This window comes from Scyliorhinus canicula, chromosome 14 (genome assembly GCF_902713615.1).
Source record: "Scyliorhinus canicula chromosome 14, sScyCan1.1, whole genome shotgun sequence".
Classification (NCBI taxonomy): Eukaryota; Metazoa; Chordata; class Chondrichthyes; order Carcharhiniformes; family Scyliorhinidae; genus Scyliorhinus; species Scyliorhinus canicula.
Genome location: NC_052159.1, coordinates 81,863,805 through 82,152,162, shown reverse-complemented (window position 1 = coordinate 82,152,162; position 288,358 = coordinate 81,863,805). Strand labels below are relative to the sequence as shown.

The 288,358-nt window shown below is 47.7% G+C and overlaps 3 protein-coding genes and 1 pseudogene across 8 annotated transcripts; 1 reads left to right on the top strand and 3 right to left on the bottom strand.

Moving 5' to 3' along the window:
* Window positions 1-74,386: 74,386 nt before the first annotated feature.
* On the bottom strand, window positions 74,387-74,589 carry LOC119977916 (annotated as a pseudogene).
* Window positions 74,590-77,218: 2,629 nt separating this feature from the next.
* On the top strand, window positions 77,219-121,297 carry ccdc90b (coiled-coil domain containing 90B). 4 transcript variants are annotated; one of them, XM_038818532.1, is made up of 9 exons: window positions 77,282-77,729; window positions 78,921-79,040; window positions 87,017-87,120; window positions 94,143-94,244; window positions 113,886-113,927; window positions 114,044-114,115; window positions 115,181-115,234; window positions 115,519-115,633; window positions 120,549-121,297. In XM_038818532.1, the coding sequence occupies exons 1-9, from the start codon at window positions 77,624-77,626 to the stop codon at window positions 120,605-120,607; spliced, it is 774 nt and encodes a 257-aa protein (XP_038674460.1). In that variant the 5' UTR covers window positions 77,282-77,623; the 3' UTR covers window positions 120,608-121,297. The 4 variants fall into 4 exon arrangements, with proteins under 4 accessions (XP_038674461.1, XP_038674462.1, XP_038674460.1 ...); XM_038818533.1 differs by lacking the exon at window positions 115,181-115,234 and having other exon boundaries at window positions 77,219-77,729; XM_038818534.1 differs by lacking the exon at window positions 94,143-94,244 and having other exon boundaries at window positions 77,252-77,729.
* Window positions 121,298-126,779: 5,482 nt separating this feature from the next.
* On the bottom strand, window positions 126,780-192,830 carry LOC119977829 (ankyrin repeat domain-containing protein 42-like). Of its 2 annotated transcripts, XM_038819064.1 has the most exons (12): window positions 192,714-192,830; window positions 166,387-166,550; window positions 164,722-164,829; window positions 156,419-156,538; window positions 155,973-156,108; window positions 152,438-152,638; window positions 148,505-148,630; window positions 143,146-143,251; window positions 137,493-137,662; window positions 136,656-136,782; window positions 132,358-132,499; window positions 126,780-128,605 (listed from the first exon to the last, which is right to left on the bottom strand). In XM_038819064.1, the coding sequence occupies exons 1-12, from the start codon at window positions 192,754-192,756 to the stop codon at window positions 128,480-128,482; spliced, it is 1,569 nt and encodes a 522-aa protein (XP_038674992.1). In that variant the 5' UTR covers window positions 192,757-192,830; the 3' UTR covers window positions 126,780-128,479. The 2 variants fall into 2 exon arrangements, with proteins under 2 accessions (XP_038674992.1, XP_038674993.1); XM_038819065.1 differs by lacking the exon at window positions 156,419-156,538.
* Window positions 192,831-232,086: 39,256 nt separating this feature from the next.
* pcf11 (PCF11 cleavage and polyadenylation factor subunit) lies at window positions 232,087-282,675 on the bottom strand. 2 transcript variants are annotated; one of them, XM_038818417.1, is made up of 16 exons: window positions 282,290-282,675; window positions 276,172-276,297; window positions 273,456-273,644; window positions 273,033-273,230; window positions 265,046-266,232; window positions 263,450-263,633; window positions 253,618-254,488; window positions 249,164-250,866; window positions 248,535-248,637; window positions 246,268-246,384; window positions 246,031-246,151; window positions 241,014-241,197; window positions 239,725-239,880; window positions 234,340-234,432; window positions 233,288-233,323; window positions 232,087-233,076 (listed from the first exon to the last, which is right to left on the bottom strand). In XM_038818417.1, the coding sequence occupies exons 1-16, from the start codon at window positions 282,455-282,457 to the stop codon at window positions 232,867-232,869; spliced, it is 5,646 nt and encodes a 1,881-aa protein (XP_038674345.1). In that variant the 5' UTR covers window positions 282,458-282,675; the 3' UTR covers window positions 232,087-232,866. The 2 variants fall into 2 exon arrangements, with proteins under 2 accessions (XP_038674345.1, XP_038674346.1); XM_038818418.1 differs by having other exon boundaries at window positions 254,302-254,488.
* Between the last annotated feature and the right edge of the window lie 5,683 nt (window positions 282,676-288,358).

Below are 288,358 nucleotides of genomic sequence, written 5' to 3'. Positions count from 1 at the left end.
TTCCAGCCTCCCTCGCCTCCTGTACCCCCGGTTCCACCCCAACCCCGAAGATCGCAAGTCCCCATCCTGGCTTGACCCTGGACCCCACCACTCTCGACACCGTCCCTGCCACCCCCTTCCAGAACTCCTCCAGTGCCGGACATGCCCAAAACATATGTGCATGATTCGCAGGGCTTCCCGAACATCTAATACACCTGTCTTCACCCCCGAAAAACCGACTCATCCTTGTCCCCGTCATGTGGGCTCTATGCAGTACCTTAAATTGAATGAGACTTAGTCTCGCACATGACGACGACGAGTTGACCCTCTCCAGGGCGTCTGCCCATGTCCCGTCCTCTATCTGTTCCCCCAGCTCTAACTCCCACTTATCTTTCAGCTCCTCTACTGGTACCTCCTCCACCTCCTGCATAATCTTATAGATGTCCGAGATCTTCCCCTCCCCGACCCAGACCCCTGATAGCACCCTATCACTCACCCCCCTGTCGGGGAGCGCGGGGAACCCCGCTACCTGTCGTCTGGCAAATGCCTTCACTTGGAGGTACCTGAACGTGTTCCCCGGGGGGAGCCCAAATTTCTCCTCCAGCTCTCCCAGGCTCGCAAACCTCCCCTCTATAAACAGGTCCCTCAGTTGTCTAATACCCGCCCTCTGCCAGCTCTGGAATCCCCCTCCTGTGTTTCCCGGCGCAAATCTGTGGTTCCCTCTTAGTGGTGCTCCTATCAGACCTCCCACTTCCCCCCTGTGTCGCCTCCACTGCCCCCAGATCTTGAGGGTGGCCGCCACCACCGGGCTCGTGGTATACCTCGTGGGAGGGAGCGGCCATGGTGCCGTTACCAGTGCCCCTAAGCTTATGTTGCCGCAGGACGCCCTCTCCATGCGCTTCCAGGCTGCCCCCTCCCCTTCCATCATCCACTTTCGTACCATCGATGTATTTGCCGCCCAGTAATATCCTGAAAGGTTGGGTAACGCCAGCCCTCCACTATCCCTACTCCGCTCCAAAAAGACCCTTCTAACTCTCGGGGTGCCATGTGCCCACACATACCCCATGATACTACTCGTTACCTTCTTGAAAAAGGCCCTGGGGAGGAAGATGGGCAGACACTGGAACAAAAACAAGAACCTCGGGAGGACCGTCATTTTAACTGACTGCACCCTCCCTGCCAGCGACAGCGGCACCATGTCCCACCTCTTAAACTCCTCCTCCATCTGTTCCACCAGTCTGGAAAAGTTCAACTTGTGGAGGGTCCCCCAGTTCTTTGCCACCTGCACCCCCAAATACCTAAAACTTTTAACTGCTCTTTTGAAGGGGAGCCTCCCAATTCCCTCCCCTTGGTCTCCCGGGTGTATTACAAAGACCTCACTTTTCCCCAGATTTAATTTATATCCCGAAAAGTCCCCGAACTCCGCTAGTATCCCCATTACCTCCGGCATTCCTCCCTCCGGGTCTACCACATACAACAACAAATCATCCGCATAGAGCGAGACCCGATGTTCCTCCCCTCCCCTTGTCAGTCCTCTCCACCCCCCTGAGCCCCTCAGTGCCATCGCCAACGGCTCAATCGCTAATGCAAAGAGTAAGGGAGATAGGGGACATCCCTGCCTAGTACCTCGATGGAGCCCAAAATATTCTGACCTCCTCCCGTTTGTTACCACACTTGCCGTCGGAGCTGAATAGAGCAGTTTTACCCACTTGATAAATCCCTCCCCAAACCCAAACCTTTCCAACGTCTCCCACAAGTATTCCCACTCCACCCTGTCAAATGCCTTCTCCGCGTCCAGCGCTACCACTATCTCCGCCTCCCCTTCCACTGCTGGCATCATAATCACATTTAACAATCTCCGGACATTTGTGTTAAGTTGGCGTCCCTTCACGAACCCCGTCTGGTCTTCATGGACTACCCCTGGCACACAGTCCTCTATCCTGGTTGCCAGGACCTTTGCTAACAGCTTGGCGTCAACATTCAGGAGGGAGATGGGCCTGTAGGACCCGCACTGGACCGGGTCCTTGTCCCGCTTCAAAATCAAGGAGATCAGGGCCTGCGACATTGTTGGGGGCAGTACCCCCCCCTCGCGCGCCTCATTGAAGGCTCGCACCAGCACTGGACCCACCAAGTCCACAAATTTCCTGTAAAACTCCACCGGGAACCCATCCGGCCCCGGCGCCTTCCCCGCCTGCATCTGGCCTATCCCTTTAATTAGCTCCTGCAGCTCTATCGGCGCCCCCAACCCTTCCACCAGCTCCTCCTGTACCTTTGGGAACCCCAATTTGTCGAGAAAGTTCTTCATTCCCCCTCTCCTCTTCGGCGGTTCAGACCTATACAATTCCCTATAGAAGTCCCTAAAGACCCTATTCACCTCTTGCCCCTTCTGCACTACGTCCCCACCCCTCTCTCTCACTCCCCCAATCTCTCTGGCTGCATCTCGCTTACGAAGCTGGTGTGCCAGCATCCTGCTCGCCTTTTCCCCGTACTCATACGCCACACCCTGCGCCCTTCTCCACTGCATTTCCGCCTTCCTAGTGGTCAGTAGGTCGAACCTGGCCTTCAAGCTACGCCGCTCCCTTAATAGCCCCTCCTCTGGCGCCGCCGCATATTTCCTATCTACTTCTAGGAGCTCCCCCACCAGCCTCTCCCTTTCCTGCCTCTCCTTCCTCTCTCTGTGTGCCCTTATGGAGATCAGCTCTCCTCTAATCACTGCTTTCAAGGCCTCCCAGACCGTCCCCACCTGCACCTCACCTGTGTCATTCGTACCCAGATAGTTCTCAATGCCCGTTCTCACCCTTCTGCACACCTCTTTGTCCGCCAACAGCCCTACATCCAGGCGCCACAACGGGCGTTGGTCCCGCGCCTCCCCCATGTCCACGTCCACCCAATGTGGTGCATGGTCCGATATCGCAATGGCCGAGTACTCCGTGTCCTGCACTCTCGGTATCAGCCCCCTGTTCAATACGAAAAAATCGATCCTAGAGTACACTCTGTGGACGTGGGAGAAAAAAGAATACTCCCTCGCCCTAGGCCTACCAAATCTCCATGGGTCTACCCCTCCCATCTGCTCCATGAACCCCCTTAACACCTCTGCCGCTGCCGGCCTCCTATTCGTCCTGGAACTCGATCTATCCAGCCCAGGGTCTAACACCGTATTAAAGTCCCCTCCCATGATCAGGCCCCCTGCCTCCAGTCCCGGGATGAGGCCCAGCAGGCGCCTCATAAAACCCGCGTCGTCCCAGTTCGGGGCATACACATTTACCAGTACCACATTCTCTCCCTGCAGCCTACCCCTCACCATCACGTACCTGCCCTCCTTGTCTGCCACCACCTCTGCCGCCACAAACGACACCCTCTTTCCCACCAAAATCGCCACCCCCCCGGTTCTTGATATCCAAGCCTGAGTGGAACACCTGTCCCACCCACCCCCTTCTCAGGCGGACCTGATCTGCTACCCTCAAATGAGTCTCCTGCAGCATTGCTACATCAGCCTTCAGTCCCTTCAGGTGTGAGAAGACCCTTGATCTTTTGACCGGCCCATTCAGCCCCCTTACGTTCCACGTGATCAATCGGGTCGCAGAGCGACCCGTCCCTACTCCCTGTCGATTAGCCATGTCTTGTCCCTTGCTCGCCCCGGGTCATCCCTTCTTTTCTGACCCGCTTCCCATAGCGATGGCCCCCCCCCCCCCCCCCCCCGGCTCTCCCCTTCTCGTCCCTGGTCTTTCCAGCAGCAACCCGGTGTCCCCCCCCAGCCCCCCCCCCCCCCCTTTCCCCCCCCCCCCCCCCCCCTGGCTAGGACCCCTCCTAGCCGCGATGTACCCCACATTGTACTCCCGAGAGTCAGCTGGTCTCCGCTGACCCGGCTGCTCCTGCCACCTTCCGACTCCTCCCGGTTCACCCCATCTGCGCCCGTGAAAGATCCCCTTAAAACCCCCGAGAAAGACCCGCATAATCAACCCGCTCCCCCCCGTCCCGTCTCCCCAACTTAACAATATAAATACAAATACCCAATGGCAACTAAATACATAAATACTTAACTACATACTTAAATAACAAAATAATTAACTAACTATCAACTAACAGTGTGCCCACCCATCACCCTCCATCAAACAGTATAAATAACCGCAGATAACCATAGCCCGAAAAGAAAAAAAGAACAAAAAATCCCCCCAAGCACCCAAAGAAAAAGGGTAAGAGGGGTAAATAACTAAGGGAAATTGGAAACGGGAAAAAACACCCCATAAGAAGCCAACGACCCACAATAGAGATTTCAACAGTACAAATATACAGAAACAACCAACAACTCGAAACCTTCAAAATATTCAGAAAAGTCAACCGTTCGAGAAAAAACACCCCAAACACTCCACGAAACTGTTACCCAGTTCCGACCTGGCCTGAAAAAGAAAAAGGCCACTTGCTCAATCAAGAGTCCCCCGGCGGCTACGACCGCCGGTGCTCCCAGGTTTTAGTTCGTGTCCAACTTTTCCTCTTGTACAAAGGTCCAGGCCTCCTCTGGGGACTCGAAATAATGATGTTGGTCCTTGTAGGTGACCCACAAGCGCGCCGGTTGCAGCATTCCAAATTTGATCTTTTTCGCGTGTAGCACCGCCTTTGTCCGGTTGTACCGGGCCCGCCGCTTTGCCACCTCCGCACTCCAGTCCTGGTACACCCTTACCGTCGAGTTCTGCCACTTGCTGCTTTTCTCCCTTTTAGCCCACCTCAGGACTTTCTCTCGATCACTTAGCCGCTGGAACCGCACCAGCACCGCCCTCGGGGGCTCGTTTGCCCTAGGCCTCCTGGCCATGACCCGGTATGCCTCTTCCAATTCCAGGGGCGCCGGACCGGCCCCTTCCCCCATCAGGGAGCTCAACATCTCCGCCACATATCCCGGGAGATCCGACCCCTCCAGGCCTTCTTCCAGGCCCAGGATCCTCAAATTTTTCCTCCTCATCCGAGTGTCCAGCTCCTCGAAGCGGCTCTGCCACTTCATGTGGAGTGCCTCGTGCACCTCCACCTTTGCCCCGATGACTGTGGCCTCCTCCTCCCTCGCGGTCATCTCCTGCTGCAGATCTTTAATCGACGCCTCTTGGATCGCCTGGGCTCCCACCAACCTGGTGGCCGTCGCGTTCATGGACTCTAAGAGTTCCACTTTCATCTCCGTGAAAAAACGGAGGAGAACGGCCTGCTGCTCCTCCGCCCATTTCTTCCACTCCTCCGATACACCGCTGGCCGCCATTTTGATTTTCTTCCCCCGCTTTTTTTGGGGAGCTGCTGCCGTTTTTCTTGCCGCTCCACTCCGGGTACCGACCATAAAATCGGTCTAGTTCTCCTCAGGGGACCTTCCCCCACCGGGATTCGTTTTTTCAGCGCCGTTGGGGCCCTCCAATTGGCCCAAAAACACCTTTGTTGCAGGAGCTTCCAAATGTGCGGCTTAGCTAGTCATAGCCGCAACCGGAAGTCGCGTTTTTTTTTTCTTTTTAAAAGAAATTTCCAATTAAGGGGCAATTTAGCATTGGTAAAGTACAACTCAACACATCTTTGGGTTGTGGGGGTAAGACCCACACAGACATGGGGAGAATGTGCAAACCCTATATGGACAGTGATCTGGGGGGACCGGGATCAAACCCAGGTCCTGGGCGCCGGTCGTAATTGCTTCAACGGTATCTTTTTCACTAATATGCTGGGCTCCTCCATCTTTGATAAAATGATATAAACCTCAGGACCCTCACATGCTTGATAATGTGTGGTGATCACTTGGTTTGCACAGACTCAGTGATGAGCCATCAATTGCACGAGAGACGAGTTGCTATACAAAAGTTAGGCTTTAATAAGCTAGAACTTAGCCCTGCGGTTGACTACAATAAAATGGACGACCGCTGGGCGTTCCGACTATTTATACCTCGGTATGGAGGCGTGGTTAACTCAGCCTCTCGACCAATCGGAGAGCTGTCACATGACTGGTCTCAACCAATCGGTCGAGAGGCACATGACCGACCAGGGCCAATGGTAAGCCGGTGTTCTGCTCCAATGTCAGACAGCTATGCAAATCATATCACCACACTCAGATGTTTGTTCTTCACATTATTATCTCTTATCCAAGATCAAAATCTGTCTGTAATCCTTCTGCGATCAATTTATGAAACAGATTTTCTTTATCTTTATTTAAAACAAATTTAAGAGTACCCAATTCTTTTATTTCCAATTAAGGGCAATTTTAGTGTGGACAACCTACCTAACCTGCACATCTTTGGATTGTGGGGGTGATACCCCCGCAGACACGGGAAGGAAATGCAAACTCCACACAGACAGTGACCTGGGGCTGGGATCAAACACGGGTCCTCAGAGCCGTGGGCAGCAGTGCTAACCACTGCACCACCGTGCCACCCTAGCTTTTCTTTATCTACCTTTTCTATATGATAAACTTGTTTACTTCTATCAAACCCCCCCTCAGTCTCCTTTGCTCCAAGAAGAACAACCCCAGTTTCCCCAACCTAACCTTACAACTAAAATCCCTTATTGCTCAAATATGAAGGGAATGCAACGTAGGTTTACCAAAGTGATACCTGGACTGCTGGAGTTAGATTATGAGGAGAGATCACTCAAATTAGACCTGTTTTCATTAGAATTTAGAAAGTTAAGAGGTGATCTGATTGAAGTATTCATGGTATTAACAGGGAAAGACAGGGGAGAGGTTTGTTACTCCACAAACAGCAGTTGAAGCTAGAACAGCTGTTAATTTTCAATCTGAGATAGACAGATTTTTGTTAAGCAAAGATATGAAAGGATAAGTAAAGAATCTGGATTGGCACAGGCTTGGTGGACCGAAAGGCCTGTTACTGTGCTGTAATGTTCTTTATCATTTGACCTACACCGGGCAGCACGAGTGAGTTGACACCAACGCTCAACGTTCCCCACCCCTCCCAAGGGAGCATCCACCCTCCTCCAAACAACCAGATGACCCCCATCCCTCTGTCCCCCCTCGCCCTCAACCCCCCCCCCCCCCCACCAACCCTGCCTTCACCTCCTTCTCCCACACAGGTGTGGATAATGATGCTCTCTCTGTGTCTCCTCGGGCAAAACTCTCCCACAATTGGCGGGAGAGGGCCCAGACTGGCAGTGGAGTGCCAGAAATCAGGATCCTCGGGCAGGATTCTCTGATCCTGAGGCTAAGTGTTGACGCCGTCGTAAACGCTATCACGCTTTACGACGGTGTCAACAGGCCCCCAGGAGCAGCGATTCTGAGCCCTTCAGTAGGCAGCATGGCACTGGAGCGACCAACTCCAGCTGCCGATACCACCGCCAAATGGGCGCTGCGGGTCTGCATATGCGTGCTGCGACTGCCGCAAATGCGCACATGTGCAGTGCGACCGGCGCGATTGGGTGCATGCGTGGTGGCTTCCATCTCCGCGCCCGCCCTGACGCAGCATTGCGTAGGGCTACAGGGGCCAGTGCAGAGCAAAAGAGGCCCCAGCCCGGGAGGCCGGCTCGCCAATCGGTAGGCCCCGATTGGGGGCCAGGCCACAGTGGAGGCCCCCGCCCCCGGGGTCAGAAACCCCTCCCCACAACAGGCGCTCCCAGATGGATGCAGGCCGAGGTCCCGGCAGGTAAGACCACACGTGGACAGCGCCGGCTGGACTCGGATTTTTTTCGTGGCCACTCGGCCCATCCCGGGCGGCGAATCGCCGGGTGGGGGGGGCTGCGTAGAGCGGAGAATCGGCGAACCGGCATTGGGCCGACGTTGCGCGATTCGAGCCTGGCCCGGCGATTCTCTGGCCCACTATGGGCTGAGAAAATCCAGCCCCTCACCTCCTACGAAGAACGGGCCCTGGAGATGACTGGTGTGGCTGAGGACAGGGCGATCACTAACACGGAGGCTGGTGGACGCCGCAGAGGTGAGTAACCACCGGGATCTACATGGCAGACCTGTCAAATGTGAGTACTGGTTACCTTACTGACTGACCCATCCCGCCCACTGACCACATGTCCATTCTCCCGCAGCTCCTCCAGCTGGCGGTGCCAGCCCATCCCTGGGCTGCACCCTCTCCTAACTCTGAGAACACCTCGGAGGGGAGCTCCGAGGACGCAACTGTTATTGTCGCGGCCCAGCTGTCATCCCCACCTTCCACCAGCGCAGATACACACTCCTCGGTGGGACATGTTAGTGGAAAGGCTTCGGGGCACAATCTGGTGAGCACCACATTGCTGATAATGCACATCTGGTTGAGGCAGGAACCCCCAAGCAAGACAGCAGTCGGATGCGATGATGGTAAAGTGGTGAGCAAAGCTGCCTTCAATTCCCGGCCATCGCAGTAACAACTTAATCGGGAGGCAGCAGTCGGAAGGCTGTTGGATCCCCGGACCCAGCTGGGTCCCAGCCTGATGCTGAGTATCTGGAAATGGGTTAGCCGGAGCTGATGGACAGGGAGCGGCCAGGACTTTCAGAGGGAGATGTCAGTATCGCTCCAGCAGATCCATAGCCACTTGGAGGCTACAGGTGCAGGAGTTAGCGCCAGCACTGAGTTCCAACACTGTAGGGTAGCGACGGCGGTGAAAAGACTGGTGCACAACATCCGCTCGACGAGTAAAGGTGTCCAAGGTGCAGTAAGTGATGACCATGGGTGAGGGCTCGGCAGAATGAATGCCTTGCTGGGGGATATGACCCAGTACAAGGTTGACCATGATGAGGCTCTGCAGGACGTGTCCCAGTCGCAGGTGGGCATTGCTGAGGCGCTGCAGAGCATGGCCCAATCACTGAGGAGCATCACCGAGAGCAGCGGCATAATGGTGCAGACCATGGGGAACCACCAGTGCTGGCAGGGCCTGATGATGCAGGGGAAGCCGGGGCTCAAACCAACTGCCCCGTCATCCCAAGGTGAACCTCAGGGCCTTATGGGCACCAAGTGGGAGGAGGGGGTGCTGGGCGGAAACATGGACCCGTCGCAAGGAGTGGCGATGGTGGGAACCAGCTCCTCCAAGTTCCACCCCCTGATGAGGCCGCACCCCGAGGTCAGCACATTGCACAGGGCGGCACGGCTGTGCATGTGCTGCTGACCAGTGATCAGGGCCTTCCAGTCCCAGAGGTCGCCTGCCAGGGGCACCGCCACCTCAAATGTGAATCCTGGGGAAACATCTAGACATAGTGGTAGAGCTAGGAGGGCCAGGCACATTGAAGGTCACTGAGGGCACTGGGGGTAGGGGTGAGGGGGTAGGTAGGGAGTGGGGAGGGATGGTTGGAGGTGCGGCACCACCGGGAGTGGACTATTGTACAGTGCTTTCAACTACTTTTTGCACAAGTATTATGATACCTCTGTCACTTTCTTCCACAATGCGGGCTGACCCCCGGACCCTTTGCCCATCTCTCCAGGCAACACCCCCTCTCCGTGGCATTAACCCACCTTCCGGCCGTGGACATGCCCCCGGAGCTGTGTCCCATTGCCTGGGTGTTCTGATATTGCGTGTGTGGTGTTGCCTCCCGCACTGTTCAAGCACAGTGTTCAGGCATCAAGGAGTGATTGGGATGCTAGGCAATGACTCCCACATGCTACATGGCCGGCCCACCCATGGGAATCCACTTGGCATGTGTGAAGTGATCACTTAACCATTATTGCCAATTGCCCATCAACAATAGGCCTCAGCAGTCGGTGAGGGGGTATGGTTGATCGTTGGGGCAGACGGGCAGGAACGGGTGAACACGATCCAGGGTTGGCATGGTGGTTCCGCCTGCAGTTGCACCCCCACCCCTATGGTGGTCCATCCCTGCAGAGGGTCCCCCACCTCCAGCCGAGAGCCCCCCCCGCCGAGTACTGGGGTGGCAAACCCAGTACCCCCGGGCTCTTTGCCTTTGAGCAAAGATGGCTGCTCACCTCCTTGGCTCCCCACAGAAGCCCTTCAGCCAGGTTCACCTTTTTCAAAAGGAGTACTGAATGATGGGAGGCTGTTGGATATGGGTGGCTCTCGTTAATTGTACGGAAATGGGGCTTAAGTGGTGATAACTGGTGTCTCACCACGCTACGGCGAGATCCCGATTTCACCTACAGGAGCGGGCTGGTTGCAACGCAAACTGCTTGTCTCCCGGCGCGGATCTGTTTTTTGGCCTATCCCTCTATTGACCAGCCTCTTACGCTTGAGCAAGAGCGCAATGAGGCCGGAGAATCACGCCCATAATGTAAAGTATTAAATGGGCACAATAGAGGTATAGAGTTTTACAGCATGGAAACAGGCCATTCGGCCCAACTTGGCCACGCTGCCCAGTTTTACCACTAAGCTAGTCCGAATTGTCCGCATTTGGCCCATATCCCCCTATACCCATATAACTGTCTAAATGCTTCTTAAAAAGACAAAATTGTACCCGCCTCTACTGCTGGCTCTGGCAGCTCGTTCCAGACACTCACCACCCTCTGTGTGCTTTTATATCTCTCCCTTTAAAACTTATGCCCCTACTTGGAAAGCTTTCTGCTAGATCTTGCCCTGAATGTTTGATGTACATTAATAATCTGTAAATTAATGCTCAATGCACCCAAATGAAGTCAGAAGTCTTACAACATCAGGCTAAAGTCCAACAGGCTTGTCCAGAACCACCAGCTCCTGGAGCATTGCTCCCTCCTCAGGGGAATGCACCTGAGGAAGGTGTAGTGCTCCGAAAGCCAGCGACTCAAAACAAACCTGCTGGGCCTCAACCTGGTGTTGTAAGACCTCTGAGTGTGCTCACCCCAGTCCAACGCCGGCATCTCCACATCCCAAATAAAGTCGCAGATGGTGATAAACTCAAATGCAATAACACATGATGATCAGGAAGATGTGGACAGATTAAATTTAATGCAAAGTGTTACATTTGGGAAGGATGGAAAGAGACGTGGGTGCGATCTTCCCAAAAGGAACAAGGCCCCTCGCGAGCACGTTTAGCCGCATGTTTCCCGGCACTCGCAATGCCGAGAAAAGCATGGCTATTTAATAAGTCAATGGTGAAGGATGAAACAACACAATTATTTTCCTTGATAGCAGGTTTATTCACAGAATGAGCCTTTCACATCTCTGCCTAACTGCTCTCCCTGTGTCCCAATTGATTTTCTTTATATGTGATCCCAGCCCTTAATAAACAAAACGCACTATTTGTGTGTCATTAACAAAATAACCAAACAGATTTCTCTTTGCTTTAAAGATAAATCTTGAGAACATGCTTGAACAAACCAGACATATACAAAGCAAAGAAAGAAAATAGATTTTCCTGTCAATCTTATAACTCATCATAACACTCATTACCCCTCTTCGCGGCCATCCAATCATTTATTGGAAAACGTATTTCCTTGTAAAACATTTGCTAATTGGTTTCTTGCATCGACCCGTTTTAATTTAGAAATCTCTTTACTTTCCAACATTTCCTTTATATCAGCAAAGTCAATCCTCAAACTATCCTCAGTGACACGCTTTGTTGAATGAACATTATTCTTAAGAGAACGGCTATCCACATAATATTCTATGGGCAAACCTTTCTCAGAATGCACCTTGTGCAGGATACCCTTCGGAATGTTAGATAAGTAAAATTTTATGGGTGTGAGTCCCCCAAAAAATGACCTTTTGGGCAGGTTTGGCAGGTTGTTTCCCATTGGCTTTTTGAGTGAGGTCCAGACATGTATTCACCCACACTTTGTCACTTTTTGGGGGCTTGGGGAGTTGGATTGGATTGGATTCTGTTTATTGTCACGTGTACCAAAGTACAGTGAAAAGTATTTTTCTGCGAGCAGCTCATTAAGTGCACAAGAAGAAAAGGAAATAAAAGAAAATACATAATAGGGCAACACAAGATACACAATGTAACTAGATAACACCGGTGAAGCATACAGGGGTGTAGTGATAATCAGGTCAGTCAATAAGAGGATCATTTAGGAGCCTGGTAACAACGGGAAACAAGCTGTCATTGAGTCTGTTCATGCGTGTTCTCAGACTTCTGTATCTCCTGCCCAATGGAAGAAGTTGGAAGAGTGAGTAAGCCGGGTGGGAGGGATCTTTGATTATGCTGCCCGCTTTCCCCAGGCAGCGGGAGGTGTAGATGGAGTCAATGGATGGGAGGCAGGTTTGTGTGATGGACTGGGCTGTGTTTATGACTCTGTGAGGTTTCTTGCGGTCTTGGGCCGAGTAGTTGCCATACCAGGCTGTGATGCAGCCAGATAGGATGCTTTCTATAGTGCATTTGTAAAAGTTGGTAAGAGTTAATGTGGACATGCTGAATTTCCTTCGTTTCCTGAGGAAGTATAGCTGCTGTTGTGCTTTCTTGGTGGTAGTGTTGATGTGGGTGGACCAGGATAGATTTTTGGAGATGTGTACCCCTAGCAATTTGAAACTGCTAACCATCTCCACCTTGGCCCCGTTGATGCTGACAGGGGTGTGTACAGTAATTTGCTTCCTGAAGTCAATGACCAGCTCTTTAGTTTTGCTGGCATTGAGGGATAGATTGTTGTTGCTGCACCACTCCACTAGGTTCTCTATCTCCCTCCTGTATTCTGACTCATCGTTATTTGAGATTCAGCCCACTATGGTAGTACCGTCAGCAAACTTGTAGATGGAGTTTGAACCAAATTTTGCCACGCAGTCATGTGTGTAGAGGGAGTACAGTAGGGGGCTAAGCATGCAGCCTTGCGGGGCCCGGTTTTGAGGACTATTGTGGAGGAGGTTTTGTTGTTTATTCCTACTGATTGTGGTCTGTGGGTTAGAAAGTGGAGGATCCAGATGCAGAGGGAGGAGCCATGTCCTAGGTTTTGGAGCTTTGAAGGAGTTTCTCACTGGTCAAGCCCACACTTGGAGGGCTGAATTTTCCGTTCCTGAGACTAAGTGTTGACGGCGTCATGAAAACGGTGGAGTTTCACGACACCGTGATTGGGTCCCCAGCTGCAGCAAATTAATCACTCCCAAGGGGCTAGCACAGGCACATCGGGAATCTCAACAAGATGTTAATGGACCGACGGCCGATTCGCCGGTTCCGTGATTGACCCCTGCCGCAGCTGCACATAACTCATGCTCCCTCCTCCTCACACTCACAAGCGTCGCAGCCAAGATGGCCACAAGGAGACCAGTGCCGCGATTCCAGGACGGAAAACTAGAGAACCTCCTGGACGCCGTGGAGGAGAGGAGGCTGATGTTGTCTGGTCTGCAGGCACCATAGTTTGCCATGCTTGGGCAGAGGTGGCAGCCGCCGCCAGCGTCTTCCGGGTGGTGATCCGGATTGGAGACCAGTGCAGGAAGAAACTGCACGACCACCTCAGCGCAGCCAGGGTGAGTACCCAGCACTGTAACCCTGCACCAAGCACCCTACCGCGCACACACATGTGACCCACCCCACCTCCAGGGAGGGCAGTCAAATCCCCACCCTGACCCACATGGCTGCACCCACCCATGCCAGGCACAATAGCCGGGTGCCCTGGCCACTGATGCCATCAGAGACCCAACCCCTGGGCTGCATGTGTCAGACCGTCTTACACTGTTGCTGTTTGTGTTTGCAAACCACACCCCCCCGCCCCCACCCCCCGCCCCCCGCCCCGGAGAAGGCTGTGCACAACCCCCCTGTCAGGTTGCGGGTCCTCACGACAAATGTGTGGCCACACCCCAACCCCACTCACCCACACACCCCCACACCCCAGCCATCACCACCTCATGCCTCACCCCTATCTGGCTGTCTAACCATGCATGCCGTCTTGTGTCTTACTGGACCAGCTGGGGTTGGTCCCGGCCCATCAAATGCCAGAGCCGGTGCACCCCAGAAATCTAGCATCCCTCTGCCCGAGATGACCCAGGGACCACAACCCAGGGACCAACACCCAGGGACCACAACCCAGGGACCACAACCCAGGGACCAACACCCAGGGACCACAACCCAGGGACCAATACACAGGGACCACCACCCAGGGACCACAACCCAGGGACCACAACCCAGGGAGCACCACCCAGGGACCACAACCCAGGGACCACAACCCAGGGACCACCACCCAGGGACCACAACCCAGGGACCACAACCCAGGGACCCCGACCCAGGGACCACAACCCAGGGACCACAACCCAGGGACCACCCCCCAGGGACCCCGACCCAGGGACCCCGACCCAGGGACCTCCACCCAGGGACCACCACCCAGGGACCACCACCCAGGGACCCCGACCCAGGGGACCCCGACCCAGGGACCACAACCCAGGGACCACCACCCAGGGACCACCACCCAGGGACCACAACCCAGGGACCACCAACCAGGGACCACAACTCAGGGGACCACCACCCAGGGACCACCACCCAGGGGCCACAACCCAGGGACCACCACCCAGGGACCACAACCCAGGGACCACTAACCAGGGACCACAACTCAGGGGACCACCACCCAGGAGACCCCGACTCTGGGACCACAACTCAGGGGACCACCACCCAGGGACCACCACCCAGGGACCACAACCCAGGGACCCCAACCCAGGGACCACAACCCAGGGACCACAACCCAGGGACACCACCCAGGGACCCCGACCCAGGGACCACAACTCAGGGGACCACCCCCCAGGGACCACAACCCAGGGACCCCGACCCAGGAGACCCCGACCCAGGGACCACAACCCAGGGACCACAGCCCAGGGACCCCGACCCAGGAGACCCCGACCCAGGGACCACAACCCAGGGACCCCGACCCAGGGACCACAACCCAGGAGACCCCGACCCAAGGACCAGAACCCAGGAGACCCCGACCCAGGGACCACAACCCAGGGACCACAACCCAGGGACCCCTACCCAGGGACCACAACCCAGGGACCCCGACCCAGGGACCACCACCCAGGGACCACAAGCCAGGAGACCCCAACCCAGGGACCACAACCCAGGGACCACAACCCAGGGACCACAACCCAGCGACCCCGACCCAGGGACCACCACCCAGGGACCACAACCCAGGAGACCCCAACCCAGGGACCACAACCCAGGGACCACAGCCCAGGGACCACCACCCAGGAGACCACAACCCAGGGACCCCGACCCAGGGACCACAACCCAGGGACCACAACCCAGGGACCACCACCCAGGAGACCACAACCCAGGGGCCACAACCCAGGGACCACAACCCAGGGACCACCACCCAGGGACCACAACCCAGGGACCACCACCCAGGGACCACCACCCAGGGACCACGACCCAGGGACCCCGACCCAGGGACCACAACCCAGGGACCCCGAACCAGGGACCACCACCCAGGGACCACCACCCAGGAGACCACAACCCAGGGACCACAACCCAGGGACCACAACCCAGGGACCACAACCCAGGGACCACAACCCGGGAGACCCCGGAGTTTGGGTCGGATGAGGACATTGACTTTCCGTCACTGCTGTCTCCAACACCTTCCACCATCTCAGAGACTATCACCTCGGTTGGGCAATTTAGTGAAGAGGCTTCTGGGTCACTAACTGGTGAGCACCACACAGCCGTACCGGTATAGCAGGTGGAGGTAGGAGCAGCCGAGGGGCCCGACAATCGGAGGGCAGCCAGGACCCAGCAACCAGTTGCCGCCCAGATGGGTCCCGGGCTTCTGGAAGATCCATTCCCACCCATAGTGCAGGTGCAGGCAGAGACCCAGGGACTAGAGGAGGAGATGACCGGCGGCTTCCAGCACCTGCAGACGCAGGTGGAGGAGTCCATCTGCCTGCAGGAGAAGGGAGTGGTGCTGGTCATGCGTGCCACCCAGGCCGAAACCGCACAGGTAGCGTCCGCGTGGAGGCAATGGGGGGCAATTGTGTCGGACATGGGTCAGAGTGTGCAAGGCCAGGGGCATTCCGTGCAGGCGGGGGCCATGGCCCAGGACAGGGCTGCCCACACACAGGCAACCATGTGCCAGAGCCATCTGCAGATTGCAGCGGCGCTCCTCAGTATGGCGGAGTCACAGCAGGCCATTGCTGAGAGCATCGGGGGCATTGCCCAGCTGCTCGCTCAGACCTAGAGGGACGTGGCCCACTCCCTGTGCTCCATGGCCGCTAATTTGTCGGTACCAGAGCATGCATCCAGGACTGGCGGCACCAGATGTCGGGGAAGGCCTCATGGGCTGTCTCCCTTTGCGTGCCCTTCCCATGGAGAAGCCATTGGGCATCCCGAGGGAGGAAGGTGATGGGGTCCGTGCCAGTGACTCCTGCAGGGGAGGTCCTGGAGCACCGTAGCACCTCGGACTCCCCCCCCCTCCTGTCCCTGGTGCATCTGGTGGGCAGCAGGCAGAATAGGGCAGTACCACGCCATTCGGGACACCCGAGCATCCAGGCCGGGCTGCCCCGGAAGAGATGTGCCAACGGGGACCCTCAGTGAGGGCAGGAGTCACAGCAGTCTGCCTCTACTCCTGCTCTACCATCTGGGTGTAGTGATAGAGCCCGTAAGGCCAGGAAGTTAGACACCAGTTAAGTTGTCAAGTGTGCAGGGCACAGTTTAGTTATAGGGTCTAGGGCACAGACTGTATATTATTGTTCAGAATAAACACCTGTTAACACCGTTGGAATCTGCCTCCGCGCTCTGTCTGATGGGTGTGGGGGTGGGGCGGTCAGTGATGGCCACTAGGGGTGAGCGGTAGTGGACGAATGAGACCCAGTGGGTGGACTGTGTAGCCCCACCCACCCCGAATGTCCCCATTGTTTTGTTATGCTCTTGACGTAGCATAAGCTGCTTCCTTGATGTGCACTCTGACAAAGGAAGGTTCAGACTTGGAGATAGCTTTAACACGTTTATTTAAACTGTTAACAATTCTCCTACTTGGATTCGACTCTCCCGTTAATCCTGCTATAGCTACTCAGACAATATAACCAGCCTGCTACAATCCACGTGGTGGGTGTGATGTGTTTCAATCAACCCTGTGTACTCACTAAGTGTCTCCACTGGAAAGAGGAACATCATGTGTGCTGTGTCCTTTTATATGGGTTGGTGTAGTGCCCCCCTGTGGTAGTGTCACCTCTGTGTGTGTCTTGAATGTCCATTGTTCATGTCCTGTCTTCCTGACCTAGTGGTTGACTGTCTGTGTGTCATGTCTCTGGTGCTCCCTCTAGTGTCTATCTAGTCTACGTGTATTTACATTAACCCCTTGTGTATTTACAGTGATGCATATCACCACATCCCCCTTTTTTCATGTTACATATTTTCTGTATAGTGATAAAGAAAATTGAACAAAAATAGGTAGATAAGTGATGCTATGTACAAGTTATGATGACAATGATGACTATACAATAGTATATAAGACCAAATAATAGTTGCGATGACTTTGAGGATAAAACAATATTTTCCATTGTTGTTGTTTTTGTCACGCTCGTTGTCAATGTGTTGCCGTTGGTACGCTGCTTGTTATTGACTTTGATATGGTTATCATAGGTTGTGTTGGTTGGTTTTGGTGTCGCGTTTGCTGCGCTCAAGGACCACACTCTGTGGATAATACAAATCCTTCACACAGTTACCCGTGTCAGCGTGCTTTGTGGCATCTGCTGTTTCCTCGAGCGTGCCGTCACAGAGTTTGCGACACTCCCCATCTGGAGTCATGTCCAGCTTACTTGAATCAGCTTTGGCTTCTGGATGCTCCCCGTCTGGAGTCTGGTCTGTTTCACCTGAGTCAGTTTTGGCTTGTCGATGCTCCCTGTCTGGAGCCCTTTCTAGTTCACCTGAATCAGCTTTGGTTTCTTGCTGCTCCCCGTCCGGAGTCATTTCAAGTTCACTTGAGTCAGATGAGGTTTCTTGATGCTCCCTGTCCGGAGTCATTTCAGGTTCACTTGCATCTTCTGAGGTTTCTTGATGCTCCCCGTCCGGAGTCAAAACATTCAGGAATACATTTGCTTGTGGAGAGGTTCGAGCGAATGAGGTTTGAAGTAACGTGGTGTCACCAGTGGTCTCACTGTGCTTGTTAAGTGCCTCTGTACACACTAGCTGAGGTCTGTCACGTTGCACATCTTGTATGGGAAGTGGGATGCTGTCATCACTTGTCGCACATACAGTGGGTAGAGCCTCAGTGTGTTCTTGTTGTCTACTTGAGCTGGGTAGCCTGTCATAGTCTTCTTGCTGTTCACCTGAGCATGGTAGATTGTCATAGTCTTCTTGCTGTGCACTTGAGCATGGCAGACTGTCATAGTCTTTCTGTTGTTCACTTGAGCGTGGCAGACTTGCATTGTCTGCTGCTGGTTGCTCAGAGGAGGTTGCTAGACCCTCATGGTCTAGTTCATGCAAGGACTGTGCTCTGGAATCTTGCGTTGCTTCTATCATGGAGGCTGTCCACGAGCTCTCTGTGGAGGCTTGTGTCACTCGAGTCACTTCTTGTTCATGCAACGACTGCGGTGTGGAATCTTGCGTTTCTTCTATCATGGAGGCTGTCCACGAGCTCGCTGTGGAGGCTTGTGACACTGGAGTCACTTTCTGTGTGGAGACGTGCAGTTGTCTCGCTGTGGAGTCTTTCATCGCTTTCTGTGTGGAGGCTGAGACCCTTAGTGGTGTGTGGACCACTCTCTGTGTGGCAGCAGGCCGCTCTCTGTGGGCTTGTACCGCTTTCTGTCTCTTGGTGTCAGGCCGCAGAATAATCCTGCACTCACGAGTCGGGATGTCATATATGCTGGGCTGAGGATTCCCCAATCCGAAGAACTCGTCGTCGGGGTCTTCAATATACAACACGTCTAGTTGCGGTTCGGATTTGGTACTGGGGTAGCCACCTCCCAAGATAAAATCTTCGTCTGAGTCGTTGTCTTCCAAGACCATATCATCTTCTAGGGCGGTGCTTACTGTATGTTGCAAGGTCCTGCAGAGGTTGCTTTCAGCTACTGGTCGAATTGCAGGCATTGTGCTGTCGTTCCAGGTGAAATAATTGGGTTTTACGGCTTTAAAACTTTTTTCCGTGTTTTGGGACATTTCCCCTTTAAGTGGGTGTGGTCAGGGGCCTCTGATGTAACAAAGCTCGTGACGTAGAGCGTAGGAAGCGATTGCGCATGCGCAGATCGCTGTTCCTTTATTTGGGGCCTTTTTCGCAATTGCGCATGCGCAGCTTCTCGCGCATGAGCAAACGGGCCTTCCCGGTCTGTGTGGTGATATGCATCACTGTAAATTCCATTCTGTGCGCTCTTCACACAAATGCGCATGTGCGGCTCCTTTTCCAAGATGGCCACCAATCAAAACTGCCGTTTTCTGCAATGGAAAGCCTACCTTCGCCTCGTGGTTAGTGCTGACGCCTCTTTTACCTTTTCTTCTTGTATCTTCCTCACAGAATTCTGGGAATTTGTCCAGGGCTGCCTGGAAGTCGCTCATGTTTTTCACCTTTGAGTATTTGAAGATCTGGAAGATTTCAGCTGCTCTTGGACCCGCAATGATAAGTAGAAGCTTTATTTTCTCTGCATCCGCCATGCCATCTCGGTCGGACGCTCCCAAGTATATCTCAAATCGCTGCCTGAACGCATGCCAGTTTGCACTGACATTGCCTTGGTACCTGAGCTGCTGTGGAACCGGAATCTCGAACATCATCTTGCTTGGGTGCTGCTGCTGGTAGTCACTGTTTGCTGAGTTGTAACTATATGGATTTAACAGTCACTCACTGGTACCATGTTTTGTTATGCTCTTGACGTAGCATAAGCTGCTTCCTTGATGTGCACTCTGACAAAGGAAGGTTCAGACTTGGAGATAGCTTTAACACATTTATTAAACTGTTAACGATTCTCCTACTTGGATTCGACTCTCCTGTAAATCCTGCTTTAGCTACTCAGACAATCTAACCAGTCTGCTACAACCCACTTGGTGGGTGTGATGTGTTTCAATCAACCCTGTGTACTCACTGAGTGTCTCCACTGGAAAGAGGAAGATCATGTGTGCTGTGTCCTTTTATATGGGTTGGTGTAATGCCCTCCTGTGGTAGTGTCACCTCTGTGTGTATCCTGAATGCCCATTGGTCGTGTCCTATCTTACTGACCTATTGGTTGACTGTCTGTGTGTCATGTCTCTGGTGCTTCCTCTAGTGTCTATCTAGTCTACGTGTATTTACATTAACCCCTTGTGTATTTACAGTGATGCATATCACCACACCCATCACCCCATCCCCAGCATTTCGACAGGACCGTGTGATGGACTGGGCAGCTCACGTGAAGGGGTCGGCCAGGTGGAAGGTGTTACTGTTGGCATGAGTCAGACATTGTCTAACGATGTGGAGCTCAGAGCTCATCACAGAGCGGGCTGTCATCATCCTCCATTTCATGGACCAGACCGCTGTCACTGGAAACCCTGTGCCCCCAGCTCGTAGTATGGCAGGCATATATAAAACGGAGGGGGTGTGCTTGTGAGTGGTTTGGTGGTGTGGGAGGTGAGGGTGTTGTGTGGAAGGCGAGGGTGTTCGGTGGTGTGGGAATTGAGGGTGTTGTGTGGGAGGTGAGGGTGTTCGGTGGTGTGGGAATTGAGGGTGTTGTGTGGGAGGTGAGGGTGTTCGGTGGTGTGGGAGGTGAGGGTGGTCGGTGGTGTGGGAATTGAGGGTGTTGTGTGGGAGGTGAGGGTGTTAGGTGGTGTGGGAGGTGAGGGTGTTGTGTGGGAGGTGAGGGTGTTAGGTAGTGTGGGAGGTGAGGGTGTTGTGTGGAAGGTGAGGGTGTTCGGTGGTGTGGGAATTGAGGGTGTTGTGTGGGAGGTGAGGGTGTTCGGTGGTGTGGGAATTGAGGGTGTTGTGTGGGAGGTGAGGGTGTTAGGTGGTGTGGGAGGTGAGGGTGGTCGGTGGTGTGGGAATTGAGGGTGTTGTGTGGGAGGTGAGGGTGGTCGGTGGTGTGGGAATTGAGGGTGTTGTGTGGGAGGTGAGGGTGTTAGGTGGTGTGGGAGGTGAGGGTGTTGTGTGGGAGGTGAGGGTGTTAGGTGGTGTGGGAGGTGAGGGTGTTCGGTGGCGTGGGAGATGAGGGTGTTCGGTGGTGTGGGAGGTGAGGGTGGTGGGTGGTGAAGGGGTGTTGTACTATGGTGTCCGTGCACCTGCCCAGCAATCCCCCCCCCCCCCCCCCCCCCCAAGTTAGTAAAACGTGCCTCGACTAAAGTGTCCCGTGCTCGCTGGCTCTGCCGATGGCGTTGTGCGGCCTCCCGTGCCTCGCCAGCCCCCATGTCCTGCTCATTGACCCCTACCCCTCATCCTCCTCGTCTGACGAGGCATGCCCTCGTTCCTCATCCTCTTCCAGCACATCACCCTGCTGGGCTATATTGTGGAGAACGCAGCAAACCACAACGATGCTTCCGACCCTCGTACTGGAGGGCCCCTCCAGAGCAGTCCAGACACCTGAAGCGCATCTTCAGCATCCCGAAGCACCTCTCGACCACACCCCTGGTCACACAATGGGCATCATTTTAGCGGTTCTCTGCGTCGGTCTGTGGCCTCCGCATAGGCGTCATCAGCCACGACCGCAACAGGTAACCCCTGTCGCACAGCAGCCAGCCACTCAGCCGGGGGGGCGGGGGGGGGGGGGGGGGGGGGGGGGGGGGGGAGGAAGGGGGGTGTTCTCCTTCGAACATGTCAGGGATCACAGATTGTGCCAACACAAACGAGTCATGCACACTGCCCGGGAATCGGCCGCAGACGTGCAGTATCTTCATCTGGTGGTCACAGACCACCTGAATGTTCATAGAGTAGGACCCTTTCCTGTTCGTGAAAAGCGGCCTGTTATCCACCGGTGGCTGCAGGGTGACATGCACCCCATCGATTACCCCCTGGACCCAGGGATCCCGGCGATGGTGGCGAACCCCGCTGCCCGGGCGGTTGCAGTATACACGTGGCCTCATCCAGCGCCTCCCTGGCACCACCACCTCCTCCTCCTCCTCCTCGTTCTATCGGGCGGCCGGTGCTCCAGCCTGAGCAGCTGCCACCTACCCCTCTGCAGCCTCCACCTCCTCTCTGAGCCACAGGGTTACATGCAGGCAGCGACCGGCGACACGGCGCCCACCATTGCTGGTTGATGACTAAACATGATTATCTGCAGGCGGTGAGGGGAAAGCATGTTACCATGGCACATACCCCCGTGCCCAACCAGGTACCATGGGCTACACGGTGGCCCCGGTTGTCACCACGCGCCCCAGCCACGCCTGTCCTCCACCCCCGCACCTCGGTCCCGTCGGTGCCACCGGTCCTGGCGCCCGTCCCTGCTGCCAGGGCCACCGTTTGATGGCACTGCCCTCACTGGGGGCTGCCATAAATATGGCCCTGGGTGGGCCCCCGTTGGGTGTAGCTGGTTGAGTGGGGTGACCGGGGAAGGGGGATATGGCCGTTTCCTCGGTGTCCACCAAGGGGCCGGGTAGGTGGCCAACAAGATGGGCGTCGTAATGCAGCCCATTGCGTGGGCACCACCCCTGTTGTGTCGGGGGCTCCCCGGCTACTCAGCCCCCCCCCCTTCCACTCCCCTGGCCCGGGCAGCACCCCCCCCCCCCCACCCCCCCCGCCAGAAGAACAGCCGGTATCCGATACGGGAGCCCGCAGTCACCCCACGCCAACGCAGCCAGCATGCCGGCTTCATGATTTTTAAAAGGTGGTTAGAAACAGACCGTCGGAAAATAGGCCCAACAGGTGCTGAATCACTGAGGTCCCGGAGAATCGGTCGTCAGGGCAGATAACGAGATGCATACTGTAGTTTCGGGCCACGCGGCAGGCGCCGCGATTACGGCGTGTTGGGGGGTCCGGAGAATTCTCATTTGACATGAAACCGGCGTCAATCACGATTTCGGCTTCAGAGCCGATTCTCCGGCCAATCGCGTTTCGTGATTTCGGAGTGATGTCACGGAGAATCCAGCCCGGAATTTCTTTCTGCGGTGGGGAACTAAACTCGCCAGCTGGACCAGCTCCTCAGAAATCGGTGTGCCATTTTGAATGGGTGCCCCGAACTCTAAGTGAGCTTGAGGATCCTCCACACCCTACCACCCATGGGCAGTGCGAACCCCCACAGCCATGGGCATCACTCCACTCCAACCCCAAATGACAGCAACACCCTGCTATGGAGTCGCAGACGACGCCCCAAGCTTTAGGTCCCCCCCTTTCAGGACCACCCCCTTCAACACCGTTTCATGGGCATGCCCCTCCCTCAGGCTCGAACCTTGGGAGTGCCATCTTGGCATTTGGGCTTTTCCCCGGCAATGGCAGTGGCAACTTAGCATCCTGGCAGTGCCACATTGGTGCCTAGGTGCTATGATGCCAGGGGGAGTGGCAGAGCATTGATCTGTCCTGTCCCCGACTACATGGTGGCTCCAATGGCCTCCGAGACTCCCAGAGTGGCTTTCATGTCTGGCCTCTGCCTGTTACTAATCAGCAGCCAGGTGAAGTCAAACCCAGCGTGGCTGGTGGCTCCTGGGAGCTGGGAGACTGCAGCCTCAAACTGGCCGTGCACATTCTTGGATTATGCCTAGCAAGGGCGTGATCCAGATCGCACCGTGCACCATTGGTTGGGTGACTCGCACACAATTTTGCACTTGGCATGAAGTCCATTTCGAGCCTCTCCCACGATGTTCCTGGCGTAACGGGAGCGCTGTTAGGCGCACCCTGGTGGGAAAATAGCACCCGATTCTACTAGTGCCATGTTTCTGTAGCTAGCACACTTCTCACCATTTTTAAACATTTTCTTTGCTTCTCAGCCATGGAACAAGTCTTTCCATGTTCCCCTATGATAAACCCAGCCATACAGACTATCCATCTCAAAAATTGATTTGGGAAACGCACCAGAACGGAGTAATTTCATATTTTTCTGAGTCACTCAAGGATGGAAACTTGAATGTGTATTTCTCTGAATTTAATATTTTAAAAATGTTATTTGCCTTTGAACCTCCTCAACTATATATTTCACCATTGTCCTCAATTCCAAGTGTCATAACTGGCATCGGGTTTTGTCTGAGTGTACAGTCAGTTTAACTGCTGAATCAAACTTCTAAACTGGTTTGTTTCTTCCTTGGATGCAATATTCTCTTTCTGTGAAGAACTGGCCTGGTTAATCAGGATAAAATTAACACTTTCTCGATTGTTGATTCAAAGTTACTCCCAAACTAGCCTGATTGATGTCTACCCTTCTATATTTAAAGGTCACCAAAGCCTGATTTCCAATCTTAAATTCCCCTTTTGTCATATCAGTAACAAATTGTTTAAATTACACACAATTGCTCCATAGAAAATCATCATTAAAATGCCTTAAGTTTCTCTTTGTGATACTGTGCCAGACCACTTTCTGCTGCATACAACCTACTTTCAGCAAGCAGACCGACCATGAAATACCATACCTGCGACATGTCATTTAATCCACAAACACATTTGTTTAATTTCCAAAGCTTCCCTTATACATCACCCACTTCTCTTTGAAAATTCTCATTCTGCCAAAGTGTACCTTTTATTCAATTTACATTTCGAAGAATATGTGGCGACAAGAAATAAGATAATGTTTACTCCAGTTGGGGAGTCCCTCTAATATCTTGATCCTGTTTTTTCAAAGCTCTAGGCCATGAGTCTCATTTTAACCTTAAATGTCCCATCAGGAAATACATTTTCCATACATATCCACCACTGTGATAATTCCAGCTCTTCCCTATTTGGCACTTCAAAAGTATACACAAAATTCTTTTCAATAATCCAACTCTTTTTGTTTCACAGAGTTGTCTTAGAGTTATCTTCTAATTTCTTTGGAACACCAACATTTTTCAATCATAAAGGCCTCTACCTCGAGTGGTATTCTAATTTGTAGAATACCAAATGATACTTGACTGTGAGACCAGACATTGATCAGAATGTTGAAAAGTTGTGCTTTAAGGAAAACATCACTTGATTGACAGTTCTTTTTCTCTGATCTATTCTGTCAATTTCACAATGTTTATTTACACAAGATAAAACGTTTCAAGTGATTGCAGTTTCTTTTTTTTAAAATCATTTTTATTCAAGTTTTTCAACAACAAATTTTCTCCCCACAGTTAAAATAGACAAGGTGTGGTTCTACACTGAAACAAGAAAAGAACTCCCCCCCCCCCCAACAGAATAATAAATAATAACAAACAACAATACAAGAAAGAAGAAAATAACAAGCCCACCGTCGCAAAAACAAACCCCCTTAACCAGCCCCGAACACATCCCTCCCCCCCCCCGTACCTTCCCCACCACTCCCCCACCCCCCAGGTTGCTGCTGAGACTGACCACCCTCTACCCCTTTGCCAGGAAGTCGAGAAAGGGCTGCCACCGCCGAAAGAACCCCTGTACCGACCCTCTCAGGGCAAGCTTCATCCTCTCCAACTTGATGAACCCAGCCATGTCGTTGATCTAGGCCTCCGAACCCGGGGGCCGCGTATCCCTCCACTGTAACAGAATCCTGCGCCGGGCTACTAGAGACGCAAAGGCCAGAATGCCGGCCTCTCTCGCCTCCTGCACTCCCGGCACCGAAGCTACCCCAAAAATCGCGAGCCCCCAGCCCGGCCTGACCCTAGACCCGACCACTTCAGACAAAGTCCCCGCCACCCCTTCCAAAGCCCCTCCAAGGCCGAACAAGCCCAGAACATATGGGTGTGGTTTGCCGGGCCTCCCGAACACCTCCCGCATCTGTCTTCCCCTCCAAAGAACCGGCTCATCCTGGCCCCTGTCACGTGCGCCCTATGCAGCACCTTTAGCTGAATTAAGCTGAGCCGTGCGCAAGAAGAGGAGGAATTCACCCTCTCCAGGTGTCTGACCACGTTCCATTCTCAATCTCTTCCCCTAGCTCTTCCTCCCACTTCGCTTTGAGCTCCTCTACTGAGGTCTCCTCCTCCTCCTGCATCAACTGATAAATAGCCGAGATCTTCCCCTCACCGACCCACGTACCCGAAAGCTCCCTATCCTGCACCCCACTTGGCCGCAGACGCGGAACCTCCGCCACCTGCCGCTTAACAAATGCCCTGATCTGCATATACCTGAAAGCGTTCCCGGGGGGAGGTTCCACTTCCCCTCCAGCTCCTCCAGAGTCGCGAACTTCCCATCCAGGAAGAGGTCCCCAATCTGTCTGATGCCTGCCCTGTGCCAACTCCCAAATCCACCATCCATTCTCCCCAGTGCAAAACGGTGATTGCCCCATATTGGGGCCCAGACTGAGGCCTTCACTTCACCCCTATGCCGCCTCCACTGCCCACAGATTTTGAGGGACGCAACCACCACCGGACTCGTAGAGTACTTTGTCGGGGGGAGTGGAAGTGGGGCCATTACCAAAACCTCCAGTCTCGTACCCACACAGGACGCCACCTCCAATCTCTTCAATGCATCACCCTCCCCCTCCATCACCCACCTGCGAATCATTGCCACATTCGCCGCCCAGTAATACCCACACATGTTGGGCGACGCTGAACCTCCTACCTCCCTTCTTCGCTCCAAGAATACCCTCCTTACTCTCGGGGCCTTCCGCGCCCACACGAACCCGAGAATAGACTTATTCACCCTTTTGAAAAAAGCCTTTGGGATCAATATGGGGAGGCACTGTAAAAGAAACAAAAACCTCGGGAGCACCGTCATCTTAATCGACTGGACCCTGCCCGCCAACGAGAGCGGCAGCGTGTCCCACCTCCTGAACTCTTCCTCCATCTGCTCCACCAGCCTCGAAAAGTTAAGCCTGTGCATGGCCCCCCAGGTCCTAGCTATCTGGACCCCAAGATATCTAAAGCTCCTCTCAGCCCTCTTCAATGGGAGCTCACCTATCTCCCTCTCCTGATCCCCCAGGTGCAGGACAAACAGTTCACTTTGCCCCACAGTGAGCTTGTAACTCGAAAAGTCCCCAAATTCCTCAAGTATCTTCAACACCTCTGGCATCCCCTCAGCCGGATCCGCGACGTACAACAGTAGATCATCTGCGTACAATGACAGCCGGTGTTCCTCCTCCCCCCTGCACAATCCCCCTCCAACTCTTCGAATACCTCAGCGCCATGGCTAGGGGCTCAATCGCTAACACGAAGAGCAGGGGAGACAAGGGGCACCCCTGCCTCGTCCCCCTGGAAAGCCAAAAGTCCTCCGATCTCCTCCCGTTCATCACCACACTCGCCACCGGGGAGCTGTACAGCAACCTCACCCAGCTGATGAACCCCTCACCAAACCCAAACCTCCTCAACACTTCCCACAGGTAACTCCACTCCACCCTATCAAAAGCTTTCTCCGCATCCATTGATGCCACTATTTCTGCCTCCCCAGCCGCCGGCGTCATCATCATAACATTAAGGAGCCGCCGTACATTGGCATTCAGTTGCCTCCCCTTTACAAACCCCGTTTGATCCTCATGGATAACCGTCGGGACTACATCTTCCACCCTTCTGGACAGTACCTTTGCCAACAACTTTACATCCACATTAAGGAGAGAAATCGGCCTGTAAGACCCACACTGAAGGGGGTCTTTGTCCCGCTTCAGGATCAAATAAATAATTGCCCTGGACATCGTCGGGGGCAGAGCCCCCCCTCGCCCCATTCAGGGTCCTCACAAGCAGCAGACCCAAAAACTTCTTGTAAAATTCCACCGGGAACCCGTCAGGTCCCGGCGCTTTCCCTGTCTGCATACTTCCCAGCGCCTCCATCAGTTCCTCCAGCTCGATTGGGGCCCCCAGACTCTCCACCCGCTCGTCCCCTACTCTTGGGAACTCGCGCTCTCCAGAAAGCGGTGTGATTGCAGTTTCTGCTATTGGTGCTTTAAGGGGTCTGGATGATTGACACTTCTTTGGGATGTAGTGAAAAGAGTTTATTAAAGGAGTGGAACATTACAAACGTTTTTTTTAAAACTTTTTTAACATCCTATTGCAGTTAAAGAGCACATAGGTTCTATACAGACTGTATAGTGAGTGAATGGGCATGAAAATACCATAGCTTAGCTTGGGACGTATGAGGGGGCCATGGGAGGGTGGATGAAGGAAGATGGGTTGGCATAGGGAGTATGCTGGGGTCATGAGATGGCATGGATGGGGCATGAGAAGTGTGTGGAGGTTGAATGGGTGTGAGGGATGAGAGCTGTTATTACAACTGGGATGAATTCTCAGAGTACCAAAGTGGGCCTTTTAAACAGCCTGCCTCAGCAGCCTTTGTGGTTGACTCTGAACTCTTTCCAGGGCTGAAGACCCATACTCAACCTCCCTTGGAATGAAAACCCTGTCTTTGCCGGCACTTTCCCCTGAGATGGGCATGCCAAGTAGGAAATTTCCCAACTCCTGCTCCTCACATTGAGGGTGAAAATCCAGCCCCATATCTCTGTTTGGATGTTAGGGAAACGCTGGGCGGAATTCTCCGTTGCCCGACGCCAATATGGTAATCGGTGATCGGGCGGAGAATCGACTCCGACGCACAAATTAGGACCAATGCCAGTTTGACACCGGTCAGCCATGTTCTGCCCCCTCAGAAATGGCATCAGCACGTCGCGCGCTGTTGTAACGGCATTGGCGCGTCATCGGCTGACCGTCCCATGATGCTCCGCCCCCAATGGGCCGAGTTCCCGATGGCGAGGGGCATGTGTGGTCTCAGCGGTCGGGAACCCGGCATGCCTGTGCCCAGCACTGCCACACTCAGCCGGGAGGGCTTCCGCGGGGGATGGGGGACTGGTGGGGGTGGCCAGCGTGTGGCCTGTGGCGTCACGGATGATGGGTCGGGTCTGCGCACGACCGACGTCTTGTGTACGGTGCGACCTGTAGGTCGCTGTAGGTCGTCAGCCGTGCACATGTGCGGCCAGGGACCCAGCCATTCTCCGGCCTTTTTCGGAGCAGGAGCCGGGAGTTCCACCCGGTGCCACTGCTCGCCCCACACCGGTCCCGGATTCGGTGACGGACCGGCACCAATTCTTTCATCATATACTTCCTACAAATTCTCCAATCGAGCCAGCACTTAGGCTCTGAAATGCAGAATATAGCTCGCTGTCTTTTCATTCACCAAGATAAATCCCTGTGGGGCATGGATATCTGAAGGTTGTACATTGAATATACTCACCTGGTTTCCATCCATTCCCCCAACAGTTCTCCTCTCAGAGGGAATCCATTGTTTCACCATGTATAGAAGGTTTCAATGTGCCTTTTAATGCTCAGAAACTACAGCTTTAATGTAGTTTAAGTGACCGCCAGCCTAAACATCGAGGGCAATTTTAATTGTTCCTGCCAGACAGAAAACAGGGGCCATTGAGTCGGGTTCACATTTCCCACTTGACATTCCTTTCCATTGACTTTAATGAGTTGGAATAAAGAATGTGAGAGAAGAAGAGGTGAAATTGGATATGTGTCAGTCTGTCAATATAAGCTGGGCACATGGAATAATTCCCATGCCAGAACAGATGGATGCCTGAAACACATTCACTAATTGGCTTCAGACCGCATTTAATTGAGGTCAATGAGCTAAGGCTGCGACACATCCCCAGGCAGCTCACCAATAACATGGATTTAAATGTTGAACCGTTTCACCAGCAGCAGCCCTCAGGTAGGCTCTGGGTGGGGAGTTGATCAGGAGGGGGTGGGGTTGCCCTAGGCAGGACTAACACATCCTCATCATGTGCCAGGCTTAGCCTGATACAGTTCAAGGTAGTCCACGGGGCACACATGACTGTGGCCCGGATGAGTACGTTTTTCGGGATAGAGGACAGGTGTGCGAGGTACGCGGGAAGCCCAGCAAACCATGTCCACATGTTCTGGGCATGCCCGAAGCTTAGAGGGTTTTGGCAAGGTTTTGCTATGGCAATGTCCACGGTACTCAAAACACGGGTAGTGCCGAGTCCGGAGGTGGCGATCTTTGGAGTGTCGGAAGAGCCGGGAGTTCAGGGGGCGAAAGAGGTCGGCGTCTTGGCCTTTGCCTCCCTGGTAGCCCGGAGATGGATCTTGTTAATGTGGAGGGACTCAAAGCCCCTGTGTATAGAGACCTGGGTTAGTGACATGGCTGGGTTTCTCAGTCTTGAGAAAATAAAGTTCGCCTTAAAAGGTTCACCCAGAGGTGGCAGCCGTTCGGCGACTTTCTCGGGGAAAATTAAACCGTCAGCAGAAGCAGAATTCCAAAGGGGTGGGGGGGGGGGGGGGGGCGAATTGTTGTTTCATGATTGGGGTGTGTGAAGATTGGGATGGGAGGGGTAAATGTTTATTGTACCATGTTCATGGCATTGTTACTGTATTGTTATTGTTATTATTATAAAAACTTGCAAATGCCCTAATAAAAATTATTTTTTTTAAAAAGGAGGGTGTGGGGTAGGGAAATAATCCGGATAGTGGAGCTGATTAGGGAAACATAGCAACAGGAGTAGCTCAATCAACACCTCCAGCCTGATCTGTATCTTAACTCCATTGATCCACCTTCCTTCCATATCCCTTGTCTAACAAACAGCTATCAATCTCAGATCGGAACTGGGCGAAGAGTTTCATATTTCCACTGCCATTTCTATGAAGAAATGCATCCTGATCTCACCCCTGAATCGTCTAGCTCGAATTTTAAACTCTTGGCCCTTGTTCAGGGAATCAGAGGAAATACTTTCCCTCTATCTACCCTTAATAATTCTTCTAATCATCTTAAAAGCATCAATTGGATAGCCCCTTAGTCTTCAATATTCAAGGAAATAGAAGCTTAGTTTATGTAACCTATCTTCATAATTTAACCCTTTTATCCCCAATATCATACCTATGAATCTGTGTTATATCCCCTTCATCGATTCATCACAGAATTTACAGTGCAGAAGGAGGCCATTCGGCTCATCGGCTCATCGGGTTTGCACCAGCTCTTGGAAAGAGCACCCTACCCAAGCCCACACCTCCACCCTATCCCCGTAACCCAGCAACCCCACCTAACCTAAGGGCAATTTAGAATGGCCAATTCACCTAACCTGCACATCTTTGGACTGTGGGAGAAAACCGGAGCACCCGGAGGAAACCCACGCAGACATGGGGAGAATGTGCAGACTCCGCACAGACAGTGACCCAAGCCAGGAATCGAACTTGGGACCCTGACGCTGTGAAGCCATAATGCTAACCACTATGCCACCGTGCTGCACTTTAACAGCTAATTGCGATAAAAAGCCAGCCCCTGACCCTGGCACACTTTGATTATCCCAAATCTTCTGCACAGAAACAATCATCATCAGATTGCTGCTCTGCTCGAACATTCCCGCAACACAAAGCTGCTCCACATTTCTTGCCGGGTCTTCTGATCCTGGCTTCTCCAGAAATGCGAAGTGCAGCATCCATCCTGGAAGTTCATTGCAGTGCTGTAGCATCTTCGGGGCAGGGGGAGACAGGACATACCACCTTTTTACTGCACTAGCCACTGTAACTGAATTAGTGAATGGATGAATGTTGGTGAATGGGTGATTGGATGGGTAGGGTGAAATGATGGGTAAGTGGCTGAGATTAGTGGGCAACTGCATACTGTTGGTGTGGCAGGTGAGTCAGATAGTAGTCGGGTAGGGTAGCAGGTTAATGAGGTGGTAGATGGGTAGCGTGGCAAGTGGGTGAGGTGGGTAGATAGGTGAGGTGGGTGGATGGGTTAGGTGGATAGGTGGGCAAGGTGCGTAGATTGTTCGGGTCAGGGGGTGATCATGACATGGGCGAGCCAGGTTTAGTTGGGAGATAGATGGGTGATGGAGAGTAGTCAGGTAGTGTTGCGGTAGTCGGTGGTCTGACGAATAGTCAGGTCAGATCAGGGGATAGTCAGGGGGTAATCTGGGGTAGTCGGGGTGTCAGTGTGAATGATTGGGGGGCCAATTGCGTCGTTACCCAGGAGTTAGACTAGGTTTTAATCATTTCCTGGGTAACTATCCAGGTACGTACCACAGAACTGTTCAAAGTTTCCCGTACCAGCCTCCCCGAACAGGTGCCAGAATGTGGCGACTAGGGGCTTTTCACAGTAATTTCATTTGAAGCCTACTTGTGACAATAAGCGATTTTCATTTTTTCATTCAAGTTTCTGACTAACTCAGAGTCAAAGACACTCATGGAAGGTCCCAGGGAGCAGGGGAATTGGCCATCAGAGGTTCAAACATTGCAGGCTATTCTCATGGAGCTCAGTGTGTCAAGACTTTCACAGGTCTACATCTTGGGTTCGACATCTGGTCTCTGATGATGCAGAAACTGAAAGATCTGTGCCAATGTGTCCATACTATCCATGAAGAACGCTGGGGATGTATTGAACTGAGGTGAGCTTGAATTATAGCAAGACTAATTTAATAAGCACACACACACTGTCTAAATATCAGTAATCCTGGCACAGTTACACCCAGACTGCACAGCCCTCTCCTATTTAAATCGTTGCAGATGTTAGGTCGATTTGCATACTACAATATGGTTTGCTGTTTTTCCCACCTTAAAACTGTCACAACTGTCAATTTCTGCAGTGCAATATTTTCTGCATCACCAGCCTAGAGAAGTAGCAGCATATGACAACTGCTTGAATCCACCACAGCTGTCACAGAGAGCAGCGAGTTCAGTCTGCTATGGTGTGTGGACGAGGTGGGGGTGGGGAATGGGGGCTGCAGGGAAGAGCTCCTGTCATCAGGGGGAGAGATGGTAAATATCCGCTGTTGGCAGGTCCACTTACTTCAATTCAAACCGTGTTACATTCTTACAGCTGGGAATAGCACTGGAATGGCGAAAGTTTACAGTCATTGCCTGGAGCACACAGACTTTATTTCCATCACATGAACTTATCAGTTACTAGCTCACACAACAATTATTAAAGGAGATTTTGGTATCTGATCTGCAACTTACAAAATAAGCCAAATCAACTGACACTTACATACCCTGTGACATTTAACTGCCCAATTAGATTAATTACATTGCTGGAATTACACCCTATTTCCCCTATACGATACCATTAGATGGAGTTTTAGCAGGATTAGTCTGTAAGTCTGATTAGTCTATCATGCTCAGGAAAGAATGCCCAATGCGTACTGCCACCGAGCTGGGAAAAAGGGACAGATGAAGGTGGTGAAGAGAACCACAGACATAGTTTAGACCAGGGTTTTTCAAGGTGCGGGTCGTGACCCGCAGGTGTGGATCGGGTGGGTCACGGAGCGTTCAGTGGCAGTGTTTCCACGATGGCCCTGATCGCAGAAGAGGTACCCAATGGCCGCTACCAGCATTTTTACTGAGAATAGAAGCAGATGCCGCCTTTTAAATGAAAGGAAATGAAGGTTGCATGCAGTCTTCCAGCCAGAAGCGGCAGCAGTGAGCAGGTACACTTGATATCATGCACGCATGTCCGTGCTTTTTCTGCCAAATCACAAAGGAGAGCTTCTTCCATCTTCCAGCTGCTGGCAAGCAAGGTAAGAGGACTGTGAAGGTGAATCATTTTTTTACAAGAAAGACAGAAATAGGCAGTGTACCTTCTGGCCAAGATCTCAGATCTGAATCTGCTGGAGAGGGCTGCTACAGGAGAGTCCTGGGCGGGACAGAGAAGTTCTAGTGTTAGCTCTGTACAGAGTTCCAGGCTTCTGATTAACAGCCTACAAAGGAGAAACTTAATTCGGAAACAAAGTAGTGTAAAGATGATTTCTTGAGGTATGGATTTGTCAATTGTGCCAATGCAGATAAGGATGCAAAGCCCATTGTGTTATATGCAGGGAAGTACTGGCAAATGGGAGAAGTTTCAGATTTTGAAAGAGAAGTGGTGAATGAAAAATTGCATATGAGGCTGGCACCCCAGAGTAAATTATTAACTTATAGCTGACTCCAAATGAAAAGACTACACTGTTATACCTGACTTAAAAGCACAGAAAGTCCATAATACTATCAGGATTCTGGAGTAGCATATCCATGCTGAATAAAATAAGCATTTTGTTGTTATTGCTCTTCACAATGATCTATATATGCGAGGTTGGATTTTCCATTCTCACAAAGATGAAGACTGTACAAAGGAACTGGCTGAACTCTGCACCTGATACACGCATTGCCCTCTCCTCCTGTGAATCTGATCGGAGTGAGATCATTGGGACCAAGCAGGCTCCCCTCTCACATCAAAGGTAAGCAAACATGGTGAGTGTCGCGAAAGTCATCCGACAAGTGTCGCGAAGGATGGCAGGTTGGCAAAAGTAGGTCCCGGTATAAAAAGTTTGAAAAACACTGGTTTAGACAGTTATTGGAACCAGCTTCAAAATCAAAATACACAATCAGCTGAAACATTGTACACCCAGTAAACAGATTATTGATTCAGTAGAGTGAGCAGAGAAATATAGTTCTGCTGTTCAGTCGGGAAGAACAGAAAATAAAAGTGGATTTAAACGGTTTGGCAACAATCACCCCAGCTCTGACTGAAAAACAAAAAATGCAAATTCTCAGCAGGTCACACACAGCATCTGTGAAGAGAAACAGATTTAATATTTCAGGCTGAGATGCCCTTTCATCATAACTGAAGAAAGATAGAAATGTGTTTTTTTTTTAAGTCAGTGGAATGGTAAGGGGGGAATGAAGTACAAAAGAAAAGCTCTGTGATAGGGTGGAGAGTAGGGGAGATTAAATAATAAAACAATTCACAATGTTGCACCCAAAGAGAGTTGTAATTGTTATTGTACAGAAACAAGAGTTGTGTTCAAATGAGGCGTTCTAATGGGGTGGTGGTGGTGTACTGGTCACTGGACTAGTAATCCAGAGACCCCGAGTAATGGTCTGGTGACCCAGGCTCAAATCCCCCACGGCAGGTGGTGAAATTTAAACTCAGTAAAATATCTGGAATTGAAACCACTGTCGATTGTTGTAAAAACCCATCTCGTTCACTAATTTCCATTAGGGAAGGAAATCTGCCATTCTTACCTAGTTTAGCCTATATGTGACTCCATGTGACTCCTACAGACCCACAGAAATGTGGTTGACTCATAAATGCCTTCTAAAATGGCAGAGAAAGCCACTCAGTTAGATTCAACCATTACAAATCACGAAAAAGAATGAAACTGGACACACCACCTGGCATCGACCCAGGCACCGGAAACGACAACGGCAAACCCAGCCCTGTCGACCCTGCAAAATTTTCCTTATTAACATCTGGGGGGGTTTGTGCTCAAGTCGATGGAGATGTCTCACATACTAGTCAAGCAACAGCCTGGCATAGCCATGCTCACAGAACCATACCTTACAGACAATGTCCTAGACAACACTATCACCGTTCCTGGTTGCAGATTGCAGATATGTTCTGACCCACCGGCAGGACAAATCCAGCAGAGATGGTGGCACAGTGGTATATAATCAGGAGGGAGTTGCCCTGAGAGTCCTCAACATCGACTCTGGACCCCATGAAGTCTCATGGCTTCAGGTTAAACATAGGTAACAAATTCTCCTGCTGATTAATAGATACCATCCACCAACAGCTGATGAATCAGTACTCCTCCATGTTAAACACCACTTGGAGGAAGCACTGAGGATGGCTCGTGGTGACACTCTGGGTGGGGGACTTCCACGTCCATCACCAAGTGTGGCTCGGTCGTATCACCACAAACTGAGCTGGCCGGGTCCTAAAGGACACAGTTGCTAGACTGGGACTGCAGCAGGTGTGGAGGGAACCATCAAGAGGGAAAAACATACTTGACCTCATCCTCACCAATCTGCCTGCTGCAGATACATCTGTCCATGTCAGTATCCATGATGTGGAGATGCCGGCGTTGGACTGGGGTGAGCACAGTAAGAAGTCTTACAACACCAGGTCAAAGTCCTACAGGTTTGATTCAAACACGAGCTTTCGGAGCGCAGCTCCTTCCTCAGGTGAATGGCGAGGTATTCGGTGAATGTCAGTATCGGTAGATGTGGCCACCGCACAATCCTTGTAAAGACAAAGTCCCATCCTCACATTGAGGATACCCTCCAAGGTGTTATATGGCACTACCACCGTGCTAAATGGGATAGACTTCAAACAGATCTAGCAACTCAAGACAGGGCACCCAAGAGGTGCTGTGGCCCATCAACAGCAGCAGAATTTTACTCAACTACAATCTGCGACCTCATGGAACGTCATATGCCACATTCTACCATTACCACCAAGCCAGGGGATCAATCCTGGTTTAATGAAGAGTGCAGGAGAGCATGTCAGGAGCAAAACCAGGCATACCGAAAAATGAGGTGTGAACCTGGTGAAGCTACAACATAGGACTACTTGTGTGGCAAACTGCATAAGCAGCAAGTAATAGACAGAGCTAAGCAATTCCATAATGTAAACATCAGATCTACGTTGATGTTTGTCAAAACATCTAAGCAGTTTTTTCAAACTTTTTGTGCGGGGGCCCATTTTTACCAACCGGCCAACCTTCGGGACCCAACCTGGACGATCTTGGCGACCCACGCCGGCCGACCTTCGCGATTCACACCGTCCGACCTTCGCGACCCACGCCGGCCGACCTTCGCGATTCACGCCGTCCGACCTTCGCGACCCACGCCGGCCGACCTTCGCGACCCACGCCGTCCGACCTTCGCGACCCAAGCCGGCCGACCTTCGTGACCCACCATTTTCTCTTACCTTGTTTACCACTGACAAAATGGAGGAATCACAATCGCGCCCAAAGCACGTGATGGAAATGTTCGGAGGGTGTGACCTGCTCTCTGCCTCCCTTCCGGCAGGAAGATTACATAGAATATCTTATATATCTTAAATATCTTATGCATCTCTGATTTCACAAATTCGCGGGCAACAGCCGCAGCAGCCGGCTTTTCTTTACAAGTTCAGGTCGGGGGATTTATTTGATAACATTTTACGGGGAAAAAAGTGCAGAAACTGAAAATGTTTTCATCCTCTAGAAATTGGAGTTTCACCGCATTTCACCAAACATTACAATTAAAAATATAAAACAAAAGACACTCAAAAATCAATTAATTGATAAAATTGGTCTGCAGGTACTGGGCGAGATTCTCCGCAAATGCGGAGAATCGTAAAGGCTGCCGTGGGACAGGCCGTGACCCACGGCAGCCTTCACGGCCACTTCCGGGGCCAATTCTCCCCCCCCCCCCGGGCGGGGCTAGGAGCGCGGCCCCGTGCGTCACGGCGACGCGGCCTTGATGACCGTCGTCAAGGCCGCACGTCAAGCGCCATGGTGATGCGGCCGATGATGTCAGCAGCGCATGCGCAGGTTGGACAACGCCAACCCGCGCATGCGCAGTTGGCGTCTTTCTCCTCAGCCGCCCGGCAAGACGTGGCGGCTTGATCTTGCCGGGCGGCGGAGGGGAAAGAGTGCGTCTGTTTTGGACGCTGGCCCGACGATTGGTGGAACGACGGAAGTTCCCCGACCCTCCCGACACCTGCCTGCGGCCCACCCACGGGTCACGGCCCCGACTTTGACAATGCCTGCTCTAAAGTCCTGCCACATCCATCCGTGAATGGTGGTGGACAATTAAACAACTCACTGGAGGAGGAGGCCTCACAAATATCCCATCCTCAATGATAGAGGAGCCCAACACACCTGTGCAAAGGACAAGGCTGAAGCATTCGCAACACTCTTCAGCCAGAAGTGCTGAGTGGATAATTCATCTTTGTCTCCTCTGGAGGTCCCCAGCATCACAGATATCAGTCTTCAGCCAATATGGTTCACTTCACATTGTTGCTCGTTTTGGTGAGTATGCTTTACACTCAATTGGCTCTGTTTTATTCACTTGCTCTAGAGTCACCAGGTATCTTTATGATACCACCACGAGGTTCAAGTTCAAGTGCTGATCAATAACTCAGTACACCAGTTAGTAAGGTTCAAATCAAAACACATTTATTATATACACAGTCAATCGCTACTCATGCATAAATACTACAAAACTAAGCTACATCTACCGCTACAGGCCAATACTTATCTTTGGAAAAGAACCCACTGGGTCAGTGAAGAATGGCCTCTTATTCAATCCTGGGCTGCAGGCTTCCAACTGGTATAGTCTAAGAGTCAGGAGCGCCTATCTCGTAGCGTGCGTTGACTGGACACTTACTTGTTGGTGCAGCTGCAAGGCAGTTCAGGGTCAAGTGTTGTTTCGGTATGCTGCGTGACCCTGCCGAGAAGTCTATCGAGAGAAACTGCCAAGAGACCGAATTGAACTTGGGACCTGTCTTTTATAGGCCCCAGGGGCTTCGCGCCCTTTTGGGCGGACCCCATACCTGACTCCAATCGATTGGATCACGTACCAATCGATCGGTTTGAATTCCCCAATACTGGGACTGTTCCCTGATCGCTGGGCGGTCCTTGGGTGATCGTTAGCCTCTTTTGTCTTGGACTCCTGCTGGCACCGAGAAGTCTGGTTTTACCTCGATTGAAAAAATGAAATGAAGTGAGATAAAAATCGCTTATTGTCACAAGTAGGCTTCAAATGAAGTTACTGTGAAAAGCCCCTAGTCGCCACATTCCGGCGCCTGTTCGGGGAGGCTGGTACGGGAATTGAACCGTGCTGCTGGCCTGTCTTGGTCTGCTTTAAAAGCCAGCGATTTAGCCCTGTGCTAAACAGATTATCCTAACTGTTGCTATGTGCCTGGGAATCGCTCATTAATATTCAGATTGCTGCCGGTTTCAATGCTGTCTGCTTTCTGCGAGTCTAATATACAGGAAAACTTTGCAAACTGCTTGCTTCTCTGAGCCTGTCCATTTTTCCCTACGTCCTTTGCAAATCTCCATTTTAAACTCGGGAAGTGGCCAACCCAGGTGGCTACAACATGATATCAAGAAATGGCTCAAGGCACTGGATATGCAAAGGCTATGAATCCTGACAATATTCCGCCAATAGTACTGAAGACTTATGCTCCAAAAATTGCCACACCCCTGGCCAAGCTGTTCCAGTACAGCTACAACACTGCCATCTACTCGGCAATGTGGAAAATTGTCCAAGTGTGTCCAGTAGACAAGAAACAGGACAAATCCAAACCAGCCAATTACTGCCCTATCAGTGTGCTCTCCATCATCAGCAAAGTGATGAAGGAGTCATTAAAAGTGCACTTACTCAGCAATAACCTGCTCACAGACGCTGAGTTTGGGTTCCGCCAGGATCACTCAGCTCCTGATCTCATATTACAGTCTTAGTTCAAACATGGACATAAGAGCCAAACTCCAGAGGTGAGATGAGAGTGACCACCCTGGACATCAAGGCTGCATCAAGTATGGCATCAAGGTGAGAGAGTGGGTGAGAGAGTGGGTGAGAGGGTGGGTGAGTGAGTGGTTGAGAGATGGGTGAAAGAGGAGTGTGAGGGTGGGTGAGAGAATGGGCAAATGAGGAATGAGAGAGTGGGTGAGTGAGTGGGTAAATGAGGGGTGAGAGAATGGGTGAGAGAGTGGGTGTGTGAGTGAGTGATTGATCGGATGTGTCAGAGAATGAGTGATTGAACAAGTGAGTGGATGATTGAGTGAGCGAGTGAGTGAGTGAGTGAATGGTTGAGTGAGTCAGTAAGACTCTATTCATTGGAATTTAGAGAAATGAGAGGTGATCTCATTGAAACATATAGAATTCTTAAGGGGCTTGACAGGATAAATGCTGAGATGGTGTTTCCCCTCATGGGTGAGTCCAGGAACCGAGGGTTTAGTCTCAGGATAAAGGGGTGCCAATTTAAGACTGAGATGAGGAGGAATTTCTTCTCTCAGGTGGTTGTGAGTCTTTGGGACTCCTTGCCACAGAGAGCTGGTGGAGACAGAGTTCTCATGTATATTTAAGATTGAGTTAGATAGATTCTTGATCAGTTAGGGAATCAAGAGTTACGAAAAAGGGCAGGTAAGTGATGTGAGGAAGGTTGGATCAGCCATGATCCCATTGAATGGCGGAGCAGGGTTGAGGAGCCGAACAGTCTATTCCTTTTCCTATTTCTGTGAGTGAGTGAGTGAGTGAGTGAGTCAATCACATACCCATAACCTTCGTACTCAGAGCCAATAACGCTACCAACCAAAAACCACTCAGCCTATGTTAATGTATATCCCTGGGGAAATTACTGGAGAATGGCACTTTATAGATGTATCTGCACATTTTTTATTATTCATATTGGAAATCTCGTGAGAGCCAGCCTGAACTAATCTTGCTGCATCAAGAGAGGTTCTGATCTTCACCTATACATGTGACTTTCTGTGTAACTTCTGCATTGCTTCACAAGGGAAGGGTAACATCCACCAGTGTCACTGATTGCTCAGGTGGAATAGCAGCATCATGGAAATCCTGCATTTATCTAGTGACTTTTATGACCTCAAGACATCCCAAATACATTGCAGTGAATGTAGAACTTTTGAAGTACAATTACTGTTGGGATGAAATTTGGCATGGGACTGGATTACACGGAAATGAGCACCAGCCACCCAGTGTAGCACATCTTTTGGACATTTTCTTCAATGTGAGATGCAACTTACTGCAAATCAGTCATGCACTTAATGTGGCTGGAATCGCAGCCTACACCTGCACCAGTGAGTCTCTGCACTGCCTTGCAAGATCAGGATAAAACATAATTGATAATGCTTTATTCCAGAATTCAATTTCATTGCTTTAAGGTTGACTGTGCAGTTGTCATTCCATATTAATGAATATCAGTGCACTAATTTGTATGCTGTTTAAGTAGAATGTTCAAGTGGAAAAAGAAGAAAAAGATTGAACATACAAGCCTACTGTGATTTCACTGATCTGGTCTTTTCTGTCCCACTGCCAGAGTCTCCAGTGACCACTCATTTCCTGCCACATGCAAATAACGATTGATAGGTGCGGTCTGGACCACTAGTGGAACTCCCCCTTTCTACCCATGTTATAGCTGTTTCCAGGGGCTATCATGGATAATGTGGTGGTCGTGCCCATGAGTTCTCCGTTGGTTGGAGTCATATCTGGCACAAAGGAAAATGATTTGTGGTGGTTAGAGGTCAATCATCTCAGCTCCAGGACATCACTGCAGGAGTTCCTCAGGGGAGTGTCCTGGGTCCAATCATCCTCAGCTGCTTCATCAATGACCTCCCTTCGATCACAAGGTCAGAGTTGGGATGTTTACGGATGACTGCACAATGTTCAGCACCATTCGCGACTCTTTGGACAATGAAGCAGTCAGTGTCCAAATGCAGCACGACCTGGACAATATCCAGGCTTGAGCTGACAAGTGGCAAGTTGCATTTGCACCACCACCTGGAGACTCCCCTCCAAGTCACTCACCACTCTGACTTGGAAGTGTGTCACCGTTCCTTCTGTCACTGGGACAAAATCCTGGAACTCCCTCCCTAGCAGCATAGTGAGTGTATCTACATGTCAAGGACTGCAGCGGTTCAAAAAGGCAACTCATCACCACCTTCTGAAGGGCAGCTAGGGATGGGCAATAAATACTGGCATAACCAGCGAAGCCACATCCCATAAATGATTTTTTTTTAAAGTAGCAATAACTAGCCTGGCATATCATCATGGGGGGACACTGTTATGTTACCTTGCTTTGGAGTATTCAGTCTCTGCAGAGGCAGCCAATAATCCACTCTCCAGACTGCTCTGACCTCTAACTGTCTGGCCACCTCTTTGGCAACACCACTTTCAATCCCAATCCCAGAATTTTGCTCCCAAGCAATGACCAGCTACTTCTTTGCAGTAGACATCTTTCAGGCTTATCACGTGACACCTGTTCAGTTTACAGCTGTTGTAATGCTGGAGGTGGAAGTCGAGCTCTGGTGATGGGAAGAGGATATCAGCTTGTGTAACGTTTAGTCTGGGCTTCACAGATTACCCATAAAGAGGGTAAAAGTCATTGGTGATTTTAAACAGTTTACTAAGAAGCATGAGCTAAATGCATCAGCTAAATAGGCAGCAAATACATGTGACCTGTAACAAGAGAATAGTTTACCGTCCTTAGATTGAATGAATTGATGGAGGAAGCAGAGGAATGCTATTCTCCATTGTTAGTGGCGACAAATCTGCTCACAACAGTTTATTGCTCCTGACAAAAGAAGTTGATCTTGTAGGGAGCTGTGACAGCCTCTTCTGCTTTGGTCTTAAGCAGGCCAAATTATTCAGCTGGAGTCCAGATGGATCCTCCTCAAATTATTTTCCGTCTTAAGTGGTTTTAGCCCCTTGAAAGTCCTCACTTAAAGGAGCCTGATGATTGTCTCATGTCAATCACTGACTGTCCATTAGAAAGGGACAGATGTTCAAGTTGAACCCTCACATTCCCATTGAAAATCTATGAAGTAACCTAAAGGCTTATCGCTTACAAAGACATCCTATTTAACCTTTACTCAGACTGTTGATTTACATTTAGATCATGAGATCTAACCTTATCAGGCTTAGAAATGTCTTGGGGCTGTGCTAAAGTCATGTCCTTGGGAGAGATAACAGACTTATGCTGTCCTGTGTCTGTTAGCCACCCACCTGCTGTAGGATTTTTCTAAATAAGAGGGAGAGCCAGTCCTACAATATTCAGTTCAGTTTTAAGATTTTATAGTGTTATTAGACAGCCCCTCTTACACAATATTCACATTTTGATCATCTCTCATTGTTAAGTTGCAAGCGACCAGACACACAACCATCTTGCCGCCATTATCAGTGTACTCAGTAGCAACTGATTCTTAAAGCAGTCGCCATGGCAACTAGCTTTACTGTACATTCAGATTTCAGAGAACATCAAATATGCAGAAGAACTTTGACATTCAAATATTACTCTCTATGATGGTCTGAAATGTGTGAAATGATGACAGCCGTTTAGGTTAATGGTTGGATATAGCCCGCATGGGTAAGAAGTTGATTTTTAAAATGTGGAATGCATTTAGACATTTAAAAATAGAAAGCCAGTTTTAATTGACGTATATCCCAATTTCTTACACTTTATTCATTTTGATTTGAATGATATGATTTATTATCTAATTTAGTTATGTGAAAAATGTTTTTTTTTAAAAGGCCAACCAACTCCATTCAAATTGTACACAACACGTCGTGAGAATGGGCTAGATCTTTCGATGACATCAGTAGCAAATGCATCGGGTGGGATTTAGGAGCTGCGTTCGCCACAGGTGCAAATGCCATCATTGCTGCTAAATCTCACGAGAGACCAAAAACTCGCTGTGGACCCCCAGTGCTTTACTAAACTGGCAACAAGGATAAACCTGGAGCTTTTGACGTGCAGCCTATCCAGCTGAGCCACCTCCCGGGTTGATTTTTTTTTTGATTACGGGGAAGAATTGGGTTGTTCAAAATGCCTCTGTTTGGGCATTTGGATGCTTTGATCCCGGTATGGAAATCTGGAATCAATATGCAGAGCGGATGTAGTACTTTTTCAGAGCCAATAATATCACGGAAAACGAGTGCCAGACTGTAATTCTGCTGACAGCCTGTGGAGGGCGCACATTTGATGTGATCCAGGACCTCATGCGTCCGGCAGAACCCAATGCACTATCATTTGACCAGCTCGTCATATCGGTGGGAGAGCATTTTTTTTATTTAGAAAATATTTTCTTGAGGCATTTATAATTTTAACATTTTACCACTTTAAACAACAGAGCGATCCAACACATGCAAAAAACCCACAATAACACAGCCAACTCACAACAGCCCAAAACCCTAACTACACATACATTAGATTCCATGCCCTTAATCGTCACTACCATGCGTCCCCTGCCCCCCCTCCCCCCCCCCGCCCCCGCCCATCCGTTCCCCCCCTCTGTTGACAGTCAATTTCTTGAAGAAATCGATGAACGGCTGCCACCTCCTGTAACAAATCCCTTAAGGAGAACCCCTGGAACGAATCCCTTAAGGCGAACTTAATCTTCTCTAGCCAAAGAAACCCTGCCATGTCACTGACCCACACCCCCGACTTTGGAGGCTCCAAGTCCCTCCATCCCAGCAAAATCCATCTCGGGGCCACCAGGGAGGCAAAACGTCGGCCTCTCTCTCCACCATGAGCTCCCGGATCTTCCGATATTCCAAATATTGCCACTTCTGGACTCAGAGTCACTCTCCCTTCCAGGACCTCTGAGATAACGTGGGAGAGCATTTCAACACGACCCTTGATGTACTGTCAATTACCACGAGACGAGAATGGTGGAACAAACGAGGTTTTATTGAACAAGATGTTGTGCCTCCTGTAGCTGGAACCAGAATGGCTGCAGCACAGGAGAGCACACACTTTTATACGCCGCCTACTGGGCGGATCCAGCAAGCAGGGATTTACCCATGTACCTCTACTATATGGGCAGTGCCGTAATACACATAAGATACCACTAGTGGTGTTCACCACATTCACTCCCTGTTAAAAAATAGTTCAGCGGCGGTGGTGGAAACATTACAAATTAAGTCTGTCGTGGGCCTTGACCCTCCTCCGCGATCGCTTCAGTCCTGGTGGTGATATGGGCGCCGACATGGTCGCCTGCGACTCCGGGAGTGTGTTGTCCTCGTCTTTGTCACCCCTGAGTGGATCCAGTGGGAGGACGGATCCTGCTGGGGCGGGGGCTACGGTGAGGTTCGCTCAAGGGAGGGTGAGTGGTGCAGGGGTGAATGAGGCAACCGGGGGGTGTGGGGGGTGGAGGGAGGCGGTGTCAGGTCGGGGGTCGTGGGTGAGGACCCAGTGGGTGCCAGGTCCCGGAGGGGGACTGCGTCTTGGCGCCTGTCGGGGTGTACCACGTAGGCATACTGCGGGTTTGCATGTAGGAGGTGAACCTTTTCAAACAAGGGGTCCAATTTATGGCTCCGCACATGCTTCCAGAGGAAGACGGGTCCAGGAACTGTCAGCCATGTTGGGAGCGAGACCCCGGAGGCGGACTTCCTGGGGAAGGCAAACACTCGTTCGTGAGGGGTCTCATTAGTCGCATTGCAGAGGAGTGATCGGATGGAGTGGAGCGCGTCAGGGAGGACCTCCTGCCAGCGGGAGACCGGGGGATTTTTAGACCGCAGGGCTAGCAGAGCGGCCTTCCAGACCGTCCCGTTCTCCCTCTCCACCTGCCCATTTCCCCGTGGCTTGTAGCTGGTCGTCCTGCTCAAGGCGATGCCCTTGCTGAGCAGGAACTGACTCAGCTCATCGCTCATGAAAGAGGATCCCCAATCGCTGTGAATATAGGTGGGGAAACCGAACAGAGTGAAGATGTTGTGCAGTCATATCGAGGCATGGGATGGCGAAAGGAACCAGGAGTACTCGTGAACCACATTCAGGAAGTACGTGTTGTGGTCGGTGGAGGGGAGGGGCCCTTTGAAGTCCACGCTGAGGCGTTCAAAGGGGCGGGAGGTCTTCACCAGGTGCGCTCTATCTGGCCGGTAGAAGTGCGGCATGCACTCTGCGCGGACTTGGCAGTCTCTGTTGACGATCCTCAGGATGCGGGCCTTGACAAAATGGAAGAACTGGCTGACCCCCGGGTGGCAGAGGTCGTAGTGGAGAGCCCGGAGTCGGTCCACTTGTGCGCTGACACATGTACCGCGGGACAGGGCATCAGAGGGCTCGTTGAGTTTCCCCGGGCGATACAAGAGCTCATAATGACAGGTGGAGAGCTCGATCCTCCACCTCAAGATCTTGTCATTTTTGATCTTGCCTCGCTGTGTATTATTAAACATAAAGGCAACCGACCGTTGATCAGTGAAGAGAGTGAATCTCCGGCCGGCCAGGTAATGCCTCCAATGTCGCACAGCTTCCACAATGGCTTGGGCCTCCTTTTCGACAGAGGAGTGCCAAATTATGAGGCATGGAGGGTGCGGGAGAAGAAAGCCACGGGTCTGCCCGCCTGGTTAAGCGTGGCGGCTAGAGCTACATCCGATGCATCGCTCTCCACCTGCAAGGGGAGAGACTCGTCGACCATGTGCATCGTGGCCTTGGCCATGTCCATCTTGATGCGGTTGAAGGCCTGGCAGGCCTCAGCCATCAGGGGAAAAACTGTGGACTTAATGAGTGGGCGGGCCTTGTCCGCATAATTAGAGACCCACTGGGCGTAATAGGAGAAAAACCCCAGGCATCGTTTCAGGGCCTTGGGGCAATGGGGGAGAGAGAGTTCCAGGAGGGGGTGCATGCGATCGGGGTCGGGCCCTAGGACTCAATTTTCCACTACGTCGCCAAGGATGGCTAAACGGTTGGTGCGGAGCACGCATTTCTCCTCATTGTATGTGAGGTTAAGGAGTTTGGCGGTATGGAGGAATTTTTGGAGGTTTGCGTCATGGTCCTGCTGATCGTGGCCGCAGATGGTGACGTTATCTAGGTATGGGAAGATGGCCCAAAGTCCGCACCAGTCAACAATTCGATCCATCTCTCGCTGAAAAACCGATACCCCATTAGTGACGCTGATGGGAACCCTAAGGAATTGATAGAGGCGCCTATCTGCTTTGAACGCATTGTATTGCCGGTCCTCCGTGTGGATGGGGAGCTGGTGGTAGGCGGACTTCAAGTCTACTGTGGAAAAGATTCGATGCTGCGCAATCTGATTGACCATGTCAGATATGCGAGGGAGAGGGTACGCGTTGAGCTGCGTGTACCAACTGATGGTCTGACTGTAGTCAATGACCATCCTGTGCTTCTCCCCAGACTTCACTACCACTACTTGAGCTCTCCAGGGGCTGTTGCTGGCCTCAATGACCCCCTCCCGCAGAAGCCGTTGGACCTCCGACCTGATGAAGGTCCTGTCCTGGGCACTGTACCGTCTGCTCCTAGTGGCGACGGGTTTGCAGTCCAGGGTGAGGTTCGCAAACAGGGAAGGTGGATCGACCTTAAGGCAGCAGACGGTGAGGGGGGGGTAGGGGTCCGCCGAATGTTAAAGTCAGGCTTTGGAGATGGCACTGAAAATCTAGGCCGAGTAACAGGGCAGCGCAGAGGTGAGGGAGGATGTAGAGCCGGAAGTTGCTGAACTCTACGCCCTGGACGGTGAGGGTCGCAATACAGTACCCCCGGATTTCAACAGAATGGGACCCAGAGGCCAGGGAGATTTTCTGGATAACCGCAAGGGAGCAGCGCCTTACCGTAGTGGGGTGGATGAAGTTCTCTGTGCTCCCGGAGTCAAAGCGGCAGGTCGTCTCGTGCCCATTGATCTTCACCGTCGTCGTAGCGGTCGCGAGGTTGCAGGGCTGAGACTGATCCAGGCTGATGGAGGCGAGCTGCGGGAGATGCTGGGAGGTCCCTGACTGATCAGCGGTGGCGGAGGTAGTGGCAGGCGATGAACGGTCAGACGAGCAGAGGTCCTGAGGCGCGGTCCAAAATGGCGGCGAAGATGGCGGCGTCCATGGGGCGCACATGGCGGGCGGCATCAAAGATGGCGGCACCCACAGGCCGCATGTGGCTTGCGGAGGGGAAGATGGCAGCGCCCCTGGGTCGCACGTGGAGGGTGTAGAAGTGCCGGGCCTGGAAACAGCGGCGACCGACCGGGCCTGGCAGACAGAAACAAAGTGCCCTTTCTTCCCACACCCATTGCAGGTGGCGCTCCGCACCGGGCAGCGCTGCCTGGGGTGTTTGGTATGTCCGTAAAAATAACACTTGGGCCCCCCAGAGTTGGCTGGCTGCCACGCGGCACGGGCTTACGGTAAGCTGGAGTCGGCAGCTGGTGTGGCCCATGATGCCCACGATGGTGCCGCGCGTTCGGGGGCGTAGGACTGAACGTTATGGGAAGCCACTTCTAACAAATTAGCAAGCTGCCTAGTCCCCACAAGATCGAACGTACCCCCTTCCAATAGCCTCTGACGGACGTACACAGACTTCATGCCCGTGACGTACGCATCTCTAATTAAAAGTTCGGTGTGGTGGACTGCCGAAACTGCCTGGCAGTCACAGTTCCTACCTAGGATTTGCAGGGCACGCCTGAAACCGTCCAGAGACTCCCCGGGGAGTTGTTGTCTCATGGCCCGGAGGTGCCTGGCGTATACTTGATTAACTGGTCGAACATAATGTCCCTTCAGGAGCTCCATTGCTTCGGAGTAGGTTGGCACATCCCGGTTGAGGGGAAAAATGTCAGGGCCCACCCGTGAATAGAGGACTTGGAGCTTCTGCGAGTCCGAGGGTTCTTCAGTGGCTGCTCTGAGGTAGCCTTTGAAGCAGGCTAGCCAGTGGTCGAAGGTGGACGTGGCGTTGGTTGCTTGAGGGCTCAGCTGCAGGCAATCAGGTTTGATGAGGAGATCCATCGTTTAAAAATCTTGTTCAATAAATTGATGTACCGTCAATTACCATGAGGCGAGAATGGTGGAACAATCGAAGTTTTATTGAACAAGTTTTTGTGCCTCCTGTAGCTGGAACCAGAATGGCTGCAGCACAGGAGAGCACACACTTTTATACGCCACCTGCTGGGCAGAGCCAGCAGGCAGGGATTTACTATTGTACCTCTAATATACAGGCAGTGCTGTAATCACCCTCCCTTCCAGGACCTCTGACATGACGTGGGAGAGCATTTCAACACAACCCTATCATTGTTCAGTGATACAGGTTCAATACGGTGGCGAGTCCGTGGCGGAGTTCATTTCAAGACTTTGGAAAATCATTGAATATTGTGAGTATAGCGCTGTATTAGCAGATATGCTCCGCGACCATCTGGTCTGTGAATTAAACGACAATGCGACTCAGAAGAAACCTCTGGCCGAAGGCTCCCTCACGTTTCAGCAGGCGCTGCAAATCACCCGTTCCCAAGAGAGCATTTCAAGGGGCATTAAGGATTTACAGGGTATAGAAGTAAATATTTTCAGACGATGCCACCCACATTATTCCTCTATGGCTCAGAAAGAGCGCCTCGGCCATTCTGGCCTTTGTCCAGGGGCCAGGCATCACGCCGCACATTGTCCCCGGACTCCGCTGATGCCGACTCCACTCCGATCCGCCCCGATCTGTATTCCGGTGCAGGTCAATGGATAATTACTCCAGATGGAGTTGGACACAGGAGCGGCTGTTTCAGTAGTCGCGCAATGCACCTTTGACCTGATGAAGCAGGGAGCGAGCATCTTGTTGTTGACAGACACGTCACTCAACTAGCCATATATACGGATGACTGTTTAAATATAGTGGGGGGTCCACGCTCGCTCTAATGGTCTACAGCAGTCAGTTTCTCAACCTTGCCTTCAGGTTTTGCAGGGCAATGGCACTAGCTTGTTGGGCCGTGATTGGCTGCGCCACTTGAAAATCAATTGCCAATATATCTTGCAAGTGGGGACAGCAGGCTTATTCTCGGTGCTGAGCAAGTTTCCCGATGTTTTCCAGCCATTAAGTGAGCCATGACTACTATCCTGGTGGATTCGGAGGCCCAACCCCGATATTTGTTGACCCGCCTGGTCGCTTGTGCCATCCTCAGGAATATCGAGACCAAGTTTCAATGGTTGGAAAGTTTGGGGATCATCTGACTGGTGTGCTTGCCATCTGGGTTGCAAAGGTTGTCCCGGTGTTGAAAGTGGACCATACGGACTTCCGGTTGCGGCTATGACCAGCTAAGTCGCACATTTGGCAGCTCCTGCGACAAAGGTGTTTAAGGGCCGATTGGAGGGCCCCGACGGTACTGTAAAGACAAATCCCGGTGGGGGAAGGCTCCCTGAGGAGAGTGAGACCAACCTTATGGTCGGTACTCGGAGAGGGGCGACAAAAAAAGCGGCAGCAGCTCCCCAAAAAAAGCGGGGGAAGAGGACCAAAATGGCGGCCGGTGGCGCACTAGAAGATTGGAGAAAATGGGCGGAGGAGCAGCAGGCCGCTCTCCTCCGGTGTTTTACGGAGCTGAAAGTGGAACTCTTAGAGTCCATGAACGCGACGACCACAAGGCTGATGGGGGCCCAGGCGACCCAAGAGGCGTCGATAAGAGAGCTGCAGCAGGAGATGGCGGTGAGGGAGGAGGAAGCCACGGTCCTCGTGGGAAAGGTGGAGGTGCATGAGGCACTCCACCTGAAATGGCAGAGCCGCTTTGAGGAGCTGGACACGCGAATGAGGCGGAAGAACTTGAGGATCCTGGGCCTAGCAGAAGGCCTGGAGGGGCCTGATCTCCCGAAATATGTAGCGGAGATGTTGAGCTCCCTGATGGGAGAGGGGGCCGGTCCATCGCCCCTGGAGCTGGAAGAAGCATATCGGGTCATGGCTAGGCGGCCTAGGGCAAACGAGCCCCCGAGGGCGGTGCTGGTGCGGTTCCAGCGTTTCTGCGATCGGGAGAAAGTGCTGAGGTGGGCCAAGAGGGAGAAAAGCAGCAAATGGGAGAATTCGACGGTGCGGATATATCAGGACTGGAGTGCGGAGGTGGCAAAGCGGCGGGCCCGGTTTAACCGAACGAAGGCGGTGCTGCACGCAAAAAGGATCAAGTTTGGAATGCTGCAGCCAGCGCGCTTGTGGGTCACCTACAAGGACCAGCACCATTACTTTGAGACCCCAGAGGAGGCATGGACTTTTGTTCGGGAGGAAAAGCTGGACCTGAACTAGAACTTGGGAACGCCGGCGGTCGAGGCCGCCCGAGTACCCTTGACTGATCAAGTGGCCCATGTCTTTCTTAGGCCAGGTCGGAACTTGGTTAAAGTTGATGGATCGTTTGGTTTCTTTGAAACTTGTGTTATGGGGGGTTTCTTTGTTCCTTTTTGTGTGTCTCTTCCCGTTGCCAACTTCCCTAAATTATTGTTGTTGTAGGGGGGGCTTTTTTTACTGTTTTTTGATCTGTTCTTTAAGGGTTATGGTTACTGTTGGTTAAGTACATTATTATTGGGTAGTTATTTAGATATTTAGTTATGCAGGCATAGTTATGTATTTATGTATTTATTTGCGATTTGTTATTTATATTGTTATATTGTTAAGTTGGGGAGGCGGGACGGGGGGGGAGCAAGTGGGTTATGCGTGTTTTCTTTTTCTCTTTTTTCTTCCTCTCGTTTTAAGGGGGCTTTGTTATCGGTGTGGATGGGGACGGGGGGGGAATTGAAGATGGCGGGGTAGGGTGTGGCCGGGCGAAAGCGCGGGCTCTCCCCTGTTTCCCGCGCGCGGGACGGAGGAAGGGGGAGGAGAGAAGAGTGGGGTGTGGCCAGCAATGGCGGCTTTTCCCGCGCTGAAGCGGAGTCAGAGAGGGATGGCAAGGGGGGGGGGGAGGCCCCTCCCCCCCCCACATCGGGAGGAGTCGGAGTGTGGCAGGGGCAGCCGGGTCAGCGAAAACCAGCTGACTCTCGGGAGTACGATGGTGGATACACTGCGGCTAGGAGGGGTCCTAGCCGGGGGGGGGGGGGGGGGGGGGGGGGGGGGGGGGGGGGGGGGGGGGGGGAAGGGGGGGTGGGGGGGGGATACCGGGTTGCTGCTGGAAAGGCTGAGGACGGGAAGGGAAGAACGGGAGGAGAGGGGGGGGGGGGCCGTCGCCATGGGGAACGGGTCAGAAGGGGAGGGTCGACCCGGGGCGAACAGGGGACAGAACATGGCTAATAGACGGGGGAAAGGGACGGGTCGCTCCGCGACCCGGTTGATTACTTGGAATGTGAGGGGGCTGAACGGACCGGTCAAGAGATCAAGGGTTTTTTCACACCTAAAGGGACTGCAGGCGGATGTGGCAATGTTGCAGGAGACTCACTTGAGAGTAGTAGACCAGGTGCGTCTGAGAAGGGGGTGGGTGGGACAGGTGTTCCACTCAGGCTTGGACGCAAAGAACCGGGGGGTGGCGATTTTGGTGGGAAAGAGGGTGTCGTTCGTGGCGGCGCAGGTGGTAGCAGATAAGGAGGGTAGGTACGTGATGGTGAAGGGTAGGCTGCAGGGAGAGAATGTGGTGCTGGTAAATGTATATGCCCCGAGTTGGGATGACGCGGGTTTTATGAGGCGCCTATTGGGCCTCATTCCGGGTCTGGAGGCAGGAGGCCTGATCATGGGGGGGGACTTCAACACAGTGCTCGACCCTGGGCTGGACAGATCGAGTTCCAGGACGAATAGGAGGCCGGCAGCGGCGGAGGTACTAAGGGGGTTCATGGAGCAGATGGGGGGGGTAGACCCTTGGAGATTTGGCAGGCCAAGGGCGAGGGAGTATTCTTTTTTCTCCCACGTCCACAGGGTGTACTCCAGAATAGACTTTTTTGTACTGAGCAGGGGGCTGATTTCGAGAGTGCAGGACACGGAGTACTCGGCCATTGCGATTTCGGACCATGCACCACACTGGGTAGAGGTAGAACTGGGGGAAGCACGGGACCAGCGCCCGCTGTGGCGCCTGGATGTGGGGCTGCTGGCGGACGATGAGGTGTGCGGAAGGGTCCGGAAGGGCATTGAGAGATATCTGGGCACGAACGACACGGGCGAGGTGAAGGTGGGGGTAGTCTGGGAGGCCCTGAAAGCAGTGATCAGAGGAGAGCTGATCTCCATAAGGGCACACAGAGAAAGGAAGGAGAGGCAGGAGAGGGAGAGACTGGTGGGGGAACTTATAGAAGTGGACAGGAGATATGCGGAGACATCAGAGGAGGGGCTGTTGAGGGAGCGGCGCAGTTTACAGGCCCAGTTTGACCTACTGACCACTAGGAAGGCGGAGACGCAATGGAGAAGGGCACAGGGTGCGGTCTATGAGTACGGGGAAAAGGCGAGCAGGATGCTAGCACACCAGCTGCGCAAGCGAGATGCAGCCAGAGAGATTGGGGGAGTGAGAGAGAAGGGAGGGAACGTAGTGCAGAAGGGGCAAGAGGTGAATGGGGTCTTCAGGGATTTCTACAGGGAATTGTACCGGTCTGAGCCGCCCAGGAGGAGGGGGGGAATGGAGAACTTCCTCGATAGATTGAGGTTCCCAAAGGTCCAGGAGGAACGGGTGGAGGGGCTGGGGGCGCCGATAGAGCTGCAGGAACTAGTTAAAGGGATAGGCCAGATGCAGGCGGGGAAGGCGCCGGGGCCGGATGGGTTCCCGGTGGAATTTTATAAGAAGTATGTGGACTTGGTGGGTCCAGTGCTGGTGCGAGCCTTCAATGAGGCGCGAGAGGGGGGGGCTCTGCCCCCGACAATGTCACAGGCCCTGATCTCCTTGATCCTGAAGCGGGACAAAGACCCTGTACAGTGCGGGTCCTATAGGCCTATCTCCCTCTTGAATGTAGATGCCAAACTGTTGGCAAAGGTCCTGGCAACCAGAATAGAGGACTGTGTGCCAGGGGTAATCCATGAGGACCAGACGGGTTTCGTAAAGGGACGACAACTTAATACAAATGTCCGGAGGCTGTTGAATGTAATTATGATGCCAGCAGTGGAGGGGGAGGCTGAGATAGTGGTAGCACTGGATGCGGAGAAGGCATTCGATAGGGTGGAGTGGGAATACCTGTGGGAGACGCTGGAACGGTTTGGGTTTGGGGAGGGATTTATCAAGTGGGTGAAGCTGCTGTATTCGGCCCCGATGGCGAGTGTGGTTACAAACGGGAGGAGGTCGGAGTATTTTGGGCTCCATCGAGGTACCAGGCAGGGATGCCCCCTATCCCCCTTACTATTTGCATTAGCGATCGAACCGTTGGCGATGGCACTGAGGGGTTCAGGGGGTTGGAGGGGACTGACAAGGGGAGGGGAGGAGCATCGGGTATCACTCTATGCGGATGATTTGTTGTTGTATGTGGCGGATCCGGAAGGGGGAATGCCGGAGGTAATGGAAATACTAGCGGAGTTTGGGGACTTTTCGGGATATAAATTAAATGTGGGTAAAAGTGAGGTCTTTGTGATACACCCGGGAGATCAGGGGGAGGGAATTGGGCGGCTCCCCTTTAAGAGAGCAGTAAAGAGCTTCAGGTACTTGGGGGTGCAGGTGGCAAGGAACTGGGGGACCCTCCACAAGCTGAACTTTTCAAGGCTGGTGGAGCAGATGGAGGAGGAGTTCAAGAGGTGGGACATGGTACCGCTGTCGCTAGCAGGGAGGGTGCAGTCAGTCAAAATGACGGTCCTCCCGAGGTTCTTGTTTCTGTTCCAGTGCTTGCCCATCTTCCTCCCCAGGGCCTTCTTCAAGAAGGTAACTAGCAGTATTATGGGCTATGTGTGGGCGCATGGCACCCCTAGAGTGAGAAGGATTTTCTTGGAACGGAGTAGGGACAGTGGAGGATTAGCGCTACCCAATCTTTCCGGATACTACTGGGCGGCGAACGCATCGATGGTGCGCAAGTGGGTGATGGAGGGGGAGGGGGCAGCTTGGAAACGTATGGAGAGGGCGTCCTGCGGCAATACAAGCCTGGGGGCGCTAGTAACGGCACCATGGCCGCTCCCCCCCACAAGGTATACCACGAGTCCGGTAGTGGCGGCCACCCTTAAAATCTGGGGGCAGTGGAGGCGACACAGGGGGGAAGTGGGGGGTCTGATGGCGGCGCCACTGAGAGGGAACCACAGATTTGTCCCGGGGAACACTGGCGGGGGATTCCAGAGCTGGCACAGGGCGGGCATCAGGCAACTGAGGGACATGTTCATAGAGGGGAGGTTTGCGAGCCTGGGAGAGCTGGAGGAGAAATTTGAGCTCCCCCCGGGGAACACGTTTAGATACCTGCAGGTGAAGGCATTTGCCAGACGACAGGTGGAAGGATTCCCCTTGCTTCCCGATGGAGGGGCGAGTGATAGGGTGCTGTCAGGGGCCTGGGTCGGAGAAGGGAAGGTCTCGGACATCTACAAAATAATGCAGGAGGTGGAGGAGGTACCGATAGAGGAGCTGAAAGACAAGTGGGAAGCGGAGCTGGGTGAGCAGATAGAAGATGGGACATGGGCGGACGCCCTAGAGAGGGTCAATTCATCGTCGTCGTGCGCAAGGTTGGGCCTCATCCAATTTAAGGTGCTGCACAGAGCCCATATGACGGGGACTAGGATGAGTCGGTTCTTCGGGGGGGAGGACAGGTGTGTTAGGTGTTCGGGAAGCCCTGCGAACCATGTACATATGTTCTGGATGTGTCCGGCACTGGAAGAGTTCTGGGAGGGGGTGGCGGGGACGGTATCGAGAGTGGTGGGAACCAGGGTCAAACCAGGGTGGGGGCTAGCGATTTTTGGGGTTGGGGTGGAGCCAGGAGTACAGGAGGCAAGGGAGGCCGGAATATTGGCCTTTGCGTCCTTGGTAGCTCGGAGAAGGATCTTGATTCAGTGGAAGGACACAAGGCCACCAAGCGTTAACACCTGGTTAAACGACATGGCAAGCTTCATCCAATTGGAAAGAATCAAATTCGCCCTGAGAGGGTCGGTACAGGGGTTCTTCCGGCGGTGGCAGCCCTTCCTTGACTTTCTGGATCAGAGATAGGAACCGGAGGCCGGAACAGCAGCAACCCGGGGAGAAAGGGGGGGGGGAAGGGAGGGGGGGGGGATAGCAACGAAGGGAGCACGTCAGCGGGGGGTCGCGGGCAATGACTGCCCGAGGCCATCGGCAGAAAGGGAAAAACGGTTTGGTTGCTAGACTGATAGCGCAGGGGGGGGGGGGGGAGGGAGGGTGGGGGGGGGTGCGCGCGGGGGAGGGCGGGGGGGAGGTTTTTCCAGGGGGGACTTGTGGTGTTATAATTTAAAATGTAATAGGGGTAAATGTTTGTATCGAAAAATTTCAATAAAAATTATTTTAAAAAAAAGAAAGTGGACCATACGGTTGCCGATTACAAGTTAACAGTGAACACGGCTTCCCGGTTAGACCATTACCCACTGCCCAGGATAGAGGATAAGTTATAGACAATAAAGATGGCCCCCACACCATGTGATACCACAAAGCTCCATTCCTTTTTGGGGCTGATTAACTACTAGGGGTGTTTCATTCTGAACTTGGCTACTTACTTGCCCCCCTCCATTTTCTTTTGAAGAAGCGCCGGCCCAGGGTTGAGGTGAGGCCCAGGCGATGGACTTTAAGATGATAAAGCTACAATTATCCTCTTCGGTGGTGCTGACTCATTTTGACTTGACGAAGCCTTGCGGAATACGGACTGTTCCATAGGATAGGTGGCAGCCGTGACCGTCCAATCGCATTTGCCTCCCAGATGCTGATGGCAGCCCAACAGAACTACGCTCAAATTGAAAAAGAAGGCCTGGCAGTCGGTTTTGGCATCAAACGTTTCCACCAGTTTACGGTCGCCATTTTGTCATTATAGCTGACCATAAGCCACTGCTCAGCCTCTTTCACAAAGACAAAGCAGTCCCGCCGATAGCGTCCATGCGGATCCAGTGCTGAGCTTTACTGTTAGCCGCATATGAGCACTCTTTCAAGCACCGCCCCAAGGACACAAATTGCGAATGCGGATGCATTGAGTCATCTACCCCTGTCATTATGGCAGCAGACCCGCCCATGGTGGGCAAAGTGATCACGGTCATTAAATTCATGGATCCTTTGCCTGTGACTGCCTCCTGTGTCCGTGATTGGGAACATGCCGACCCTGTGCCGGCTAAGGTGCGCCATCAGGTGTTTTACAACAAGCAAAGGCAACAGCTACCAGAGGAGTTGAACGCATTCTCCTCCAAGTTGTCGGAACTGACCGTAGAGAATGGTATCCTCCAGTGGGGCACAAGGGTCGCCATCTCTAAATAAGAGCAGGCATTGGTTTAGAAGGACCTTTATGCGGGGCATTCTGGAGTATCCAAGATGAAGATGCTGGCCAGAAGCTACATTAGGTAGCCACGTTTGGACGCAGATATCGAGGCAGTGGCCCTACACTTCCCGCTTGTCAGGAGGACCAAACACTCCCCACGGCAGTGCCCCTACATTCCTGAGAGTGGCCAGGTGCTCTTAGACTCATATCCATGCGGATTTCGACAGTCCTTTTTAGGGGTCGATGTTTCTGATCCTGGTGCACTCCCACTCAAAGAGTTGGAAATCCAAAGGATAGCGTCCATCATGTCCCGGCCGACCATCGAATGTCTGTGTACTTTGCCCAACTCGATGTCGACCTCTTCGATTCGCACCTGATGATGACTGGCTGGCTCTCTGACGTTGTCGTCCATCAATCGGGCCCTGTGTCTTACCAGGTTCATCTTCAGGGACAGGTTAGGCGGCGGCACTTGGACCATATTTGCTCACGGCGGTTTGTCCTACGAGGGGTACCTGAAAGAGGTCTGCCCCAGATCCGCCGATGCTGCTGCTGATACGGTTTCCTGCGGTTCCTCCATTTTCTCACAATGCCGACATGCCAGAGGTCATGTCCCAGGACTCCGACATGGAGATGCAGATGTCAGGAGTCTCACATGCTGATGTTGTGCCTCACCTTGGCCCTGTACCTCTGCTCCAGCTGCCCGTACCAGCCTCCCCAGACAGGCGCCGGAATGTGGCGACTAGGGGCTTTTCACAGTAACTTCATTGAAGCCTACTCGTGACAATAAGCGATTCTCATTTCTGTTCCAGCTGCCTCATCTGGGCCCTGCACCTCTGTTCCAGCTGCCTTAATGGGCCCTGTACCTCTGTTCCAGCTGCCTTAATGGACCCTGTACCTCTGTTCCAGCTGCCTCATCTGGGCCCTGTACCTCTGCTCCAGCTGCCTCATCTGGGCCCTGCACCTCTGCTCCAGCTGCCTCATCTGGGCCCTGCACCTCTGTTCCAGCTGCCTTAATGGGCCCTGTACCTCTGTTCCAGCTGCCTCATCTGGGCCCTGTACCTCTGTTCCAGCTGCCTCATCTGGGCCCTGTACCTCTGCTCCAGCTGCCTCATCTGGGCCCTGTACCTCTGCTCCAGCTGCCTCATCTGGGCCCTGTATCTCTGCTCCAGCTGCCTCATCTGGGCCCTGTATCTCTGCTCCAGCTGCCTCATCTGGGCCCTGCACCTCTGCTCCAGCTGCCTCATCTGGGCCCTGTACCTCTGCTCCAGCTGCCTTAATGGACACTGCACCTCTGTTCCAGCTGCCTCACCTGGACCCTGCACCTCTGTTCCAGCTGCCTCACCTGGGCCCTGTACCTCTGCTCCAGCTGCCTCACCTGGGCCCTGCACCTTTGTTCCAGCTGCCTTAATGGGCCCTGTACCTCTGTTCCAGCTGGCTGATTGTCCACCCAGACGTTTCTGCTGTAAACATCTTTCACTGGCGAGATACATGCCAACTGATCCTGCTCAGCCACTCAACGGCGACCTGCTGGAGCCAAAATGCCTTCATCATCCAGTTGCTGTGAGTGCTGCACAGGTTCCTTACTCTTCTTCTTCTCCCTCAATTTTTGCAACTTTTTCGTCTTCCCCCCATCATTGTTCTTTGAGACGGTCTTTGGGCTTTGGGGGGGGGGGGGGGGGAGGAATTTAACAACCATCATGACACATACGGTGTGGGGATGATTGTTATCCCCGTGCTCCTCGAGGAGTATGAGATGATCCTGCTGAGGTTGGGGTAACTTACCCGTACTTGTAAAAAAGGTTTTCCAGTGTGGAACCGACCGACAGAGAGAGAGGACCCGGTGAGGTTTAACTGGGGCTCATGCATGTACTTATTGTTTAAATAAATGCCTCTTACTTTTACTCACTGTGGACTCCCCTGCCTTACTAAAACCAACCTCCCCTCCCCCATCCCCGCACCTCCCCCCCCCCCCCCCCCCCCCCCCCCCCCCCAAACTCTGCGCGGCATTCCTCGAGGTCCTTCCTTCCAGTTTCTGCAGGGTAGGGATACTGGAGCCAACAGTTCCCATGGTGGCTATCGGCAGCTGTGGGGTTGGAAAGCGGTTTCAGTGGGATCATGAGGAGGCGAGGCCAGTGCTCTGGGTGAAGCACAAAGGCAGAAAGGGGCATTCTGGCTCAGAACCGTTCAGATTAGGGGGTGAGCTCTCAACATGTTTAAATTGTTCGTAACCTCAAAATAACATTTTTTAACCTAAAGTATTTATTGCCAGTGGGAAAAAAAGTCATTGAGCTGGAACCTTGATGCAGTCCATGCGCTGTTTGCCATGCAATAAATGCTTTCCAATGACTGCTCAGGTATTACTCTCCTCTGACCACTTTGGAAATAAGTGAATCAATTCGAAGGGAGGTCATGCAGGTGATGTTGAAGTGAGTTCATGAGAAGTACCCATGATGACTCCATATTCAATCAATTTATTGCTGGTAGAATGACTGGAACTTTGACAGCATAAACGTGAGGTGAACGAGATAATAACAATGTTTCTCTCTCTTGTAGATAATATGACAACAGAAGAGAATTAAAGTAGAAAGAAACTACTTTCATATTCTGGCTTCTTAATAAACTAAAGAAAAACTAAATGCCCACAGCAGCTGGTATCTTTGATGGCCTTTGAAGATTTCAGCCAGTTATTAATGCAAAGCACAAATTAAAGTATAAAGGAAAGAAGGCAGCAGACAGAAGGTATATTTGAGAGCTGAGAGAAATCTCTGAAAGAAATGTTTTGACAGCTCTGACCTTCGATGCAATCTAAAGTATAGTCACACAAGTTTGACTGTGCAGTTGTTCCAGCTTAAAGCTCAGCTTAATATTTGATCCAGCACAGCTAAAAACCAGGAAGAAAATGTAATATAAATGGGGAATCCGTCTTATTTTATCTTTGTTTGCAGCAGCTCAACTTTACCGGAGTAGAATGGATTACTCGGTTAAGTAGTCACTTAGATTTCAAAATAAGCCAGTTTATCTCTATAAAATCAGCTTCACTACACTTACCCTGGTAAAAAACCGTCCTATCATAACATCATAACTATCATATTATTACTTTCTGGTTTATTTCTGTCAAGTAAATTATCTTTGGAATATGTTTTCAATTTACAATAAAATAAACAACCAAAGTTTCTTGAAATGAGATCTCTTATTTACCACAGCACATACGTGAACTGAACATTTTTCATCAAATGAGTTTCCACCCATCTACAGAACAAAATAGTCTTCTTAATGAATGACAAATTAACCCAGAACACACCCTGATCGCTGAAATTGTCTGAAAAATCAGCTTGGTTTTCCCTCCTGTGCTGATTCAATGAGCGGATTTAATGCCCTCTCCTCAGGCGAGTTTAGTGGTGACGGCTTTTAATCGGGCAGAGTAGCAACAGGTGGGGATCCTGCCACCTTACCATCTCTGACCCAATTAAGTCCAGTGTTGGATGGCTTGTAGACAGTCTCCCTGCCCCACTGCCATTTGAGGCCCTTAGGTAGGCAGTTAATGCTCAGCTGTTAATGCTGAGTTTTGGCAAAGAATCCTCCAGACTTGAAACGTTAGCTCCCCTTAATCTCAATACATGTAGTTAAACCTGCTGAGATTGTTCAGTATTTTCTGTTTTGGTTTCAGATTCCAGCATCCGCAGTAATTTGCTTTTATCTTAAGTTAATGCTCATAAATGGGCTTCATTTGGCGGCTGCTGATACTAGCCGGGTGATGGGCGAGTGACTTGACACGCAGGAATTCTGAAAAGCAGTCCCTGTCTGAGTTATTTGTGAACTTCCAGGGGTGACCCTTGTTCAAAGGCACTCAGTGCATGATTGAGGGGCCCAGCATCAGAAGGGGTGGATGATATGATGATATGCTAATAACCCCCCCCCCCCCCACCACCTCCCTGTCCTTCATGCTCAGCACTCTCTCCACCTCCCGTGCCATATGAGGAGAGATTGAATAAACTGGGATTGTTCTCTCTCGAGACACGCAGGCTGAGGGGCGACCCGATAGAAGTTTATAAAATTATCAGGGGTATAGATAGGATGAACAGTTGAAGGATTTTTCCCAAGGAAGAATTAAAAATTACAAGGGGGCACAAGTTCAAGGTGAGGGGGGATAGGTTCAGTGGAGATGGGGAGCTGCGTGGTGAAACGCAAAGGCAAATTGCTGTTGTTGAATGAGGTTTTGGGTTGCTGGACAACTGGGAAAGATTGGGGGAGGGGGGGTGGTTGGGTTTGGGAGGTAGTAGTAACCAAAAGAGAGATAACGGCGATCAGGCTATAATGGTGATGATCAGTGGGGTTAATTTGTTGGTGAATGAGGGTTGAGGTGAAGGAATTGGTGTTTGACAGCAGGCTGCCTTCTTCGATTATGGGATCAGGAACTTCACTCGCCTCCACATTAAGGTAGGTATATTTTCAAAACGTACCTTGTTGGTTCCTAATGGTGGCATTATGGCACAGTGGTTAGCACTACTGCCTCACAGCGCCACAATACATGTTCAATTCCGGTCTTGGGTGACTGCCTGTGTGGAATTTGCACTTTCTCCCTTTGTCTGCGTGGGTTTCCTCCGGGTGCTCAGTTCCCTTCGACAGTCCAAAGATGTGCAGGTTAGGTTAGAATAAATTGCCCCTTCATGTCCAGGGATGTGTACGTTCGATGGGGTTGCGGTGTTACAGGGCTAGGGCAAGGGAGTCGGGTAGGGGTGCTCTTTCAGAGGGTCTGTGCAGACTCGATGGGCCGAATAGCCTCCTTCTGCACTGTAAGGATTCTATGGTTACAGCCTGAATCAGTTTTTGCAGTGGATGTTTCCGAAAAGCCTTATTTGCATATATAAAGGGCCTAACATATGCTTCAAGCATGCGTTTTGCACGTGTACTTTTTGGCCTTTATCAATATGGCAGACACTAAACTCTCAGTCTTAGGGAGCTTACTTTCCTGCTCGCTAACGTGGAGGTTTTGGGCATTTTAGTACCCACACACTGGATGCTGCACAGTCAGAATTCTAGCCCATTACTCACAATGCTAATGGATTTCCTCCTTCTATGGTTTTGGACCAGTCAATGCCTTCATGTTCATTCTCCTTCCCCAACATATGCATTCAAGGGAGTCTTGCTGAGACGCCATGCTACTGGGTGAACATATGAAATAGGAGGAGTAGGCCATTTGGCACCTCATGTTTGCTCCGCTATTCAATAAGGTCATGGCTGATCTGATTGTGGCTTTAACTTCTCTTTCCTGCTGTCCTCTTAAACCCTAAACCCTTGACTCCCTTGAATATATCCAATGACCCAGCCTCCATTGTTAGTTGGGAAAAATAATTCCAAACTCCAATGACCCTCTCTGTCTTAAATGCGTCTTAAACTGTGCCTCCTAGTTCGAGATTCTTCCACAAGAGGAAACATCCTCTCGGCATCAAACCCCCTTAAAGGCTTAAACACCAATCTCTGTCGGCCTGTAGGTCTCCTCAGGAGGTCCCCAGCATCACAGATGCCAGTCTTCGATTCACCCCAGGTGATATCAAGAAATGGCTGAAGGCACTGGATACAGCAAAGGCAATGGGCCCTGACAATACAGCTACAACACTGGCATCTGCTCGGCAATGTGCAAAATTGCCCAGGTGTGTCACAAAGCAGCAGAAATCCAATCCAGCCAATTACTGCCCTATCAGTCTACTCTCAATCATCAGTAAAGTGAGGGAAGGGGTCCTCAACAACGTTAACAAGCAGCACTTGGCAATAATCTGCTCACTGACACTAAGTTTGGGTTCCGCCAAGGTCACTCAGCTCCTGTCCTCAGGACAGCTTTGGTTCAAAAATGGACAAAAGAGCTGAACTCCAGGTGTGAGGTGAGAGTGAGGTGAGTGCCCTTGCTATCAAGTCAACATTTGATCAAGTATGGCATCAAGGAGCCTGAGGAAAGCTGGAGTCAATGAGAATCGGGGGGGGGGGGGGGGGGGGGCGAAACTCTGCACTGGGTGGAGTCATACCTGGCACAAAGCAAGATGGTTGTGGTGGTTGGAGGTCAGTTATCCCAGTCCTGAGACATCACTGCAGGAGTTCCTCAGGGCAGCGTCCTAGGCCCAACATCTTCAGCTGCTTCATCAACAGGATTGCATGCTTTTTTATTTAATAAATGTGTTTACTTAAAACTTAAATCGTCTCCTTTAATATTCTGTGTCAAAGATTCATGAACCTGACTCCTGTTCCTTTATAATGGGGAATATTTACTGAGGAGTTTCATCCAGACCTTTATAATATCTGGAATAATTACAATCAAGCTTAAACTCATTTTATAGCCCTTTAAGGAATTAGGTAATAATCTTGTCTAGTTTCACTCCTTTAGCTGAAAGTTCAAATCGACTCAGAGAACCCATTAACCTGCCTTTGAGTCTGGCTCCCTCTAGCAGAAATTGAGGGGAACTGCTATTAGATCTCAAAAATCTTGAGGTAATAGTTTAAGATTGTATTGCACCACACATCATTCACCCATCAGCATGTTCTAACAATCAAAACTCAGGCCTAATGTTCAGGTATCCCACCTCACCTTCACACACCTTTCCAATGCTGCCAATGTTACCCCCATCCCTCGCTGCCTTCACAATCCTCCAGCCTCAAACTCCCTCACGGACACTCTTCGTTCTCTCTTGCAGTGACAAGCTGGCCCATAACAAAAAAGGGCAGACCAGAACTGGAGGAGGACAGGCAAACCTGAATCACTTGTGGAGGAGATGGTTCTCCACATCATGAGAACGGCTGTAACTGAGTCCATTGCATCAAAAGAACTTTCAGGATGACAATATGTTACAGCCTTATTCCCCTGTCAAATCCCACCTAACCCTTGTGATGATATGAGGTTTGCCAATGAGTCTGCAAAATGCCTCAAACCATTTGTGATGCAACCACCAGAAGAAGCACAAAACATCTGAAGAACATATGGAACCAACACAACGAGAGGATGGTATGACAACACATAGAATCATAGAATCATAGCATTTACAGTGCAGGAGGCCATTCGGCCCATCGAGTCTGCACCCACCCTTGGAAAGAGCACCCTACATGAACAACATCAAATGCAAACAAGAAATATTAAAGAACATGAAGAAACAATGCCAGTTCAGCGCACACCGAGAAGATCCACAAGAATAAGGTGCAAGCCAGAAAGATTGAACTTGTAACAGACTGTAAAGTAAAACAAAAGATATCTGAAAATGTATATAGTTATGCATATCACAATGAAATGTAAAAAGTAATTTAATGCTTGTAAATAATTTTCTTTTACAAAGAAGGGGGATGTGATGATATGCATAAGGTCAGTTTGGACATAATATTATGCATGATCTCCGACAACTCGGTGGTATTGTAAAGCCATCACATGACCCTGTGATCGGGGAGTTGGGAGTTGGTTGTGCTGGGAGATAGATGTATTTGCAGTAGTTCAGTTGTTCTACAATAAATTATCTTAAACTACATGTTCTGCAGGTCATCATTTAATTTGGCCAGTCTACAGAACATGACAACATGAGAACATGACAACCCTCATCCTGTTATCTGGCATGATTTACAAGCTGCAGTCTTGGACCATTGATTTCCACTCCAACATCTTCCATCACCCTGACCCTCACCTTCTGCATTGTTACTTTCAGATATCCATGAACAGCTGTTTGATCCTTAGCTGCATCTTCTGGAAGGGTGAGAGATGCTACAGATCTCTAAGGAAGAAACACCATCACTTACTCTGTCAATCACAGTCGCCAGCCCAGATACAGGTACGTCATGTGCCTTAGAGGCTATATAGGAAGAGAGTCGGAACCTGCACATGGTGAGCACGGATGAATAGGCTGCAACAAGGCGGGGGGCAAAGAATAGCCAACTACCTGGAGGATGAGGTCACAGATACGTTCTGCTGCAGAGGATGCAGATGAGAATTTTGACGGGGCAGCATCCACAACACCTGAGTTCTGCTGTGGAAATTCAAGACTGTGGTCCGGAAATCCATGCTTTGTGGCATGCCGGCTGAGATTTTTACCATCACGGTGCTCAAAGTGACATTCGGGCTCTTGTAGCAGTCCAGCAATCTGTCTCCAACTGCTTCATGTCTATAACTTCTGCAGTGTCCTTGCTGTTGTCTGGCAACCAGTGAGCCCAGAAGGGGCTGCCCATGCTAACGTGGAACAGACCATAACCAGGGCTTCAAGGACCAGAGTTTCTCAAGGTTATCCTGCAAGGCTATCTGCTGTCCCCTGCAGTAAGCCAACAGCCTTCCATCAGGTATTCTGGGGCAGCAATGGGGAGTAGCATTAGAACACAAAATACACCAATGAGACCATTTGTGAGGGAATTAACAAGGATAAATAGTTCTGCTTTAAAAGTAATATTGGATGTGTTGTCCGATAAAGTTATTACGGAAAACATTTTGCAGTTTTTATTTTAGAACTTCAAGGTCACTGCAGGAGTTCCTCAGGAGAGTGTCCTGGGCCATCTTTAGCTACTTCATCAGTGGGGTGGCACAGTGGTTAGCACTGCTGCCTCACAGCACCAGAGACCCGGGTTTGATTCCAACCTTGGGTGATTGTCTGTATGGAGTTTGCACATTCTTCCTGTGTCTGCGTGGGCTTCCTCCGGGTGCTCTGGTTTCCTCCCACTGTCCAAAGATGTGCAGGTTAGGTGGATTGGCCATGTAAAATTGCCCTTAAGTGGGGTTACGGGGATATGATTGGGGGTTGGGCTTGGATGGGGTGCTCCTTCGGAGGGTTGCTGCAGACTCCATGGGTCAAATGGCCTCCTTCTGCCCTGTTCAGATTCTATGATATTCTATGACCTTCCCTCCATCATAAGATGAGAAGTGGGGATGACTGCAGAATGTTTTGTATCATTTGTGACTCCTCAGACACTGAAGCAATCCATGTCCAAATGCAGTAAGGCCTGGACAATATCCAGTCTTGGACTGACAAGTGACAAATAATATTTGCCCTACACAAGTGCCAGGCAATGGCCATTCCAACAAGAGAGATTCTGACCATCACCCCCTTACACCCAATGGCATTACCATCATTGAATCCCCTACTATCAGCATCCTGGTGATTACCATTGACAAGAAACTGCACTAGGCTAGCCATATAAATAATGTGGCTCCAAGGGTAAGTCAGAGGCCTCCCAACGCATGTCCACCATTTCCAATACTCTCCATTTGCCTACATGAGTGCAGCTGAAGAAGCTAAACATCATCCAGGACAAAGCAGCCCGCTTGTTTGCTATCCTTCTTGCACAAATGGCAGCAGTGTGTACTATCTACAAGAGGCAGAGCAGAATTCACCAAGACACCTGAAGCAGAACTTGCAAACCTATGATCTCTACCATTCAGAATGGCAAGGGAAGCAGATATATGGGAAGCCCACCACCTGGGGCACAGCTAGCATGGTGGCACCGCCCAAGGCCTCCAACCATCCTTCCTCCCTCCAATTCCCCTTCCCCCCCAACAAACCGAACCATCTCTCCCTCGTGAGTAACAAAAAACACACTCACCATTGCTCCCCTGAACAAAACCTGCCCGCAAAATCCAACCACCAAACACTTTAAAGGGCACACAAAATTCCTCCAAGGTTCAGTGTCCTCACACACCTCCCAGTTCATTGAACCTCATAAATTCCATCACCCCCTCTGGTATTTCAAAATAAAACTCTCACTTTTGGAAAGTCACCCACAGACGGGCAAACTTCATCCTCTTTTTGAAGAGGGCAGCCGTAATCTGATTCAACCCGGCCCTCCTCTTCGCCAGCTCCGCACCCAAGTCCTGGTACACTCATTCCCTTCCCAGGTATATTTCCTGGTCTGCCTAACCCATCAAAGGATCTTCTCCATGTCCAGAAAGTGCAACCGCACCACCATCACTGTCGGCGGCTGACTGTCTGCAGCCTCCTCCTCAGCGCCCTGTGCACCGGTCCACCTCCAGGGGCCGATCAAAGGCCCCTCCTCCATCAAATTCTCCAGCATCTATGCCACATACACCGCAGCCTCCGCACCATCAATGCCATCAGTCATCCCGACAATCCTTAGGTTTTTGTCTTCTGGAGCGATTCTCCAAATCTTCCAACTTCTCCCTCAGCTTTTTCTGGCTCTCCCACATCATTCCCATCTCAGCCACCAACGTGGCCAACTGCTTTGCATACTTTCCCACCGCCTCCTCCACTTTCTGGATCGCTAGGCCCTGGGACTCCAGTCTCTGCTCCACTCCTCGATCCCAGATTTCAGTTTGGCCAGCTCTTCCAAGGTCTCTTTCCTCTACTGCCGAAACGCATCATTCAGGAGCTCCACCAACTGCTCCGTCAATCAGTGGTCGGGCAGCATAGCCCCCTTGCCGTCTGCCATCTTTCCCTGTGGAACACTGTAGCCATCTCAGATGGTCACCTGCAAAGGACCATGGGAATTATGGCCAAGCCAGGACTCAGACAGACTCAGATCTTGTGTGTGTATTTGCAAACCAGATAGCTGGACACGATCAAACCCCCCCCCCCCCCCCTCGTTTGCATTCTAATGGCCCATTTCCCCAGAACAAAAGAACTGTACTCAGGTAACCGATACAGATACAGACTAATTGGCGCCACTCCCTTTGCTAAGAAAGCCCAAACAGCCAAGGTCAATGACCACTAAGGACACACCCAGCCATCAAGGCACCCACCCCTTTATTGGCCAAAATCGAAGGCAGTGATCGAAGCCTGTCGAATTATTGGGTCCAAGTTAAGGACTGCTCCAAAGAGCACAAAATCCCATAGAGATAAGAAAAGACACAGCCATGTGCTCGGTCTCTCTTGGATCCGGCCTATGCCAACCCAAGTGCAGCATAACGACCAGGCAGACAAGTTCAAGACCAACGATCGCTACCAGATGGATGAGCCCAGCAGGAACAGAGCCACTTCTTCCCCCCAGCCATGCAAGATCCGGACAAAGGCCTTGTCCATCTGCACATAGCCAGCTGCCCTGAAGTTAAGTATAGGTTATTGTAGTTGTTAGGTGTAGTTTAACTTGGAGTGTTTTGTGTTGCATGTCGAAGTAATCCTTGTGTGTAAATAAACCATCTTTGGACTCGAACTTACTAACTGGTTGTGTGGTCCTTTGATCGATATCCTGTAAAGCCTTGTGGTGATATCATTTGATACCTGGCGACTCTAAAGAGCATCATTATAATTGGCAACATTATTGGTGACGTTTGTGGGATAGTATTCCATTAAAAAGAGCAACAACACCATGAAAACTGTCCTGCTCCAACAGCACTTCCTTTCCCATGGCGTTCCTCGTCCGCTGATCCATGTACCAGCCACACCAGAGGAGTATTACCTTCCCCAGGCACTCCTATATCTTTTACCCTCAAATACTTTGCCCTTCGGATGGGGAAAAGAGCAAAACATTCTGCCTTGAGCGTGAGTCAGCAAATGTGCGACCACTCACTCCATAGCTGCCACCGGAAGTCTACAACCAGCTCTTTTAAAATAATCCTGCAAATGTTTCCTTTTCATGTGTATATCCACCAAAAGTTGCAAGTCAATCTGCTTCCATCATCCTTTCAGGCAATCCATTGCAGATTATAATAACTTGCTGGGAACATGACTTGCAAGAATACAGCAACTTTTCTATCCTCAGGGTATCACAGCAGGCAGTCCATTCCACACCCTAACCACTCTCTGAGTAAAGAACCTACCTCGGACATCCCTCCTGTATCTCCCACCCTGAACCTTATAGTTATGCCCCCTTGTAACAGCTACATCCACCCGAGGACATAGTCTCTGAACGTCCACTCTATCTATCCCCCTCATCATCTTATAAACCTCTATTAAGTCGCCTCTCATCCTCCTCCGCTCCAAAGAGAAAAGCCCTAGCTCCCTCAACCTTTCCTCATAAGACCTATCCTGAAAACCAGGCAGCATCCTGGTAAATCTCCTTTGCATCCTTTCCAATGCTTCCACATCCTTCCTATAGTGAGGTGACCAGAACTGCACACTGTGATAGTGGAGTCAGACACTTTAGGAACTTTCAAGCAGTTATTGGATAGGCACATGGAGCACACCAGAATGACAGGGAGTGGGATAGCTTGATCTTGGTTTCGGACAATGCTCGGCACAACATCAAGGGCCGAAGGGCCTGTTCTGTGCTGTACTGTTCTATGTTCTAAATCCCAAGGCACTTTACAGCCCTTATAGTGATTTTAGAGTGTAGTGACTGTTGTGATGGAGGAAATGTGCAGCCAGTTTTCACACAGCAAGCTCCCACAGACAGCAAGTGAAAATGACCGACTAGCCTGTTTCATTGCTGTTGATTGAACATTGATCAGAACATCAGGCACAGCTCCACTTCTCATCTTCAGAATAGACCATGGGGTCTTTTACTCCCATCTGAGAGGGCCGGCTAAGCCTTGGTTTGACACCTGATCCAAATGGTAACGGCCGGAATTCTCTGGTCGTCGTGATTCAGTTTTCCCACTGGAAGGGCATCTCTGCCAGTGGGTTTCTCCTCGGCATGGGATGATTACAATGGGAAATTCCGTTGATAAGCTGCGGGAAGATAGAATCCCGCCACCAGCGAAGGACACGCCACCGAGAAACACCTTGCTGAGGGATCCGCGAATCTCCAACAGTGCAGCACTTCCTCAGTACTGCACTGGAGAGTGTTTTGTTCTCAGGTTTCTGACGTGAGATGACCGTCTGGCTCTAAGGTTACCAACTGAACCATGGTTGAGAGTCTGACTCCTTTGATAATCAGAAATCTCTGTTCTCTGGTTATCGATCACCCTGCCAGTGGAAGCAGTTTCCTCTTACATACTCACTTAAAGCCCCTTAAAATTTTGAACACCTCTGTTCAATATTCTCTTAACCTTTTCTGCTCCAAGGAGAACAACCCTTGCCTCTCTTGTTGCCTCACTGTAGCCCCTCATTCTGGGTGCAAAGAGAATGCACATTCTGTAATTGTCACACTTAACTTCTATAACAGTTGCTCATCCCACTTTATTGATTGACTATGGTCAGCACTGATAATACATTATGTGCAACCATGATATCTTCCTACCTTCAGGCATATTGGAAAGATTTGCAGGTTGATAATGAACCTTCTTGGCCACATTATGAACACACCTTTTGCAGGTATCAAGTCCTGAAGTGGGACTCGGACCTGAGCGTCTGGCCCAGAGGTAGGTTCACTATCCACTGTGCCACAAAATCTCCCTGTAACATGATGTAAGACTCCTGTCACAAAAAAGCATATCTCCAGACTCACTGTGAGTAATGCTGTACACGATTCATTAGGATTAATGACTTACAAAATAAAAGCAGATCTGTGCAATCAGCAACACCATTCCTCACCCAATGAAAAATATCTGAATACACACCACAATTTATTTTTTAAAGCATTATAAAGCCACAGGTTAAATATTGATCTAAAATCATCCCTTGCAAACACAGACACATATATAAATACAAAGCCATATTCCAGTGTTCTTGAGCAACAGTCATCCCCAGTAATCACTGGCAAATAACCTCCTCACACGTTGTTAAATACTGTTAAATCCCAAACACATACTTCTTGCTGATATTAACAAAATCCATTTGGAGTAAGATTTGTAATGAAGTGTTTTCACACAGTTGGCTGGCTGAGACAGCCGAACAGCTGTTTCAAAACTCATATTATTCGTGTAACTTTTTCACAATATCATGTGATTTTTTTAAGAAAAGAATAATATTTAAATTTCCTGCATAGTCAATGCATTCTGGTACCAATTAAGAACATTACACTGGAAGGTTTCCAAATATTTACCCCTGCTTCAAATATGTATCCAATTTTCCTTTAAAGGTTGCATGATTTCCCTCTGTGGAAATGATTTCTGTGCTTCAACAGCCATCTGTCACGCGACATTTCTCCGAACCGCCCTTGTCTCTCACTTGTGAATAATTATAAAAAGATGACTCCTTGTTATTGATGGCCAAACCTGTGAAAATAGTTTTCTCTCTTCATACCGTCAAATTCTTCAGAATTTTAAGATACACTAATAAATCTTTCCTAGCTTTTACTGTTTGAGTAGAAATAGTTCCAGGATTACAAGTCACTCTCTGTAAATACAGTTTCTGAACCCAGGCATGAACTTCTGAATTAAAACCGCTTGCTCTCAATGGATTTAATTTCCTCTTTATAATAGGGCACTCATAACTGCATAATTGATACACACTGATCGAGGAAGAAATCCTGCTGCAATCCTTAATTCCGCACATACGCGATCTTTATTCCAGTCCATCACCTAATATCATTGTCCCATTTTTTCAAAAACCTAACCGCACTATTTGCAGAGCTCCAACTCTATCTCAATTTGACAACCCTGGTTGTCCTTGTAGTCTAATGCAGCTATTCCTAGCTCTCCTGAAAATGGTCTAATAATAAATATGAATTTCCAAATCCCATCCAAATATAAACTACTTTGCCATTATAAATACTACATGATATTCATTCATGGTCACTAATGGGGCGGCACGGTGGCACAGTGCTTAGCACTGCTGCCTCACGGCGCTGAGTCCCAGGTTCGATCCCGGCCCTGGGTCACTGTCCGTGTGGAGTTTGCACATTCTCCCCGTGTCTGCACCCCCACAACCCAAAGATGGGTGAATTGACCATGCTAAATTGCCCCTTAATTGGGAAAAAAAGAATTGGGTACTGTAAATGTTTTTTAAAGTTCATAGTCGTTGATGATTCAAATATTCTCATTTTATTTTCAACATAGTTTGAATTCACACCCATATCATCAAATCCTTACACCAAATTTGTAATTTTAAAATATTCTTACATGGGATGTGGGCATCGCTGACCAGGCAATTCTATTAACTCAGCGGTTCCTCGACCTGGAGGTCCATTCCTCTTCTGCTGCCCCCGAGATTGTTCATCCACTTTCTTCCATCTATGTTATTCAGATGATATGTTAAACCAAGAACCCAATTGAAAGTGTAATCCATGTAGTCAGGTAGCTGATGACCTCCAGTATTACTTTTTTTATATAAATTCAGAGTACCCAATTATTTGTTTCTCCAATTAAGGGGCAATTTTAGCGTGACCAATCTACCTAACCTGCACATCTCTGGGTTGTGGGGGTGAAACCCACGCAAACATGGGGAGAATGTGCAAACTCCACACGGACAGTGGCCCAGGGCCGGGATTTGAACCCGGGTCCTCAGCGCCGCAGTCCCAGTGCTAACCACTGTGCCACATGCCGTCCAGACCTCCAGTATTATTACAGAAATATTGATATTTTCTTTTCATAAACAAGGCCATGTTAAATTGCCCTTAATTGGAAAAAAAGATTTGCGTACTCTAAATTTCTAAACAAAAATTCACCACCCTCTGCAAGAAGTAGTGCCTCCTCATCTCAGTTTTAAATCTACCAAAGAGTATAAGCCCAATCTCTCCTCATATGTCAACCACTTCATCCCCGGAATCAATCTGGTGAACCTCAGCAAGAGGTTATCCACGTACAAAGAAACTTGGTGCTCCACACCTCCACCCCTGCTCAATACTGCTCCACCCTCTCGAGACACTGAGCGACATTGCCAAGATCTCAATCGTGAGGGCAAAGAGCAGCAAGGAGAGCGGACACACTTGCTTTGCCCCCCTCCCCCCGGTGCAAACCAAAGTACTCCGAGCTGACCCTGTTAGTCTGAACAATTGCCTTATGCAACAGCAAAACCCAGTCCATTAATCCCTCCCCAAACCCAAACTGCCCCACTCCACCCAACCAAAAGCTTTCTCCGCGTCCATCACCATAACAACTTCCATTTCTTGGCCCTCCGAGTGCATTATAATGACATTTAGTAAGCCCCGGACATTCGTCGACAGTGCCCACCCCTCCATAAATCCCATCTGGTCCTCATATATCACTCTCAGTACACAATCCTCTATCAATGTTGCCAGTACCTTCGTCATCAGCTTCGCATCTACATTCAGCAGTGAATTCGCGCGTACGACCCATCTGCTCCGGATCCTTTTCTTTCTTTAAAATGAGCAATATCAAAGCCTGAGACAATGTGGGGGGGGACCTCTCGCCTCACCATTGACTCATTATACATCTCGACTAACAGGGGCCCCAGCTCCACTGCAAACCTCTTCTGGGAACCCATTCAGATTAGCGGCCTTCCCTGTCTGCATCGACCCAAAGTAACCCATTACCTCCCGCAGCCTGATCGGGGCCCCCAGCCCCTGAACCTTCACCTCTGCCATCCTTGAGGACTCCAGCCCAACCATCTCATACATTCATCCTCCACCAGAGGCTCCAAGCTATACAATTTCCTGTAAAATGCCTCAAACAGCCCATTCACTTGCTACGGCCACCCTGCCATCTTTCATGCTCTCAATATCCATTGCCACCACGTGTCTCCTCAATGATGCGTCCTGCTGGCTTTCTCTCCATATTCATATATTGAATCAATGAAAGAATGGAGGGTCCCGGGATGGGAGCCACTGCTGTTGGTCGGTCTAACACCCTTTCCCACTGCCTTAGAGATATGGAACGCGATGGCAGGTATGTGGGCCGCAGAAGTTGCCCTAGTGTTGCTGGTGCTACGCGATGCAGCCAGACGCTGGAGAAGGTGGAAGCAGCAGCATCTGCAAATGCTCGCGGCAGCGGCCCACGTGCCGGACCCCGCCCCACACTCTGAGGACCCAGCCGCCAATCAGGCCAGAGAGGGACCTGACGGGGGTACCGCGATGGCCCAGGGAGCGCTGGTCATTCGAACAGATGATGGACAGCACTTGCCGTTGGAGACTCTACCTCAACAAGGAGGTGATGCAACATTTGTGACATGTCCTCGCGGACCTGGCACCAAGAGGAGGAGAACACCTTCTCCCAGTGACCGTCAGGGTCACCGCAGTCCGAGCTTTTATGCCATGGGATCATTCCAGTGCTCGAGCGAGGACCTGTGTGGTTTCTCGCAGGCCACAGCCCAAAGGTGCATCCGGCAGATCACGTATGCCCTGTATGCCTGGGTGGAGGATTACATCATTTTTGACATGGGCCAGGCCCAACAGGATGCCCAGGCAGCAGGTTTTTCTGTCATCGCCGGGATGCCCCAGGTCCAGGGAGACATAGATGCCGCGCATGTTGCCCTCCGCTCAGCGGGCCATCTGGGGGTGCCCTATGTTAACCGAAAGGGGTTCCACTCCCTCAATATACGGCTCGTGTGCGACCACCAGTTGCAGATAATGCACGTGTGTGCCTGCTCATGACAGCTACACCCTGGGGCTGTCGGTCATCCCTACTCTCTTCGAGGAACACCCCAGGATGGACATCTGGCTCTTAGGGGATAAGGGATATTCGCTGAGGACTTGGCTAATGATGCCAGTATGGAAGTTGGAGACCCGGTACAACAAGGCCCATACAGCCACCCAGACTGTGATTGAGCGGTGCATCGGACTCCTCAAGATGCGGTTCCGATGCCTCAACCGCTCAGGAGGTGTCCTCTAGTACATCGCCCTGAGGATCGCCCACTTTGCTGTGGTCTGCTGTGTCCTCCACCACCTCGCACAACAGCGACGAGGAACATGTGGCTACGTCGGAGGAGGAGGAGGAAGAGGGGGACGGGGACGAGGATGATGAGGAGGTACCGGACCAGCAGGGACCACCAGAAATCTGGCAGGACAGGTCGGAGAACGGAGAACCAGAGAGACAAGCAGAAGACCTTATGGCAACATCCCCACCTCCCACTCTAAGCACTGGCACATAATAGACGATATCATCGCCTGAGCAAGGGTCTGCAAAGACATCCGCATCACCCATGCCACGACCGGAGCCCATGACTGCTGGACTGACCATCAACCAACGAGCCAGAGGCACAGAATGCCCCCAGTGCCTGATCCGCGTTAAAATCCATGAGGCATAGCCTCAAAATAAGGGGAAGTAGATTTAGAACTGAGTTTAGGAGGAACTTCTTCACCCAAAGGGTTGTGAATCTATGGAATTCCTTGCCCAGTGAAGCAGTTGAGGCTCCTTCATTACATGTTTTTAAGGTAAAGATAGATAGTTTTTTGAAGAATAAAGGGATTAAGGGTTATGGTGTTCGGGCCGGAAAGTGGAGCTGAGTCCACAAAAGATCAGCCATGATCTCATTGAATGGCGGAGCAGGCTCGAGGGGCCAGATGGCCTACTCCTGCTCCTAGTTCTTATGTTCTTATATACTCTTTTTTTCTTACTTTTTCTGAGTTACAAAGCCAGGGCTCAGAGTGTGGACAGGGGCTAACCCCTAATCCAGCTCCTTGCCTGCTCCAAAAACCAATTCAAATTCAAATTGAATCCAATTCATGGTCCCCCCACAAGAGAAACAGACCAGATCTGAGCCCAAAAGGCAGAGCAGATACTACACTTGATCTTAGCCAAAAGGCCAAGAAGCGATATAATCCATCATGCTCAACACCTGCGAGCAGACGCTCGTGCTCCTGACCAGGAAACACCAAGCCTAGTTTAACTAGATTGATCAGGAGATCCAGGATCTCCTTGACCTCAAACGCAAGGCGTTTCTGAACTGACAGCTCCACCAAAAGGCGAGTGAGAGGAAACAAGCCAACAGGCAACTGAAGGTCGAGATGCAACAAAGAATTTGTGACCTTAAGAGCAGATGGTGGGTGGAAAAAGAACGGGAGACTCAGCAACTCGACGACAACCACGATGTGCCCAGCTTGTTCAGCACAATCAAAATCTTCTATGGTCCAACTGTCCAACTACCTAGAGACCAACCCCATTGAGAGCCAGAAACAGAGAAGTACTCATAAAAGTCAGAGGGAAATAGTGAATGCCCCCTGGAGAGAGAACTTCAAAGACCTCCTGAACCAAGTCACAGCGTTCAACACAAATACCCTCAACGTCATCCCGCAACATGCTACCCACCAACATCTCACCATGAGGTTGAAAAGACTATCCGACAGCTGAAGAACAACAAGGCCTCTGGTGCAGATGGAATCCCTGCAGAAGTATTAAAATGCAGCAGAGAGACACGAGTGACAACAGAAAACAGAACTAATCCAGCCAATTCCGACCCCAGCAACAAATTGACATTGCTATCAAGTGGCACTTATTCACAAATAACCTGCCCACCGATGCTCAATTGAGGTTCTGACAGGGCTATTGGGCTCCAGAACTCATTACAACTTTGGTCTAACCATGGGCTGAAGAGTTGAATTCCAGAGGTGATGTGTTCTTCATATCAAAGCAACATTTGACCAAGTGTAGCATCAAGGATCCCCAACGAAATTGAAGTCAATGGGAATCAGGGAGAAAATGCTCCACTGGCTGGGGCTATTCCAAGCACATAAGAAAATCTTTGTGGTTTTTGGGCACCAATCATCTGAGCCCAAGGGTATAACTGTTGGAGTTTCTCATGACGGTGTTTAAAGTATAAGCATCTTGAGATCATGTATAGACGAGATCATAGAATCTCTACAGTGCAGAAGGAGGCCATTTGGCCCATCGGGTCTTCACCAACCCTCCGAAAGAGCACCCTACCTAGGCCCACTCCCTGCCCTAGCTAAATACCCCCATAACCCCACCTAATCTGCCTATCTTTGGACACTAAGGAACAATTTACCATTGCCAATCTGTCTACCTGCACATCTTTGGACTGTGGGAAGAAACCGGAGCGCCTGAAGAAAACCCAGGCAGACATGGGGAGAATGTACAGATTCCAAACAGTCACCCAAGGCCGGGATTGAACCCAGGTCCCTGGTGCTGTGAGGCAGCAGTGTCAACCACCGTGCCACCATGCCACCCTTCAACTGTTTCATCAATGATCTTTCCTCCAACATAAGATGAGAATTGGAGATGTTGACTGATGATTTCATAGTGTTTAGTCCCATTGAAGACTCCTCAGTTACTGAAGCAGCATACAGCAAACCCTGAACAACATTCAGGCTTGGGTGGATAATGAGAGGCAGCATTCACTCCACACAAATATCAGGTTATGGCCATTTCCAATTAGTGAGAATCTAACCATCTCCCTTTGACTTTCAATGGCAATGCCATTGTGGGTACACGAGCAAGGCAGTGGTTAGATATTCAAGAGTGAGTAATCTGCCTCCTCACACCCAAAATCTGACCACCACCCAACAGATTCAATTCAGGAATGTGATGGAATACTCTCTGCTTGCTCTCCACAGATGAGTGCAGCATCAACAACACTTAAGGAGCTTGACACAGCAGAACAAACAGTCTGCTAGATTAGCCCATCCACTACCTCAACTATTCACTTCCTCCTACCCTGGTGCACCGTGGCTGCAGTGTATATAATCTACAAGGTGCACCTGAAGCCACTTCCCAAGCCTCATTGAACAGCACCTTCCAAATACACCTCTACTGTCTCAAGGATCAAGGGAAATGGGTGGATGGGGACACACCACCTGTAGGTTTCCTTCCAAGTCACGGTCCATCCTGACTTGGAAATATATTGTCATCAGTGTCACTGAATCAACATCCTGGAACTCCCTTCCTGACTGTAATGTGGGCATATAATGGACAGAATGGTAGCACAGTGGTTAGCACAGTTGCTTCACAGCGCCAGGGACCCGGGTTCAATTCCCGGCTTGGGCCACTGTCTGTGCGGAGTCTGCTCGTTCTCCGCGTGTCTGCGCGGGTTTCTTCCGGGTGCTCTGGTTTCCTCCCAAAAGTCCCGAATAGCATGCTTGTTAAGTGAATTGGGCATTTTGACGTCTCCCTCAGTGTACCCAAACAGGCGCTGGAACGTGGCGACTGGGGGTTGCGAGGCCTTGAGCACTCCTCAGGATATGATAAGATGCTAAGTTCTTGGGCCGTTTGTGAGAGCAGCAACAAACCCGGGGGCGGGGCAAGATCATCCTGCTTCTGATGTCTAGGGACATGTCTATTTATTACAAAATCACATCTCGTGATGAGTGAGGTTAGAATCGGGCCGAGTTGACAGGGGCGTATCGATCTGTCACACACCATTAAGGTTGTGATTTTCCTCCTGTCTGTTTTCCAGCCTCGTATTTTCCACACTTTAAAACGTGTGGGTGGGGGTCAAACCGCAGGTTGCTGAGAGGAGACCTGGATAACTCTGGCACTGTTGTTTTAGCTCAGAGAGCAACTGGTAAAACAACATCCCAGCAAAGGTCAAAAAAGGGAGTGGACTAAAGTGCAATTCGAAAATATACTGCAATTGTTATCTTCTGCCAGGCAGTTGTGTAATTATCACTCCAGCCCACAGGGTGATGCTATCCTGAACTCGGAGGATTTCAGGAAGAGATCGCGAGCTTGTCGTTTCAAGAGTGGAAATGACATCAATGGCAAACGGGGCGGAGTGCTGTTTTGTTAAATAAGCTTCAATCATTTATTTAGATTCCCGTTTACTGGCTCTTTCTATTACTGCTGAGTAGAAATAACCAGCAAAGAGTAAGTAATAAGAGAGGGAAAGTCAGGTCATGAAACGGATACAATGTTGTACGACTTTGTTACAAACTTGCAACTTCCGACTTAGCGCCCTGCAGCATCCTTTAGCCCAGAGCTCTGGAGGGTTGTCAAAACGTGGTGAGTGTGACTTTAAAATAAAGAAAAATGCAGAAGGTTGGTCTGAGATTCAAAACGCTGCCAAATCTATTTCCGTAAATGCGCTGAATGGAATTTTAAAAGTTTGTCCTATACCCCCACGCAGTGTCTGTGAATGGGGGTAACAGGTTAGTTGTCCAGGTAACCTTCGGACATATTCTCCTTCCAGTCCTATTAGGTGTTACCATTTCTGTTTTGCCCTGTCCAAAACAGAGTAGAGAACAGGGAGTGAGATCATAGCTGAAAGTCGTGATACTTATTTTGACAATAATAAAAGTTAGTTTGAGGATAATAGCAGAAAGACGAAAGAGAGTACTTGTTCAAATTATTTCCCATTATCAATTGCAAAATTATAGCCATAAATACATTCATTGTACTGGAGATGAACCTCTCCCACCAATATGATGACCAATGATGAGGAGGACCTTACTGTCCTCAACCCTAACCCAGAGCACAGAGTCACAAAAACTGTCATGGTCACCTCCCTATTGCCAGGTCCTAATGACGGACAATGCACTCGAGCTGTGTAATTTATACATCTAAATGTCCAGTGTCATAATCTATAATTGCACATATAGATTTATAGAATACAAAAATCGAAATAATGGATGTGACTGTTTTACTCACAAAGACCCGCATAACCACAGTTGTAGTTGTGGGGCTTACTTTACACGCCAGAGTGTCTACATTCAAAGGTTTCTGCTGTCTAGCCTCGGGAAGTACATGACCAGCCGAACTTGCAGAATACACTGTCATTAGCAGGTGCTGCCAGCGTCATTCAGCTATAGGCAAATTTCCGACTTCTTCAAAGTTTTGAACCCATGGGACAATCATTGGAATAACTTCCTGTTCCTTGAAATGGACAACAGATGGAAGAAGTCAACATTGTGCTATCCATTTTTAATAACATATTCAGTGTTTTCTTAAAAAGGCAGTGATTTGTTTTGTGGCTATATTTGATTATCGGTGTGCAATGGAAGTGTTTCAAACAAATCATACTTGCTGTGGGATCTTGTTTACCTTCAATAATGAATATTGCCATATCATACAAAGAAGGAAGTCATATAAGGCTTTTACTTAAAAATAATGTGGCATTTACATGTATTGGATATTTCTGGAGACTGTCTTGTTGAACACTGGATGAAGTTGATCTATTTTGATTTTTTTTTGTAGGTTTTTTAACTGCTAACCCCATGCACAGTTATGATATTAGAAATATTGAACTATTGACTCAGGACCCGAGGAAGATGTGTTTTGATACTCATGCTCTAGTTCTGGAGCTCCAGAATAATGGTGAGAAAGCAACATTTTCTTTGAGTTGAATTGTATCCAGTATGTTGCTGAAGAAGGTTAATGCATAAAAATATACTGCTTCATTTTGTGCAGATGGGACTGACATTCTATCCCTGTTGATGTCTTTTTAAAATGACAAGAAGTTAAATGATCACAAAATCATATTTTAACTTTAATTGTGGTGTTTTTAATTTTTTACTTTCTGGGCAGGAAGTGGGAGAATTCCACCAATTTATTTCTTTGTAATGAGCCTATCATGTGTTCAACAATCTCCTCCTCCTATACATCTTTATTTCCATTTCACACTTGAGGTCAAGTGCTGAATGAGTTTTTGCCATCTCCTTGATCTTCCAGAACAAGAGTAGTGTTTCCATATTTAATTTGTCCATTTCTTTCTTCTATGTCCCTCTTAACCTTTCTAATCCTTAAGTGCCTTTCTGTATTCTGCTTTTTCTTTTGCATCATTCGTCCTAGCTTTGTCAGATTTTTAAAATAATAATTTTAATTATTAACCATGCAAGGAGACCCCTTCGTTCCTATACGTCCTTTAATTCCTGTGGCAATAAATCCAGGTTGTACTCTAATCATCTGCTTGAAAGTTACCCAAGTTGTCCAATGCCTGATGCACTATAAAATCCCTACAGTGCAGAAAGAGGCCACTCGGCCCATCACATCTCCACTGACCCTCCAAAAGAGCACCCTACCTGGGCCCTATCCTCCCTAAGCTGCACTTCTTTGGGCACACAAAGGGGCAAATCTAGCATGGCTAATCCATCTAATCTGTACATCCTTGGACTGTGGGAGGAAACCAAAGCACCTGGAAGAAACCTACGCAGACAAAGGGAGAACATGGAAACTCCACACAGTCACCAAAGACTGGAATTGAACCTGGGTCCCTGGCGCTGTGAGGCAGCACTGTGCCACCATGCCACCCCATTTTCCTTTTCGTCCAGTTTATCCACTAGTTCCCTTGGAATCGCATTGAAATTTGTTGGGTTTTTTTCCACCCCTTCCCAGACAGCAATGATTTATATTTATTCCCACTCTACATTTATTTTTCAATTGAACCTATGCTCACTGTTTCCCTATCCCTGACTCTTTATTCCACCTCACTTCAGGCTAGATCCATTACTCCTCTTCCTTATTACATTACTAGTCCCAAAACAGAAAACCAATCCTAAACACATTTTGAACACTCATCTCTCACTTTGTTACTTGCGATGCATTTACCACACACTTTGAATATATAAAGCCACCCATCTGGATGGCTGATCATCTGCATTTTTCTCGAATTTGTTTACTTCCCTCTCTCTCTCTTTCCTTTCCAGTGGTTTGTGATAAACTCCTAAAGGTGTAAAGTCCCTCCTTAGTCCTTAACAAGCCAAGTAGATTCATCATTTTTCACTATCTCACATATATCATTTTATTGCTGAAATTGCTGATTAAATCTGGACGCCACCTGTTTCCTACTCTATTTTCCTGCTTTTCTTTCGTACCAGCTGTCTAGCTCATCTATCATGCCCTATTCTAAGCTATGTGCCTGTTGCTGCTGTGATATCACTTCATCTCCATAGCAATTTGCGTTTTGACTTTGGCTGTATTCAGAATGCTTTGTTCGTCAATGTACATAATACATAGCCTGCCTCTGTCGATTTAGCAACTTTGTAAGAAATTCTGCAGATATGTCATTCTCATGATAATTTAACAGAACTAGATGTTAAATCATACATTGTTTACAAAATTAAGCTTAAGCACATAAAGGCAGCTCAAAAAGAATATAAGAAATAAGGGCAGGAGTAGACCGTACAGCCTGTCGAGCGCGTTTTTCCTATTCATTAAGATAGTGGCTGATCTTCAGCTTCAACTCCACTTTCTCACCTGCTCCACGTATCCCTTGATTCCTGGAAAGACCAAAGATCTGTCTATCTCAAGGCGGCACAGTGGTTAGCACTGCTGTCTTACAGAGCCAGGGACCTGGGTTTGATTCTGGCCTTGGGTGACTGTTTATGTGGATCTTGCACATTCTCCCCATGTCTGCGTGGGTTTCCTCCGGGTGCTCCGGTTTCCTCCCACAGTCCAAAATTTGCAGGTTAGATGGATTGGACATGATAAAATTGCCCACAGCACCGAGGGATATGCAGGTTAGGTGGGGTTCCCAGGATAGAGTGGGGGAGTAGGTAGGGTGCTCTTTCAAAGGGTCGGCGCAGACTTGATGGGCCGAATGGCCTCCTTCTGCACTATAGAGATTCTGTGGTTAAGCATATTCAACATTGGAGTATCCGCAACTTTCTGGGGTAGTGCTTTGACTTCAAGATTCGCAGTCCTTTGTGTCAAGAAATTTCTCCTCAACTCAATTCAACATGATCGGCCCCTTATTCTTGACGATGACAACAATCTCTTCCCTCAATGTCAGCGAAACTAAAGAGCTGGTCATCGACTTCAGGAAGTTAAGTGTCATGCACACCGCTGTCTACATCAATGGTGCCAAGGTGGAGATGGTTGACCGCTTCAAAATCCAAGGTGTGCACATCATCAACAATCTATCCTGGTCCACCCAAGTCAACACTACGACCAAGAAAGTGCAACAGTGCCTATGCTTCCTCAGGACACTTAGGAAATTTGGCATGTCCACATCGCCGCTCACTAATTTGTGCAGATGCACCAACTTATCTGGATACATCACAGCCTGGTATAGCAACTGCATGTCCCACAACCGTAAGAAACTCCAGAAACGGGCAGCATGGTGGTGCAGTGGTTAGCACTGCTGCCTCACAGCGTCGAGTCCTAGGTTCGATCCTGGCTTTGGGTCACTGTCCGTGTGGAGTTTGCACGTTCTCCCCGTGTTTGCGTGGGTTTCGCCCCCACAACCCAAAAGATGTGCAGTGTTGGGATTGGCCGCGCTAAATTGCCCCTTAATTGGAAAAAATGAATTGGGTACTCTAAATGTATTTTAAAAAAGAAACTGGAGAGTTGTGAACACAGCCCTTTCCATCACACGAACCAGCCTCCCACCCATTGACTCTGTCTACATCTCCCGCTGCCTTGGGAAAGCGGGCAGCGTTATTCTCTCTTTCAACCTCTTCTATCAGGCAGAAGATACAAAACACACACTAACAGATTCAAAAACAGCTTCTTCCCTGCTGTTACCAGACTCCTGAATGGCCCTTGTATGGATTGAACTGATCTCTCTATGCATCTTCTCTACTGTTGTAGCACTCTACTCTGCATGTTTTTTAAAATAATAATCTTTATTATCACAAGTAGGCTACATTAACACTGCAATGAGGTTACTGTGAAAAGCCCTTAGTCGCCACATTCCGGCACCTGTTCGGGTACACAGAGGGAGAATTCAGAATGTCCAAATTACCTAACAGCATGTATTTGGGGACTTGTGGGAGGAAACCAGAGCACCCGGAGGAAACCCACGCAGACATGGAGAGAACGTACAGACTCCACACAGACAGTGACCCAAGCCGGGAATCGAACTTTGGACCCTGGCGCTGTGAAGCAACTGTGCTACCATGCATGCTTCACCCAATGTCCACGTCTATGTAGTTAAATTGTGTATTTATCATATGTCCTATGCTTTTCAAGTATGGAACGATCTGCCTGGATTGTACATTGAACAATACTTTTCACTGTACCTTGGTACATGGGACAACAAATCTAAATCTAATTGAATCTAATCACTGCTCCCGTCTTCTAGATTCCACAACCAAGGGAAACACCTCGATATCTATCTGATGAGGCCCCTTCAGAACTTGTATCCCTCTCTCCAGAGAGTATAGGTCCAATTTATTCAGCCTCTCATCATTGGATAACTCTCGTCCTAGGGACCAATCTAGTGAAGTTTTGCTGTACAGCCTCCAAAGTATGGAGACCAAACTGTTTATTGTGTTCAAAAAAGTTTTACAACTAAGCCAGTTAAATTTTGCGTCGACCGTCTGTGAATAATTATTGCACGTTATTTTTCATCTTATAAGATTGCTGTAAAGAGCAGAGCTGCGACTGCACTATAACGTTTCAAGTCAAATCAGCCACTTCGCCTCCACTCTGAAATGTGTGACCATCCGATTCGATTTGCACATTGAGAAAATGTGATGTTCCACTAATGACATTTGCTGGTCAAATGTCACGTGTATTTATTAACAACCCGTGACTGTTCTCTTGAGAATGCATGTTGTATTTTTAAGACAATTCCCATTCAGTGGAAATCTTTTGCCAGCACTGCCTCAAGTATTTACATATTGCAGAACCAAGAGAAGCCCAGTACTGGTCCTGCATTTATATATCATAGAGCATCTGCAGTGTGGCTTGCGAACGCTGCTTGATTCTTGTTGGCAGTTACATTATCCCACAGAACTGGGAGGAAGTTGCCTGCAGTCTCCTAACAGTCAGAAATGTTTCGGGAAGGAGTCAATCATGTTGTATGGCCTAAACTGAGCTGATCATAAGTTGCTGTAAATCACTCTGATTAGCAACTTTAAAATGTTTTGAATTGGGGTACATTAATTGTTCTGTATGATGGGAATGCCCAAGACATTTTTCAACATGTAAAAAGATTGTAAAACGAATACTCGTTTATGAGCAAGGAGGGGATAGAACATTTCCGTTTTGGTTGTACACCCCTTCTGCCGTGTCACTAAGCATCTTCAGAAGTAATTCAACACTTATTAAAAATCTCTTTCACATTGAGTACTAATTTCCACAGTAACCACACAGTTCATATAAAAATAATTGGTTAATTTATAAAATGATCTACCACCTTTGGAAGCTGGCCCAAGATGGCAATAGAAGTAGATGGATGGCAGGCTAAAAGATGGATGGCAGGCGGGAAGGCCTGACTTATAGAATTTACAGTGCAGAAGAAGGCCATTCGGCCCATCGAGTCTGCACCGGCTCTTGGAAAGAACACCCTACCCAAGGCCAACACCTCCACCCTATCCCCATAACCCAGTAACCCCACCCAACACTAAGGGCAATTTTGGACACTAAGGGCAATTTATCATGGCCAATCCACCTAACCTGCACATCTTTGGACTGTGGGAGGAAACCGGAGCACCCGGAGGAAACCCACGCACACACTGGGAGGATGTGCAGACTCCTCACAGACAGTGACCCAAGCCGGAATCGAACCTGGGACCCTGGAGCTGTGAAGCAATTGTGCTATCCACAATTTACTAGTTGTAATCATGGCCTTCTGGAATTGTGTCTACAGAAGCAGTGTTATGGTATGGGGAGCACACGGCTCACCCTACAGGTGTGGTACAACAGAAATGGAAAAGTAATTTTAAAAGCAAAACAATGTTTATTCTATGAACTCAAGTTAACCTTTTTAAAACAAACAGTGAATATCTTAGCAACCATTAATTCAAATACACCCCCCCCCCCAAAGAATACAACATTAAGTAATCTGTATGCTGTTCTTTTAACATCCAAAAGACTTAACAAACCTTCAAACAGGAGCACATCAGGGTTAACATTCAATACTGAAAACATTTATAATTCTGAATTCACCAAATGATTAAGATAGTCTTTGGATGGCAGACTTCAGATGCAGCTCACTGAAAAAAAACAGACACATCCAAGCTTTTTCTCAAACTAAAACTAAAAACCAGTAGAGCTCAGCTCCACCCACACTCTGACATCACTCTAGTAACATGAGCAGCTCCATTTCTTAGAGGCATATTTCTTGAACACCCATTTCTTAAAGGTACTCTCATATGACAACATTTAGAACAGATGGTCAGCCATCTGTTCTTGCAGATAGCCTCAAGAATGCTTGGCTGTGCTCCAAGAATAGATATACAATATAGACAATGTTGAAATAGCCTGCAGGAAAATAACTTTGTTTGATTGACATCTTTATTACCATGTAATAATCTGATCTTTCTTTCAGGGTTTTTTTTCAATGTCTGTGTGTTTATTTACATGTGATTAAAGAGATGTGAAGTGGCTAATGAATGTTTGACATTGATACCATGAATGACTGATTAATTGACTGCTTTATGAGAATGTATGGGAGCATTTCATTCCCCTTTCTTTCCAAAATAATTCCAAAGAGAATGTTAAATGGCTTTTCTTTTTGCTTCCTGATTCAAGTCTAGGGTTCCCCTGTGGTTCACAATTCTTCTAAGGTGCCATGAACCATGTCCACTAACAGGCTCAACTCTATCAAAATTGCAGGGGTGTTTGAAATGCCCACCTCTGCAGTTGAGCTGGCAAGGGCAGAATTGCTGCATATGAGCACCCAAACCATACCTTTATCCTACACTAGCAAAAATACAAGAATTGAGAATGGAGGTGGGAACCCAATAATTGGATCATGCCACTATTTTATAGGCCTCCCACCTCAGCCTGGCCCCACATAAATCAAGGCCTTAAATGTTTATCCAATCTGTGAATATTTGTGATATCTGTTACTTATGTTCTCGCACTAATTCCCATTGACCAGTTACCTCTTTGCTTGCTGTCATACATTGGCTGCCAGTTCCCAAACACTCAACGTTAACATTCTAATCCTTGTGTTCATGTTATCATTCACCCCTATCTCTATATGGCCCTTTGAGAACTTTGCATTCATTTTGGCCATCAAGCACATCTTTCACCCCATTATTAGCAGCTGTGCCTTCATCTGTTCATGTGTTGAGCTCTGGAGTTTCCTCCCTAAACCTCTCTGCTTCTTGAGATCTTTTTATTCTGTTACACCTTTGACTAAGCTTATGGTAACCTGCCCTAAGGTCTCTTCCTTTGCTTTAATGTGAGTTTTTGTCCGAACTTAAGCTCCTGTGAACATCTTTGGATATTTTACTAAATGTGAATTGTGTGCTTTGAACCCAGTATCTACATTAACAAATTGTAATTCAAAACAATAAAGCTAAAGATATGGGCTTAGCGGGATGGAAAATTTGGCAAACCAGCAAAAGGTCCATCAACTTTGGCCATGGTCTTTACCAACATCCACCAGGACACGCCTCCATCCAAGTATGACTCATCAATCCTGTTTCACACCCAACCCATGTGATTTGCTGGTCTGTCCTCCCCAAGGGGCTGGTTTAGCTCACTCAGCTAAATCGCTGGCTTTTAAAGAAGATGAAGCAGGCCAGCAGCACGGTTCGATTCCCGTACCAGCCTCCCCGGACAGGCCCCGGAATGTGGCGATTAGGGGCTTTTCACAGTAACTTCATTGAAGCCTACTCGTGACAATAAGCGATTTTCATTTTAATTTCAAGTATCTTGAGAGGCTCTTGTCTGTGGGTTCTTTGAGTCTAAGAACCTGCTGAAGCTGAAATACAATTGGGAGTCTCGTGCTCTATCTGGATCATTATGCTGCTCCCAAGTTTAAAAGAAATGTTGTGGTAAATGTATTTGATCTCCTGTTTGTAGTGTCTGGCCAAGACAGTTGACAGTCGAGCAACTCTCATGGTTTATCTCTGGCATTCTATAACACGCTGTGACTAGCCCAGGACGTATGGCCACCTATCTTTCTCTTTCACAGCTCCTTGTTAAGGAATGATTAGCTTCCACTCTACAGCTATGTGCTACAAATAGGCCCTTGGTGTAATGTCTTATTAGTCCTGTCAGGTGGATGCTACGTGAAACTAAGGCACTAATTGATCAATAACTTCCTGGTGTCCTGATCAATTTTTATTCCTTAACCCACACCAATGAACCAATTATCTAATCATTATCACATTGCTGTTTGTGGAACCTTCCTGTGCACAAGTTGGCTGCTGCATTTCCTACACAACAACAGTGACTGTACATCAAAAGTTCTACATTGGCAGTAAAGCACTTTAGGACATCCTGAGATTTTGTAAGAAGCCGTATAAATGCAAGTCTGTTTTTTACCTGGTGACTACGTTCAGACCAGGAGCTTATGGTGAGAAGAATCTTAGGCAGCAAGAGAGAAATTAGGTGCATTAGAGAAGTCGTTTTAATAGTCTCTTTCTTTATTTTTAAATTTTTATGATCAGGTTTTCCGAAAGAGCAAGCAGAGGCTATAGTTACAATAATATCAAATTTAACCTGCACTAATATGGAGTCCACATACAGGGATATGGTCACTAAAGCACAGCAGGTAGGTACAGTTTTTGAGTGTGTACCAGGAACTGGCCTCTCAATGTTTTCTGATAATATTCAAAGGAATTCTGAACAATAATATCGGAACTGTTATAGTTAAATTTGCTTCTGAATATTTGAAGAAAGGAAAAGGAGTTATCTAAATTTGTTGAAAAAAATTTGATGAAAATGCACATTTTAACATAGTCGCAGTAAAACATTCCTGGAGCAAGAGTCGTGGAAATCGGCGGTTTAGATAACTAAACCACGTTGAGCTGCTCCTTTTTAGAAACTCCAATTCCGAGGCAGTAACTCTCTGTCTAATCTAATCTTTCCCTTTTTCCTGCTTTGTTTTTCCTTCGTACATTATCTTCAAAAGTATTTTTTGCATTTTTTTTTAAAATAATTTTTATTGGAATTTTTTACAGAAAATATAACAACAAGTATAGCCAAAAGCAGTAATATGCAATTAACAGCCCCATAACACCCACAATTCCCCCCATACCGTAACATCACATGTATCACATCCCCCCCCCCCCAAACAAGAGAACTTAACCATAAATTAAAATTAGATAAATCAAATTTAAATAAAATAAGCCAACATAATCAACGTCCCCACCCCCCCCCGGGTTGCTGCTGCTACTGTCCCAGTACCCTATCGTTGAGCCAGAAAGTCGAGGAAAGGTTGCCACCGTTTAAAGAACCCTTGCACCAATCCTCTCAGGGCGAATTTAACCTTCTCAAGCGTAATGAAACCCGCCATGTCATTGATCCAGGTCTCCACGCTTGGGGGCCTCGCGTCCTTCCACTGTAGCAAAATCCTTCGCCGGGCTACTAGGGATGCAAAGGCCAGCACACCGGCCTCTTTCGCCTCCTGCACTCCCGGCTCTACCCCAACCCCAAAGATCGCGAGTCCCCATCCTGGCTTGACCCTGGATCCCACCACCCTTGACACCGTCCTCGCCACCCCCCTTCCAGAACTCCTCCAATGCCGGGCATGCCCAGAACATATGGGCATGGTTCGCTGGACTCCCCGAGCACCTGACACACCTATCTTCACCCCCAAAGAACCTACTCATCCTCGTCCCAGTCATGTGGGCCCTATGCAGCACCTTGAATTGGATGAGGCTAAGCCGCGCACACGAGGAGGAAGAATTTACCCTCTCCAGGGCATCAGCCCATGTCCCGTCTTCGATCTGTTCCCCCAGTTCCCCCTCCCACTTCGTTTTCAGCTCCTCTACTGACACCTCTTCCACCTCCTGCATAAGCTTGTAGATATCGGATATCTTCCCCTCCCCGACCCAGACCCCCGAGAGCACCCTGTCACTCACCCCCTTCGCGGGGAGCGCAGGGAATCCCTCCACCTGCCGTCTAGCAAATGCCTTTACCTGCAGATATCTAAACATGTTTCCCGGCGGGAGCCCAAATTTCTCCTCCAACTCCCCCAGGCTCGCAAACCTTCCGTCGATAAACAGGTCCCTCAGCTGTCTAATGCCCGCTCTATACCATCCCCGAAATCCCCCATCCATGTTCCCCGGGATGAACCTATGGTTCCCCCTTAACGGAGCCTCCATAGAGCCCCCCACTTCTCCCCTATGTCGCCTCCACTGCCCCCAAATCTTGAGGGTAGCCGCCACCACCGGACTCGTGGTATACCTCGTGGGAGGGAGCGGCCACGGCGCCGTTACCAGGGCCCCCAGGCTTGTATCCCCACAGGACGCTCTCTCCATCCGTTTCCATGCTGCCCCCTCCCCCTCCATCACCCACTTACGCACCATCGACACGTTGGCCGCCCAGTAGTACCCCGAGAGGTTGGGCAACGCCAGCCCCCCCCCATCCCTACTCCGCTCCAAGAAGACCCTCTTCACCCTCGGGGTGCCATGCGCCCAAACAAATCCCATGATGCTGCTGGTCACCCTTTTAAAAAAGGCCCTAGGGATAAAGATGGGCAAGCACTGGAAGAGGAACAAGAACCTCGGGAGAACCGTCATTTTGACGGATTGCACTCTGCCCGCCAGCGATAGCGGCACCATGTCCCACCTTTTAAATTCCTCCTCCATCTGTTCCACTAGTCTGGTGAAGTTAAGCTTATGAAGAGCCCCCCAACTCCTGGCCACCTGCACCCCCAGGTACCTGAAACTCTTCACTGCCCTCCTGAAGGGGAGCCTCCCAATTCCCTCCTCCTGATCTCCCGGGTGCACTACAAATACCTCGCTCTTTCCTAAGTTCAGCTTATAGCCCGAGAAGCCCCCAAATTCCGCTAACAGTTCCATCACCCCCGGCATTCCCCCCTCTGGGTCCGCCACATATAACAGCAGGTCGTCCGCATACAGCGATACCCGGTGCTCCTCCCCCCCCCGCACCAGACCCCTCCACTTCCCTGACTCCCTCAACGCCATGGCCAGCGGTTCAATCGCCAGTGCAAAGAGCAGGGGGGACAGGGGACACCCCTGCCTGGTCCCACGATAAAGCCTAAAATACTCCGATCTCCTTCCATTTGTGACTACACTCGCCATCGGCGCCGCGTAAAGCAGCCTCACCCATTTGATGAATCCCTCCCCAAATCCAAACCTCTCCAGCACCTCCCATAGGTACCCCCACTCAACTCTATCAAACGCTTTCTCCGCATCCAGCGCCACCACTATCTCCGCCTCCCCCTCCACTGCCGGCATCATGATAACATTGAGCAGTCTCCGCACATTCGTGTTGAGCTGCCGCCCCTTGACAAACCCTGTCTGATCTTCATGAATTACCTCTGGCACACAATCCTCTATCCTGGTAGCCAGGATCTTCGCCAGCAACTTAGCGTCTACGTTAAGGAGTGAGATAGGCCTATATGATCCGCACTGCAAGGGGTCCTTATCCCGTTTTAGGATCAAAGAGATCAGTGCCCGCGACATCGTCGGGGGCAAAGCCCCCCCCTCCCACGCCTCATTGAAAGTTCGCACCAGCAGGGGACCCACCAGGTCCGCATATTTTTTGTAAAATTTTGCCGGGAACCCGTCCGGCCCCGGGGCCTTACCTGACTGCATTTGCCCGATCCCCCTGACTAGCTCCTCCAACTCTATCAGCGCCCCCAGCCCCTCAACCAGCCTCTCTTGAACCCTTGGGAAACATAGCCTGTTCATGAAGCTCTCCATCCCCTCTCTCCCCCTCGGAGGTTCCGACCGGTACAATCCCTCGTAAAAGTCCCTAAAGACCCCGTTTACTTCTGTCCCCTTCTGCACTACATTTCCACCCCCATCCTTCACTCCCCCAATTTCCCTAGCCACGTCTCGCCTACGGAGCTGATGCGCCAACATCCTGCTCGCCTTCTCTCCATACTCATATACCGCGCCCTGCGCCCTCCTCCACTGTGTCTCCGCCTTTCTGGTGGTCAACAAGTCAAAATTGGCCTGCAACCTGCGCCGTTCTCCCAGCAACCCTTCCTCCGGTGCCTCCGCATATCTCCTGTCCACCTCCAGAAGCTCTCCCACCAGTCTCTCCCTCTCCTTCCTCTCCCTCCTTTCCCTGTGGGCCCGGATGGAGATCAGCTCCCCCCGGATCACTGCTTTCAGAGCCTCCCAGACCATCCCCACCTGGACCTCCCCCGTATCATTGGTATCCAGATACCCCTCAATACTTCTCCGAACCCTCTTACACACCTCCTCCTCCGCCAGCATCCCTGCATACCCCTCAATGCTTCTCCGAACCCTCTTACACACCTCCTCCTCCGCCAGCATCCCTGCATCCAGGCGCCAGAGCGGGCGCTGGTCCCGTGCCTCCCCCATCTCCAGATCAATCCAGTGCGGGGCATGGTCCGAAATCGCTATGGCCGAATACTCGGCATCCTGCACCCTCGGGATCAACCCCCTGCTCAGGACAAAAAAGTCTATCCGGGAATAAACCCTATGGACGTGAGAGAAAAAGGAATACTCCCGCGCTCTCGGTCTCCCAAACCTCCAGGGATCCACCCCTCCCATCTGGTCCATGTATCCCCTCAGCACTTTGGCCGCCGCCGGTATCCTACCCGTCCTTGAACTGGACCGGTCCAGTGTGGGATCCAGCACTGTGTTAAAATCTCCCCCCATGATCAGGCCCCCTGCCTCCAGGTCCGGGATGCGGCCCAACAAGCGCCTCATGAAGCCAGCATCATCCCAATTCGGGGCATATACGTTCACCAGCACCACCTTCTCTCCCTGCAGCCTACCCCTCACCATGATATATCTGCCCTCCTTGTCCGACACCACCTCAGCCGCCTCAAACGCCACCCTCTTCCCCACTAGAATCGCCACCCCCCGGTTCTTTGCGTCCAATCCTGAATGATAAACCTGCCCCACCCACCCCTTCCTCAGACGGACCTGGTCCGCCACATTCAGGTGGGTCTCCTGGAGCATAGCCACATCCGCCTTCAACCCCCTTAGATGGGAGACCACCCTGGTTCTCTTAACCGGCCCGTTCAGCCCCCTCACGTTCCAGGTAATCAGCCGGATCAGAGGGCAACCCGCCCCCCTCCCCTGCCGACTAGCCATAGCTTGGCAGATGTTCGCCCCAGGCCAGCACACCCCGCTCGACCCGTTCCCCATGGCGATAGCGCCTCTCCTCTTCCCCCCCGGCCCTCATCGGCTCCTTCCTAGTCGTTCCAGCAGCAACTCGGTATCCCCCCCCACCCCCCTCCCCCCCCCCCCCCCAGGCTAGGACCCCTCCTAGCCGCGACGCACCCTCCATGGTACTTCCGTGAGTCAGCTGACTTCTGCTGACCCCGGCAGCTCCCGCCAAAACCTATCCCCTCCCGGCTTGGGGTCATCCCCCTCTTGCCACACCTCCTTGGCATTACTGCAGCGCGGGAAAAAAGACCCGTAGAGGCCCTGCCCCCATCGCAAGCTCCACCCCCCTGCCCCGCGGCGCGGGAGACCAGAGGAAAGCCCGCGCTTTCACACTGCCACACCCCACCCTTCTGACGCAGTTCCCCAAAATCCAGTTTCCCCTCAATCCCCAGCCCCGTACAGAAGAGAACATATAGAACACAAACCCCCAACATTCCCCACCTACCCCACAACCATACCCAACAGACAAACCTACCCGTAAACAGAGCAAAAAGAAAACCAGCCTACATAACACACATGTCGAAGTTGAAAAAGTTGAAACAGTTGGAACAAAACAGCTACAGCGGAAACAACGCCGGCCAAAGTGTGTTCCCAGGCCCTAGTTCAAGTCCAGCTTCTCCGCCTGTACAAAGGCCCACGCCTCCTCCGGGAACTCAAAGTAATGGTGCCGGTCCTTGTATGTCACCCACAGGCGCACAGGCTGCAACATTCCAAACCTGACCTGCTTAGCATGAAGCACCGCCTTCGTCCGGTTGAACCCAGCCCGCCGCTTAGCCACTTCCGCACTCCAGTCCTGGTACATCCTCACTACCGAATTCTCCCATTTACTGCTCTTCTCTTTCTTGGCCCAGCGCAGCACACACTCCCGGTCACTGAATCGGTGGAACCGCACCAGCACCGCCCTCGGGGGCTCATCTGCCTTGGGCCTCCTGGCCATCACTCTGTGTGCTCCCTCGAGCTCCAGGGGCAAATGGAAGGACCCTGCTCCCATCAACGAGCTCAACAACGTGGTCACATACGCCGGGAGATCCGACCCCTCCAGCCCCTCCGCCAGGCCCAGGATCCTCAGATTCTTTCGCCTCGTGCGAACGTCCAGCTCCTCCAAGCGGTCCTGCCACTTTTTATGAAGTGCCTCGTGCAACTCCACTTTCCCAACGAGGACCACGGCCTCCTCCTCTCTTTCAACGGCCTGCCACTGCAACTCCCGAATAGACTCCTCCTGTGACGCCTGGGTCCCAAGCAGCTTGGTCGTAGTTGCATTCATGGAGTCCAGCAGCTCAGCCTTCAGCTCCGCAAAACAACGTAGGAGCGAGGCTTGTTGCTCCTGCGCCCACTTCCACCAGTCCTCGGGTGTTGCTCCGGCCGCCATTTTGTTTTTCTTCCCCCGTTTTTTTGGGGGAGTTACTGCAGCCTTTTTCTTCTTCCCACTCCAGGTGAGCACCATATAGTGTGGGGCAAGTTCTTCCAGGCACCTTCCCCCACCGGGATGCGTAGAAACAGCTCCGTTTGGGGCCCTCGAAACGGCCCAAAAGTCCCTAAATAGCGGGAGCTGCCGAATGTGCGGCTTAGCTCCGCATAGCCGCAACCGGACGTATTTTTTGCATTTTAAGGTATAAAATTATCAGCAAGCAAACTCCACTTCTGACTTTATAACAAAAGAACGCGATTGATAAAACAGTTGAAGATGTTTGGCCCAAGGACAATGTCCTGAGGAAGATCTGCAGCAGTGCACTAGTACAACAATTGGCCACAAGCACTATTTTATTATATGTCAGGTGTGACTGAGCCACCACAAGATTACCCTATTGATCCCCATTAAGCTCTGTTTTGCTCGGAGTCATTGGTGCCATACTCAATTGAATGTTGCCATGGTATTGAAGGCTGCTTTAGATGCACCATTCCTCGGGTATTCCTTTCTGGCATCCATGTCTGGATCAAGGCTGTGGCTCGGTCTTGCGTGGTTTCCATGGCTATACTGATGTTCGGGAGAAGGTCACATCTTTCCACCTCCTCACCCACCAACAGGCCGATTTGAGAGTGAGAGTTGCCTGTAAATAAAAGCGAGTGGCAGAGGTGAGAAGGTGTGGGGGGGCAGGGCAATTTTCTTCAAGCCATCCAGAATGTAGAAACACTCTCTATTTCCCTTCTCTCCCAAAATGCAGTGTAAAGCTAATCGAAATAATCAAGGGAAAGGATATGTTGAATGAAGAGATTTTCTGTGATTCATTTTGACTCCACATTATATAATTTGCCAGTAAGTTTTTTTTTAAAACATGTGTTCCATTTTACAAAGTTAGAAAATCAATGTATTTTGAATACTGAGAGGGAAACTGACTTTTAACATTGACAGAGCTGACTAACATGTACAGGACAAAGCAGGGAACAATAACTGGGAGCCCTCGTGCAGCAGAATTTAAAAATTGTGTTTATGTCTTCGGACAACTGTTTCTTTCAGGAAATAATGATGCAGCAAATCATGGCCCACCTAGACTCGATAAGAAAGGACATGGTTATTCTGGAGAAAAGTGAATTTTCAAATCTGAGGATGGAAAATGAGGTATGACTCCAAACGACACTGCAATAACAGAAGTACCTAATGAAATTAGACGCTTAGGGGGCTAAATTGGGTAGCTTCTGAAACATGGACACAGTAATTGCAATGTGTGTTTAACCCACACCCATTCAGTGTAGTAAAGACAGCATGCTGACTCCTTACTGCTTGGTAGTTAGAAAGATTTCTGCGTGCAGTCTGCGCTAACTATGCTCTTCATTAACTGCACTCACCTGTAGGGGACCCACAAACCATAACATCCTCACATTACTTGAAGCTAGTTGCGGGGGGGGGGGGGGGGGGGGGGGAATGAACCACGACGAGTAGGTCATGCAGGAACTTACTCTGACTTGGGGAAACAGTGAAGAATTGTAGGTTCCAGGTTTTCTACCACTGCACTGGAGGCCTTGAATGGAGGAAGTGGAAAGCAGGAGATGATGTTCAATGTGGAAAAATATGAAGTGAAATGAGTAGGCTTCAATGAAGTTACTGTGAAAAGTCCCTAGTCGCCACATTCCGGCACCTGTCCGGGGAGGCTGGTACGGGAATCGAACCGTGCTGCTGGCCTGCTTGGTCTGCTTTAAAAGCCAGCGATTTAGCCCAGTGTGCTAAACCAGCCCCTTGTAGGAAGGAGACTGAGAAGAACACCGTTAAAAAGGCATATGGAAGATTTTCCTTTGTTAGTTGAGGAATTGAATATAAGAGCAAGGAAATTATGCAACAGCTGTTTATAAAACACCAGTTACACCACAACTAGAGCACTGCAACTAGAGTGCACATCGCTGCATTACAGGAAGAATGTGATTATACCAGAGAGGGTACAGGGGAGATTTATGACTCTGTTGTCTGGAATGGCGAATTTCTACTTGGAGCATAAATTGGAATTGTTTTAATTTAAAACATGAAAGTAACGGCGAGATTTAATTAGAATATATAAAATTATGAGGGATCTAGGTAGAGTGCGGACAGGAAAGAGTCACTTCCCTCAGCAGAGAGTTCAATAGCCAGGGGGCATAGATTTAAAGTAATTGGCAGAATGCTTAGGGGAGATGAAAAATTGTTTCACACAGAGGGTGGTGGGGGTCTTGAACTCACTGCCTGTAAGGATGATGGAGGCTGCATCCTTCATTGCGTTTATGAATTACTCGGATATGCACTTGAAGTGTCCTAAACTACAGAGCTACTAACCAAGAGCTTGATGGTAGGATACTGTTTTTTGTGACCCCCCCCCCCCCAATGGACCAAATGACCTCCTTCAAAATAAAAGTCTGTTTCTCATGTTCCTGTTCTTCCTCCTGATAGAATCATAAAGTTTTAGAGCATGGAAGGGAACTTTCAGCACATGCTGTCCCATCAAGCACCTAACTATTCTAATCCCATTTTGTCTTGGATCCCACATGCTCTTACATCTTCATCAGCCTCCCACCTGTTACCTTGTCAAAAGCCTTACTGAAGTCCATGTAGACTACATCAAACACACTACCCTCATCTACACACCTCATTACCACCTCAAAAAGTTCAATCAAATTTGTAAGACCTGATCTCCCTTTGACAAAACTATGATGACTATCCTTGTTTAATCCTCACCAAGTGGAGATTATTTCTGGCCCTCAGAATTTTTTTCCAGTAGTTTCCCTCAGTCCGAAGACTGCACTGGCGGTTTCAAGACGATGTTGGATTTCGTCATCCATGTCTGCTCACACCGAGAGGAAGTTGCTGCTGAGGTATGGGAAATGATCCACCTTGTCCAAGGGTTCACCGTAGATCTTGATGGTTGGGGGGCAGTCTTGTGTGGCAGGATTGAGCTGGTAGAGAACCTTTGTTTTCCGGATGTTTAGTCTGAGACCCACTCTCTCGTATGTCTCGATGAACGTGTGACGACGGTTTGTAGCTCGGCCTCTGAACATGCGCATACAAAGGCATCATCTGTGTACTGCAGCTCGATGACAGGTTGGGCTGGTCTTGGAGGTGTTGGAGGTTGAACAGTTTCCTGCTTGTTTGGTAGATTAGCTCCACTCCAGCGGGGAGCATTAGGGTGACTGGGTGGAATGTTGCTGTGAGGAAGATGGGAAGAGTGTTGGTGCGATGACGCAGCCCTGTTTGCACAAGTATCGTGTCTGATGGTTCTGTTGGTGAGGATCACACCTTGTATGTCATCATGGAGCAGGCGTAGAATGGTCATAAATTTCTGCTGGCAGCTGAATTTATGTATTTTAAATAAATTTAGAGTACTCAATTCTTTTTTCCAATTAAGGGGCAATTTAGTGTGGCCAATACACCTACCCTGCACACCTTTTTGGATTGAGGGGGTCACACCCACAGACACAGGGAGAATGTGCAAACTCCACATGGACAGTGACCCAGGGCGGGATCAAACCCGGGTCCTCAGCGCCGTGATGCAGCAGTGCTAACCACAGGCAACCGAATTTGAGGAGGATGTTACACAATCCCTCACGGTTGACAAAGTCAAAGGCCTTTGCGTATTGAAGAAGGCCATGTACAGGGGTTGATGTTGCTCCCTGCACTTTTCCTGGATTTGCCACGCACTTAAGATGATACCCATTGAGCATCTTGATGGGTGGAAGCCTCACTGAGAATTGGGAAGGAGCTCTTCAGCCACTGGGAGGAGGCAGTTGAGGAGTATTCTCAAGAATACCTTTCCCTTGGCGGAGACTAGGGAAATCCCTCTGTACTTTCCGCAATTGAACCTATCTCTTTTCCCAAAGATGGTCACAATTAACGAGTCTCCTAGATTATTCGGCACACTCTTTTCCAGACAAGGGTGATGAGGTTGTAGGCTCTTGTCAAGAGTATCTCTCCGCCGCATTTTAATACATCTGTGGAACTTCCATCTGCGCCAGAGGCCTTGTTCTTTTTCAGCTGTCAGATGGCCTTTTCGCCATCGTGTCAAATTTGGGTTGTGCTGAGATGGTTGCAGGTAAAGTGTTGCAGAATTGTGTCGAGGGCACTTTCGTCAAAGGCTGTGTCTTGGTTGAGGAGGTCTTCGAAGTGCTCTCTCCAGCGGGCATTGACTCTCTCTCTGTCTTTGAGTTTTTGGCTTTCAATGGGGTGGGCCGCTGGGCTGTCGGAACGTAGATGGTTTTGATTGCGCTGAAGAAGCCTTGCACACCGTGGTTGTCACAAGTTGCTGAATCGCCTATCCTCTTTCCAACTAAATGTATCCATCAAGCAATGCCAGTAAAACAGATTATCTGATCATTTATCTCATCATGCTACATTCCTGTCAATATGGAAAAGCTGCTTTTGTTGGGCTCAACATTCCGCAAGTGACTAGAACTCTAGTTTATTGTGAAATGTTTAGAATTGTGTGGCTGATGGATTGAAATCGGAGACCTCCAGTGGAAGAAGTAGAATACTGCGTGTCTTTTATCAAATATAATTTTCACCTGTTGCAGTTCTCACTGATCAACATTGATGCAACGTTTACAAGTTAATGTACAGTTATTGAAACAAAGAAAATAGGAGCAGGAGAAATCATTCAGCCCTTCAAGCCTGCTCCGCCATCCGAGGGGCAGCAGGGTGGCACAGTGGTTAGCATGCTGCCTCACAGGTCCAGGGACCTGGGTTCAATTCCGTCCTCTGGTGACTATCTGTGTGGAGTTTGCATTTCCTCCCCGTGTGTGCGTGGGCTTCCTCCGAGTGCTCCTGTTTCCTCCCACAGTCTAATGATGTGTAGGTTAGGTGGATTGGCCATGCTAAATTGCCCCTTATTATCCAAAAGGTTAGGTGGGGTTACGGGGATAGGGTGGAGACATGGGCTTAAGTAGGGTGCTCTTTCCAAGGGCCGGTGATGTGGCCTCCTTCACTGTAAATTCTAAGAGCACAATTCTCCCAAAGAATTTCTAAGTTAATTTGTGGAGCATTTTTCAGGGATTTTCCCGCTTCCCACCGCTATTCAATGACACTTTGTCACTTATTTTGGCCCTGGGAAGTTTATCACTGGTTTAGCCCACACTTAGAATTGTTTTAGCACTGGGGAGCTGAACTCCGAGATCGGGCCACCATTTTGAAAGTGTGCCCCGATTTCTAAGTGGGCTTGTGGGCCCACCCCCACACATGGGCAGTGTCATCCCCCACTCACATGGACACACCCCACGCCCCCCAAGTGAGGATGCCATGCTATGGGGTTCCAGGGGGATCCCTCCTCTTCAGACGCCCCCTGAGAGCACCCCCTCCCTTCTAGGGCCCCCACCAAACTGCCAGAGGCCCCTAAATCCTGCCGAGCACTCCCCCACCCTCCACACACACACTGCCCTCCACCCTCATTCCATGGGCATGGCCCCCTACCCCTTGGTAGTGGCACTCTGGCATCCTTGCACTGGCACCCAGGCAGTGTTCCTGCTGGCTTTGCAGTGACATCTGGGCACCTTGACAGTGCCACGGTGGCAGTGCCGAGGTGCCCATGTTCTAGGATGCTGCCCTGCATTTATCCTGACCACCCAGTAGTCTTAAATGGCTCGGGAGAGCCTTGGGTGTCGTTCCGCCTGGTCTACGGTTGTGTGGACCAGCACTGATCAGTGCCTGGCTGCAGCCTCCCGGTGGAGCCCGCAGAATCGAGGGAGGCTGGTGGATTCCACACGGGTAGGTTGTAAGTAGGTTTACGACCTACTTCTGCGAGCGTCACTTGGTCCTGCCCATTTGGGGCGGGGTTCTGACTCTGGCGTCTCGTGGGACTCCAGAGAAACCCGGGAGGCACGGAGCCTGTCAGGAGGCTCGCTGCAAGCCTCTCCCAGCATCCACTGGCCGCGTTGCACTCAAGTGAGAGCATAATGAAGCCAGAGGATCGCGCCCAATGATTCTATGATCATGGCTGATCATCCAAATCAGTAACCTGTTCCCTCTTTCTGCCCATATCCTTGGATCTCTTTAGGCCAAAAGTTATATTTAACTCCTTCTTGAAAACATACTATCTTCTGGAAAACTTTCTAAGTGCTGCGAGTTTCCAAGCCAGCAACTCTATTCAACGTTAATTGGTCCACTTCACAAGGCCTCGCGGGCTTCCCGCCCCAAATACCAGCTCGCCAGCTGATTCGCCGGTACTGCGCTCCCCCCCCCCCCCCCCCCACTAACAGGTTCGAGCAGCACTTAGGCTGCACCTGCTCAGCCAACCCCAGCCAGCTCGCAACAATGGTGCCGAGGAGACCAGCCCCAAGATTTGTGTGTGCTGACCTGGGCAGGTTCCTAGACACGGTGGAGGCCATGAGGGATGTCCTGTTTCCCCCGAGGGCCCCCGGAGGGTGAGCCACAAGACAGCCAGTGCTGCCTGGGATGAGGTGGTGGCAGCTGTCAGCTCGGGCAGTGACCAGGAGGACTGGCCTTCAGCATCGGAAGAAGATCAACACCGGACAGCCGGAGTGTAGGCACCAACGTATCCCCCCACCCTCCCCCACAACTGTGAGCCACGTGTGTGGCCAACGATATCCTCTCTGTATCCTTGCAGGAAAAGCTCTCCGATAATCAGAGAGAGGGCCCAGACTGGTGGTGGGGAGCCGGAACTCACCTCCTACGAGGAGCAGGCCCTGGAGGTATCCGGTGTCACCAAAGACAAGATGGTGACACATGGGGAGGTCAGCGGACATTGCAGAGGTTCCACCTGGAGGACATGTCAAACATGAGTTGTTAATGATTACTGACTGACCCATTCTTCCCACTGACCGGTCCTCCAGCCGACAGTGCCGGCCCATCCCTGGACGGCACCCTCTCCTGACTCCGAAGATAACACCTTGGAGGGGAACTCCAATGATGCCGCTGTGGTCACAGCACAGCTGTCATCCCCACCCTCCACCAGCGCAGATACACGCACCTCAGTGGGACATGCTTGTGGACAGGTTTCTGGGGCACAATCTGGTGAGCACCACGCTGCTGCTGATGTACATCTGCTGGAGGAAGGAACCTCCAGGCAAGACAGCAGTCGATCGTCTGCTGGATCTCAGGACCCACCTGGACCCCAGCCTGATGTTGCGCCCCTGGCACAGAGTTTCCTGGAGCTGATGGAGGTGTTAGTGAGCAGCTGGGACATTCAGAGGGAGATGTCAGTGTCACTCCAGCAGATCCATGGCCAATTGGAGGAGTCCCACAGGCAATGGGCGCAGGTGATGGCGCCGGCAATGAGTGGCACTGAGGCAAACGCTGCCAGCATGGCGACAGCAGGGGAGAGCCTGGTGCATGACGTCAGCACCATGAGTGAAGGTGTCCAAGGTGTTGCTCAGTTGGTGACTGCCATGGCGGAAGGTCTGGACAGAATGTCTGCCATACTGGGGGATATCACCCAGTACCAGGCCGACCTTGATGGGATTCTGTGGGACATGTCCCGCCATCCTCTGGGAATGGATGAGTTTCTGAGCTTGTCCCAGTCGCAGGTGGGCATGGCTGAGGCACTGCAGAGTTTAGCCCAATCTCTGGAGGATGTGTCCCAGTCTCGGGGGCATCGCCGAGGGCGTTGACATGATGGTGCAGACTATCGGGATCTACCAGGGCTGGCAGAGTCAGATGATGCAGGGACAGCCAGGGCCCCAACCAGCTGCCCTTCCATCCCAAGATGAACCAAAGTGCCCTATGGGCACCGGCCTGGAGGAGGTGGGGCTGGGTGCCAACCCTGGCCAGTCCCATGGGGCGGCAACAGTGGCCACCAGCTCTCCTGAGTTCCACCTCTCTGATGAGGCTGTGTCTTGGGTTCAGCACACCAGACAGGGCGGCGCGGCTGTGTATGTGCTGCCGACAAGTGGGCCGGGATCTCCGGCCCCAGAGGACTCCCGCTAGGGGCATCAAAGGCCATGGGACGAGGTAAGTTGGTGGCTGCCCCCACCTCAGATGTGCATCCTGGGGAAACGCCAAGATGCAGTGGTAGATCTAGAAGGGCCAAGCACATTGAAGATCACCTGAGGGCACCAGGTTAGGTTGGGTGGCACTATCGAGAATTGGGTTTTGTTCAAAACATTAAACAACTTTTTGCACAAACATTATGATGCCTCTGTCACTTCCGCAAAGCAGGATGACCCCCGGTCCCTTTGCCTGTGTCTCCAGGCGACCCCCCTCCCCATGGCATCAACGCACCTTCCGGCCTTGTTCGTGTCCCAGGACCTGTGCCCCATCCCCTGGGTGTTCGGATGTTGGCTGCTGCATGCGTGGTGCTGACCCCCACAAAGTGTCCAGGCATCAAGGTTTGATTGGAGTGCTAGGCAATGACTGCCATGTGCTACATGGCCCGCAGAGCTACAGAACCCACTTGGCAAGTGTCAAGTGCTCATTTAACCACAATTGCCAGTTCCCTATTAGTGATTGCCTTCAGCCATGCAGCCAGAGGCCTCAGCAGATGGTGTGGGTTGTGGGTGATTGGTGGGGCAGATGGACCTGGGATCCAAGGGTTGGCAAGGTGATAACGCAGGCATTTTTCCCTCCCATGGGGTCCCACCCCAGCTGAGAATCCCCCACCCCCTGCTGGGTAGTGGGTTGGCAAGGCCAGCACCCCCGTGCTCTTTGCCTGTGATTAAAGCTGTCTACTTCCCTCCTCGGCTCGCCACAGAAGCCCTTCCGTCAGGTTCACGTTTTTAAGAGTAGTACCGATCGGTGCCACCCTGAGCACTTGCTGAGGCGGCTAGTGAATGACAGGAGGCCGTTGGTTAACGGGTGGCTCACGTTAATTGCATGGAAATCGGCCATAAGTGATGGTACGCCACACTATGGCGAAATTCCGAATTCGCCTATGGGAGCATCGCAAACTGTTTGCCGCCTGACGCGGTTCCCGTTTTTGGCCTCCCGATATTCACCGGCCACGTTAAACTTGAGCGCGAGCATAACGCGGTAAGATCGCACCCACAATGTGGCCTCAACTGCTCCCTGTGGTAGCAAATTTCATAAGCTCTGGGTGAAGAAATTTCTCCTCCCCTCAATCCTAAAAGGTTTACCCCGTATCCTTAGACTATGACAGCTGGTTGTAGACATCCTCATCATTGGGAACATTCTTCCTGCTTCTACCCTGTCTAGTCCTGTTAGAATTTTAAAGTTTCTATGAGATCCCCCCCTCATTCATCTAAACTCCAGCAAATATAATCCTAACCAACTAAATCTCTCCTCGTCCGTCAATTTTGCCATCCCAGGAATCAGACTTGTAAACCTTCTCTGCACTCCCTCTACCAAGAGCATTCTACCTCCAACAGGGAGACCAAAACGGCGCACAATATCCCAGGTGAGGCTTCACCAAGGCCCTGTATAATTGCAACAAGACATTTTGCTCCTGTACTCAAATCCTGTTACTATGAAGGCCAACATACCATTTGCCTCCTTTACTGCCTGCTGTACCTGTATGGTTGTCTTCAGCAACTGGTGTACGAAGACACCAATTACACATTCCCCTAACTTAATTTATAGCCATTCCCCTCTCTTAATTTATAGCCAATCAGATAATAGAATTTACAGTGCAGAAAGAGGCCATTCGGCCCATCGAGTCTGCACCGGCTCTTGGAAAGAGCACCCTATCCAAGGCCAACACCTCCACCCTATCCTCATAACCCAGTAATCCCACCCAACACTAAGGGCAATTTTGGACACTAAGGACAATTTATCATGGCCAATCCACCTAACCTGCACATCTTTGGACTGCCTTCCTATTTTTTTTGCTACCAAAGTGGTAACCTCACATTTATCCACATTATACTGTATCTGCCATGCATTTGCCCACTCACTTAACTTGTCCTTAACACACTGAAGAATCTCTGCATTCTCCTCACAACTCATACTCCCACCCAGCTTTGTCATCTGCAAATTTGGAGTTACTACATTTAGTTCCCTCATCTAAACCATTAATATATGTTGTGAATAGTTGGGTTCCTGGCACCGATCCCTGCAGTATGCCACTCGATACTACCTGCCATTTTGAAAAATACCCGGTTATTCCTACACTTTGTTTCCTGTCTGTTAATCAGTTTTCTATCTCTGTCCACTACCCCCGATCCCATGCAATTTAATTTTACACATTTATCTCTTATTTGGGACTTTGTTGAAAGCCTTCTGAAAGCCAAAATAAACCACATCCACTGACTCCCCCTCAACAACTCTCCTAGTTACATCCTCAAAGAATTCCAGTAGATTTGTTAAGTATGATTTCCCTTTTGTAAATCTATGCTGACTGTCCGAATCTACCACCATTTCCCAAGTGTTCTGCTATGGACTCTAGCATCTTCCCCATCACCAACATCAGGCTGACTGGTCTATAATCCCCTGTTTTCTCTTTACCTCCCGTTTTAAATAGTGGGGTTACAATAGCTACCCTCCAATCTGGAGGAACTGTTCCAGAGACTATAGGGAGGGAGGCAAAAAGTGGATAACTATAGGCGAATTAGCCCAACGTCGATTGTTGGAATCAATTATTAAGGAAATAATGCAGCACATGTGGAAAATCATAATCTAATCCAGCAGGGGCATCTTGACAAATGCATGAATAGGATGGGAATAGAGGGATACGGACCCCGGAAGTGTAGAAGATTTTAGTTTAGACGGGCAGCATGGTCGGCGCAGGCTTAGAGGGCCGAAGGGCCTGTTCCTGTGCTGCACTTTTCTTTGTTCGTTGTTCTTTGAGTCAGCATGGCTTCATGCAGGGAAAATCGCAGAGCGGGTCATCATCATTCTCCATGGCCTGCAATAGACACGCTTCCATCGGCGACCATATGAGCCCAGCCCGTTGTGCCACAGGTGGATCTGCAATGGCGGGATGGTGTGCATGCGGGTGGGTGGGTGGGGGGGGGTGAGGGTGTCGGTGGTGGGTGGGTGGGGAGGATGAGGGTGTTGGTGGTGGGTGGGTGGGGAGGATGAGGGTGTGGTGGTGGGTGGGTGGGGGGGTGAGGGTGTCGGTGGTGGGTGGGTGGGGGGTTGAGGGTGTCGGGGTGGGTGGGGGGTTGAGGGTGTCGGGGTGGGTGGGGGGTTGAGGGTGTCGGTGGTGGGTGGGTGGGGGGGTGAGGGTGTCGGTGGTGGGTGGGTGGGGGGTTGAGGGTGTCGGTGGTGGGTGGGTGGGAAGTTGAGGGTGTCGGTGGTGGGTGGGTGGGGGTTGAGGGTGTCGGTGGTGGGTGGGTGGGGGGTTGAGGGTGTCGGGGGTGGGTGGGGGGTTGAGGGTGTCGGGGGTGGGTGGGTGGGGGGTTGAGGGTGTCGGTGGTGGGTGGGTGGGGGGTTGAGGGTGTCGGTGGTGGGTGGGTGGGGGGTTGAGGGTGTCGGTGGTGGGTGGGGGGGGGGTTGGGGGTGCCGGTGGTGGGTGGGTGGGGGGTTGAGTGTGTCGGTGGTGGGTGGGTGGGGGGTTGAGGGTGTCCGGGTGGTGGGTGGGTGGGGGGTTGAGGGTGTCGGTGGTGGGTGGGTGGGGGGTTGAGGGTGTCGGTGGTGGGTGGGGGTGGGGGGTTTGAGGGGTGTCGGGGGTGGGTGGTGGGGGGTGAGGGTGTCGGGGGGGTGGGTTGGGGGGGGGTTGAGGGTGTCGGGGGGTGGGTGGGGGGTGGGGTGTTGAGGTGTCGGGGGGTGAGTGGGTGGGGGGTTGAGAGGGTGGTCCGGGGGCGTGGGGGTTGCGGTGTCGGGGGTGGGTGGGGGGTTGAGGGGTGTGGGGTGGGTGGGTGGGGGGGTGAGGGTGTCGGTGGTGGGGGGTGGGGGTATGAGGATGTGTCCGGTGGTGGGTGGGGGGTTGAGGGTGGCGGTGGTGGGGGGAGGGCTTGAGGGTGTCGGTGGTGGGTGGGTGGGGGGTTGAGGGTGTCGGTGGTGGGTGGGTGGGGGGTTGAGGGTGTCGGGGGTGGGTGGATGGGGGGTTGAGGGTGTCGTGGGGGGTTGAGGGTGCCGGTGGTGGGTGGGTGGGGGGTTGAGGGTGCCGGTGGTGGGTGGGTGGGGGGGTGAGTGTGTCGGTGGTGGGTGGGTGGGGGGTTGAGTGTGTCGGTGGTGGGTGGGTGGGGGGTTGAGTGTGTCGGTGGTGGGTGGGTGGGGGGTTGAGGGTGTCGGTGGTGGGTGGGTGGGGGGTTGAGGGTGTCGGTGGTGGGTGGGTGGGGGGTTGAGGGTGTCGGTGGTGGGTGGGTGGGGGGTTGAGGGTGTCGGTGGTGGGTGGGTGGGGGGTTGAGGGTGTCGGGGGTGGGGGGTTGAGGGTGTCGGGGGTGGGTGGGGGGTTGAGGGTGTCGGTGGTGGGTGGGTGGGGGGTTGAGGGTGTCGGGGGTGGGTGGGGGGTTGAGGGTGTCGGGGGTGGGTGGATGGGGGGTTGAGGGTGTCGTGGGGGGTTGAGGGTGTCGGGGGTGGGTGGGTTGGGGGTTGAGGGTGTTGGTGGGGGGTGAGGGTGGTGGGGGGTTGAGGGTGTTGGTGGGGGGTGAGGGTGGTGGGGGGTTGAGGGTGTTGGTGGGTGGAGGTGAGGGTGGCCGGCTGGTGCCGTGGTGTGCGGTCTGTGCCCATACTCAGCGATTACCATGCCCCCCCCTAGTTTGTGAACCAGGCGGCTATCAGCCTGTCCCGTGCCCGCTGGCCCATCCGGTAATGATGGGCAGCCTCCTGTTGCTCGTTCTGGGTGAGTGTGCTTAACACTCGATTTGGGTGTTGAGGGTGTCGGTGGTGGGTGGGTGGGGGGTTGAGGGTGTCGGTGGTGGGTGGGTGGGGGGTTGAGGGTGCCGGTGGTGGGTGGGTGGGTGGGGGGTTGAGGGTGCCGGTGGTGGGTGGGTGGGGGGTTGAGGGTGCCGGTGGTGGGTGGGTGGGGGGTTGAGTGTGTCGGGGGTGGGTGGGTGGGGGGTTGAGGGTGTCGGGGGTGGGTGGGTGGGGGGTTGAGGGTGTCGGGGGTGGGTGGGTGGGGGGTTGAGGGTGTCGGGGGTGGGGGGTTGAGGGTGTCGGGGGTGGGTGGGGGGTTGAGGGTGTCGGTGGTGGGTGGGTGGGGGGTTGAGGGTGTCGGTGGTGGGTGGGTGGGGGGTTGAGGGTGTCGGTGGTGGGTGGGTGGGGGGTTGAGGGTGTCGGTGGTGGGTGGGGGGGGGGTTTGAGGGTGTCGGTGGTGGGTGGGTGGGGGGTTGAGGGTGTCGGTGGTGGGTGGGTGGGGGGTTGAGGGTGTCGGTGGTTGGTGGGTGGGGGGTTGAGGGTGTCGGTGGTGGGTGGGTGGGGGGTTGAGGGTGTCGGGGGTGGGTGGGGGGTTGAGGGTGTCGGTGGTGGGTGGGTGGGGGGTTGAGGGTGTCGGGGGTGGGTGGATGGGGGGTTGAGGGTGTCGTGGGGGGTTGAGGTTGCCGGTGGTGGGTGGGTGGGGGGTTGAGGGTGCCGGTGGTGGGTGCGTGGGGGGTTGAGTGTGTCGGTGGGGGGTTGAGGGTGTCGGTGGTGGGTGGGTGGGGGGGTTGAGGGTGTCGGGGGTGGGTGGGTGGGGGGTTGAGGGTGTCGGGGGTGGGTGGGTGGGGGGTTGAGAGTGTCGGGGGTGGGGGGTTGAGGGTGTCGGGGGTGGGTGGGGGTTGAGGGTGTCGGGGGTGGGTGGGGGGTTGAGGGTGTCGGGGGTGGGGGGTTGAGGGTGTCGGGTGTGGGTGGGGGTTGAGGGTGTCGGTGGTGGGTGGGTGGGGGGTTGAGGGTGTCGGTGGTGGGTGGGTGGGGGGTTGAGGGTGTCGGGGGTGGGTGGGTGGGGGGTTGAGGGTGTCGGTGGTGGGTGGGTGGGGGGTTGAGGGTGTCGGTGGTGGGTGGGTGGGGGGTTGAGGGTGTCGGTGGTGGGTGGGTGGGGGGTTGAGGGTGTCGGGGGTGGGTGGATGGGGGGTTGAGGGTGTCGTGGGGGGTTGAGGGTGTCGGGGGTGGGTGGGTTGGGGGTTGAGGGTGAGGGTGGTGGGGGGTTGAGGGTGTTGGTGGGGGGTGAGGGTGGTGGGGGGTTGAGGGTGTTGGTGGGTGGAGGTGAGGGTGGCCGGCTGGTGCCGTGGTGTGCGGTCTGTGCCCATACTCAGCGATTACCATGCCCCCCCCCTAGTTTGTGAACCAGGCGGCTATCAGCCTGTCCCGTGCCCGCTGGCCCATCCGGTAATGATGGGCAGCCTCCTGTTGCTCGTTCTGGGTGAGTGTGCTTAACACTCGATTTGGGACTGTTTCGTTACTTAGCTCTGGAGTCGCCAGGTATCATTAAGATACCGCCACAAGTTTCAAGGTCAAGTTCAAAGAAATAAAACCATACACCAATTAGTAAGTTCAAACAAATGAGTTTATTATAATCTACTCATGCACACGCTAAGATGACTAAACTATTCCTACCACTAAATAAACCAATACTTATCTTAAAGGGAACTGCCGGATCAGGGGACAAGGCCTCTTGCTCTGCACTGGTCCGCAGACTTCAGGTTGGTACGGGTTAAAAAGGGGTCAGGAGTGTCTATCTCTGGTAGCGATCGTTGTGAGACACTTACTTGCTGGCGGCTGCTGTCCCAAACCTCTCCTCTCTCTCGGTCAAGGTCTTCTTTGGTAAAAGGCTGGTCGAGAGGGCTGGTCCAGAGAGGAGGGCTGGTCAAGAAGAACAAACTGAGTTTGGGACCTGTCTTTTATAGGTCCTAGTGCTTCGTGCCCTTTTGGGTGGAACCCTCTACCTGCTGGGAATCGATTGGGATTTGTTTGAATCCCCCCAATACTGAGGCTGTTCCTCGGCTACTGGGCGGGCCTTCAGGTGCTTTGTTTTCGAACCCCGCTGGTGCCGGGGTGTCTGGTTTCCCATACACTGTTGCAATCACTTCCCTATTTGTGTCCATTGTCCCTGGGATCGTTCCATTACTATGTTAACTATCCCGGAGATTGCCTCATTAGTGTGCAGAATGTTCGTTTCGGTGCTGTCTGCTCTCTTCGCAGACAGAATACATATTGGCTTGGTGCAGCCTGCTGGTGCTGCAAACATTGTCCATTTTAACCTGCAAGCTTTGCGTTCCTCCATTTTGTATTGAGGGAATGGCCAACTTCGGTGGCTACACTCCCGCCCATGTCCAGACCATCTGTCCTGACCATTGCCCCCATCCTCCTCACCTGGGGAGGACTGCGCCTCATCTTGCTGCTCCTCCCCTTCCCCCTACTCTGCCTGCGGCACATCGCTCCTCTGCTGGGCTATGTTGTGCAGGACGCAGCAGACCACAATGATGGGGCCGACCCTATCTGGTGGGTACTGGAGGGCCCCTCCAGAGCGGTCCAGGCACCTGGAACGCATTTTTAGCAGGCCAAAGCACCTCTCTATCACACCCCTGGTCGCTGCATGGGCATCGTTGTAGCTGTTCTCCGCGTCACTCTGTGACCTCCGTATAGGGTATTGGGTAACCCCTGTCACCCAGCAACCAGCCCCTCAGCCGGGGTTCGCATACCTCGAACATGCTGGGGATGTAAGACTGCGCCAATATGTATGAGTCATGTACACTTCCCGGGTATCGGGCACAGACGTGCAGGATCATCATACGGTGGTCGCAGACCACCTGAATGTTCATGGAATAGGTCCTCCTCCTATTGGTGAACACGGCCCTGTTATCTGCAGGTGGCCGCACTGCGATGTGCATCCCATCGATCCCTGGACCATGGGAAATCCGGACACGGCAGCGAAGCCCGCTGCCCGGGCATCCTGGCTGGCCTGATCCATAGGGATCTGGATGTAGATGTCCGCAATGGCATATAGGGCGCCTGTCACTGCTCGGATGCGCCGGTGCACCGATGCCTGTGAGATGCTGGACAGGTCCCCACTCGGCGCATGGAATTACCCCGTGGCATAAATGTTCAGGGCCACCGTAACCTTGACGGACACGGGGAGAGGGTGTCCTTCCCCAGTGCCAGGTGTGCCATCAGGTGGCAGATGTGTGCCACGGTTTCCCGGCTCATCCGGAGTCTCCTCCTGCATGCCCGGTCAGGAGGTCCTGGTACGACGAGCGGGGCCGATACACACGGGGCCTCCTCAGCCGTCTCCGCCGCTGTGGTGCCAGATCCTCCTCCTCCTGTCGGGCGGGCGGCCCTCCAGCCTTGGCAGCTGCCACCTGCCCCTCTGCGGCACGCTCCTCTTCGGCAGCCTGCGCCACCTCTCTGGCACACTCCTCCTCCTCCTCTTCCCCAGGGCAACATGTAGAAGTGCGGCTGCCGCCATGGCGACCAACATCGCTGGCTGATCAGCAAACATAACGGCCTGCAGGGGTGCGAACAATGAATGCCATCATTGCCCGTAATCATGTCCCCCCCACCCCACCCGCAGCCAGGTGCCATGGGCTGCATGGGCGCGACTGTTGGAGGCTGGCACTTGGCCAGGCGGATGACCTCCCTCGTCCTCTCCCCTCACCCCGGCACTCGCTCCCCGGCAATTGTCCCCTCCTCCCTCCCCGCACTCACACTCCCGCCCCCTCCCTGGTACTCGCCCCCCCCCCCTTCCCCGGCACTCGAACTCGCGCGCCCACCCCCCGGCACTCGCCCTCTCACCCTGGCACTCGCGCCCCTCCCTCACCCCGGCACTCGCGCACCCCTCACTCCGGCACTCGCACCCCCTCCTCACCCCGGCACTCTCCTCACCCCGGCACTCGCACCCTCACTCCGGCACTCCACTGCGCCACCGCCCCCCCCCCCCCCCCCACACACACACAGACTGCGGCCACGCCGTCACCTCCTGCTGCCACCCCACGCCGTGACCTATCTGCGTGCTGTCCGGTGTGAACCATCAGCACTGGTTGATGCCGTTATATAAGGTGGTTCAATTTACGCCAGCGTGACCCATGGTCACATCTGCGGGACTTCAGTTCATCCGGCCGGGAGAATTCGGACAGCCCCGGGGTCCATGGCGTCGGCCAGACCCCCGCCATTCTCCAAGTCGGGCGACGCGATTCACGCTTCAGCGACTTTTGTGGGATCGGAGAATTCGTAGGACGGTGGGGGCGGGATTCACGCCGGCCCCCGGCGATTCTCCGACCCGGCGGGGGGTCCTTGCATTGGTTCCCATCCCCTGCCATTTTCGTTTAAATCCTCCCCAACCACTCTAGCAAACACTCACCCGAGGACATCATTTTGGTACTTCCCTGGTGTAACCCAACCAGATTGTTCTGGTACCACCGCCCCAGGACCAGTCCCAGGAATCTGAAACCCTCCCCTTCACAACATCTCTTCAGCCATGTGTTCATTCGCGATGTCTTGCTATTTCTATCCTGACTTGCACGTGGCACTGGTAGTAATCCTGAGACCTTTATTTTCTAATTCCCTATATTCTGTTCTATATTCTGTTCTAGGACCTCATCCCTTTTTTTTAAAAACCTTTGTCGTCTGTACCAACTGATTTCCTTTCTTTAATACATCCCTAGGCATCACTGGCAAGGCCCATTTATTCCCATTCTGAATTGCCCTTGAGAAAGTCGTGGTAGGTTGCTACTTTTAAACTTCTGCAAACTGCGTCGTGTAGGTGCATACTCAGTGTTCATAGGTCCATGGTCCAAAGTATGGCGATCTATTTTCAAGTCAAGATGGTATGTGACTTGGAGAGGAACTTGCTGCTGAGGGTATTTTCATTTGCTTGCTGTCGTAGGTCTTCTAGGTCAGTGTTCTTCAAACTTCTTTTTCCAGCGACCCACATTTACAGAATGGCCGATGTATCGCGACCCACGCCACATTTACAAAAGATTCTCTGTAATTTCTGTTAAAAACATCACACTCACTGTTGGCACTTCTGATTTATTGAATGCAAACTTTGTAAATTGAGCTGCTGTTGCACCTTAAAAGGACAGCTCCACCCTGACACCTTGCTAAAGGGTGTAACTCAAGATTATTTAATTATTTTATATCTTCACACCCATTCTTAACATGTGGAAAATTGCGTGCAAACGCTGGAAAGATTAACAGGCTCAATATGGCACAGTTTTAAACACATCATGATCACACATTCAAAACCTAACACGACCTCCAATAGGAAATTAAACTCAAAACTTGCACTTCAGAAACAGGAGCCCTAACGGCTGAACTAAAAACACGGTCAGACCGATTGTCACTGGATGCCTGTTGGCACTGTTTCCCAGGTAATTATGTAACAGACTGAAAACATGCTTTTAAAAAATCACAATGCTGACCAATGTGCAAAACGTGCAGACACATTTCATTCCATATATCTGCAACATATCACCAGCTCATGTATACATGAGTGTAGTTTAGACACCAGCTAATGCCATCCTTGCCGAACCACTGAAGCCCCGATAAAGGTAGATGCAAAGGTCGTTGCGGTAGAGGAGCAGATTCAGCTTATGGAGTCCATGTAGCCACACCGCAGAGACAGATGCTTGGGGATGAGTACCTGGGAAGAGGGGGTGGATAGCGACAAGGAAGGCGATTTGGAAAAAAAGAAGTGTCCTTGAAAGACCGGCGTGGAGAGACAATTCGGAAGTGGAAAGAGTGGACGTAGGGGCTTGTAAGGGTGAAGGAGGCTGTTTGTCCAGGTTAACTGAGAGAATGGTAATGAATGGTTTGTTAGTGACACACTGAACTCAAGAAATAATACAGATCCTGACTGTATTTGATTTGGAGTCTGCACATCCTCCCCGTGACTGCGTGGGTTTCCTCCGGGTACTCCGGTTTCCTCCCACAGTCCAAAGATGTGCAGGTTGGGTGGATTGGCCATGAAAAATTGTCCAAAATTCTATGATTAACCTAGGTCAAAAGTTCGGCGCAACATCGTGGGCCGAAGGGCCTGTTCTGTGCTGTATTTCTCTATCTATCTATCTGACGCTGAACACAGTAGCAGAAAATGCCACCTAAAGAAAATGTTACTGGTCTCTGACTGCAAACTGCCCAATTACACTCTGCCCAGAGAGGCAAGGAAGTCCATGGCACTGACTTCTGCATCAGCCTCATGTGGTTATGCACTGTACTGCAGTGAGAATTTACCTGGAGAGAAAATGGTAAACATGGTCAGATGATCTTTGGGGATTATTTTGGTAACCTTTTGGCGACCCCATTCTACACCATCCCACGACCCATCCGCAGGTCACGATCCCCAATTTGATAATCACTGTTCTAGGTGGTAGAAGTTGCGGGTTTGGATGGTGCTGTCAAAGAACCCTCAGCACGTTGCTGAATTGCATCTTCTAAATGGAACACATTGCTTCCCCTGTACGGCAATGGTGGAGGGAGTAAATGTTTAAGGTGGGGGATGGGGTGGCAATCAATTCACCTGCTTTGTCATGGATTGTGTTGAGCTTCGAGTGTTGGAGCTGCACTCAACCAGGCAAGTGGAGAGTGTTCCATTGCACTCCTGACTTGTGCCGTGTAGATGGAGAAGCTTTGGGGAGTCAGAAAGTGAGTTACTGGTTGCAGCTACCTAACCTCTGACATGCTCTTGTATCTACAATATGTATGTGGCTGGTCCAATTAATTTCATAATCCATGCTGATCCTCAGGATGTTGCTGAGGATGTCTCTGAATATCAGGGATAGGAGATAAGACTCTCTCGTTGGAGATGGTCATTGTCTGGCTCCTCCTGTATGATGCAAATGTCACTTGCCGCCTATTAGCCCAAACATTGTCCAGGTCCTGCTGCATGTGGGCATGGATTTTCCTTCAGTATCTGAGGATTTGTGAATGGAACCACAATTATCAACGAGCATTCCAAAGGTCATTAATGAAGCAGTTGAAAATGGTTGGCCCGAGGGCATGGACCCGAGGAACATCTGCAGTAATGTTCTGGGCATGACCTGACTGGCTTCCAAAAATTATTTTACTTTGTGCTATATATAACTCCTGCCAGTGAAGAGTTTACCCAATGTTCCCAGATCTCTAGTTATTTAAAGCAGGATAGATTGAAATATGAGATTTGATTTGGGCTAATTCAATGCTAAGTGTAAGTTTGACTCAGCAGCATTTTTGGCTCCAAGTCAGAAGTTGGTTATTTCAAACCCTTTGTGCTACAATCTAGGGCAGGGGTGGGCAAACTACGGCCCGCGGGCCGCATGCGGCCCGCCAAAGGTATTTCTGCGGCCCACCAAGTCATTAAAAAAAAAAAAAAAAAAAAAATTTTTTTTTAATTTGTTTTTTTTTTTTTTTTTAATTTTTTTTTAAAGGTTAATGGGTGGGGGGGCTGTTGGGTTACTTACTGGTATAGGGTGGATACGTTGACTTGAGTAGGGTGATCATTGCTTGACACAACGTCGAGGGCCGAAGGGCCTGTTCTGTGCTGTACTGTTCTATGTTCTATATGAGGCGCCAGAATCATAACCGGGTGAAGCAATTATTTTACTTAATATACTATGCGGCCCTTTGTGAATTGTGAATTTCTGAATGCAGCCCTTGCACGGAAAAGTTTGCCCACCCCTGATCTAGGGTAACACTTCAGTGTAGTTCTGGGGAAGTGCTAGATTGGCAAAACCACTATTCAGATGAGACGTTAAACTTTTGTCTATTCAAGTGAAAGTTTAATGTTCTGTGGCATCAACAGGGCATTTTGCACAGCCACCTTCCTAACCTGGTCTCAAGGTGTATGAATGATTAAATGTTGCAATGAGATATTAAATCAACAGCATCCTTATGTTCCCAGCAACAAAAAGGATTGAATGTTGACTTACCTGTCATTGTTGTCGATGCTTCCAATTGCACACCGGGTGGGCTGCCACCAATTTCTATGGTTTTTTAAAAATAAAATCAGTGTTTTGATTATCCTTTTAGCATTTGAATATTTTACCTCCGTTCTTTGTTCTTTTTTAGAAAATAAAAATTGAACTGGAGCATCTAAAACAACAGCTTTTGGTAAGTTGCCGTGTAGACTGATTTATCACAGGCTCATCCTGTTAAGTACCTTCCCAAATTCATTTGAGCTGATGGGGCATCATTGTATTCTTGGTTTTGTATTCTTGGTTTTGTAGGATGAAGTTAAGAAGATCAGAAGTGATACAAAACTGGACATGAACTTGGAAAAGAGCAGAATTATGGACATGGTAATTTATTATGATACTTCTGCAAGCTTGTTGCTAGTTTATGTATTGCCAGCTTTGCTAAAAATTCCGTTAAATTGAATTAGTTAATTTTTCGCAGTGTTGCGCATGGGAGAAGTGCAATATTAAGCAGAGTTAGAGATAGGGGGACAATGTACCAAGATGAGAGTAAGAAGTCAGATGGATAGAGGGGAAAGGAAGTAGGGTAACTAACCGGGTTAAATAACTCCAAGCAAGGGGAACAAATTGGCTGTGGGTGAGAAGCATATCAGCAGGAGACAATTGTATAATAAGTTAGTGGGAGGGAGGCATGGGAAACAATCTCGTGTTGGGTGAGGGTCAACTTTCCAGAATGTCTGCAGTTATCGTGGGTTCAAAATATTTTTGAAATTTCCTTTAATGGAACTTGATCAGCAGAAAAAATGGGAAATGGCTTCTTCTGGACAATGGCAGATATAAAAGGTCTGGGTGTTGAATTCAAATGTACTGGGTGTTGAATTCAAATGTACTATTATGTGAAGGACACTAACTTCACAAGAATCTCTGCAAAAAACTATGGGCAATTAAGACATTATGTGGAGGCAAGTTCTCAGAGCTAAGTAATTACCGAGATGATGAAGAGCTTTTCGATCAAGAAACAGGAATTTTAAAGTAATCTTATTTTGTTACTCACAATCAATGTGATTGAAAAATATTTCTATTTCTGTTCAGACATCAGATAAACTGTAAATATTGCTGTATAATCACCTAATGACTGTATACAGACTTAAAGTACCACTAAACAATGTAAATAATTGCCTCAAATAATGATTGTGTGATGGTTAATGTCAAAACCACCTATCCCAGTCACCTGGCTGTGTACAAATACTATTGGGATGGAAAATCCTTCCAGATGTAGTTACAAAGTGATCTTTATGCATTTTTAAATGGAATAAACCTATCGGTTTAAATGTTTTATGAAATGTCCTCAAATATGTAATAGAATTTTTTTATGTTATCGGCTTAACAAATCATTTTATTGAGCAAGTGTTAATACTTCACATCTATAATCATTTAATTTTTCATTAGTTTAGAGAAAGAGAGAAACAGTTAATGACGTCTAGGAATGAATTTACTGAATTGGTAAGTTTTTAAGATGACTGATTAATATGAATGCAAATTTTTTGTTTCTGAAAAAGAAATCTGGATTATAATTCAATCCTACAATGATGATGCTCCAATCTTTTGTTGCGAAGGCTCTCACACTACCAGAAATATGATAATGACTAGCTAACCTGTTTTAGTGATGTTTATTGCCTGCTATGATCTCCTCTGCTCATGAGAGCACAGCAATGTGACCTCTTGCAAACGCAATATTGCCACTCTTGGCAGATTTACTTATTGTGATTGATGTGGATCCTTTTCAGAACTCGGGAACAGACCGTGCCATTACAGAAACAAACAAAAAAATTGACACAGATGTAGCTTCACTTAAGACCATGTTGGAATCTCTTAAACTGGAAACAATGAGGTATCTTGCAGGTAAGATTGTGGAAGGGGGGGGGGCGGAGTTGAATTTATGAAATAGAATTACTACCGTTTTGTTTATCTTGTGTTGAAAGAAAGAGAAAGAGGGGAGTGGAGAATAATTGCTAATAGTGTTTCCGTTATAGATCACGGATAATACACTGCTGGGGTTTGCATCATTGAATTGCAATGGACCAGAAAGAACAACATATTTTTCAATAAAGAGAATACCCTTTTACTAGTTATTGAGAGTTTGTCTTGCATCGTTTTGCATGTGGCAGCCTCAAAATATATAACAAACTTACAGTGGCTAGTCTTCCTCTATATACTATTATAAATTTCTCACTGGCTGACACATTCAGATTATTTTAGTTTGATATGTGAGGGAGGAAGAGGGATATACAATTTTTTCCCTGTTTGAAAAACTGAATATAGTGTACTGTAGGGTTAAGAATCCACAAGCTGCATCTCTTGTTGATACCTCAGATAAAATCAATAACCAGATTTTATAGAACTGAAATGGAATAAACCATTGTCAGCATATTGTATTACATCTGTATATAATAATCGGTGTGCGTCCTGGTTGAAGAATTTCATTGGCAAACAATTGTTCTTTCCCAATATTAATATTTCCCTTTGTGCATTGCCAATAGTGATCGTGTGACCCTTAATGCTTCCAGCAATCTGACTGCTTGATTGATCTGTTTGATAGGATCAATGAGGATAGAGAGTTCATGTGGGATAGACATTCATTTTGCACTGGTCTGTGGTAACGACCGTGCACTGATTTTGAGTGTTCCCATGGACTAATCAGAGCACTGTGACTGCAAATATTGTCTGTCATTAGTCCCTGGTAACTGTAAAAGTACATTACATCCTGAAGAAACTTCAGGGCCGTTTTCTGCTGCTAAAATTCCATTTAAACGTCTCAGTCAAATAAGTAGAATATACATCAATTAAAAGGGAAGGGTTTGTGGAAATTAAGACAAAGGTAGATTTAATGTTTCAGCATAAACCTTTCCCAAGAGTCTAATTGACTTATTTTTGGCAGACTTCTGGTAGGAACTTTCATCTGGAAGAAGCCTAGATATTATGTTTTGACCCCAGCAGCAGGGCAAGAAATGTATGTGGTAATACTGATATAACAAAGAACTACTTTTTGTAAATTTGTTTCTCATCTGTGACATTGGGCAGAATCTGCCCCTCGGTGCACAGGCGGTGACTGGAAAACTAGCGTGCAGCTCTCCATTTATCTGTGTTTTCTCTCCAGATTTTAGTGCACTCTGTGTAAATAAAAAATATCTGGGGCCGTAATTTTCACCATCACTGTGGTGAGGTGGGCATGATAAATCCGGCAATGCCAGCACCACAAAGATGGAGGTGCCATCTTTAAAGGGCATCCCGATCTGCGATATAAATAAAGCCCCCTCCACAAGCATTCGGGTGACCCCCAGCACATAAGGGGAATCCCCTCCAATGGGGCTCCCCAAAAAGCCCAACCCTGACACTGCCAGAGGACAGTGTATTCTCATCATTTCCCGACTCACGCAAGATTTTAGGGTCTCATCGCCATTTACATTGACAGCTAACTTCGACTCCGAATCCCTGCCATTAAATCACTTGCTCAGAGCACAAAGTCAAGCAATAGAAAAGACCTATTGAGGTTTATCCCTTGGGTTGATAGTGGCAATTAGTTACTTTATTAAATATTACTAATATCCTTTGCCTGCATTGTGATTATTCTAAATTTTTATCATTTTTGTCAAAAAACTGATTAATTCTGGATGGATATTTAGAAATCTGTGGTGGTGTATATATTTCAATAATAAAAATTTGCTTTTATAGATCTATTGCACTTCAACTTTTTAAATACACCACTTTTATTGGAAATTTGAGTTAATTTCAAAATACCAATATTAGGTATGGCTCTTTTGTATCTACCCCAAGTTTCTCAATTTTTTCTCCAGTCTCCTGACCGGCCTTCCATCCTTTAGTTAATCTCATCCAAAACTTTTCCCATATCCTAACTCGCATCATGATCCTTTCTCTGAGTACCCCCATTCTCACTGGCCTATATTGGTATAAGATCTAGCAATGCTTCAATTTTAAAATTCTCCGCCTTCTTGTCTTTTCAAATTCTTTCACTATCTCTGTAACCTCCTTTAGCTTGACAACATTCTAAGATCTCTGTGATTTTTATTGATAAATTGTACTCAATAATTCTTTTTCCAATTAAGGGGCAATTTAGCGGGGCCAATCCACCTTCCCTGTACATCTTTGGGTTGTGGGAGTGAGACCCACACAGACACAGGTAGAATGTGCAAACTCCACATGGACAGTGACCCGAGACCGGGATCAAACCCGGGTCCTTGGCACCATGAGGCAGCAGAGCCAGCCACTGCGCCACCCTCCATCCCCAATTTTAATCACAGAATTATCATGTAATTTACAGTGCAGAAAGAGGCCATTCGGCCTATCGAGTCTGCACCGGCTCTTGGAAAGAGCACCCTACCCAAGGTCAACACCTCCACCCTACCCCCATAACCCAGTAACCCCACACAACACTAAGGGCAATTTTGGACACTAAGGGCAATTTATCATGGCCAATCCACCGAACCTGCACATCTTTGGACTGTGGGAGGAAACCGGAGCACCCGGAGGAAACCCACGCACACACGGGGAGGATGTGCAGATTCCGCACAGATAGTGACCCAAGCCGGAACCGAACCTGGGACCCTGGAGCTGTGAAGCAATTGTGCTAACCACTATGTTACCGTGCTGTCCCTAATCGTGACACTATTGGTGGGCATGCACTGAGCTGTCAGAACCCTAAGCTTTGGAACTCCTTTCCAAACCTCTCCATCTTTCTATCTATCTCTCTCTCCTAAGTGTTATTTCTTTAACCAAGCTTTTGATCACTTCCTATCATTCGTTTCTTATTATCTCCCTATGTGACTCGGTGCCAAATTTTGTTTCATGATGGTGCTGTGAGGAGCCTGGAGATGTTTATCTCAAAAGCTGCGATTATAAATAAATTGGAGAATCTGAGCCAATAGGAATAAATCGGCCATTGGATCCAATCTATTGCTGGGGCCAGACAAATAATTAATGGTGTTGATGGCAGCAAGGGACGAAAGGGGAAACAAGACTATTGTACCTGAATCAGCAGACTGAGTGGACACAGCATGGCCACAAGGTGAAAGCCAAAGGGTGCAGACAGAAGCTTCTCACAATAACACAGGGGCTGTTTAGCACAGGGCTAAATCGCTGGCTTTGAAAGCAGACCAAGGCAGGCCAGCAGCACGGTTCAATTCCCGTACCAGCCTCCCCGAACAGGCGCCGGAATGTGGCGACTAGGGGCTTTTCACAGTAACTTCATTTGAAGCCTACTTGTGACAATAAGCGATTTTTCATTTCATTTCATTTCAAAACCACAAATGTCTGGGCCAATGAGACCTATCAGGATTGAGATCAAAGTTTTAAAATGTGAATTTGAAACTTGAACTACAAGCAAACTGCCTGCAGTAACACTGGACCCAATGTGGAAGCATTGACAAACAGGAAAGGAATTAAGCCAATCCAGCACAACACCTCTCATCTTTTTGCTAATCTCAGACTAAGAGTGGCGAATGGGGAATAGAAAATACTGAGATTGACTTTAAGGTGATATTCCAAGGACTGGTTCAGCCAAGATCTGAAACTATGGCGCGATTCTCTGGCCATGTTGTGCTCGAACGAGAGCACAACACGGCCGGAGAATCCCAGGAGAGCCCTCTCGCGGGTTTCTCGGCAGCCTCTGCTGATTCAGCCATGTCCCGAGAGGTGTCAAATTCGGAACTCCACCCAAAAGGGGTGGGACCACACTATGCTCGCAGAAGTAGGTCCTACTCACCCGGGATATATCGATCACCCTTGATTCTCCGGCCTCGCGAGGGAGACTGCAGCCAGGCATTGATCAATACTGGTCCACAAGAACGGGGATAGTGCAGGGTTTCCCCCACTGGACTTTGCACCTTGGCACTGCCACCCTGGCACTGCTAAGATCCTGGGTGGCACCACCAAGCTGACTGGAGCACTAACTGGGTGCCAGTGCGAGGTGCCCAGGTGCCAGGATGGCACTGCCAAGTGTCAGGGCCCAATGGGTGGGCCATGCCCATGAAAGGATTTGAAGGGTGGAGTTGCGAAGCCCATGTGTGTTGGGGGTGATATTGCCCATGGGTGGTTGGGGGGGGGGGGGGGGAATCGATGGCGTTTCACACCAGACTTTCCATAAAAAACATTTACAACAATTCTCCTACCTGCAGGGGGCTGGCAGGGCCCCAGATTGTTTCTTGCAGCTTAAACAGGCCTCCGCACCTCAGGTTGCGGGTCGGCGCATGTGCACGGCGGCAGCCTGCAGCAGCCCACCAAACGTGATGGTGGACTCAAGCCGGCGGACCTGGACCAACAAAGAATGTCCCAACGATCTGCCCCGGCGCCGCTCGATCTATCCCGCCCAATCGCTTCCCCAGCCGCCCATCACCCCCCTCCCCCCAGGTATTTGATTCCCCCACGCCCCAACAGGGCGCCACAGATGTGTCCCGACCGGCTAGACGTGGTTATAACCACGCCTTCGGGAATTTGGTCAGCCGGGACCGGAGCATGGCTGGGAGGGCCTCTGGGCAATGGCCCCCCAGCCGAGCCCCCTTAATGTACAGGCGAGCAATAAGCCAGGGACTGGAGAATTGTGGGAGCAGCGCCGATACCGATTCTGTCATAAAAGCGGATTCTCCGCCCCTGCGCCAAACACTATTTTGTCGCTGGGCTGGGGAGAATCCAGCCCCTGGTCTGGTCAGCTGTGTGCGTTCTGAAATGATATAGTTTGGAGTTCAGTTTTATAGAAAAGTATAAACATATATCTAATTTTGTTTTTTGCTTTATTGTTCTACAGCATCCGTCTTTACCTGCCTAGCAATAGCATTAGGATTTTATCGGTTGTGGCAAAAATAGAAAATGAAAGATGACCTTCAGCAACAAGCAATGAGAACCTCTGGAATTTAATGATCTTTATTTAGATAAAATGTTAGGATTTTCCTGGGAAGAACAGTTTGTTGATCTGCTACAGAACTGTTCTGCTGTGTTTTGGGGAAATATAGTTCTGTTGCATTAATGTTAATGATTTTTATAAATTATTCTAAAAGCTGGCTAGTGAGATGGGAGATCATCCTGCTCCTTATTGGCTGTAAGGTTCTCATGTGAAGTGAACTTTGTTGATTTTAACTTAATAGCTGGTGAGTGGGGTCACACCACAAAACTTGTAATTTAGCAGCCTCTGAGCGCTTTGAATGTGTTATGAGATTTCATATTGGTTGCTGTGTTGAAGCTGGGGGACTTTTGTGCACTTTATGAGCAGAGCTGGATGTTGATACTTGGTTGCTCAACAACAGCATCTTCACTTGAACAAATGTTTTTACTTGCTTTCTTACCTTTTGGTTTAAATCAACGTTGCAGTTTGGACTGACAGGCCAGTGTGTGGCAATGGTTTCCAGCTAATTATGGAAAGTTAAAATGTATCTATGCAACCAAATAGATCCATCTTGCTACAAAGTACTGTTTCATTCAATGTATTATTGTTACTTTTAAAAGCAACTAAACCATGTATTGTTTGGAGAATTGGAATAAAATCAGTATCTAAAAGTCTTCAAATAACAGCAAGTGAAATCTATTTGAATAATTGTCATATAACCATCATGATAATGATGTCACCAAAGATGAATATTCCATTTTTTAAAAAAGTAAAGTAAGCTTATTTAATACCAATACTATATGTTCATAAAAATTCAGGCAGTAACTTCAGTGTCTATACCCATCCATACGGGTAGTGTTGTAGGAGCTTGCACAAACCATTCTCGAGCAATGAAAATATGAAAGTAATCACCCCAACCCTGCCACATCCTCTCTTGATTTCCTCTAAGTGTGGTCTCGGAGGTATATAACAGAGCTTAGATTGGTTCAACCTCTGACCTCCTGCCCCATATGAACTCTCTGCATCCTCACTGGACCCCTGTAGCTCCATAGCTGCCTCCTCTTCAAGCACATTTTGATGTAAGAAAAACAGAATACAGTGTGACAGCTCTAATCTATTTCTTAAGAGATGCACAAAATCACATTTAAATAGCTGAGTGCATAAACAACCCATTTACAACACCCAATACAGATATCACCAGGGATTTTGACTCTAGTTTGGTGACAATCGACAAAGTTGCTTTCTTTCTACATGTACATTGTGAGGGGTGAACAAGGAAAATGCCTGCTTGCTGAGAGTTGAGTTGATTTGTGGCTTGCTGCAGATACAATGCCATCGTAAAGATTATCTAAATAGGAGTTAGTTCATTTGCCATATCCCTGTGGCTGTTAACTCTGGAACTGATTACTTGTCAATGCATTTTATTCACCACATGTATTTTCTCCTTTAGTAATGCAATTCATTGTGTTGCAGAACCATGTAGAGATTTAAATCAGTAATGAAGAATCAACATCAGAATATATTTAGCTCCAGTTCACATGTGACATTAATTAATAATCTTTATTGTCACAAATAGGCTTACATTAACACTGCAATGAAGTTACTGTGAAAAGCCCCTAGTTGCCACATTCCAGCACCTGCACGGGTACACAGAGGGAGAATTCAGAATGTCCAAATGACCTAACACCAGCTCCTGTGGGAGGAAACCGGAGCACCCGGAGGAAACCCACGCAGACACGGGGAGAACGTGCAGACTCCGCACAGTGACCCAATCCGTAATCGAACCTGGGACCCTGGCGCTATGAAGCAATAATGCTAGACACTGTGCTACCATGCTGCCCCTGCTACCATACCGCCAAAGGCAACATGAGCAGTATATTTACTGCACTGTCTTTTTAATTTAATTTTTTTTAATGTTTGAGATTTTTGGAGTATACAGAACAAGGATAAGCATGGACATACATTAGGGGATAAAGAAAAATATTACACACAACGGTCTGTTCTATTATTTACATCAGTCGCCTTGCATTTACAGTAACGGTAGCAGTTTCCTGTTTTTTTTGGTCTCCAGCAGGTTTTTGATTCTGTCTGGGTCCCCTGTTTCCCCCCTCCCCCCGCCTGTCTAGTGTGTCTTTTTCCCTTGTCTGTTCTTGTACCTTGCTCCAGTTACATACGTGTGATGCTGTGTCTCGTCTTTTTTGTTGGGCATGGTTGGGTTCTATGTTCCCCTGCCACCTACCCAGTCCCCCTTCCCAACCTCCACCCCCTTTCCTTGCTGTGTTGTGGCTACCCTCTCCTGTCCTTTGGCTTATTGGCTGTTGGCTACGAACAGGTCTTGGAACAACCGAGTGAATGGCTCCCACATTTTGTGGAAGCCCTCCTCCGACCCTCAGATGGTGAATTTAATTTTCTCCATTTGAAGAAATTCCGGCCTGACAGCCAATTGTATTATTCACCAAAATATATATTTAGTCCATCTAGACAGGTTATCCAGGTTATAAAATTTAGTCTTAAAAACTGACTTTAGGACTTAAAAACTGACTCTGGATAATACCGTGCACCCGATTCAATTATTCCCCACCTTCTCAGTGCACATCAGCAGTAAAGCTCCTGGGCGGGTTTCTCTGTCCCACAGTGCGGCACGCCGTCGGGATTCTCCGTTTCGCCGGCTGGTCAATGGGGTTTTCCATTGTGGGGCAGCCCCATGCTGTCGGGAAACCCCCGGGCTGACGGCAAAACGGAGAATCCCGACAGCGGAGAATTCAGCTCCATATTTGGTCTTTATTCCGCACATGCAATGTGACAGGAGATACGAATACAGAATATGCCCGGGATTTTCCACTCGAGTCATGCTAGTTTACTGCGCTGGCAAAACCAAATCCAAAAATATTGTTTTAAATTAATTCCAGCATTTGGCCAGTCATTTGCATCTACACCTACCCTCCATACAGAACCACCCACTGCCATAAAATACACTGACAATCCATGTCGGACGAATGCGGTGAGGACGCCTGAAAGTAGGTCGCACAAAAGGTGGCTCCTGCTAAGGCCTGGTATTTTGATCCTTTTTGCCCTCTTTTTTCGGGAGATTTTGAGATATGATACACAACGAGCCCAGTGGTAGCGGCCACACCGAGAACGTAGACCCAGCTGAGACAACACTTCAGGCTAACTAAAATGGCCCCCATCTGCAGCAATCACAGATACCACCTTGGAGGCGGGATGGGGGCACACTGACGGTCGGGGACTTTTACATAGGGCACAGACTGGCGACACTGGATGAACTGACGAGGAAGTGGAAACTAGCAAAAGGACAGGAAATGGAGACATATCCAAATATAACACTTCCTCCGCAAAGAGACAGTAGGGTACCCCAGGGCCCCAGAAACCACACTACTAGAGGACCCGATAGGCACAAGCAACAAAAAGAGGGGGGCTATGTGGGAAAATATATGGACAGTTGCTGGACAGAGCTCGAACACCACTGGACGAGACCAGACACAAATGGGAGGGCGAACTGGGAACACGTGGGCGGGGGGGGGGGGGGGGGGGCTGGGGAGCAAAGCACTGAGCAGGGCTAACTCCACCTCCTCCAGCGCAAGGCTCGGCCTAATGCAGCTCAAAGGTGGTGCACAGAGCGCACCTGACCAGAACCCGAATGAGCAGATTCATCCCAGAGGTGGAGGATAAATGTGAGCGGTGCCAGAGGGGCCCGGCCAACCACACCAACATATTTTGGGCATGTCCCAAACTAGCTGGGTTCTGGACAGCCTTCGCCAAGGCAATGTACAAGGTTGTGGGGGTGAGGGTGAAGCCATATCCAATAATGGCAATCTTCAGGGTATCGGAGCAGCCAGAACTACACATGGGGAAGGGGGCCAATGCCCTTGCTTTCGCTTCCCTAATCGCACACCGGAGAATCCTGCTCGGCTGGCGATCGGCAGCACCACCCAAAGCTGTAGACCGGCTCGCTGACCTCGCGAATTTCTCCACCTGGGAAGATTAAGTACGCCACCAGAGGGTTGGAGGAAGGCTTCCTGGATACTTGGGACAGTTTGTCGGCCCGTTCCAAAACCTGTTTGAGGCCAGCAACGAGGAGTAAGTTGAGAATAAAAAACCAAGATAGATGAGGAACCAAACGACTGCGCAACCCGGGGGCATGGAGACGGAAGCAAGGTGGGGAAACCACAAAAGAAGAGAAAAGGAGGGAGCTATCCCTGAAAATAAAAGCAAAACACAGCTGAAGCCAAAAGGGGAAGGGGGGGGGGACGATAAACCAATCCAGAGGGCAGCAAGATGTGTATAAGGTCATTTAAATGAAAGACAAAATAAACCTTTCTGTACAATAAAGTAAATTAACGCGGGTAAGAAAAATGTGATGTGTATATATATACAATTATTCATAAATGGGAAATGCCATTAAAAAGATTTTTTTAAAAAGAAAATCCATGTCAACTGTCTATATAATATTTATCCATTTGATTTACAATAGTTGTGACACCTTTAGTGGAGCATTAATATTGACATGGACTCACTAGCATGTTTCTCTACGTGATGCTGTGATGGTGATGCTTTCACTGGAAAGTCTTAATGAAATGTTCATGATGCCTGTCTGGCCACCAGGTGTCTCTGCATTAATGTATTTGTATTTGGAGCTATCAGCCAGCCAGCCTTTCTTGTGATTATAAGTAAATATTTAAGTGATTTATTTAAGTCTTCTATCTCTGTGCATTTTGCCTTTCTTCCCAATGACCCAGCCTATCCAACACTGCTCATTTCAACCAAAATGTATAGCTACTCGCTCTTCAACTGAAGGATAGAATAGTTATTGCACAGAATGTCCTTGCTCATATCCACGCCATTGTTTTTGATTCTCTGATATTGTCCCTTGCACAGGAGGCCTCCGGGACTACCAATAAATAGCTGCTGAATGGATTGCGACCTGCAAACCACTGTCAACTTGATAATCGAATCTCCAGCCACAAGTCAAAGTCCTTTACGGTGCAATCTTCCGGCCATGCTGTGCCAGAAAAGCATCTCACTGCGGGGCCGGTGAAAGCCGGGAGGGCCGGCTCCCCAATGCCTCGTGAGATTCAACACAATCTCGCGAGACATTACAAGGGGAATCCCACCCACTATGAGTGGTATCGGCTTTTGGCAAGTCTGCATATTAGAGCGAGGCAGTTCAGACTCCCAAGGCACCTGAGGCTTTGAGATGTAATCCCTTTGCCTCGGGGACCTCAGGTGAGCGCTGTTTGGTACTGGTCCCCACAAACAGGGACAAGACGGAACGGCATTCGTGGGGGTATCTAGCTGCTTGCCCTTTGTGCAGGGTGGTGCCATGGTACTGGTGTTGCCACCTGGATACCCTAGTAATGCCAGCCTGCTACCCTGGCAGTGCCACCTGGGTGTCAGCCTGGCATTGCCATGGTACCCAGGTGGCACTGCCAGCTGGCAGGGGCACTGCCAGTGTGCCATGTTGGAACCTTCAATGGTGTCAACTATTTTGGCAAAGGTAAGTTCAAAATGAAACACAGAAATTAAAATGTATTTGAACATTTCAAATTCGCTTTTGTCCATCGTATCACTAACTGTTCTGTGACCACCCCAGGTAATGTTCATTTTGAGCCCAGTTCAGTGGCAACTTTCACAGCTGCTCTCAATCTCCTCCTAGCTCTCAGCTAGCTGCTTGTGCGCAAGCTCCAGTTTCTGATGTAGTTGGCAAGTCAGGCACTCTGCTGCCTCCAACTGCTGTATAAGGCACCTGTGCTCAAAGAGTTTTTATTTTTATTTACATGTTGCATCAACGGAAAGAATAATTTCCCCTTTTGCTTTTCCTCTCCATACACTCCCCCTCATAACCTCCTTACACCCCTCTCATCATCCTTTCCTTCTCCTCCTGTTCCCCTTCCAGTCCTCCTCCTTTGCACGGGCCTTCCAATCATAGTCAGAAAAATAGAACAGACTGCGAATCAACCAGAGGTCTTGACTCAATCAGAAATCTATAGCTTAACCATGGCATGTTATGTGTCAGTGATACACTTATAATAGCACTGTTGAACCATTAGAAACAACATAACATGGTACAAGAAGATATGATCATTTAATTTAAAAATAAATACATATTCAAGTGTTTTTCTTGTTAAGTGCAAGTATTAATATTTCTACAAATGCAAGTACCAAATTATAACTATGCTATAATTCTGCATCTAAGTTAAGCACAATTAATGCAGCACAGTTAAAATTAGGTTGCAGTAAAGGCCATTCCTGATTCACACAATAAATGACAGTGAACTGAAGTACAAGTACTTCAAATATACTTTTAAGTTCTTAAGTATGAAGGACTGGATTTTCACGGAGGAGGCAGGAAGGTCGAGTCAGGAAACTTCCCAACGTGGCAAACCCATCTGCTTTAACAGGGCCCCTGCATTTTGTTCTTGCTCCACAAATATGGGTGCAGGATGGAGTCATGCCTGTCTCCTTTCACTGGTCAACAGCCTAGTTTTACTGATGAATGCCAGGGCCACAAATTCTTATCCGTCATCACCCCCATTCACGCTCTCATACCCCCTCCTTATATCTGCATTGCCACTCACCCGGTATCCACTATGGGCAGAACTTGAGAATCATGTTTTTGAAATGCTTACTTAAATACATTTCTAACAATCTAATCAAGCTGTCATTTAACTACACTTCATACTGAAGAAAATAACTCTCATTCTAGAAAGTCAATCAATAAAATGCAAGTCCCCTCAAGTAGTCAATCTATTTCATCTAGTTCACTAACCACAGAGACATATAATATTTTATTAATCTCTTAAAATCAAAATGTGAACACAGTCCCTGCTGAGATAAGTGATTCTGGAGCTTTGATACACAGCCAAGCATTCATAATGGGCTCAGCTATAAAAAAAAAACTATTGTAGTTCACAAACAATGAAATCTATTAAAATTTCAAAATGAGATGTCTATATTAAGCCAAGTCAAATGGCCTGCCAATCACCGTATTCCAGCAGAAGTTGTCTTTTTTCACTAAGTGAAAGCTGTAGACTATTTCTTTTCAATTTTGAAATGTTGAGGATTTAAATCCTTCAGATTCATGACACTGAGTTCCCAAGCAGAAGTTTCTTTTGTTTTGAATGCATGATAACACTCTTTCAAAATGGGAAAAGTACTCCAATGCATCTCAACACATAAACAATGTAATTGCCAACTTACCTTTGCAGGACAGAGCCCTATAATCAATCATTGCAGTACCTTATGATACAGCATCTAACTGTTGAAATGGAAAGGACAGATTTTTGTTTTGCATTTCATAGCTTGTCAATGAACAAATTCCAGGAGCAGGTGACGATGTTTCATTATTGCCCATTTAGAACTGGGGTTCCTCCAATGTTCATGGCTCCTCGGAGGTGCCATTAACCACATATAGCTACAGAAGAGGCCCAATTTGACAAAGGTTGTAGGAGGTTTTAAGCTGCCACGACTCACAATGGAACTGGCAAGACTGTGAATAATGCATGTGGAAGGACTACTCACACCCTTAAACTCCACCAGCAAAAAATGCCAGAAACAGGAATGGGGGCGGGAATCCCGGAATCAGATCTCACCCACCATTTTCTAATGGCTCCCTAGTCAATTTAAAATTGGAACAGTCACTAAAATAAATACGTTAAACAATTTCATAATAAAACAAAATGATCAGGAAAATAACTTAGGAATTGACAATAGAAGTACTTGCAAAATTCACACCTGTGTTGTAAAATAGTACAGTGACTGTCAGCTGTTTGTTTAATAAGAGATTGTGCAGGTAAGACTATAATTTGAACAAGCTCACGACAAAGGATTCTGAGATGTCAGAGAGGTCTGAGGTTGGCATTGTTCCTGTCAGGAACACGCCGCACAAACACCCCCCCAGAAATGGCCGTCTGTTTCTTCTTTCCTTTTTTCCTCTCTTTAACTGGCTCTTCAAAATTATCTTCCTGCGAAGGCAAAATTTTAAATTTTTTAAATGAATCCAACCCAAAAATAAATGAAGTGATTACAAAAGAAACAAGGCGATTCAATTCTGGCACACATGGTCTGCCTTGCAAGAATGATGCTTTGCACTTGTACAAGTGCCAATGCCATTGCATGATCAGTGCCATACAATGGAAAATCTGGGAAATTACAGGTTAACACCATGAAAACTGCACCATTGTCTTGAAGATCCAATTGATTTGCAAAAACCCTGCCACACCTAACCAGTCTCGCATCTGACACAATATGGTTGTCTTTTAATACACTCTAAAGTGGCGTAGCAAGATCTTCAAGCAAGGCAATCCCTACAGAACTCAGGAAATCCCAATCCAGCCAATTAATTCAGCCTTATTAAAATTTCGGGACAAAAAACTGTCCCATCGATTACTCGGACAAAACACTGAGAATAAAAGCAAAACACCGCGGATGCTGGAAATCTGAAACAAAAATCGAAACTGCTAGAAATACTCAGCAGGTCTGGCAGCATCTGTGGAAAGAGAAATAAAGTTAATGTTTCCAGTCTGTATGACTTCTTCAGAGCTTAACAGAATGAGAAATGCAATGGATTTTATATTGTATTAGAAAGGTGGAACAACTTTGCAGAGTAGAAGGCCAATGATTGGTGGGAACTAGGCAAGATCGCAACAAAGATGTGTTTGTCACGAGACAGAGGAAGCATTACTGGCAGTGTGAAGGGTTATAGAAAATGCTAGTAGTGGCATAAAGGTAAGAGGCAAGACCTTCCGACTCCTCACCCCAGTGGGATCCCAGTGGGATCTTCTAGTCCCACTGACAGCGCTGACCACTGCAGGTTTGATAGCCAACGGCAGGCTGTCTCCCACCACCAAGAAACACACCATGGAGAGGCTGGAGAATCCCACCCAGAATGTGTTAATGGGAAAACAAGGGTCGGTGCTCAGTGAAAGCAAAACTAAAGAACTAGTGACAGATGGTCCTGTAGGGGAGAGGGGGGTCGTGTTTGCATTGGGAAAAGCTTTGGATATGTAAAAACAGTCAAGATATTATAGTTGAGGAGGAGAATAAAATATTGGATCTTCTAAAAACAGTGAAAGAATAAATGTTGAAAAGGTTAATAACCAGGCCTGGATTAAATATATCCCCAGGTTCTTAAGAGGAGGAAAATAGCAGAAGCTCTGACCATCATTTTCCAATTTCCTCAGCTCTGACCATCATTTTCCAATTTCCTCAGCTCTGACCATCATTTTCCAATTTCCTCAGCTCTGACCATCATTTTCCAATTTCCTCAGCTCTGACCATCATTTTCCAATTTCCTCAGCTCTGACCATCATTTTCCAATTTCCTCAGCTCTGACCATCATTTTCCAATTTCCTCAGCTCTGACCATCATTTTCCAATTTCCTCAGCTCTGACCATCATTTTCCAATTTCCTCAGCTCTGACCATCATTTTCCAATTTTCTCAGGCTATAGGTAGCCCAGAAGACTGAAGGTCAGCAAAAGATTCACCATTATTTAAAAAACAGAGAAGGGGATAGACCAAGTAATTACAGGCCAGTCCACCTAATAGCATAAGAAATTCTGAGGTACAGTATAAGTCGTCACTTAGAAAGGATGGATTAATCAAGGACATTTAGCATGGATTTGTCAAAGATTTGACAATGAGGGTAGCATGTTGATGTTGTTTAAATGGATTTTAGCAAGGCTTTCACAACAAGGTTCCATGTGGCAGGCTGGTCAGAAAAGTCAAAGCCCATGAAAATTCAAAGAAAAATGGCAAGTTGGACTCAAAATTGGCTGAGAACGAAAAGGTTGGATTGGATTGGATTTGTTTATTGTCACGTGTACCGAGGTACAGTGAAAAGTATTTTTCTGCAAGCAGCTCAACAGATCATTCAGTACATGGGAAGAAAAGGGAATTAAACAGAATTCAAGAAAATATAAGAAAATACATGAGAATACATAATAGGGCAACACCATATATACAATGTAACTACATAAGCATTGGCATCGGATGAAGCATACAGGGTGTAGTGTCAATGAGGTCAGTCCATAAGAGGGTCATTTAGGAGTCTGGTGACAGTGGGGAAGAAGCTGTTTTTGAGTCTGTTCGTGCGTGTTCTCAGACTTCTGAATCTCCTGCCTGATGGAAGAAGTTGGAAAAGTGAGTAAGCAGGGTGGGAGGGATCCTTGATTATGCTGCCTGCTTTCCCCCGGCAGCGGGAGGTGTAGATGGAATCAATGGATGGGAGGCAGGTTCGTGTGATGGATTGGGCGGTATTCACGACTCTCTGAAGGTCCTTGCGGTCCTGGGCCGAGCAGTTGCCATACCAGGCTGTGATGCAGCCCGATAGGATGCTCTCTATAGTGCATCTGTAAAAGTTGGTAAGGGTTAATGTGGACATGCCGAATTTCCTTAGTTTCCTGAGGAAGTATAGGCGCTGTTGTGCTTTCTTGGTGATCGCGTCGACGTGAGTGGACCAGGATAGATTTTTGGTGATGTGCACCCCTAGGAATTTGAAACTGCTCACCATCTCTACCTCGGCTCCGTTGATGCTGACAGGGGTGTGTACAGTACTTTGCTTCCTGAAGTCGATGACCAGCTCTTTAGTTTTGCTGGCATTGAGGGAGAGATTGTTGTCGTTACACCATTCCGCTAGGTTCTCTATCTCCCTCCTGTATTCGGACTCGTCGTTATTCGAGATCCGGCCCACTATGGTCGTATCGTCAGCAAACTTGTAGATGGAGTTGGAACCAAGTTTTGCCATGCAGTCGTGTGTGTACAGGGAGTAGAGTAGGGGGCTAAGTACTCAGCCTTGCGGGGCACCGGTATTGAGGACTATTGTGGAGGAGGTGTTGGTGTTCATTCTTACTGACTGTGGTCTGTTGGTCAGAAAGTCAAGGATCCAGTTGCAGAGTGGAGAGTCAAGTCCTAGGTTTTGGAGCTTTGATATGAGCTTGGCTGGGATTATGGTGTTGAAGGCGGAGCTGTAGTCAATGGGTTAGGGTTCAATGTTGGTTTTTGTGACTGGAAGGCTGTTTTCAGTGAGGATCGGCAAGTCTCAGTACTGTTTGTGGCATCGACCAATTATTTAGACATAAATGTAGGGATATCATTAAGAAATTTGAAAGTCTTACAAATACTGGATTCATGGTTGATAGAGAGGAAGAAAGCTGCAAACTGCAGGAAGATATCAATAAACTGGTTAAGTGGGAAGAAAAGTGAAAAACAGAATTCAATCCAGAGAAACATGAGGGTTATGCATTGGAAAAGAGCAGATAAGCCACACAAGTATACACAATACACTGTACAATGCTAAAAATGAAGTTGAAGTACAGTAACTTACAAGGCTAATGGCTGCAAAGTGGGATTAGATATTTCTCTACCAGCACAGATGTCATGGGCCAAATGGATTCCTTCTGCATCGTACATTTCTGATACAATGATTACCAGCATTCACCAATAATGCCATTAAATGACATCTGCTCATCAATAACCTATACTCCAACATGTTAGTTTAGGGTCTGTCAGAATCACTCAGCTTCAGACCTCATAACCAACTTGCCTTAAGCCTGGATGCAGGAACTGAATGCAAGAGGCGAGATGAGAGAAATTGTCCTTTCAAAAGATTAATTAGGTTGCTGAAAAAATAGTTTCTAGTACGTGCATATACATTGTTAAAATTCTCCTAAAATACAAATAATCTTTAAACCAGCTGAAATAGTAGAATGCACTCACCGCACAACCATCAGATGTCTTCAGTTTTTCCAGACACTGATTTAGGTGGCCTATCTCTGCTCTACAGTCATCCAGCTGACACTCCAGCTTCTCCCGGCGTAAGCGCTCATACTCCAGTTGAGCCTGCAGCTCCTTCAGCATTCTGTGCAAAGGAAAATGGTATTCCACATCATCCCCTTCTTCACATGAGAAATATTTCCTAAATGCTGCTTCTCACCCAAGAAGACAATTTTCTGTGTGGGTTTTGGCAACATGTGCCAGCAAGCTCACATAACTATTGAGCATATAGCAGGCCAGTCTTCACCCAGCTTCCTCCTCCTCAAAGGCAATTAGGGATGAGCAATAAATGCCCCTGCCAGCAAAACTTACAACCTATGTAAGAACAAAATGTGTCTGGACTTGTACAATAGCCAGGGATGGAAACCTTGGATGATTTTCTTTTTCTTAGCCAAATGATGCTACTGTAAATTGCAGCACCCAAACTGCTACCTTGGCTGAGATCTAAGTCAGGCCGAACAGTTTCCTTACAGGGAAGGAAGCAAGCAGGTTCATACAGAAGCAAGGGGGAGTATTCATGAATCTTTTATACCAGAGACACACTATGGCAGGTGTCTGTCAGTCAATCTGCTCACCTTGTAAAAACTAATGAACCTTAGTTAAAAACAAGTTTGGATTATTGTTGGGCAACAAATGCCGAGAAGGTGCGGGTTTGGGGTCGGGAGCTGGAGGCAATGTGGGTGAGGATGGAGGTAGGTTCATGTTGAGGGTTGTGGCTGCAGGTGCAGGCAACAGCTCCGTTTCATTTTGCCCCAGGGAAATATTGGGTAGTCCGGTGCTGATGGCCATGCTGAAGATATGGAGGCAATTCCAGCAGCATTTTAAGTTAAGGATGGGATGAGGCTGATGCTAGGGTTTCGGGGTTGGGAGGAGCAGATATTCTTGAAAGGGCGGTTTGCGAGCTTAGAGGAGTTGACTGAGAAGTTTGGGATTCCTCGAGGGCAGGCCTTTAGGTACATGCAGGTGTGGGATTTTGCAAGGAAGGGGGGTGGATGTCAGTTTGTCCACCCTGTGCCTCAGTCTGGCTGGGGGACCTGAGGGAGTTCCTTTATCTTGAGAAGGTGAAGTTCACCTGGGGGGGTGGCTGTTATTGAGGGGTTCCAGAAGAGATAGGGTCTGTTAATGCTCTGAAGAGTTTGTTGCCATCAGCAGCTAAGTGGGGCAGGGTTATTCTTCGAGTCATAGGTGGATTGGTGGATATCCGGTGCTCCAGATATTTTCTAGAACTTTCTTCTTTTATATAAATGTTTTTTATTGGGTTTTTGAACGAAGTATATTTACCGTTATGTACACAGGATAAGAAACATATATAGAAGAGAAGGGCACACCCCAACATACCAAAGAAAAGAAAATAGTGAATAATAAAAAAAATACAATAAAAAATAAAATAGAATAATTGGTAGGGTATTGTGCACCAGCTTTAGGTGTTGTAATCATAGAATCCTTACAATGCAGAAGGAGACCATTCAGCCCATCAAATCTGCACTGGCCCTCGGAAAGAGCACCCTACTTAAGCCCATGCCTCCACCCTATTTCCATAACCCAGTATCCCTACCTAACCTTTTGGACATTAAGGGACAATTTAGCATGGCCAAACCACCTAACCTGCACATCTTTGGACTGTGGGAGGAAACTAGAGCAAACTCCACACAGTCACCCGAGGCCAGAATCGAACCCTGGAGCTGAGGCAGCAGTGCTAACCACTGTGCCATCGTGATGGCTTGTGGAAAGTCTCTGATAGCAACGTACCTGGTGGTGGTTTACACACTGGCAAGTGACATTCAGCAGGTTTAGTGGGAGGTAAAGCTCTTTCAACATTTATGCAATAGAAATATTTGTCCTCTAACTGATAAATACAGCTGAGTTGGAGAACTAAGTATGCGACAGACAGCACAACTGAGGTCATATTCTACCACAGCTGCTCACATTATTCCCTTGTACAATCTAACTCAGTCAGCTTGAGTTAGTACAATGAAGAAAGGCAGCATTTCCTCATATAACTCTAATTCAGTTTAAATTAAAGTTCATCTTCTAAATTACAGTCAGCCATTTTGGTACCAGGAAAGGGACCATTTGTTTTCTCAAATTTCCTTGCCAAACAACTTACTATATTAACAGGAGGTTGAATCAATTTTTACTCAGCATATATTTTCTTTTTTTAAAACATTTTATTGAGGCATTTATGGTTTTATAATATGATGTACTATCAATTACAACGAGACGAGAGTCGAGAGTAATCGAGGCTTTATCACACAGAGATGTGGAGCCTCCCGCAGCTGCTGCCAAAATGGCTGCAGCTTGGAGAGCCCACACATTTATACTCTGCCTACTGGGCGGAGCCAGCAGGCAGGGATCTACCCCCGTACATGAAATACAGGGGCCTTACTACCACATAATAACAAAAGACACAAGTACAGATATAAACATAGTTCAACACATAGCACACCCCTTCATCTCCCGTAGTCTTCGCCTAAGCTAGGCCGACATAGTCTAACGCCCTACCCCTACCCCTCCCCCCTTGCTGCCTAACCAACCCCCCCACCTCCCTACATTGGATCTGCTGATGGTTCAAATTTCTCCGAAGAAGTCGATAAACGGCTGCCACTCTGGACGAACCCGAAAGATGAACCTCAGGTCGAACTTGATTTTCTCAAACCTGAGAAACCCAGACATGTCACTAACCCATACCCCTGCTTTTGAGCGCTTCGAATCCCTCCACACTGGTAAGATCCGTCATGGGCTACCAAGAAGGCAATGGCCAAAACATCTCCCTCTTGTATTTCTTCAATCCCGATCGGGGCTCCCAGCCCATCCACCAACCCTGCCTCCATGTTTGGAGACTTCAACCTTTCCAAGAACTGCCTCGTCCCCTCCACCCCAGCTGGGGGCTCCGATTCATACAACTTACTGTAAAACTCCTTAAACACTCCATTCACTCCTGCTGGGTCCAGTACCATGTTTCTTCCTCTGTCCTTCACTCTTCCTATCTCCCTGACCACCTCCCTTTTCCTTAACTGGTGTGCTAGCATCCTACTGGCCTCTCACCATACTCATATAATCGCCCCTCTTGCCTTCCTCAACTTCCCCATCGCCTTCCCTGTAGATAACAGCCCAAACTCCATCTTCAGCTTGTGCCGCTCCTTCAACAACCCTGCCGCGGGGCTTCAGAATACCTTCTATCCAGCTGGAGTATCTCCCTAACCAACCTATCTGTCTCTGCCTGTTCCACCTTCTCCCTATGAGCCCGGACCAAAATTAGCTCCCTGCTAACCACCGCTTTCAGCGCTTCACACACCGTTGCTGCCAAAACTTCTTCCATATCATTTATCTCTAAATAATTCTGAATGGCCTCCCCCACCCGTCTGCACACCCCCTCATCTGCTAACAGTCCTACATCCAGTCTCCATTGTGGGCGCTGACCCCCCCACCTTGCTCACTCGTAAGTCCACCCAGTGTGGAGCATGGTCTGGCACAACGATCGCCGAATACTCAGCATCCACCACCCCCGCCAGAAAAGCCTTGTTCAAAACAAAAAAAAAATCAATCCGGGAGTACAATTTGTGAGCCTGGGAGAAAAAAAGAAAACTCGTTCGTTCTTGGCCATCCAAACCTCCATGGGTCTACACACCCCCCCCCCCCCCCCCCCCCCCCCCCCCATCTGTTCCATAAACCTCCCCATCTGTTCCATAAACCTTTTTAGCTCCTTTGCCGTGGCTGGCACCTTCCCTGTCCTTGATCTCAACCGATCTAACCTCGGTTCAATGACCGTACTGAAGTCCCCTCCCATGATTAACCCATGTGAGTCCAGGTCCGGGATCTTCCCCAACACCCGCCTCATAAACTCCGCATCGTCCCAGTTTGGTGCGTAAATATTTACTAAGACCACCAGCATCCCCTCCAATTTCCCACTTACATAACATACCTACCACCCGAATCCGTCATTATGCTCCCTACCTCAAATGAAACCCGCTTATTAATCAAAATCATAACTCCCCTTGTTTTAGAATCTAACCCCGAATGAAATACCTGCCCTATCCAACTCTTCCTCAGCCTAGTCTGATCCACCACCCCCAGGTGTGTCTCTTGTAACATTGCCACGTCGGCCTTCAGCCTCTTCAGATGAGCCCTCTTGACCAGCCCATTCAGCCCTCTCACGTTCCATATGATCAGCCTGGTCGGAAGGCACCTCCTGAACATTCTGAATATTTTCATAGTAATAAAAAGTTGCACTCGATAAATACCTTTCTGCTTCTTTCCCTTCCTTCCGCCGGAAATGGTCTTCCTCCAGCGTACCTCCAAGTTGTCTGTAGTTGCTTTTTGCAATTTCTAATAACCGTTCAAATCTTTCAATCTTTTCATAGGCCCTCACTGCAGAGAATAAGAGAGAAATATTGAATTACAGAATATTTCCCCATATGGAAGTAGGGCAATGCTAGAATTAGATTTTAAGGTAAACACATATAAGTTATTCAAGAAAGACAAAGAAGTATATATTTGATGTACAGTACATGGGAATATTACTGCAGAAAAAAAATTAATTTATGCCAGTGTGAAGTGTACGGTGCTCGGTTTAATCCATATTTGGGATTTTGTTTCAAAACAAAAGGAAGGTGCATCACACAGATTATAGGGAGCAAATCTGTGAGGAAGGACAAATACATGGCTGCTGGTCAATTCAACACTAAGCACTCCAGATACACCTCATCATCCTGATGTCTACTCTGTGGAGATTTGAAAGTTATGGTGGGGACTTGGAAAGGCAAGAACATCAGGGCCCATTACAGGATTTGAAACCAGAGGGAGGGTGAGAGAAGGCAGAAGAGGGAAACACAACTCATGCAAAAAAGTAGAAGTAATAAAGGAGTTGTGTCTTTGTCACCAAGTGATTACTTATGCATTTTGCATTTTTCTCCCTGGACAGCATTTAAATGTCATGACAGCCATGTTCAATCCCTGCAGCCCACTTTAGAATAAAGTGAAATAAATTGGCATATCCTGAATGGGAGGAGCTCAACCTGTTAGTACTCTGCAGGATTACATATCATTTAATGTAGAGTACACAATGAATATCAACTTACTCCTTGCGTCCCTCTTCTGACCAACACTCAGGTTCATGTTGTCCTGATTATCTGTGCTTCCTTCTGTACCATGTTGGTCAAAGAAGCTGGGATTGTCTCTATTCAGCTCTTCATCAGAATCGTCATCTATACTTCCTCCCAGCAGATTAACAGCTGCCAACTGGGAAAATCTGTATTGTAGTAATCCAAGGGTCAGTTTGTTTTGGATCTGGTCTATACAAACTTATGACCTGTTTCTGATTTGAATCTCATCACGCAAAACCCAACCCCAGGTTATGCTGGGTGTCTAACAGAATATTCATATTTCAGAGCTATGAAGTGAAATCTCCAACTCTGTTTGTTCAAGATTTTACTCTGTAGTATTATGTCAACTCCAGCAATAGACATTTTGTACAAGTGATGACTTTTATTGAACTAGTTTTTCATTAACTTTCAGGAACATAACAGCCTGTCTAAGATGATGAACAGAAACAGTCAATAGAACTCAAGTTTAATACAAGAAGTCTGAGAAAAAAAAATATTTGTACACTATTCATTCCCTGTCATTTCTTTCAAGGTTATGCTTACAATGTAACTGCAACCAATGAAGTATTTTAGGAGTATACCACACTTCCTTTGAAACTTGAACTATAGTAAAATATTCAATGCATACTCAGTTTCTGGAATTCTATGGAGTTATTGCAAGAGCTTTGATTTTTCATTGATCTGCACAAATTACCCAACCATTGTAATTGTAAAAGATCACCATCTCCTATTTCTCAGTTTTTGAAAAAGGTATCTGACGTTTGCTAAAAACATTCTTTTTCCAGCTCACTCTGAAATGCTAATTATTGAAATGATTAAAATAACCTAAAATGAAATATTTGGTAGAGACTAAGGAAAGTCTCAAGATTCTCATATTCCTGGACATGGTACAAGATACTCACAGTATCACATGGTACTCAGTGAGCTTTGCGCACGAGCAGTGGGAGAGGCCACATCTGGAGTGCGGCCATAGGCAGAGTGAGCTTTAAACTTGGGAATTTGAAGCAGAGTGGGGTCTCAATGCAGAATGGGAAGAGGTGCTCTTTGCTTTTTCTCCTTATTTTGTAACTTTTAAATCTTCAGAGAGGAATCTTGCCCTGCTGCAGCTGAGGCAACAAGGGAGACAGCCGATTGGTAAGTAGTGGGCAAGGTCGGTAAGTCTTTACAACTTTCAATTATAGTTTGAAAATAAAAGTTTTGTGGTTTATAATCTGTAAGAGCTATAACTGGTAGTATCAAGGACAAGCAAGGAAGGGCCATAGAGAATTGGATTCCATCTAATATAAAACATCTTCCAAAGCTTTAATTTAAAAAGGTAATTCATGGCAGGAGAACTCAAAGCCTTGGTTTCTTCCTCTTGCTGAATGTGGGAGGCCAGGAACATTTCCAGTGTCCGGAACCAGTATGTGTGCAGGAAGCATCTCTGGATACACCTCGGAGCTCGAATGGCGGCTGGGGACACTGTGGAGCATCTGTGAGGTGGATAGTTTTGTGGATAGCACATATAGAGAGGTGGTCACAAGCTCAGACGCCACAGGCAGGAAGGGAATGTGTGACCAGCAAGACAGAGCAAGAGATCTAGGCAGGCAGTGTAGGAATTGCCTGTGGCCATTCCCCTGCAAAACAGATATACCATTTTGGATACTGTTGAGCAGAATGACCTCTCAGGGCAAAGTAACAACAGCCAAATATGTTGCACCATGGTTGGTTCTGCTGCAGAGGGGAGGAGTAAAAAGTGTGGGAATGCAATAGTTAAAGGGGATTCGATTGTAAGGGAAATAGATAAGCATTTCAATGGTGGCAAATGAGACTCCAGGATGGCATGTTGCATCCTGGTTCTAGGGTCAAGGATGTCTCGCAGTGGTTACAGGACATTCTGGAAGGGGTGAACAACCAGTGTTTGTGGTGCACATTGGTACTAACGTCATAGGTAAAAAAGGGATGAGGTCCTGAAATCAGAATATAGGGAGTTAGGAAGAAAGTTGAGAAGTCGGACCTCAAAGACAGTGACCTCACGATTACTACCAGTGCCATATGCTAGTCAGAGTAGAAGTAGTAGGATGTATTGGATGAATATGTGGTTGAAGAGATGGTGTGAGGGCGAGGGTTTCAGATTCCTGGGGCAATGGGACCAGTACAAACTGGATGGGTTAAACCTGGGCAGGACGAGGACTGATGTCCTTAGGGGATACTTCGGACTCGGGGCGTTGGCTCTTTTCTCTCCCTGCAGATGCTGCCAGACTTCCTAAGGTTTTCCAGCATTTTCCCTTTTGTTTCAGATTCCAGCATCCGCAGTAATTTGCTTTTCTCTATTATTGAGGAGTAAATGGTTAACTATATACAGACAAAGAGGTCTCTGAAACAGCTTTTTAATTGGAGCTCCCAAGGTCACACTGCCTGACCCCTGCTCCAGGAATTATTCTCCATAAGTCGGGGTTCACACACACAAGATAGGCCCCGAGCCGGTAACGAGGACCGCATGGGATCACACCTGAAAGAGGCAGCGCTATTAGATTCCTCCCCCTTACGTCCCTCAGTAACATATAAACAACATGAGTCATTTACAGTGAACTGTGTAGAAGAAAATCTGGAGACATTAAAAAGGGACAATTCGGAACAGTTATTCACAGGGGTAATCTGAGGCATGGTGGATCACTTTGGGCCCCATCCGGCTCTTCCACCAATGGGATAGTGTTGTTGTCAGAGCAGGATGTTGCCTCGAGGATTCGACAAAATTTCGGGGACTCCCCTCTCTCCAGCTCCATCGGCATGCTTGCCTTCATTGGCCGGGACATTAAGTATAAGAATAGGCAAGTCATGTTTCAGGTGTATAGAACCTTAGTTAGATCACACTTGGAGTATCCTGTTCAATTCTGGTCGCCACACTACCAGAAGCACGTGGAGGCTTTCGAGAGGGTGCAGAAGAGATTTACCAGGATGTTGTCTGGAATGGAGGGCATTAGCTATGAGGAGAGGTTGAATAAACTCGGTTTGTTCTCACTGGAACGACGGAGGTTGAGGGGCGACCTGATAGAGGTCTACAAAATTATGAGGGGCTTAGACAGAGTGGATAGTCAGAGGCTTTTTCCCAGGGTAGAAGGGTCAATGAAGAATGGGCATAGGTTTAAGGTGCTCGGGGCAAGGTTTCGAGGAGATGTACGAGGCAAGTTTTTTTACACAGAGGGTAGTGGGTGCCTGGAACTCACTGCCGGAGGAGGTGGTGGAAGCAGGGACGACAGTGACATTTAAGGGACACCTTGACAAATACATGAATAGGATGGGAATAGGGCGATACGGCCCCAGGAAGTGTAGAAGATTTTAGTTTAGGCGGGCAGCATGGTTGGCACTGGCTTGGAGGGCCGAAGGGCCTGTTCCTGTGCTGTACTTTTCTTTGTTCTTGTTTGTTCTTTGAGAGCAGTTGGGAGGGTTTAAACTAATATGGTAAGGGGAATGGGAAGCTTTGTAAGGCTTTAGAGCAGGGGGAATCAAGAACAAGAACAGAAAGGAGAGTAAGAAAAGTGATAGGCAGAGAAATCAAGGGCCTGTGTCTGATAATAACACTGAATGTAACCCTGCTATTCAAAGAGGGAGGTAGAGAGAAAACAGGGAACAATCGACCAGTGAGCCTAACATAGGTAGTAGGGAAGTTGCTGGAATTAATTATCAAGGATTTCATAGCACAGCATTTGGAAAACAGTGGTGTGATCAGACAAAGTCAGCATGATTTACGAAAGGAAAATTATGCTTGACAAACTTACTAGAATTCTTTGAAGATGTAATAATAATAATAATAAAATAGCTTATTGTCAATGAAGTTACTGTGAAAAGCCCCGAGTCACCACATTCCGGTGCCTGTTCAGTGAGGCTGGTACAGGAATTGAACACGCGCTGCTGGCCTTGTTCTGCATTACAAACCAGCTGTTTAGCCCACTGTGCTAAACCAGCCCCTTAACTAGTAGAGTTGACTAGGGAGAACCGGTCGATGTGGTTTATTTAGACTTTCAGAAGGCAGATTAATATGTAAAATTAAAGTGCATGGGATTAGGGGTAGTGTCTGGAGATGGATATAAAACTGGTTAGCAGACAGGAAGCAAAACGTTGGAATGACTGGATTGTATTTTGATTGGCAGGCAGTGACTAGTGGAGTACCACAGGGATCTGTGCTAGGATCCCAACTGTTCACATTATATAATAATGATTTGGATGAGTGAACTAAATATATTATCTCCAAATTTGCAGATGATACAAAGTTGGGTGGGAGGGTGAGCTGTGAGGAGGATGCAGAAATGCTTCGGTGGGATGTGGACTGGCTGAGTGAGTGCGCACATGCTTGGCAGATGCAGTATAATGTGGATAAATGTGAGGTTATCTGTTTCGGTTGCAAAGCTAAGAAGGCAGATTATTATTTGAATGAATGTAAATTGAGAGGTGGATACTCACTGAGACCTTGGTGTTCTCATGCATCAGCCGCTGAAAGTAAACGTGCAGATACAGCAGGTAGTAAAGAAGGCAAATGGTATGTTGGCCTTCATAACGAGAGGATTTGAGTATAGGAATACAGATGTTTTACTTCAATCACATAGGGCACTGGTGAGGCCACACCTGGAGTATTGTGTGTGGTTTTGGTGTCCTTATCGGAGGAAGGATTTTCTTGCTATGGAGGGAGTGCAGCGATAGTTTACCAGGCTAATTCTTGGAATGACGGGACTGTCATATGAAGAGAGACTAAATTTGTTAGGATTATATTCATTGGAGTTTAGAAGAGTGAAAGGGGATCTCGTAGAAACTTACAAAATTCGAACAGGATTAGACAGAATAGATTCGGAAAGAATGTTCCCGATGGTGGGGGAGTCCAGAACGAGGGGTCATAGTTTGAGGATAAGGGATAAACCTTTTAAGATTGAGGTGAGGAGAAATTTCTTCACCCAGAGAGTGGGGAATCTGTGGAATTCGCTACCACAGAAAGTAGTTGAGGCCAAAACTTTGTATAATTTCAAGAAGGAATTGGATTAAGCTCTTGGGGCTAAAGGGATCAAGGGATATTTGGGGGGGGGGGGGGGGGGGGGGGGGGATCAGGGTATTGAACTTGATGATCAACCATGATCATAACGAATGGCGGAGCTGGCTCGAATGGCCGACTCCTACTTCTATTTTCTATGTTTCTATATGGTCTCTCAGGTTGAAAGCTTGGCTCATCATTGTAGACATAGAACATAGAACAGTACAGCACAGAACAGGCCCTTCGGCCCTCGATGTTGTGCCGAGCAATGATCACCCTACTTAAACCCACGTAACCCGTATACCCGTAACCCAACAACCCCCCCCCCCCTTAACCTTACACTACGGGCAATTTAGCATGGCCAATCCACCTAACCCGCACATCTTTGGACTGTGGGAGGAAACCGGAGCACCCGGAGGAAACCCACGCACACATGGGGAGGACGTGCAGACTCCACACAGACAGTGACCCAGCCGGGAATCGAACCTGGGACCACTGGAGCTGTGAAGCATTGATGCTAACCACCATGCTACCGTGAGGCCCTATGCTACCGTGAGGCCCTGAATAGACGAAGTTAGAAGATCATTCAATTCTAATTGCTTTACAGCCTCAACAGCTAATGTTGATTACCTCTTAGCCACGTCTTTTGGTGTCTCTCCAGCATCATTTCTGATGTGATGGTCTGCTCCCATTTCTATGAGCCATTGCAGGCAGCCAATGTGCCCTTGTCCAGCAGCTGAGAATTATACATACGAACATAAGACACACATAATCCAAACTTTTTTTTTATTTTTCCAATTAAGGGGCAATTTAGCTTGGCCAATCCACCTACCCTGCACATTTTTGGGTTGTGGGGGTGAGACCCACGCAGACAGGGGGAGAATGTGCAAACTCCATACAGAAAGTTACCCAGGGCCAGAATCGAACCGGGACCTCGGCGCCATGAGGCAGCAGTGCTAACCACTGCGGCAGCCTTATATAATCCAATTTTGCCATTAAGAAAAGCTAACATACCATTTATGTCCACAGTACCAAGATTTACCACTTGCCCTATATTACAGCAACTATTTTGTATTTTATTAGTAGCGTTCAAACCAATTGTATTGCAAGTCAAGGCTGACAACCTGTGGAAGTGGACTCTTTAAAGCAAATGTCTGGTGGAACAAGAGCTAAAATGCGAGAAGTACTTTACTGCTTGATTGTTGCCAAGCAACTGTTTTAACACTGCTACTTTCTTCAAGCAGTTGAGAAGCCTGACAATATATACAAAAAATTAACTGCCGATTTAGAGGAGCGCATTAACCCTAACATTCACCTGATGGAGTGTGTAAAACCTATCTTCATAAAGCTCAGATAAACAGAATTTTTCTCTGGGTACCACAGAGAAAGTTTGTGCCACTATTGCCCGAGTTGTCCGCCCACCGCCCACCAAACCCTCTCTCTTCATAAATGATGTGGCCACTTGTTAGTCTCCACCCTCCTAGGATTACTCTTGAGCCATAAGCAAATTGATGCAGAGTCAATAAAATTGAAATGTTTAATGCATGGCTGAAAGATTGCTGTGAGATAAATGAGTTTCAAGTAGTGGGGCACTGGCAGCAGTACTGGAGAAAGAAGGAGTTGTTTCCTTGGGATGGACTACACTTGAATTGTGCAGAGATCAAAGTCTTGCTAAATCAAATAAATAACAACCGGTGTGCGACAGGGAGGGATAGTGTGGACATTCAAGAGTGCACCAGCAAATAAGGTCAGAGTATCAAAAAATGGTAAAAGACAGAATTAAAGGCTCTTTATCTGAATGCACACAGCATGTGTAACAAGATAGATTAATTGATGACACAAATAGAAATAGATGGGTATGATAATCATTGCAGTAATTTGGTTATGAGATGACCAAGACTGGGAACCAGATATTCCAGGGTAATTGACATTTTAAAAGAATAGGAAGTAGGGGAAAGGAGGTGGGGTAGTTCTGTTAATTAACTATGAGATCAGTACAGTAGTGAGAAATGATCTTGGGTCAGAAAATCAAGATGTAGAATCAATTTGGGTGGAGATACGAAATAGTGGGAAATAAGACACTGGTGGGAGTAGGCCTCTCACAGTGGCTACACGTATGACAAAGTGTAAATAAATAAATAATGGGGGACTTGTGAGAAAGATACTGCAAAAATTGTGGGTGATATTAACCTTCATATAGATTGACCAAATCAAAATTTGCCAAAGTACCTTGAGTGATGAGTTTATAGAGTGTACATAGAACTGTTTCTTAGAATAATAAATTGTGGAACCAATCAGGAAACAGGCTATTTTAGAAATGGTAATAAGATAGGATTAATTAATTATCTAATGATAAATGAGCCTCTAGGTAAGAGTGATCATAATAATAATAATCTTTATTAGCGTCATAAGTAGGCGTACATTAACACTGCAATGAAGTTACTGTGAAAATCACCTAGTCGCCACACTACGGCACCTGTTCGAGTACACTGAGGGAGAATTCAGAATGTCCAATTCACCTAACAACTGTGCGGAGTCTGCACGTTCTCTCTGTGTCTGTGCGGGTTTCCTCCGGGTGCTCCGGTTTCCTCCACAAGTCCTGAAAGACGTGCTGCTAGATCATTTGGACATTCTGAATTCTCCCTTTGTATACCCGAACATGCGCCGGAATGTGGCGACTAGGGGCTCATCACGGTAACTTCATTGCAGTGTTGATGTAAGCCTACTTGTGACAGTAAATATTATTATTATTAAAGCATGTCTGTCGTGAATCATGGGAGGAAACTGGAGAAACACACAGACACGGGGAGAACGTGCAGACTCCGCACAGACAGTGACCAAAGCCGGGATTTGAACCTGGGACCCTGGAGCTGTGAAGCAACAGTGCTAACCACTGTGCTACCGTGCATAGAATTAGACATTCAGTTTTAAGGTGAGGAATCTGGATCTGAAACTGGTGTCTTACATTTAAACAAAGGTATGAAGGCAGAGTTGTCTAAAGTAGACTGGCAAAACTAGGTTAAAAGGTAAATCAGTAGAGAAGCTGTGGCTGATAATTAAGGACATATTTCATAACTCACAACAAAGCTATGTTCTATTGAGAAAGACTTTACAATAAGGATGCACCATCTATGGCTAACTAAAGAAGTTAAGGATGTTATCAAATTGAAAGAAAACATGCACAATACAATGCTGTGAATATTAGTGGTAGGCCCGAAGATTTGAAAAGTTTAGAAACCAGCAAAGGAAGACTAAAAAAAAAGAGGGAGAAATTAGAATGTGAAAGTAAGCAAGCAAGCAATATAAAACACACGAGCTTTCGCAGGCATATATGGGGGAAAATGGCTAAATTAAATGTTGGTCCCTTGGAGGATGAGACTGGGGAATTCATAAGAACAATAAGGAAATAGTAGAGTATTGAAACGTGTATTCTGTATCTGCCTTCATAGTAGACACAGTCCAGGTCTCATTGCAGTACACTCATTGCTATTATTTGTAGAGGGCTGAGCTATCATAGCTGATTCAATGTTGGATCTCCTCGTCAATGATGTTGTTTTGAGAGCAGTGGCTGCCAATCTATGAGAAGTGCTCAACATATTCCAGTCTCCTCTACATATATGGAAGATGGAAGACCAGATATGAGTCAATATATGAGTTTAATTTGGGGAACATTCATAGACAGGCCGAGTTTCTTGAATGCTGAATTGAAGAGATTGAGAATGGCTTGCAAATCTGGTGCAGAATGGACAATGACACTGTCTTTCGCAAGCTGTAGATCATGTATGCTATGGTGGATGGTGGTCTGTTTATTTTTTGCATGGAGGTAATTAAGGTTAAAGGGTTTTCTATCCAGATGGTACTTAATATTCACACCAGAAGGCAGTTGACCTTGATGAGATGAGATAGATTATAAATTGTATGGTGGCCATCACACAGCCTTGCTTGACCCCGGTCCAGATTTTGAATATATCTGTTTCAGCTCTCACACTTAAGACAGTGGCAGTCATATCATCATGAAGCAATTACAGGATTGTGATGATGTTGATTAGACATTCAAATCTTTGGTGCACAATCCACAGAGCCTCACTACTTACTGAATCAAATACTTTGGTCAGATCAACTAATGTAATGTTGAGTTCTTGGTGTTGAAGGATGGTCCCAGTCATCATGGCTGGACATGTCATCAAAATCTAATCTGATCACCAGGTTTTCTATATCTACCTTGTAAAATTCCTGTATAAATTGTTCAATTAGGTTAGCCCCTCAACTTTCTAAACACAAAGGGATACAGACCATATTTATGCAACCTGTACTAATAGTTTAACCCATTAAGACCTGGTATCATTCTTGTGAATCTGCACTGTACCCCACCCCCAAGGTTTGGTGTCCAAAACTAAATACAATGTTCAGAGGAGGACTGAACAAAACCTGGACAACTGACAAATTCTTCACGTTTTAATTCCAATTCCTTTGAGATACAGGCCTATGTTCAATTTGCCTTGTTGATTACTTTGTTTATGTTTATCCTAGTGTTTAGTGATTTGTGTATACAGACAATCCCTTTGTTTCTCCACAATTCCTAGTCTCTCAATGTGAAGAAAAAAATAACTGTTGTTTATTCTGACTCCGTTTTGTTGCTACCTATTCTAACATTAGCCCAGAAAAGAACATGTCAGCTTGTCCACTTGTGATCAATTGCTATCCAACACATAATGGATAAAAAAAACCTTGGGGTGAATTCTTCACCGGCGGGATTCTCCTTTGTGCCGGCAGCACACCCCCACCCGCGGATTCCCCGGTGGCGTGGGGTGACCACAATAGGAAATCCCATTGGCTGGCAATGGGAATGGAGAAACCTGCTGCCGGCGATAGTGCACCACCAACAAACAGGGCTGAGGAAACAGAGGGTTCACTCCATTGTATTTTTGCATTTTTAATTTTATAATCTTTGTACAGGGTTATATTTTCAGTGTGAGAGCATAAGATCCCCTATGCTTTGTGCTACTTAAATCATTAACCTTATTCCCATACATGGGATGAATCATTTTATTTTATTCATTCAGAGGAAGTTTTGCCATCACTGGGCATTTAAGAGTCAACCAGACTGCTGTGGATCTGGAGTCACGTATGGGCCACACAAGGCAAGGATGGCAGATTTCCTTCCCTAAAGGGCATTCGTGAACCAGATGGGTTTTTACAACAATCGACGATGTTTCATGATCATCGTTAAACTTTTAATTCCAGATTTATCTTGAATGCAGATTTCACCATCTGCCCTGGTGGGATTCAAACCCAGGTCCCCAAAGCATTAAGATAAAAGCAAATTACTGCTGATGCTGGAATCTGAAACAAAAACAGAAAATGCTGGAAAATCTTAGCAAGTCTGACAGCACCTGTGGAGCTGCTGTGCATTACCTGGGTCTCTGGATTACTAGAACAGTGACAATACCACAATGCTACAACATAGATGGACCCATTTTTCATTTTACCCATCAGGCCTGTATTACTTAAGGCTACGCAACTGGATGCCTTTCAGATTAAAATTCTGCATATACCAGTGGAGGATCCTCTACTTCTGTTTCACAGTTGCTAATCTTCCTGTAGTTCAAAACATCAGTATTGAGCATTCCTAGGACAAAATATAGTGCCCCTATCCCGATAGCCAGTCTGAAGCAAATCCCCAACGAAGTACTATGTTGTAAATCAGTGGGAATTTTTCCACTTCAAACCCCATCTCGGCCTCTCAGATTATTTTAATGTACAAGCATATTGCTTGGCAGAGGCCTTCATCATGTGACATTTGTGCAGTATAATCACATTGTCACAGGGCTAAAAAAAAAAGTCACATGGTTCATTCTGCCTCACTTGGACACTTAGGATGTCGATTAACTGTACCAATAACATTTTTTAAATAAAAGTTGCCAAAATAAAACACCAATATGCTAATGGCTTTTATCACAACTAATATTGCAGAGAAGATGGGGGATACCTTTATGCATGGGGGTGGATCCCTTATCATCTCGTTCATTTATGTTAATTACTCCAGATTCCACTAACTGTCGCAGAGCCTCGTGATCACCTTTAAAAGCACTCACATGAGCTGGAAATGCGAGATCTAAAAATAAGCAGGAAGCAGCAGAATAGCATCATTACTCATGGGCATTTTAAACTTATCAAACTAATAATAGCAGGTACTCAATTACCAACGATTCTTTGGATAATTACCCTCCACCCATTTATGTACCTCCACACATTTCTCTCTCACACCCCATCAAAACATGTTTCCAGGCAATCATGCTGCTCTTGAAGCAAGTGTTTGGACGTTTTACAGGTGAGACCATCTTGAGTCATTTTCTGATTTTCTCAATTTATGGAGAACTAACTTTTCTATCCTTCTTCCCTTTTTATTTATTTCTTAACGCAACTGTGGCAATTGAGTTCTCCTGGGCTATTTTTTCTCTTAGATTCCAGTCACCTTGGTGACATTTGTGCAGTATAATCACATTGTCACGGCTAAAAAAAAGTCACCTTGTTCATTCTGCCTCACTTGGACACTTAGGATGTCGATTAACTGTACCAATACATTAGAAACCCATCTCAATTTCTTGCAAAGACTTTTTAACAATGTGATTTTACAAAGTGTTCTGCAATGAAAAAGCTATATTATTCATTAATCTTCTGCACAATATTATATACAAACTGTTATAAATATCCAGTTCATGGTTCATGTTGAATTTTAGAGGAAGTGTTCTAAACTGGGAAGATTAAAGTTGTCGAGGGTAAGGTAATTAAAATACTCGGGGGGGGGGCAATTCTCCGAGCCCCGTGCCGGGCTAGACAATCGGAGCAACCACACCACGACGCCCCGATGCGGCGCGCAATTCTTCGAGGTGCAGAGAATCGGCGCCATTTGCACCAAAACCTTTGGTGTGGTGCCGGCCATGGGCCGCTGGAATCGGCAGGGCCGCCAATTCTCCAGCCCGGTAGCATTGTGGATAACACAATTGCTTCACAGCTCCAGGGTCCCCGGTTCGATTCCGGCTTGGGTCACTATCTGTGCAGAGTCTGCACATCCTCCCCGTGTGTGCGTGGGTTTCCTCCAGGTGCCCGGTTTCCTCTCACAGTCCAAAGATGTGCAGGTTAGGTGGATTGGCCATGATAAATTGCCCTTAGTGTCCAAAATTGCCCTTAGTGTTGGGTGGGGTTCCTGGGTTATGGGGATAGGGTGTTGACCTTGGGTAGGTGCTCTTTCCAAGAGCCGATGCAGACTCGATGGGCCGAATGGCCTCCTTCTGCACTGTACATTCTATGATCTATGACACTACAGAGTCCCGCCGGCGCCGTTCATCCCTGCTCGCTGCCAGCGGGAACTCTGCAGAACGCTCGGGGGGCGACCTGTGGAGTGGGGGGGGGGGGGGGGAGGCCTCCGATGGTATCTGGCCTGCGATCGGGGCCCACCAATCAGCGGGCCGGCCTCTCGGTCGGCGGGCCTCCTTTCCTCCGCCAGCAATATTATAGCCCTGCGCCATTGTTGTGCGGGGCGCCTGAGGGGAGGACGGCCACTGCGCATGCACTAGTTGCCTCCTGCCCAACTGCGCATGTGCGGGACCCAAGGCGCCGCATCTTTTACGCACCGCCGGGTCTCGGACGCCGTGCCAAGGCCCCGCCTCCGCACATCGCACCACGCCCCTGCCAGCCCCACGGAGGCCCCAGAATGGGGGTCTGGGAACGGGCACCGACGCCAGAGTAAAACACTCCAGTTTTTACTCCGGCGTCGGCACTTAGACTCCCGTGGGAGAATCCCGCCCTGGGCTTTAGAGATTGGCAAAACACCTCACGAAATGGAAGTTCAGAAGGTTACCCATGTCTAACAGAGTCAGAATAGAAGAGATGGAGTTATAAAATAGCAAGGGGACTTTCTTTTAGTTGGTGAACTGGAGATGTGATGCTATGCTGTTTGGAAATAACTGCAATCCAGCGAGATGTTTTGAATTTGAGCTGAACTATTTGAAAAGAATTCAGTGAACCCTGAAAGGCTACATCACCTTGGAGACGGTGGAGCTTAAGAAGGTTCTCTGGTTTCAATTTATCTGTGAATTTGTGAGGAGAGAGGGTCGATTTCACTTTGAACTTTGTGTGGTTTGCAGCTCAGAAAAGAGTTGGAAGGCATTTGGTGCAGTTAGGGCACATGAGAAGTCCTGGGGATCTGAGAAGGTGGCAGAAAGTCACTCAATCTCTGCTGGAGAGGGTTAGGACTCTAGATCTCTGGGAGCCAAAGATATAGTTTGATGCAGCTAGGAGACTGGCGTCTGGAGAAATCCAGGGCAGTGTGAGCTTATTCAAGCTGGCAGTCTGTGTAAGAATTGGGTGCCAGTAATTAGGGGTGGGAGTGCAGCTTTATGAATCCGATGGAATGCAGTCTCAGCAGAGAAGATTGAACAACTGGGAGGTGAGCAGCCATTTACAGTAGTCTGAAACGGACTGGCTTTTGAGGAATTCGGAGATTAGATCTTTGAAAGTGAGAAGTTGAAGTTCCCTGTGTGGGAGAAAGAGTTTTAATGAGATTTTGCAACATTAGTGGCTGATGTCTTGGTGGGTTGCTGAGAAATATGTGGCATCTGTCTTGGTTACATCTGCTGTTTAATGCGGCGTGACTTATTTGACTGCAGTTTGCCTGTTAATTCATATTATTATGATCCCAAAGCAGACCCCAACAGTGGCTAGGAAACTGGACCGAAACCCCAATATTTTAGTTTATTTTGTAAGACTGTGGAGAAAGAATGGTATCGCTCCAGAAGTGATTGCATGAAGAAATAGGAATTTGGTTTTTAAAGACAAAGCTTTATCATGAATACAATATTAAACTCTTCAACTTCACACCCGAAAAGAACAGCTTACAATTAGCCCTTAAATAATCCTACTCAATACCCCATTAAACAGCAAGAAAAGAAACATACAACTCTAAATCCATTTTAAAATCTGCATGGCGCAGGGTAATACTTGCTTCACAGGACATATTTGGGTTCCGGTAAGAATACGTGCAGACTCTGACTAGATGTCTTCAAAAAGCTGTTTCAACTGGTTTGTTTCAGCTTCTTTCTTGTCCTCACACAAGGCTGCTCTGCTTTAAATATTATTACTCCTTTTTAACTATCCTACAAGGTCAAAACAAGGGTTGCCAGATCAGACTTCACCTCCTCTCTAAAGCATTCTCAAAATCCCCCTGAATCCCTTAGCTCCACCCAGCAAAGACATCATTTGCCCCAAGGTGGAAAACAAATGAACTCTCCAGGCTGAAAGCACATTACTCCATAACTCCACAGGGACTTTCCCTAGTTAAATCACAGTGCATTAGCCCAGACTGAAAACACATTCCTCTGATCAATTTCACCTTCTAGCTACTAAAATATCCGAAGCAAAATCCTTTTTTAAAATATGGTAAATGCAGTCAAGCACACTCTAACCCCGGGCTTTTAACCCTTAAATTGCCAAAGGTTTATAATCCAATATTCCTAAAATCCTCCATTCTTCACACTATTGACCTTACCTTATGCTAATTCTGAACGTTAAGAAGGTAATATCAATATTGTGAATTATTGCGATTTTCTGACTTTGTCTAGTAAAGTTTATTTTCTTTGTTTAAAACCATGGAATCTTGTGGCGTATTTCTCCAAGGGGGCAACTGGGATTCCAAACTTAACTACTTTAAACAAAAAATCATTGATCCCTAATCGATTGTAAGAAATTTAAATAACAAACTTAAGAAATATCATTATTGTAAACTGAAATAAAGAGATTAATGTTCTGCAAATGCCACAGTGTTTCAGTATTCAATGTTAACAAACCACTTCCTTAAAAAGCACCATATTTTGCAGCATCTGCTGACTGAACTAAATGTGGCAGCGTCACTTTGTCTGCTTACTTTCTTGATCGACTGGATGATCCCGTTCATATTCCACAGCTGCAATGTACTGCTCTATGTTGTCCTTATAAAATCTCTTTGCAAGATCCTCTGGAGTTTCGCCTTGATCATTCCTGGCGCCCAGAATATGGGTCATACTTGCTCCTTTGCAAACAAGAAACTTAAAGCAATGCAAGTGACCCTCCATTGCTGCAAGATGAGCTAGCATGAAAAATAACAAGACACGTTAAAGATACATGCCATTTTGCCTTTAAAATGACTCAATTTGTCAATAGCACCCAGTGCAGTTCACTCAACAGCATTTTGATGGTATACAAAACAATTTAAGTTGCTGTTGCTTCATATCCAATAATTTTACTGGAAAGTGCATGTTTATGGATGTCACTGAAGAACTGAATAGTTTAGGATTTGAGTGTCCTCTAAGGTTGAATGACACTTAGGCAGAGTTTCCCCATATCCCACTCCACACTGTGCATGTTTGGCCCTGACAGATTCCCTGCCTTGGAGTCAGCCTGACTGAGGCCAGGCTTCCAGTCAGGCAGTGTCCACTGCAGAGGAGACTTGAGGTCAATTGGATTTCTGGCCCAACCAGTAGGGGCAGAATCCAAACCCTGGGTCATTGTTCAATGGGGCATGGGGAAAAACATAGTGGTCTTCAAGCAGTGTTGCAGAAGTGCCTACTGTCTCACTGAGCATTTGTCCCCTAACTTCAGCTGCCGGATTTCTGAATTCAAAACATTCAACAAAAATACATTACATTGAAGAACAAAATCATGGGGCTGAGGACCCGGGTTCGATCCTGGCCCCGAGTCACTGTCTGTGTGGAGTTTTCACATTCTCCCCATGTCTGTGTGGGTTTCACCCTCACAACCCAAAGATGTGCAGGGTTGGTGGATTGGTCACACTAAATTGCCCCTTAATTAGGACAAAACAAATATTGGGCACTCTAAATTTATTCAGTTTAAAAAAAAAAGAAAAACAAAATCTCAGCAAGAAAGATGCACCGGTGGCTCGCTCAAGGAGTTAAGGGTTGTATTAGATTAAAAGAAGAGTTATGATGTTGAAAGAAAAGCAGTAAGTCTGAGAATTAGGAATGTTTTAGAAACCAGCAGAGGGCCACCAAAAAGGTGATTAAAAAGGAAAAAATAGAAAGAGAGTAAACTAGCCAGAAATATAGAAGCTCTTACAATCTGTTTTCATATGTAAATAAAAGGAAAAGAGTAGCTAGAGTAAACGGTAGTCCCTCAGAAGCAAAGACAGGATAATTTATCCTCGGGAATGAGGAAATGGCAGAGGCATTGAACAAATATTTTGTGGCGGACTTCACTGTAGAAGACATACGTTTCATTCCAGAAATAGACAGTAGCCTAGGGGCTAAAAAGTGATGGCATTAAGGAAATTAATATTAGCAGAGAAAAAGTATTAGACAAACGTAAGGGACTAAAATCTTTAAAATCCCCAGGAGCTGATGCCTAAACCCTCGGGTTCTAAAAGAGATAGCTGTGGAGACAGTGGATGTGCTCATTATAATTTTCCAAAATTCCTTAGATTCGGAAATAGTCCCATCAGAACAAGCTGCCGTTTCCAAGAAGTCATGTGACTCCAACTGAATAACCAGCAAGGCACCGGAGAAGATGTTTACTTGAGCCTTAATTTCTGGAGGCAAATAAAACTACTGCTTTCAGATGCAGAGGCCCGAGTGATTTTCTGACCAAAAGGATTTTCAGTTTTGAACTGAGTTTGGGAATAAACCAAGAAGGTGAAAGTTGCCCAACACGAACCATCCCTGCCTTGTCTGAAATTCAATGTGGCTATCAGTATAACACTGTACTTGGAAACCTGAGATGAGAAAGGGATCCCAAGGACATTTATTTAACCCTGTTCAGCTCCTTTGGAAAGAACTTCCTGACAACTACTGTGACCAGTGATCTGGTACACCAGATCAACAGCGTCAAACCCCTTTGAATGTTATCCTTGTCATAACATTTTCCCATTGGCCAAAAGGTGTTCTTTCCCTGAAGAGTCTCTGAAGAGACACCGGGCGGGATTTTCCAGACCACCGCGGTATATTTACCGGTGGCAAAGGGGGCACGCAATCAGCCAGTGGCGGGATCATCCAGTTAAGGTTCTGCCCGGGTGGGTGGCGGAAAGAGGAAAAGTGGGAAAGGGAAAAGGGGGAAAGGGAAAAGAGGGAGATGTGAAAGTCCTTTGTGGGGGGGGGGGGGGGGGGGGGGGCGAAGTGAAAAGGAGGGCACTGCTGGGGTGGAGGAGATGAGAGAGCGCTGGGAAGGGGGTTATGAGAGAGTGCCGGGGAGGGGGGGTTATGGGACAGCGTTGGGAGCAGGGTAATGGGAGAGCGCCGGATGGGGTAATGAGAGAGCACCGTGGAGAGGGAATTGGGAGAGCACCATGGGCAGGGTAATGGGAGAGCGCTGGCGGAGGGAGACTAGAGTGTGCGGTCTAGTGAGTGCCAGGTGGGGTATATATACACATATATATGAGAGTCAGAGAGGGGAGTGTGTTTGTGTCTGGCACCTCCCAGTCTCAGGATTCACATTCACCCTCATCTTCACTCAAAACCCTCTCACACTCTCTCGCACCCCAATTAGCACAGTGGGCTAAACAGTTGGCTTGTAATGTAGAACAAGGCAGCAGAGCATTAGTTAGGAGTATAGTGGAGTATAGTGTTCAATCATGGTTGCCACACTACCAGAAGGATGTGGAGGCTTTAGAGAGGGTGCAGAAGAGATTTGCCAGGATGTTGCCTGGTATGGAGGGCATTAGCTATGAGGAGCTGTTGCATAAACTCGGTTTGTTCTCACTGGAACAACAGAGGTTGAGGGGCAACCTGATAGAGGTCTACAAAATTATGAGGGGCATAGACAGAGTGGATAGTCAGAGGCTTTGCCCCAGGGTAGAGGGGTCAATTACTAGGGGACATAGGTTTAAGGTGCGAGGGGCAAGGTTTAGAGGAGATGTATGAGGCAAGTTTTTTTACACAGAGGGTAGTGAGTGCCTGGAACTCGCTGCCGTGGGAGGTGGTGGAAACAGGGATGATAGTGACATTTAAGGGGCATCTTGACAAATACATGAATAGGATGGGAATAGAGGGATACGGTCCCAGGAAGTGTAGAAGATTTTAGTTTAGATGGGTAGCATAGTCAGCACAGGCTTGGAGGTCCGAAGGGCCTGTTCTTGTGCTGTACTTTTCTTTGTTCTTTGTTCAATTCCCGTACCAGCCTCCCCGAACAGGCACCGGAATGTGGCGACTAGGGGCTTTCCACAGTAACTTTATTGAAGCCTACTTGTCACAATAAGCGATTATTATTAATTGTCAACTTTATTTATTACTCATTTTTAAAACTTTTTTTTGCTCAGCAAGTTGTTTCTTTTCATAAATCAGCTTTTTATTTAAAAAAACGTGCTCAATGTTGTGCCAAACCCTTCCTTTCTGAAATTTGGTCATCGGCCCTTTGAATGAAAAACTAATTGAAACGTGGTGCCCGCACACGGACAAGCCTACTTTACAGTATACCTGGTAAATTGCCATCCTGATCCACTTCATTCACATCTGCTCCCCATCTGACCAGAAGCTGCAAGCAGCCCAGCCGACCATGAAAGGCAGCGTAATGGACACTCCTCCAACCATTTTTATCTGTTGGGTTTGTATCCTGGAGCAAAACAAATAGAAAAGAAAGGTGGTGTTCAACATTCTATTTCAGCAAACATTGGACGTGTGTTGTGCATCTGTACATCCATATAGAGCCCAAATACCTGAAAAAATTAAATTAGATCATCATTTCCACATTGCTCAGCATTTAAAATTATGGAATCAATTGAATTTACAAAATAAGACTTTTCTGACCAATGATAATAGTGAAAGTTATTTTCAATCTATGAACGACCATCCTCCCTTTCCTAGAGACCATGTCATTTACTGTGAAGAAAATGAACCCTATTAGTTAATTAACATTCCCCTACCACACCACTGCGAAGAATAGTCTGAAGTGTGTACGAGTGTCCATGGGTAGCAGCCAGGTGCGATGGGGTGCAGCCTCTATCATCCTTTGCTGTTAAATTGGCACCATTTGTTATCAGGGCCTGAGGAGCAACACATGAAGACATTATAGTGTGCTTCTCTTTGTGAAATAGAGACATGGAAAATTTATTGACACAGAGGGGGCCATTCAACTCACCGTGCCTCGTGCTGGCCAAGAAACAGCTCCCCAGCCTAAACTCACTTTTTACTTTTTGATCCATAACTCTGTATTATGTTTCAGCACTTCAATTGCAAAACCATGGATGGATGTTTTTGGCTCTTTCCGCACAATAGGCTTGGCAGCCCAGTCAACTATCCAGTGCCTTTCTGTGGGACTGGAAGATACTTTTGGCTAGGCTGCCAAGCCTCCCACAGCAGGCCCTGCCACAACAGGGCCAGAAGGGTTTTTAAATGCATTGATATTTTCTGCCTCTATCATCGTTTGACGCAATGGTTTCCGGACTTCGAACACTCTCTTGGCGAAAACATTTCCTACTTCCTGCAAACCCATCTACTAAGTCAAATCTCTGTCTCTTTGTTAACGGAAATATGTCCTTACTTTCCACTATTCTTGAATCATAGAATTTAAAGTGCAGAAGGAGGCCATTCGGCAGATCGAGTCTATACCGGCCGTTGAAATAGCACACTACCAAAGCCCACACCTCCACACTATCCCTGTAACTCGCAACCCCACCTAACGTTTGGCCACAACAGGGCAATTTAGCATGACCAATCCACCTAACCTGCATATCCTTGGACTGTGGGAGGAAACCGGAGCACCCGGAGGAAACCCACGCACACACGGGGAGAACGTGCAGACTCCATACAGACAGTGACCCAAGCCAGGAATCGAAACTGGGACCCTGGAGCTGTGAAGCAACAGTGCTAACCATTGTACTACAGTGCCGCTATCCAAGCCCTTCATCAAAATCCCCTTTCAGCCTTTTCTGTTCCAAAGAAAACAAACCTATCCAATCTTTCTTCAAACCTGATATTCTCCATTCCTCGCAGCATCCTTCTAAATCTTATCTCATCAAAAAAAAAGTTAGGTGGGGTTTCTGGGTTACGGCGATAGGGTGGAGGTGTAGGCTGCTCTTTCCAAGGGCAGTGCAGACTCGATGTGCCAAATGGCCTCCTTCTGCACTGTAAATTCTATGATTTGCACAGTCTCCTGTTTCTCACATTTCCGCAATGTAGTGACTCAAATTGTATTCTGCTGTGGCCTAATTAATGTTTTCTACAGTTCTAGCAAAACTCTCCAACTCTTATAATCTATGTCTTGGCTGATACAAACCTTGCATGCTTTCTTAACTCCCTTTTTTAAATAGGTTTAGAGTCCCCAATTAATTTTTTCCAATTAAGGGGCAATTTAGCGTGGCCAATCCACCTACTCTGTACATCTTTTGGGTTGTGGGGGTGAAACCTACACAAACACGGGGAGAATGTGCAAACTCAACACAGACAGTGACCCAGGACCGGGAACGAACCGGGGCCTCGGCGCAGTGAGGCAACCGTGCTAACCACTGCACCACCGTGCTGCCCCGATTTAACTCCCTTATCTGCATGTTCTACCACTCATAGGGATCTGATGCACAATCAATGGACACGAAACGTAGGTGTAGTCCGAAACAAAAGGCTTTAATCAGCAAGAAGTGTGCCCAGCAGCAGGAGTACAGAAATGACCTGGCTGCTGGGGAACACGGGTTCTTATACCCCATCTCGTAGGTGGAGCTACGTTGGTCTGGCTGGCAGATGACCAATGAGAATACAGAGGACACGATACTTGGGCCAATGGGCAGCGAGCCCTCTGCACCAATGGCAGCTCACACTCCCAGGTACCGTAATACCCGTAGTCATACTACCACATCCACCCCTTGTTGAGAAAGGAACCGGGGGGGTCGCGCGTGTGGGGAATGAGGACGTGGGGGGGGGGGGGGGGGGGGGGGGGGGTCCCGTTCAAGTGGGTAAGAGAATGGTAGTATGACTAGTGATGTTGTATCAAGGCTCTCCAACGATGGCTGCCCACTGGCCCGAAACTATGTACAGGTTTGTGTCAGAACACGGTAACTATATACAGATTTGAAGGAGAAACAAAAACGAGAGAACAAGCAACAAGGTCCATTAATAGTTCATATAGACATGATCAGCCGATCGGGGGCTTTGGACGTCCTCTACGACCTGCGGAGCATCGCTGGAGACGTTGGAGTTGCGGGCGTCCATGCATCCGGGAGCGACAATCCGGTCCTTGTGGCTGCGTCCGTACCCCGAGGCAGAGCTGGCGAGGGCTGGGCCGGGGAAGGGGCGTCCAGTCCTCTAGGCGGCGCGGGTAAGGGTGTTGGCGGGCCGGGGGGGGGGGGGGGGGGGGGGGGGGGGCCTGCCGGAAGCAGTTGCGGCTGGAGGGGGGTTGGGGGGGCTGGCACCGGGGGCGATGGCGGGGATCCCGCAGGGAGACCGTGTCCTGTCAGCCGTCGGGATACTCCACATACACGTACTGCAGGTTCACGTGGAGCAGCTGGACCCTCTCGACCAACGGGTCCGACTTGTGCACCCGCACGTGTTTCCGGAGCAGGATGGTCCCGGGGGTAGCCAGCCAGGTCGGGACCGGGGTCCCTGGGGAAGACTTCCTGGGTAAAACAAGAAGGCGTTCGTGAGGCGTTTGGTTAGTGGATGTTCAAAGTAGTGACCGGATTGAGTGGAGGGCGTCTGGGAGGACCTCTTGCCAGTGGGAGACTGGGAGATTTGTGGACCGTAGAGCCAGCAGGACAGTCTTCCAGACCGTACCGTTCTCCCTCTCGACCTGTCCGTTACCCCGGGGGTTGTAACTGGTCGTCCTGCTGGAGGCGATGCCCATGCTGAGCAGGAATTGACGGAGTTCGTCACTCATAAAGGAGGACCCCCTATCGCTATGAATGTAAGCGGGGAATCCGAAAAGGGAGAAAATGCTGTGGAGGGCTTTAATGATGGTGGGTGGGGTCATGTCGGGGCAGGGGATGGCGAACTGGAAGCGAGAGTACTCGTCAATCACGTTGAGGAAGTACCTGTTGTGGTTGGTAGAGAGGAGGGGACCTTTGAAGTCCATGCTGAGGCGTTCAAAGGGGTGGGAAGCCTTTATCAGATGCGCTTTATTTGGGCGGTAGAAGTGTGGCTTGCATTCCGCGCAGATGTGGCATTCCCTAGTGACTGTCCTGACCTCCTCGATGGAGTAGGCAGGTTGCGGGTCTTTACAAAGTGAAAGAAGCGGGTAACCCCCGGGTGGCAGAGGTCCGCGTGGAGGGATCGGAGGCGGTCCACTTGTGCGTTGGCACAGGTGCCGCGGGACAGGGCGTCGGGAGGCTCGTTCAGCTTCCCAGGACGATACAAGATGTCGTAGTTGTAGGTGGACAATTCGATCCTCCACCGCAAGATCTTGTCGTTCTTTATCTTGCGCCTCTGTGCGTTGTCAAACATGAAGGCCACTGACCGTTCGTCTGTAAGGAGGGTGAACCTCCTGCCAGCCAGATAGTGCCTCTAGTGTCGCACAGCTTCTACTATGGCCTGTGCTTCCTTCTCGACCGAGGAGTGGCGGATTTCGGAAGCATGGAGGGTACGGGAGAAGAAGGCCACGGGTCTGCCCGTTTGGTTGAGGGTGGCCGCCAGAGCAACATCGGACACGTCGCTCTCGACCTGGGAGGGGAGGGACTCGTCGATAGCTCGCATCGTGGCCTTTGCGATATCCGCTTTGATGCGGCTGAAGGCCTGGCGTGCTTCCATTGACAGAGGGAACGTGGTTGATTGGATGAGGGGACGGGCTTTGTCGGCGTAATTGGGGACCCACTGGGTGTAATATGAGAAAAAACCCAGACAACGCTCGAGGGGCTTTGGGGCAGTGGAAGCTCCATCAGGGGGCGCATGCGTTCCGGGTCGGGGCCTATCACTCCGTTACGCATTACGTAGCCGAGGATGGCTAGACGGTCGGTGCTAAACACGCATTTTTCCTTGTTGTAGGTCAGGTTCAGGAGCTTTGCTGTTTGGAGGAATTTACAGAGATTGGTGTCGTGGTCCTGCTGGTCGTGGCCGCAGATGGTGACATTATCGAGATACGGGAAGGTTGCCCGTAAACCGTGTTGGTCAACCATTCGATCCATCTCCCTTTGGAAGACTGAGACCCCGTTTGTGACACCGAAGGGAACCCTTAAAAAGTGGTAGAGCCGCCCGTCCGCTTCGAACGCAGAGTACTTGCGATCGCTTGTGCAGATGGGGAGCTGGTCATAGACGGACCTGAGGTCCACCGTGGAGAAGACCTTGTACTGCGCGATCCTGTTGACCAGGTCGGATATACGTGGGAGAGGATACGCGTCCAGCTGCGTAAACCTGTTGATGGTCTGACTGTAGTCTATGACCATCCTATTCTTCTCTCCAGTCTTTACCACCAGAACCTGTGCTCGCCAGGGGCTGTTGCTAGCCTCGATGACCCCTTCCTTCAGAAGCCGTTGGACTTCGGATCTGATGAACGTCCGGTCCTGGGCACTGTACCGTCTGCTCCTGGTGGCGACAGGCTTGCAATCCGGGGTGAGGTTTGCAAACAAGGACGGGGGATTGACCTCGAGGGTCGCAAGGCTGCAGACAGTGAGGGGGGGCATGGGGCCGCCAAATTTAAATATTAGGCTCTGGAGGTTACACTGGAAGTCTAACCCCAGGAGTGCGGCTGCGCAGAGGTGAGGGAGGACGTATAGCCTATAATTTTTAAACTCCCTCCCCTGGACCATGAGGTCCACTATGCAACACCCCGTGATCTGTACTGAATGAGAGACGGAGGCCAGGGCGATTTTCTGCTTAACCGGGTAGAGAGAGAGAGCGAAGCGTCTTACCGCGGTGGGGTGGACAAAATTCTCTGTGCTCCCTGAGTCCAGCAGATATTTCGTCTCGTGGCCGTTGAGCAAAATATTTGTTGTTGCCGTACAGAGGGTGCGGGGTCGAGACTGGTCCAGAGTGACTGAAGCGAGTCGTGGCAGATAGTCGGAGTCTTCATCAGGCAGGGAGTAGTCACCCACGGGGTCCTCGGTGCCGATCCAAGATGGCGGCACACGTCGGCCGTACATGGTGGGGGGTGGACAAAATGGCGGTGCCCGTTCCCCGCACGTGGAGTCGGGGGTCCAAAACGGCGGCACCCGGGGGTCGCGCATGGCATCGGGGGCGTAAAATGGTGGCGCCCGGAGATCGCATGTGGCGTTGGGGGATGGGGGTAGCGAGATCCGCGGACCACACGGGGCCCCTGAAGAGAGCAAAGGGAGAGTCCCGCGGTCGCTGCCTGGGACCGCAGTGACCGCCTTTGCCTGGCAGACGGCCACAAAGTGGCCTTTCTTTCCCGCAGCCCTTGCAGGTTGCGGAATGGGCTGGGCAACGTTGTCGGGGGTGCTTAGCCTGGCCGCAAAAATAGCAGCGGGGCCCCGCGGGTTTTTCGGGGCACCCTGCGGCGCAGGCCTGGGGGGAGGCTGAGTCCGTGGGGGAGAGAGACGCTTGATTCCATGCTGCCCAGGGGGCCGCCGCGCGGTCGGGGGCGTACGAGCGTGCGTTTCGGTTTATGGCATCTAGAGAGGTAGTGAGGGCCTGTGCCTCCATGAGGCATAAGGTTTCCCTTTCTAACAGTCTCTGGCGGATCTGCGAGGACTGCATGCCTGCAACTAAGGCGTCTCGGATTAGGAGTTCAGTGTGTTCAGCAGCAGATACCTGTGGGCAGCCGCAGTTCCTCCCCAGCACAAGGAGGGCACGGTAAAATTCGTCCAGTGACTCACCGGGGATCTGCTGCCTTGTGGCTAATAAGTGCCGAGCGTAGACTTGATTAACCGGCCGTATGAAGTGTCCTTTGAGTAGTTCCATAGCCACGTCGTAGTCTGTCGTGTCCTCGATGAGCGTGTATATGGCGGTGCCGACGCACGAGTGGAGGATGTGCAGTTTCTGCTCCCTCGTTGGGACGTTTTCCGCCGTACTAAGGTAGCTGTTGAAACAAGCCAGCCAGTGCTTAAATACGGCTGCTGCATTCGCTGCGTGGGGGCTGAGTCGAAGACACTCCGGCTTGATGCGAATCTCCATCCTTTAAATCTTGCTGATTAAATTGATGCACAATGAATGGACACGAAACGTAGGTGTAGTCCGAAACAAAAGGCTTTAATCAGCAAGAAGTGTGCCCAGCAGCAGGAGTACAGAAATGACCTGGCTGCTGGGGAACACGGGTTCTTATACCCCGCCTCATAGGCAGAGCTACCTTCCTTTCAACCAATGAGAATACAGCGGACATGATACTTGGGCCAATGGGCAGCGAGCCCTCAGCACCAATGGCAGCTCACACTCCCAGGTACCATAATAACCCTAGTCATACTACCACAGGATCTGTGAACATGAAGCCCTGGGTCCCTCTGTTTCTCTATAATTCTCAGGCATCTTATTATTTCCTGTGTATCCCTTTGCCTTGTTTGCCCTCCCCAAATGCATTTCCTTACATTGGCTGCTCTTATGATAGAAACTGAAAACACTCAAGACTTCAAAATTTTGCGGACAATTTTAAGGGAGATTGCTTTGCATGAGACATATCAATGCTGGAAGTGAGACGAGCTCAAAGCAGCGAACAAACTGTACAAGTTAATTACGTGACATACACCCACTACACAGCCACAATAATAAACCTTATCTCTTAACCTCAAAAGATGAGTTCTGCACTGCACCAGTGTGTGGATTTTCACACTTATTATCATTAAAGATTCTAAGGTGAATTGACAATTCAGTGCCTACCAGCAGACAGCAGTACCAGATTTGAGCCAGTCCAAATTGAGATGACCTATTCTCACATCCCGAGATTAAAAAGGGAGATAAAATGAAAAAGTAGTGAGTGGATCTGGCAGAATACACCAAATTCTCAATGAATCAAATCCCAAGGGAGCCACCTTCAAATTTGGGTTAAGCAGTTTAATTTTAGCTAGAGACCTAAGATATCACATGAACGTCTCTTTATAACCCAGTATGCCTACAAATGCTTCTAACATATACTCTCTATCTTTCAGATTTAAATGCCAAAAATAAAAGTTTAAAAAGTTTTAAAATCTTTATTCCATTTGTTTATAGTTTATATTGTGTTGTTTTGAATCAGTCCTGCCATCTGTCACTATATGTGACACCATTTTGTTCTTTTTTTAAATAAATTTAGAGTACCCAGTTAATTTTTTTCCAATTAAGGCACAATCCACCTAGCCTGCACATCTTTTGGGTTGTGGGGGCGAAACCCACGCAAACATGGGGAGAATGTGCAAACTCCACACGGACAGTGACCCAGGACCTGGGACCTCGGCGCCATGAGGCAGCAGTGCTAACCACTGTGCAACCGTGCCGCCCTGGTGACTCCGTTTCGTCACCATGGTGACTCCCTTTTCCTGCAGAATTAGGCCGGAGATGGGTCCATTCTCAGCTGGGCCCGACGTGAACGACGTAAGCAGAGCTTTTTTTAATGTCAGGATAAGCAGCCGTTCTCAGCTTCTTCCTTACTGTTGAGGGTGCCCGTTTGCTGAGCTTTTCCAAGACTTCTCCTTTGGCTTTCAGAATGGTGGACAAACTTGAAGGCAAAAATCTCCCACCACTCTCCTGCGACGTCCGCTTTCTGCTTCATGCCAGTTTCCCACTTGCTCTATCAACTTCACCTTCTCTCCAATCAACAGCGCTTTTAACTTCCTCACAGGTTTGGCCATTCTCACGTGCTTTGTAAGATGCTTCACAGAGAAAATTTCAGCGTGCTTACCTCCAGCCACTCCGCTCTGATTGGCTGGTGCAGTCACTTCCTCTGCTTCTGGCATTATTCCTCTTTCCGATGGCGAACAAAAGTTCAGCTAACCCATATCGATCGCTGTGGAATTCCGATTAATCGTGGGCTTCAGGTTCAATAGCTTTTGCTATTCTGCCAGCAGGAATGGTTGATAACTTCGGCACAAGTGGAATTTCGTATCACCCGAGTTTGGCTCATTGAGATTTCACTGTATTGACTAAAGTTTCACTCCAATTGGTTGATCTCAATGATGATTCTTACACGCAAGAAACAAAATTAAATGTTGGGAGGAGAGGTTATTATCATCTTCCCTATTCAGTCATCCTTCTCCCCTCGCTGAAATTATAACTTAATAGAAAAACACATGCACAATATTCTCGAGACTACTTGATTTACTTCACACCTTTGCACTGATTTAAATATTTATTTTGGTACATAAAAACAATAAAGTTAATTTACCTGCATACAGGCATCATGACCCCTGATGGCTGCAATATGTGATGCTGTCCAGCCCCTGGAGGTAACATCAGTCAGATCAGCACCATGCCATAGCAACCAGTGCAGGCACTGTAACAAAGAAACTGGACTGTCAATATGTTGCGCTTTTAAATTAAATATGATTAAGATTGCTACATTTTCAATTTATGTTGAGGCTGCTTTTCAAATATCTGGATGATTAAAATTAGTATATATTTTTTAAAATTTAAAGTACCCAATTCTTTTTTCCAATTAAGGGGCAATTTTAGCATGACCAATTTTTGGGTTGTGGGGTGAGACCCACGCAGGCACAGGAAGAATGTGCAAACTCCACATGGACAGTGACCTGGGGCCGGGATCGAACCTGGGTCCTCAGCATTGAGGCAGAAGTGCTAACCACTGCACCACTGTGTTGCTCTAAATTAGTATAATTTAACAATTAACAGTGGGCAAAATGGAGATTGAAAATTTTGCAAAACCTTCAAAATCCTGAACATATTTCAAAGATAGCACTTTTTTTCCCCTCAAAGTAAACAGACAAGAAGTCTGATTCCTGCCCCTCTCTCCCTCACCTTCTTCAGTGTCTCTGTGTATATGTGTTAGTAAATGCAAAGTTAGCAATTACCTTCACATTTTAACACCATTAGTCAGAAACCTGGAAACAACAGAAGACACTCAGGAGATTGGGAATGAGTAAGATATAGCAAGATTATTGGTTCAAGTTTAACCGCATGCTTAAGCTCGCAAAAGTAAAAATAAACATTTCCTATAATGGTCTCTATTTAAACTCCCACTCCAATTATTTCTGCCTCCCTCATGCCTTTATGTCTCCATTCTTTAAAATTCTCACAGATTTCCTCTTACAGTCTCTGCATTGCACTTTGTTTCTCTTTGGCTCCAATAGAGACACACAGTAGCATTGTGGTTAGTGCAATTGCTTCACAGCTCCAGGGTCACAGGTTCAATTCCCGACTGGGTCACTGTCTGTGCGGAGTCTGCACATCCTCCCCGTGTGTGCATGGGTTTCCTCCGGGTGCTCCGGTTTCCTCCCACAGTCCAAAGATGTGCAGGTTAGGTGGATTGGCCATGCTAAATTGCCCTCAGTGTGCAAAAAGGTTAACTGGGGGCTGCTGGGTTGCGGGGATAGGGTAGGTACGTGGGCTTGAGCAGGTTGCTCTTTGTAGGGGCTGGTGCAGACTCGATGGGCCGAATGGCTTCCTTCTGCACTGTCAATTCTATGACATAATTACAGGAAGCAGGGGAAGAGAATAGCATTCCTGTTGGTGACTGGAAAACCTAGATATATAGCATCAGGGATCAGAGGAGATGGGCGTTGGTAGGGCCTGAAGAGAGGGAGATCAATTGCCGAAGGGGAAAAGAAGGAAAGAGATTGGCTGGCAAGAGAAAGCAAGAGACCACTGGAATGGTGATCACGGGCTGTTGGCCAATCAGGGCTTGTCCTGGCTGATTAGCAGTGCTGGACATTTGCCTTCTGGATCCAGCAGCTCCTGTTTTCCTCTGTCTGTAAGGTTACAGAAACTCTGGAAAACCCAGCTATTACACTAATCCACTGACAAAATCTGCGCAATGGCACCTCATTTAAATCATCAATGGTTATTTACTTTGCAGATGGAAATAGCCCTTCACCTCTAAACTATCGGAATGCACTGCCCATTGCAATGGAGTGAATTTATGAATGGGATCAACTTCATTAATGCTGGCTCCATTTTTCACCATCATCTCAAGTTCTTCCACATCACTGGCTTTAACTGCATCATGAACAGTTGTAAAAGATTTCTTCTTCCTTGCAGCTGTCAAACAAAACAATTTCAAAAAAAGTGAATGCACTGGCAATAATATAATAGCATTTTAATCCCATTGGATTTCCCAGCATTCATGTTTTCCCCAATTAATGCTAGTCAGAGGTTCTCAAGCTGGAGCCTCTGAAGACTCTCCAGGAGGGTCTGCAAAATAATCTGAAAGTTCCTACTGAGCAGAGGTAGCCTTACGAATGGGTGACAAGGGTGACAGCCCAAGGTGCTGTGGTTGGAGGGCACTGTGCTCAAGAGTAAGGGAATGAGCAGTGTCTATAGTAGGCTTGGATTTGGATTTTGTTTATTGTCACGTGTACCAAGGTACGCTGAAAAGTATTTTTCTGTGAGCAGCTCAACAGATCATTAAGTACATAAAAAGAAAAGGAAATAAAAGAAAATATATAATAGGGCAACACAAGGTACACAATGTGCAGAACACCGGCATGGGGTGAAGCATACAGGGGTGTAGTGTTAATGAGGTCAGTCCATAAGAGGGTCGTTTAGGAGTCTGGTAATAGCGGGGAAGAAGCTGTTTTTGAGCCTGTTTGTGCGTGTTCTCAGACTTTTGCATCTCCTGCCCATTGGAAGAGTGAGTAAGCAGGGTGGGAGGGGTCTTTGATTATGCTGTCGCTTTCCCCAGGCAGCGGGAGGTGTAGATGGAGTCAATGGATGGGAGGCAGGTTTGAGTGATGGACTGGGCTTTGTTCACGACTCTCTGAAGTTTCTTGCGTCTTGGGCCGAGCAGTTGCCATACCAGGCTGCGATGCAGCCAGATAGGATGCTTTCTATGGTGCATCTGTAAAAGTTAGTAAGAGTTAATGTGGACATGCCGAACTTCCTTAGTTTCCTGAGGAAGTATAGGCGCTGTTGTGCTTTCTTGGTGGTAGCATTGACGTGGGTGGACCAGGACAGATTTTTGGATTGTGTACCCCTAGAAATTTGAAACTGCTAACCATCTCCACCTCGGCCCCGTTGATGCTGACAGGGGTGTGTACAGTACTTGAAGTCCTGAAGTCAATGACCAGCTCTTTAGTTTTGCTGGCATTGAGGGAGAGATTGTTGTCGTTGCACCACTTCACTAGGTTCTCTATCTCCCTCCTGTATTCTGACCCGTCGTTATTCGAGATCCGGCCCACTATGGTCATATGGTCAGCAAACTTGTAGATGGAGTTGGAACCAAATTTTGCCATGCAGTCGTGTGTGTACAGGGAGTTTAGTAGGGGGCTAAGTGCGCAGCCTTGCAAGGCCTTGGTATTGAGTACTATTGTGGAGGAGGTGTTGTCATTTATTCTTACTGATTGTGGTCTGTGGGTTAGAAAGTCGAGGATCCAGTTGCAGAGTGAGGAGCCAAGTCCTAGGATTTGGAGCTTTGATATGAGCTTGGCTGGGATCATTGTGTCAAAGGCGGAGCTGTAGTCAATAAATAAGAGTCTGATGTAGGAGTCCTTGTTGTCGAGATGCTCCAGGGATGAGTGTAGGGCCAGGCTTCTGCTGTGGACCAGTTGCAGCGGTATGCGAATTGCAGTGGATCAAGGCGTTCTGGGAGGATGGAGGTGAAGCGTTCATGACCAACCTCTCGAAGCACTTCATTATGACTCAAGTCAGGGCCACCGGACGGTAGTCATTGAGGCACGTTGCCTGGTTCTTCTTTGGCACCGGTATGATGGTGATCTTCTTAAAGCAGGTGAGGACCTCGAAGCGGAGTAGGGACAGGTTAAAGATGCCAACGAACACATCTGCCAGCTGGTCCACGCAGACTCTGAGTGCACGACCAGGGATCCCGTCCGGACTCGCCTCCTTCCAAGGGTTCACTTTCAGGAAAGCCGATCTGACTTTGGAAGCTTTGATAGTGGGTATGGGTGTGTTATGGGCTGCTGGGGCACTCAACAGCGGATCGTTGGTTTCCTGCACGAACCGAGCACAGAATGCATTGTTGCCAGAAGTGAGATGGCAGTGGAGTGTGACAGCCACATATTCAGCAGAGAGTGGAGAGGAGCATTGAACAAGTAGGAAACTTGATATAACGGCAAACTTAAAATAAAATAATTAACTGTTTACTTTATTATAATCCCAGATTAGACCCCAACAGTGGTAGGATATTGGAGCAAAACCCCAATATTTTAGTTTATTTTAAGACTATGCAGAAAGAATGATTCACTCCAGGAATGATTCCATGAAAAAACTAGGGCTTTGGTATTTCTCAACCAAAGCTTTATTATGAACGCAATATTAAACTTTTAACTTAACACCCGAAAAGAACAGCTTACAATTACCCTTAATACAACAATACAATTTCTCATTAAACAGTAAGAAAATAAACACACAGCTCTTAATCCAGCTTAAAATTAGCAGGGCATAGAGTAATGCTTGTTTTATAAAACCGATTTGGCTCCGATTGGGACTCCTTCAGACTCTGGCTGAATGTCTTCAATTAGCTGCTTCAACTAGGTTGTTTCAGCCTCTTTGTCGTCAGGCAAGATTTCTCGGATTTAAAATAATACGTTTTTTAAAAACTATCCTATTGGAAAGAATTGTGGACTCAGAGTCATGCAGTTCAGAACTCAGCCCCTCTCTCTCTCAAAGCTTCTCTCAACTCACTGTCTCTCTGCTTTTCTGACCTCCACTCAGAAATGACCTCATCTCCTCGAGCTGAAAACACATTGGATGGGATTCTCCACCACGTTGCACCAGTTTTCTGGTGTGGCGTGCACCCGCTGGCAGCGGGATTCTCCTTCCCACCAGCCGGTCAATGGGATTTCCCATTGTGGTCAGCCCCACACCGTCGGAAAATACCCAGGTGTGGGTATGCAGCCAGCACAATGGAGAATCCCACCAGTGGAGAATCCAGTCCATTATCTCTGAAGGCTGCAAAAGCTCAAACTCCCCAGGAACTTCCCCAGGCAATCCACAAAGCATTTGCCCAGACTGATGAACACATTCCTTGCCAATTTCACCGCGCTGTTTCTTGGAAGCAAAACAAAATTATTTTTAAACAAACACATTCTAACCCCAGGCTTTTAACCCTAAAATTGCCCGTTGCATTTATAATCCAATTTTCCTAACATCTTCCAATCGTCACAACTTGAAGAAATTATCAAAACACGCTTTACATGCACTTCCGGTGATGGGGATGTGCTGAGAAGTCACACATCAGGTGGCTCTCCTCCACGAACCTGAAAAATAGGCTCCTTTTGCCTGAAAAGCACCCAATACATTCCCACACCACTACCACAACATGATGAGGAGAGAAAAATGCCAAACAGCAGCCGCTCCAGAGGACAGTGGAAACCAAGAGTGAAAAAGCCTGGACAAGCCAACACACGAGGCGGCAAATCTCTGACTTCTCCAGAGCAAGAGGGATAGCCCCACCGCACATGAATCTCCCCACACCAGGGGAGGGGTGGAGGATGTTCCTCTCAAGAGAACTGAGAGAGCATCGGGAAGGGACGAAGTCGGACACTCAAGCTGTGGTGAAGGTTGCGGATGCCAAAACTCTGGTGACCATGCAGGTGACGCTGGATAAAGGCGGAAAGCGACTGGAAGCCCAGTAGAAACTATCATGGAGCTGGAAAAAGCTGCAACAGACCAGGGCAACTGGCTCATCACCCCGGAAAAGGTGGTTGCAAAGCTGGTTGCAAATCAGGGGAATTTGAAAGGGAATACAATCCAGGACCAGGAGAACCGAGCTGTCAAAACGTACGAATCATGGGCCTATCGGAGGGTATCGAAGGTAGGAACCCCACAGACTATGTGGCCCAAATGCTGGGCAACCTGGTGGGAAGGGATAACTGCCCCAATCCACCAGAAATAGACAGAGCGCACCAGTCGCTTCGCCCAAAGCCCAGAGCCGGGGAAAAGCCAAGGGAAAGACACACCGGTACCAGGACCGGTGAACGAATCCTACACTGGGCCAGACAAACCAAAAACTGTAACTGGGAAGGCCACCGGATTCGGATTTATCAGCACATTGGAGCCAACCTGGCCAAGCGCAGGGCCAAATTTAATAGAGCGAAGGCCGTACAAAAGTGGCGCAAGGTTTGAGATGCTGTACCCAGCCAAGCTCTAGGTTATATTCCAAGGCAGGGAGCACTTCTTCATGGTCCCTTCGGGGGGGGGCAGGGAGACATGGAACTCAACCATGCCGAAAAAAAGGAGCATGAGAAGCAGTATCACACCAACCTAACAGGAGCAGGACACAAGTACAGATGAGGAAGGCAAAACAAATGGCCAAAGGTGGGGGGTGGGGGGAGAAAACTGCCGGAACCAAAAAAACAATGGGGAATGAAAAATGTGTAAATATTTTTCTTTATCCTGTGTCTTCTACTGTTTGTCCACACTCTTCCTTGTTTTGTATACCACAAAAACCTCAATAAAAACATTTTTTAAAATACACGCTTTACAGGCAGCCTTTTTGCATTATGATTATATAATGCATAATTTAGATGGGATTTCACATTTACTCAGTGCTATTTAACAAGCAGATCTTTCTTTGAAGTTGGAGTGAATGGAACTGGTTAAAAGGCCACCTTAAATATTGGTTTTGGTCATAGAATTTCCAACTGAATATCGAGAAGACCAAAATCGTGTTTAGTCCCTGCCGCAAACTCCACCTTCTAGCCACTGATTTCATCCCTCTAGCTGGGAATTATCTGAAGCTAAACTGGATTGCTCGCAGCCTTGATATCTTATCAAAATCTGTGATCAGCTTCTGACTACAGATTCACATCATAACCATGACCACCATTTCTCGATCTCTGTAAAAATTGCCTAACTCTGCCCATGTTTCAGCTCATCTGACACCGAAACCCCAATCTGTGCCTTTGCTACCTCTAAGCATGACTATTGCAGCTTTCTCCCAGGCAGCCTCCCATCTGCCCTACATCGAAAACTACTGTCCCATTCCTAACTCACAGAAGACTCTGCTGGGAGTCATTTACAGGCTCTCTGGCAATTGTGATGTAGCTGATGATTCATTAACACAGAGATCCAGGAAAAATTGCACAGAAACAACATGGTTACAATAGAGATTTAAATTTTCTCATAAACTGGGGAAAGCAGAATGGTTCAAATAGTAACAGTAATGACTTTCTAGAACACATTTGAGACCGCTTCCTGAGACAACGTATTTTTAAAACAACAAGACATAAGGTCAACTGAGTGAGGAGTAATGAACCCGAGTTAATTAACAATCTGAGAGTCAGGGAATTGTGAGTGTAATATGACTGAATTTGATACAGTGTAAGAAATGGATTTGCAGGATCACAAACCAGGGCCTTAAAAATAATTAATATGGTTAACTGACCACAGTAACCGGTTGCTGCTATCCAAACAAACAATGGGAAGTAGCCAAAGAAGATTTGGTTCCAATAACTAGTACATACTATTGAAGGCAAAAACTTCACTTGTACAGTTAAGCAGCTGAGGCACCCTCAATTACGACGTGATCGGTAATCAAAAGGCTTTAATCTACAGAGAACTGAACAGTATCCGAGAGAAGTGTGCTCACCACATGGAGCCTTATCCTATATACCGTTTCCTGGGGGCGTAGCCAGAGGCGGAGTCCCCCAGGGTTCCAAGCATCTTAAAGGGGCAAGGTATTAAAGGTCAGGTACCGTTTACAGCGGTTATTAACACCGTTCATCACATTCACCCCCTGTTTAAAAAAAAACACATAGTCCGTCGGGGGTGAAGTGGAGTTATAAGTTCAGTCTTTGTGGCGGTCTGATCGTCCGTGCTGACTTTCGCTGCTCCGCTGGTGGCGCCGTGGATGCGGTCGGTTCCGATGGTGGTATATCCGGGACGCACGGCTGACTGAGCCTTTGCCCGCCTTGGAGGGGGGGGTATCAGGTGTGATTAGGGTGATCGGTGCCGTCGCCGACTGGGGGGCAGGGGGCGCTGTCGGAGTCGGCGGTGTGGAAAACGTCGGGGTCGGTGGGAGAGTCGGTGGGGTCGATGGGAGAGCCAGCGGGTGCCAGGTCTCGCAGGGAGACGGTATCCTGCCTGCCGTCGGGGTGCTCGACGTAGGCGTATTGAGGGTTTGCGTGCAGCAGGTGGACCCTCTCGACTATTGGATCCGTTTTATGGCTCCTCACATGTTTCCGGAGTAGGACTGGACCCGGAGTCGTCAGCCAGAGTGGAAGCGGGACCCCAGAGGTGGACTTCCTGGGGAAGACAAACAAACGATTGTGAGGGGTCTCATTCGTGGCCGTACAGAGGAGCGACCTAATGGAGTGCAGGGCATCGGGTAGGACCTCCTGCCAGCGGGCGATTGGGAGACTCCTTGACCGTAGGGCTAGAAGGACAGCCTTCCAAACTGTTGCGTTCTCCCTCTCCACTTGCCCATTTCCCCGCGGGTTATAGCTCGTCGTTCTGCTCGAGGCGATGACCTTGCTGAGCAGGTACCGACGCAGCTCATCGCTCATGAACGATGTACCCCAGTCGCTGTGGATATAAGCGGGGAAACCAAACAGTGTAAAGGTGCTGCGCAGTGCCTTGGTCATGGAGGCCGAGGTCATATCGGGGCAGGGGACAGCCAAAGCTAAGCGGGAGAACTCATCGATGACGTTGAGGAAATAGATGTTGCGGTTGGTGGACAGGAGGGGCCCTTTGAAGTCCACACTTAGTCGCTCAAAGGGCCCAGAGACCTTTATCAGGCGGGCCTTGTCTGGTCGATAGAATTGCGGTTTGCATTCCGCACAGATCTGGCATGCCTTAGTCATGGCCTTGACCTCCCCTGTGGAGTAGGGTAGGTTGCGGGACTTGATGAAGTTGGCAAGCCGGGTGACCACCGGGTGGCAGAGGTCATCATGGATGGATCTCAGGCAGTCCAATTGCGCGGTGGCGCACGTGCCGCAGGACAGGGCATCTGGGGACTCGTTGAGCTTCCCCGGGCGATATTTAATATCATACGTATAGGTGGAGAGCCTCACCTCAGAATTTTGTCATTCTTTATTTTGCCCCGTTGTGCGTTATCGAACATAAAGGAGACCGACCGTTGGTCGGTGATGAGGGTGAACCTCCTACCAGCTAGGTAGTGCCTCCAGTGCCGCACGGCCTCCACTATGGCTTGTGCCTCCTTCTCGACTGCAGAGTGTCGAATTTCCGAGGCGTTGAGGGTTCGGGAGAAGAACGCTACTGGCCTGCCTGCCTGGTTGAGGGTAGCAGCCAGGGCGATGTCTGATGCGTCGCTTTCTACTTGGAAGGGGATGGATTCGTCCATCGCGTGCTTGGCGGCCTTGATGATGTCGGCCTTGATACGGCTGAAAGCCGACTGGGCCTCAGCCGTCAGGGAAAAAAACGTGGTCTTAATGAGTGGTCGGGCTTTGTCCGCATATCTGGGGACCCACTGGGCGTAATAGGAGAAAAGCCCCAAGCACCGTTTGAGTGCCTTGAGCCTACGGGGAAGGGGAAGTTCCTTAAGGGGACGCATGCGGTCGGGGTCTGGGCCCAGGACCCCATTGTCCACGATGTAGCCGAGGATGGCTAGCCGGGTTGTCTGAAACACGCATTTCTCTTTGTTGTACGTGAGGTTGAGGGCCCGGGCAGTCTGGAGGAACCTCCTCAGGTTTGTGTCATGGTCCTGCTGAACATGCCCGCAGATGGTGACATTGTCCAAGTACGGGAAGGTGGCCCGTAAGCCGTACTGGTCCACCATATGATCCATTGCCCTCTGGAAAATGGAGACTCCTTTTGTGACACCAAAAGGGACCCTGAGGAAGTGAAACAGCCGACCGGTTGCTTCGAAAGCCATGTAGGGGCGATCCTGTGGGCGGATAGGGAGTTGATGATAGGCCGATTTAAGATCGACTGTGGGGAATACCCGATACTGGGCGATTTGGGTCACCATTTCTGCTATGCGGGGAAGTGGATACGCTTCGAGTTGCGGAAAGCGGTTTATGGTCTGGCTATAATCCACGACCATTCGCTGCTTTTCCCCAGAGCGGACTACCAATACTTGAGCCCTCCAAGGGCTGTTGCTGACCTCTATGACCCCCTCTTTTAGTATCCGCTGAACCTCTGACTTGATGAAAGTCATGTCTTGGGTACTGTACCGGCGACTCCTGGTGGCGACGGGCTTACAGTCGGGAGTGAGGTTCGCGAAGAGTGAGGGTGGCGCAACTTTGAGTGTCGCCAGGCTGCAGACCGTGAGTGGGGGCAGTGGTCCGCCGAACTTCAGTGTCAGGCTCCGGTGGCTTCACTGAAAGTCCAGACCGAGCAGCAGGGGGGCGCAGAGGTGAGGGAGGATGAAGAGTTTAAATCGGATGTATTCAGCGCCTTGAATTGCGAGGTCAGCAACACAATACCCCGTGATTTGTACCGAGTGGGACCCCGAAGCGAGGGCGATAGTTTGGGAGTCGGGGTGGGTGCGCAGGGAGCAGCACCTTACCGTGTCTGGATGGATAAAGGTCTCCGTGCTCCCGGAGTCGAATAGGCAGGGAGTGTCGTGGCCGTTGACTTGAACCCGCATCATCGAGTTCCGCAGGTGCTTTGGCCGCGATTGATGGAGTGTGATCGCTCCTAGTTGCGGGCCGTCAGAGTCTAACTCACAAAATGGCCGCCCGGAGTCACACGATGGCCGCCGCCGCCGGTCGAACGTGTCGGGTTTCGAAGATGGCCGCCGCCAAGATGGCCGCTCCCATGACTCGCACGAGGTCGATGACGCGTCGGAAGTGGGCGTGCCCGGCCGCAGCGCGGCCGCGTTGCGGGGTCTGTGAGACCGGGAGCTTGATTTCTGGGCCTGGTAAGGATTTCGTTTGTGGCCTTTGGGCCCAGCCAGGCAGACTTTAGTGAAGTGCCCTTTCTTCCCGCAGTCGTTGCAGATCGCGGAGTGGGCCGGGCAACGCTGACGTGGGTGCTGGCCTTGCCCACAGAAATAGCATGGGGAACTGCCGGAGTGAGCGGATCGCTGCGCGGCACAGGCCTGTAGCGTAGCTGAGTCTGGAGGGGATCGAGAGGGGTTCGCAAGGCCCGTGGAGTACGTACGGAGGTTATGGTGGGCCGTTTCGAGAGAAGAGGCGAGCGTTACCGTGCCCTGGAGATCCTTTGCCCCGTCTTCTAGGAGCCGCAGCCGGATGTACGGACCTGATACCGGACACAAGGGCGTCGCGAATATGCAAGTTCCTGTGGTCTTCTACCGTCACTGCTTTGTGGTTGCAGTTCCTCGCGAGCACGGTGAGTCTTTCCACGAACTCGTCCAGCGTTTCCCCGGAACGCTGGCTGCAGGTTGAGAGCAAATGTCTGGCGTGTACCTCGTTAGTAGGTCTTGTGAAGCGTTTCTTCAATATTTCGATCGCCGCCTCATATGTCGTAGCGTTCTCGATCACGGCGGAGAGTCGGTGGCCCACCCGGCCATGTAGTAAACGCAGCTTCCGAGTGCTGTCGACATCATTCGTTGAGGAGTCCAGATAGTCCTCGAAACACCGGAGCCAATATTTAAATATTTCCGGGGCTTCCGGCGATCTGGCGTCCAGGTTGAGTTTCTCCGGTTTTAGAGCGCTGTCCATCTTGATCTGTCTGTATATTAAATTGAGGCACCCTCAATTACGACGTGAGAGCGAGGTCGGTAATCAAAAGGCTTTAATCTACAGAGAACTAAACAGCATCCGAGAGAAGTGTGCTCACCACATGGATCCGATATACCGTTTCCTGGGGGCGTAGCCAGAGGCGGAGTCCCCCAGGGTTCCAAGCATCTTAAAGAGGCAAGGTATTAAAGGTCAGGTACCGTTTACAGCAGTTATTAATACCGTTCATCACAGCAATCATGGTAGGTGACAGTGTCATTCTGAATGCAAAGGTTTACACAATGCAGGGAAAAGTGGAAATCCAACCATCGGAATGAGTTAATAAAATGAAACAAAGGAATACAAAGGAAGTAATGAGAGGTGATCAAAGGAATATGAAAAACACATGCAAAGCTAACAGCAAAAGGTTTATGAATTTACTAAGAGAAACTGAGTGATAAGGGTGAAGTAGAGCTTATTAAAGATGGATGGTGGTAAGGCTATACTAGATGATAAAGTAGTAGCAGACTTGTTACTTGAATATATTGGATGGGGTTTTCTGGTTGTTCACATTGGAAGGATCTTACAGTCCGGCTGACGGTGTACCCCCGCCACAGGTTTCGTGGCAGCGAGGGGCGTGTTCAACGGGAAACCCCATTGATAACCGCAGGACCAAAAGATCTGACCACCAGCCACTGGTGAGCCGCCCTCCGCCGCTGCAGAATACATTGTAGAAAACCCCGCCCATAACAAAGTAGCATCTTCCCTAGTCACGACAGCACTAACAGCCCTGTCAACAAAACACTCAAAAAGTACACTGGTGGTAGCCATGTTCCGGACATGGTACCAATTGAGAGGGCGGCATGTGGCACAGTGGTTAGCATTGCTGCCTAGGGCGCTGAGGTCCCGGGTTCGATGCCGGCTCTGGGTCACTGTCCATGTGGAGTTTGCACATTCTTCCTGTATCTGCGTCAGTTTCACCCCCATAACCCAAAAGATGTGCAGGGTAGGTGGATTGGCCAGGCTAAGTTATCCCTCAATTGGAAAAAATAATTGGGTATGCAAATTTCTTTTTAAAACATAGTACCAATTGAGACAACACTTCGGCCTTACCGAAATTTCCACCATGGCCCTCATCTGCAACAACCACAGGTTCACACCAGCTACAATGGACGCCACCTTTAAAAAGGTGGAGACAGGATGGTGGGACGTTGACAGTTAGCGACAAATGACGGATTAACGACTCTGGAAGAATTTACAGAGATATTTCACCCAACCAAAGGAAATGAGTTGAGACATATACAACTTAAAAACTTCCTCCGTAGATAAATGACGACATACCCACGGATGCTGAGACACTCACTGGTAGAGGATCTGTTGGACGTGGGCGACATAGGGAATGAGAACTGCAGGGACTTGTATGGACGACTGCTGAAGGAGGCACGTTCCCCCTTGGACAAGATGAAAGAAAATGGGAGGAAGAACTAGGGATAGAAGTGGGGTGGGGACTCTGGATCTAAGCACTGAACAGGGCAAACTCCACCTCCACATGCGTAGGGCTAAGCCAAACGATTATGTAGGGTTACTGTGTTACGAGGATAGGATGGAGGGATGGGCTTAAGAAGGGTGCTCTTGGACAGCACGGTGGCACAGTGGTTAGCATTACTGCCTACGGCGCTGAGGACCTGGGTTCGAATCCTGGCTCTGGGTCACTGTCGGTGTGGAGTTTGCACATTCTCCCAGTGTCTGCGTGGGTTTCACCCCCACAACCCAAAGATGTGCAGGGTAGGTGGATTGGCCATGCTAAATTGCCCCTTAATGGAAAAAAATAATTGGGTACTCTAAATTTATTTTTAAAAATGAAAGAAGGGTGCTCTTTCCAAGGGCCGGTGCAGACTCAATGGGCCGAATGGCTTCCTTCTGCACTGTAAATTCTATGATTCTATGAACCCGAATGAATAGGTTCTTCCTGGAGATGGAGGACAAATATGAACAATGCCAGGAGGCCCAGTCAACCACACCCACATGATTAGGGCCTGCCTCTTTGAGGCAATGCCCAGGGTTGTGGGGGTGAGGATGGAGCTATGCCCAAAGGTGGCCATCTTCAGGATCTCAGACCAGCGAGAACTCTTCACAGGGAGTGGGGCCGCATCGCCAAGGCAGACTTTGAAAAAATATTCGAACAAATGTCCTTAACAGAAGATAAGTGCTTTGTAAATGCAAGTATTGTCTTTGTCTGTCTGTGAGAGTGGAACAAGAGTTGCATTTTCATGTACAATGTGGTTTAATGGGAACTCGTGTTATGGTTGAGAAACTGCAAGTAATCTGTTCATGTTAGCTGAAGTAAAAGTTAATAAAAGTTTGTTTATAAAATAACCAAGCCCTACTTCTTATATTATTACTCCCGGAACAAATTGATCTTTCTGCACAGACTTAAAGCTTAAAAGTGTCTGGTTCAGCATCTCTTCTGTTATTTTCATTTTTCCAATTAAGGGGCATCTTAGTGTGCCCAATCCACGTGCCCTGCCCATCTTTGGGTTGTGGGGTGAGACCCATGCAGACATGGGGAGAATGTACAAACTCCACACAGATAGTGACGTGGGGCCGGGATCGAAGGCAGCAGCTGTCTGGTTCAGTATCTTAGCCATTGTTGGGGGTTGACCAGACATCTGTAACACTACATATATAATTTTATGAAAGGTTTATATCAGCTGCTATTTTTTTCATAAACTATCTTTGCAGTAACTTGTGCCCTGATGAAAGGTCATCAATCCAAAACATTGACTCTGTTTGATTCTCTACCCACAGCTGCTGCTAGGCGCCAGTGGCACAGCAGTTAGTACTGTTGCTTAACAGCGTCAGGGACATAAGTTCAATTTCCGTCTTGGGTGACTGTCTGTGTGGAGTTTGCACGTTCTCCCTGCTCTGCGTGGGTTTCCTCCGGATGCCGGTTTCCTCCCACAGTCCAGAGAAGTGCAGGTTAATTGGACTGGCCATGATAAATTGTCATTTAGTGTCCAAAGGGTTAGGTGGGGTTACTGGCTTATGGGGATACGGTGGGGGTGTATGCATAGGTAGGGTGGTCTTTCAGACAGTCGGTGCAGATTCAATGGGCTGAGTGGCCTCCTTCTGCACTGTAGGGATTCTATGGATAGTCCTGCTGATCATTTCCAGCATTTCAGTTTTATTTTCGATATCCAGCATTCATTCTGTCACTGCTTCCTTTTCCATCATGTTGGAAATGTACAGTTCAAAGAAGTTCTCCTGTATGTATTGTTTTATGAATTTGCTTTTCGCACTGTTATTTTCCCAGTCTGTAGTATGATAATCGAATTCTATTTTCACTGCACTGAAGTTTTGAAAGATTTTGCAATTTGTTTGAAAACCTGTTCCTGTATCTCCTTTCCACTGTACTACACATGCTGCAACCTTTCTCTATGGTTCCTGAATTCTAACCACTGTTAAGGACAAAGCTGATGGTAAACAATGAGTTAGAATCATAGGATTCACATTGCATTCGGCCCATCGGGTCTGCACCGTCCCTTGGAAAGAGCACTCCACTTAAGCCCACACCTCCACTCTATCCCCGTAACCCAGAAACCCCACCTAACCTTTTTTGGTCCTGAAGGGCAATTTATCATGGCCAATCCACCTAACCTGCACATATTTGGACTGTGGGAGGAAACCGGAGCACCCGGAGGAAACCCACGCAAGACACGGGGAGAGCGTGCAGGCTCCGCGCAGACAGTGACCCAAGCCGGGAATGAAACCTGGGACCCTGGAGCTGTGAAACAACTGTGCTAACCACTGTGCTACCGTGCAGCCCATATTTCTTCACATCCCAGGTCGGAAATTTTAATCAACTGCCCTGAACTGTATTTTTGCAATTTGGTAGAGTATGAAAGGTTTGAAACCCAGAGAATCATGTCCCAGATATTGTGATGATTTTAATAAAAGTACATGTTTATTCTGAATAAAATGACAATAAAGTAATCTAGACAATGGATTTACTCAGGATTGCTACTTTAAACAGTTCCAAATGATTTTAACCTAACTGCCTTCAGAGCTAACCCTCCACAAACTGTTCCACAACACCGTATAAATGTTAAGATCTATAACAATCCAGTAACTGTTACCACACAATGTAGTTCCGCCTCTGTGGTTGCTGCTGAGGTAAACCAGAAGCTTGTTTTTCCAAAACAGGCTTTCTCCACAGACACGCTGCTTGTTGGGAGTTAAGCAGCTAATCCAGTTGTTGGCTGAGGTCTGAAAAAAACAGATCTAAGTATCTTCCGAAATACCTTTCCACCCCTTTGATCTTTCCCGCATCTGACCTAACTGTGTTCCATAGGCTCCATTACCTTCTTCTTCTGATTTTAGCTTTTAGAGTTTAAACGCAATGTAAACTCACTTTAGGCACCCCTTTTTCACACCTTGTATCTCTTCTTTTGAACACCTTAACCCTTAAAGCAGCTCACCACCACCTTCGCAAAGACAGTTCAGGATGGGCAACAAATACTGGCCTAGCCAGCAATGACGATGGAGGAGGGGTAACATCGCTTGACTTCACCAATGCCTCACCTTGGGCATGATCTAAAGGCCGCATTGATCCTCACTCAGGATGATTTACCTGGTTCTCCATGCCTCAATGAGATCTAATAGGATCTCACGAGATGTTGCAATCTGGATCCAACCCACAACAGGTGGGATCTACATTTACATAGGCACTGTTGCCTTACAGCGCCGAGGATCCGGGTTCGATCCTGGCCCAGGTTACTGTCCCTGTGAAGTTTGCACATTCTCCACATGTCTCATCCCCACAACCCAAAGATGTGCAGGGTAGGTAGATTGACCACGCTAAATTGCACCTTAATTGCCCACAAAAGGGGACTAGGCAGAATGGCACTCGGTGGGGTGGTCTCCCAAACAAATCGGAGGCATGGCAGCGCAATGGTTAGCATTGTTGCCTCACTGCGCCAAGCTCCCTGGCACTGCTGATGCCACCTGGGCACATTGGCACTACCAGTCTGGCACCAAGACAGTGCCACCTGGGTGCCAGCCTGACACTGCTAGGGTGCCAGCCTCGCACTGCCAGCCTGGCACCCTAGCCGCTTCTTGCCTGGCAGTGCCAAAGTGGCATTTTGCCTGCACCAAGGGATGCCCTGCCCTTATGAGGTGGGGTACGGTGGTTGTGGGGTGGGCTTGATGACCCCCTTACAGGTGGGCCGCAGTGGGGAGCCTAGTGATGGCATCCCAATCTCTGCCTGCATAGTGAGCGAATGGAACTAAGTGCATCCTCAACGGAGCGTTCCTTGCTGAGGCCCTAAAATGAAGCAGGGTCCTGTTTAATAACAGGATCATTCTCAGCGCTGCCAGCGCCAGGAAACACCCGGCTAAACACACTCGACACAGGACTCTGTTTCATTTCCATTAAATCGTGCCCCTTACCTGCTGATGAATCCCTAATTTATGCGGTCGCTACCTCAAGGCTTGACCAATCCAACTCATTCCTGGCTGACCTCCCACTTTCTACACTCAAAGTATTCCAAACATTTTCTGCCCTTGTCCTAAAATGTGCCAAGTCCCAATCCCCATCATCCATGTTCTCAATGATTTGCATTAGCACCCAATCAAATATCTTGATTTTAAAATTCACCTCCTTCTTTCCAAATCCCTCCATGGTCTTGCCCCTCATATCTTGTAACCTCCTCCAGCAAATCTTCAACATATCTGTACTCAACTGATCACTGCCTTTTGAACATCCATTATTTTAGGTGCTCCATCATTCATGACCATAGCCTTCTGCTACCTGAATTTTCCTTCCTAAAATCCTCTGGGCTCTCTGCCTCTCTTTTTCCATAAAACCTTTGACCATGCTTTTGACCATTTGTCCTAATATTGACGAATTATAATTAATATCAATGTTTACTTTTATAAACTTTTGTGAGATGCCTTAGGATGTTTTATGTTAAAGGTGCCATATAAATAAATGGGCAGCACGGTGGCACAGTGATTACCACTGCTGCCTCACAGCTCCAGGAACCTGGGCTCAATTCTGGCCTCGGGTGACTGTCTGTGTTTGGGTTTTCAGTTCCTCCCAGTGTCTGCCTGGGTTTCCTTTGGGTGTGATGCACAATCAATGGACAGGAAACGTAGGTGAAGTCCGAACGAAAGGCTTTAATTAGCAAGAAGTGAACCCGGCAGCAGATGTACAGGAGAATAGCTGGCTGCCGGGAAACACGGGTTCTTATACCCCGCCTCGTAGGCGGAGCTACCTTCCTCTTAGCCAATCGGGCTAAGAGGCACACGATACCTGGGCCAATGGGCAGCGAGTCCTCTGCATCAATGGCAGCTCACACTCCCAGGTATCGTAATACCCCTAGTCATACTACCACATTCACTCCTTGTTCAGAAAGGAACCGGGGGGGGGGGGGGGGGGGGGGGGACCGGGGGGGTGTCCCATGAGTATATATGAGACTGGTAGTATGAGTAGAGATGTTGGATCGTACCATTTCACTGGCCCGCAACTATTTACAAATACAAAACACAGTAACTATGTACAGTTTGGAGAATGGAAAAAAAATAGAGAACATGCAAAATCAAGGGTCCATCTACAGTTCACATGGATTCGATCAGCCGATCGCGTGCCTTGGATGTCCTGTGCGACCTGCGGAGCTGTGCCGGCGACGTTGGAGTGGTGGTCGTCCGTGACTCCGGGAGCGATGATCCTGTTCTTGCGGTTGCGTCCGTACCCCTAGTCGGAGCTAGCGGGGGCCAAGCCGGGGGTGGGTCGTCCTGTCCACTAGGCAGCACGTGTAAAGGTGACACAGCTCGTCACTCATAAAAGGAGGACCCCCTATCGCTATGAATATAAGCGGGGAATCCGAACAGGGAGAAAATGATGTGTAGGGCTTTAATGATGGTGGTTCTGGTCATGTCGGGGCAGGGGATGGCGCACGGGAAGCGGGAGTACTCGTCAATCACGTTGAGGAAGTACGTGTTGCGGTTGGTAGAGGGTCAATGCTGAGACGTTCAAAGGGGCGGGAAACCTTTATCAGATGCGTTTGTTCGGAGCGGTAGAAGTGCGGTTTGCACTCCGCGCAGATGTGGCATTCCCTACTTACTGTCCTGACCTCCTCGATAGAGTAGGGCAGGTTGCGGGTCTTTATAAAATGGAAGAAGCGGGTGACCCGGGTGGCAGAGGTCGCGTGGAGGGTTCGAAGGCGGTCCACTTGTGCGTTGGCACAGGTGCCGTGGTACAGGGCATCGGGATTAGCTTCCCAGGACGATACAAGATGTCGTAGTTGTAGATGGACAGTTCGATCCTCCACCGCAAGATCTTGTCGTTCTTTATCTTGCCCCTCTGTGCGTTGTCGAACATGAAGGCCACTGACCATTGGTCTGTGAAGAGGGTGAACCTCCTGCCGGCCAGATAGTACCTCCAATGTCGCACAGCTTCTACTATGGCCTGTGCTTCCTTCTCGACCCAAGAGTGGCAGATTTCGGAAGCGTGGAGGGTACGGGAGAAGAAGGCCACGGGTCTGGCTGCTTGATTAAGGGTGGCTGCCAGAGCTACATCGGACGCGACGCTCTCGACCTGGAAGGGGAGGGACTCGTCGATAGCGCGCATCGTGGCCTTTGCAATATCCGCTTTGATGCGGCTAATGGCCTGGCGGGCCTCCATCGACACGGGGAACGTGGCTGATTGGATGAGTGGACGGGCTTTGTCTGCGTAATTTGTGGGCGTAATATGAAAAGAAGCCCAAACAACGCTTGAGGGCTTTGAGGGAGTGGGGAAGGGGGAGCTCCATCAGGGGGCGCATGCTTTCCGGGTCGGGGCCTATTACTCCGTTATGCACTACATAGCCGAGGATGGCTAGACGGTCGGTGCTAAACAAGCATTTGTCCTTGTTGTAGGTCAGGTTTAGGAGTTTTGCGGTACGGAGGAATTTTCGGACGCTGGTGTCGTGGTCCTGCTGGTCGAGGCCGCAGATGGTGACGTTATCGAGATACGGGAAGATGGCCCGTAAACCGTATTGGTCGACCATTCGGTCCACCTCTCGTTGGAAGACCGAGACCCCATTTGTGACACCAAAGGGAACCCTTAAAAAGTGGTAGAGCTGCCCATCCGCTTCGAACGCAGTGTACTTTCGGTCACCCGCGCAGATGGGGAGCTGATGGTAGGCGGGCTTGAGGTCCACCGTGGAGAAGACCTTGTACTGCGTGATCCTATTGACCAGGTCGGAGATACGTTGGAGAGGGTACGCGTCCAGCTGCGTAAACCTGTTGATGGTCTGACTGTAGTCTATGACCATCCTATTCTTCTCTCTGGTCTTTACCACCAGAACTTGTGCTCTCCAGGGGCTGTTGCTAGCCTCGATAATCCCTTCCTTCAGAAGCCGCTGGACCTCGGACCCTGGATGAAGGTCCAGTCCTGGGCATTGTACCATCTGCTCCTGGTGGCGACGGGTTTGCAACCGGGGCGAGGTTTGCAAACAAGGACGGGGGATCGACCTTGAGGGACGCGAGGCTGCAGACAGTGAGGGGGGGCATAGGGCCGCCGAATTTGAATGTTAAGCTCTGGAGGTTAGACGTCTAACCCCAGGAGTGCTGCTGCGCAGAGGTGAGGGAGGACAAATAGCTTGTAGTTTTTAAAACTCTCTCCCCTGGACCGTGAGGTCCGCTATGCAGCACCCCGTGATCTGTACCGAGTGAGAACCGGATGCCAGAGCGATTTTTTGTTTAACCGGGTAAACAGGAAGAGCGCAGCGTCTTACCGTGGCGGGCTGGACAAAACTCTCTGTGCTCCCGGAGTCCAGCAGGCAGCTTGTCTCCTGGCCGTTGAGGAGCATCTTCGTGGTCGCTGTGGAGAGGGTACGAGGCCGCGACTGGTCCAATGTGACTGAGGCGAGTTGTGACAGAAGCTCAGAGTCGTCATCAGGCAGGGAGTAGTCACCTGTGGGGTCCTCGGTGCCAATCCAAGATGGTGGCACCCGTCGGCCGCACATGGTGGGGGGTGGACAAAATGGCGGCGCCCGTTCCCCACACGTGGAGTCGGGGGTCCAAAATGGCGGCGCCCGGGGATCGCACGTGGCGCAGGGGCCCAAAATGGTGGCGCCCGGGGATCGCATGTGGCAGTGGGGGGTGGGGGCAGCGAGGTCCGCGGGCCGCACGGGGCCCCTAAGGAGAGCAGGGAGGGGGGGGGGGGGAGGACCCGTGGTCGCTGCTTGGAACCGCAGCGACCACTTTAGACTGGCAAACGGCCACAAAGTGGCCCTTCTTACCGCAGCCCTTGCAGGTTGCGGAACGGGCCGGGCAGCGCTGACGGGGTGCTTTAACTGGCCGCAGAAACAGCAGCGGGGCCCCGCGGGTTTATCGGGGTGCCCTGCGGCGCAGGCCTGGGGTGTTCCGAGTCCGTGGGGATAAGAGAGGTCGCATTCCATGCTGCCCACGGGGGCGCAGTGCGGTCGGGGGCGTACGCGCGAGCGTTATGATTTGCAATGTCTAGGGAGGAGGCGAGGGCCCGTGCCTCCGTGAGGCTTAAAGTTTCTCTCTCCAACAGTCTTTGGTGGATCTGCGAGGACTGCCTACCTGCAACGAAGGCGTCTCGGATCAGAAGTTCGGTATGCTCAGCAGCAGACACCTGTGGGCAGCCGCAGTTCTTCCCCAGCACGAGGAGGGCACGGTAAAATTCGTCCAGCGACTCACCAGGTATCTGCTGCCTCATGGCTAGTAAGTGCCGAGCGTAGACTTGGTTCACCGGCCGTATGAAATGTCCCTTAAGTAAGTCCATAGTCGCATCGTAGTCTGTCGTGTCCTCTATGAGCGTGTACACGGCGGTGCCGACGCACGAGTGGAGGATGTGCAATTTCTGTTCCCTCGTCGAGACGTTTTCGGCTGTGCTCAGGTAACTGTTGAAGCAAGCCAGCCAATGCTTAAATGCGGCTGTTGCATTTGCTGCGTGCGGGCTGAGTCGAAGACACTCCGGCTTGATGCGAAGCTCCATCCTTTAAAATCTTGTTAATTAAATTGATGCACAATCAATGGACAGGAATTGTAGGTGAAGTCCGAACGAAAGACTTTAATTAGCAAGAAGTGAACCCGGCAGCAGATGTACAGGAGAATAGTTGGCTGCTGGGGAACACGGGTTCTTATACCCCGCCTCGTAGGCGGAGCTACCTTCCTCTTAGCCAGTCGGGCTAAGAGGCACATGATACCTGGGCCAATGAGCAGTGAGTCCTCTGCACCAATGGCAGCTCACATTCCCAGATACCGTAATACCCCTAGTCATTCTACCACAGGGTGCTCTGGTTTCCTCCCACAGTCCAAGGATGTGCAGATGAGGTGGATTGGCCATGATAAATTGCGCTTAGTGTCCAAAGGGTTGGATGGGGTTACTGGGACGGGGTGGAGGCATGGCCTTAAGTGGGGTGTTCTTTCCAAGGGCCTGTGCAGACTCAATGGGTCGAATGGCCTCATTCTGCTCTGTAAATTCTATGATTCTAAATATTGTTGTTATTTCTTCATTACTGTTAATTTGCTTACATTATTTTTGGTGAGTCTCAGTCTCTGAGTTTCAATCTAAGTTTTCTTGTAAATCCAATAGGCTAAATTCCCAACCGTAAATACTGATGCATGGTCATTATTTTACATGGTCACCATTCCTTGTCATCATATATAACAATAATAATCTTTATTATTGTCACAAGTAGGCAGTGGCGGACTGGCCAGGGTGTCAGCTTGCCCGATGGCAAGTGGGCCCCTGATGAAGTGTGCCCCCTATATCAAATAAAAATGCAATAAAGAAACAAACACAGACAACTGTTTTAGTAATAAAAAGGAATAAGAAAAAAAAGAGAACAGGACACAAATAAGCAGTGCATGAAAAGGAACGAAGCAGGGGGGGCAGTCGAAGGATGTGGAATAGGGGGGGCCCGGGTCGGGCATAATTAAGGAAATTCCATGTTTTCAGCAAGAGTGTGTGAATTTAAAGATAAAGTTACAATTCGTGATTTGAGATGGTCGGCAACTTCAGAGGATATCAAGCAGTAGTCTTGGTTCAGCCGGTACATCGGTCTGGGGCCCGGAGAGCCAAGAATGCACTTCTTGAATCTCTGAAAGGCCCTTAAAAATTATAATTAATTAGATAAATAAATCTCCAACTTCTTTCCTGAGATTTGTATTCTAACTTAATAAAATATAATTGTTTTTAAAAAGAGCGATACCAAATAAAAATACAATAAAGAAACAAACAAATAATCACTCAGTGTATGAAGGAATGAAGGAGTGTTAAACGGATGTGAAAAGGAGGAGGGGAAGGGGGGGGGGGGGGGGGGGGGGGTGCTGGTTCACCCGGGTCGGACATAGTTGGAAATCCACGTTTTCAGCAAGAGTGTGTGAATTTAAAGATAAAGTTACAGTTCGTGATTGAGATGGTCGGCAACTTGAAAGGATATCAAGCAGTACATAGGGTCGTGAGGTCACCGAAAAGGAGAAGCGGTACCTTTGACCGTGAATCATGAGGTCAAAGATATTGAAGTGATAAGCCATGATCGGTAAACTCAAAGGGTTGCGACTTGTAACACTACACTGGTATCAAACTGGACATGTTAACTTTGGTAGTGGGACCATTCTTAATGTCTTACTATAGTCGGACCAAACTTCTAAGTTTCAACAGTTGTCTCAGCTGCTTGCTGGTGTGAACACTGGACAGTGGATTGTCTCCTCTTCTGAAGCTGCATAGTCCACAGTAGTATTGACTAATGAACATAGCCTATTGAAGTGTAAGTAAGTTATTTAATATTTTTTATCAAGTAGGGGTTTATCTGGCGTTCCTTCAAGTTATTCTTGCAATCATCAATATTCATTTTTCCCAATGTGGGCTATTTTTAATTAAGTTTTTATTTCAGGAATATTACCCCTACCAGCATGGAAAAGAAAAAGCATAAATCTGGGTCACTAAAACGCAAAGAACAAAAAGAAGCAGAAAGGAAGGAATCAGCCAAGCGATGAAGGCCTATTACAGAGTTTATAATACCACAAGTACAATCCACATCAATATCCAGTTGTGCAACAAATAATCAAGAAGCAAGAAACAATGCTCATGGTGATGATGCAATGACATGCGAGTTACAAGAACAGAGAAGAGCTACTTTGAATGTAAAGACAAATACAAGTGCATCCATTGCTAATCAACCCAGGCCCAATATTTCTTCTGGCTTCCTTGTTCCGGTATCTGTACTGCCTGTAGTTGCAACATCTGAACACATAGCTTCAACTAGTGACAGGGAATCAGATATTCCTTCAAGCATAAATGACTTGGTTTCTGAAGCACATCCTGTAAATGAACCTACGCAAGAAAATGAAAGATCAATTACTGGAATCTTCCAATATCCATCACGAGCAAAGCTAAAACAGTTTTTTGCTGAACATCCACTTCAGCCACTTGATGATCTGCCATTTGATGCTCGTTTGTATGAGAGGAAAATTATGAATGACTCAGTCCCAAGAAAATGGCTAACATATAACAAAGAAAATAGATGCTTATATTGTTCATACAGCTAAGCCTTTGAGTTTCCCAACACTTGTAATCCATCACCCTTTGTACGTGGCTTTAGTGACTACAGGTGTATTAGCCAGAGCTTGACTTTACATGAATCGACAACACATGTCAGAAATGCTCAGCAATATATCAGTGTGGTTAACGATGGCACCTTAGATAATTTTTTTGCAGCATCACTAATTAAAAGGATTATAGTCTTGAGGATTATAGACATCATAAAGATGTTAGGCAAGCAAGCACTTCCTTTTTGAGGCCACAGAAATGAATCGGCCTACACTCTAGATAATGAGGTTCTGAATCATGCCAATGTTTTAGCTACAGTGCAGTTGATGGCAAAATATGACCCCATTATGGCAGCTCACGTTTCTGCAGTGCAAAACAAGTCTAAACAAAGAATCAAATGATTAGAGCAACAAGGAAAGGCTCAAAGTAAAGGCCGTGGTGGACTTGTTACATACCTGAGTAAAACAACTATAAACATGTTAATCAAAATTATGAAGAATATGATACAAGAAAGAATTAGTCATGAAGTTTCTCAGGCAAAATATTATTCTATTCAGGTTGATTCAACACAAGATAATTCATCCATCGATCAGTTTAGCATTATTATTCGGTATGTGCTTAAAGGTATTATCTGTGAGCGACTACTTTCAGTTGTGCCAAGTAATGATGGTACAGGACAGGGACTTTTTGACCTATTGATTGAAACATTACAGCATCTTAAAATTGACCCCCAAAAATGTTGATCTGATAGCACAGATGGCGCTGCAAGCTACCATGGCCAGTATAATGGTTTACAAAGTAAAATTGCTGATGTGGCTGATCAACATGTTCATGCTATGCCCATGTCTTGAATTTGGTGATAACTGAAACAACAAAATGTTGTGTGCCTGCAGTTTCTTTTTTCAATTTGCTCCAGAATATAGCAACTTTTGTGAAAGCATCATACAAGAGAATGGCTGTATGGATAGAAGTTGTTGGAAAACATCTAGGACAAGAAAAAATGAAATGATTAAAGCTAATTGGCGAGACCAGATGGTCAGGAAAATCCAATGCAGCAACAACTATATTTGGATGTTTTGATGATGCCGCTGCCAGTACTTTCGTAAATCTATTGACATGCTTATCAATGATACAAGATTCAGAAAAGTTTGATGCAAAAACAAAACATGAAGCAAATGTTTTACTTCAAAGTCTTCTAAAGTTTGAAACCATATTGACAGCATTTACTTACTTGTATGTTTGAAACTACAACCCCGTTATCAAGTTATCTACAGACAAGTGGTTTAGATATGTTTACTGCATGGAGTTTGGTCGATTCAGCTACAACAAAGTTGAAGGAACAGACAAGAACATTTGATAACGTTCACAGCAAGGCTTTGGAATTTGTAAATAAATGTAATGACAGGATTTCACAGATGAATATGGATGAAAATCAAACATTGGAAATTGATGCGTTGGAAACAGCATTGCCAGTTAAGAGGCAGAGGAAGAAAAGAATGACAGATGAGCTTATTGATGATGAAAGAAATTCCTCAGATTCTCTAGCTGATTTTCGAGTAAATGTGTTTAACCTAATAATGGATCACATTGTCCAGTCACTAGAATCACGCTTTGTAGAACACAAACAGTTGTATAAAGATTTGTCCTGCTTGGACCCAGCAAAGTTTAAAACTATTGCAGAGAAGGGCCTTGAAGATGAAGCATTGGAAGGTATTACTAAGCTGTTTCCACAAATCAGCAAAGATCAAGTAATATTGGAATTGTTTTCTTTTGCTTCAAACTTTGATGTATTAAAGCTATTGCTTAATGATGGTGAGAATATGGATTCCAGTTGCAACAATTGTAAAATTTGCAGCACTTGCCCATCGTGTGTACTAAAAATTCTGGCATCCAACAGACTTCATGACAAGGCATATGATAACCTTTATGAACTTTATAAAGTCATCTGCACACTACCAGTTACTCAAGTCCAATGTGAGAGGACATTTTCAAAGCTAAAGATCATAAAGACAAGGTCAAGAAATTCGCTGTCTGAGGAGAATTTGGAATCATACATGTTGCTATCCATTGAAAAGGAATTGTTAGATGAATTGGATGCAGGAGCAATTATTGGCAGATTCGCACAATCATCTAGCGAACACAAACGATTGCTCTTAATATAGTGGACTGCATGCAATGCTCTATTGTGCTTTTGAACTATCTGTTAATGTGTAAATTGTGCAGTAAACTATTTATAAATATCAACCAATTACTTAAAATTTTTAAAAATAAATTAAAAATTCAATTATAACATTCTGTATTTACATTTGGTATCTACTGCCAGTAATATGTACAGTACATGTACACTGTAATTACTAAGAAATACACATTTTTTCCACAAAAATTTTAATTGTACCTTTTTTCCATATGTACGTTTTGAAAATTTTATTTCTTCATTATGAAAATTAAATGATAGCATTGTAGTTGTGGGTGGGCCCCCTTTGTCTCCTGGCAACCAATATTTTTAGACCCAGTCCGCCACTGCAAGTAGGCTTCCATTAGCATTGCAATGAAGTTAATCTAAAAATCCCCTAGTCGCCACGCTCCAGACACTGAGGGAAAATTCACAGTGTCCAATTCACCTAACAGCATGTCTTTCGGGACTTGTGAGAGGAAACCGGAGCACCCGGAGGAAACCCACGCAGACACAGGGAGAACGTGCACACTCTGCACAGTGACCCAAGCCGGGAATTGAACCTGGGACCCTGGCGCTATGAGGCAACAGTGCTAACCACTGTGCTACCGTGCCGATCAGGTTAAGGACGACAGATTTCCTTCCCAAAAGCACAATAGTGAACCAGATTTATTTTTACAACATTGATGATGGTTTGCAGGATCACCATTCTTGATTTAATTAAATTCTAATTATACCATTTGCCATTGTGAGATTTAAACATGTCCCCAGAGCACCTATGAAATACTAACCCAGTGACAATATCAGTGCACCCCGGGTCACTGTCCATGTGGAGTTTGCACATTCTCCCGTGTCTGCGTGGTTCTCACCTCACAACCCAAAAAGATGTGCAGGATTGGTGGATTGGCCATGCTAAATTGCCCCTTAATTGGAATAAAAAGAAATGGGTACTCTTAAAATTATTTTTAAAAACAATATATTGGGGCAGCACGGTAGCATTGTGGATAGCACAATCGCTTCACAGCTCCAGGGTCCCAGGTTCGATTCCAGCTTGGGTCACTGTCTGTGCGGAGTCTGCACATCCTCCCCATGTGTGCATGGGTTTCCTCCGGGTGCTCCGGTTTCGTCCCACAGTCCAAATATGTGCAGGTTAGGTGGATTGGCCATGCTAAATTGCCCTTAGTTTCCAAAATTGCCCTTAGTGTTGGGTGGGGTTACTGGGTTATGGGGATAGGGTGGAGGTGTTGACCTTGGGTAGGATGCTCTTTCCAAGAGCCGGTGCAGACGCGATGGGCCGAATGGCCTCCTTCTGCACTGTAAATTATATGTAAACTACACCAGTCTCACTTTTCTTCCCACCCCCTTCTTATTACATAATCTCTCAGAGAAGTAATTTCCTCTTTAATCACGAATGTTTCTCCTCCCCCTTTGTCAATCCTTCCTGTTGACTTTCTGGTGTGTTTAGCTCCCAGTGCAGACCACCCTGCAGCCTTGACGAACTGGTGGCTACCTCGTCATATTATCCAGGTGGAATTTGGGCCGACAATTCATTCAATGTTATTATACTCCATGTATTTGTATTTATTTGAGCCATAACCTTTCCAGATAGTCGCAGCATCAGTGCAAAGCACAATCATTGTACAGTGTAACTGAGAAACATTGGTCAGATCAATCATTTCTAACTAAAAATACCTGAACAATATCTTATGTACAAAACAAATCTGCATATAAGCTCTCATTTGTAGAACATTTCTTCTGTTTTTCTCCAACTAAAGATACAGCTTCAGATCTTAAACTACATTCAAGACAAGTTCCAGTCCTTGTGAATGAATATTTCCTCAACGCTTCAGCCCCACTGCCGATCACACTCGGTCTCTCTAAGTCTAAAGTTCCCCGTTTTGTCTCAAAACTCATGGCATTACCTAAGGCAGCTGCAGAGACGGCGGGCATAGCTCCAGCTTGCATCAAATAATAGGACGCCTGGTTTAAAGGCCGCTCTCTGCTCTTCAACACCAGAGTGTGGTAGCAACGGCCGTGGATTTGATTAGCAACGGGAATAAACTTCCGGTGTTACTTCAACTGGTCAATTGCTTTCATTTCCGGAGATAGGACTCCTGAAAAACAATTACAGAGAGACAAATAGATCGGAACTCACTCTGTCAGAGAGGGGGGATGAAGGTTTGCGGTAACAAAGGTAGAGAGAAAGAACAGAACCCCGGGGTAACACAGGGAGAGAGAGTGGAGTTCAAAGGGTGACATAAATCTTAGAAGTTGGAGACTCAGCAAAGGTTTACAGAAACAAGATCATGAAAGAATTTGCATTCGAGTTTGAGAATTTTAAATTGGATTGGATTTGTTTATTGTCACGCGGGCCGAGGTACAGTGAAAAGTATTTTTCTGCGAACAGTTCAAACAGATCATCAGGTATATAAAAAGAAAACAAAAAGAAAATACACAATAGGGCAACTCAAGGTACATGTCATGATATGCAAACATTCAGCGAATGAACACATAGAATAGGACACGACCAGTGAACAGTCAGCTCCGGGGTGGTGTCTCACTATAAAAGGGATGAACTCACTTCAAAGTCTGAAGCATCTTTTACTCAAAAGTGCAACAAGTGGCAACTTGTGTTATTCCAAATTACATAACACAACAGTACACAATGTAAATACATAGACACCGGCAACAGTTGAAGCATACAGGAGTGTAATGTTAATCAGGTCAGACCATAAGAGGGTCGTTTAGGAGTCTGGTAACAGCAGGAAAGAAGCTGTTTTTGAGTCTGTTCATGCGTGTTCTCAGACTTTTGTATCTCCTGCCCGATGGAAGAAGTTGGAAGAATGAGTCAGCCATTTTGGAGGGGTCTTTGATTATGCTGCCCGCTTTCCCCAGGTAGCGGAAGGTGTAGATGGAGTCAATGGATGAGAGGCAGGTTTGTGTGATGGACAGGTGCTATATTCACGACTCTCTGAAGTTTCCTGCGGTCTTGGGCCGAGCAGTTGCCATACCAGGCCGTGATGCAGCCAGATAGGATGCTTTCAATGGTGCATCTGCTCCTCTATCTCAACACCATACACCTGCTTTCTCCCCGTACCCTTTGACACCTTTAGTGTCTTGAAACATATCTTTTTGTTTCTTAAATGCATTTAATGACTTAGGCCTCTACATCCTTATGTGGTAGAGAATTCCACAGAACCACCACCCTCTTGAGTGAAGAGGTTTCTCCTTACCTCAGTCCGAAATGGCCTACTCTGTATCCTGAAACCTACCCTGCCCCCATCACCCCCAGCCATTGGAAACATCATCAATGCATCCAATCTGTCCAGCTGTCAGAATTGTGAGCGCTTTGATGAGATCCCCCCTCTCGATCTCCTACACCCTAGGAATACAGGCCGAGTTTACCCAAATCTCTCCTTATATGACAGCCCTGCCATTCCAGAAATCAGTCTTGTGAACCTTCACTGCACTCCCTCTATGGCAAGTGTACCTCAGGAAGGAAGGGGTCAATAACTGTGAACATGCAAGCTAGCATGTTCTGTCGCCTCTACCTGGTCTGGTATGTGGTTGACTTTTAATGTGGCTTACCAGCCCACTCTAATGTATAACAACTTCAATGACCCAGAGGTGGGATTAGGCAGAGTTCATCCTCACTAGTTCTCCTCACGAATCTCTAGGGTCTGATGTCCAATTGAAAGACCAGAAAAGACATGACCTTGTACTCACAGAATTATATATTTGAGCTAACATCCAAGACTCCTCCTCCAGTACCATCCTTCAGTGTGTCCTGGCCCATCGGTCAAGTAGACCCTATATAAAGGTCAGGTGAGTGTTACCCTAAGTGACCTCCGTTATCTCCAATTTCTTCTGACTTAAGGTCACAAAATGCTTTACACCTACTGCTTCCTCTCCCTCACCTCTCCCCAACTGACTAAAGTAGTATTCACTATGCTGCACACTATATGGAAAAAGACACTGCGAGAGGGAAGAGGAAAACATTTTCTCTTTTTGGGGACTTTAGTGATTAGCACTTCTGCCTCACAGCGCCGAGCCCCAGGTTCGATCCCGGCCCTGGATCGCTGTCCGTCTGGAGTTTCCACATTCTCCCCGTGGGTTTAGCTCTCACAACCCAAAGATAGAAGTCTTACAACACCAGGTTAAAGTCCAACAGGTTTGTTTCAAACACGAGCTTTCGGAGCGTAGCTCCTTCCTCAGGTGAATGGAGAGGTATGTTCCAGAAACATTTATATAGACAAAGTCAGAGATGCTGGACAATGCTTGGAATGCGAGCATTTGCAGGTAATCAAATCATTACAGATCCAGGGAGAGGGATAATCACAGGTTAAAGAGGTGTGAATTGTCTCAAGCCAGAACAGTTGGTAGGATTTTGCAAGTCCAGGCCAGATGGTGGGGGGTGGATGTAATGCGACATGAATCCAAGATCCCTGTTGAAGCCGCACTCATGTGTGCGGAACTTAGCTATAAGTTTTTGCTCGGCAATTCTGAGAGGGATAGGTTAGTTGGGGAGATACTCCAGGTGGACAGGAGATACGCGGAGGCCCCGGACGCGGGGCGACTGAGGGAGCGACGGAGGTTACAGGCAGTTTGTGCTGTTGACTACAGGGAAAGCGGTGGAACAGCTGAGTAAGGCAAGGGGGCGATATATGAGTATGGGGAAAAGGAAAGCAAGGGCGGAATTCTCCGACCCCGCCTTGTCCCGAATTCTCCACCCCCCCCCCCCCCCCCCGAGTTTCAGTGGGGGCGGGAATTGCGCCGCGCCGGTCGGCGGGCCCTCCACGACGATTCTCTGGCCCGCGGTGGGCCGAAGTCCCGCCGCTGACAGGCCTTTCCCGCCTGCAAGGTTTAAACCACCTCTAGTATGGGCGGGATTGGGGCGCCCCCACGGTGGCCAGGCCCACGATTGGGGCCCACCGATCGGGCCTGAGCAGTGGGGGCACTCTTTTTCTTCCGCCTCACCATGGCCTTCACCATGGCGGAGACAGAAGAGACCCCCTCCCCTGCGCATGCACTGGTATGACGTCAGCAGCCGCCGACGCACCGACGCATGCGTGGACTTCCGTCGAAGGCCTTTCGGCCCGGCTGGCGGGGTGTGAAAGGCCGCTCGCGCCGGCCGGCGGAGCGGCAACCACTCCGGCGTGGGCCTAGCCCCTCAATGTGAGGGCTTGGCCACTAAAGGTGCGGAGAATTCCGCAACTTTGGGGAGGCCCAACGCCGGAGTGGTTGACGCCACTCCAATACGCCGGGACCCCCGCCCCGCTGGGTTGGGGAGAAACCCGGCCCAGAATGTTAGCACACCAGCTCAGAAAAAGGGAGGTGACCAGGGAGATAGGGAGAGTAAAGAGTAGAGGTGGGATCACGGTCTTGGGACCCAGCGGGGTGAATGAGGTGTTTAAGGACTTTTACAGCAAATTATATGAGTCGGAACCTCCGGCTGGGGTGGAGGGGATGAGGCAGTTCTTGGGTCAGTTGATTTTCCCAAGGGTGGATGAGGATCGAGTGGAAGGGCTGGGAGTGTGGTAGTATGACTAGAGGTAAAGACAAGTGTTTGCCTTTTCATTGGTCAAGACATAGGCAGCTCCGCCCAATGAGGCGGGGTATAAGAACCCGTGTTTCCCAGCAGCCATCCTTCTTTCTGTACTCGAGCTGCTGGGGAAACATCTTGTAGATTATAGCCTTCAATCCGGACTACTCCTTTGTTTCAGTAGTTATTGATCGTGCATCAGGGAGCCCCACTTGAAATTGAAGAAATAATGGAGATGTTGGAGGGCATGCAATCTGGCAAGGCCCCGGTGCCGGATGGCTACCTAGTGGAATTCTATAAGAAGTTTTCCGAGATATTGAGCCCACTGCTGGTGAGGGCATTTAATGAAGCAAGAGAGAGGGTAGCCCTTCTCCCAACAATGTTGCAGGCCTTGATTTCGTTGATCTTGAAACGGGAGAAGGATTTGGAGCAATGCGGGTCATACAGACCAATTTCTCCACTGAATGTGGACGCCAAACTGCTGGCTAAGATATTGGCCACAAAGAAAGAGGATTGTGTCCCGGAGGTGATAGGGGAAGATCAGACGGGATTTGTAAAGGGCAGGCAACTCACAGCCAATGTTTGAAGGCTCCTAAATGTTATTATGATGCCCTCAGAAGGAGGGGAGAGGAAGGTGTTGGGCGCGATGGATGCAGAGAAGGCTTTTGATCGGATCGAGTGGGATTACCTGTGGGAGGTGTTGGGGAGGTTTGAGTTTGGAGAGGGCTTCATTGACTGGGTGCGGTTGCTCTATCAGGCACCAGTAGCGAGTGTGCATACGAACCGGTTGAGGTCAGGTTATTTTAAACTACACAGCGGGACGAGGCAAGAATGTCCCCTCTCCCCGCTACTGTTTGCGCTGGCCATAGAGCCACTGGCTGTGGCGTTAAGAGCCTCTAGGTGCTGGGTACTGGAAAGGGTTGGTTCGGGGTGGGGAGGGAGTGGAGCACCGGGTTTCTCTTTACGCAGACGACCTGCTCTTGTATATCTCAGACCCGTTGGAGGGAATGGGGGAAGTTATGCAGATCTTAGGGAATTTGGTCATTTTTCAGGGTATAAATTGAACATTGGGAAAAGTGAGATGTTCGTGATCCAGGCGAGAGGGCAGGAGAAGAGACTGGGAGAGCTGCCGTTTAGAATGTTAGGAAGGAACTTTCGATATTTGGAAATCCAAGTGGCTCGGGAATGGGAGGCACTGCACAAGTTAAACCTATCCCGGCTTGTGGAACAAATTAAAGAGGACTTTAAGAGATGGGACATGCTCCCACTATCACTGGCGGGGAGGTTACAGACCGTGAAAATGATGATCCTCCCCAGATTTCTGTTTGTCTTTCGGTGCCTCCCATCTTCATCCTGACGGCCTTTTTTGAACAGGTGAATAGGTTATTTTGGGCTTTGTGTGGGTGGGTGAAGAAAGTGTTGCTGGAGCGCAGTCGGGGAGAGGGTGGTTTGGCGCTGCCGAACTTTTGTAATTACTACTGGGCGCCAAATATTGCCATGATTAGGAAGTGGGTAGTGGGAGAGGGGTCGGTGTGGGAGCAGATGGAGGCAGCGTCATTTACAGATACAAGTTTGGGAGCACTGATACTGGCACCTCTCCCATTCTCGCCGGCCCGTTACTCCACAAGTCCGCCTCTGAGAAACTGGGGGCAGTGGAAGAGATATGAGAGCATGAAGGGAGCATCGGTTTGGACCCCGATTTATAATAATCATCGGTTTGTACCGGATAGGCTGGATGGCGAGTTCCGGAGATGGCAAAGGGCAGGAATTAGGAGGATGGGGGATCTATTTATAGACGGGAGCTTCCCCAGCTTGAAAGCCTTGGAGGATAAATTTGAATTGCCAGCAGGGAATGGGTTTAGGTATTTGCAAGTGCAAGACATTTTGAGAAGGCAGGTTCCAGCCTTCTTGCTGCTGCTGCCACGGGGGATACAGGACAGAGTAGTCTCCAGTACCTGGGTGGGAGAGGGGAAGGTATCAGACATATACCAAGAACTTATGGAATCGGAGGAAACTCCAGTGGAGGAGCTGAAGGGCAAGTGAGAAGACGAGCTAGGGGGGGAGAGATAGAAGCGGGTCTGTAGGCGGTGTGGTAGTATGACTAGAGGTACTACGGTACCTGGGAGTGTGAGCTGCTATTGGTGGAGAAGGCTCGCTGCTCATTGGCCCAAGTGTTGCTTTCTCATTGGTCAAGACGAAGGTAGCTCCGCCCAATGAGGCAGGGTATAAGAACCCGTGTTTCCCAGCAGCCATCGTTCTTTCTGTACTCAAGCTGCTGGGGAAACATCTTGTAGATTAAAGCCTTCAATTTGGACTACTCCTTCGTTTCTGTGGTTATTGATCGCGCATCAATTTAATCTACAAGTTTTAAAGGATGGAGCTCCGCATCCAGCCTGAGTGTCTACGACTCAGCCCCCACGCATCGAATGCAGCAGCTACATTCAACCACTGGCTGGCTTGTTTTAACAGCTACCTCAGTACGGCGGAAAACGTACCGACGAGGGAGTAGATGCTACACATCCTCCACTCGTGCGTCGGCACCGCCATCTACACGCTCATCGAGGACACGACCGACTACGATGCAACCATGGAACTGCTCAAAGGACACTTTATCTGGCCGGTAAATCAAGTTTACGCTCAGCACTTACTGGCTACGAGGCAGCAGATCCCTGGTGAGTTGTTGGACGATTTTTACAGTGCTCTCCTCGTACTGGGGAGGAACTGCGGTGGCCCACAAGTGTCTGCTAATGAGCACACTGAACTCCTCATCCGAGGCGCTTTTGTTGCGGGCATGCAGTCCCCACAGATCCGTCAGAGACTATTAGAAAGGGAAACTTTGAGACTCACGGAGGCACGGGCCCTTGCTACCTCCCTAGATGTCGCAAACAGAAACGCCCGCTCATACGCCCCCGACCGTGCGGCAGCCCCCTGGGCAGCGTGGAATTCAGCCTCCCTCTCCCCCACGGACCCGGACTCACCCCAGGCCTGCGCCGCAAGACTCCCCGAAAAATCCGCTGGGCCCCGCTGTTATTTTTGCGGCCAGGCGAAACACCCCCGACAGCGTTGCCCAGCCCGATCGGCAATGTGCAAGGGCTGCGGGAAGAAAGGCCACTTTTTGTCCATCTGCCAGGCCAAGGCGGTCGCTGTGGTCCCGGGCAGCGACCGTGGGACTCCCACCCCCCTCTCTCCAAGGGCCCCGTGCGGCCCGCGAACTTCTCAGCCCCCATCGACCAACGGCACGTGCGACCTCCTGGCGCCGCCATCTTGTGCTTCCGACGCCACGTGCGGAGGATGGGCGCCGCCATTTTGTCCACCCCCGCCATGTGCGACCGATGGGCGCCGCCACCTTGCATCGGCTCTGAGGACCCCGGCACGGGTGACTACGCACCGCCCGATGACGACTCCGATTTTCTGCCACGACTCGCTTCAGTCACTCTGGACCAGTCTCGACCCCGCACCCTCTCTACGGCAACAACGAAGGTCCTGCTCAACGGGCATAAAACGACCTGCCTACGGACTCCGGGAGCACGGAGAGTTTCGTACACCCTACCCCGGTAAGACGCTGCGCACTCCCTGTCTATCCCGTCGAGCAAAAAATCGCCCTGGCCTCTGGCTCCCATTCAGTGGCGATCACGGGGTTTTGTATAGCGGACCTCACGGTCCAGGGGAGGGAGTTTAAAAATTACAGACTCTACGTCCTCTGCGCGGCCGCACTCCTGGGGTTAGACTTCCAGTGTAACCTCCAGAGCCTAATATTTAAATTCGGCGGCCCCATACCTCCCCTCACTGTCTGCAGCACTTGCGACCCTCAAGGTCGATCCCCCGTCCTTGTTTGCAAACCTCACCCCTGATGGCAAACCTGTCGCCACTAGGAGCAGACAATACAGTGCCCAGGACCGAGTCTTCATCAGGTCCGAGGTCCAACGGCTTATGAAGGAAGGGGTCATCGAGGCTAGTAACAGCCCCTGGCAAGCACAAGTTCTGGTGGTAAAGACCGGGGAGAAGAATAGGATGGTCATAGACTACAGTCAGACCATCAACAGGTTTATGCAGCTGGACGCCTACCCGCTCCCCGTATATCCGACCTGGTCAACAGGATTGCACAGTACAAGGTCTTCTCCACGGTGGACCTCAAGTCCACCTACCACCAGCTCCCCATCCGCGCGAGCGATCGCAAGTACCCTGCGTTCGAAACGGACGGGCGGCTTTACCACTTTTTAAGGGTTCCCTTCTGTGTCACAAACGGGGTCTCGGTCTTCCAAAGGGAGATGGACCGAATGGTCTACCGATACGGTTTATGGGCAACCTTCCCGTATCTCGATAATGTCGCCATCTGCGGCCACGATCAGCAGGACCACGACACCAATCTCCGTAAATTCCTCGAAACCGCAAAACTCCTATTGTTGACTTATAACAAGGACAAATGCGTGTTTAGCACTGACCGCCTAGCCATCCTCGGCTATGTAGTGCGAAATGGAGTGATTGGCCCCGACCCGGAAAGCATGCGCCCCCTGATGGAGCTCCCCCTCCCTCACTGCTCCAAGGCCCTGAAGCGCTGCCTCGGTTTCTTCTCCTATTACGCTCAGTGGGTCCCCAACTACGCCGACAAAGCCCGTTCCCTCGTCCAAACAGCCACTTTCCCCCTGTCGACGGAGGCCTGCCAGGCCTTCAGCCGCATCAAAGCGGATATCGCAAAGGCGACGATGCGCGCTATTGACGAGTCCCTCCCATTCCAGGTCGAGAGCGACGCGTCCGATGTAGCTCTGGCAGCCACGGTCAACCAAGCGGGCAGACCCGTGGCCTTCTTCTCCCGTACCCTCCATGCTTCCGAAATCCGCCACTCCTCAGTCGAGAAGGAACCTCAGGCCATAGTAGAAGCTGTGCGACATTTGAGGCATTATCTGGCCGGCAGGAGGTTCACGCTCCTCACAGGCCAATGGTCAGTGGCTTTCATGTTTGACAATGCACAGAGGGGCAAGTAAAAAACGACAAGATCTTGCGGTGGAGGATTGAACTGTCCACCTACAACTGCGACATGTTGTATCATCCTGGGAAGCTAAACGAGCCTCCCGATGCCCTGTCCCGCAGCACCTGTGCCAACGCACAAGTGGACCGCCTCCGAGCCCTCCACGTGGACCTCTGCCACCCGGGTTCACCCGCTTCTTTAATTTTGTGAAGACCCGCAACCTGCCCTACTCCATTGAGGAGGTCAGGACAGTCACGAGGAACTGCCACATCTGCGCGGAGATCAAGCCGCACTTCTACCGCCCCAACAAAACGCATCTGATAAAGGCTTCCCGCCCCTTTGAACGCCTCAGCATGGACTTCAAAGGCCCCTCCCCTCTACCAACCGCAACACGTACTTCCTCAACGTGATTGACGAGTACTCCCGCTACCCGTTCGCCATCCCCTGCCCCGACATGACCACAACCACCATCATAAAAGCCCTCCACAGCATTTTCTCCCTGTTCGGATTCCCCGCTTACATACACAGTGATAGGGGCTCCTCCTTTATGAGTGATGAACTGTGTCAATTCCTGCTCAGCAAGTGCATTGCCTCAAGCAGGACGACCAGTTATAACCCTCGGGGTAACGGACAGGTCGAGAGGGAGAACGGAACGGTCTGGAAGACCGTCCTACTGGCCCTACGGTCTAGAAATCTCCCAGTCTCCCGCTGGCAGAAGGTCCTCCCAGACGCCCTCCACTCCATCCGGTCGCTACTTTGCAAATCAAACGCCTCATGAACGCCTTCTTGTCTTCCCCAGGAAGTCTTCCTCAGGGACCCCACTCCTGACCTGGCTGGCTGCCCCCGGCCCATCCTGCTCCGGAAACAGGTGCTGGCGTACAAATCGGACCCGTTGGTTGAGAGGGTCCAACTGCTCCACGCTAACCCGCAATATGCGTATGTGGAGTACCCCGTCGGCCGACAAGACACCGTCTCTCTACAGAACTCTACAGAACTTGGCCCCCGCCGGATCCCCGACATCGCCCCCGGCACCAGCCCCACCCACACCCCTCCAACCACAACTGCTCCCCGCAGGCGCTCCGTTCCCTGGACCGCCAACCCCCTCACCTACTCCTCATCTACACGCCTACAGGACCAGACGCCCCCCCCCCCCCACGGCCCGGCCCTCACTAGCCCTGTCTAGGGGTGTGGAAACCTCCACGAGGACCGGATCATCGCTCCCGGATTCATGGACGCCCGCACCTCCAACATCTCTGACGAAGCTCCGCAGGTCACAGAGGACGTCCAAGGCCCCCGATTGCCTGATCGAGTCGATATGAACTCTTAATGGACCATTTCTTTTTCTCTGACTCTGTAAATAATTTGCCGTGTGATAACACAACTCTGTATATAGTTCCGGCCATTGAGCAGCCGCCGTTGGAGAAGTATAATCCCATATCACTAGTCATACTACCAGTAAATTGTCCCACCCGCACCGGACCACCGGTCCTGGCTGGACACCCCCCACCCTCTGGCTTCTCAACAAGCAACCCCCCACCCCCGGTTCCTTTCTCAACAAGGGGTGAATGTGGTAGTATGACTAGAGGTACCTAGACTATGGTACCTGGGAGTGTGAGCTGCTATTGGTGGAGAAGGCTCACTGCTCATTGGTCCAAGTGTTGCTTTCTCATTGGTCAAGACGAAGGCGGAGTGCCCAATGAGGCGGAGTATAAGAACCTGTGTGTCCCAGCAACCATCGTTCTTTCTGTACTCAAGCTGCTGGGGGAACATCTTGTAGATTAAAGCCTTCAATTCGGACTACTCCTTCGTTTCAGTAGTTATTGATCGTGCATCAGGGAGCCCCACTTGAAATTGAAGAAATAATGGAGGTGTTGAAGGGCATGCAATCTGGCAAGGCCCCGGTGCCGGACGGCTACCTAGTGGAATTCTATAAGAAGTTTTCAGAGATATTGAGCCCACTGCTGGTGAGGGCATTTAATGAAGCAAGAGAGAGGGGAGCCCTTCTGTGGTTATTGATCGTGCATCAGGCGGATACCCTAAGCAGGATTAACACATCCTCATCATGCGCCAGACTTCGCCTGATACAGTTCAAGGTAGTCCACTGGGCACACAAGACAGTAGCCCGGATGAGCAAGTTTTTTGGGGTAGAGGACAGGTGTGCGAGGTATGCGGGCAAACCATGTCCACATGTTTTGGGCATGCCCGGAGCTTAGAGGGTTTCACTAAGGCAATGTCCACGGTACTCAAAACACGGGTGGTGCCGAGCCCGGAGGTGCCGACCTTTGGAGTGTCGGAAGATCCGGGAGTTCAGGGGGCGAAAGAGGCTGACATCTTGGCCTTTGCCTCCCTGGTAGCCCGGAGATGGATCTTGTTAACGTGGAGGGACTCGAAGCCCCCAAGTGTGGAGACCTGGGTTAGTGACATGGCTGGGTTTCTCAGCCTTGAGAAAATAAAGTTCGCCTTAAGAGGGTCAATGGTTGGGTTCACCCAGAGGTGGCAGCCATTCGTCGACTTTCTCGGGGAAAATTAAAATGTCAGCATAAGCAGAATTCAAAAAAGGGGGAGGACGGGGAGTGCCAGACTGTTGTTTTTTTGTTGGCGGGAGTGAAGATTGTGATGGGGGTGGAAATGTTTATTGTGTCATGTTTATGTCGCTGTTATTGTTATTGTTATAAAAAATTGCAAATACCCTAATAAAAATATTTTGAAAAAAAGAATCATCATTCTAGTTAAGTCACCAGCAGTTCTGTGTGCATCATTGCAACGGCAAGGTCACAGTACACAGTACACCAGGAATGCTGAAGGTTTAAAGACAACAGCAGAAAAGACAAAGCGAAATCTGCTGAAGAACAAAAAAGAGAGAACTCTTCCACCGACCTGGTGAACTACGGGCATTGGCGAACTCAATGCAACAAATGACGGTGAAATTTGAGATGGAAGGTTTAAAGGTACCCCACCAGCTTCAAGTCTCGGGTAACGTAGACGGAAACTGGTGTGTTTTCAAACAGCAGCTTGAGCTTTTTGTTTCAGCCCTTGACCTGCAGGCACAGCCTGACGAAAGGCGCATTGTGTTGCTGCTCATGGTGGCAGCTCCACAAGCAATTGAAATCTACAATACCTTCGATTTTGATAGCAAAGAGGAAAGCAAGAGATATGATCAAGTGATAGAGTACTTCAATCAGCATTGCTCTCCGAAAAGAAATGAATCATCTGAAAGATGTATTCTTCGAATGAGTACCCAGAAACCAGTGAATCTTTCGACAGTTTTGTAACCGACTGGAGGCCCAATCCTGCAATTTCAGTAATCTAAAATCATCGATGATTCGCGACCAAATAGTATTTGGCAAAGCGAATGACAAGCTCTGTGAGAGATTGTTACGGGAAAAAGATCTGAAATTGAAGATTGCGATTAAGATTTGCCATTCGAGTGAGTTGGCTATACAGCAAATCCATACACTCACTTTGAAACATCTTGGCGCCAACATGGAGGAAGACACCAGCACTGTGACACAGTTCAATAAGAAACGTGGTCTCAGTGCGGGCGGCCATTTTAAGCAGCCAACAGGAGCTGCCATCCTACCCCAGAAATGTGGCAACCGACATGGCCCACGGCAATGTTCAGCGTACAGAAAAGTATGTTCCAGGTCTGGCCGTACAAATCATTTTGCGAAACAATATTTTTCACGTCTTACAGTGGACCAAATCAGATCAGTTAACGCAGTTGATGAGATGCCACCAGACGAACAGTTCTTCACTGATTTCATTTCAACCAAAGACCAGAAGCGTCCGACCAATAAAAGTGAAAAATGCCTTCCGAAAAGTCATGATGATAGTACGGACAAACCTGATGCCATCAAAACCAGATGGAAAACTGTAGTGTGGATGAACACATTGGTAAAATGTGACCTGGACATGGGAACGAGGGCCAACCTTCTCAGCTTGTCCAATTTGCATGGGCAGCACTTTATGCTGAAAGTTGTCGGTCAACCGAGACTGCCGATACGCTATGGTAGGAAGGAGATTGAGATGTTGGGTGAATGTGAGCTTGAATTCGGCGAGCATGACACAACGTATATGTAACCATTTTCCATTGTAGACATGAAAAGCAAGTCCATCATTGGAGCGGGTGTGTGTGAGGCCCTGAACGTAGTTGAGCGACTGTACATTCCAGACAACGAATGGCCAGACAAATACTACAAATCTCAACGAGATACGCTAGTGCAGTCATTCAATGAGAAACAAATGAAAGTCCAGGCAGATGACGGCAAATGAAATGAAGAGATGGAAGAGCCTAAGGGAATTCCAGACGTCTGGTTAACAATCCTCAAGAAGGTGTATGTACTCTGTGGTATGATACAGGAACATAATGAGCCCACATTAAAGCAGCTACAAGATGTGAACGTTAAATGTTCAGAGCTTGAACAGCCAATGAGCTTCACTCTGGAGTTTGTATGGGCAAAATTAGTATTTTACATATGAGGTAATTACAAAAGTGTACCAGCTGGAATCGTGGCCTGACGAGTATGAATTCTCATTCTTTGTCAAACCAGAAATCACGGGATGCACAGGGAGCCAGATTGCCTGGAAGAAAGGACAAAACGTCACACTGACAAACCATTAAAATGAAGCCAAAGCAGAAGGGTCGGTGCTCGTAAAACAGTTACAAAAACTGCACCAAATGACTCATTCTTCAATTTCTTCAGTCCTCCTGGATTTCCACGGATTGGAGTGTTAAATAAAAGGTCTGCAGCAAAACTTGCTGCCGACTTTGAAATTGGTCACCTCCTGCGCAAACACATAATTCCCTGTGCAATGTCGTATTTCATGGGAGAAATATTTGCAGATGATACTGACTCTGATGATGAGCTCTACGATGATATCTACGAAGACCATGAATATGATGAAGAAAGTAAAGACTCGGGCAGCACGGTGGCCTAGTGGTTAGCACAACCGCCTCACGGCGCTGAGGTCCCAGGTTCGATCCCGGCTCTGGGTCACTGTCCGTGTGGAGTTTGCACGTTCTCCCCGTGTCTGCGTGGGTTTCGCCCCCACAACCCAAAAATGTGCAGAGTGGGTGGATTGGCCACGCTAAATTGCCCCTTAATTGGAAAAAATAATTGGGTACTCTAAATTAAAAAAAAAAAGAAAGTAAAGACTCGGAGGGTGAGCCAGATGAAGACGACAATGCAATGCTAGTAAGGTTGTTTCGTCGGTGTGATGGTAAGCTAGATGAGGAAGCCCTTGAAGCACTACTGTGGTTTGGCAGGAATGACGATGTGGTCACAAGGGATACCCAGTCTGCGCAGGACACTGAGAAGTATGAAAGCTCTGAGATGGCATACGCAGAGGGGGGAAGTGCGATTGCAGAAGCAGACACCTCAGAGAAAAAAGATTCAGCTGCGAACAAATTTATAACAGAAGATATAACAGCAATTCTGGAGAAACTGGCTCCAGAGGCATATGGTGAGTTGTCTCAGTCCTCTGAAGTTGTTCCGGTAGTGGACTTCCCTGTGTGCGAGGCCACTCCACCGAAAGGTGAGTTAGAGGAGCAGATGGCTATATTGCTATGTAGTTCTACGACGACTGATGATACGTATATTGATAGATTGAATAATTGATTTATTGTCACATGTACCGTGAATAGTATTTTGCACAAGATGAGGATGTGCCATTACTTGGTTCTTCAGGACCAAGCAACATAAGCATTGTAATTTTGAGTGACAAGGAGCCATCACGGGGGCTCAAACGCAGGATGTAGGGACAGCACCCAACGTTAGGGATGTGGATCCAACCCAGACACAAGAGTGCAACCCATTGAAGGTACAGAATTGACCACCACTGCACAGTCCCTCAGAAGCACACCAACATGAGACATCTCAGCAGATGATTCATAAACTACTGCTCCCGTGGAGCAGGCCAGCGGCAAGATGGGTGCTATCAAATCCAAGCGAAAAACAAGGAGCAGTCACAAAATCGATCTCATAACGTACCAGCCTCCCCGGACAGGCGCCGGAATGTGGCGACTAGGGGCTTTTCACAGTAACTTCATTGAAGCCTACTCGTGACAATAAGCGATTTTCATTTTCAAAAGAGGAAGAGAAGGAGAGTGAGTCCCACTGATGACAATGTGGCCAACAGGCCAGAGAATACACAACTACAAAGCAGCAAAAAGCATTGTGTAACAACACCAAAGAGGTCAGAGAGTACGCAACAACGCAATGGCAAAAAACATTGCGTAAAGACATGAAAGAAGCAGGTGATGCATGCATGGCCAGGAAGGATACCGGTCTTCAGGACGCATCACATCAAAAGGCTAAGGCACAAAAGACCGACGCAGAAACCAGTCTTCCAGAAAGCTGACAAGAGTCCAGATAGTCAGCGGGTGATCTGTTGAAGATGCACAATGAGCTATGCTCAATGGACAATATTGCTTCTCTTTTTTAAAAAAATATTTTTCTGTGGTACTACCTTCCTCCCCCAATATTTATCATACGAATTAAAAAAAATTAATCAATTAAAAAATGTTGACTTTGATGCATCCAAGTTTCTATGTGTAACGTGTTTAACCCTGTATTCTAGCCACCTGGTATTTGAATATTTTCCATTCCCAGTACGATGTGAGATATTTTTACCTTCACAAATCTGAGTTCAGCCTCTTTTCATCCCAGTTGTGTTCTGTTCAACATCTTAATATTTGACTCTCTATTTTCAAAGCTAACCAAGGTCAGTCAATATTTATGAAATGCTCTGCTAATTTCTACCCACTTTTCATGTTTCATTACCCAGAATTGCAACTAGCTCTTCATCCTTCCTTATTATCATAGAATTTACAGTGCAGAAGGCGGCCATTCGGCCCATCGAGTCTGCACCAGCCCTTGGAAACTTAAGCCCACACCCCCACCCTATCCTATAACCCAGTAACCCCACCTAACCTTTTTGTACACTCAGGGTAATTTAGCACTGCCTATACACCTAACCCGCACATCTTTGGATTGGTAGGAAACCGGAGCACTCGGAGGAAACCCACGCAGAAACGGAGAGAACATGCAGACTGTTAAGTAATGGGTGAAGAGACATTCCAATTAGTTGTCTCATTTATGTTAAGTATCCAATAATTGACACTGATATGTAAAGGGGCTTCAGGTGGCCTTTGTGTCAGGTGATGTGAAGATAGAGTTTTGTGCAGAGACTGTTAAAGTGAAATAAAGATGTTTGTGAGAAGTAGAAGAACTTTTGACTCTTTATACAACAGCAGCTAAACATCTAATGCAGACTCCGCACAGACAGTAACCCAAGCCGGGAATTGAACCTGGGACCCTGGAGATGTGAAGCAACAGGGTTAGACATGCAACATGCGTCCATGGGAAGAAAAGAAGAAAATTATTGGGCCATCAATATTAACATAAGATTTTTGTAGTTATATTAGAATAAAGGCAGTCAAGGATATCATGAGCCCTTGAAAAGCAGAAGCTAAAATTAACCAGCCGTAAAAATACTATGGCTACAAGAGCAGATCATAGGTTAGTAATTCTGCAGCGCGTAACTCATCTCCAAATCCTGTCCACCATCTACAAGGCACAAGTCAGTATTATGGTGCAATACTCTCTGTTTGCCTTGTTGACTGTAGCTCTAGCAAAGGTGAAGAAGGACAAAGTAGTCCACTTGGTATGCAGCCCATCCACCACGTTTGGCATTCCACCACCAGCCCACAATCGCTGCATTGTGTACCATCTACAAGATGCATTGCAGCGTAGTATTGTTACTGGACTATGGCGAGTGTGCGAACGAATGCCACCAGTTTCAAATACTTTCAGCTGCAAAAGGGGAACGAGGCAGGAGTGCCCGTTATCCCCGCTCCTGCTGGCTATCGCCCTCAGATCGGCGGACTACTGGACAGGCATTTGGAGAGGGGGCAGAGAGCATAGAGTCTCGTTCTATGTGGATGACCAGCTCCTCAACGCTCCTCTAGCCAGTAGATAACAGGCTCCTCAGGAGTTCGGTGCCTTCTCTCATCACAAGCTCAACCTGGGAAAGAGCAAAATCTTCCCGGTGAACCCCCAAGAGGGAGGAGCAGAGCTGGAGGAACTACTGTTTAAAGTAACCCAAATCAAGTTCAGGTACCTGGGGATCCAAATGGCCCACACCTGGAAGAGGCTCCACAAATGGAACTTCTCCAGCCTGGTGGAGGAGATGAAGAGGGACCTGCAAATGCGGGACTCACTCCTCCTTTTGCTAGTGAGAAGTGTACAGACGGTCAAAATGAACATGCTGCCTAGGTTCCTCTTCGTATTGAGATCACTCCCGATCTTCATCCTCAAATCCTTCTTTATCAAGGTCGACAGTTAATCATTGCCTTTGTCTGGAGGGGGAGAATCCCTAGTATACGTAAGACCATCTTGCAGTGGGGGGCGACACGTGGGAGAGTAAGTCCTTCCCAAGCTCATATCCTCCCACTGGACGGCAAACATGGAGCAGTGAGGGGTTAGCTAAAGGAACAGGATCTGAATGGAGAAGGCCTCCTGCCCAGCAACATCCCTCTGAGTGCTGGCCATTGCACTGCTCCCGGTCCCCTTCATGCACAATCTAGGAGCCCGTAGTAGTAGCTACCCTACGGACATGGAATCAGTTTGGGCACCATTTCAAACTTGGCAAGATGTCCATAGAGGCCCCCAACTGCAACAACCACCCACTCACACCAGCGAGAACAGGAGTCACATTTGGGACATGGACACTGAGATAGGGAACATGTACATGGACGATAGACTGGAGACCCTGGGGCAGCTCGCAGAGAGGCTCCAACTCCCGAAAGGGAACAAGCTGAGGTGCCTGCAGCTGCGAGACGTTGTCCACAAGGAGACAAAAACATTCCCGCAGAGATCCGGACACACATTTCTGGACACAGTGGTAGGGCTGGACTGCTTAGGGGATGACTGATGTGTTATCTGTGTTGGTCTAACATCGACAGCAACTGGATGCAGTAAAACGAGAAACAGGCTTCCGACACAGGGGATGGCCCAACACTGTTTTATTAACCTGTTGATTGCTGTACATAATCTGCTGTGGGTTGACACTCTATTAACCTAACTGATAACCTCCTACTGGCTTGACCAGACTAGCTCTCTATCACATGGTGATAATGTTCATTGGCCTGTGCACTGTGACTATCTCCCTGGCCGTGTCCTGTGAGAGAGGGAGAGCCTTAATGCCCTGTGGGCTTTATAGTGGTGGTGTCCTGTCTGGTGATTGGTTGTTCTGTGTCGTGTGTGTTCATTGGTTATCCTGTGTGTCAATCACTGCCTGTCTGCATCTCATGATATACATTTCTTTTTTTTTATAAATTAATTATTTTTTTTCCAATTAAGGGGCAATTTAGTGTGGCCAACCCAACTACGCTGCACATCTTTGGGTTGTGGGAGTGAAACCCATGCAAACACGGGGAGAATGTGCAAACTCCACACGGACAGTGACCCAGAGCCGGGATCGAACCTGGGACCTCGGCGCCGTGAAGCTACAGGGCTAACCCACTGCGCCACCATGCCGCCCTCTCATGATATACATGAGTGGATATTATGACATCTCCCCCTTTCAAAATAAATTTTGGAACATGGCTGTATATGCAAGCATAACTATGTACAAGTGGGGAATGAATGAACATATGTACATGGGAAGGTGTCTATCGTGCAGATACAGAGCAATCTGAACAACATTTACAAGATTTAAGTCTATAGATTCAGTCTTTGTGGTGGTGGATGTATTCTCGCCAATCGCCGCAGAGGTGAAGGGGGGGGGGGGGGGGGGGGGGGACGCCGGCACCTGGACAGGCGGGGTGGGTGCCATCCCGGTGGCCTAGTGGACAGGTGGGATCGCTGGCAGATCGGTGGCCTCGTGGTGCAAGACGTCCGGAGGAGGCATGATGACATGTGGAGAAGTGCAGTCGGGTGATAGGCAGGGAACTTTATGCAGCGCCCTCCTGTTGCACCGTAAAATGGAGCCATCAGCCATTTGAACAACGAAAGACCTGGGAGCAGCCTATCTGACGACAACAGCTGGGACTGACCAACCTCCCTCAGGCAGCTGAACGCGAACAACATCGTCTGGAGCCAGCGCAGGCAGATCCGTGGCATGAGCATCATACGTGATCTTTTGCTGGTCCCTGGATCGCTGCACTTTCTGCAGCACCGTGAGGTGGTCAAGGTCTGGAACATGGATGGATAGAACAGTCGTCCTCAGGTTGCGGTTCCTGAGCAACTGCGCCGGAGATAAACCAGTCGACAGAGGGGTTGCCCTGTATGCCAATAGCGCCAGGTTGAAATCCGAGGCTGAGTTTGCAGCCTTGCACAGCATGACAATATGGACCCCTTTCTCGGCCTTCCCGTTTGATTGCGGTTAATGGGGACTGGATGTGATGTAACTAAAGTGGTAGGATCGTGCAAAGTCGGACCACTCTTGGCTGTAGAAACATGGACCGTTGTCATTCATTACCATGAGTGGTATCCCATGCCTGGCAAACGTCTCTTTGCAGGCTATGATGACGGACGTGAGGTCCGACAGTTTCACCACTTCCGGGTAGCTGGAGAAGTAGTCGACCAGGAGCACGTAATCATGCCCATTGGCGCGAAAGAGGTCTATCCCCATCTTGGACCACAATCTAGTGCTGTTGCAGCGTTTCCTTGGGCTGAGCTGGTTGAAACTTCTGGCATGTTGGGCAGTTGAGGACTGTGTTGGCAATGTCCTGGCTGATACCAGGCCAGTAAACTGCCTGCCGAGCTCTGCATCGACATTTCTCGACCCCAGGTGACCCTCATGGATCTGTCTGAGCACCATGTTTTGCATGCTTTGGGGAATGATGATTCTATCTAGTTTAAGAAGGATCCCCTCAACAACCGTCAGCTCGTCCTTAACGTTGAAGAACTGGGGGCACTGCCCCTTTTGCCAGCCATGGGCGAGGTGCTTCATCACGCGCTGCAGTAGGGGATCTTTGGCAGTTTCTTCGCGTATTTGTATAACTCGTTCATCAGTGGCTGGGATGTTGCTGGCACACAGCCGCACCTGTGCTTCAATGTGGCGAATGAAGTCGCCCTGTTCACACGGCGTGGTGACGGATCGGGATAGGGCATCCGCGACGATCAGCTCCTTACCCGGTGTGTAGACGAGTTCGAAGTCATATCGGCGGAGATGAAGAAGAATTTGCTGCAGCCGAGGTGTCATGTCATTTAAATCCTTTTGGATTATGTGGACTTGGACTAAAGGCCCATGGTCTGTTTCCACCGTGAACTTTGGCAGGTTGTATACGTAGCCATGAAACTTGACTATTCCTGTCAGGAGACCCAAGCACTCCTTTTCGATCTGGGCATACCGTTGTTCGGTCAGAGTCATGGCCCTGGAGGCGTATGCCACTGGAGCCCAGGACGAGGAGTCGTCTCGCTGGAGGAGCACCGCCCCAATGCCGTCCTGGCTTGCGTCTGTGGATATCTTGGTATCCTTGGTTGGGTCAAAGAAATTGTTGTCTTTGTAAGCAGACCAAAGCAGGCCAGCAGCAAGATGCAATTCCCGTACCAGCCTTCCCGAACAGGTGCCGGAATGTGGCGACTAGGGGCTTTTCACAGTAACTTCATTTGAAGCCTACTTGTGACAATAAGCGATTTTCATTTCATTTCATTTCAGCTCAAGCCACTCCGCTTGATGTGCGGGAAGCCACTGGAACACTCGACTTTTTTTCCGAGATGCTGGAGGGCTGTGGTGTGGGATGCCATGTTGGGAATGAATTTCCCGAGAAAATTGGAGGAATGCTTTTTTGTCCTCTGGGGCCTTCATGGCATTGATTGCCAGCACCTTGTCAGCGTCAGGTTGCACACCCTGCTGTGAGATGTGGTCACCCAGAAACTTGATAGCGGACCTACCAAATGAGCATTTGGCCCTGTTGAGCTGGAGGTCGTTTTCATGTATCCTCTGGAAAACTTATTTGAGGCGAGCGATGTGATCCTCGGGCATCGTGGACCAGATGATCACGTCGTCCAAATAGACTTGCACCCCCTCGATGCCCTCCATCATTTGCTCCATTATGCGATTAAATACTTCGGAAGCTGAGATGATACCAAAAGGCATGCGGTTGTAGCAATAGCAGCCGAACGGAGTGTTAAACGTGCACAGCTTCCGACTTGACTTGTCCAGCTGTATCTGCCAAAACCCACGGGAGGCGTCCAGCTTGGCAAAGAATTTGGCATGAGCCATCTCACAGGTCTTCACGCTTTGGGATCGGGTAGTGCTTGCGCATGATGTTGCGATTCAGGTCTTTGGGATCAATGCAAATGCAGAATTCACCAGAGGGCTTCTTGACGCAGACCATGGAGCAGACCCAGTCTGTTGGTTCCGTGACCTTTGAGATGATACCGTGGTCTTGGAGCTCTCGTAGCTGCGATTTCAGACGATCGTTGAGAGGGTCCGGCACCTGGCGCGGTGCATAGATGACTGGGATGGCATTCGGGTTTGAGCAATATCTTGTAACAATATGGGAGCGTGCCCATTCCATCAAACACGTTGTGGTATTGCGTGAGAATGTCGTCTATCTCAGCCTGGAGATTTACATTGGGCGAGGCAGTCGTCGGTGTCGAGGACATGGCATGGACGCGCTGGACCAGATTTAGGAGTTTGCATGCGCGAGCACCGAGCAGGGATGCCTTGTCAGGCCGGATGATCTCGAATCGTAACGTCACTTTGATTACCTTGTGAGATACACCGAGCTGACATGATCCACTGGCAGCTATGGCATTGCCATTGTAGTCAAGGAGCTGGCAGGCTGGTGGACGAATGCTAGGTTGGTCTCGGATGCTGTCGAGGTCCGACTGTGATGTGAGGTTTGCAGATGCGTCAGTGTCCAATTTAAATTGGATGCGACACTGGTTAACCGTGACGACAGCACACCACTCGTCGTCAGGACCCACAGTGAGGATTGAAAGGCGGTTTGCAGGCATGGTGGAGGCCAGCTTGCGCGTAGTGATTATGCCCATCCGATATGGAGACTCGAGGCAATCAGCATCGGGGTCCGTTGGGCTGTCAGGATCCGAATCCCGCATGCTTTGCTGTACGCAGCGGACACGTCTGTGGTGCAGCTGGGATTTCTGGCTGTTGGTCGGTGGAACGGACCTGCATAAGGCTGCGTAATGCCCAGGCTTTCCACACTGTAGACATCACCTTCCTTTGGCTGGACATTGCCGCTTTAAATGGGTGGAGCCACAATTTGGACACGTCACGACGCTGACGTCAGCACGTTCCGTGTGCCATCGCGCATGCGCAGTGTGGTCGGCCGACTTTCGCACATGCGTATCGGGGTCTTCGGCCTTGTCGTCCACCCAGTCGTAGGGGCGTGCCACGCGCATGCATAGGGAACCGGAAAAAGCGCACGAAACGGCCACTCTCCTCGATGCTCAGGCCTTGCATTTTTTCGATGGCCTGCACCCTTTCTGCCTCGTGGGAGACTAGTTTTTCATTTTCTGCCACCCTGATGCGGGAGTAACGACTCCTGGCATGCTCATGGACAACGCACGTTTCGATGGCGACAGAGGGGGTCAACTGTTTGACTTTGAGGAGCTGCTCCCGCAGGGAGTCGGATTGGACCCCAAAAACGATCTGATCCCGGATCATGGAATCAGCCGTCGAGTCACAATTACATTACTGAGCTAGGATGTGGAGATGGGTCAAGAAGGACTAAAAATGTTCATCCCTACCCTGAAGCCTCTGTTGGAAGATGTACCGTTCAAAGCTCTCATTCACCTCAATGTCGCAGTGGTTGTCGAATTTCAGCAGAACCATCTTGAACTTCGTCTTGTCTTTGCCATCGGCAAACGTGAGTGAGTTATAGATGTGGATGGCATGATCCTCCGCAGTCAACAGGAACAGCGCAATCTTTTGGGCATCCGATGCTGCCTCGAGGTCAGAAGCCTCAATATACAGGAGGAACTTCTGTTTGAAGACTTTCCAGTTGGCACCGAGGTTGCCGGAGATCCGGAGTTGCAGAGGAAGTTGGATTTTTTTCCATGCCGCTGGATGGTTGCGTGTTGGTTGTTGTAGATTGACTCGAGGTAGGTTTGTTAGAGTTAATAGCTCTCTGGTACCATGATGTGTTATCTGTGTTGGTCTAACATCGACTGCAACTGGATGCAGTAAAACTAGAAACAGGCTTCCGACAAAGCAGATGGTCCAACACTGTTTTATTGAACCTGTTGATTGCTGTACATAATCTGCTGTGGGTTGACACTCTGTTAACCTAACTGATAACCTCCTACTGGCTTGACCAGACTAGCTCTCTATCACATGGTGATGATGTTCATTGGCCTGTGCACTGCGACTATCTCCCTGGCCTTGTCCTGTGAGAGAGGGAGAGCCTTAATACCCTGTGGGCTTTATAGTGGTGGTGTCCTGTCTGGTGATTGGTTGTTCTGTGTCTTGTGTGTTCATTGGTTATTCTGTGTGTCGATCACTACCTGTCTGCATCTCATGATATACATGAGTGGACATTATGACAATGACAAATGTGGCAACATCCACGGATGACTCCTAGAAAAGGTTAGGAGTCCGCTGGACAAGACCAGATGGAAATGGTGGGAAGAGGTGGGCATGGAGATAGGGGAGGACTGTGGATCAAGGCGCTGCACAGGATCAACTCCACCTTCTCCTGTGCTAAGCTAAGCCTGATGCAGCTCAAGACACATATGAGCAGGTTCTTCCCGGAGGTGGAGGATAAGTGCGAGCAGTGTCAGGGGGCCCGGTCAGTCACACCAACATCTTCTGGTCCTGTCCCAGGCTCAGGGAGTTCTGAACAGCCTTTTTCAAAGTGGTGGGGGTCGAGATGGAGCCATTTCTGTCTTTTGCAGTCTTCAGGATGACAGAGCATCCAGGGCTCTGGACAGGAAAGGGGGTGGACATCCTAGCTTTTGCCTCACTGATCGCCAGGCAGAGACTTCTACTAGGTTGGACGTCGGCAGCGCCACCCAGGGCTCACAGATCTGGCCAAGTTCCTGAGGCTGGAGAAAGTAAAATTTGCGATAAAGGGGTCTGAAGAAAGATTCCACGACACGTGGAAAAAGTTCACAAACCTCTTCAAAGACCTGTTCGCAACCAGCAGGCGAACAGCTGGGGGGCATCGGGTGAGGGTGATAGAGATGGGGGGGGGGGGGGGGTTGGGACAACCGCCTGTGTGGAAGGGAGCTTGCAAACGGCAGAGGTGGAATTGGGGGGGAGGGCCACTTACAGGAGGGGCACGGGCCAGACCAGGAACACAGACAGAGCCTGACCTCCCTCGAGAACTCAAGGGGGGACCAGGAGTCACCCCCCCCCCCCCCCCCCCCCCAAGCAAAGTGAAGACAACCTGAAAATATGCGGGTAAAGCTGAGGGTAACTTTTGCCCCTGAGTGGTAAGAGTCCCATTAAGAATTCTTTTTAAATTGCAAAATCAAACAAAACACTAATGTAGATAATGTAGGCTAGAACTGGGACCATTGTCACCAACACGGTAACAGCTTGGGGCCTATGTGTTGTCGTTACTATTGTGTTGATTATTGCAATTGATGTTCCTGTATTTTCTTTCTTTTTTCTGCAAAGTTCTGTTTTTTAAATGCAAAATGCCAATAAAAAATATTTATTTAAAAAAAAGTAGTTGATGATTGTCGTACAAAAACACATCTGGATCACTAATGTCCTTTCGGGAAGGAAATCTGTCGTCCTTACTTGGCCTGGCCTACATGTGACTCCAGATCCACAGCAATGTGTTGACTCTCAAATGCTCTTTAAATTGGAGGACTGTTAGGGAAGGGTAATATTTTCTGGCCCAGCCAGCTACACTCATGTCCTATAAAATTAATTTAAAAACCCGCCAAGCCTCCTTCGACAGCATAAATCTGTGACCTCTGCTGCCTGGAAGGATAAAGACAACAGATACATGGGAAGGTCCTAAGCCACAGGGTAGTATGGTGTCACAGTGGTTAGCACTGCTGCCTCACAACGCCAAGGACCCGGGTTCGATCCTGGTGACGGGTCACTGTCTCTGTGGAGTTTTCATACTCTCCCCGTGTCTGCGTGGGTCTCACCCCTGAAGATGTGCAGGGTAGGTGGATTGGCCACACTAAATTGCCCCTTAATTGGGAAAAAAATATTAGGTTCCTAAGCCACAAACACATCCAGACTTGGAAATTGATGACCATTCCTTCGCTGTCACTGCATAAAAGTGCAGGAACTGGGCGGCACGGTGGCACAGTGATTAGCATTGCTGCCTACGGCGCTGAGGACCCGGGTTCGAATCCCGGCCCTGGGTCACTGTCTGTGAGGAGTTTGCACGTTCTCCCTGTGTCTGCGTGGGTTTCACCCCCACAACCCAAAGATGTGCAGGTTAGGTGGATTGGCCACGTTAAATTGCCCCTTAATTGGAAAAAATGAATTGGATAGTCTAAATTTAAAAAAAAAAGTGCAGGAACTGCCACCCTGTGAGTCTACCTACACCGCATGGAGATCACCAACTTCTCAAGGGCAATAAAAGATGAGAAACATTTTTTAAATGAGGGTAATGTCGCAAATAAAATAAGGAAACCAGTTAGGGACTATCAACATTAAAGACAACTTGAAACCCCTTGTTTTAACCAACAGACTATGTCACAAGATTCCGCATTTTAAAATAAAACAGACTTTATTGTGCATAAAAAAACTTAAACTAAACAGTAAGAAGTCTTACAACACCAGGTTAAAGTCCAACAGGTTTGTTTCAAATCACTTGCTTTCGGAACACAACTCCTTCCTCAGGTGAAGGAGCAGCGCTCCAAAAGCTCATGTTTGAAACAAACCTGTTGGACTTTAACCTGGTGTTGTAAGACTTCTTACTGTGCTCACCCCAGTCCAACGCCAGCATCTCCACATCATGGTTAAACAAAACAAGACAAGCACTCTTAACTTTAAACTGTTGTTTATCACGATGTATCTTATGCATTTAGGTTTACTTCTTACTACCCTAAGAATAGTTTTATAATACACATCAATAATAAAGTTATTTCTTTCTGTAGGTGCTATCCATAGATATGCCACAGTCCTCTGTAGACTCCTCCTCAGCTCCAGCTATTCTCAGTGGTAAAACTTGCATTGACCATCTCTTGATTGTGTCCCTTATTCTGGTGACTTTTTTCAATACATCCAAGTTATTCTGCTGATTGCATTCTTTGCCAGAAGACTCCGTGGAGGAGCGCTGTAGATCCTTCCATTAGTTTCCAGCTTCTGTTCCCTCTCAGCATTTAAACTGAGATTAAGCCTCACCTGCATTCCGCATGGTGAATAAAGTTAGTTGTTTCCCCTGCTTGCAGTGCATGTCTGACTATCATTTAATTTGGCTAAGTTCTTTCAATCAGCTGTAAACTGCACACACCAATTTGAAGCTGTAGCTGCTACTTGGATGAAATGAAAATCGCTTCTTGTCACAAGTAGGCTTCAAATTAAGTTACTGTGAAAATCCCCTAGTCGCCACATTCCGGCGCCTGTTCGGGGAGGCTGGTATGGGAACTTGGATGGCTTTGTGGGCCTTTATATAGTCTCAACCAATTTCTTGGGTTCAGTTTTTGTTTCCATACAAACTTGGAGGGTTGTTTTCCTTTCTCTTTCCATTTTCAGTTTATGTTTCCAGGTCATGCATTAAGTTTGTCCACTTACTGTTTTTAACTCTGTGATGAACGGTATTAATAACTGCTGTAAACGGTACCTGACCTTTAATACCTTGCCTCTTTAAGATGCTTGGAACCCTGGGGGACTCCGCCTCTGGCTACGCCCCCAGGAAATGGTATATAAGATAAGGCTCCATGTGGTGAGCACACTTCTCTCGGATGCTGTTCAGTTCTCTGTAGATTAAAGCCTTTTGATTACCGAACTCACTCTCTCGTCATAATTGAGGGTGCCTCAATTTAACCTACAGACACATCAAGATGGACAGCGCTCTAAAACCGGAGAAACTCAACCTGGACACCAGATCGCCGGAAGCCCCGGAAATGTTTAAATATTGGCTTCGGTGTTTCGAGGACTATCTGGACTCCTCAACGACTGATGTCGACAGTACTCGGAAGCTGCGTTTACTACATGGCCGGGTGGGCCACCGACTCTCCGCCGTGATCGAGAACGCTACAACCTATGAAGCGGCGGTCGGAATACTGAAGAAACGCTTCACAAGACCTACTAACGAGGTACACGCCAGACATTTGCTCTCAACCTGCAGCCAGCGTTCCGGGGAAACGGTGGACAAGTTTGTGGAAAGAATCAATGCGCTCGCGAGGAACTGCAACCACAAAGCAGTGACGGCAGAAGACCACAGGAACTTGCATATTCGCGATGCCCTTGTGTCCAGTATCAGGTCCGTACATCCGGCAGCGGCTCCTAGAAGACGGGGCAAAGGATCTCCAGGGCACGGTAACGCTCGCCTCTTCTCTCGAAACGGCCCACCATAACCTCCGTACGTACTCCACGGGCCTTGCGAACCCCTCTCGATCCCCTCCAGACTCAGCTACGCTACAGGCCTGTGCCGCGCAGCGATCTGCTCACTCCGGCAGTTCCCCATGCTATTTCTGTGGGCAAGGCCAGCACCCACGTCAGCGTTGCCCAGCCCACTCCGCGATCTGCAACGACTGCGGGAAGAAAGGGCACTTCACTAAAGTCTGCCTGGCTGGGCCCAAAGGCCACAAACAAAACCCTCACCAGGCCCAGAAATCAAGCTCCCGGTCTCACAGACCCAGCAACGCGGCCGCGCTGCGGCCGGGCACGCCCACTTCCGACGCGTCATCGACCTCGTGCGAGTCATGGGAGCGTCCATCTTGGCGGTGGCCATCTTCGAAACCCGACACGTTCGACCGGCGGCGGCCATCTTGTGACTCCGGGCGGCCATTTTGTGAGTTAGACTCTGACGGCCCGCAACTAGGAGTGATCACACTTGATCAATCGCGGCCAAAGCACCTGCGGAACTCGATGATGCGGGTTCAAGTCAATTGCCACGACACTCACTGCCTATTCGACTCCGGGAGCACGGAGAGCTTTATCCATCCAGACACGGTAAGGCGCTGCTCCCTGCGCACCCACCCCGACTCCCAAACTATCGCCCTCGCTTCGGGGTCCCACTCGGTACAAATCACGGGGTATTGTGTCGCTGACCTCGCAATTCAAGGTGCTGAATACACCCGATTTAAACTCTTCATCCTCCCTCACCTCTGCGCCCCCCTGCTGCTGGTCTGGACTTTCAGTGAAGCCTCCGGAGCCTGACACTGAAGTTCGGTGGACCCCTGCCCCCACTCAGTCTGCAGCCTGGCGACACTCAAAGATGCGCCACCCTCCCTCTTCGCGAACCTCACTCCCGACTGTAAGCCCGTCGCCACCAGGAGTCGCCGGTACAGTACCCAAGACATGACTTTTATCAAGTCAGAGGTTCAGTGGCTACTGAAAGATTGGGTCATAGAGGCCAGCAACAGCCCTTGGAGGGCTCAAGTATTGGTAGTCCACTCCGGGGAAAAGCAGCAAATGGTCGTGGATTATAGCCAGATCATAAACCGCTTTCCGCAACTCGATGCGTATCCACTTCCCCGCATAGCAGAAATGGTGACCCAAATCGCCCAGTATCGGGTATTCTCCACAGTCGACCTTAAATCGGCCTATCATCAACTCCCTATCCTCCCACAGGACCGCCCCTACACGGCTTTCGAAGCAGCCGGTCGGCTGTTTCACTTCCTCAGGGTCTCTTTTGGTGTCACAAACGGAGTCTCCGTTTTCCAGAGGGCAATGGATCATATGGTGGACCAGTACTGCTTACGGGCCACCTTCCCGTACTTGGACAACATCACCATCTGCGGGCATGTTCAGCAGGACCACGACACAAACCTGAGGAGGTTCTTCCAGACTGCCCGGGCCTTCAACCTCACGTACAACAAAGAGAAATGCGTGTTTCACACAACCCGGCTAGCCATCCTCGGCTACGTCGTGGACAATGGGGTCCTAGTCTCAGACCCCGACCGCATGCGTCCCCTTAAGGAACTTCCCCTTCCCCGTAGGCTCAAGGCACTCAAACGGTGCTTGGGGCTTTTCTCCTATTACACCCAGTGGGTCCCCAGCTATGCGGACAAAGCCCGACCACTCATTAAGACCATGTTTTTTCCCCTGACGGCTGAGGCCCAGTCGGCTTTCAGCCATATCATGGCCGACATCATCAAGGCCGCCATGCACGCGGTGGGCGAAGCCATCCCCTTCCAAGTAGAAAGCGACGCATCAGACATCGCCCTGGCTGCTACCCTCAACCAGGCAGGCAGGCCAATAGCGTTCTTCTCCTGAACCCTCACAGCCTCGGAAATTCAGCACTCTGCAGTCGAGAAGGAGGCACAAGCCATAGTGGAGGCCGTGCGGCACTGGAGACACTACCGAGCCAGTAGGAGGTTCGCCCTCGTCACCGACCAATGGTCGGTCGCCTTTATGTTCGATAACGCACAACAGGGCAAAATAAAGAATGACAAAATTCTGAGGTGGAGAATAGAGCTCTCCACCTATACGTATGATATTAAATATCGCCCGGGGAAGCTCAACGAGTCCCCAGATGCCCTGTCCTGCGGCACGTGCGCCAACGCGCAATTCGACCGCCTGAGATCCATCCACGATGACCTCTGCCACCCGGGGGTCACCCGGCTTGCCCACTTCATCAAGTCCCGCAACCTACCCTACTCCACAGGGGAAGTAAAGGCCATGACTAAGGCATGCCAGATCTGTGCGGAATGCAAACCGCAATTCTATCGACCAGACAAGGCCCGCCTGATAAAGGCCTCTGGGCCCTTTGAGCGACTAAGTGTGGACTTCAAAGGGCCCCTCCCGTCCACCAACCGCAACATCTATTTCCTCACCGTCATCGACGAATTCTCCCGCTTCCCTTTTGCTGTCCCCTGCCCCGATATGACCTCGGCCTCCGTGATCAAGGCACTGCGCAGCATCTTCACACTGTTTGGTTTCCCCGCTTATATCCACAGCGACCGGGGTACATCGTTCATGAGCGATGAGCTGCGTTGGTACCTGCTCAGCAAGAGCATCGCCTCAAGCAGAACGACAAGCTATAACCCGCAGGGAAACGGGCAAGTGGAGAGGGAGAACGCGACAGTCTGGAATGCTGTCCTCCTAGCCCTATGGTCAAGGTGTCTCCCAATCGCCCGCTGTCAGGAGGTCCTACCCGATGCCCTGCACTCCATTAGGTCGCTCCTCTGTACGGCCACGAACGAGACCCCTCACAATCGTTTGTTTGTCTTCCCCAGGAAGTCCATCTCTGGGGTCTCGCTTCCACCCTGGCTGACGACTCCAGGTCCAGTCCTACTCCGGAGACATGTGAGGAGCCATAAAACAGATTCAATAGTCGAGAGGGTCCAACTGCTGCACGCAAACCCTCAATACGCCTACGTCGAGCATCCCGACGGCAGGCAGGATACCGTCTCCCTGCGAGACCTGGCACCCGCTGGCTCTCCCACCGACCCCACCGACTCTCCCACCAGCCCCGACGTTTTCCCCACCGACCACCCCCCCCCACCGACGCTCCCCGCCCCGCACCGACCGCCGACTCCGACAGCCCCCCCCCATAGCGCCTCCTGCCCCCCAGCCAGTGCCAGCACCGATCACCCTAATCACCCCTGATACCCCCCCCCCCCCCAAGGTGGGCAAAGGCTCAGTCAACCGTGCGTCCCGGATATACCACCATCCGAACCGACTACATCCACGGCACCACCACCAGAGCAGCGAAAGTCAGCACGGACGATCAGACCACCACAAAGACTGAACTTATAACTCCACTTCACCCCCGACGGACTATGTGTTTTTTTTTAAACGTGGAGTGAATGTGAAAAATGGTATTAATAACTGCTGTAAACGGTACCTGACCTTTAATACCTTGCCCCTTTAAGATGCTTGGAACCCTGGGGGACTCCGCCTCTGGCTACGCCCCCAGGAAATGGTATATAGGATAAGGCTCCATGTGGTGAGCACACTTCTCTCGGATGCTGTTCAGTTCTCTGTAGATTAAAGCCTTTTGATTACCGACCTCGCTCTCGTGTCGTAATTGAGGGTGCCTCAAACTCTGTCTCTTCTATTCTGACCTTTTAAGCGTAATAACCTCCCAGCTTGTTTACATTACATTTACCTCATTTTCTACAGTTAAAACTTTAACTCTTAAAACTACAAGTTATATTCTAAAACATAAAGGTATATTCTAAAACATATGAAACATGAACTGGATAACACATGTAGAATGACAGACAGGAAAATATGCCCCAGCCTTTCACAGAATTGTGACATCTTACGCATCACAATATATACATTGCTGCCTACCCACCATGTGATCTCCTGGATGACATCATCATAGAATCTACAGTGCAGAAGGAGGCCATCTGGCCCATCGAGTCTGCACCGGCCCTTGGAAAGAGCCCCTACCCAAGCCCACACCTCCACCCTATCCCCGTAACCCAACTTAACCTTTTTGGACACTAAGGGTAATTTATCATGGCCAATCCACCTAACCTGCACATCTTTGGACTGTGGAAGGAAACTGGAGCACCCGGAGGAAACCCACGCAGTCATGGGAAGAACTTACAGACTCCGCACAGACAGTGATCAAACCGGGAATCGAACCTGCGACCCTGAAGCTGTGAATCAACTGTGCTAACCACTGTGATACCATGCTGTCCACATAATAATAAAACAGATAGTGACCCTGGCTAATTTGATGGGAAAATCTGGGAAGTTCCTCTGTAGATCAATCTAATCAAGGTCACTCTGAATTGACTGCAGTACCTGTTTTTTTTGTAAAAGGTGTGCCTGCCCCAGCCAAAAACAGGCCCAGTTCTCACTTAAAGGAATTCAGCAAATCAGTCCACTGAACATGATGAAAGCCTGTTTGTTCAGAGGTCCACTATTCTCTGGGGTAGGAACTATCTCCTGATAACTAACCTCAATCTGTTCTATATACAAATTAAACTTGCGACCCATGGTCGCCGTAATCAATTTATTTGGAACAAACTGTCACTTGGAACACAATGCATTCTGTTCATTACCTAATGAAAATTGATCTGATCATTTTGAAATCTATGCTTCTCTGAAATGTGGAGTCCCATCTTTTTCAACCAATTGAGGTGCTTTCTGCTTGAGGATTAGTCTAGTGACCCTCCTATGCACCCATTTGAGAAGCTCAGTAACACACCTCCAATGTGAAAAACCTGAGACCTGACTACGGTCTTTGACAAAATAGTGTGCCTCCTCTTACAATCAATAGTTCTATGAATGCACCTCCACTCCCTATTCACTCCAGCTATAGCTTCGAGCCATTGCTCATGTACCTTTAGAGACTTTTGACCAGAATGCCCAGATTTCTTACTTTCTTTTCTTTCTTCAGTACTTTTTCCTTTAGGGTGTACGTATATTGAGCATTCCTCTGGTCCCACGTGTATTACAATATTGAACATAATTTGCCAGTCATGAGCTCAATACCTCAACACATTAACATCCACTTGAATGTGTTAAACATCATGTACAGCTCTAACACTCGACAGACCTCAATATCATCTGCAAAATTACAGATCTATGTCTAGGTCATTTATAAAAAATGATAGAACAACTGTGCTAACACCAACCTCTGTGTGCCACCACTGATGACTGGTTCAAACAGATCTTTATCCATCTAAAGATAAGTCATTTCTCATTCCAGATTAATACATTGTCACTTACACACAAGGTATAGAGAAGTATTTTCTAGTGTGTCTTATCAAAAGGTTTTTCAAAGTACACAATGTCTACTGGGCTTCCCCATTCAACATTTGTTTGATTTCTTCAACATGTACGATACAATTAAATTTATGAGTCATGACTTTTATATGAAGCCAATGTGGAGTGCCCCTAACATGTTATCCATCCTGTATCCATGATGCATTTTCCTCGGTAAGGTAAAGTCACCTCAGTCCCAGGTGACTTTCCACTTTGAGGGGAGAGCTGACTGGTGGTGATTTAACCTGATGATTATCGCTCAGGTGAAGGCCAAGGTTGAGAAGGCAGGGCCTTCATAAATAACCTTAGCGGGTACGGGAATTGAACCCACGCTGCTGGCCTTCCTCTGCTTCATGAACCAGAATTTTTACTAATACTGGGTTCTTAATGCGTGATCTGGAAACAGAAACTGAAAATGGAAACAGAGAAAGGAAATGTTCTAATTCTGATGTCAAACCATCTTTATCCTGAAGTGCCGAGTGGGTTATCCATCTGAACCTCCTCTGAGGTCAACCTAATGGTTCTGGATACAGCTTCTCACCTTTTTTAAAAAGGAGGCTATAGGCTCTCACAACATCCTGGCTGTAGTATTGAAAATTTGAGTTCCAAAACTAGCCATGCCTCTAGCCAAGCCATTTCAGTACACTTACAACACTGGCATATACCTGGCAATGTGGACGTTTTCCCAGATATATCCTGCCCACAAAAAGCACAACAAACCCAATTTGCCTAATTATAGCTCCATCAGCATACTTTCTCATTAGCAAAGTAATCGAGTATGTTACTGACAGTGCTTTATCTGGAGGTTGTTCTATACCCAGAAAATAATGTACCTCAGAAACAGGCTTCCATACAGTTCAGTGAACTCTGATTTACTGAACTCCTTCAAGTAAGGGCGAACATTTTGACTGGTGGTGACAAAGAGTCATCCAGACTCGAAATGTTAGCCTTCTCTCTCCTCAGATGCTGTCAGCCCTGTTGCAATTGTTCAGTATTTTCAGTTTCAAATTCCAGCATCTGCAGTAGTTTGCTTTTATTTTAGGACATTTCAAGAGTTCAGGGTGGCATGTTGTGCAGCGATTGGCACTTCTGCCTCATAGTGTCGAGGACCCCGGTTCGATCCCGTCCCGGGTCACTGTCGGTGTGGAATCTGCACATTCCCCCCCATGTCTGCATGGGTCTCATCCACACAACCCAATAGATGTGCTGGGTAGGTGGATTGGCCACTCTTTTGAGGTCCACCAACAAAACAGAAGAAGGGAAAACAAACTAAGGGACAAAACAAAAAAGGGCCGCTCCTGTTAGGGTCACTGTCCGAACATAACAAAGATCAACAAAAACTTAAAAACATCAAATAAGAATGCAGTTAAAGGGGTCAATAAAGCACCCCAGCCCCTGCGGTACCCATTGGGCATGGAAGGCCTCGATGATGCCCGTTGTCACTGCATTCTCCACTTCCACACCTGGCCGCGAATGTAGCTGCAGAAGAGGGGCAGACAGCCTGGCCGGACGATCCCACTCCCCCCCCAACCCTCCCCGGATCACCCGCTGCCTGGACCTTTAAATGGTGCGCTTCACCAGGCCCAGGAGCAGGTTCACAAGGAAGTCCTCAGCCTTCCCCGCCGCTCTCCGCACTGGGTACCCGTAGATTAGGAGCATGGGGCTGCAGTGCAAACAAAACTCCAGCAAAAGATTGCTTAGAGAACTAAAGAGGGAGTGCAGCCTAAAACATGTAACATAGACGTGGTCGACAGACTCCACAAGGCCGCACAAGTGGCAGGCTTCTTGGGAGTCCGTCAACCGGTGCAATCGGTGATTGTACGGCACTGCTGCATGCAACACCCTCCACCCCAAGATTGAGAGGGAGGACTCCTCCATAGAGGGACCTCCAGTTGGGACCTCTGCCGCCGGATTGCAACAAGGCACGCCATGGCGTGTCCGAATGACGGGCGAGGGTAAGGAGGTGAAGGGTGTGCAGCAGCAGCCTGTACAGGAAATCCCTCTGTGCAGTGCAAAAAGGCACAGAGGGTATTTCCGCGTAGCGGCTAGGATTGTAGTGCACCAGCCCCCGAGAGAGGTGTCAGGGCCTGGGGCGAATGTGGAATTCCGTCTGGGCAGGGGTTCGCCCAGACGGGATACCACCACACACCTGCGCGTCCTCCAAACCGCGAGTGCCATCGGGTCCGAGCACGACCGTTTTGAGGTCTCGGATGGCATTGGCCGTGAGCCCGTGCAACCACCGCCGCATGTTGTGCTGACTCGTGGGGTGTCATCCAGCCCACTCCTCCGCCACCCAGTATGTCCCCCATCCTGGTCACCCATGGCAGCCACAGCTCGCTCCTCTGCCAGCCACTCGAAATGGTATTGGTGGAGGTGCGGATTCATGGGTAGCGGCTTCCTGACGACAGCCACCACTCCTGCGGGGGGGGGGGGGGGGGGGGGGGGGGGGGAGCTGCAGCGAGAGGCGACAATGTTCCAGACTTTGAGCAGGTCATAGTAAAAGACGGGGAGCGCCTGCAGAGGGTAACAAACACCCTGCAGGCCTATGAACAGGAGACCCCCCTCTTTGGCAGCAAGGTAATAGGCCACGAGAGAGGCATTGCCCTGGTCGCGATACTTCCCCCAGAACCCCCGCATAGTCACTCCCCAGGATGTGCCAGAACGCCTGAAGAACTCCAGTCAGCCCATCCAGCCCTGGGGTTTTGCCCCAGACAGGGCTTCCGGGCGCTGGTCAGCTACGCTATGCTTTTCGGGGTATCAAGCCTCAAGGCACCGTCCGGGCCGACCTGCTTGAGGACCTCCCACAAACCTCTGCAAGCATCCTCGCTGGACAGATCCAAAGAGAAGGCGGCACTGTAGAAGCTTTGGATTTGGGCCCAAACCTCCTCCGGATCCGAGACGAGGGACCCATTGTCAACCAGCAGCGTGAGGAGCTGCTGACTGACCCCGCGCCTTTTTTCCAGCAAGTAGAAGCCCGGGGGAGCCGCGGTCCATGTCCATAAGGATCTGGTTCCACAACTTCACATACGCGCCCCGAGACCCAATCGAGTTGCAGGTCCCGCAGAGTGCCCTTCTCTCTGTACTCCCGCTGAGTACTGCGAACCGAACATCCCCGCCAGCAACGTCATACCCAACACAAAATAGTCAATCCAGGAGTACACCCTGTGCACGTGGGGGAGAAACAAAAATTCCTTTGCACTTGGCCTGCCAAACCTGCACGGTGCCACCCCACCTCCTCCCACCCAATGCGCTTCATAAACTCCCTCAGTTCCTTCGCCACCGTCAATACTCTCCCTGACCTCGGACTCGACCGATCCAACTTTGGATCCAAAACTGTGTTAGAATCCCCCCCCCCCCCCCCCCCCCCCCCCCCATTATCAACCGGTGCTAGTCCAGGTTTGCAATCTTCCACAACACCCCCTCATGAACTCTACATCATCCCAGTTCAGGGCATAAATATTCACCAACATTTCCCACTCACCATAACATACCTCCCTCCAGAGTCTACCATTATGCTCCCTACTTCTAAAGCCACCGATTTATTTATCAATACAGCTACCCCCCTCTCCTTCAAGTCTAATCCAGAATGAAATACCTGCCCTACCCACCCTTTCCTCAGCCTAGTTTGATCCCCAATCTTCAAATGCTTTTCTTGCAGAAATGCCACACCCACCTTTAGACTCCTCAAATGTGCGAACACGCAAGCCCTCTTGACCGGCCCATTCAACCCTCTCACATTCCATGTGATCAGCCTGAACCCCCCCCCGGCCTGCCTCAGATATCCACCGTTATCAACCCTCCCCATACCACATTTCAAACGCCCTCGGCTATCAGCAGTCCCCCTCCTCCCCATACCACATTTCAAACGCCCTCGGCTATCAGCAGTCCCCCTCCTCCCCCCACAAAGTAACAATCTCAACTCCCATCAACACTAAGCTATTCACCCCTCATTGCTCTTCCGTGAACTAGCCCGCCTATGCTGCCCAGCATCCTATCTCCCACTGATTCCCCACCGTGCCCAAACACTATCCCAGTGCAAACAGCAACATTCAAAAACCAAAAACAAAGAGCAACCACCCATCCCCCACAGCACACAGGACAATGGCCGTCAGAGAAAAAGAAAACAAAAGGAACAAAACAGAACACCTCCTCCAAAGTTCAATGTCCTCCTTCTCCTGCCAGTCCACTGTCCCACACAAACTCCATCGCTTCCTCCGACGTCCCAAAATAAAGTTCCCGGCCATTATAAGTCACCCAGAGGTGAGCCGGGTACAGCATTCCAAACTTCACCCCCTTGCTGAATCCCCCACTCCTCTTGGCCAGCTCCACACCCAGGTCCTGATACACTCGAAGTTCACTATCCTCCCAGGTACATCGCCTCATCTGGCCCACCTCAGGACCCGTTCCTTAGCCAAGAACCGGTGCAGCCGCATCATCAGCGCCCTCGCTGGCCCATTACCCTGCGGTTTCCTCATCAGCACACTGTGTCCCCGGTCCACCTCCAAGGGCCGTTCAAAGGCTCCCTCTCCCAGCAACTTCTCCAATATCCGAGCAATCTACAAGTCAGCGTTTGCTCCCTCGCTGCTCTCCGGCAGCCCCACGATCCTCAGATCCGAGACCGGTACTCCAAATCCTCCATCTTCTCCTGCACCCGCCTCGGAGTATCGTGCATCACCCCCACTTGGCCGCCACAGAGTTCAGCTGCTCCTCATGCTCCCTCACCATCTCGATCATCTGGCACTGAGCTTCCAGCCTCATTTCCAGGTAGTCGAACCCTGCCTTAATCGGGTCTACCGTCCTTGCCAGGTCCTCCAGTCTCCTTTGTCTGCTGGGTGAACTTCTCCATCAAGAAGTGCACCAGCTGCTCCATCGACCACGGAGACGTTAGGGCCGAATCCTTACTCTCCGCCATCTTCCTGTGTCGCAGATACAACTTCTCGCAACTGATCCTTCCTTTAAAACCACTCCTGGTCCACAAATCCATCCACCAGTGGGACACCCTCTCCTGCATCTGTTTTCAAAATATACACCTACTGGGGAAAAGGACCAAAAACACTGCCAGGAGCAGGAGTTACAAAATATGGGACCACTCACACCATGGCCACCACCGTTGTCAGATGTTAACAACCATTGATCACATTTCAAGTGACCCTGAGCGTTTTCAGACCGAAGGTGGTCATAAGGATGAGGAATTAGACAAGGGTCTGGACTTTGGTTATTATGAGGTACTGATAAAAAGCAAAAGTACTGGTAGGGAGGAAGAGTCAGATGAGTCTTGACTTTGGTTTCAGGTCTATGATGCGATGATGAACAGTTGTTCGTGAGCAGACTCATCACCGATTGACCAGGTTGTCGTAGCAAGAGATGGAACATTAACCTTTATTGCAAGAAGATGGAGTATAAAAGTAGGTAAGTCATGGTGCTAACTGTACAGGGCATTGGTGAAATCACAACAAAAGGTCAGTTAAGAGGGTTATACTTCCATTGGAAGCAGTTCAGAGGTTTACTCATCCGATTCTTGGGTTGTCTAAGGTTGGGCCTACTAAAAGAATTGATGATGAACTTACTGAAACACAAGATTGAGGGGGTTTGACAGGGTTACCGAGAGGATGTTTTCCCTTGTAGGAGAACCTAGAACGAGGAGACAGTTTCAAAATAAGTAATTTCCCAATTAAGATAAATTTCTGAGGGTGAAAAATCTTTGGAATGCTCATTGAATATATTCAAGGTTGTTAGGTTTTTAAATTGACAAATATTTTGGGAAGTAGGCAAGAAAGGGGAGTAAAGGACACAATTGGATAGGTCATGATCTTTTTGACTGATATAGAACAGGTACAATGAATCAAATGGCATATCTAACAGGGGTCAGTGTAGCTCCATTGGCTAGATGTTTGGTTCATGATGCAGAGCAAAGCCAACTGCACAGGTTCACTTCCTGTACCAGTGTAGGTTATTCATGAAGACTCCAACTTCTCAACCTTGCCCTTCACCTGAGGTGTGGTGATCCTCATGTTTCCCCTCAAAGGGGAAAGCAGCCTATGATCATCTGGGACTATGGCGAATTTACCATACCGTTATACTGCTATTACATATTAGACAGGAATGATTATGCATGCCGCTTAAATGGATTTCCAGAAAGAATTCAAGAGAATGCAACCATTAGGGATAATAGATACAAAGGTAAAGTTACTATTGTCCCAGATGACCATAGGTTGTTTTCTCCTTTGAGGGGCTGGGGGAAAGAACTGATTGGTGGTGATTTAACCAGAGGATCACAACACCTCAGGCGAGGGTTAAGGTTGAGAAGGCATGGCTTTCATGAATAACTTCAGCCGGTGTGGGAACTGAACCCACCCTGCTGGCTTTACTCTGCATCACCAATCAGACGTCTAGCCACTAAGATATAAACTGAAATTAGAAGTACTAATCATTAATATGGTTAATACTCAGAGACTGCATTTCCGAGAGAAGGGGAAAGAAAGAGTCCAGGACGGAGACACCAATTCAAAAATCAGAGCCAGGCCATAAGTAAGGAAAGTTATTCACACAAAGGCTGGCAACTCTATCACACATAAAAAATTTGATGCTACCTCAATTAATAACTATATTTGAAAACTGACATTTTTGCAGGCAAGGCAGGTGTATAAACTAACATATCATCAATATTTTATTGAATTGCAGAGCAGACTCTCGAGAGCGAAAGCCTACTCCTGTTTGTATGCAACACACCAATTAAAGTTTCAAGCAGAAAATCATCCAATTAAAGTTTCAAGCAGAAGATCATTTATTTTTATTTTTCCAAATTATTACATTTAGTCAATACTAGAATTAAAATGCAGTGGAAGGAATGATGTGCAATATGTTGCCTGGTAGGAAATCTGAAGTAAACATTCAAGAAAAATGTATAGAATATTTGAAAATGCCAATAAATTAGCCATTTTAATATATGCATATTAACTTTATGTTGCTCAGATTAATAATTATGAAAATGAAAACAGAGACATTTTTTGTGCAGACGGTTTATTTAGTTTAGTACATACAAGGTTAACCTCTAATGGTTTCAACACTGCATTGTTTTCAGGTGCATAGATCATTTTGCTGTATGAAGATTTACTAACTTATCAAAACAACTAGTAATGCAGGAAATCCACATAAAAAACAAAATAACTTTTATGTCAGGTAAATATCAATAGTTTTATTTCTATTTTCAATAGTTCAGATCCTGTAATTTTATAACAAATTTTATTTCCTAAATAAACCGAAGTATCAATTTCCATTGCACCATAAATATTTAAAAAAAATTAACTTAAATACTTTCCATCAACTGTACACAAAACATATTTCAAAAATATTTTATTGTTTTAGAATTTACATTCTTACAAAAGTAACATTTTCATTCCCCAAGTGCATTCACTCATTTGCAGCACCCACACAGTAATACACACCTGAACTGCACATGCAGTTGAACATACAAATACCAAAATGTATTCAATATAACTTCTGCTGAGATCCCTGCCTCAAATAAAATATAAAACAAAAGGGGGGGGGGGGGGGGGGGGGTTCAAATTTGACATGTTCCTTGAAGGTAGCATGTACTATTGCTGCTTTGCATGTTTCCCAATGATTTCAATGTAGCAAGAGGTAGTATCACTTCAGTGTCATACGATAGTCACCCTCATACAAAAGGATACATCAAATCCAACCATTCATCTTCTATCAGTTTCTTGTAATACTAAAGTTTGTAAGTGAACAAAAGATTATTTTTTCTTCGTCAAAGGAAGACCTAGACCGTTTCCATTTTCACAGTTGCAGCATCTTTTTCATTTTTATTATCTGTTAACACACAGCTCCCTTCATTCTCTGCATCTTTACAGCTGTTGGTAGGATCGGAGGTCTTGCAACTACTATCCAACTGCTCCTGTTTAATAGCTGAATGTAGTGGATTTTCGATAGGAGCTTCACTTGGCGATGGAGTTGTATCTGTAAATGAAGCCTGGAAAAGGCAGAGGAAAAAACAATGTAAAAGCAATTTTCATGAATATTTGATAGTGATGATAAAATTCAGCTGAACTAAACACCCGCATGACATTTTTGAAAAATATCACAAAATCCAAGCTCATTTTGCTGTTAAAACATGACTGAACTTTGGCACAGGAATATTTCAATAATTATATAGTAAAAAAGTAACTCTGGTTTATACTCACATTTTTGTAATCTTCATAACATGCTGGATGATATGTCTAAAAAGAAAAACATTATACACATCAATTCACATTTCAAAGATTCCAAGTAATTAACAAGTTTATCTGCCAATGCATGAATTTAAAATAATTTTGCTTTGTTAAAATAAACCAGGTCAGAAGTAACATTAGAACACCATAGCTTAGTATTTGAAATTAATATAAATAACGGAACCTTGCTGGAAAGGTAATGGCATGATAACAACACCGTTTTTGTACAAATCACTCAACCTGAACCTGCTGATTTTATACAGCTCCAACATTTATTTTGCATCAATAATATCTCACCCTTGCTCTCCTTTATTTTTAAGAACTTGCTATATATGTACTTTGTAATTAAACTCACCACAATGATAATTTTTTATCAACAGCGCAAGTACTTTAATAGTGCCAATTAACCCTTCTGGCTTAGAAATTAAACAATTTAAACTGTGGAGCCACTTCAGATGGTAAAGAGGTCATTTGTTTTAAGAAAACCTTTTTCCTCTTCCTTCCCCCTCCCACAATCCAATCTTTCTTCCGCTCTTTTTTATACCTGATTCAACTCTTAATTCATCCGCCTTAACAAATCCTCAGTGTTTTTTTCCCCTCTCAATCCTTACAATGTATTATTAGTTCTGCCATTCACAAAGGTCCCAGAGTCCTGTTGTGCTTGTCAAAGTTATCAGTCTGTACTTCTAGTAACTTCTGTTACAAAAGGAAATTTGAGCTGAAACATATGAAGAAGTCCAAAGTGGTCTGATGAGAGATGCTCTGCTCCACAAGCTCCAGCCTAATGTCATCAGTTGCAGGTTTCACATGACGAGTAACATATACTAGTTGCCTTACATCACAACATAAATGCATTCTTTCTTTACAATTGCCCATAATAATCCAGTGGATTAATCAATGAGCTTTGAGAATGTGAGCCCAGCCAAACTATTGTTGCAAATGGCAAATTGTGCCAATGGTTGCACACAATTGCTCATTTTTATACACAGAGCAAGACATTTAATAATTGGGCTTATTGTACTTACTCTATTGTCGACACGAACTGCATTTTTCAGATGCCACTCCTCTTCATCCTCATCCCAGTACTGCTCAAAAGCCTCTTGACAAATTTCACAGACCTGCCAGATACAATGTGCTTAATAAACTTGGGTCAAGAATTAATTTTTTAAAAAAAAGTTTAATATGGTGTATTACTAGCAAATACAATGCAGCATGCTAATTTAAGATATAGTAAACTTCCAAACGCCACTTATGATAGTCTCAGTATTGAAGAATTGAAGAGGAAGACTCCAATTGGACTTCAATTACCTTCTTACTTTCCCCACTTAAGGAATGGATCAGTAACTTTCAACTGGACCTCTGAATAACATTTGATTCATACACAAGTACTTTTAAAGTCTCCTGAGTTTTCCCAATTCATAGTTGGTTGCTATCCCTTAAGGTGATCAAAGATCTATGCATGAATTCCTAATGCACTCTCCAGGATGTTGCTCATTATAGCACCAGCATTATGTATGTACTGGAGAATATTATTTTCTTGGATTCCCATCTTGGTTTCACCAAATCCAGACTGCAATACCTCAGATGTAGTTGAGTAGATGAGACAAAGTTGACAAGGTGCACCATTTGGTTGCAGAATAGGGTGACAGCAGGAGAGAAAGGAAATAGCTGAAAGCAAGGCAAAAGCAGGGACCTTGTGCAGCAAAAGACAACAGCTGTTATTTCTTAAAGGAGCAATGGAATACTGGAAAATGCAAAAAATGTGGTCGAGAAAGATGGCAGCCAAGTCAAAGAGAACATTAACAATCATCAGAATAGGGGCAGCACGGTGGTGCAGTGGTTAGCACTGCTGCCTCACGGCCCCATAGAACCCGGGTTCGATCCCGGCCCCAATTAACGGTCTGTTAATTGAGACGTTTGAAACAGAGTTTGCACATTCTCCTCGTTTCTGTGTGGGTCTCACCCCCACTATTCAAAAAGATGTGCTGGGTAGGTGAATTTGCCATGCTAAACTTCCTTTTAATTGGAAAGCTTGGGGACTGTGTTTTCAAAAATAAATTTAATCAGCTTGACCTTGATGTCAAGATCTTCTGTTTGAGATTACCAGCATGCAACACATATTGTGGAAGTTGGTAGCTGTGGCAGTCTATGCCACTTCCTTCGGCTGCAAGAAATATTTTAACAATGTATTCCGCAACACTTCATATGTGGGTTGCTCCTCCATTCGTTTGGTAAGACTTCTCGATTGATCTTGATGGAGGGAAACACCAGATCTTGCCCTGGGGAAGAACGGAGAAATGTCGCCAAACGTAGAACATTTCCCCTACCTGGGAGACACCGCTAATCTAAAGCTAAAATCGATGCAGAGATCCAACATTATATCCAACCTGCAAGCGCCGGGGCAGCATGGTGGCACAGTAGTTAGCACTGCTTCTGCACGGCGCCAAAGTCCCAGGTTCGATCTCGGGTCACGGTCCATGTGGATTTTGTACATTCTCCCCATGTCTGTGTGGGTCTTAGCCCCACAACTAAAGGTGTGCAGGGTAGGTGGGTTGCAGCGCTAAATTGGCCCTTAATTAGGAAGAAAGAATTGGGTACTCTAAATTTATTTTTAAAAAACGATCTGCAAGCGCCTCCTTTGGACGCCAAAGGACCATAAGATGTACGAGCAGAAGTCGGCCTCTCGGCTCCACCATTCAATGCGATCATAGCGGATGTGACATAATCCTTAACTCCACTTTCCCACCTTATCCCCATACCGATTAAACATGTGTATCTGAACCTTGAGCATACTTAGTGACCCAGCCTCTTCAGCTGGTAAAGAATTCCACATTTCACTACCCTCAGAAGAAATTCCCCTTCATCTTGGTCTTAAATGGGTAACCCCTTAATCGGAGGTTATGCCCCCAGGTCCAAGGCTCTCCTACAAAATCTTAGAATCCCTACAGTGTAGAAGGAGACCATTCAGCTCATCGAGCCTACACTGACCCTCCGAAAGAACAGTCCACCCAGGTCCACACTCCCCGTCCTAACCTGCACATCTTTGGACTGTGGGAGGAAATCCACTCAGACATTGGGAAAACGTACAACTCCACAGATAATCACCCCAGGCCAGCCTCTTAACTCGGCCTCTGGCACAGTAAGGAAATACTAACCACTGTGCCACCGTGCTAAGGAATATTCTCTCAGCATCTACCCTGTCAAGCCTCCTGAGAATCCTGAACGTCTCAATAAGATCATCTTTCATTGTTCTAAACTACAATAGTACAGGCCCAATCTGCTCAACCTCTCCTCTTAAGAAAATCCCTCCATATCCAGGATCAAGCCAGTGAATGTTCTCTGGACTCCCTCCAATGCCACTGTCTTTCCTTGTATAATGGGACAAAAACTGGTCAGTATTCCAGGTGTGGCCTTGTATAGCTATTTCAGGACTTTCCTACTTTTATACTCCGTTCCCTTTGAAATAATGGGCAACATTCCATTTGCCTTCCCAATTACCTGCTGAAAGATGAGAGTCTATGACGACTGCGACATCTGTGCTGACACCAAGACCCTCATGTACAAGGCAGTCGTCCTCCCAACTCTTCTATACAGCTCAGGAACTTGGGACAATGTACAGAAGCCACCCAAGGCCCTGCAGAGGTATCATCAATGCTATCGGAGACGGATTCTCCACATCAGCTGGGAGGACAAGCATACTAAAATCAGCGTCCTTGAAGGAACTAAGAGCACCAGCATCGACGCCATGATCATCCGAAACCAACTGCTGGGCCGGCCATGTCCTTAGAATATCAGGGTTCCGACAGCCAAAGCAAATCTTCATCCAGCTTAAGGAAGACTCCCAACCAAGAGGGCAAAGGAGGTGTGTCAAAGACACCCTAAAGGCTTTCCTCAAGAAATGCAACATAGACGTCAATGTCTGGGAGACCCTTGCGCAGAAGAGACTTACTTGGAGGAACCTCCTTATTAAAGGACATCCGACAGCAAGAGACCAGAAAAAGGAACCCGAGGCCCAGGACCGATCCCACCTTCTTCAGTGTGTGGTTGAAGGTGCGGCTTTAGGATCGGGCTCATCAGCTATGCAAGGACCCACAGAACCCCCCATGACCCGCAAGTTTCTTCTGTGGACAATCATACGCGTTAGCGAGTAATCACCGAAGATGATGACATCTCCATTCACTACTGTGTTCACGGACTGTGCACGTATCCCTCCCTTTCAAGCTTAAAATTAATAAATATCCATAACTTACTAAACATGTCCTTTCTTGCTTTATGCTCCTCTTATAACCTGATGTGTTTTTATACAACCTGATGTGTTTTTAAGTTATAATGGAAGACGCTGCCCAGTTTTCACTGCAGTATAGTCTGGAAATGAGACCCACAGCCTTCTGTAATTTCAAGAGATCAGATTTGAGACCAATCATAAATTGAAGCGTAAGCCCTAGAAATTTTGGGAGAAATGTGGTCCAATCTATTAGCACGGGCAACTATGTTTTACATATTCCTGGAGATTTGATCATATGACATTCAATGGCATTTGTCTGACTTTTCAAATGTTATTACATTTAGTGTAGTTGAACCAAAGGTCTGTTTAGTAATGAGACAACTGATTTATACAGAAACACAGAAAAGATAAAATAATTCCTGTTATACTTCTGCATTAGCAACTGCAATGAGAAACACTAATTAAATGGCAACTTTTCTTTGTGACTGACATACACAGCAAGTTATTAAAATAAAATAAAACAATTCAATTCATTGACTTGCACAGCCTCAGGTATGAGGGGTTCAATTTTCAGGGAGAAGTTCTCCAACTCCCATAGAACAACTTGTACAATACACATCAGATTGACAGAATTCTCCCTTCCTCTGGTTTATTTATCTTTCGCTCTCTCCACTAGAGGGAACCAATCACCCATTTCCAGTAGATGGGGAGGACTGGGAACCCTAAAAAGATGGAGGGAAATGGCCAATGTAGACCTGCCCGTGCCTTCTGCAACTCTGTCAGGAATGAGGTGAAACTCGGATATTTGATAGAGGGGAGCAAGGACTAGCAGTAGTCAGCGCCAGTGCACTCAATTTTGGGGGATTCTGTTCTGAAAAGGATGCAGAATGAGCAACACATTCATGACAGCATTAAAGACTATCGCAGAGAGAGCAAAATTAATTATGTTTAACCTAGCTTCACCTCTAATGTCCAAAGATCCAAAATAAAGCAGAACTGTGTGAATCAGACAGTGACACAGTGAACCTTCTGGCCACAGAAAGGGATGTTTTTTTTTCAAAACAGACAAATGCAATAAAAGCATAGTGATGTGAAATCCAGTACTCCAAAACATATTTATTCCTTGGTTTTATGTTTCAAATTCTACTGGCAACTATGCATCCTTAAGTAAATCTCTCCATATATATCTTGAAGGAGCAGGTGGTTGGTCTATGTACTAATGGAAGGTTATCTTCTAGTTGTTTGTCCTTTGATGTAGCTTTGCCCCTCTTCTTTCATCACAAGGAAATATACACAGCTACAGCAAATTTCATGGTAAAGGTTCATGATAGAACAAAATGCTACCTCTTTCCGAAACTGCTAAAAGATGTTAGCAGCAGTTGAGGGGGAAAAAATCTAATCAAGTACAGTATTAGTTTTAACTAGAGCAACATTTTAAAAATCACAGCCTGTTGACCTCAACCACTTCCAGATTTGTAGAAAGCTATTTTTCTACAGGGTTAAGTCAGGTTTCTCATATAAACAACAGCATTTCTGGGATAGCCTGATTTGCACTTGTGTTTCTGTCATTTACATGCCAAACTTTGTGAGGATATTCAATCCCAGTTTGATATGTTATATAGAGAGAGAGAGAGAACAGGCATAACTGTAGCATCCAACTTTCCTCTATGTTTGTAGGGCACAGGGGTGTTTCATTAGGCATTCACTGACCAAATACAGTAGAGTGCCATCTCATACTAAGCATGCAATACCAGTTTGAACAGTTTTACCTCCCAATGAGTCATGTACTTTTTGAAAAGCAGGTAGTGAAGTAATGGCTTATCTACAGCCCTTTAAATATATTGGGCCTGAAAGAAAAGCCTCAGCTTTGAAAGAAAGGCCATGTTGATCGATATTCAATGTGGTGCACAGAAGAGTGGTCTCCTAAAAGTACCAAAGATTTTTTCCTTAACATTATTTATCAAGACAGAGAACAAGCAACTTAGATAGAAAAGCAATAGATTAATTTTAGTACTTCCAAGCCATTAAGTTTTAAACATTCATTTGTCATTTTCTGTAATCCATATCTAGAAAATTTTAATTCCAGAGGTGACTCACGTGAATTCAAGTAAAAAGCTGTGTCATTCAAGGAGTCTGCCAAAACAATCATAACATGCAATCAGATGCACATCCATAACAAACCTACCTCATGTACTCCAGCAGGGCCAGCAGGAACACTTTGGAATTCCTTTTCCTTTGCAGCTTCTTGTGTTCGCTGTACAACTTCCTCATGAACCTTCTCAAAGAACTGACTCTTTGCACGCTCTTCCAGGTCAGCAATTTCCTCAAATTCGATCCAGTCCTGGGGATGTGCAAGCATAAAATGTTTGAAAAATCAAACATTTCAAATTCTCAGCATTTTTAACTGTTCAATGTTTTTGATCTTCTCAAAGGAACCCTCTCCAAACAAACTGGTAGAACTGAATAGTGAGTAAAATTAAGTCCCTATGGCAGCTACACCAGCTGCATGACCCATGTGGATATTCGAAACACCATGCTGCCATAAAAACAATTATTTTAGCTATGCATTAAAGATTTTCAGTGGGCAGAATTGCCTTAATATTAATTTCATTGGAAGATGGACTAAATATAGATGGGTTCAACTAAATTACAGCCTCATACACTCAGGGCAATTAAACTCGCTATTTCTTAACATTTTAAAAATTTCACCTAAAATGACCTCTTTATTGCTACCCTGACGTTTTTGTGAAAAGTTGAAAATTAGTTGAAGGAATAATATTGAAAGCGGCTGAGATCAGTCAATTCGAACTCAATGCTAGCCCGACTGAACAAGAATTGGAGAGAAATAAAGGACTGTAATGCAAACTGATGTCCATTACAGAATCAAAACTTCCAGCGCTTTGAAGGGCCGCTGACTTCAGCTCAGGTGGCACTCTAAAACAGCTTTCACGTGAAATTGGGAAGTAATTTGAGGTAACATGCATTGCAATGTGAGAAAATCAACTGCATCAGTCCCACCATAAGAAAATGAACCTGGTTTCCACCCTGGCACACAGATCATTGAAATCAAATACCTGACCCTGTAATCTTCCACTATTTAAATATGCACTGGTACTTATTTCCATCTCCCTTTCCATCAAGAGGCCACTGAACCCACCAGTAGTGCTTCCCATGATAGTCTTCTGAGAAATAAAATTGGTGATACTGCCACTAAACCCCTAGCTCCCAGGTAAATTACAGCTCGCTCACTTCCCTGATGTCAATCCAAAATGTCACTTTCTATCTTTCCTGTTCTAATTCCCATTTTACTACATCATATCCACCTTCTAATTGCCGGGGTCCAATTATCCTTCCTTATCCAAACTTATTTGACCCGAATAGATTTCATGGCCCTGACAACTCGTGTTCAACGCCACGGATCAACGGGTGGAAAAATCTTGCGTTAGAAAAGTTTTGAACATTTAACAAACTTACAGTTAAACTGTAGTACCACTTTCTGTAAGTCACTTTCTTAGTGATGTCTTTTTCCATTCTGTTCATACGATAATGCCAGTCTAAATGGTCCGCATAAACATCAGTTTGCGATGCTGTGAACCTCATTCCACATGAGTAACATTGAATACCTGTGTATAGTCGGCTGATAACACCATCATATCTCCTGTTTTTAAGAGAAATCAATAATAAGCATAATGTTCAATAGTTATATAAAACACCGTACTCTGTTTTAGAAATAGAACATTTATTTTAGAGGCGTTGTCACGGTCGAGACTAGCAAATGCCCATCATGATTCTTTGATAGGTGGAGACTGCATCAACACGCTTAAACACCCAATAGAAGACATAGAACATACAGTGCCGAAGGAAACCATTCGGCCCATCGAGTCTGCACCGACCCACCCAAGCCTTCACCTCTACCCTATCCCTGCAACCCAATAACCCCTTCCTCAACTTTTTGGTCACCAAGGGCAATTTATCATGGCCAATCCACCTAACCTGCACGTCTTTGGATTGTGTGAGGAAACCGGAGCACCTGGAGGAAACCGACGCAGACACGGGGAGAGCGTGCAGACTTCGCACAGACAATGACCCAGCGGGGACTCGAACCTGGGACCCTGGCGCTGTGAAGCCACAGTGCTATCAGTCATATTTGTGCTGCCCAGACATTTAACCACTTTGTGTCTAAATGCACAAAGGACTTAAAACAAAATTAATGATTTAGTAGTGCACACAGAGACAGCGGTGGCAATTACTGAGACATGGTTACAAGGAGACCAGGTATGGGAATTGAATATCCAAAGGAACTCGGTATTTTCACAGTAACTTCATCGCAGTGTTAATGTAAGCCTACTTTGTGACATTAAGATTTCGGAAGCATAGCCAGAAATACAAAAGAGATAGTGCAGCTTTGCTGGTTGGACGGGATCAATGTTATAGTGAGAAATTATATAGGCTCTGGAGATCAAAACGGGGAATCAGTCTGGTAGAAATAAGAAATAGCAGTGGAAAGAAGTCCCTTAAGGATCCTCGAGGGCTGAGTGATCAAAGCATGATAGAATTTCGAATCAAAGATACTGGAGTTGCACACTCACGTTCTGGAGCTAAACAAAGGTAATTACGTTGGCACAAGGACAGATTTGACACTAGTGGACTGGGGCAGGAAGACTGAAAGGTAGGACAGTTGATGTGTAGTGGCAGCTGTTTAAGAATATATTCATTTTATCCCAAATAAAACATATTCCATAGAGGAAGATTGTAATAGCAGGAAAACATCCACGGCTGAGCAAGAAAGTTAACCGGTAAGGTAAAGATATAAACGAAGGGATACCCATATTGCAACGGCTGGATGATAAGGAAACATTGAAAGATCAACAAAGGGTTACTACAAATGTAATAAGAGCAACAGTAAATTATGAAAGAACACAAGCGCAAATATAAAAAGACAGCAAAAGCTTCTATATGTATATAAAAGGCAAGAGCAGCTAAAGTGAATGTTGGTCCCTTGGTGGATGAGATGGGGGAGTTAATAGTGGGGAACACAGAAATGGCAGAGATGCTAAATCAATACTTCGCCTTAGTTTTCATGGTGGAGGACACTAAAGCCATCCCAATAATAACAGGTAATGCAGAAGTAATAGAAAGGGAGGAAGTTAGAAAAATCATTATCGATAGGGGTACTAAACAAATTATTGGGATTGAAGGCAGACAAGCCTCAAACGCCCAGATAGCCTACATCGTAGGGTCCTGAACGAAGTGGCAGTGGAGATAGTGGATCCATTGGTTATAATACTCCAAAATTCCCTAAATGCAGAAAACTTCAATGGATTTGAAAAAATGCTAATGTCACGCCCTTATTCAAAAAAGGTGGGAGGCAGAAAGTAGGAAACTATAGACCAGTTACCTTAACATCTGTCATTTGGAAATTGTTAGCATCCATTAAGGAAGAAACAACAGGATATTTGGAAAGTCAAAATGCACTCCACCAGTCTGCATGGCTTTATGAGGGGTAAATCGTGTTTCACTAATTTACTAGGGTTCTTTGAAGATGTAACCAGCCAAGTGGATAATGGATATCCTGCAGATGTAGTATGTCGACTTCCAGAAGGCATTGGATAAGGTTCTGCACAAAAGGTGCAAACATGCAAGGTAAAATCACATGGGACGAAGGGTGAATTTATTAGCTTGGATAAAAGACTGGCTAACTGACATAAGGCAGAGTCGGGATAAATGGGCCTTTATCTGGTTGGCAAGATATAAACTCTGTTTCTGCCCTCGGGTTCCAACTATTTAAAATATATAGGTAAAAGGTAAAGTCGTCATAATCCCAGATGACCATAGACTGCTTTCCCCTTTGAGGGGGAGAGCGACTGGTGGTGATTTGACCATAGGATCACCACACCTCAGACGAGGGGCAAGGTTGAGATGACAGCCTTCATGAATAACAGGTTTGGGAATTGAACCTGCGCTGCTGGTCTTGCTCTGCATAATGAACCTGCTGTCTAGCCAACTGAGCTGAACCAGGGTCCCTCACGGCTGACTGGTACAGAAGTCACACAGGATCAAAGATGAACTGGCAAGATGGAGACAGAGGGTAGCAGTGAAAGGGTGCGTTTCTGAATGGAAGGCTGTGACTAATGGTGTACCCCAGGGATCAGTGTTGGGACCGTTGCCGTTTGTAATATATATATATATATATATATATAAAATATACACACACACATATATATAAAATATATATGATTTGGAGGAAAATGTAACTGGTTTGATTAGTAAGTTTGCAGACGACACAAAGGTTGGTGGAATTGTGGATGGTGACGAGGACCGTCAGAGGATACAACATGATATAGATCGGTTGGAGACTTGGGCAGAGATGGTAGATGGAGTTTAATCCAGACAAATGTGAGGCAATTCATTTTGGAAGGTCTAATACAGATGGGACATATACAGTAAATGGCAGAACCCTTAGGCAGAGGGATCTGGGTGTACAGGTACACAGGTTACTGAAAGTGGCAACACAGGTGGAGAAGGTAGTCAAGAAGGCAGATGGCATGCCTTCATCGGGCACACTCCAGGTGTGGCCTCACTAACACCGTATACAAATGCAGCATAATCTCCCTAGTCTTAAACTCCATCCTTCTAACAATGAAGGACAAAACTCCATTTGCCTTCTCAATCACCTGTTGCACCTGTAAACCAACTTTTTATGACTCATGCACTGGCACACCCAGGTCTCTCTGCACGGCAGCATGTTTTAAGAATTTATCATTTAAATAATAATCCCTTTTACTGTTATTCCTACAAAAATGGATAACCTCACATTTGTCAACATTGTATTTCATCTGCCAGACCCTAGCCTATTCACTTAACTATCCAAATCCCTCTGCAGACTTCCGGTATCCTCTGCACTTATTGCTTTACCACTCATCTTAGTGTCACCTGCAAACTTGGACACATTGCACTTGGTCCCAGTAGAGGTTTTTCGTTCAGACAGGCAGCATGGTCGATACAGGCTTGGAGGGCCGAAGGGCCTGTTCCTGTGCTATAATTTTCTTTGTTCTTTGACAAATGTAGTTTCATTAGATACAATTCAGAGGAGGTTCACTAGATTAATTCCAGAGAAGAGAAATTGAGCAATATAGGCACTCTCAAGTTCAGGAGAATGAGAGGAGATCTAATTGAGATATATATGATGATAAAAAGGTATTGACAATGTTGACATAGAGCGGGTGCTCCCTCTTGTCGGGCAATCAAAAACGAGGGGTCATAGTTTTTGGATAAGGGGTAACAGATTTAAAACAGAGATGAGTACAAATTACTTCTCTCAAAGGGTCGGGAATCTATGGAATTCTTTATCCCAGGCGCAGTGGATGCTAGGACTTTGAATAAATTTGAAGAAATAGACAGATTTTAAATTAGTAATGGGTTGAAGGGTTATGGAGAACAGACAGGAAAGAGGGGTTGAGGCCGAGACAAGGTCAGCCATGATCGTATTGAATGGCAGAGCAGACTTGAGGGGCTGAATTACCTGCTCCTAGTTTTTATGTTCAGCTTTCAAGTGAACATAGTTGCCTAGTGCTTTTGTACAATTGTGTGTTCGACCCCTATAATATGTAGTTGCACATGGAACCTGACGGTTTCTTTGCATTAGCATCAAGTCACTTATTTTAAAGGATTACTTTTAATGAAACTCAAAATTCACAGCTGTCCTGGCTCAAAACAGGATGTTCACTTGTGAAAATAATTTGATATCAAATTATATCAGTGGCTAGCACAGCTACCCTACAAGAGCAACTTTCAAAATCCGGACATCTTATAACCAGGTCTGGCATCAATCAAACTGAAGATGAATTGGTCAAAAGAATGCAGGTCTTGACTAATCAACATGTATAAAAATACATACTCTTCAACCAAGAGAATTTAAAAGAACAAAAAATCAGCACAGCTATAGGAAAATAATTAGACTAATTGGAAGCTTTTTCAAAAACCTATCACAGGTCCGACTGGCCATTCAGTGTTGTGTGATTTCATGCAGTTAGCACTAACTGCTGCGAATTTAAAAACTGGAAAAAAAACTCAATTTAAAAGTCATGTACAAAAACAATTATCTGGGAACAAATAGGTAAATAATTTCCTAGTACATAACAATACTGTCCACTGCAGAAAAATAACTACGATTTGGTTCCAGAACAAATTCTAGATTTAATGGGTAAGCACAAAGCACATGACTTATGTCAGCAATCTCAAATAAGCATTTTGTTTGCCAGTGTTCCTCCTTGATCACATTCGATTATCTATTCAGTATACAAATGAGGAAAAATAAAATGTGAAGTATGATTGATTCAAAAGAATCAATGTTAACATATAGTTAAAGTATGCCTGTTTGGAAGACCTTGCACCTCTTTGACCAGATTGCCTGCAGTATGATAGAACCTAGTTTCAAGATTTACATTCCTCATGAACTCTGAAAGTCAGGAATTAGTTAGAAGTTACTTACTGCTTCAATTCCTCAATTTGAAAGCTAGTAAGATCTGGAATGTTTTCCTCATTTTCTTCCTCCTCATCATCTTCAATTATGTTTTGAGCCTGAGAATCCCCTTCTGAAAACACTTCAGACTCTAAATTCATTAAAACAAAAGAATTAAGTTGTAATTTGATTTAGATTTTCTGAAGAAAACGATAGAAACTGAATAAATTGTTTTTTAAAAATGTTTCTAATTGAAAAAAAACTTACGTGTTGGGACAGATTCTACTGGATTTGGCTTTAAAATTCCAGTCAAAAGTAGCTTGGAAAACAGCTCATTAACATCCAGCTGCCCCAAATGATTATCCAAAGGTGCAAAAGATGATCCTGTGATATTATAATACTTGATTACACAACAGATAAAATAAGCCAAAGTTCTTAACTGAATGGGCTGAAACAGCCAACTTGGCAACAAATCCAAACACCTCAGCAGATGGATTTTTAATACTGCATGAATTTATCAGCACCAAAATTTTATTTGCTATATCAAAGCCAAGGTTTCACACTATTAAAGCTGATATTAGACTGTTCTAGGACAATACACTAATTTGATGCAGTGATACAGAATCACATTTTAAAAGTTAACAGACTGGAATCGCCGTTCCTGACATAAGTGTTGACGTCGCGGTAGGATTCTTGGTCTTTCACAACAGCAAAACTGGCGCCGAACCTGGACCGATTCAGCGACTGTGAAGGGACTAGCACCAATGCCCATGGAACACAATCGATTCTAATTGAAAACATTGCTGGAATCGCCGGATTCGTGACTGACACTCGGGAGGCCGACAAGCTGCAGTCTCATATACACATTACAATCCCCACACACACTCATCTCAGCCAACAAGGTTGCACTGGAGCACACCCATCCCATTGAGGTCGGCTGGGGCCAGAGAGTACCATGGGGAATGTCCTGGGGAGGAGGCAGCAGAACCTACAAGACCCAAGTTCACAGTGGCCTCAGCAACTGCGGCAATGGTGATCCACCCCCCGGGCACTGGCAGAAGCCTCCCGGCCACCGGCACGACTGTCAGCAAACTATGGAGATGTTGGACACTGTCCATACCCTCTCTCTCCCTCCGCAGCCATGACGCCAGTTTCACAATTTTTAAAAGCACAAGTGAAACGCGAAGGAACCCGGCAAATCGGTGGCGGAAAATTGTAGAGGCCTGGAGAATACCGGGTCAGGCCCTCTAATGCTGTGCAAACGGTGTTTACAGAAGTGCGTTCCAGACCGCATTGACACAGCTGTCAAGGTGACAGAGTCAAATCGGCGCAGGCCGCGATTTTGGCATTGGTACCTATGCCCCACCCAATCACCTTTCCAGATGTCTGAGTCCGCCAACAGAGAATCCCGCCCAACATTGTAAAAATTACATTCTGGAAAGTTTTAAAATATAAAATAGCAGTACCAGAAGAGGCAGATCATAAGTCAGTTTGCATATTTTTAAAGCATGATCCTGGGGCTGTAAGGTATCAAAACATTATTTCCTTCTACATTTCTATCCCAAATTAGCTCCGCCTGTTTCTTCCTAGAATGCAAGTACAACCATTACCATCCACCAGCACTCTTCTGTGCCTGGTTGAACTTATTTGTGCATTGAACTCTGATCAACTTGGGGCTTAGGACAAGGCAGTTAAAGACATAGCAGCAAATGGTGGAAAGATGAAAACTGGGGATGCCCAAATGGCTCAATTGAAAGAATGCAGGTCTTGGAGGGTTGCAAAGGGAGGGGTTAAAGAAATTGGAACAAGATTTTGAAAACAAAGATGTGCATTTTCAAATTGCATTGCCACATCATTATGGATGAACAAGACTTGGAACAAGTTTAGGGTGAACCCAAGTTTAGAGAGAGTGCAAAGTCAGGCAGGAAAGAATTGCAATAAAAACAAGAAATTATGGAAAAACTCACCTGTGGAGAAAGAAATGGAGTCAATGTCAAGTCTGCATGACTTTCCTTCAAAGCTCGAGAGGAAAATGTGGTAGATTTTATTCTGTTTAAGAGGGAGTGGAAGCAGGTAGAGTAATCGAAGGTCAGAGATAGATGGGAGGCAGGAGAGATATGGCAAAGATGTCATGGACACAAGACAAAGGGATTGCTAATGGTAGTGTTACAAACTAAAGAAGGTGCGGATAGTGGCACAACAGTAAGATACAAGAATGTGTTAACAGTAGAACAAAGGTCAGCGCTGTGAAAGCAAAACTTAAGAAAAAGTGACAATTGGCCCAGTGAGGGAGGGTGTGGGACAGTGGGACAAAATAATTTGCATTGCAATAGATTTGGATAGGGGGTTCATCAGATCAGCTGAGGCAGGGAAGAGACTAGCTTATGAAGGAAGAAATATTTTGGAGAGTAAAGGGAGTTTCAGAAATGAGAGTTATAGTTTGAAAATGAGATCTGGCTGCGATTTACCATTCATGAAATAAAGAATAAATTACAAGAAATTAATCTGTCCAATTTATTTCAGAATATGCATACCTTGCTGAATCTGTGTAACTGGAACAGAAGATTGAGGGGGCATGTACTGCTGGCCTTGACTAAAAGGAGTCTGATTTTGAGAAAAGCCCGTCATGGCATTAAGCTAGGAAACAAAAAGAAATCCTAATCATGAAAATATCCAGCGATTATGTTCCAAATTTAAGCTGCTTCACATATCAAGATGCTGATAAGAATTTATTTCCCCACTTCATCTTTCTCTCCTCAAGCTACTGGATACAATTTCACAGGCCCCTGGTTTTTCAGTGCCTCATTTAAAAAACGATTTTCACATTAGCCACATTAAATTTCAGCATCGTTTTGACTGTGTAGTTTATGTGATGTCCACACACGAGCATTGTCCATTACAGATAAGAGGGGGAATCTGGTGTACAAACAGTTATAGTCAAGTGCCACTAAAACAATTAGTGACCTCAGTGGCATCTCAACTCAAACCCATTGGCAAACCAGTTCCCATGATTGCTGCTGGGCTCTTCTGATTTGTAAATCCTAATACAAAAGGACACCTCTACCCATTCATATTCAAATTGCCAGGGGGAGTCAAATAACATCAATAAATTTTTGACTTAAGAATTTTCCCCATAAAAACGAATAAAAATGTTGATACTTACAGGCTGCAGTTGACGCATGTTTTCAGGTAATGATGCAGGAAGATTGTTGTTGTAAAATGTTCCACATGCAGGATCATATTGGTCATTGTGGTGTCCTGTCAACCGAGGCAGTGGTGTCTGACCATCAAAACAAGGTCCGGCAGGCCCATAAGCTGGGTTGGCCAATGTTGTTGCTCCATGAACAGCAGATTCACTATAATGAGATCCTTGAGGCATATTAAATCTGGGTCCAGATTGTCCATCAAATACTCTTCCCTGATATTGCGAACTTGGAGGATGACCATTAAACAAGTGACCAGCAACACCAGATCTAGGATCAGGATGCATCGAAGCCCCTTCTATTTGTGGCCCACGAGAACTATCAAAATATGCTCCAGGTTGCGCAGAAATAATGTCAAACCGAGTCCCAGCAGGACCATCAAAACGAATGGAAGGCTGCCCTGGGTGACTGCCTGAGCCATCATAGTGTGTGCCAGGCTGCCCCATTTGTGGACCATCAAATCGGACAGCACATTGTGCTGGGCGCCCACCAGGGCCATCAAAGTGTGTATTGGGCTGCCCTGGATGTGGACCATCAAATCGTGCAACTGGTTGCCCTAGACGAGAAATCGGGCTGTCAAAGCGGATACTAGGGGGCCCAGGCTGAGGACCATCAAAACGCATGCAGGGTTGCCCTAGACCATCTGGACCATCAAAGCGTGGGCCAGATGGACGAGGATGTGGGCCATCAAAGTGCATGGCAGTTTGCCCAGGGTGTGGATCAAAGCGAGGGTGCCCGAGAATATTTCCAGGCTTGTCTAACTGCGTGCCTGGCTGTCCTGTGTGTGGGCCAAAGCGCATGCCAGGATGGCCGCCTGGGCTGTCAAAGTGACCACATGGCTGCCCAGGATGTGCAGCATCAATACGAGTTCCAGGCAGTGGACCATCAAAGTGTACTCCAGGGTGACCACCTGGACTATCAAAGCATGTTCCAGGCTGCCCTGGGTGTGGACCGTTAAAGCGTGTCCCAGGCGGTGTTGGGTGTGGGCCATCAAAACGCTGTCCAGGCTGCCCTGGGCGAGGACCATCAAAACGTGGCCCAGGCTGTCCCATACGAGGACCATCAAAACGAGGCCCAGGCTGTCTTGGGCGAGAACCGTCAAAGCGCAGTGCAGGCTGCCCAGAACGAGGGCCACACGGACCATCAAAGCGTACAACAGGTTGCCCTAGGTGTAAAGTACCTGGGCAATCAAAGCATGCACCAGGCTGTCCTCTATGTGGGCCCTCAAAACATGCACCAGGCTGTCCAGCATGGGGACCACTTAGACCATCAAAATGTGCAGGAGGTTGCCTGGGAATACCCTCAATCCAATGACGAGGTTGCTCAGGGGCATTATCAATCGGCTGGATAACCTGTTCAGGGGGTTCCTGCAACCTCATCCTAGATCCAGAAATGCATCCATCACAGCTTGGTGATCCATTTCGACTACGAAGCCATACCCTGTCTGGTTCAATGGATTCATCAGTTCTCAATTTTTCCAGATTTCTTGCAGACCCAGATTTTCCTTGTCTGTCAGTAACTTCTCGAAAACGAGGCATTTCAATTACACCAGATCTTAACCTTGAACTTTCAACAAGTCCATTGCTTCTCTGTGGTGCATCATAAGCAGGTCTTTCCTCTGAATGACGATCACAAAGAGATCTTGCTTCTTCTCTCTTTATGTCTGATAAGTAAAGTACATTAATTAGTGATTTTAAGAGACTTAAACACTAACTCACAGGGAAGGGCAGGATTCAGAGACCAGATATAAAATATTCATTATAAAACACTATTTGCTGCTCTATTATAATCAATCAATCATGATTTTACTGGAACCAGAAAATAATTAATTCTGTACATTTTTATGACAGTATTCATTTTAGTACCCACCTTTGTCTCCTGCCATAGCAGTCTCTGCAATGGATTCATTTCCCATTCAATATTGAAAAAAAATGAAGCTATTTCTTTTAAAATTAGTTTTATATATATATATTATATATATATTATAATTCAAAAATCATTCTAGAAATATGTCTCAATATGACCGTCCAATAACCACTCTAGTGGAAATATTGTATCTACACACATATTCGACTCAAGGGACCAATATGCATATTCGAGATTCTGGTGATAATTATCCAATATTTGTAGTTTTGAAGTGATATTTGATGTGGCATTCAATTAAATTTCTGCATTAACAAACAAGCTTCTCTTAATATTTTTGTTCAGTAAAGGATAGATGAGCAATGGTTGACACAATAGCTGGCTTCAATGCCCATTTGCTAAGAGATGGGCAGACACGGTAGGTGAGGAAGGAGGCAAAATCGGCCAGATTTCCATGTATGATTATTGTCCAGGAATCCATGCTGGAAAATGTCTGCACACAGATGTTGAGCAAGCTCAGGCAGGAAACTGAGAATAGGAATAAATGGGTCTTTTTTAAAGTAGCAGGCAGTGACGAGTCGGGTCCAGTAGGAATCAATGCTTAGACCCCCAACTATTCACAATTTAACCAAAAGTAACACTTCCAAGTTTGCAGAGGACATAAAAGTTGGTGCGAATGTGAGTGGTGAGGAGGATATTAAGAGGCTTCATGGGTATTTGGACAATTTGAGTGAGTGGGCAAATACATGACAGATGTAGTATAATGTGGGTAATTGTGAAGTTATCCACTTTAGGTGGAGAAACAGAATGGCAGAGTATTATTTATTAGATTGGGAAATGTTAATATACAAAAGGACCTGGCTTTCTTTGTACAACAGTCACTGAAAGCAAGCATGCAGGTACAGTAAGCAGTTAGGGAGGACTCTAGTACAGGAGCAAGATGTCTCACAGCAGCTGTACAGGGCCTTGGTGAGACCACACCTAGAGTATTGTGTACAGTGCTGGTTTCCTTATCCCAGAAAGGATATACTTGCCATTGAGGGAGTGCAGCGAACGTTCAACAGATTGATACCTGGGATGGCAGAATTGATTTTATGGGGAAATTGGTCAATTTGGCCTGTATTCACTGGAATTTAGAAGAATGAGGGGAGGATCTAATTTAAACATATTAAATTCTGACAGGGCTTGTACAGACTGGATGCAGGAACATTGTCTCCTCTGGATGGACAAGTCTAGAACAATGGGTCACAGTCTCAGGTTACGGGGTAAATCATTTAGGTCTGAGATGAGGAGAAACCTCTTCACTCAGGACGGTGAACCTGTGGAATTCTCTACTACAGAAGAATGGAGGTAAGTCAATGAATAACATTTAAGAAGGAAATAAATTGACTTCTAGACTCTAAAGGCATAAAGGGATATGGGGAGAACACAGAGTTTTGGTGTTGAGATACAGAAGCAGCCATGATCATATTGAATAGGCAGCAGGCTCGAATGGCCTATCCGGCTCCTATTTTCTTTGTGGTGTTTCAACAGTGAAATAGTCTGCAAATATGGAGAATAGTCATAAGATATTGCCGATCTATAGCTACTCGGGCAGGACTGGTTTAGCACAGGGCTAAAGAGCTGGCTTTTAAAGCAGACCAAGGCAGGCCAGCAGCATGGTTCAATTTCCCGTACCAGCCTCCCCAAACAGGCGGCGGAATGTGGCAACTAGGGGCTTTTCACAGTAACTTCATTTGAAGCCTACTTGTGACAATAAACGATTTTCATTTCATGAGCCAGCGCCATAAGCAATAAGATGCCATATGACTTTTCTCCCATAAAACCTGGTTTAAGTGGTGAACCATAAATAGGTTCAGGAGAAAATGGTGAATCTGAATGGAAAACAGTACCAGGAAACCAGTGGGCAGGTGTACTTCACCATTGAGTAGGAAAACAATTGCCATGGTTCAGCAGGAAAATTGCTTATTAGTTCAAATATTGAGATACTTTACAAAGCCCAACAGTCAATTCTGTGCCTAACTGATCCCAGCTCGGGTTTCAACAGTACATTAACAACCTTTGGAATGGGTGGAAAATCTATGTCAATCAGGTTCTCACTCCTGCTCACTAGTTAAGAAACATTTTAACCCTCAGGCGTAGATATCAGATCAGGGAAGAAACAGTACTTGGTTGAGTTGCCTCCACAAGCCTCCACTGCTGACAACCATCACCAATGCTCAGAAATTAAGTTCGGTGAAAAACACAGCAGTTGCCACTTAGGTAAACTTCGTCGCCATTTGTACGAACTGTATCGACAACTTCAGTAAATTGGTAAAAATATTTTTTTTACCTAATCAACCTAACCTTGAATTATACTTAGAAAAAGATGCCAAGCACAGATACTTTCGTAAAACAGTATACCACCTGTTCTCGCTCATGGCCAAAAGGAGTATTCATAAACCTTGGAGGATTTGCTTTCTAGTGACTGGGGATGCTGTACATTATGACCCAGGAAAGAGAATAAATTTAGCAGGCGAATTGAAGCTTTCAGTTACTTTTCTACATTTACCTTGTCCATCTCTTGGACCAAATTCTGGAAGGTCTCTTTCAACCATGGGCTGATGTTTTGACCCTTGCCGCTGATCTTTATTGTGTTCATTTCTTGGTTCTGTCCAATTGTTACACAACTTCCCATGATTAGAGTCTGTTTTGTATCCATCTTCAGGAATTGGTGAAGTTCTAGTTTGTTTAATTGGCAACTTTTCATCTCCATGCTTTTTGCTATTGCGTATGTTACTTTGGTTTCTCTCATCTACTAAAGGACTCATATGTTGACGAAGTGGTGATACATGGTCACAATGTTTCTCATGCAACGGTCTATTATCACCAACAGGAGAATGTCTTGCAGGTTTGACGTCGCACAGTTTTCTTCTGTCCGAATGTCTTCCTTCATTGTAATGTCCACGTCCACTCTCACTTGCCTCAAGTTTCCTTTCCTGACCAGTACCTCTTGTATCACGTCTTTGAATTAGTGAATATGAATTGCTGCTCATAGTTGGAGACTTGCTGCCTTGGTCACCATCTTCTCTTACACTAAGTGAGAGATCATCCGATATATCTTTATTATGAGCCTCTCTTGTTTTCCAACGAGATTCTGCTTCATGTGATTTTTCTAACTGAACCCTGGTTCTTTTTAATTTAGACATGTGCTCAAGATAGCTCAGTTCTGCTTCAGATAATGGTGCAGCTTTACCTTGGGTTCTAGATAATGGAGATTCTCCTTTCAGTTCAGTTTTAAAACCTCTGGGGGTAACATGGGATGCTTGCCAGTCACTTGATCTACTCTTTTCTTCTTGATACTGGAACAGCTGGTTGATTTGATGAGCAACAACAAGGAACTCATCGTGACTTATTTCTGCAGCTGCTAGTCGCTGATTTGCCTACAAAAACAAAAGATTATGAACTTAAATAAACAAAAAGCCAAAGGCTAATTAAAATCAGCAGCTTTTAACATAACCAACAAGTTTCAAATAGACAGAACCCAAAAAAGTACAGTAACTAAAGATGAACTTTGTATACCCTAGACTTGGTAGAAAGAGCACATATATGGATATCAATTACTGTGATGTCTCCATCCTAATTAATCCAACTGCACAGAAAACCTAGACACATTAAAAATTAGTCCTCCAATTTGGAGGTGTACTGGAGTGCTGTCGCTGCCTATGAAGGTGTAACTCAGCACAAGTCATCGTTTTAAGGGAAAGGAGGAAAGGAAAACAAAAAGGACGTGGAGGCTTTGGAGAAAGTACAGAAAAGGTTTACCAGGATGTTACCTGACATGGAGGGTATTAGCTATGAGGAGAGAATGAATAAACTGGGATTGTTCTCCCTAGAGACAGAGGCTGAGGGGCAACCCAAAAGAAACTTATAAAATTATTAGGGGTATAGATAGGGTGAACAGTTGGGAGGCTTTTTCCTCGGGCGGAAATGACAATTACAAGGGGGGCACAAGTTCAAGGTGAGGGGGGAAAGGTTCAGTGGAGATGTGTGGGGCAAGTTTTTTCTAACACAAGATTGTGGTGGTGGCCTGGAATGCACTGCCAAGTGAGGTGGTTGAGGCAGATACGTTAGCGACCTTTAAGACTTATCTGGATAGGCACATGAACAGACGGGGTATAGAAGGATACAGGCGGGTGGTCTAGATAGGACACGTGATTGGCGCATGCTTGCAGGGCCGAAGTGCCTGGTCTGGTGCTATATTGTTCTTTGTATTGAGCATGGCTAAAAACTGATCAGTAAATCATGAAATATTATTTCTGAAATATTGATAATCAATTGCACAAATTCAAGTAACCAATCCGGAATCTGATCAGTAACTTGCAACAGTTCTGGGCCAAAAAAAACAATTATTTTATGTTAATTGAATCAATCATGTAATGAATTTCCTACCATAAAAATGGCATTCCTCATTGCATTAAAAGTTCAACTTTCATGCAAAAGCAAACGTTTAGGCCCATCAACCATGCTTCCTCCCATATGACAGCAATGCAAACGTCTAAATAAGATTTTAAAAATCTATAGGCGATCTCTTCCCAAATCTGCAGCAATATCAAACTCTCGGAGACAGTTACCCATTACTCATCATTGTGTGATCTTACATAATCCAACAACATATTCATAATATTTACTTCCTCAGAAATCTGTCAACACCCTTTTAAAAGGGTTGTAAGCTTACATATATTTTCCACATCCTTGCTTCAGAGGGTGACAACATTTCATGAAATACTTTCTGGCAAGCTAACTCTTTGCATTTGTACTTTACTGATATGTCTTCAAGTTCTGACAAGCCATATTAATTTCAATCATGAGGAGTAAGTTACCTTGGGATTCTATTTCTTTTACAGAATGAACATAACTCTTGGGTGACATTACTCAATTCTGCCATAATGTATTACATTCCACTGTCTTAACTAGAACTTCTTACTTCCTACATGCAAATAGACTTCTGGCTTTGCATGTCCCAAGAGATAGAAATCATGAATAACTTATTTTCTTTCACTATGCGAGTTATTTTCTAAATTGGAGGTCTTCCTGGATGCAAGCCATCCACCAACATGGTTCCATAACTTTCAATATAATTTCACAAAGTCTATCAATCTCAGTTCTGAAGTTTCCAACTGCCTTGCCACAACAACATTTTGGGAGAGTTTCAAATTTCCACGAACCCTTTGTGCGAAGAGGTGCTTCGGACATCACCCTGAAAAGCCTAGTTCACATTTTATGAGTATGTCCTTTGTTCTGAGCTGTCCCACAAGAGCAAAGAGTTTCCATCTACCTATTAATTTACAAAGTACTTGATCTACCTTTGTTTTAAAATGTTTCATTGGGTTCTGTACATGGTATAGTTACAAATACACACACAAACACAAAGGAAGTAAAAACACGTAATGAGGAAGGAGATTTCCCCTTTTTTTTACAAAACAAAACATGGTGGTGCTCCTGATGCTATTTACACTTTTTGGTGAGCTTTTTAAATCGCTGTACAATAGCATAAGCTTCGGCCATGGGTCCTTCCTTCTTCCCGTTCTTTCTTTCTCTTTTTGCCTTGCTGTGTTAGTTGTGGCCCTTATCCTCCTCTGTGCTTTCCCCCCAGTTTGTGTTCCCTTCTTCTTTCTCGCTCTCCTTTATTGTTTCTCCCCCCACCCTTCTTTCTTGCTGGGTTTGGCTACCCCTTCTTGTCCGCTCCCCACACCAACCCGGTCTCCCTCACTCCCCTCTCTTCTATCATGTCTTGGCTACTTTTTCCTGGCTCCTGATTTGGTGGCCGCAAACTCGTCCCAGAACAGTCGGGTGAATAGCTCGCATGTTTTGAGGAAGCTGTCTTCCGACCCATGGATGGCGAATTTGATTTTCTCCATTTGGAGAAATTCCGATAGGCTGGACAGCCAGTCTGCAGGTTTAGGTGGTGCTGCTGACCGCCAGCGGGAGGAGGATTCGACGGCAGGCCATCAGGAAGGCAAAGGCAAGGGCGTCAGCCCACCTCCCATGAACAGATCTGGCTGGTCTGAAACCCGAAGACTGCTACTTTCGGGCATGGCTCCATCCTCAGCCCCACTACCTCAAAGAAGGCTGTCCAGGACCAGGCAAATCTGGGGAAACCAGAAAATGTGGGCGTGGTTGGCCGGGCCTCCTTGGCACCGTTCACATCTGCCCTCCACCTCCGGGAAGAACCTATTCATTTGGTTCTGGTCAAGTGGGCTCTACGTACCACTTTTAGTTGAGTTAGGTTGAGTCTTGCTCACGTGGAGGTGTTGACCCTATGTAGTGCTTCGCTCCAGAGTCCCCACCCTATTTCAATCCCAGATCTTCCTCCCATTTCCTCGTCGCATCCAGGTAGGTGTCAGCCCTCTCTAAGTCGTTCGTACACGTCCCTCTGCCTAGAATGTCTGCGTTCAGCAATTCTTCTAATAGTCTGTCATGTTTATGTCCTTGTCTCCTTTCGTACGAAGTTATTAATCCTCAGGTACTGGAGCTCATTGGCCCTTGCTAGCTGGAATCTCTCAGTCAGTTCATCCAGTGTTGTGATCCTACCGTCAGCATATAGGTCCCTGAAATTCAATGTCTTCCTGTCCTGGCTCCATTTTTTAAAGGTGGCGTCAGTAAGTGCCGGCGTGAACCTGTGGTTACTGCAGATGGGGGCTTTGTCGGACATTTCGATCAGGCCGAATTGCTGCCATAGTTGGTTCCAGGTCTGAAGGATAGCTACCATAACTGGACTGCTTGGGTATTTTTTGGGTGGGGATGAGAGTGCCGCCGTGGTGAGGGCCAAGAGCGAGATCCCCATGCAGGAGGCCTCCTCTGCGCGCATCCACTCGGCTTCTGGCTCCTTTATCCATCCCATCACTCTTTCTGCTGTGGCTGCCCAGTAGTAGCATTGTAGGTTTGGGAGGGCTAGTCTCTCTCTCCCCCCCCCCCCCCCCCCCCCTCCAAATTTTATTTTCTGTACGACCTTCTTTGGGATCCCAGCATATTCTCTCTCTCTCCCCCCACCCCTCTCTCTCTCTCCCTCCCCCCCTCCCTTTCCCCCCCCCCTTCCCTCTCTCTCCCCCCCCCCCCCCCCCCCCCCCTTCAAGTACAAACACCATGATTAGTTTGTCCAGTGAGATGAAAAAAGTCTCGGGGATATAGATTTTAAGTAGGAAGAGATAGCTGCACAGCACATTCATTTTGTTGATCTATCTTTCTTAGGTCCAAATTAGATGACCTCTTATTTCCTCACATTCAACTTGATCTACTAATTTTCCAAATACTGAGTCTGTTGCTATCCATCCCATTTACTTGTCATCTAAAGATACCATCAGCAAACTTGGATCTATGGCTCTGTATTCCATTAAATCATTTAATAGGGACATTAGGTGGTGCAGTTGTTAGCACTGCTGTGTCATGCCGATAAGGACCCGGGTTCGATTCCAGCTCTGGGTCACAAATGTGTGGAGTTTGCACATTTTCCCTGTGTATGTGTCACAACCCAAAAAGATGTGGAGGGTAGGTGAATTGGCCACGCTAAATTGCCCCTTAATTGGAAAATAAATTGGGTACTGATGAAAGGCAGTTTCATCTGTTCTTTGAACCAGATTCCCCAGGAGTAAATGATACTGGGCGACCCGGAAAGCAGCTTTCAAGCATTCAACATGTCATTAAGAACAGAAAAGCGACTTCCGGTGGCGGCGATGAAGTACAAAGCCGCACATTTGGGAGCTCCCATTTCAAACGGACTTTTCGGCTCTTTTTCGAGCCCAAAACGGAAATTTTTCGACGTCTCCCGGTGGGAGAAGGTGTGCCGATCGACTTTCCCTGCAGTTCATGACTTGAACTCGGAGTGGAAAGGGGGAAAAAACGGCAGCAGCTCCCCAGAAAAAACGGGGGAAGGAATCCAAGATGGCGGCCGGCGGAGCTCCAGAGGAGTGGAAGCAGTGGGCTCTGGAGCAACAAGCTGCTCTCCTGCGCTGTTTTGCAGATTTCAAGGCTGAGGTACTGAGCTCTCTGCAGGAAACGAACAAAAGGCTCTCGGAGATTCAGACGACCCAGGGTGCTGCCATCAAGGAGTTGCAGACGTAGGCCACTGAACGAGAGGGGGAGGCCGGGATCCTCGTGAGTAAGGTGGAGGGACATGAGGCACTCCACAACAAGTGGCAGGACCGCTTCGAGGAGCTTGATCACCGCATGAGGCGGAAAAATCTGCAGATCTTGGGCCTTGCGGAGGGGCTGGAGGGGTCGGACCCGACAACCTACGTGGCTACGATGCTGAACGCGCTAGTGGGGGCCGGGTCTTTCCATCTGCCCTTGGAGCTGGAGGGAGCACACAGAGTACTGGCCAGGAGGCCTAAGGAGAATGGACCCCCACGTGCGGTGCTGGTGAGGTTCCACCGGTTCAGTGATCGGGAGTCTGTGCTGCGCTGGGCCAAGAAGGTGAAGAGCAGCAACTGGGAGAATGGGGTAGTACGGATCTACCAGGATTGGAGTGCGGAGGTGGCTAAGCGGCGGTCCGGGTTTAATTGGACGAAAGAGGTGCTTTACAAGAAAAAGATAAAGTTCGGAATGTTGCAGCCTGCGCGCCTGTGGGTAACGTATTTGGGCCGGCATTATTATTTCGATTCCCCGGAGGAGGCGTGGGCCTTCGTGCGGACGGAGAAACTGGACTTGAACTAGAGGTTGGGGGGTCGGTTGTAATACTTTATTGCTGGATTCTGCTGTTGCTGTGTTCTCTTTTTCTGTACTTTTGTAATTTTGATATGGTTATTTATGGGGGTGTTGTTCTGTTATGTCTTTTGCTGTGGGGCAGAGTTTTGTATCTTGCGGGGAGGGTTGGGGGGGGGGGGTTTGTTGTATTCTATGTCGGGTTGGGGGTATGGAATGGGGCTGGTATTTGGGAGCTGCGTCAGAAGGGTGTGGTGGGGCAGTGCGAAAGCGCGGGCTTTCCTCTGGTTTCCCGCGCTGCGGGGCTGGAGACGATGACGGGGGGGGGGGGGGGGGGAGAGGGGGGGCCTTAACTGGTTCTTCCCCACGCTGGAGCGGTGCCTGGAGGAGGGATAGGATGGGGGATGATCCCACTTTGGGAGGGGTCGGGTTATTGGCGGGAATTTCCGGGGTCAGCAGAAGTTAGCTGACCCACGGAAGTACAATGGAGGACGGTTCGCGGCTAGGAGGGTTCCTAGCCCGGGGGGGGGGGGGGGGGGAAGGAAGAGGAGGGGGGAGAGAGAGAGAGAGAGAGAGAGATACCGGGTTGCTGCTGGCAGGGTCAGGAAGGAGCTGGTGGGGAGGGGGCCGGGGGGACAGAGGCGAGGTGTTGTCGCTGTGGGGACTGGGTCGGGCAGGGGGTGCTGGCCTGGGGCGGGCAGTCGACGGGCTATGGCTAGTCGACGGGGGAGGGGGGGCTGGACGCCCTCTGATCCGGTTGGTCACCTGGAATGAGAGAGGATTGAATGGGCCGGTGAAGCGGTCGAGGGTACTTGCTCATCTGAGGGGGATAAAGGCATATGTGGTAATGCTTCAGGAGACCCACCTAAAGGTGGCGGACCAGGTCCGTCTGAGGAAGGGATGGGTGGGGCAGGTTTTCCACTCTGGGTTGGATGTGAAGAACCGGGGAGTGGTGATTCTGGTGGGGAAAAATGTGTCGTTTGAGGCATCGGAGGTGGTGGCGGATAAGGGGGGTAGGTATGTTATGGTTAGGGGCAGGTTACAAGGAGAGAAGGTGGTACTTGCTAAGTGTGTATGCCCCAAATTGGGACGATGCGGGCTTTATGAGGCGTATGTTGGGACGGGTCCCGGATCTGGAGGCGGGAGGTCTGATCATGGGGGGGGGGGGGGGGGGGGAGGAACGGGACTTCAATACGGTGTTGGATCCTTCACTGGATCGGTCCGGCTCTAGGACGGGTAGGAGGCCGGCAGCGGCCAAGGTACTGAGAGGGTTTATGGACCAGATGGGTGGGGTGGATCCATGGAGGTTTGTGAGACCGAGGGCACGCGAGTACTCTTTCTTCTCCCACGTACATAGGGTCTACTCTCGGATAGACTTCTTCGTGGTGAGTAGGGGATGGATTCCGAGAGTGGAGGAGGCCGAGTATTCGGCCATTGCAATCTCCGACCACGCTCCGCATTGGATAGAGTTGGAGATGGGGGAGGTGCGGGACCAGCGCCCGTTGTGGCGGTTGGATGTGGGGTTGTTGGCGGAGGTGTGTAGGGGGGTCCGGGCAAGTATTGAGGGGTACCTCGAGGTGAACGATACGGGGGAGGTTCAGGTGGGGGGGGGTCTGGGAAGCCCTGAAAGCAGTGATTCGTGGGGAGCTGATATCCATCCGGGCACACAGGGAGAGGAGTGAGAGGGATAGACTGGTGGGAAGGATGCTGGAGGTAGACAGGAGGTACGCAGAGGTACCAGAGGAGGGACTGTTGGGGGAGAGGCGCAGCCTGCAGGCTAAATTTGATTTGCTGACCACTAGAAAGGCGGAGGCACAGTGGAGGAAGGCACAAGGGACAGTGTACAAATATGGTGAAAAGGCGAGTAGGATAATGGCTCATCAGCTCCGCAAGCGGGATGCGGCTAAGGAAATTGCTGGAGTGAGAGACAAGAGTGGGAATGTGGTGCGGAAAAGGGTAAAAGTGAATGAGGTCTTCAAGGACTTTTACGGGGAACTGTACCGGTCGGAGCCAACGGGGGAGAGGAGGGGAATGAAGTGGTTCCTCGACGGGCTTTCTTTCCCGAAAGTGCAGGAGGAGCAGGTGGAGGGGTTGGGTGCGCCGATTGAGCTGGAGGAGCTAGTTAAGGGGATCGGGCAGATGCAGTCAGGGAAGGCACCGGGGCCGGATGGGTTCCCGGTGGAATTTTATAAAAAGTTTGTGAACCCAGTGGGCCCCTTGGTGGTGCGGACACTTAATGAAGCGTGGGAAGGGGGGACTTTGCCCCCGACGATGTCGCGGTCGCTGATCTCGTTAATCTTAAAGAGGGACAAGGACCCCCAGCAGTGTGGTTCATACAGGCCCATATCTCTCCTCAACGTAGATGCCAAAGTGCTGCCAAAAATCCTGCCCACCAGGATAGAGGACTGTGTGCCAGGGGTTGTACACGAGGACCAGACAGGGTTTGTGAAGGGAAGGCAGCTGAACACGAATGTGCGGAGATTGTTGAATGGCATCATGATGCCGGCGATTGAAGGGGAGGCAGAGATAGTGGTGGCGCTGGATGCAGAGAAGGCCTTCGATAGAGTGGAGTGGGGGTACTTATGGGAGGTGTTGGGGAGGTTTGGATTTGGTGAAGTGTTTATTAGATGGGTGAGGCTGCTATATGAGGCCCCGATGGAGTGCGTGGCCACGAATGGGAGGAGGTCGGAGTACTTCCGGCTCTACCGAGGGACCAGGCAGGGTTGCCCCCTGTCCCCCTTGTTGTTTGCATTGGCAATCGAGCCGCTGGCGATAGCGTTGAGGGATTCAGAGAGCTGGAATGCGCTGCCCGAGAGAGCGATGAAGGCAGATTTACTGTGAATTTCAAAAGAACTGGATAAACACCTGAAGAGAAAAAAAATTGTTGGGCTTCTAGGAAGGGCCAAAAAATGGGACTAGCAGAGTTGCTCTTGCAGAGAGCTGGCACAGATATGACAGGCTAAATGACTGCTTTCTCTGCTGTAAACATTCTATTATAATAGTTATGTTGCTGTATAGATCTTTGAACTCTTCTGGTTCCACTGTGTGAACATTCAATCAGAGGAAAAGTGATTATTTTCAACTTCTGAATCAAACCCAGAAGCACACTCACTTTGAGAAACAACAGAAGTAAAATTCTGAATTTCCTTGGCCTAATGGAACTTGCTACAGTGTCCCTCTAAGAGGTCATTTTTCCATGTCCCTGCTTCAAACATTCCTGGTAAATTGATCCACAAAAGTCTTCAAACCGTTGCCCCTCATTCACAATGCATTACCCCATATCTTGCTTTTGCAAGGTCTGCTAAATACGTAACCTGTTTAAGTCCTTGACGATATTAGGAATGTAATTATTATCTCTAGTTACTGCTTAAAAGCAATCAGATGAGGCTCCTGCTTTACGATTTCCTTGTCTGGAATGGTTGGTCTCAGAATAAACTCACCTCCTGTCAAAACAATTAACAAGTTAGGATTCTGCTGCACAGCAGTGTGACAAATTGCTGTGCAAGCTTGGCTGATATCCATCTGGACTCCAAAATAAGGTTTAACTGACACTCCACCCCCCACTCTTTTCCCTTTCAATCGATGGAACAATCCTGTGAGGTGGCTCAGCATAAGGAAGATGTTTTAATAACAGGCCAAACGGTCAAGAAAAACAGAGATATAGCAATTTCACTCATCATAAAAGATAATACATTTCCACTTACCTTTTTCAATAAATCTCTCTTGCTGGCAGATGTTAATTCTTTTGGGATTTGTAAGTTTGCATCAACACTCATTCTTTGCTGCCTTGGTGTTCGAGGTGACAGAATACCTTTATTTCCAGGATAAACATCCTTCTGTTGATGAGGAAACTTTGTATGTGGCTGAGTCTCTTGTTTCTGCTTCAAGCTACAAAGCAAACATTTACAAAAGTATTACATACATATCAATCAGTTTGTAACTTTACCATCTTGTAACTTACTTGGAGTGATTCCTTTCTAGGACTCAAAATAAAATCCTTATTAAAAGTCAATTTTTATTTCCATGAAAATGTTCCAATGAAGGGTCATCCAAAATAATTTAGCTTCAGTCTGTTTTTCAATTCCTTTAAGTGGCGTATTAGCAACTGACAATATCATTACTTTACACTATGTGGCAGCAGCCATAAAATTAGCAAAGCGTCAACTCTTTGATGGGAAAAAAAAGTTGACAACTTTACATCACATAGCTCAGATATGCAAAAGGTATGAAAAATTCTGACAGGTGTTATCAAGGATCATTGCTAAATAAGTGTTTAGTTTCTACATAAAATGTTAGTAGGAGCATAGTAAGTTATAATAAAAGGAAAATACTGCAGATGCTGGAAATCTGAAATATACACAAAGTGCTGGTAATACTCAATCTGGCAACATCAGTAGAGAAAGTTAACATTTCACGTTGAATACGACTCTTTCAGATGAGCATTTCCAGCATTTTCTGTTTATATTATTATATGAACTAAATTATATTGCTGATAATCCAAACTGTGTGTGGGTGATGGGGGTTTAGCAAACAGAGCACATGCAGGCCAATTACAAACTGGCAGATGCCATTTAATATAGACAAATGTGAGGTGCCAAAACGAGAGACAGTAAATAAATAAAGTTGCATGCAACCAAAAGAAGGTGTTGGGATGGGGGTGAGGGCTGTTGCTGATACATTACACACTGTAATCAACAGGACTAACATTTTTGGATGTAAAGCTGATGGGATAAAATACAAACATCAAGAGCAAGTACTGTATGCTACATGTTCACTAGCAGATAAATGTGGCATTGAAAAATATGACTATTCAGAGACTGGCGTTTCTAACTTGCAAATTAAAAAATTGCAGGGCTATAAGGGTGGAATGGGATAATTGGGCAATTCATCAAAAGGGCAGCACAGGTGTGATGAACATAATGGTATCCGTGTTGTTCTGAAAGATCCATGATCTGAAACTACCAGGAGATTCTGAAGTGAAAACTTTTAGGTGTGGAAAAAGTGGGCTCAGTGTAGACCCCAGAAAAATCTACTGTCCTCTCACCAAACTATCTCTAACAAATGAAACGAACTAGAGTATGGGCAATCGAGCACAAAAAAAGTGGGCATATAGTTTGAGATTTAATTACTCCATTCCAATAATGGTCAACAGGTTAACCATGTGATGGAAGATATTTTCAAAAAGGTCAAAAGAAATTTGCTTTTTTTGACAAAATGCATGATTGACAGATGTTAAGAAAATAGTAACCACGTGAACTACAATCAACTTTCTGGTCTAGTCCCGTGCATTCCAAACTTACCTTTCAGCTTCCCCCCATCCAGACTTCCATCTTTTTGCAGATGGCTGGTCATGCCAGTTTTCTACATTTTCCTTTGGCTCAGGAGAGCGTCTGGGGGAATTCCGGTTTTCAAGACGTGCAACCTGGGAGTCCTGACATTTATCCTCCCGTGATCTCTTCAACTTCCTTGGGTCTCTTACTTCTGGTTTGGTATTGCTTTTCTTTCTAACATCTCGACGATCCCAGGGATTAGCATTCGGTTTATATTCATCTGACGGGGGTCTCTTCGTTGACTTTTCTTTGTCCTGTGTTTTGGAAAGTGGCGAAACACTTGTACGCCTCCTTTTTGGTGACAATCGCCCTCTTTGTCTAGTAGAGCGTGATACGGGTGACCGTGATATTGGCGAGTGTGATCTTGGGGACCGTGATCGTGAAGATCTAGAATGTGATCTAAAATTAAATCCTCCACATTTAGAAACATCCTTTCCAATTTCTTTTCCATCCTTTTCATTTTTTAACACAACACCATTGATTGCTTTATTTCTCATCACTGAAGATTTACGTTCACTCCTTTTACTTTGGTCATCCTCTACTTTTTTCTCAGCACTTGGCCTCTTTTCTTTTGTTTCAAGTTTATCAGTCTTATCTTGAGAAGACTTGCGCAATCTTGGATCTCTTTTACCAACTTCTATTTTTACTTTCTCAGTGTCCACTTTCTTAGCATTTTTAATAGCCAACTTATTTTTCACTGGCGATACCAATTTAGATTTTCCTTCTGAAGCTCTGGATTCCTTTCTCAATTTCTCAGAGATCTTATCTTTGTCTTGTTTTGATGTACCAATTTGATTTTCCGTCCTGTCAGAAGATGCCCCAGCTGGGCTACTTCGTTTGCTCATTGAAGTTTTCTCTAGTTTCGTTGTTTGCAATGGACCTTCTTTTTTAACAGGATCTTTTGAATGAGTTGACTGTTGACTAAGCCTATTTATTCGAGGGTCTCGGTTTGACACTTTGGTATCACTGAGATGTGCTGCCTGAAATTTTTCTAACTCCGTTGATTCTTGCTGTAAGGGTCTAACTGTAGCTGGAGTTGGCTTTGCTGTTCCCATTGAAAGCATAGGAGAAACCTTTGTGATTGGCACATGTAGTTTGGAATGTCCAAGGCTCACCGCAGAATCAGGAATAGGATGTTGGGAAGCAAGTGAAGCAATCTAAATGGGGGAGGGAGGAAAAATACAATTATAGAAGTAAAATGCCAGGAACATAAGAGTCATTTTGTAGAAAAATACAGGCCAAAAAACACTGAAATGTGGAATGCAAGCATTTGTATTAAACTCCCATTAAGACATTTTTTCTTACAGGCACACCAACAACATATTTTTAGTAAACCTAAAGCAATCATTCTACAAAATAAATTTTCATTACTTGTCACAAGTTAACACAAAGAACCAGAACACAAAATGGTAACGGTGTCAACATTTGAAAAAATAGAGAACACTTTGGATGTAATAATCCTTTGGCAAAACTCCAAAATCAAAATGTTAATTGCTCTTTTCTTTAGATGTTGACTGATCTATGTATTTTGGGCAGTTTATTTTTATTTAAGCATTTGCAGTTTCTTTCATTTGAGTTGTTTTAAGAGTTGGTTACTTTCTATAATTATCCTTCTTTGTTATTTTAAAAAGATTCAGTCCATTTAGAATATGAATTAGTCACAATCCCAAGCAAGACATCAACACAGACCAGAAATTTGTACGGGGCAGTGAAGATTTTTTTTACCCCTCCTCCTTGGTCTAAAGAAACCTTTACTCCAGGAAAAGACAGAGTTCAACCACGTTGAGTTCAAATTAGATGGGCACTATTTTAATGCTAAGAGTATTATAAGTCTGATGAATTCAGAGGTGGACTGACACGCAAAATTGTGATATTATTGCTGAGGTCGAGGACTGGCAGCTCAACATTCCGGGGTATAGGATCTGCAGGCGAGACAGGAGAGGGTGTAAAGAGGCCTTGTTGCATTATCACTGCAGTAAGGAGGGACAATATATTGGAAGGGTCTTCAAATGAAGCTTTCTGGATATTTAGGAATAAGAAGGAGGCAGTCACATTGCTGGGTATTATAAGCCCCCCAAACAGTCAGCAGGAAATAGAGGGGCAGATATGTGGACAATTCACTGAGGTGTGTAATAGGGGATTTCAACTTCAACATTAGTTGGGAGAGTCGTAGGGTTTAGAGGGGCAAATTTCTTCAGGAGAGCTTTTTAATGTCAATATGTAGATGTTCCAACAAGGATGAAACAGAACTGGATCCAATTCTGGGGAATGAAGCTGGTTAGGTGTTTGAAGTGCCAATGGGGAGAGCGTTTCAGAAACAGCTACCACAATGCAGCAATATTGCAATGTGTTCTGGAAAAGATAAAAAATGGTCTGCAAAAAGTTGTGAATTGGAGGAAGGAATAATGTAGAATAAGGCAGGATCTGACCAAAGTAGACTGGGAACAGCTTCTTGTTCAAAAACAGTGTGTGTGTGTTGGGGGGGGTGAAATGTAGATGCTGCATATTCTCTGTGTCTGCGTGGGTCTCACCCCCACAATCCAAAGATGCGCAGGGTTGTGAATTGGCTACATTAAATTGCCCCTCAATTGGGAAAAAATAATTGGATACTTTAAAATTAAAAAATAAAACTTTGGGTGGGCCACAGCTGGAGAACTGTCTGCAGTTCTGGTCGCCTCACTATAGAAGGATGTATTTGCACTTGAGGGGGTCAGATTGACCGGTATGTTGCCTGGGATGAAATGAAACATTTGAGCTATGAAGAGAGGCTGTATAGGGTTGGGTTATTTTCTTTAGAGTAGAGAAGGCTGAAGGGAAATCTGATTAAGGTATAAGATTGAGTATGGGCAGGGTGGATAGGAAGCAGCGGTTCCCCTCAGTTGAAAGGTCACTAACAAGAGGCATAATTTCAAGGTGAGGGGCAGGAGGTTTAGATAGGATTTGAGGAAAACAATTTCATCCAGAGGGCGTTGAGAATCTGGAATGTAGTAGAGGCCAGAAACCTCAACTTTTTAAAAAAAATACATGGATGAACACTTGAAAGGTCAAAACATTCAAGGCTATCGGCCAAGCGCTGGAAAGTAGGAATAGTGCATATTTATGGGCTAAAGGGCCTCTTCCGTACTGTACGACTCTATAACTAGGATATTACTTTTTGCCAATGGCAGTTTGCTTTTCCTTTCCTCAGCCTACCACTTGCTCCTGAATCTGCAATGTTAACAGCATTGAGCATATTATGGAATAGGACTAATTGCATCTGCATTGTTAATATAATGCAAACTTCCACAATGATCAATCTGATCAGGAACTACTTAGCTTTGTTTAAAATGTAGTTCACTGAGAGATGGGCAATTTGACAACGCAAGATAGAATTTAGCTTTAAAAGTTCTTTCAGGTTGCTCGGTTTTACAGATGCCATCTAGAAACCTTGTTTATGTTATCAGTAGTAGTTCCAAGCACAAATAGAATAAGCCCTTTCCCTACTGAACATTATGATTTCTACTGCTTGGGTTGTGCCCAATGAAGACCCAAATATCCAGTCCTGTTCTGACAAATTCCTCCAAAGATGATTTCTTCTGTCAGGCACCATTAGAATTTCAATTGAACGGTCACAAACCCAAGATTTTCCATAAGAACCTCAATCACCGCTACTTCTGTGGCAAATGCTATCACCAGCCTACCGTCGAAATTTGAGCAAAACAGCAACCATTTTTACAGACAGGTAATTAGTAAAACAATAATTTTAAAAACGATTGGGTTGAATTGTATTCGTACTTCCAATTGAACTAAGGACAAGAATACGAATCACCACGTCAAAGGGGCCTAGTGGTAGTGGACTAGCAACCCTGGGCGGCACGGTAGCACAATGGTTAGCCCTGTTGCTTCACAGCTCCAGAGTCCCAGGTTCAATTCCCGGCTTGGGTCACTGTCTGTTTGGAGTCTGTACGTTCTCCGTGGGTTTCTTCCCACAAGTCCCAAAAGACGTGCTTGCTAGGTAATTTGGACATTCTGAATTTTCGACTAATGGCCTGTCAGTGACTTCATTGCAGCGTTAATGTAAGCCTACTTGTGACAATAAAGATTATTATGATACTGAGCATTCGTAGCTCCAGTGACAAGCTGCGAGCGGACAATCATCTCAGTCCAGATGCTCCTCAAAGTCTCCGAGGCTCAACAAGCTTCAGTTGCTTCAATTACCTTCTTTTTTTTCTATAAATTTAGAGTACCCAATTATTTTTTCCAATTAAGGGGCAATTTAAAGTGGCCAATCTACCTATCCTGCACATCTTTGGGGTGTGGGGGTGAAACCCACGCAGACACGGGGAGAATGTGCAAACTCCACAAGGACAGTGACCCAGGGCCGGGATTCGAACCCGGGTCCTCAGCGCCGTAGGCAGCAATGCTATCCACTGTGCCACCCTCAATTACCTTCTTGGCATCAATGTCAGAAATGGGGATGATCGCTAATGCTCTAGTTTTCAGTACCATTCATAACTGGCCAGAGACCAAAGCAGTCTGTAGCCACATGCTACATATACCTCAACATTCAGAATTAGGCTGATGTGTGGCAGGAATGTTACTTGCTGCTTTAAGTGCCAGGCAATGACCATCTACAACAAAAAAAGAACCTAACCATCTTTCCACAAGACTAAATTGTACACTGGTTAGTACTGCTGCCCCACAGCACCAGACCTTGGGTGACTGTGGAGTTTGCATCTTCTTCTCATGTCTGCGTGGGTTTCCTCTGGGTGCTCCAGTTTCCTCCCAGTCCAAAGATTTGCAGGTTAGGTAGATTGGCCATAATCAATGCATAGGGATAGGCTGGGGGAGTATGCCAGGTAGTATTCTTTTGGAGGGTCAGTGTCAATCTCAATGGACCAAATGGATTCCATCTGCACTATAGAGATTCTATTCTTGGGTTTATTATTGACAAAAAACTGAACTGGTCCAGCCATATAAACACTGCAAGCAGAGACAGATTCTGTGACAGTAACTCATCTCCCGTCTCCCCAAAGCCTGTCCACCATCTACAAGGCACAGGTGTCATGTGTGAAGGAAGGGACTGCACCTTCCAAACCCTCAACTTCTACCAGCTAAAAGGACATGGGCATCAGACCAGCAGATGCTGCAATTCTCCTCCAAATCATACGCACCATCGAGGGGCGGCACGGTGGCGTAGTGGTTAGACAGCTGTCTCACAGCGCTGAGGACCCGGGTTAGATCCTGGCCCAGGGTCACTGTCCATGTGGAGTTTGTCACATTCGCCCAGTGTCTACGTGGGTCTCACCCCCTCAACCCAAAGATGTGCAAGGTAGGTGAACTGGTCATGCTAAATTGCCCCTTAATTGGAACAAAATAATTAGGTACTCTAAATTTATCTTTAAAAATAATCATTTGCATCATCCTGGTGGGACTGTACGGAGATACTTTGTTGCGAGGCCAAAGCCCCACCCCTCCCTCCCAGCATCATGGGCGCATCTACATCACATGGACTGCAGCAGCTCGTGAAGGTAGCTTATCGCGATCTGAAGGGCAATTAGGGGTGTGCAATAAATGTTGGCTCACCCATCAATAGTTATCCGAGAAAAGAATAAAATATAATCTGTTTATTATTGTCTTTCATCGCCATTGAGCCCATTCAGAATACAGCTTGCAACCATTTTAGGACTAGAGATGGGCAATATTGTTGTATCGACTTCACCAAAGTCCCCAAAACAGAAAATTAGATTTTATGTCACTCAAATTTTTTGACAGATCCTGATTTGGATCTGATGTAACTTTTATGATCTACGTGAAGATATTCATCTTGCACATCTCCTTCAGCAGACTTGGCATTATTTCGCAGTAACACCCCCCCCCCCCCCCCGTTGTAACCTATCACCGAACAGGCGTTTGTATATCTACCTACTCAAAAGGTCCCTAATCAAACAGTCGTTGAGCTGCAGTGTTAACACTTCAAACCATTTTTATGGATGTTTAATTCAAAACTGTTCCTCATCAGTTAAGCTGTGATAGCCCCACAAATTCCTTCCTGCCATACAACAGCCACTTGGATAAGGGACCAGAAGGCAGAAACGACACAACTGTTGCCTAAAATGAATCAGTAACCATCAACAGGTGAAAATTAAATCCAAATCTTGGGGAGTTTTAATACTCTTTCATTATGTGTATTCAATTGCTTTGGGGTCTTCCTTGCATTGAAGGCGGCTCAATAAGGGTGTCATGTAGTTCAGATATATCTGGTTTTGAGAAATTTTTATCTGGCTTCATTAAGTAACGTTATGCATTTTAACTCCACCAGAACATCAGTTGGGGGCACATGACCAGAAACCATTCCGACACTTGGCGCACCCAATAAAACTTAACTAAAATAAATACAAGTGCTGGAAATACACAGCAGGTCTGGCAGCATCTGTGGAGACAGAAACAGAGTTAATGTTTCGAGTTGAATAGGAGTTCTTCAGAACCGAAGGGAGGTGGAAATTTGGTGGGGTTTAAAGTACAATTGTTAAGTGCCAATTTTCATAGATGTGAATGGGGTATGGCAATTAAAAAAGTGTCAAGAGTTTCTTCTGTGGCCCCATTGTTACTAATCTTAATCTTGTGACTACAGGAGCAGAACTGAACAAACACACGAGGGATCATTCCCCGGGTCATTCTTGCACAAAGGTGCACTCGCAATCTGTATTTTTAATCTATATTCTTGAATGTTTTACTATGCCAACTCCATAGAATCCCTAGAATGCAGGAGGCTATTCAGATCATTGAGTCTGCACCTACTCCCTGAAAGAGCATCCTGTCTAGGCCCACTCCCCATAACCCGACCTAACCTGTACATCTTTGGACATTAAGGGACAATTTTGGCATGGCCAATCCACCTAACCTTGGACCGTAGGAGGAAACCAAAATACCCAGAGGAAATCCAGTCACGGCAAGAGCATGCAAACTCTCCCCATCTTACCTAAAGTGTATGCTGTTTGGAGATGAAACCCAATCCAGAGTCAATTTAGAACGAGGAAAGTTTTACCAATTAGTACAGATCCTCAGTTGTGATGTTATTTATATGCAAATATAACTGCAAATGCCACCAAAGCACATTACATTATAGGGTTCTATCATAATGGACAAGATGAAATTTGTTGTCAGCTAGTCCTCAATTGGTCATTATGTGGTTCACCACCAAATGAAAGAAAATTGTTGCCTCATACTTGTAAACTTTGGTGCCGTGCAAATTTAAACGTTTTGTAATGAGCTCAATTATCCATTCTACCACCGTATTTATGCCGTTAATGCAAATGTGGTTTCACCATACTTACAATACTGCTACAGGATTGGTGTATCTGTATTATTGGCCTTAAACGTTCACTGCAAAGCAGCCTAGTTAATAAATACAACCCCACCAGCATGTTTCATTGCTCAGTTCCAAAACGTTCCTAGTGATTGAGTTAGCTTGTTTCAGTCTGGGAGATTATGTGGTGTGATCACTGACTCAGCGACCCAGGCCAAAAAAGGAATGTCTTCCAGAATCCCTTGTTTCTGATCAGTGATTAGTAACTGCAGCTGGATTAACACTGAATGACTATTGGGAGTGGTGATGTCCTCCACTATTAAATAACAGGCCCAATCTTGAGCTTTTAGATGACGAATTGCTTATTTTACACATATTAGTCTGCCATCACCCCTGCAAAACTCACTATTTCAAACCAGGGAAATCAGGAATGGAACTTAAAATGGTAGCAGCCAAATCAGAAAAGCAACCCTGATTTTGACTCGAGGAACTAGTTTTTAAGCCTCAATTTGCTCCTCTCACAGAAGTAATGGTATTGTATTCAAATTCCAATATCTGAAATAGAAACTTACCACGTGTAATAGGTAACTCCGTCCCATTGAACTTTAATGTTTTAACCACTACAGAAATTGCCAACATGACATTTAGTGATTCGTACTGCGAACTTACCAGCTGTGCCTTTGTCTGCTCTAATTCCAGCTCCAATTTCTTCTGTTGCAATTCAAGTAACTGTTTTTGTTTTGCTAACAGCTGTTGTCTTATAAACTGCTCTTGCTCCTGTGTTACGTTTTTCTGAGAGTCAGCAATGTTTTGTTTAGCTGAGTTTATAGGAGTAACAGTGGAACTTGAGGTGGTAGGTTCTTCAAGCTACGAGTAAGGAGAAAGTGAAGTTATGACCAGGGTATTCTACAATTCTCCAAGGAACTGCCACAAAAAAAAATGCCAAATAAGAGAAGCACCACAACATTTTGCAAATTGTCTTTATTTACACTCATGAAGTTTAATTTTGGCAACCACATTAATTCAACTTGGATCAGCAACATAAGCTGTACATGTTCCTTATGTTAGAGGTGAAATTCCTGTAATACTTACCGATCGGTTTAAAAACTTGGGATTTACATGAATGCTTGAACTATTCACATTTGGTGGCAAAGGCTTAATAGGCCATGCAGGATCTAGTTTGTTGACTTTGACGTCTACGGCATATAGTTTCGTCAGTTGAAACATGTCATCCCATGTAGAGCGCAATTTAAACAAACTTTTTCTAGTGCTCTCATCCACCTAAGAACAAAACATTAATCCAGCTTTATGCAATGTTAAATGCCTTTTATATATTCTTATAAACATACCAATATATACAGATCCTGAAAGGTACATCTGTTCATGACGAAGTACACTAATTTAAAATCTGCTTTGACAAATTTCAAAATCAGTCAACGGATTTTTTTTGTGCTGGATCTAAGTAAGTTATTAGCTTCTCTATTCCATCAGTTAAAGGTTATACTTAAAATTCCACATTTGGAGTGGGCACTTGATATCAAAGCAATTGCCTCCATTGTTGTTTTTAAATGATTCATGTGTACTTAGGAAGTAACTGCACTCCAGTTGTATTTTATTCAGGCAAGTTAGTTTAACTGATTTTGACTCATAAGCAGGCTTTCAGTTAGAGCACAAGATTACCCAAAATATAGTTTCCTTGTGTTCAGAGGAGAGGAATGCCTAGGAAACAACACTGCAAAGTATGAAGAGCTAAACTTGAAATGTTTATTTGTAACAAGAAAGTTTGCTTGTACAACCAGGATTATAGTCCAGCATATTATGACACAATGTCATTCACCAGGGCACCTATAGGTTTACTATTGTACTTGAATTCAATTTCTCAAGTGGATTTAATCAGGCTATAACTGAACATACCAGCCTGGAAAGAGAACAGGATGGTGTGATTGATTCAGACTCATCTGGGTTTAAATCCAGCCCAGATGATGGGACTAAAGTTTCTTCTGCCTACAAGGAACCTGTGAAATAAATGTGAGCCTTTTCAATTCCACAAAATTCTAATTTAGTAGTCACTGGCAATCCCACTCAAGACCCCAGATTAGCTGGGGAGTGAAATGGGAAAATGGTTATGCTGGTGCAGGGGCAAGTTAGGACCAAAATACATTGCTGTGTCAAAGCAGAGGGCTCTATATTGCATCTGGAGTCCTGGACACTAACACTAGGTCTCTAAACTAGTGAATGATTTAATTCCCTAGTTACATCACTTTGATAAGCACAAGAGAAAAATAATCTTCTAAATGGGAATGGGAACACTAAGTGGATTGAATGAGACAAAACAATTACAAAAATTGCGTCATGATTTCAGTGAGAACTGCAAAAGCATCCAACTATATATATGCTGAGATGCAATTGGCTAATGTCTCAAAATCGGTGACCTCCTTCAAATAAGTGTTCTGTCTTATTTGGTAATTCTTCTGTCTATATTCCTACTGAACTGCCATTTTTAATGTTTGCTGTAAATTATTTAATAATTTATTTTCAAATACAAACCATCAACATTGTAATGCATTCTGTGCTGATTCTTCATATTAGTTGTAGTCATAAAAGGATATCGCAAAATTGGTATATTAAATCAATTTTAATATGAAAAATAAGTATATAAAAATTGATTAACGTCTGACATCTCCAACTAAGAAGCATAATTAATGTAAATTAGAATTATATCTAGCTATTTTTACATAATCCAAAACAATCAAAAACGACATGTACACTGCACTTGAAGCACACCAAAGTTGTTTTTATGATGCAAATTTTCAATGTTATGATAAATACTGGGCAACAGACCAAGAACCAAGTTAGTACTCAGTTGTTGCACTATGGAATTGCAGATGTGGGTTAACATTCTCTATTCCAACACATGCTGATTTTAGTAATGTGTTTTTGGCCAGTCATAAGCACTGGTATCAACCGAACAATGAAGGATTGCCTCAGAACATGACTTGCCTATTGTGTTCAAGATGCAAATCCTTTGCACAGATGAAAAGTGTGCAACTCAGCATACCTGCAGGTATGTCAAGTTAATTTTGGAAGTCTGTTGATATCTCGAATGTGAGATGCAGGTGCAAAAAAAAAAACCAAGTTTAAACTCCATGCACCAATAGAAACTGGTCTAAAATTGGTGCAATGCTTAACTGAACGCTTAAATGCCAATGCTATAATATAGTTCTAATTCATCTAAACAATAAGGGTAAATGAAAATTTGCATTGGGATAATATATTCTACTGAGCATAAATAATACATCTATATAGGTTCAAGGCTAGCTGAAGTGGGGCCTGTTTGACAAAACTATATTAACATACAACTTAAATTACGAGCCACAAGATTTCAATTACCAATAATTATTCAGTCTCCGTTAACAATCAGCAGGATCATTATTCAAGATTAACTTAATTCTATCCAATGTAAAATAGTTTGAAAGCTTTAAACTTTTTCAACTACTGTAGCACAGACAGCTATATTGAGAAACTTGAGTGGATGGGGGAAGTGGTGGAAAGCAAGGAAATAAATTTCCTTCACACTTTCATAGTTCCAATTTAAACAATCTAGATAAGAGAAGAGTGATGTTAGAATAGACTCCTGTTTTCCATCCAGCACCAGACTGCACAAAAAGACTGAAAAAGATAACCGGCGCATCTCACCTACATAAATAAATGTGCACATCTTCCATTTATAAGTTCAGAGATATCTACTTATCAAAACATTTAAATACAATGTTATTCAGATTTAATCTAATGACTGAAGTATAGATACCTTTTCAAAAACACTAGAAAATATAGGACTTAAGTTTTGAGCAAACAGTGAAATATAGCTTCCTCCAACATTCTTCACAATGGAATCCATGAGGTACATTACTGGGAGCTTCTCTGAAGCTGGGGCCTGCAGCAATAGGAAAACTCAGAACATTAGGAAAACAAAGAAAAACAATCAGGACAAGGCATTTGTTTTTAAATCACAATGACACACAAAATATTTTATTGGAAGATGTTTGCAGTTGCTTGCAAAACTGTCCTAGAAATCTGCAATTTCTTAATAAAAGTACATAAATTCAGTTACTTGACAGTGCCTGTGCAAACAACTTCAAAGTTTGGTCATTGACAAATAAGAGAATTTTTCAATCACAGAAGTCTTGAGTGACTGAAAGCCTTATCTATAATAGACACAAGTCTATTATATCACTTCCACGGTGGTGCTTCAAAGCAGATCTTCCATGTGCTTAAGAGTATCTGAAACTTATAGCTGAAGATTTACAGTGCGATTTGCCAGCCATTCTTCATTTGAGCTACAGCAGAAATCAGTTGCATGATTAATTATTGGTCGAAACTATTTTTTCCAGCTAAAACCAAGTAAAATCTGATTTTAAGTTTACATCATTTGAAATGTGTGCCTTCAGACCCAAAAGGATTGTGCTCAAGCTATATGGTCTCCATCGTCCTTGCGGTTATTTGCAAAGAAGCATGTTCTCAAAGGATATATTCTATGGTTAATCGAATTAGTGAGGTGCAATTGCCATTAAACATCAGCAATTCCACAATTTAGCTTCCTGATATTAACCACCTTCCACTGAGGACGTAGTTAATATAAAATGGTTATATACACACAGTACACATGAATCGAAATTTTATTGATTGAACATTTCCAATTTTGAATGTGATATAAATTATAAAAAAAGTTTGAAACAAAAAGTAGATGAAGTACCATCAGTAGCAAAGGTACTTCATAATTGGACATTTCAACTTGCTTTGTTCAGCAAATAAATCATTTTGATAATGCACCCATGTATTACCCAATTACTTTCATGTAAATAGTTAATTTTTCTATCAATTTCTCCCCTTCAAATTGAATTTAGAATTCCATATGAAAGGCAAACAAGTGTTCGACATCCCTTTGATCTTTCGCGTATCTTCTCGTCATAGTTCAACTATCACCCAAACCAATGAATTAAACTTGTGTTGGCATGAGAGTCAACCACATGGAGCATCATTGCCATCATCAATCATGCCATCATCAATCATGCCCCCATCCAAAATTCACATGTTCCAACATGTTCTGGTTGCTTTTCCTATTTAGTGCAATAATGATAGTCATTATTAGGAGCATAACTACCTAAGGCCACTTTATCAGCATAAGCCACTATGGTCAAATCTGGAATCTACTGCTCTTGATTTCCATCAGTTCTTAAGGATTATGGACTACTACTCTGGAGAATGGGACACCAGTCGACACAACTGTGTGTTAATTCAGTTCTGCACACAATTCCCTTCCACAAAAACAAAGTCTAATTATTTGTTTGTTTAATTGGTTTTGATAAACAAATGCATGCATCATAATACTTCACTGAAAGGTAACCACCTGCAACACAAATGCAGAAAGTACATGACATCCACCCTAAAGAGTTAGACAGGGTACTCTGTGAAATAACCTTAGTTTTTCTATACCAAAAAATTCTGCATAAAGATTCTACACCAGGATTACACAACTTGCACACAAATTTTGATCAGCTGCAAAATATTGAAAAATCCAAAAATCAACGTTTCATTAATTGAGCGATTTATAAAATGAACAGCAGTGCACATTTATCTGTACATTTTGGTGGTACAGACTAGATAATCTTCATGTTTAATTATTAATTAAACACCTTTGGATCTGTTGGGAGTCAAAAAGTGGTAGCTTGAAATTACAACACTGTTTTCTGGCCAATGAAGAGGTACATCAATATACATCAGCCCACAGATTCAAAGCCAGGAAACAGTTGTGCAACTGCACAGTTGAGCTTTCATTTTGTTGGCTGTCAAGTGAATTTTGGAAGTTGACCATCTGATGCTGACCTCAGTCCAAAATAGTATTGCTTATTGAATACTTGACATTGGAGATGGGCTGCAGAACAGTGCAGATTAAAGGTTCAGAACCATATATTTTGACATTATTCTTCTTGCATTTTTCAGTCTTGTTTACAAAAGTAATGTTGATGATGCTCCAGGCTAGCCTACATCCATTCCAACTCAATGGTTTAATTTTTTTAATGCACCGCATTTGTCACTTCCAGCTTAATTTCCTTCCACCAAAACGCGTCAAGGCAAAAGCAACAGGACTCGTTATTTGAAATGTCATTAGATTTACATCTGTAGGTGCAAGCTGAACACACCATTTGAAAAAAAAAAACATGGAACCGGAATAAGATATATAATCTCATTTAGCATGTTACATCAAAAGCAAAAAAAGGTCAACTCATTCGCCATGAAAGACGCCATTTAATATCTTCTCCACTGCAGTCCATGGCTTTCTTGAAGACAATATGTGACATTGCAAATGTGGAGTGGGCACAGGCTGTGACAACAGACCAATGGCATTCTGTAGTAGAATGTAAATGTCGTTTTTAACCGTGCACATGAGCAACTTCCAACATCTTTTATAATCCCATCTGCCTTTGAGAACTTAATTTATGCATTATTTGCATACTCCCATCACAAATTATGTTTATTTTATATGATGTCCAGAAATAGATGTGCACCCTTACGGTTCAATGGTTTGCCGACCTTGCAATTTAAACATCATAATGACCGCATCTAGGGTTGTAAATATAAAACATGCAGTAATATGCTGCAATGTAACAAATATTTACTAAGCACTCTAACAGCCTCTATAACTAGTTTGTCACTGCTCCTGGAAATCAGAGTCCATTCAGGCCAAATCCAATTTCAGTTTTCGTAAGTTTATAGAACCTGGATTGATGAGGCTATTGTGGTGTTAACTGCACTGCTAGTGAACAAAGTGCAAAAATACCTTCCATTTTGAGTCAAAAGGTCAAGCTGCAATATGGCAGCCACAAAAAAATTGGCATTATTTGCTTATAATGTCATGTAGCCAGTCACTTAACTTTCCCCAATCAAATGTACTTTGGTATGGTTGGTCTGGAGTAAAGATCCAGCAGGCATGACTATACGCAAATACAATGCAGCTTGTGAAGATGTTTAGAACGAGCAAACATCCAACATAAACACCAATTCTCCCCGTGGTAAGTTACGAAGAGGTCTTCATTTATTGAAGCATTTCTTTAAATACACAACTCCTGGTCAGGCAAAGCTTGGTTAATAAAACTAATCCTTCCCCCATTTCCTTGAAATCTTAAAATGATTTGCACCACATCCATGAAGCACACACATTAAGGTGAAATGACACTGTGTAATGCCCAAATACGAATCAGGCAACGCCGTTAGCATTTGCAATTAATTTCCCATTTAATGTATGAATGTATCGCGGTCAGGTGCCAATTGTGGCCATTCTGGTTATGCACAGATGGGATGAGGGCACCCCGGGCTAGGCCAGCTTTGTTGTCCATCAATGATTGCCCTCAAGGTGGTGGAGGTGAGCCGCCTTCTTGAACCACAGCAGTCCATGTGGTGCAGGAATACAACACCCATAGTGCTTTTAGAAAGGAAAATGCCGATTTCAGCAATTTGTCCCTTCAACTCCAAGACTGCTGGAACTGAACAAGTTCAAGAATATATCAGGCTGTTGAGATATTAGCGCCACTATGAAGTCAAATGGGAGTTTCCAGTACAAAAACAGCAGGAATATGGACATGTCAAAAAAACTGGGTGTCGGGCAGGTATCATATACCTCCTGCGCCAAGAAAGGATTGTGTTTAACCACTAGACTGGCAATATTTTTCAATTGATAAAAGCAGAGATGTTGCTCAGCAATGTTAAAATGAAGGTTAATGATTTTATTAATATATTGTGGATGAATATAAAAGATTATCGGGTTCTATGGAGAATGCCAGTTTACCTTATTGAGCTTGGTTCCTATTCCAGTGATATCTGAAGGAATTACAGAAGTGAACTATTTATGCAGACCCTTTTCTTTGTGGCAAGAGAATCAAACAAGAGCGTCACACATCAATTCCATGAGTTGGAGAATTAATAAAGTGAAAGTGTAATTAATTAAGTGAAAGTGGCACACAAGCTATAGGCACCATAGTAATTCATTAAATTAATTTTAGGGAATTGGTCACTTTTGTTTTCAAACTAAAACAGGAAAGGCAGTTGGATCCATATGGTAAAACGAATGTCATGGTCATTAAGCCACTGCCAGGTGAAAATGGCCACCGGTGTAAATTCAAATCACCAGGACCAGAAACAACACATTAGTGAAGTAGTTTGCAACAGCACAAGCACCAGTTGCGGCACCCAACTTGATCCAGCGACTTTTCCTTAAAAATGAAGAACACTTTCAACAGAGATCAACAAAACTGAACACTCAAGTGGGCTGAGGATTCATAGCAAAACTATAAAAATCAGCTAATAATCCCTTGTGTTTTTTGCCCGATGTTAAATATGCTTGGTGCAAAATTGAAATTATGCCTCAACTCAAGGTCATTGCGCTTGAGGCAACTGTTTTGAGGCAGGACAGTCCTAACGCTGGACTAGCCCTACAAATGTTTACCTGTGCAAATCTGTTGTGTAAAGCATCATTAACGGAAAAAGTTGATCTAAGGACTATCAAGAATGCCTGATCTTGTCCAAAATAACTTCTTTAACAATTGCAAATTTAGTAAATATATAAGGAGCTATAAAATAGAGATTCCAAATTGATGGCCGTTGTCGCTTCAATAAAAACAAAGACTTTTTCTGATGTGATTTTAAGGTGTCACCGAAATGGGTTTGTCTGGAACCCTAGGAACCTGAAACAAAACCAATGGGAAAATACAACAGAAGCTGAATATCAGTCCAGAAATGGAATCTTCACAGGCATCTTTTAGTTTCAATCGTCATGCTGCAACTGGTCAGATCCATAGAAATGTGTCATCCTTCTTTCCTAAAATACATACAAGTCCTCATCTCACCATAAATATTCAGTTTTGTGATAAATTTGCTGTTGAAGGAAAAGCAATGAAACACTATAATGAAAACCTTGTAAGTCTGCGAAAGAAATAAGACAAAAGAACGTATTTCATTTTCTTTATTAACATTTTTTTTCAAAGAACCAATCATTTAAACAGTTTACCATTTAGAGCACGATAAATAAGAACTAAACGCATCTCTTAGTCTGAAGAACTTAAAACTAGCTCTGGCCCAGTTACAAAGTGAAATCCCCAACTACACTATTGTTTATGTTCGATTAATTTCAATTTACGTTAGGAATATATTCAAACTAAAAGGTAAGCAAGAAAACGTGAGCCTCTTAACTAACGACGAATAAAGCGGATCGCAAAGGTTTAAATGGGGCGACAATTTCTCTCCGGGACTCCAAAATTTAAACTACATCAATAAGTATAAGTCAACACTAGAAATACCTGATTTAAACACGCGAGGCTTAACAAGAGGTTTAGTGAACTAAGTAATTATAACGCCCAACATGGCGTCTCTTGCGGTCTGGGTGTGGGTGCAGCTTTTTCTCGCACAATGTCGGATCCTGCGTCTGAACCGCAACAAGCCGCTGGGCCGGAGTGAATGAGGATGGAGCAGCTCCGGGGCGACGATTCAGAAACCTCACTCGCCCTAATACTTGGGCTCCGCTCCACACCTAAATCTAAAAAAAAAACGGCCCTCGGCTAACAGCGCCCCAGGAGGAGATTATTTATTAAGAAAAATGGGGATTTACAGTACCAGAGGCGCGGCCAACACGTTGGGTCGGGCCGGCGTCTGATCGGTTGGGAGGAAGCTGGCCTTTGTGCGCCAGCCCTGGGCCTCGCCGCCATCTTGATCAATTACAACACCGACAGAGAGGGTGTGGGGCGGGTGAAAAAAGACTCGGCGGATCACTGAGGCGACCATCAAACAAATACTTTTATATATTTTTTTAAACTCCTAATTCTTTTTCAGCTCAAAAAAAATTTAAATAAAAACAAAAAAAAACTGATTTTAAAAACCTTGGTTATTTGTGCTTCGATTAACTTGACGATTTCCAGCGAGTACTTCAGGTTCTCTTCGGCCAGGATGGTCAGGTTGTTGATGTGGGGTTTGCTGTTGAAAGTCAGGTCTTCGAGCGACGACTGGTATTCTTTACAGGCGTCCGCCTTGGCCGTGTCTTCCGCCATCGTCTTTGCGATTTAATTTTAAACTTGCGTTCGCTGATTGCTTTTAATTAACAAAAGAACGGTTTCCCTTCGAATACAAGTAGTTATGTTCTAAATTTACACATGGTGTGGAAGTCCTTCCTCAAAAAAACAGGAGAAAAACAGTACTAAACTACCCTCAACAGCTCAACACCTCAGCCCTCTCTCCTCTCCTAATACAAAATGGCGGCCCTGCCAAGTTAAACTATTCACTGGCGTCATAATAGAGAGTGATCACATCCAGAACCCATTGGCTGCCGTCCTGACCGACACAATCGGGCCGCATCCCATTGGTTCCCTGGGCAGTATTTAGCGCCAGCATTGTGACGATCCACGATGTACGACAGCTGATTGGTGCTTCCTGCGGTAGCTCCGGTCTCGCTGTGTTCCTCCGGTGGTGATTGGCTGGGAGCCGGCGGGTGACGTGCGCTTAGGAGGAGACTGACGTCTATGTCATCGGGCCACGTGGATTCCCGGCGAGGCCGGATGTGGACACGTGACTCACATTGCACACGGCCTTTGCTGGAGGAGAGAGTCACGACAAGGACAGTTTGTGTTTCTCAATTCTGGAAGACATTTTGTAATCCTGCTTGATGTCTTTCAACACCCTACTGATTAGACGTCAGTGAAAACGTAATGACTTATTGAAATAATTGTCCATAATATATGATTTGAATTCATTGTTTTATTTTCTCTCTCCGTCCCCTGCTTTAACTGAAAATATCCCCAAAGGAAGCTATTGATCTCATACAGACATGGTAACCAGAAAGGAAATTCCCAAATGACATAATGTCAGCTGCTGGAGAAAATACAGTCACTGTTTATTATTTGCCAGTATTTTTCCTACTTCGTAGTTTAAAATATAAACATTGATGGCATGTTTCGAGATTTTTAAACTGTTTACCAGGGAAAATATTGGAAACAAATGTTGCATTTAAAGCTTGTATTTAAAACGGTATTCACATAATTGTGTTATTTCTCAATGAAGCCTTGAACAATTTGTGCATCTCACACCCGCTAGGATGTTTTCCATGGTGAAAGCTATATGTTCTATAAATTAAATTTGTTCTGGTGAGAATCACCTGGTACCAGTTATTGTGTTTCCTGCAGGTGGTTAGATTTGCAATTAAATGCCACTATGTAATCTGTTAGCAAATGATAGGGAAGGAAGTAGGTATCTTGGTGTTAAATAATAACAATATAATGCCATAATACTTGAAAACAGGACCACAAACATTCAGGCAAAACTGCAAGATCAATGTTGATGAACTGGCCACTGTATCTGCATGACTGAAAATAGTTTCCCCTGCAAGGTCCTGCTCTCAGGCTGAACTTCCAGGAAAGGCAACTTCAAAGACACTCAAAAACCCACCTTGAAGTGCAGCAGCTTTGATGTAATGACTGGAAGGAATCTGTACCAATCACTTAGAATGGAGACAGCGTGTCCATGAAGCTGCATCATGCTTTGAGATTCAACGCCTTATTGATGAGGCAGAGCAATGGTATGGGAAGAAAGACAAAGAAGCAAATCCTGCACTCTGGATCCTACTGCCTCCTGAGGCAGCCTGCCCCATATATATCTAAAAATAAAACTGACCAACTCAGTCACATGATACATGGCAGAAACTCATAACCCTGAGTAGAAGTCATCCTTGGATCAAGGAACAGTTTACCATTGTCAGTAGAAATTTTAATATTAACAGAATCCAAATGGGTATGATTAAATTAAGTGAGTCTATTCAGTATTGGTGCTCTGTAGGTTCATTTGTAGTGAAGAACAAAGGAACTCGCTGATACATACCTGTCTAATCTTCATGTTCTCTAGACCCATATTTAAAATATTTGAAGATGTATGCGGGGACACATCCAAAGCACCTAAATATCCAGTTTAGATCACAAGGAGGTACTATTGTTCCACCTCTTGGTTATGTAATTGTGTAAGTAATTAGGGACTGTGATCATACTCCAGCACATAAATGTTATGAAAGCCATTTACCTCAGTGACTAATAGAATAGCAAAGCACAAAAGGAGACCATTCAGTTCATCATGTCTGCTAACCCTTTCAAAGAGCAAACTGGTTAGTCTCACTATATATGCTCCCTTTCCCCATAATCTTATAATTTATTTAACCTTATCTAATTCCCAACAAAAACAGAAAATACTGGACAATCTCAGCAGGTCTGACAGCATCTGTGGAGAGAGAAGGGGGTTAATGTTGAGTCTGGTTGACTCTGTCAAAGCTAGAGAGAACAAGGGCAGCACGGTGGCCTAGTGGTTAGCACAACCGCCTCACGGCGCTGAGGTCCCAGGTTTGATCCCGGCTCTGGGTCACTGTCCGCGTGGAGTTTGCACATTCTCCCCGTGTCTGCGTGGGTTTCGCCCCCACAACCCAAAAATGTGCAGAGTAGGTGGATTGGCCACGCTAAATTGCCCCTTAATTGGAAAAAATAATTGGCTAATCTAAATTTTTTTTAAAAATAAAAAAAAAAGCTAGAGAGAACTGAAATAGGATGTGATTTAACAGAAGTCCTGTCAGAGAGCAGAGCAGTACTTCTTCAGGATAGGCATTCCTGGAAGGGAAGTGACATTGAATTAATAATAATAATCTTTATTAGTGTCACAAGTAGGCTTACATTAACACTGCATTTAAGTTACTGTAAAAATCCCCTATTCGCCACACCACAGCGCCTGTTCGGTACACTGAGGGAGAATTCAGAATGTCCAATTCACCTAACAAGTACGTCTTTCGGGACTTGTGGGAGGAAATAGGAGCACCCGGAGGAAACCCATGCAGACACGGGGAGAACGTGCAGACTCCGCACAGATAGTGACCCAAGCCGGCAATTAAACCCACTAAGATAAAAGCAAATTACTGAGGATGCTGGAATCTGAAACAAATACAAGAAAAATCCAACAGGATTTCCATTATATCTCATCTTATTTCCAGTTCCCTCTAGCTTTGACAAATAATCATCCAAACTCAAAACATAAGCTCTGTTCTCTCCACAGATGCTATCAGACCTGCTGAGAATGTCTGGCATTTTCTGTTTTTGTTTCAGATTCCAGGATCTGCAGTAATTTGCTTTTATCTAATTACTTTTTGAAATCTACTATTAACTTTGTATCCACTACCCTATCAGCCAGTGCATTGCAAATTTTAATTGCTCATTATGTAAAGGTTTTTTCTCAAATTCCCTTTGCTTCTTCTGCAAGTCTTCTTAAATCAGTGTCCTTGGTTGTCAACCCTTCAGACATTGGAAGCAATTTTTCCTTATTTACTCTATTTGAACCCTCAACAAATTAAAGCATCTATATCAAATCCCCTCTTTGATTTCTCTGTTCTCAGGAGAACATCCACAGTTTCTACCGCCTATCAATGCAACATTAATCACTTGCCCTGGAACCATTCTGATAAATCTCTTTTGTAACTGCCAAAGCCTTCACATCTTTCCTAAAACGTGGTTGCAAGAATTGGTCACAACATGTAAGAAATTGCCCCCTTGAGCTTGCTCAGCCATTCAATAAGATCACGGTTGAACTTTAGATTAACTTCGGGCGCAATTCTCCGCACTCACGACGGTGCGGAGAATAGCGGGGGTCGTAAATTTTTACGGCCACGCTAGTCTGACGCCCTCCCGCTATTCTCCCCCCCCCCCCCCCCCACGCCCGACTCCCGACACGAATCGCTGCCGCCGTTTTTTTACGGCGAGCAGCGATTCTCAGCTGGCCGATGGGCCGAAGTCCAAGCCGTTTACGGCCGTTTTTACGAACGGCAAACACACCTGGTCTGGCCGTTCGTAAAAACGGCCGTAAAGTTCAGATCTTGGCAACCATGGCACCGATTGGCACGGCAGTACCACGGCCATGCCAAGGGTGCCATGGGCCCGCGATCGGTGGGCACCGATCGCGGGCAGCGGGTCCGATTCCCGCGCACTCTTTGTCCTTCCGCCGCCCCGCTGTATCAATTCGCGGGGCGGCTGAGGGGCATCCCGGCCCGCGCATGCGCGGGTTTCGCGCAAATGCGCGATGACGTCATCCGCGCATGTGCGGGTTGGAGTCTTCCAATCTGCGCATGCGTGGCTGACGTCATGTGACGCATCAGCCGTCGCAAACTCTGGCAAGCGGGCTTAACGAAATTCGTTAAGCCCGCGATGCCGGAGTTCACGGCCGCGGCATGCTAGCCCCGACCGGGGACCAGAATCGGTTCCCGGTCGGGGAGGGGGAGGCTGGCAATGTGTAGTGAAGACGTTTCTCATCTTAATCCTAAATGACCAATTCCATACTATGACCACTTGCTCTAGATTTTCTGTCAGGGAAAACCTCCACTCAGCATTTATCATGTCTTTCCCTCTGAGAATGTTATATATTTCAATGAGATCACCTCTGATTCTTCTAAACTCTGGGAAATATAGACCCACCCTACTCGATCTATGCTCATAGGACAGCCCTCTCATCTCAGGAGTTAATCCAGTTAACCATTTTGTAACTTAGAAGTCAAGTATATCTTTTGATCAAAACTAGACATGGTACTCCAGGTGTGGTCACACCAAAGCCCTTATATAATTCAGTTAGGTTTCCTCAATACACTAAACTCTTTGCAATAATGGCTAACATGCTGTCTGCTTTTCTCATCATCATCTGTTCTATTAACTTCCTGTGATTTATATAATAAGGACCAGAAAATCCCTCTGAATATCAGCTTTTGCTGGTCTCCCACCTTTTAAATAGTGTTCTGCTTTTCCATTCTTCCCACCAGAGTAGATGGCTTCACACCTTCCCATATTATACTTAATCTAGCACCTTGCTAGCTGGAGCCAAGTTAATGTTAAATATAGATCTAGCATAAATTCTTTCCTTTTATACTCTGTGACTCTACAGCATTTATAAAGCCCAGGATATCATAGAATATTGAACATACCATGCAGAAGGAGGCCATTCGGCCCATCGAGTCTGCAATCACCCACTTAAGCCCTCACTTCCACCCTATCCCCATTACCCAATAACCCCTCCTAACCTTTTTTGGTCACTAAGGGCAATTTATCATGGCCAATCCACTTAATCTGCACGTCATTGGACTGTGGGAGGAAACCAGAACACCCGGAGGAAACCCACGCAGACACGGTGAGAATGTGCAGACTCCGCACAGACAGTGACCCAGCAGGGAATCGAACCTGGAACCCTGGCGCTGTGAAGCCACAGTGCTAATCACCTGTGCTACCGTGCTGCCCTTATATGTTTTATTTATTTATTTATTTTTTAATAAACAATTTTATTGAGGTAGTTTTTGGCTTTATAAACAGTTACAGACATCATCAAAAAGAAAGCAAAAAAGGCAAAAATGTGCAAACATCCACGTACTTTCAATACTTCCATCGTAACATATTGCACAAGCCCGCTCCTCTCCCACCGGTACTACCCGCCATATTTTCCCTCCTACTCTACTCTACCCCCCCCCCCCCCTCCCCCTCCCCTCCCACCCCCTGCTGACGCTCACTCTCCCGCAAAGAAGTCAATAAATGGTTGCCACCTCCGGGCGAACGCCTGCACAGATCCCCTCAAGGCGAACTTAATTTTATCCATACCCAGGAAACTCAACATGTCCGCAAGCCACCACTCAGTCTTCGGGGGCTTTGAGTCCCTCCACGCCAATAGTATTCGTCGTCGGGCTATCAGGGAAGCAAAGGCCAAAACATCGGCCTCTTTCTCCCCCTGGACCCCCGGGTCTTCCGAAACACCAAAAATTGCCACCCCTGGACTCATCACCACCCTTGTTTTTAGCACCCGGGACATGACCCCCGCAAAACCCTCCCAGTACCCCCTCAGCTTAGGGCATGCCCAAAACATGTGAACGTGGTTCGCTGGTCCTCCCACAGACCTAGCGC

Coding starts and splice junctions, on each gene's coding strand:
- ccdc90b (XM_038818532.1), top strand. CDS start 77,624: ATGAAACGGATACAATGTTGTACGACTTTGTTACAAACTTGCAACTTC. Junction 87,121..94,142: donor TGGTCACTAAAGCACAGCAG/GTAGGTACAGTT, acceptor TGTTTCTTTCAG/GAAATAATGATGCAGCAAAT. Junction 114,116..115,180: donor AGAGCAGAATTATGGACATG/GTAATTTATTAT, acceptor ATTTTTCATTAG/TTTAGAGAAAGAGAGAAACA.
- LOC119977829 (XM_038819064.1), bottom strand. CDS start 192,756: ATGCAAGCTGGAGCTATGCCCGCCGTCTCTGCAGCTGCCTTAG. Junction 156,539..164,721: donor GTCATGATGCCTGTATGCAG/GTAAATTAACTT, acceptor GTTGCTCCTCAG/GCCCTGATAACAAATGGTGC. Junction 152,639..155,972: donor TCAGGATGGCAATTTACCAG/GTATACTGTAAA, acceptor TTTTCATGCTAG/CTCATCTTGCAGCAATGGAG.
- pcf11 (XM_038818417.1), bottom strand. CDS start 282,457: ATGGCGGAAGACACGGCCAAGGCGGACGCCTGTAAAGAATACCAGTCG. Junction 273,645..276,171: donor TTTCTAGTGTTTTTGAAAAG/GTATCTATACTT, acceptor TTTTGTTCTTAG/GTGGATGAGAGCACTAGAAA. Junction 263,634..265,045: donor GGATGGGGGGAAGCTGAAAG/GTAAGTTTGGAA, acceptor TTTGCTTTGTAG/CTTGAAGCAGAAACAAGAGA.